Raw genomic sequence first — 288,358 nt, 5'->3', positions numbered from 1 at the left:
ATTCAATGTGAAGGGTATTATCATTGCTTTGGGCCATATTCTATACATTCTTAATGGTTGCAGGGCTCAGTCATATGCCCGGGCAGACTGCCAAGTCAACAGGCGAACATGTGGGAGGATGAGATAAGGCCTGCCACCTAAAGTGGCGTTTTATGTAGGTGGTACATTCTGGCCCACCAGCATGGAGTGGGTAGGAAATGCATTGAAATGACAGCCAAACTGTTTTTATTCCAGTATAGATGATAACATATTTATTTATTTAGCACATGGCAAGATTACAGCATGAGTCCGATAGTTGAGACATATATTGGTGTATTTTTTTTTAATCCCATTTATATCCCGCCCTTCTCCAAAGACTCAGGGCGGCTTACAATCTTAGAAGCACAAATCAATGTGCTTAGCAGTAGCCTTCATTCTATGTATATGCCTGCTTATTAGGGCTTTCACACACACCCCAGCGGCATTATTGCAAAGTCAGCTTATTGCCCCCAACAATCTGGGTCCTCATTTGTTGGGGGCAATAAGCTGACTTTGTAATAATGCCGCAGTATTTTATGGGGAAAATACTGTAGAAGAAAAAAAGGATGGTTATGAATGTTATTTATTTATTTATTTATTTTTTAATTCCATTTATATCCCGCCCTTCTCCGAAGACTCAGGGCGGCTTACAAGCTTAGCAGTAGCCTTCATTCTATGTATATGCCTGCTTGTTAGGGCTTTCACCACCCCCCCCAAGCGGCATTATTACAAAGTCAGCTTAATTGCCCCCAACAATCTGGGTCCTCATTTTACCTACCTGGGAAGGATGGAAGGCTGAGTCAACCTTGAGCCTGGTGGGACTCGAACCTGCACTAATTGCAGGCAGCTGGTGTTACTTAAGGAGACATTAGCCCACTGCTCCACCAAGGTACTTTGTGTATTTGTGTATGTATAAATATGTATTGGTATTTATAGGAATGATGGTTGTTTTGAGAACAGAAGATAAGGTGAGCAATTAACCCTGGTTAAGTTGCATATCCAGAAGGCCGCAGAAGAGAAAAGAATCAACCTTCTCTGTTAGAGGAACAGGAAACAAACGCATGGACTAATTGAAGTTTATTGTAAGGCTTCATTAACAGAAACGTCCCAGTTTGAAATTATAGATCTCCTGCCATCTCTTTACAGCCTGATAAGTTTAAGAGGTTCTTTTCCTTTCTGGGTTCCTATCTCTGCCCATTGTGCAGCTTCCCTACTCTTCTCTAAGCAGCACTTTTCCCCAACCCCCTGCCTCCCAAGGTCACGACCACATGCCATGATAAAAGAGAAAGAGTTTGCAATGGAAAGAGAAGAGCCCCTTTATTCCGACACGCTTGTATCTCAGACTAGGGAGAGATTTCTCCAGGATGGAGTTCAGATGAAGCCAATTCTGCACAGGTTAGTGAATAAGATATTTGCCTTTCCCCTGTTTCTTGTGAAATTGATTAGTCATCAGTGTCTTAGCATGCCCGCAGTTATGTCATCAGGAAAGGTACACAGAATGCTGGAGCCGTACTCTAGACAGAATCACTCTAGTCTACAGTAGGTGTGTGGGAGGATCTTCAAATGCGAGAGAGGAGAATTAAGTGTACAAGGAGGCCACAGGTACCCATCCTATGTCTAATGTACTAGGAATTGGTTCAGACTTGATTGCCTCTTTCACAATTGAAGTTCCCAAGAAACAGTGACTCAGGAGCACAGCATGTCCTTTACGTGTGGAAGTTCTCACATTTCAAACTAGACATCTGAAGATAATAATAATAATAATAATAATAATAATAATAATAATAATAATAATAATAATAATAATAATAAGAAGAAGAAGAAGAAGAAGAAGGAGGAGGAGGAGGAGGAGGAGGAGGAGGAGGAGGAGGAGGAGGAGGAAGGGACCTTGGAGGTCCACTTTCCTGCTCAGCAGGAAACCCTATATACAACCCTATATACAAGTGGCTGTCCAGTCTCTTCTCAAAGGCCTCCAGTGATGCAGCATCCACAACTTCTGGAGGCAAGTGATTCCACTGATTGATTGCTCTGTCAGGAAATATCTTCTTAGTTCTAGGTTGCTTCTCTCGATTAGTTTCCATCCGTTGCTTCTTGTCCTGCTTTCAGGTGCTTTGGAGAATAGCTTGACTCCCTCTTCTCTGTGGCAGCCCCTGAGATATTGGAACACTTCAATCATGTCACCCCTCACCCTTCTCTTCATTAAACTACACATACCCAATTCCAGCAACCGTTCCCTATATGTTTTAGCCTCCAGTCCCCCAATCATCTTTGTTGCTCTTCTCTGTACCCTTTCTAGAGTCTCAACATCTTTTTTACATCGTGGCGACCAAAATTGAATGCAGTATTCCAGGTGTGGCCTTACCAAGGCATTGTAAATCTAGGGGGGGGGGAAATCACAGAAAAGGTACAATAGTGCAGATGATGTGGGGTATGTGGTCAAAACTGGATCCCAGACAAATTATTCCCCTAACCTATCTGTTGGATAAACCTACCTTAGATCCACACCATTACAAAGAAAAATCCTTGGTGATGTTTTGACTGTGTCTTTTATTAATTGACTTTGATTTGTGGGGTCCTTGGAGCTCTCTGACCTTAGCTGTTTTCTTGCAAAATTTTAATTACCCAACTAGGTAACATCATCAGTGCTAGAAGAGAGTGGGGTTTGCTCTCTTTTCATATCCTTGGTGACTTGCCCTGTCCATGTTGGTGGGAATGTTCTTGGTGGTTCCTTGATTAGGCTATTGCTTACTTCTTTGACTGTTTGTCTAAGTTGGTAGTTCTTTTATTGGGATATTGTTTACTGCTAGATTGTTGGTTTAGTATTATTCTTGGTGTGAATCTCTGCTTATCTGGGTATTCATTGCTCTTGTGAAGTTTTTTGGGACTTTTAATTTTATTTTTACATTTTTGGCTGTTCTCTTTTGCATGGTAAGTACATGTTGTTTACCTCTATGTGTCTTTTGATAGCTGATTTATCTGAGTGCCAGGCTTCCAGGAATCCTCCAGTGTTTTTGAATGTGGCTTGGTAGGATGCTCACAATTTCCCAATTGAACCGATAGTTAATTCTGTCCATATGTTGTGCAATTAAGAAGTTTTTGTCATGTCTTCGGACTGCTAGTTGGTGCTCATGGATGCACTCTGCTAGTCTTTTGCCTGTTTCTCCTACATAATGGCTGTTAGTCCTTACACTGTATATTGTAGATGATTCCTGGATTTTCTTCTGGGGCTGCTGGTGTCACATCTGTCCTGCTTTGTTCCAACACATGACAAGGTTTCTGGCTGACTTTTGAGTTTCTCCAGTGGCCAAAGTTTGTAGGAGATGTCTAAACTAAACTCTGGTCTGCTATCCTTCAGAAGTGATATTTAAAGTGATATTTTAGAAGAATCCCCAGCTTTACTTTGGTCTGACTTTAGGAACTGAAACCAGGAGACATAATAGGTTCACTATACTGAAATTACAAAATTTTCTGGCCTGAACACTTGCCTTGATACAATCCAAATCTCTGTGTCAGACATTAGTTAGAGTCACAGCCATTTTCATGGTCATTATCGATAGAAACCTTTCTCTACACAAAGGCAACAGGTAACAAATGTCTTTGAGTAAAACTGCCAGTTCCTAAAACTCTGGTTGATATTTTCTGTCTCCTAAGATTTCCAAGAAGAAAAATAAAATAATTGTTGTGAGAAAGCAGGATCTTTTTCTAAATTCTATCAAATGATCAGCTTAGAAACTCCAACCATAACAAATTCAGTCCCTCTTTCCCCACCAGGTCCTATCTACCTAGCTTTTTCCAAACTGTCAGTCAAACTCTGTCTGCAGAGAAGGCCCTTCTCCTGAACCCTGCCAGCCGGAATTATCAGGCCAACGGGGCCACAGCATGCCTCATCTGCTAGCAGGGTTGGGATGGGCCAATCCCAGTCGGACGACATGGTCCCTCAAGTAGCCTGGAACCATGCCAGTAAAGGTACTTTTATTGAAATTGGATAGAATGACAAAATCTTTCAAAATCTTCCCTGTCAGGCCTAAGCTCTAAGAGATCCAGATCTTTATTTGCTTATGCCTAATAGACAGAATCTTACCTGACTAAAGCTATAAACTTTTAACCTAACAGATATACTCCAGGATATTGTAGAGCATAGCTACCCTGGACCTTTTCCTCTCTCCCACTTCCAATTTAAGAATGTGCAGTCTCTTGTGATAGGCCTCTCTGGAATAGAATAGAATAGAATAGAATAGAATAGAATAGAATAGAATAGAATAGAATAGAATAGAATAGAATAGAATAGAATAGAATAGAATAGAATAGAATAGAATAGAATAGAATAGAATAGAATAGAATAGAATAGAATAGAATAGATTAACAGAGTTGGAAGGGACCCTGTACTCATCTAGTCCAGAGGCATCAAACTGCCAGCCCGTGGGCCAGATGTGTCATGCAGAAGCCACGCCCATCCCAGCTCTGGCAAGGGGGAAAAAGTTGCGATACATCACGACACATCACATGATGTGGCGAGTTTGACACCCCTGATTTAGTCCAGCCCCCTCACCCAAGCAGGAGACCCTACACCATTTCTGACAGATGGCAGTCCAGTCTCTTCTTGAAAGCTTCCAGTGATGAAGCTCCCACAATATCTGAAGGCAACCTGTTCCATTAGTTGATTATTCTCACTGTGAGAAAATTTCTTCTTATTTCTAGGTTGAATCACTCCTTGATCGGTTTCCATCCATTATTCCTTGTCTGGCCTTTAGGTACTTTGGAAAATAGGTTGATCCCCTCTTCTGTGTGGCAGCCCCTCAAATATTGGAATGCTCCTATCATGTCTCCCCTACAAAATATAAGGTATGCTCTCTGCCTCTCTCTCCCCTCTTCTCTCTCTCTCTCTCTCTCTCTCTCTCTCTCTCTCTCTCTCTCTCTCTCTCTCTCTCTCTCTCTCTGTCTCTCTCTCTCTCTCCTAATGTAAATGCAATCCCAGGATGCTAATTCTGGTCTGACTCTATTTACTGTGCTAGGTCTAAGAAAAGGTCCTATTTCAGTTGCCATTATTTCATCCACTCTCAAGCAAAGAGATAAGAGGTGATTGGTGTTCTAACTCTTTGTCAGGTAAGCCTTTGGGCCTATTTCTTCTTATTTCTGTCATCCAAGCCTAGCCCAGCCTTAAGGTCTCCTGGCCATAGGTCCATAATGCAGGTTTCTTTCAATACCCTTCTTCCCCTAGACTGTGTCCTCAGATATTTCACTGACTCTTCTCTCACCGCCAACCCATAAACTCTAGCTAATGGAAATGACTCAGACTGTCTCAAGTCCTCCCATCAACCTTACTATGGATAGAATCCCATATGCCAACAGTACATTTTCAATGGCGGACTGAGATTTCCAGCCCATTTGTTACACTGTAGAACATCTAGTGGCCAGTCAGAACCTTGATTCCACAGTTGCTTCTTTTGTGGCTGCCCCCTGCTCCCTCCATCTCTTTTGCAATCATTTTATATACCTATTTGGGGAGTGGAAATTGTGCCTATAAATCCATCAGCAGAACACGATGAACCGAGTGACTGGAGAGTCCAGAATTGGCCACTTCACGGCATTTGCTCCGCAGAAGCCCAAGGCACCAGTACAGAAAGACACAGGCTCCGTTTATTCTTTAAAAATAGAGTTGTAGGAATTTCTGGAGAGATGTAACTACTGTACTTGCACTGTAGAAAAAGTAGAACAATTGCATTGTTTTCTCCTCTTCCTCTCCCCTTTCTCTCTTTCCCTGTAGGTTGGCAAGTTTGCTTCCTCTCTTTAGCTTTTGATATACAGCTTTGGTTGCATTGCTTTCACAAGTTCTGTTCCGTTTTTATCCTCATTTGTACTTTTAAGAAAATTGGTTGGATTACAGATCGTCCTCCATTTACAACTATAACTGAGACAATTGTTAAGTCAGGTTTGCCCCATTTTATGACGTTTCTTGCCCCAGTTGTTGAAAATATCACTGCCATTGTTAAGTTAGTCACCCAGTTGCTTAGTAGTGAATCTGGCTTCCCCATTGACTTTGCTTGTCAGAAGGTCGCAGAAGGGGATCACATGACCCCAGGACACTGTGACCATTGTAAATATGAGCCAGTTACCAACTCTCAGAATTTTGATCACATGACCATGGGGATGCTGCAATGGTCCTAAGTGTGAAAAACGGTCATAAATCACGTTTTTCGTGCCTTCAAACAATCATTAAATGAACTGCTGTAAGTCAAGGACTACCTGTATTTATTTATGTATGTCTCGCCTTTATTATTTTTATAAAGAACTCAAGATGGTAAACCTACCTAATACTCCTTTCTCTATTTTCCCCACAACAACAACCATGTGAGGTGGGCTGGGCTGAGAAAGAGTGACTGGCCCAAAGTCACCCAGCCAGCTTTAGTGCCTAAGACAGGACTAGAACTCACCATCTCCCGGTGACTGGCCCAGAGTTACTCAGTCACTTTCATGCATAAGGTGGGACTAGAACTTACTTGTCTCCTGGTGATTGGCCCAAAGTCACTCAGTCACTTTTATGCATAATGTGGGACTAGAACTCACTGTCTCCTGGTGATTGGCCCAAAGTCAGCCAGCCAGCTTTCATACCTAAGGGTGGGACTAGAACTCACCATCTCCCGGTGACTGGCCCAGAGTTACTCAGTCACTTTCATGCATAAGGTGGGACTAGAACTTACTTGTCTCCTGGTGATTGGCCCAAAGTCACTCAGTCACTTTCATGCATAAGGTGGGACTAGAACTTACTTGTCTCCTGGTGATTGGCCCAAAGTCACTCAGTCACTTTCATGCATAAGGTGGGACTAGAACTCACTGTCTCCTGGTGATTGGCCCAAAGTCAGCCAGCCAGCTTTCATACCTAAGGGTGGGACTAGAACTCACCATCTCCCGGTGATTGTCCCAAAGTCACTCAGTCACTTTTATGCCTAAGGGCAGGACTAGAACTCACCATCTCCTAATAATTGGCCCAAAGTCACCCAGCTGACTGTCATGCCTAAAGTGGGATTAGAACTCTTGGTTTCTTACACAATTTCTAGCCTTGTGTCTTAATTTTCCCTTCCTGCTTTCCCCTTTCTCTCTTTAGTACATTTGCTTCTTTTCTCTCGCTTTTTATATACTGTTTTGATTATATTGTTTTCACAAGTTCTGTTTTGTTTTTATTCTCACTTGTAATTTCAAGAAGACTAATTAGATTATTGTTTACAAAAGAGAGAGATGTGAGAATTACAGGCAGAGAGTTTCCAGTGCATAATATACAGAGCTTTGAAAAGAATTTAATAATGGTTAGAGGAGAATACGATACAGACAGCAGAAGACCGCTAATGTGACAGGAGAATTTTGTAGGATTTCTTTGCTCATTTTTAAAAAAGAACTTGCTCAGATTCAACAATTCTTTGACAATGCCATCCACAGGAGAGTCAAAACAGGAAACATGGATTTGATTTCATGATACAGCTGCCATATGATTGTGATCAAAACTCTGGAATGGTTAAAGTAAAAGAAACTGATATGGTTCTCCATCCAGATAGTAGGTCTGGAGATCTTTAAAAAGGTGACGTGTCATTTGAAGATTTGATTCGAAAGCAGCTTTGCAACTTTCCAAATCAGATCACCGGTTCTAGGTGAATCATCAGATCAAATCCATGGAATCTATTCAATAATGTATGCACCAATTTAGGTTTTGGATGTGCACATTTGTGTTTTAGTATCCAAATCAAATGGAATCAAATTGCTCCAATTGAGACAATTCAATCTAATTTGAACTGGAGCACTAAATTGAGTTGATCTGGCTCAGCAAATCAACAATTGCACCAAAATCTGAGAATGGATCCTCTGATTTTAACTTTGTTTTGCCGCCAAATTAGATTTGCCATAGCAATTTTTTTACCTTGATCAGTTCCTTCGCTTTGCCACCATCAAACAAATATTTGTTACTTTCTATGTCCTAGGATACAAGAGCAGGATCTATTGTTCAGACATGAACTACCCAGGACTCCAATCAGACTTCTGTGGCCTTTTAGTTGAGATATATCTCCTGGCTAACGCAAAACACTGAGAATCCACCTTATGGTGCCATTGACCTCCTCACACCTTGCTTTGGTCTTCGCTGGATTTTGTTTGGAAACTTTGCACAGTGTATAAAAAGTAAGTTCAACTTTATCCCATTGTTGTGGGCCTTTTAATTAAAAATCAATTCCATTTTCTCTGAGGGGAAGGAGGATTGATGCTATTCGACATTCCCTACTTTTATGCATTTAAGATGAAAAATGAAGGCTAGCCAAAAGGTCAGTGCTTGACTCATGCATTAAACATCATTTCATCGAATGAAGTTGGTAGTGATATAGATGGAGCTCTGGGGCTATCCTATTTAGTCGCAAGAATTCAAGTAGCCACTAGAAGGCAGGAAAGAGAACTTGTTTTGCTGCCATCTGGTGGTTGTCTGGATATCTATAGCCCCAGATACTGTAATCCTAGTCTGATTTCCAGAACACAGCTTCCTACTTCTTTTTAAAAACACAGCATGTTAACCAAATAACCTTTTATTAGACAGAAAGTCTCTATGAAGCGCCATGTTCAGTGCAGGCTCTGCTGAAAATCTGCACACTGACTGCCACGCAAGATAAGAAATGGCTTTATGTTTTCACCCCTCCCACGCCGCTTCTTCCTTGCCAGCTGCTCCTCCCCACCCATCGTTGCTTGTGGGTTCTCCCCACCAGTAACTAATTATTCGTAACTGAAGCAGCTCTTTTGGGATTGTTCCAAGGGGCACCAGATGGAACTGTTAACCCTCAAAACAGCCCTAGAGGCCCCCCACCTCCAACAAATTGACTTTTTAGTAGAGTGGGAAGAGGGGAGGCAGAAAGGGAACAGCAGAGATAAATGAGGCTCCATAAATTGCTTTTAAGTGACACTCGGATTCCAAGATCAGGAGACTAGAAAAATTCAATGACTGCATCTTTTAAAGCTGCAGGAAGAGTCGCCCTTCCTGCTTCCTTCTTAAGGGTCCCTTCACTGAGAAATCTTACTCTGCAAATCTGTATTGGAACTGAAGTGAAACTGTCCCATCCCTTTCCTCAGCTTTTGGTTATTTTTATCTTGATTGTTCCAGAAGTCTGGCGTTTCTTTAATCTTGGCTGGCCTAAAAGATTACATGAAGATGAATGTTTTCACTCTGGCCGATGGAAGTGCTTTCAGCGTTTTGTCAAAACGGATTTGTAACTGAATTAGGCCAGCAGCCAATGGATTAGTTCCCATTTCTTATCTGCAAAACCTAGAACATGTCATATACCTAACACACAAAAGCAATGGAGCCTGTATTTTGGGGAATCTTCTAATTGCACCAGCCTGATGCAGGATCTGGAAAATGCACTGAATGCTCATGCAAATTTCCGTGTTGATTTATGTGGGGTTTTGCCTACATTCACACTTAGATGGGAGGAGGCAATCAGTAGTGTCCATCTATAGGTAGTCTTTGACTTATGACCACAATTGGGGCTGGAAAACTCATTGTGAACCATTATGGTCATTATGTGAGACATCATGCCATTGTACCCAATTTTACAACCTTTTTTTTTTTTGCTGTGGTTGTTATGTGAAACATCACATGACCGTGACTTGTGACCTTCCTTGTCAGCTTCCTGGTGGATGTTGCTTGTCAGAAGCTAGCTGCCAAGCTCCCAAATTACAATCACAAGACTGCTGGGATGCTGGGATGGTCATGAGTGTGAGGACCGGTTATAAGCCACTTGTTTTGGGGCTGCCGTAATTTCAAACAATCACTAAACAAATGGTTGCAAGTCTGAATATTGTTATTTTATATGATCTGAATATTGTTATTTACTCAATTATTTGTTAGGTTTTTATCTCATCCCCTGCTCTTTTTCTTTTTCTTTTTGCAACAAGCTTAGAAAGGATATATTTGTTTGTTTATTAAGTTTATATGCCACCCATGACACTCTCAAGCAACTCTGGGTGGCTGATAGGTTGTTCTGACACAGGATGCCAAAATGTGTCATCCTTCATCTTGAATATCCAAATAAAGTCCAGGATTTCTTTCATTTCTGAAAATCTTACTGGTTTATTGAATACATGACAGGTCAGGGGTAGGCAACCTTGGCTCTTTCATGACTCGTGGACTTCAACTCCCAGAATTCCTGAGCCAGCCATGCTGAGGGGAAAAGGAGAGGTTTCCAAGCTGAGCCATGCTGGCTCAGGAATTCTGGGAGTTGAAGTCCACGAGTCATAAAAGAGCCAAGGTTGCCTACCCCTGGTATAGGTGAAGGAAAACTAACTCTAAAATCCCAAGACTTCTAACCAAAGTATTTAACAATTCCCAGCCAAACCTCTCAGATGTCCATGTAAACACTTTCTCATTGTTTTGAGAACCTCCTGCTATCTTTTTCACAGCTTCTTCACAGCAGTTAGAATGTCCTTGAAAAGCCTCCATACATCTTTGTTTCAACAAACGTCTGCAGAACTGGAGAGGTTTCTGTTAAATAGTGGGCTCTTTGGTGCAGGAATGAAGACACAAGGCTGAGTACAGGATAACTCATACTTTTATTTCTTGCTAGAACTGTCCTGAGGCATGGGCTGCAACCAGCCGCAATATATAGTCTAGCCCCTAGGCGGCAGCCAATAGGTTTGAACCAACCCTTGCTGCCTGGGGCTAGCCAATTGCAGGACAGGAGACAGTTAGTCTGGGTTGCTGGAGAGCCGTTAGCTGCTCCAGCAACCCACATGGTGTATCACAAGAGCCCAGTACATAACAGTTTCATTTCTCTAACTAACCCATTGGAAGCCCATCTCTCTCCCCCTCCCCCCCGCCCCTTACTCTAATAACAAGATGAAAACAACAAAGCACGTAGCTGCCAGGTTTTCACTCTTGACAAAATGACCCAATGAGCTTCCATGGCTGAGGATGGACGTGAAAGTTCAGTCATAGGATAGTCCTAAACACAACCTTACACTTTATATCTCCAGTGTGATTGCTATCTTAATACGTCACCTCAGATGAACATGATCCTGATCTCATTTGCCTAACAATTAAGATGCAGGCCTGCAGAAAATGATGGGAGGAACGAGAGGGGAATTAAATTGTATAGTTTTTTTTCTTTCTTTCACAATTAAATACCCTAGAGAGGCTTAGTTACAGCTGTTGAGAATCAGGAATATGTGCCATGAGAAAATGCCGAAAATGTACGTTTTTAGGAGAAGGGTGGGAAGGAGAGAAAAAGCAGATGCCAACATGATCAGTGGTCAAGGACAACATTTGGAATCTTTTATATAAATCTTGCAATAAGTAACCATTGTAACAATTCTGAGTAGGACGTGTCTGTTTTCCATTGCAGCAAAGTCTCTATTGTTCTGCTTTACACATTTGTCCATCTGTGTGTGGGGGGGGGTGAGGGGGGAAGACATGGAAAAAAGTTAAAGCTAAATGGCTAGATTACATCATGCAGAAAGTAGGTTTGTTTAAGAATAATAAGTTGGTAAATAGTACAAATTTGAAGAAAAAAAATAGGAAGAGCTTTTTCTAGATATACTCCAAGTTATAATTCAAGTATAGAATGGATCCCACTTGATAAAAAGCATCCAGGAAAGAGACCTAAAAGAAGATGGATCGACAACATCAGCGAGAATGGCGGGCCCAATTGGCAAAAGAAAGCTTCAGGACCGTATTGGTTGGAAACGTGCAGAAGAGGCCTTCATCCTGCAGTGGATAGACAATGGCTAAGATGATGATGACATTCTAAGTAGCCTCAAACCTAAAGGCAGAGAAAGGGGGCGGGGGAAAGGCAGCCATTTTGGAAGGGGACGACAGAGAGGAAAAGCTACCTCAGAAAGGTCTGTATGACCATAACTGGGGGTGGGTGTGGGGTTAGCAGAGAAAGAAAGACAGGATGAGAAATGAGAAGAAAAGCAGTTACAATTAGCAGCGGACCTGTACTTGTGAGCAAACAAGCATTAAACAGGACAGGTACAGGATTTTGACAGGGACACCACAGCAAAAACAGGCAGCTCAGTCATGGTGTGGGAGGAATTGGAAGATCTGTAGAAGAAGCTGAGCAGCTGTTTGGAGATCTGTTTCTCAAGGTGGGAAATGAGGTAGGAGAAGAGGGAGAGGAGAAGAGTGGATGAAAGGTGTGTGAAGCTAGCAGCACCCAACCATCTACAGGAGATATGAGCAGAGATCAGTAGAGTAAGTGTCAACGCTGCTAACATTGAATGTTATTGCTTGACAAGAGATGAAGAAGTAGCTATTTCATATGTTAAACTTGTGTATTGTTTTAAGACTTGTGTATTGTTTTAGTTTAAAATTGGTGGGAGGGAAGAGTAGGAATGCACTATGAAGGCCATTTGTCTCTCTAAAGATGATAAGACTTTGGCGGAAGGGAAGCTGATTCTTTAAATTAATTGGAGAATGTGATTAATGACAAAATTAGAAAGGTGGAGAATTGTGTTTTAATATATTGTGCAAGGGGCGGAGATATTAGGCTAATAAAGGACTTTTAAGGTAAACAATAGGGACGCGGTGGCTCAGTGGGTTAGGACGCTGAGCTTGTCGATCAGAAGGTCGGCAGTTTGGCGGGTCAAATCCTGAGTGCCGCGTAGCAGAGTGAGCGCCTGTTACTCGTCCCAGCTTCTGCCCACCTAGCAGTTCGAAAGCACGTAAAAATGCGAGTAGAAAAATAGGGACCACTACGGTGGGAAGGTAACAGCGTTCCGTGCGCCTTTGGCGTCTAGTCATGCCGGCCACATGACCACGGAGATGTCCTCGGACAAGCGCTGGCTCTTCGGCTTTGAAACGGAGATGAGCACCGGCCCCTAGAGTTGGAAACGACTAGCAGGCATGTGCGGGGGAACCTTTACCTTTACCTTTTTAAGGTAAACAATGCCTCAGAGTCACTTGAAAAGCCCATACATCGGAAACTTGACAGTAAGTACATTTGGGAAGCTGTATGATTCATTCAAGGCTTTTGTACGCAGCTCCTACTCTATCTGGCCTTCTCCCTGTGAATTGTTTCCTAATGGCACAACTAAAAATTGTAAAAGGGAACAAATACTGGTGGGATGGAATCTCCTCCTCCTCCTCCTCCTAAAATAAGGTGCACAACTCACTTAACAACCATCTCACTTACCAACCAACAGAAAGCCTGCTCCCAATTGTAATAAGTCAAGGACTTTTTGATAAGCGGTTTTGAGGATAATGAAGGAAGAAGTTTGCCAAGCATTGGGCTAGAGTATAGGAGTAGCTCTAAGGCTTAAAACTAGCAAAATGACTAAACTGTTAAATAAATACAGTCCTACAACTGCTTTATAACAGGCTGCTGGTATATTAGGATGCTAATTTAATAATATTAAGACTGTTAAGAAGTAATCCTAAATAAGCATGGTCAAAGATGATGGCAGACAAAAATGGTTAGAATTCTGCCAACATTGCCTTAAGCGTGGGAAGCCGAACTTTACAGGGATTACACAGTTCCTGAGCATATGCATTTGTGACTGTGTAAAATTGCACGATGCTCATAAAGGTCAGAGTCGAGATCTCTGCTGAAAGGATGAGCTATAAGGGCTTCCTCCAAACAGCATGGTTGGGAATTGCCTCAGTTCATCAGCAGGGAGCCAGATTAGAGAAAATAGCAAAATGGAGCCAAAGATAGCCTTTATGAGCATTATGCATACATGTTGCCTTAGATGTTAAGCAAACTGCAAGAGCTTGCAAATTTGTTCATGTAGTCCTCAATTTATGACTGTAATGGAGGTCGCCTACTACAGTCGTAAATCATGACAGACTTTAAATGGATCACTTGTGCGGCCAACCCAATCTTATGCCTTTTTTTTGTAGTGGTCATTAAGCAAATCACCATAGTCATTAAGCAAATTCACAGGCGTTAAGGGAACACAATGGCTGTTAAGCAAATGCACGGAGCGTTTTTGTAACTCTGGTTTGCAGCAAAAATATCACAATTCACAGTCAAATGACTGTGGGATGCTGCAAACCCCTGTAAATTTAGGCCAGTTGCGGAGCACCCAGAATGTCATGTGACTGTGGGGGAGGGGTAGTCATCAAAACTTTGGAACCAGGACATAAGTATCTTTGGGGGATCTGTCATAACTTTGAACAGTTGCGAAGTGAATGGTCATAATTTGGGAACTACTGGTATAACCCGACAATCTCAGACTGGGACAAGAATAAGATGCAAAAAGAAGTATCTTCAAAGGGAGAAGATCACATTTAAACCTGATCTCACTAAAGTCCTTATTCTGTGTAAGGCCAACTAAACAGCCAGGGTTAGTGGGGGGCCAGAATGAAACCCCAGCCTTTAATTTTCCTGCGTGTGGCCATTCCTGCCAAAGCCGCCTGCTATCAAAGGAATCCTGGCTTCTGATTTGAAGAAATTGTACTGCAGCTGGATCCACATCAAAAGCAGTGGCCCCGTTATCTTAATCAGATGCTGAAATCTGCCTTACAGATTGGCAAAAGCTCCCTTCCCTTGCAAAAAAAAGACCTTTTGTGTGTCTACCATGTTTCTCTGGGATAATTTCCTTGCAATTTTGTTTGATGCTGTTCTTCAGATGGTGCAGGGGAGAACAGTCCTGTTTCCTGGAACACATCTTCCCATCTTCCTGGAGTCCCCCCTGACTGTCCTTACTTCTCAGACTGAAGAAGCTCATGGAGCAATTCCAGCTGATAGTAGCATTTTGGATTTATTGGAAGTACCGAAGTCATGGAAGCTTCAGGGGAGAAAGACAGGACCATTTCACATAGCTTTTCACGCAAAAAAAGACGTTTCCCTAGAATCAAATAAATATGTGCCACAAATTTATTTTGAAGGCTGTGGCAGCCTGTGGATGATTATTCGTCATCTGTCAGTCTTTTGCTGCCCTATTTCAAATGGAGCCATGAAAGAACCAAGATAGCTTTGGCAGATTTTGAGGAAAACAAACCAAAACCAAGCTGGGTTTTGGGAAAATCACCAGCAGTTCCTGGGGGTGAGTTAGGGTTAGATCAGTGTTTCTTAACCTCAGCAATTTTAAGGCCTGTGGACTTTAACTCCCAGAATTTCCTCAACTATGGGGAATTCTGGGAGTTGAAGTCCATGTGTCTTAAAGTTGCTGAGGCTGAGAAACACTGGGCTAGCCTGAGAAACTGAAAAACCATCCTGGATGAAAGCAAAGCACTCCTGTTTTGTTGTCAACAAGCCTATGAACATGTGCTTCAAGTCACCAATTCAGGTGAGTTTGACTCAACAGAGCCTTTACTTCCGCCGCTTATTTATTTTTTTTTGCAAAATTTGCAAAAATGAGCCTTGGTGGAGCAGTGGGCTAATGCCTCCTTAAGTAACACCAGCTGCCTGCAATTAGTGCAGGTTCGAATCCCACCAGGCTCAAGGTTGACTCAGCCTTCCATCCTTCCGAGGTAGGTAAAATGAGGACCCAGATTGTTGGGGGCAATAAGCTGACTTTGTAATAATGCCGCTTGGTGTGTGTGTGTGAAAGCCCTAATAAGCAGGCATATACATAGAATGAAGGCTACTGCTAAGCACATTGATTTGTGCTTTAGATTGTAAGTTGCCCTGAGTCTTCGGAGAAGGGCGGGATATAAATGGGATTAAAATAAAATAAATAAATAAATAAAAATAGGCCACCTTCTACTCCCAAATAATATCCAGAAACTTCACCTTAAAAACCATTTCCTGGCATCATAAATACTATAAAACACATAAAAAATAGTAACCACTAGCAAAAAAAAAGCCACCAACATAAATATATTTTTTCCAAGACTCTCTCAAATAGGTAGATGGGGGTGGGGAATTGAAGTCAGGGAATAAATGCCTGTGGACTGGGTGAAGAAAAACATTCTTTGGCAGAGAGATCTATGCAAAAATCTCAAAACCCCTATTTGTCTGCTTCAACAACAACAGTGTTTTACAGCTGGTAATTTGTCTCTAAAATAAGTTATGATGCAGCAGTGATGGGGAGTGGAATTTGCCCAATAAAGAAAGAATTACTGAAGCAAAGTGATAGCTCATAGCCAGCAGTTTTTATTACCCCCTAATTATAACCATGTAGCCAGCTATGGAATAAATTCCTGGTAGCCAAGTCTTTGGGGTTTGTCAGGAAACAAATATTCATGATTTGAATGGAGCGCTCGTGACTATTTTGCTGCAAAATCATTTTGGCCACTGGAGAGCCGTTCTTCTTCGTGTGTGGAGGGGTAACCAACAGGTGTTAATTAGGTGCCTGCTTATTGAGACATATCTGTGCATATTTGTTAATGAAACAGTAACTAAAAGCAGCAGAATCCCGGAAAATAGATTTGTCACCATTAAGGGAAGATGTTGTGCAGAAAAGAAGGACCATTTAAACATGCAAAGAGGCACCATTTAAACATGAAGTAATTTAAGGGCTCCTAGTAGACTGTCTTCAGCTTCAGGAAAGGGTTTTTTCCCTTGATACCACACTAGGGAGGCCACACTTGGAATATTATGTACAGTTCTAGTCACTGCAATACAAAAAAAAAAGATATACATGATACATAAAGAATGCAGAGAAGAGCAACAAAGATGATATGGGTCTGGAGACTAAAACATACGATGAATTGTTAAGGGAACTAGGTATGTTTAGGGGGTGACATGTTAACTGTCTCCCAGTACTTGAGGGACCCTCACAGAGAAGAGGGGATTGACTCCAAAGGTCCTGAGGATAGGACAAGAAGTAATGGGTGGAAGTTTGTTAAAGACACATCCAACCTAGAAGTAAGGATAATATTCCTGATTATGAGAGCAATTAATGGAATAATTTTTTTTATTTTTTATTTTAATTCCATTTATATCCCGCCCTTCTCCGAAGACTCAGGGCGGCTTACAAGCTTAGCAGTAGCCTTCATTCTATGTAGATGCCTGCTTATTAGGGCTTTCATACACCCCCCAAGCGGCATTATTACAAAGTCAGCTTAATTGCCCCCAACAATCTGGGTCCTCATTTTACCTACCTCGGAAGGATGGAAGGCTGAGTCAACCTTGAGCCTGGTGGGATGCGAACCTGCACTAATTGCAGGCAGCTGGTGTTACTTAAGGAGGCATTAGCCCACTGCTCCACCAAGGCTCTTAGAGTAAGCTGTGTGCGCTCAATCACTGGAAGTTTTCAAAAATAGACTGGACAACCATTCAACCACGTTGGCATAAGTTCTCCTGCCTTGAGCAGGAGTTTAGACTAGAGCAGGGGTCTTCAAACTTGGTCCTTTTATGACTTGTGGACTTCAACTCCCAGAATTCCTCAGCCAGCATGCCTGGCTGAGGAATTCTGGGAGGTGAAGTCCACAAGTCATAAAAGGGCCAGGTTTGAAGACCCCTGGACTAGAGGACCTTCCAGCCCTAGGATTCCATGTTCTATGTTGGGATAAGGTATTGTTACCCCTTTAAGATTGTCCAAATCAGGAGCACAACCTGGAACATCAATACTATTTTTTGTAAGATTACATTAAACCAAAACTTGCACAACAGAAAGTATTACTTCCCTTTCTCTCCTTTTAGTCTTCAGACAAATTAGGAAGCATCCTTTCTGAAATGCTTCCTATGTTTTTCCCCCACATGTAGACTGAGCTGTCATTGATCAGACCGTTGCCTAAGCTGTAGGTCTCCCCCCCCCAATCTCTCAGTCATCCCCACATATCATCACAGGGCCCTTCAGCAGTCCTCCACGAAACTTTCATGAATTCCTTCAAGGACTTTATTACAAAGCCAAGGTAGAGAACGTGCCAAGCTGAAGACCATCACAAGAAATTCTCTGGGAAATGCTTGCATAAGGATCTGAAACGGCAGTAGGAGCAAAGCTCAGAGCTTAAAAGAGAAGACGCTGCCAAATGCAATTAATGCCTGCAAGGAAGCCTTCTTTGAGAGTTATGTATCTACTCATGAATAAAATAAAACCTTACACATAAATCTGACTAGATGAGTCCCAAAGACAATAGTAGTTGAGTTTGGTAATAAATATGTTCACTGGCCCCAGTTAGAGCAAGCTCTGGATTTTTCCTGTGTTCATTTCTGAGGTCAGATTTCTGCTGGATCGACTCTTGAATTCATATTCTGCTTGATGGCTCCATTGAAAACCTTGTTTTAATTCTTTGCCTGACCTAGATCTCGATGTCTAGCTGTGACAGTGAACTTTGTGGTGGTTTGTTAGCCCCTTGACGTCTGGTTTGTTGACTGGGGGTTGTTGCTAATGTTCTATATTATGTAAACAAACAGTTGGAATCTGCAATAGTTGAATTACTAACATTTAGATGTTTAATAGGCAGCATTTTGCAAAATAACAGTAGGAAGCAAAGCAAAAAATTCACGTTGTTGCAGAAAGAATAGGCACACTACCAGTAACAGTGCTAATAATAATAAAGGTGCATTTCTGCTGTTAAAGAATGTTTGGGAACTCTGGAGAAATTTGATTATGGAGAAGGTCTGAGTTTAGAGCAGTGTTTTTCAACCTCAGCAATGATACCCTTCTTAAAGTTATTGAGTTTGAGAAATACTGGTTTAAAGGGCTGAAAGGAGATGTTTACAATAGTATGCTCTTCTTCTGCAATGGATTGGTGTTCTCTTATTAAGTGTTTCTCCAGACAGTATGAATAGGGACTGAAGTTTTGTTTCTTCAGTCCCCCACCATGGGATACATGTGAATTTATAAACACCAAGTAACTTTGTGTATTTCCATTTTATTTATTTATTTATTTATTTAATAATATTTATATACCGCCCTTCTCCCGAAGGACTCAGGGCGGTGAACAGGGCAAGAATAAAAAATACAAAGTTACAAAAGTTAAAAAAAGAATTAAATATATGCCCACTAAAAACAGTAAATACAAATATTAAAACAACAATAAAAAACCCCACCAATCCCTCATCAGGCCAGGCCAGCTTGTTCGAATAAGAATGTCTTTAGATCGCAACAGAAGGAGCGAAGATCGGGCGCCATCCGGAGCTCTACCAGCAGCTGATTCCATAGCTCCGGGGCGCCCACAGAGAAGGATCTCCCCCTGGGGGCCACCAATCGACATTCTCTGACCGGTGGCACCCTGAGGAGGCCCTCTCTGTGGGAGCGCACAGGGCGAAGGGAAGTTGATGCCGGCAGCAGGTGATTCCTAAGGTACTCCGGACCCCTGCCATGTAGGGCCTTAAACACCATTACTAGTACCTTGAATCTCACCCGGAAGACAACTGGCAACCAATGCAGCTCACGGAGCAGAGGTGTAACATGGGAGTATCGGGAGACTCCCAACACAACTCTCGCGGCTGCATTCTGTACCAGTTGGAGCCTCCGGGTGGTCCTCAAGGGCAGCCCCATGTAGAGAGCGTTGCAGTAGTCCAGACGAGAGGTCACGAGCGCGTGAGTGACCGTGCATAAGTCATCCCGGCTTAGATAGGGCCGCAACTGGCGCACCAGGCGAACCTGGGCGAAAGCCCCCCTAGTCACAGCCACTATGTGATCTTCCAGAGTGAGCCGTGAATCTAGGAGGACTCCCAAGTCAGCTCAGCATTGGAGCAAGGGTGGTATATATGAGAAACGGGTGATGTGTATTTCTACCCATCTTGAAATATAGCCTGCCTTGAGTTTTAATTTGCATATCATATAACAAAGAGCCTTGGTGGAGCAGTGGGCTAATGCCTCCTTAAGTAACACCAGCTGCCTGCAATTAGTGCAGGTTCGCATCCCACCAGGCTCAAGGTTGACTCAGCCTTCCATCCTTCCGAGGTAGGTAAAATGAGGACCCAGATTGTTGGGGGCAATTAAGCTGACTTTGTAATAATGCCGCTTGGGAGGGGTGTGAAAGCCCTAATAAGCAGGCATATACATAGAATGAAGGCTACTGCTAAGCTTGTAAGCCGCCCTGAGTCTTCGGAGAAGGGCGGGATATAAATGGAATTAAAATAAATAAAAATAAATAAATCTGTCAAGGAAGATCAGTACATAGATGGCTGATCCAGAAGATCCTGTCCACTTCCTCAAGAGTCACCAACTCAAACATATCCCAGATCACATCACCAGATCGTGACTCAGGTAATTTGGCCTGCCCTGCCCAATCAGAGTCCAAATCAGAGCAGATCTTAGTGACTTTATTGTTCCAGATAGTCTGAATAATCTTCACATCGGCCCAGGATGTCCCTCTCTATTCATTAAGGACCAGGACAGCCTAAACAAGGTCACTGGACAGCTATTTGTGGATGCAATAAAGGTGGAGAAATATTGATGTTTTTCTACCCTTCTTGCCACAAAGTCATCCCTAACATTGGCTCTTACCTGTGTCTGAGCAAACTCATTTTGAGTCTTCCTCCAACAGTGTTCCAGTTGTCTCTTCTGGCACTTCATCTCTATATTGAAGAAGGAATATGGATAGTCAATTGAGGCTTCATCATCTCCAACAACGGTAGGTCTGTAAAATATACTGTCTTTGATCTTGCAGACCTGCTGGCAGGCATAGTGGTGAGGAACATCAGGCTGAATGCTAGCAGGGGTGAAGTCTGGTTGCTATTCATCTTCTCTTGAAGAAAGACCATCACATGGTCTCATGGTCATTCCAGGAAGTTATTTAAAGAAACTCTCTCTGGAGAACACTCTTGTGCTGTTCCAAGCATGTGGGATATATTTACTATTCAAAGAAAGAAAGAACAAAGTCCAGAATGCCTTTTTTTAAAAAAAATAATCCATCCATTTCCCCTAAATAATCCAGTTAATCATTCTACGGAATTTTTTAAAGTGTTTGTTAAGATTAAGAGATATGGGGATGGAGTGGAGACTTGGACTAAAACTCCTCTCTAGTATTTGGCCACCTAAAGTTCCTCTTGGAGGGTTATAACCTGCTCAGCCATTAAACCAGTATTTCTCAATTTCAGCAAATTTAAGATGTGTGGACTTCAACTCCCAGAATTCCCCAGCCACCCATCCTGGCTGGGGAATTGTGGGAGCTGCAGTCCATCTTAAGTAACTGAGGTTGAAAAAACACTTCATTAATTGTACTTTGGGCGCTTGGCAACCAGTTTGTATTTATGACAGTTGCAGCATCCTGAGGTCATGTGATCGCCATTTGCGACCTTCTTAGCCAGCTCCTGACAAACAAAATCAGTGGGGAAGCTGGATTTGCTTAATGACCACATGATTCACTTAATCGCAGTGATCCATTTAACAACTGCTTAGCAACAGAAACGTTGGTCCCAGTTGTGTCAAGGACTACCTGTAGATCCCTAGATAAAGTTAATATCCCAAATATGCAAGCTGCATAAGATGAACAAGCCTCTGGTAGACAAGGCACATCACCTATTAGTCTACTAATCGACTTTCTTGAAATTTTCAGGGGAAAAAATAATTCTCGCCCTCACTTGCATTGTTTGCTGCTTTTAAAAGCATTTTATTCTTGAGAAATGGATCTTTTTTAGCCCTCTCTTTGGCATCCTGAGCTATCAGAAGTGTATCTTGGTCTAAGAACTAACAATGGGGATAGTGTCTCCCTTTGGCTGCAGCTTCAGGCTTCTATAGCTCTTAGCTCATCCAACGATGTGTGAGCCAGAACTGCATCCCGCTCTTTTCCCCATAACCGTGTTGGCTGGGGAAACCAACAGGAAAAACAAAAACAAAAAAAAACCACACACACATTAATAACAGCTATTTTAGTCTCAAAATGTAGGCTGAAATTGGCTGCTCCAGAACCCTCTGGCAAATTTTGTGGAGGCTTTTATTTTCCTCCCCCTCCCCCTCCCCCTCCCCCCTCCTCCCTCCTCCTCTTCCTCCTCCTCCTCCTTCTTCTCTCTCTCTCTCTCTCTCTCTCTCTCTCATCATTTTCCTACATTTTAAGCTAGTAGCAGTCTCCTTTGCTTGAGGCCAGCCTCTGCCCTTTCAAAATCCAGTACAAATTTCTCTTTCTTTCTTCCTTCCTTCCTTCCTTCCTTCCTTCCTTCCTTCCTTTTTCTTCTTTCTTTCTTTCTTTCTTTCTTTCTTTCTTTCTTTCTTTCTTTCTTTCTTTCTTTCTTTCTTTCTTTCTCTTTCTTTCTTTCTCTCTCTCTCTCTCTCTCTCTCTCTCTCTCTCTCTCTCTCTCTCTCTCTCTCTCTCATCATTTTCCTACATTTTAAGCTAGTAGCAGTCTCCTTTGCTTGAGGCCAGCCTCTGCCCTTTCAAAATCCAGTACAAATTTCTCTTCCTTCCTTCCTTCCTTCCTTCCTTCCTTCCTTCCTTCCTTCCTTCCTTCCTTCCTTTTTCTTCTTTCTTTCTTTCTTTCTTTCTTTCTTTCTTTCTTTCTTTCTTTCTTTCTTTCTTTCTCTTTCTTTCTTTCTCTCTTTCTTTCTCTTTCTCTCTCTCTCTCTCTCTCTCTCTCTCTCTCTCTCTCTCTCTCTCTCTCTCTCTCTCTCTCTCTCTCTCTCTCTCTCTCTCTCTCCCTCCCTCCCTCCCTCCCTCCCTCCCTCTCTCTCTCTCTCTCTCTCATCATTTTCCTACATTTTAAGCTAGTAGCAGTCTCCTTTGCTTGAGGCCAACCTCTGCCCTTTCAAAATCCAGTACTGTGCATTTTAGTGCTCCTGTATTGTCGATGAAGGCAAGCAAAGACATAAGACGCATTTAGAAGCATACTAAGAATGTAAGATGAGCTGTGCAGGATTGGACCAAAGGCATAATCCTTCTGGGGAGTAGGATATAAGTCCCTCTCCCCCTTCATGTTTCTAAGCAAGAGGCACTAGGGTCTGTCTCTGATTCCGGATGCTGAATCAGTCCTCTGAGAATTTTCCTGCCTCCAAATGTATCCAATTTCCCTTTAAAAGTATTTGATTTGGCAGCCATTGCTGCATCTTTGGGTAGCACATGCCAGCGGCTGGCCTGTGGACGAAGCCTCTCTTCCTAAATTTTCTGAAGATTTTGGTAGGAGAAATCCTTGGTCTAATCTGAGCCAGGTTTTCCAAAGGATACAGGGCAAATTGTTTGAAGCAGAGATGACATTTATTCGAGAGCAGGACAGTCGGAGAGAGACAGATGGCCACAGCAATGAAAGGTAGTTATGAAGGTACAGTTTTGAAGGGGTTACTTTTATGTCTGTGGAGATTCTCGGTCATCCAGGTCACGGTTGTCCCAAAGATGCTTTTTCACGAGGCAACTGGACTTTCTCCTGATGACACAGATAAACCTCCAGGGGGCCTCAGCGACTCTCTAAAAGAATACAAATGACCAGCTTTCTGCAAGGAGTATAAATCCTTCCATTCTCCACCATTCAGTCAGAGCTGAAGAAGCTTCTTGGATGAGAAGCAAAACATCTTCAAAGCAAAACAAGAAAGTCTATAGAGAACCGTTTCTATTGTTCTTAGAAAATACGCTAACTCAGCCTGCCTTCCAGGTTTTACTGGGAGGCAGACCAGATCCAATACAAGTAATCCTCAACTTGAGGCCAAAATTTCTGTTGCTAAGTGAGACATTTGTTAAGGGACTTTTGTCCCATTTTACAACCTTCCTTGCCCCAGTTATTCAGTGAATCCCTGCAGTTGTTCAGTTAGTAGCATGGCTGTTAAGTGAATCTGGCTTCCCCATCATCTCTGCTCGTCAGAAGGTCGCAAAAGGGGATCACGTGACCCTGGGACACTGCAACTGTCATAAATAGGAGCCAGTTGCCAAGTGTTTGAATTTTGATCACGTGACCATGTGGATATTATTGGAATGAGAAATGTGTAATATCCTGAGGAGATTTTCTTTTTTTTTATTGAAAAGTTTTACAATACATTTTTGAATACAAAAAAACCCCTCCTCCCCCTCCCCTCTCCCCAACCCCCCCACCCTCCCTTCCCCCCTCCCCGACTTCCCAGAGCTGAATACAGGGTATAATAATACAAACAAGCATAATCTAAAATATGCTAACAACAATAATAAAACATTAAATTCTATCACACTTTAACTCTCCATAGTCAAAATATTAGTAAAATAACTACTAACTAATTATAGGTCATAAAAATCCGCTACTTATTCAAAAGCTAAATGATACTTTTTAGTCCCATATTTATTCTGAATATATTCAATCCATCTTCTCCATTCCACAATGTATCTCTGTTGCGATTGGTCTTTCAAATATGCTGAAATCTTTGCCATTTCCGCCAAGTTAGAAACTTTCAAAGTCCATTCTTCTATAGTCGGCAGTTCTTCCTTCTTCCAATATTGTGCTACTAAAAGTCTCGCTTCCGTAATTAAATTCAAGATCAACTTTGTATCTATAACAGTAGTATATGTAATAATACCCAATAAAAACAATTGCGGAGAAAACTTTATCCTTTTCTTAAATATCTTTTGCATATTCCACCAAATTTTAATCCAAAAAGCTTTAACCTTTTTACAAGTCCACCATATATGAAAATACATTGCATCCTCACAGCCACACCTCCAACATTTGGGCTGGCAGTTCGGATACATACTTGCTAATTTTTTAGGGTCTAAGTGCCACCTATAAAACATTTTATAAAAATTCTCTCTTATTTAGATTTTCTTATTTAGCTTACTAATATTTGTCAATTTCACTTGTATATATAGTGCTTCATCAGTTTCAGCCCAGGTGAGGGAACTTTTGTTTTACTGCCCTGGATTCATTGGAAAGTCAGTTATAGAAACAGAAAAAAGGTGATGTGTGGAATGGTTTTTCTTCCCACACTTTCCACAGGATGATCCCAGATACTGGAATAGAGGATGAAAAGCATTGTTCTGTACCAGCCTACTACCGGCCCTGCAGAAAAGGCAGGGACAACCCCTTTACAAACGGCAAGAGGCTGGAACTAAGCCTGCCAAATTTATTAACATAAAACAGAGCAAAACAAGACACGAACCATGAAACAGGAGCTATTCAAGTGGTTGCCTTCAGCAAACCAGCCCTCCCACACATTCCCCTTTTAAACAGTTCAGGGCGTGGCTTCTCTCTGCCTCCTTCCGAGGTGCCCCATTGCCTTCCTCTGTTTACTCCTGATTGACTGCCTCCTGCGTCGGGCGTCCTTGAACAGGGCCAGCTGTGGGTCATCTTCATCCACGCTGTCAGGCTCACACAGCTGGGTCTGTGTCGTAACCAGATGGGAGGGGCCTGGCTGAGGGCTCTGCGGAGCCTCAAGGCCATCATCAGCAAGCTCTCCAACACCCTCAGCAAGCTCTCCAACACCCCCCTCCTCCTCCTCTGAATCGTCCAACCCAACTGCCGAACCCACAGGCTGACCCTGAATCACAACAAGCATTCCACCCCCGATTCTGCTATGAGTAATTTGCAGTTTTCCTCAGACTTCATACTGGAGTGCTTATTAGCATCAAAGTTTGCTTATACAGATAGTCTTTGAGTTACAATCCATCATGGAGCCTGCTCATTTTGGTCCTAAGTTGTGATGGTCATAAATTGGGTCACCCACATGAACAACCTGATTTTATGACTCTTTTTGTGGCTGTCATTAAATAAATGCCACAATCGTTTAGTGAATGCCATGGTCATTATGCAAATCCCACAGTTGTTAAGTGAATGCCACAGTCATTAAGTGAGCCAGTGGTTCACTCCTGGTCAGCTTTGCCAAACAACAGAAGTACCACTTTTGGGCAAAAACTGTTATAAAACGTGGTCACATGACCGAGGGATGCTGCAAACGGCCATAAATGCAGGCAGGTTGCTAAGTGCCCAAAATGCAGTCATGTGACTGTGAGGAAAGGTGACCGTTGGAATTTTGAATCCAGATTGAAACTTTTGGGGGCGGGGGGGGGGTCATTTATAACTTCAAAGGGTCCCTAAACAAGGCCTACCTGTATTTCTCTTTCTTCAGTGAAAATTCCAGGCACACCACGAAGAATGGAAAAGGTACTCACTAAACGTTGTTTTCAAATAATGGAAGCTGAATTTAAAGGAAGAACTTACTCTGGCGATTTGTAATTTGTGGCCTTCTTTTGCATGAAATTTGTATTTTAAAATATGAGTGAAAAATATGTCTTCAAGAGAAAAGATGGATAATTTGCCCAATGGGATTTATTAAAATTAAAATATACGCGAGTTATTACATAAATTAAGGAGAAATGCTTTAAAAGCTTTCTATTGTACAAGACGCTGTGATGGCAAATCGTTACCAAACTATTTGTTCTTTTTTATTCCTAGAAAAGAATTATTGGAACATTGGAATATTGCCTACTAATATGGACAGTTAAGCAGACTAGGGTTTTTTTAGGGCTTTGTGTGTTCTTATTCAAGAAAAGGGAATGTTTCTCTGTCCATGTCTTCCTGCCATATGTAATTTTATACATACAGTATTTCTACTTCCACTTAGCTATTCCTTACAGAGAATCAGTCCAACACACTGGATAATTTTGCTCGTGGATAAGTGAAAAGAAATTAATAATGCTGAATTTAACAGAGGGAACAGTAGGTTTACACGGTGTCCAAAGCCATCCTGTAGATTTTTGTCTGGGATCAGATAGCATTTAATCCAAGCCACATTGTTCATAATCTATTGTTTGGCATTACAAAATTAGATTAAAAATAAAATTTTAGCCTTGGTGGAGCAGTGGGCTAATGCCTCCTTAAGTAACACCAGCTGCCTGCAATTAGTGTAGGTTCGAGTCCCACCAGGCTCAAGGTTGACTCAGCCTTCCATCCTTCCGAGGTAGGTAAAATGAGGACCCAGATTGTTGGGGGCAATTAAGCTGACTTTGTAATAATGCCTCTTGGGGGGGGGGCTGAAAGCCGTAATAAGCAGGCATATACATAGAATGAAGGCTATTGCTAAGCACATTGGTTTGTGCTTAAAATTGTAAGCCGCCCTGAGTCTTTGGAGAAGGGCAGGATATAAATGGGATTTTAAAAAAAGGGTGTTGGCCTAGAAATCAGGAGAATCTGTGAGTACTAGTCCTGCGTTAGGTGTGAGAAACTGCCTGGTGACTGTCTGGTGGCCAGTCACTTTCTCATAGCCAAACCCATCTCACAGAGTGATTGTTGTGAAGAAAATGGGAGGAGGAAGAAGTATTATGTATGTTTACCACCTTGAATTGTATATGAAATTGAAGGATTGGATAAAACTCTAAACAAACAGCTAGGCCATTATGGGTTAACTGATGTACAGCACAATAAAAATAATAGCTGGTAATAAAACAATTCTGGGTCAAACTGGACATTCACTGAGTGGCACTTTCAATTAAACAACTTGCCAGGTTTGTAGATGGAGAAGAGTCCATTTCGACAACTATCAAGATAAAATGCAAGTGATGCAGATGGCTACTGGCAGGGCTGGCTGGAGAATTCTGACAGTTGAGGTCCACCCATCTTAACATGGCCAAGGCTGAGGAGGAGGAGGAGAACTTCCACTGCCCAACTCTGGCCCTCAATAGCGACACAGCCTTCTACTTCACAGTGTCAAGGCCACCAAATGAACCACCCAACAGGAGAATGAAAAAAAAACCAGCACCAGATTACTGAAAATGAAAATCTTTCAAACAGCATCACACCTAGTGCAGGAAAGGTGTTAATTGTACAGAATGCATCCTAAATGGTTTTCTGATTCTCTATTATGCATTTCACAAGCAAAAAAAAGAGCATTTAGGAGTGCTGAAAAAAAAATGATTCCAACCCAGGGTGAGGTATTTCAATGGTCACAATTAAATAAGAGAAGAACAAGGTTTTTATTGGTGAAATCTAACTCTTAGCCTTAGTCTTTCCTTGCAGATAGAGCTGCTCAGGTCTGACTTATCAAATCTGGAGGCTATGGGTAACATCCCCTGTCCCATAAAGTTGGAGTAGGACTTTATAAGTTGATCAGTACTTTTTGCTTACAATCATTATTTAAAAGACATGATTAATCATTTATGCATGCAAGTTTTGCAATGGCCATTGATAGGATGTGTCAGAGATGCTGAAAGATTGCTCCTAATCATCCATTTTCCCTCCACTGATCAAATTTAGATTGGTTTCCAGGTAAATGTTGAATCCTAAATCACATAAGAAGGATCATTGACTGATTTTTGTGTGACAGATTTTTTCTAGAAAAAGATTATAGTTGTAAGTTAACTGTGGCTCCCAAGTAGCCCAGCAATTGCAGTTCAATCTAAGAATATTAGTTGTGCTTGTATGGAGACCTGGACAGCCTGTAATAAAAGCTCATTCAAATGCCAAATCAAATGCACAGATATAGAATAGTATATCTATAGCTCAATAGAATAACTGTAAGAAGGAGGGATCTTGAAGTCCTAGTGGACAGTCACTTAAGTATGGGCCAGCAGTGTGTGGCAGCTGCCCAAAAAGCCAACACAGTCCTAGGGTGCATTAACAGAGGAATAGAATCAAGATCATGTGAAGTATTAATACCACTTTATAATGCCCTGGTAAGATCACACTTAGAATACTGCATCTAATTTTGGTCACGATATTATAAAAAAAAATATGTTGCAACTCTGGAAAGAGTGCAGAGAAAGGCAATGAAGATGATTAGGGGATGCAGGCTAAAACATATGAAGAATGGTTGCAGGAACTGGTTATATCTAGTTTAGTGAAAAGAAGAACTGGAGGTTCCATGATAGTGGTGTTCCAATATCTCAGGGGCTGCCATAAAGAAGATGGGGTCAAGCTATTCTCTAAAACACCTGAAGGCAGGACAAGAAGCAATGGATGGAAACTAATCAAGGAGAGAACCAATCTAGAATTAAGGAGAAATATCCTGACAGAACAATTAACCAGTGGAACAACTTGCCTCCATACGTTATGGGTGCTCCAACACTGGAAGTTTTAAAGAAGAGATTAGACAACCATTTGTCTGAGATGGTATAGGGTTTCCTGCCTGAGCAGGGGGTTGGACTAGATGACCTCCAAGGTCCCTTCCAACTCTGTTAGTCTGTTCTGTGTGATCATGTTTTTTGGCTTCAGGTTTTGTAATTTCTTTTAAATGGAAATCCTGAATCTTGATCTGTCTCTAAGTCATGCTTTCTGGAAAAGTTGACCATTGGGTGGATCTAGCAGACTTTGCTACTCATTCACGATGGTGTTGACTTGAAATGTGAGCTGGACCTTAGCTACACGTAGTGTTCTTTGCTGGCTTTCAGTGTATATTATTTGTTTGCCTACAACCTTTGCCTATTGTGTAGCTCCTCAGGAAAAAATGAACAAATCCTGACTGACGACAACTCTTCAAGAACTTCTTGGAGATTCTGGTGATTGATTCCTTATGCACACAAAACAAACTCTCTTCCATTAAGGGCACTTTTAACACAGATCGGCTGAAAACTGGAAATTTCTGCTGCAGTTTGCAGGTTTAGGTCAGGCCATTTATAATCAGACTTGAATCAAATCCAGGAAGCCTCCACAAAAGAGCAGCTGAAATTAGGAGTTTAAAGACTTAAATTAAGGAGATCAACTGAAGTCAAGAAGGCATCAGTCCAGTCCAGGATGAAGTGAAAAAGAGAGGTTGAAAAATAAAAAAAAGTAGAAAAATTGTGCAGGAGTGAAGTTGAAGTGTAGAATTGGAAAAAAGAGTTTCCAATTCCAAATACAGGCACATGAGAAAGCCAAGATAGAGTGATAGAAAACAGATTGATGATGACTTCTTCAATGCTGAGGGCATCTTGGCCAGGAATGTTTGTTATCAGGACTTCTGCAGACACTTCCCCATTCCAGCTCATTCTCTTTTCAAGAATCGTGGTCGAAGTTTGCACTCTGCAAGCTATAGCAAATCTTTTTTTTCACCAAGCCTTCAGAGCCAGAGAAAACCCAGAATTGTTTTCCAGGTCAGGTTTCAGGCTGGACAGAAGTGGAAGGTTACTGAAGGTAGCTTTCTAGGTTTCAGACAAGGGTTTACAGTATCTAGACTGCCAGCTGCACCCACCCTAGCTCCGGCAATGCAAAAAAAGTTGTGATATGTCGGAACACGTCACATGATGCAGTGAATTTGACACCCGTGATCTAGACCTAACTGGTGACCAAGAAAATCTCCTTGACCAGAAAAAGTGGCCTACAGCATGATGCAATAAATCAGAAATAAACGAACATGCAAAATTCTGAATACAAAACCTAATTCCATCATGCAAGGACACTTTACCTGAGAAAAAGCCAACTGCTGAGCTTCTGGGCTCATGTTTAAAATGCCCATTACTGCTGCTAGCCCTCAAATATGGCATACCAGTTTAAAATTAAAAATATGTTTATTCCATATGTCTGCAGAGCCAGGCTTGAGGACTAGAAGGAACAAAGCAGGTATAAGAAAAATTGCTTATGACTGGCTACTAGAATCTCACTTGGAAGCCCAGCTGTTACAGTTGGGGATAAATTAAGTTTACAACAACATGCAAACTACATGCACATTTAATCAGTGAGCAATCCAATATCCAATTACCTTTCCACATGCTTTCCCAAATTTTCCAAAGCGGTTCACCAAAACTGAGCATTTGAGGAAAAGCTACACACGGAGAAAAGTAGCGATTCATGATCTCATAAATATGCTTTGCATTAGAGAAAATTGTTTAAGAAATTATGCAACATAGTCAAAAATTAGATCTTTGGGAGTGAAAGTGGGAAAGGATTTTTTTTAAAAAAATATATATTTATGAGAAACTGAGATGGACTGAGGCCCCCATTCTGAACAGCAGCTAAGCATCTTGAATTAAGTCTTCCTTATGACCTACCTCTCTCCTCCCCGCTTCGTAAAGTTTTCCATGAAGAACAAATGTAAGCTTTAGGAATTTTAGAACCCACAAGTGAGCAGGGCTCATTGATGTGTCTCAGAAAGCAAACCACAGCCTCAAGTCTGGATGACAAACTGTACAGCGAGGCGCTTTGGGTTAGAAACCCAGCGCCTTTCAGAATAGCTCCCGCAGAGCGAGGCCATTTCTGCTTCTCTGCCTATTCTTCACGAGGGGAAACTGGGACAGGCTTTCGGTGCCCTAATTCCCATCTAAAGAATTGTGCCTCTTGTCATCTACTGACAGGCAACCCTTGGCTGCATTTAGACTCCGGCGCCATTAGCTGCATTGATCTTCTCCCTGGGATTTAACAGCCCAAATGGATGATTAACCAAATGAACACACTTGAAAACATCATTTTTCTACTGTAGTTGATAGACTGTTTAAAATACTGTAAAGCTCAGCATCTGCAACTGTGAAAAGAAGGGCCTTAGGATGCCCAGCCACGTAGTCACCTGCCTGCTTGCTGAGACTCAGTGTTTCCCCACTCATAGAGGATTTACATAGCTTGCAAAATGAACCACTTCTGAGATAGTTTCAAGGTGACTAACGACAGGCAGTTGGGTGTACTAGTTAAAACCACTAGAGCAGGGGTCTTCAAACTCGGCCCTTTTAGGACTTGTGGACTTCAACTCCCAGAATTCCTCAGCCAGGGAGTTGAAGTCCACAAGTCATAAAAGGGCCAAGTTTGAAGACCCCCTGCACTAGAGTAGAAACCAGGAGATGGGGATTCCTTAGGCCTGGAAATTAGCTGTTTTCTAGCGCTGTCAGGTGCAAGGAATAATAATAATAAAAAAGACACAATGATCTGATCAGGGAAGCATTTTTATTGCTACTGGCAGATTTATAAGAACCTCACCAGACTTACTACACTCTCTTGAGAAAAACCAGATAAATACTCCAGGGATGTGGGGTGGGAGCGCTATATCATGTCTCCTTCACTTTCTCCCCTTCAAGGATTCCAGGCTAGCCAGTCTCTTAACTCCTCCCCCTAGATCAGCTACAGATTCCACCACAGGTGGCCCTATTTAGATGACCAAACCCTCCTGGGCAGAGGGCTTGCTTCAGAGCTTTACCTATGCAGCTGCTGTGAGGAATAAGCTGGATAAAGCTTCTCAGGTTTGTGCTGGCTAGGAGCTGATCCCATGAAGGTAACTGGGGCTGACTTGATTCTTTGGGAGAAGTTTGATCTTGTTAGTTCTGAGGAAATAGGGTTCTTGTGACCACTAGCTTGGTCACTTCTATAATATGGTATATGCCAGGGGTAGGCAACCTCGGCTCTTTTATGACTCATGGACTTCAACTCCCAGAATTCCTGAGTCAGCATAAAAGAGCCGAGGTTGCCTACCCCTGGTATATGTTGTACACTAGGTTATGTTATGTACTGCCTTGCCAAATTTCCCTGGGCCTATCCAGTTTGTACACTGGACACAGGTTTTTTTGAGTTCCTTGGTCCTCATTTATCAATGTGTATGTCAAAGCCCTTGATCTGTTTTCTAACCAAGTCTTGGTTTAGTAGGATGCTACCTGTTTATTTGATAAGTTAAAACATCCATCTGTTCTTGCTCTGCCATACAGGAAATCCTCAACTTATGACCATAATTGAGCTTCACAACTATGGCTGTAAGTCATGACAGTTGTAAAGTGTTCATGACCAGCCCCGATTTTACAGTGTTTTTTTTTGCAGCAATTGTTATGCAAACATGACGATTGTAAAGCAAACTTTGTTGCTGTTAAGCAAACCAATTGGTCACTAAGGGGCAAGTAAATTCCAGTTTCCAAAAAACAACACTGTAAACCATGGTCAAATGATCAAAGGGTGTTCCAAATGGTGGGAAATATAAGTTATGAACCTGGTCATAAGTAACTTTTCAGGGGTCTGTTGTAACTTTGAGCAATTGCTAAGCAACCAGTTGTAAGTCAAGGACTACCTATATTTCAGAAACATTCATTTCCATTCCCATAATCAGAGAAATCCATCACCGGTTGCCATGATCTTGTGCAGGATCACACCTTTCCATCCAGGTGGGCAGTTCTGAGATTTCTTTTCATGTTTTAGGTCTAGTAGTAATGGCACCATAGTAAAAGGTGGTCCACAAGTAAGGTTATCTAGGAGTAATCTCAGCCTCATTTCACCATGCCTTGCTCCTTTGTTAACGTCAGCAAAACCCCATCCTTGCAGAAGAAAAGTCCATCGTTTGTGGGCAGGAGTCCAGAGTGTCTGTTCTTTTCCCTTCTGCTCAATTTTACTGTTTGGGCATTGTTTTAATTCCCAGCTTTGTTATATTTCACCAAGAATATCACAACTGAGATGATTCTACAAATATTGCTGTACATTTAACTGAAAGCTGATGATGTGAACGATCCAGACTAGCATAATTTTCACATAAAAGTGAGAAAAGAACAACAGCTCACCTGGAAAAGCAAACGTCAATTCCCTGTGGAGATACCAGCTTACTCCATTTCATGGTCCAGTTTTCAGATTATGAAAGCAGAATGAGCTGCCAACACTTTGGTTGGGGGTGGGTGGGTGTCAGGTTGGTGCGAAGGACCTGTCCCACCAGCAGACTTCTAATCTTCATCCTTTCATTTTTAGCCCAAAAACAATACTTTCCCCCAATTTGATGCCTACAGCTCCATCATTTCTATCATGCACGTTCTATGACAGCCCCATTATCTCTGGCTAGCATCCCCCAAAGCCAAGGTGGCTGTGAATGATGAGTGTTGCAGTCTGTCACATTGGAAAAGTGCCAGGTTGACAAAGACTGTGTTACATCATGATGTATTAGCACTTTATGGAGTTGGGGGAGGGGAATAATACAATGATAACAAGCAAAATACACCACGGAGTCTTCCTAGCTGTTATGTCCTTACCGCTTTGTCATGCTCAATCTGAGTCTTCCCCCCCCAATTGTTCTTATCTGCCATGTTTGATTTTAAACTGGATTGTTTAAAACAACATGGAGGATTGGGTTTTTTTTTGGCAGGGTGAGACTAAAGCTTGAAAGTCAGATGTCACATTTGATTCAGTCTCATGACATATGATGCTTCTGACAAGGGACACCACTATTGGGTGGAGTTAAAGCATCAGTTGGCCTTTAATCCAGCCTTGTTGCTTCTCACCTGTCTCCCCAATTATTAGCAAAATGAGTCTCTCTTGAAGAAACAAAAGGATTTTTCCTTCTCTCTCATTCTGCCTTGTTCATTTCTTTCTTCCTGATGACATTTGAATAGAAGTAAGGCTTTTTCAATCTTGTATATTTCTTAATAAATCCCATTTTTCCTTCAAATACCGTTGGGCTAAGGCCATGTCCTGGACAATTATATCATGAAGATATTTTTTTTAACCTGAGATTCTTCTTTAAGCACCCTACTGAATTCAAATATCCAGGAGAAACCCACCCTCTGTTCCTGAAAAGTCAGAACTAGATTTTTCTTGCCGTCTGTTTTTCTCCTGACTCTCAAACCGATCAATTACTCTTACATGAGTATTGGTGAACCTTAAATGAAATACAGTAGGGAAAGAATGCCGGCGGATAACACCCAGGGGGAGGGCCTTCTCAGTGGGTGCGCCTGCCCTTTGGAACCAGCTGCCCGTGGAGCTCAGGACTGCCCCCGACCTTCAGTCATTCCGCCGGGACCTGAAGACCTGGCTCTTTGAGCTTTCCAGCCCAGACTGAGAGTTTTTAATTGGGGTTTTATATTTTTCAGGGATCAAATTTAATTATTTTAACTGTTTTTAACTTTTGTATTGTATTGACATTTTTAAATACTTTGTAAACCGCCCTGAGTCCTATGGGAAAAGGGCGGTATATAAATTCAATAACCTTAAACTTAAACTTAAAATGACATATCAAAGATGTTAAAACAGCCAAGAAGTAGACAAAGGGCAAAATTGTCTTTCTGATGCCCTACAAATAAAACTTTCCAGTCTGAACAGTCCTTATTAAACCAATTGTCTAAATTTGGAGTCAAGGAGTTCCTTTTATTCACATGAATGTAGAAAAAAATAGGCTTCAGGGAAAACCAAGTTCTAGTTTTGGCCTTTTCTTTCATGTTGATGATTCCTTAGCCAAGGAAAAAAAATATTCCATTATGGCAAAAATCATTACTTTTTAAAATGTTCATCCAGTCCAAGTTGCATTTAGCTGAATGTTAGGTCTGGACTCTGGAGAGTAATATCAACACACGTGCAAAGCATGTGAGTTCCATTGGGCACTGCTGAGCTTCAAACTTTAGTAACGATGATTTAGACAACTGATTTTCTGATGTTTGACCAGCAATGGTGGCTGGCATCTTCAGAAGCAAGGTGGTCTTCTCAGTCCACAGGCAAAGAGCAGGGACTGACTGGGCTCCTAGTACTAAAGACTGCCGCATAGAACAGAGACTGCCTAGTCCATGAGTAGGCAACCTTGGCTCTTTTATGACTCGTGGACTTCAACTCCCAGAATTCCTGAGCCAGCTATGACTCATGGACTTCAACTCCCAGAATTCCTGAGCCAGTTGGCTCATGAATTCTGGGAGTTGAAGTCCACAAGTCATAAAAGAGCCAAGGTTCCCTACCTCTGGCCTAGTCCATCTTAGCCTATCCCTAGCTTTCTAACCCATCTAGACTATCGTCACTGACCTTGAAGCCCAACAGATACTGGCCATGAAAGCTGACATGAATATGTATGTAGTCTCTTCTTTGATGTGTTATTCTAGTCTGCCTCCCTACAACAGGAATGATTGAATTGGTGGTGTAATTGGAGATAAAATGTTGACTAGGATTAGTGGTGCCCAGTTCAAATCCATGCTTGTGTGACCTTGTTCAATCATTCTCTCTGCAGAATCCTTGCTGCTCTCTGAGCTTGGTTGTTTGCTTGCAGATGTTTCAATACCTAACTAAGTAACATCAGAGCTCAGTGCTTGCAAATGGGCAAACAACCAAGCTCAAAGAGCATGAAAGATTCCACAGTTCAACCTTGAGCTGCATGTATTCTCTTCCATTGGCATTCTGGGTTAAGATTTGGGAAACTTTTCATTAGTGTCAGATGTGAAAGACCAGGTGAAGGTTCAATTTAGCTAATTTATTTCTAAAAGCCTATGCACAGGAATCTTAACTAACAGCAGCTGGTTAGAGTTGGATAAGGGTCAATGGTAGTCAGTGCTTTTTTTGTAAAAGAAAAAGGTGCCGGAACTCACACGTCATACAACCCGCCTTGCCTACCCTACAAGGTTCCATTCAAAAAAGGTGCCGGAACTCCGTTCTGAGTGTTCTATGACGAAAAAAGCCCTGATGGTAGTTAAGGGGGGTTGCTTGTGGCTATGTAGTGATTCTAGGCCACGGGTGTCAAACTGGCCATGTCACATGACATGTCACGACGTATCGCAACTTTTTTCACATTGCCAGAGCTAGGGTAGGCACAGCCTCCACATGATGCAACCGGCCCACGGGTCGGCGGTTTGACACCCCTAATGTAGGCTAATCCCTCTTTTCACTCCTCCTGGTTCTGCTAGTCTTTCTTCTACAACTAGTCCTCCATTCTTACTTTCCCATCTCCCCACATACCTGTCAAGTGTTTCGGTTAGAATGCAGAAAGCAAGGATTCTTTGGGGTGCATTTGCCTGAATTGCTTGTGCAAATTAGCATCAAAACAATAGCGAAACTCTTTGGTTGTTATTTGGCTCTGGCACATGGCCAGTCCTGTCATCCTTTGCAGCCATGCCAATTTCCTGGAAGGAAGAATGGAATTTCAACAGGAATCACAATAAAAGAAAGCTGCATCTCCTTTCTTAGACAAGGTTGTTTAGGAGTTTTGCATCTGAGCTTCCAGGTTTGGGCTGCGGTCTTTATTTTTAGGTGTCCTCTTTGCTCTTTTCCTACACGTTTCTGGCATGTATCTGTGCTTGAGATTGACAGGACTGTTGCGCAATGAGCTTTACAGGATAGTCTCTGCTTCTGTTTTTTTTTCCTCTTCCCAAGAGCTACATGTGGTGTTACAGGCAGCTGAAATGCATTTGCAGGGGTTCTCAGCAAGGCGGGATGTGGGGAAGGGGGAAGAGACACTTTGGCATTATGTAATTCTCCAGTGAGATCCCTTCTCAGCTGTGAACTCATTGGGTGGCCGCTGGTAGTTGGCTGGCTGCAAATCATCAAGAGTCAATTTGTCTGTGCACTTGTGGCCCATTGCTCCATTCATTAATAAGAACAGGGCTAAATTAAGCTCTGATCCATTTCCCACACTGAGTCAGTACTCAGTTCAGATATGTATCCTCAAAATCAACCACGGTTAACCAAAATACATGACTTCAGATGTATTTTGCATGAAGCATCTGCACTAGAAGGTGGAGATGCAGAGTTAGGCACTATACCCCCTTTACACACACAATCTTCCATCTTGTCTAAGGAGATTCTCAATCATGGTTGTCCCATGATTCTCAATCATGTTTTTTTTTTTGCAAAAGGCAACTGGACTTTTCTAGTTTTTTCCTTTGAAAACGTTTTGCTTCTGAACTTCTTCAGAACTGAAGATGCTTCTTGGATGAGAAGCAAAACATTTTTAAAGAAAAAAAAACCCAAGAAAGTCCAGTTGGTTTTTGGGGCAATCCTCCATTTTGCTAAAATGTGTAAGAAGCTGTGGTTCTTTAGAACCTGGCAGCATTCCTGTCCAGTGTTGTGGGAGCTCAACAACATTTGGAGGTGCCCTCCTATAAGCAAGGATAACTTGCATTAATAGCCTGTGTTGACCTAACATTCTGTCTTCAGCAGAGCTGTATTATTTTAGTCCCCAGGAGGTCAAAGGCACCTATGAAAGGAAAAGTGAAAGTTTGCAATGAATTTCTATGAGTTATAACAATAATAATAATAAAAAAACAGGTGTAGCCTCCCATTTCCAGACATCTTGGATTTCTAATCCCAGAAGCCCCAGCTGCCATGACTAAGATACACCTCATCCTTTAGAAAGTTACCAGGCTGGAGGAGAAGGTTCTCCTGAGTGGTACAAATTGGGGCCAATACATACCAAGGTCCACAAAGATCACATTCCTACAGCCCCTAAGAATGGATGAGATTTAGGCTCCATTCGTATTAAAAAAAACACAACTCTTCTGGGTTTGAGAACTTGGTTAAGAAGCTCAGCTTTGGGCACATTTAAATGTTTATTTCCTGTGGGAACTGTATTCTTCCCTCTCTGATCCAGAATAACTAACTATTCTGAGCCTATTTTTTCCCCTTGATAAGCCAAGGCAGGACTAACTTAAAGTAAGTGGTAGAAACCTGTGCTTTCTAGCTCTGAGGTCCTGGAGAGAAAATACAATCATTGTTTCTTATGTTGGTGCATTTTTTCCTCCATTGTCTTTTATTTATTGAAGTCAATGGACTAATCAACAGGATCTTAAGGAGAAATAATTGGTGTTAAATTTCACTTGAACAGAATAGAGCTGGAAGGGAGCTTGGAGGTCTTCTAGTCCAGCTGCCTGTTCAAGCAGGAGAACCTATATCATCTCAGACAAACAGCTGTCTAGCTCTTTTAAAAAAATTTCCAGTGATGGAGTGCCCACGATTTTTGAAGGCAAGCTGTTCCACTGGTTCATTGTCCTCACTGTCAGGAAGTTTCTCCTTAATTCCAGGTTGCTTCTTTCTTTGATCAGTTTCCAACCATTGTTTCTTGTCCTGCTCTCTGGTTTGGCTAGCTTTATTTTTTACCACTAATGAATTGTTTGGGTCAGAGAGATTGGGACAAATGTTTTCATCCCTGTCATCCCATCACCCACCACCCCTCTCTAAAAGAACTTGTTTGCTTTGCCTGCCAAACGTCTTGCCTCCATATCTGGTCTTCCCACAAAAGGACAGGGAAGTGTAAATGGGAAGAGCACTTATTCTCAAGAGCCCAGAGAACTACAACCAAACGAAGCAGAGCCCACCAGGCGAGGTGGACCAATGGCTCCACTCAACAGGAGGAGACTTTCTGTGTCGCTGCGATAGCAAGAGTTGGACACATCACATAGGTTTGGCTCCCATTTGTGGCAACTTCTGCACCCAGCCAAATCTCATTAAGATTCATCGAACCTTCTGAAGGTTGAGAAACAGACTGAGCTAGACACAGCAAAAAGTCGGGGAAGATCTGGCAGAGGTTCCCTTGCCTCCGGGCCTTTGTTCCCATCCCAGCTGGGCTTGATTAAGTTCTCTTGGCATTCCGGCACGTTTGTGAGCTGCTCGTTTCCAGCTCGGGGGCCTGGCTCAACAGCAGCCCTTCTTCACTGAGTCAGCCTGGAGTTGCAAGGGTGGGTGGGTGGGGGAAATCTTCACTTTTCCACCTCTGGAGAGAAGAGCCCAAAGAGGGAGGGGGCGAAGGAGCCGAAAGTCACTGTGAGCTGAGTTCTCCTGGAGGTATCTCTAATTCTAAGGATTCCTCCAGTTTGCTTTGCAAGAGAGATCGGAAGCAGCTTTTTTCACTCTCTCACAATTCCCTGCTTGCGGCTTCTTGGAAGATCAGAAAGAAAGGGGGAGTTCTAAAGAACGTGAAAGTTGGAGCTGACAGTTGCCAGATCCAACCGTGACGTAGGCTGCAAGCTCGCTCGCTTGCTTGCTGGGGACACAGTTTCTCACACTCATCTTAGAAACATGGCCAGCTGTGTGTAGCACCTCCAGCAGGTAAGAGAAATGGCTCTCTCCCAGCATGGTTTGCAGTTAGCTTTCTAACAACTGTATTCTGGGCAGCAGGAAGTTTCGCTTTGCTTTGATCCTTGCGAAGCAGCAAGTGGGGGTTGCTGGAAGGCCCCTTTGGAGGGGCAGATTAGCAGCCCAGCAAAACAGATGAGCTCAGAAGTTGTAACTTTTTTTTTTCTGGTGTGCATCTTGGACACTGGGTTATTAAGCTGCTCAAAAATTCCCCCTGTCTGGAAAATGGTTGACACACAGTTCTGCTTAATGTTGGGAGTATATGATGTGTGTATGTGTTGGGGTGTGTGTGTGTGTGTGTGTGTGTGTGTGTGTGATTGTATTTACTAAAGACCCACAAGAGGGCCCAGGAAGATGTGGAAAAGTCAGGCGCTCCTTCCTGCATCTTGGACTATTTCACAAATACTTCCAGATGTGTTCTGCGCGCAGTCAGTCTTATCTAAAGAGGTTAACAGGGCAACTCTGCAGGAAAAGTGAAGTTTTTCAACCAGATGGTCTAGTTGCATCATTCTAGAAACACCCGTCTCAAGAGGAAAAATTGTATATTTTGTAGGATGTAGACTTACTACATGCTTTCATTGCACAGATTTCCAAGAACATTGTGGCAAAATGTGGGACCCATTTTAGGACTTTTGTTTTTGTTGGTGAAGCTCGTGTCTTTTCTTTTTCTTGGGCATTCTAATCCACTGAAGCTTCTAGCCATAAGTCATCAGTTGGTGAACTCCGAGTTCTTCTTAAATTCAGGTTTCAGGGGATCAAGCAAAGCTTTTAAAAAATTGGCTAAAACCATCTAGAAGATAGCCTCCTACTGTAGTTTATAACTTGGCTAAGTTCCTCAAGTTATTAGAGATGATCTTTTCTGTAGAAGTTAAGTTCTATAAGCTATGGAATCATTTTGACCTGACATTTTAGCCTTTGAGAGGTTGTTACTCAAATTATTTCAAGTGCTGAATTATCCAGATGGTTCATAAATTGCTTGATAAATGCCTGAGGGGAGGAGAACCTCACAACTTCTCATCTTACATTTATGCCACACAATGATAAGTTTCTGCTTCTCCTCTAATAAGAGTCAGCAAACCCCTTGTGGTCTCGTGATTGGATCTGCATTGTAAAGCTCTTCTCTTTCAGTCTGGGATCTAAGGGTTGCCACCACTAATTTAGTCTACTCTTTCCATCAGTATAGATAGCTCAAACCTAAATGTTTCTCCTCCCCCCTTGGTAGCAAACACTAGCTATTCCATCACTCTCAAGATATGTTGGGATACAGCTCCCCACATTTTTCCCAACTTGGAGAAGCCTGCTCACTCTACACTGGTTTCAAGAGAAGATGGGACCACCTAATGAGGGAGCAAGGAGGGAAACAGTAACTGCAAGCGCACAGGACTCCTTACTTATCTGGAAACGTGAACAAAAGTGTGTGGCAGTGGAGAAAATTAGTGCACATCTTATTTCACTCCAAGACTGTTGGGGCAATCATCCAGCCCAGTTTGTCCCCCCCCACACACACACACTGTTAATATATTGATTATGTCAAGTGTCAGGGCATCTATTCCCTTACTTCCCATTTGAAAGTCACTTAGCATTTCTATTACTGTAATTCAAGTTTAAAACTGAATTTCACTGGTACAATCCTGGTGTGGGGAACACGTTGGGCTCTAACCCTGATATTTTTGTGCACCAATTCAGTGTTAGAGCCATTTTAAAACATTTTTAAATTGTTTACCTCTCAGAGTTTAGTAGTAAGCTACATTGGGCCAAATACATCAGCTTCTGGTCTCTTAGTGGTTTGAAGGGTTGGTATTACTTTCAAAGTCATAGATATGCTGGACCAAGGAATATGGAAGCTTTTCATTCTGTATAGGCTATTCCTGCCTGATCCTATGTCTGTACAATTAGTGCTCAACTTGTAACCATTTGTTTAGCAACCATTTTAAGTTACAACAGCACTAAAAAAAAGACTTATAACCAGTCCTTGCATTGCAGTATCCTAAGGTAACATGATCAAAATTCAGGCAACTGGCAAGTAGCTATGATGGTTGCAGCATCCTGGGAGGGAGTGTGGTGGCTGACAAGGTTAGGACGCTGGGTCAACAATTTGCAAGCCTGCATTTGAAGCCTGAGTGCTACTGTGTGTCAGAGTGAGCTCCCATCTCTAGCTCCAGCTCCTGCCCACCTAGCAGTTTGAAAGCATGCAAACACAAGTAGGCAAATAGGTACCACTTTGGTGGGCTCATTAACAAGGACATGAAATGAGCATCCCTTGGGCAACGATGATGTCACCGGCTAATCCTTTCACCACAGAAGCACCTTGCTGCTTCAGACATGGAAGCAATAGTGGTCATAGTAGTAGCATCCTGGGCTCATGTGACTGCCATTTGTGACTTTCCCAGCCAGCTTCTGCTAAGCAGAGTCAATGGGGGAAGGTAGATTTGCTTAACGACCCTGTGATTAACTTAGCAACTGCAGTGAATCCTTTAACAATGGTGGCAAAAAGGATGCAAAATTGAGAGTGTCTCACATAACAACTGCCTTGTTTTGCAATGGAAATTCTGGTTCTAATTGTAGTTTTAAGTTGAGGACTACTTGTGCCTTGTCAGACGTAAAATCAAGGCGGAAGGCTGAACCCGTTTATTTCGACTTCACACCATTTTCTCTGACTGCCAGGTTTCCTTACTGATTTGCAAATCTCCCCTCACATATGCATGGACAGTGAAGTGCATTTTGGTATCCCTCCCGTGAAACGCCTTTTTGTTCACTTTTCTCAGAGAGACACTTTTTGCAAGTAATCTCTCTATAACAGAAAGTGCTTTCATAATACTTTTTAATAAAATGCATTTTGGGGTTCCTAGATAGTTTTTGCAGATGTGAACTCAGCAAGTTCATACAGAAAGCGAAGTCAATTCATTTCTCCAGGAACTGAATCCCAATTCATAGCACAGTGGAATAAGAAGGGATCACTAAGATCTTCCAATCTAACGCTCAGCAATGTATGGTTAAACTAATTAAGCCAGCATTTCTTAATCTTGACAACTTTAAAATGTGTGGACTTCAGCTTCCAGAATTCCCCAGCCAGCATGGCTGGCTGAGGAATTCTGGGAACTGAAATCCACATCTTAAAGTTGCTGAAGTTGAGAAACACCAATTTAAGCCATCCATCAAAGGTGGCGGGCCAGTCTTGCTTTAAAAAGGGTAGAAATTAAAAGCCACAGGCCCCTTAAATTGACGGTTTTACTGTACAGATCTTGCTATGAGAAAGGTTTGTTTTTTTCTGTTCAACCAAGATCCAACCAGCTGTAACTTCGATCCATTATTTCTGGAAAACCAGTAACAGTAAAAGCTAGCATTTTTTCTTGACTGTGGCATTCTCCCACAAAAGTATTTCTTTTCCCATTATATTCATTTTATACTACTTTTATTTATTTATTTTTAAAATTAATGTGCTTTTATTTAAGATGCATAAGATTCCCTGTACAGTACTGCCCTCATTTTAGAACAGCAATATAGAACGTAGTTTTAAGTAAATAATTTGTCTTTGCTGGATAGTTTACATGAGCCAGTTCTTCAAGTCTGTTGAAACGTTTGCTTCTAGTTGATTTTGACGCTGAGAAGAATTTTTTCTGTCTTACCCAGAACAGACTGTTTTTTTTTAGAGATCAGATTGTTCTTGTTAGTATGAAAACACAAGGGAGGTTTTTTGGGGGGCGGTTTTAACACTCTTGAAAATGTTAATAGCAGGTGCAAAGCAAGTCTGGCTTTAAAGAAGTGTATCAAGATCCAGAAAATCAAGGCATTTTTGCCAGAAATCAGCGCAAGTCTAAATGAGAGTTGCTGCTGAATTTGCCTCGAGGAAATTTAAGATAAATATTTTCATTTCCAACAAACTGTGTGCTGTCCAGCAGGAATTTTCGTAATGGTTGAAAGAAAAGCCAATCATTTTCAAAAGGCGTTCCATTCATTTCCAAAACCAAATTTGACCCAAGGAAGGCTAAACCAAACTGAAAACGTAAAGAATTTTTCTAAAATATTTTTTCCCCAAATTACAAAGGAATGTTACATTTAAAAGCATTCGCAAATGTCTTTTTTTTTCTATGGAGGGCTCATTGTAGAAGCACAGGCAAAGCCTAATGGTGGAATCAAGAGAGGAATCAGCCTGGAATCATTCTTTTGCCACAGGAGGTCTAAGTCTAACCCTGCTTGAATTCCGTTGATTCTTATCGAGCATCAGTTTAGTGCTGACTGTTAAATTGACTAGATGCTTGTGTATAGGCATGACCAATAAATCAGCTTAACTGGAACTTATGGTGTCATCAAATATTGGAACACTGCTATCATGTCACCCCAGTCCTACTTTTCATGAGACTGGACATACCCAATTCCTGCTACTGTTCTTCATACTTTTTAGCCTCCAGTCCCTTAATCATCTTTGTTGCTTGTCTCTTCAATTTCCCTGTAATGGTTGCCATCTTGACTTTTTAAACTGTGCTCCATGGACCCCAGTTGCTATGTATGTAGCAATAGATTGAGGAATATGGAGTAAGGAGGGAGTAGGGTTTGAGTAGGTGAAATAAGCCAAAGGAACATTAAACAGCATTTGTGAGGCAGGTAAAAGAGAAAGAGATAACTTGGTCAGCAATGAGCAATTCCTATTATCCATGCAACTGACCCACCCACTCCAGCTTTGTAATGCAGGTAGTCCTCAACTTAAGACAGGTCACTTTGGATTGGTCAAAGTTGTGATACAGGTGAAAAACACTACTTACAACCCAGATTTGAAGTTCTGATATCCGGGCCCCCCCACAGTTGTCTGATCGTGCTTTACAATGTTTTTGCCAAAATCCAGCATTTAATTCCAAATTCTGGCAAAAAGGACCTATAGCAAACAATGACTTTGCTTAACAACCACACCATTCACTTAGCAGCCATGGTGCTTGTTTTATGACCATTGCATTCACTTAAGAACCACCAAAGAAATGTTTACCATCAGTTACGTTCATGTGGCAACTTGCTTAATGATCATCACGACTTACGAAATTCTGGGCTCAGTTACAGTCGTAAATTGAGGACAACCCATATGTCAGGGGTGTCAAACTCAATTTCACTGAGGGCCACATCAGCATTGCGGTTGGCCTCAGGGGGCCGGGTGGGTATGGCCAGGGTGGGCGTGGCCTACTGGGTGGGCGTGGCTAGAGTGCGTATGGCCTACTGGGTGGGCGTGGCCAGCTCTACATTGTTCGCATCAAGGGTGCCTATGGGGGCCTGGGCAGGAGTGGGACAGATCTGAGGGTCTCTGGCAGAAGGAGGGTCTCTGGGCCAGGGCCAAGGCAGTGGGGGCCATTCCCTCACTGTTTCCAGGGTGGCTTTGTGGGCCACATGAAACCACTTTGCGGGCCTGATCCGGCCCCCGGGCCTTGTGTTTGACATGTCTGCCATATGTGGAAAATTCAGCTGCCAAGGGGCTAATTACGTACATCTCTGGATCCTGCCATTATTTAGGGGACAATTTAAGTTGCAGGAGTCACAGCTCTGGGAAAATTGATGCTCCTATTTTTTGTGAAAACAGCAACATACCTTAAAACTAAACAAAGCCCCTAATTCTGGACCCTGTGATATTACAATATTGGCCTCCAGAAGGCTAAAAATAGTGTAGGGTGGAAGAGGACAGCTTTTGTGCAGCTAAAAATCACTGCTGGCTTCAGAGAACGCTGATTTGAGAAGGGTTGCCTCCCCTTCTTGGTGGAGCATTGGGCTAATGCCTCCTTAAGTAACACCAGCTGCCTGCAATTAGTGCAGGTTCGAGTCCCACCAGGCTCAAGGTTGACTCAGCCTTCCATCCTTCCGAGGTAGGTAAAATGAGGACCCAGATTGTTGGGGGCAATAAGCTGACTTTGTAAAAAATGCCGCTTGGGGCCCCCCGAAAGCCCTAATAAGCAGGCATATACATAGAATGAAGGCTATTGCTAAGCACATTGATTTGTGCTTCTTAGATTGTAAGCCGCCCTGAGTCTTCGGAGAAAGGCGGGATATAAATGGGATTATATTATAAACAAACAAAAAAAAAACCTTCTCATGGACCCCCAGAGAAGCTGGAAGGAATGGTGGGAGAAGTTGGCTGTGGCTGCTCTTCTCCTGCGAAGATAAGGAATCAAATAAGGGCAAAAGCAGAAACTGTTCCCACCACAGGAAATGTTGTGAAAGGAAAGAATGAAAGTGGGAATGATGAAATTCATCCAGAGGATGGATGAAACATCCTTTAGGAATGTTTTTGCTAACTTCTCCTGTTGCCATTCTGATAACTTCACAACATTCAAAGACTCTTCCTGCCTGACCAGGGGGTTGGACTAGATACCTCCAAGGTCCCTACCTCCGCCTCCTCTTCCTCCTCCTCCTCCTCCTCCTCCTCCTCCTCCTCCTCCTCCTCCTCCTCCTCCTTCATTGTTATTACTTCAAAATTCGGTAATACAACCATCCTTCTGGGATGGTTGAAGACTCTACTAGGTCTAGTAGAGTGCACAATACAGGTAATCCGTGACTTAGAACCACAGTTGAGCCCAAAAAAATTGTTGCTAAGTGGGACAGTTAAGTGAATTTTGCTACATTTTACGACCTTTCTTACCACAGTTAAGTGAATCACTGCAGTTAAGTTACTAAACCTGGTTGTTAAGTGAATCTGACTTCCCCACTGACTTTGCTTCTCAGAAGATCGCAAAAGGGGATCACATGATCCTGGGATACTGCAACTGTCATAAATATGAACTAGTTGCCGAGCGTCTGAATTTTGACCATGGGGATGCTGCACTGGTCATAAGTGTGGAAAATAATCAGAAGTCACTTTTTTCCAGTGATATTGTATGGTCTGAATGATCACTAAATGAATTGTTCTAAACTGAGGACTACCTGTATGCTTTCTTTAATGCTCTTGATGTTAAAGCAAATGCTGAATTCAATCAAAATTACATTTTGTGTAAGTGGCAGGGAAGTGAAAAGGCCAATGGGGTGTAATGGTTAAGGGTTCAAGTCTGAGGTGACTTGGGATAGTCCAGGGGTAGGCAACCTCGGCTCTTTTATGACTCATGGACTTCAACTCCCAGAATTCCTGAGCCAGCAAAGCTGGCTCAGGAATTCTAGGAGTTGAAGTCCATGAGTCATAAAAGAGCCGAGGTTGCCTACCCCTGGACTAGTCAGTATCTATCAGAGCAAACAGTTGTTGTTGTAGGAAGACCTGAGGAAAACATGCCATATAGCAAATTCTTGTTTATTGACCATAATGGGGATCAGCCACCTGGTCATTAAGTGAAGCAGCCAGTAAGTGAAACTGACTGAACTTATGATCTGATCTCAGCTTTCCTTTGCTTTACAGACCCGCAAAGGTCATAATTGCAAACATTGGTCACAAATTACTTTTTTCATTTTCACTGCAATTGTGCACTGTTGCTGAATGAGGAAGTCACTAAATGAGGACCTCCTCTACGTGCTATCTGGAGGTCTGAAAGGAAAGTGGGATATAAATCTAACTCTACATGGTAGCCATATGGAAATGTTTTAGCTGTTACTGCTTCTAGAGAGCTAGGAATTAACTTTGGTACATCTACTGCAATATATTTAAAGATATTGCAGTAAATCCTCAAATCTGTCTTGGGTTCCTCCCTTGTCTTTATTTTACTAGGATTCCACAAATTGGATCCAAGTTGATTCCACTGCTTGGAACCATTCAGAAAAAAATCTTCAGCCAAGTTCAGTCTCCAGCTGCAAGTCTTTGGACTTAGATTTATTTGGCCCAATAAAATGCATATGCATGAAAGTACCCAAACTGACATAAATCAATTCAGAGACTTAAGCAGGCCTACGCTGCTCTTCCTGTAGTGTAGATTGTACCATCTTATTCTCTTGCAATCAGAGATTCCAGTATCTCTGTGTCTGCCGCTAGAGTTTGAAAGTTTTTTTTTTCATTTCTTTTCTCATAATTTGGTTGAAAAATTCAATCACAGTTAAGCATATTAAAATTCCATTGATTTCACTGGGGCAATTAAGTTGGGTTTTAATAAGAATGGGTTTTCCAAGTACTCCTTAATAAAATACGCTCAAATACAATCTTGCATCCAGTTAGTTGAAAATAATCTCCATTAAACTGAGCAAATCTATTTTGAAAAAAGCATCTGCAGGATGATGTCATAAAAATGATGTTTTTGTCTCTCAGCAATCCAGGGCGAGGAATAAAAACAATGCCAGTTACATAAACTAGCAAACCTGATATTCCATAGATCCTAACCCCATCATCACATTCCACTTCTAACACGTTTCTGTTGCATTTCCTACTCACTGACACATACTTTTGGGGGAACAACTGCACCTCACATCTTTATGGGCTGTGTTCATACAACCTGGTCAAGTTGATCGTGGAATTCCCCTGTTTCCTATGTGTCCATGATCCCACCATAGACTAGCCAGCATGACAGGTTAAAATTAGCCAAGCTTAGCAGGCTTAGCCAGGTTTTAAGTGGCCTGGTTAAATTTAAATTTAAAGTGAGAACAATGAATCGGTGGAATGGTTTCCCTCTGGAAGCTATGAGTGCTCCATCACTGAAGAGATTGGACAGCCATTTGTTCAGAATGGCATAGGGCAGGGGTAGGCAACCTCGGCTCTTTTATGACTCATGGACTTCAACTCCCAGAATTCCTGAGTCAGCATAGCTGGGAGTTGAAGTCCATGAGTCATAAAAGAGCCGAGGTTGCCTATCCCTGGCATAGGGTCTCCTCCTTGGGCAATGTCCCATCCAACTCCATGAGTCTATGACCTATGTACTAAATCTATTGGGTGAACCTATTCATTCCTTGTGAAACTTCAACAGAGATATAGCTAGTTAGCTCTCTCATACAAACATACCCATACATAATAGACTATCATATATCTATCTATCTATCTATCTATCTATCTATCTATCTATCTATCTATCATCTATGTCTATCTCTTTGCCTATCTCTCTTTCTCTCTCACATACAAACATACACACACTTAATAGACAGGGTTTGATTTCTGTGTTTTACAGTAGACAAATTTTCTACATACATCTTTCTTTCTTGCCTGCAAGGAGCAACTTATCTGGTTGTATCAATTTTGTCAATCGTCTGCTGATATTGAATGCACGGCTGAGTTTCTCTTGCAAGAGAGATTTATTTCTCGTCTGCAAGGTCTGATAGTGTGATATCAATTGTTCCCGGAATGAGATGGCATTTTAGACTGCCTATTTCTTTGCTTTACTGTAATGAACTTTGTTTTAATTTGTTGCATCCATATACTGAAGCACTGTTGGTTTCATTGCGGCTTTATTTATGACTGAATGTAAAACAATAGTAAAAATGATATCAGTGATGACAGTGTGATTTTTAATAGAAAATTTGAAATGTGAAACTCATCCATAATGTGATATCTTTAAGAAAAAACATAATCTAAATGAGCACAGATAGCACTAGGCAATGTGTTGGGTGCCAAATGTTTGCCAAAGGAAGTGGTTCTCTATATAACTCAGAATAATATTCCGGCAATGTGCTAAATTCATCATACAAAAAATTTCTAAGCATTGAAAATGTCAAAGTGCTTCTGGATGCAGCCAAAGAAAGTTAGAGTGGATCAGACTACAGCTCATTTGGGACATTTCCCTGATTCAAAGCAAATTTGAATCAACTGTGCTTCAAAAAAGATTGGAAATCAATTGGAGATCACTTTCAAATCTCTCCAGTTAGCACTTCCTCCAGGTGCTAATTTGGCATTTGAAACTCCATATCTTAACAAAAATAGAGAAAATCCTGCTAATTTCACTCAAGTTTGCGAGAGAGAGAGAGAGAGAGAGAGAGAGAGAGAGAGAGAGAGAGAGAGAGAGAGAGAGAGAGAGAGAGAAAGAAAGAAAGAAAGAAAGAAAGAAAGAAAGAAAGAAAGAAAGAAAGAAAGAAAGAGAAAGGAAGGAAGGAAGGAAGGAAGGAAGGAAGGAAGGAAGGAAGAAAGAAAGAAAGAAAGAAAGAAAGAAAGAAAGAAAGAAAGAAAGAAAGAAAGAAAGAAATTTGCATTTTTTATTTTTGTAAGTTTAACATTGACCACTGTGCAAAACCCTTAGCTCCCGTTCTCCTTGAAGTTGGCAGTTCACTCTGAAAAGATCCAAACAGTTAATTGATTTTCCTTGAATCACACACATACATATACACACATACATACACATATATGAAAAAAGTGAGTTGTTTTCCCTTGCCTAGTTAAGGCGGAAACCTAGAGAGAAGGGGATTTCCTGAAGTGAGATTACATCAAAGTCAGTGGCCCCTGAATGGGGGCTCAATTTTGCAAAATGGGGTCCAAACTAAACCATCACACATCCTATCACAGCAGGAGGAGCTTTTTAAGTCTCCAAAATGCTGCTGCTAGATTGCTTCTTTAAACAACCCCATATGTACATGCACACATCTAAACATTTCCATCTCATTATATCCAGTCATGGGATTCAAATATGTGAACAACTGGTTCTCTGTGTGCATGCTGCTTCCAGAAGTCCATTCTGGGCCTGAGCAATAAAAAATTAGCTACTGGTTCTGCTGAAGTGGTGCGAACTGGCTGAATCCCATCACTGAGTATATCCTAGATCATGTCAATCTTTCCATTATATTTTTTTCCTGTTCCAATAAACAACTTTACCACACCTGGGGGCTTATGAGAATTGCTCCCAGGCATGTTTACGGGAGCAGGAGGGTGGGGCTGGAGTGGAGAGGTGTAAAAAAAATCAAAATGACAGCCATAATCATGTGATCAAAGCCCCACAGCCTTTTAACATGTGTTACATGCAAAAAAGGGGGACAGAGCTTGATGTGCGTGGCTATTGTGACATTTTTACTCTGCCTGCCCAATGTAGACAGTAAAAGGAATGTCTTTGAGGCACACAAGAAAGAGCTATTACCAAGACCATGGTCAGATAAAGGAAATTTGAGTCTGGGCCAAAACTGTAACCTGAGAAAGCATCTCAGGCCTGACCCTCCCAAATTCTCATAAAGTTTGAAAACACATCCAGACTTGCAAGATTCTGTTACTATCACCTTATAAGAAAGGATATATCACGCTGGATTCCTACATGGTATTAGATTCTTAATCTGATCTACTTTGAAGGGCACACATGCAGAAAGAGAAGGCAAGTGCTCTTGAATGCCATAGCCTGCTAATCGTTGTCTTTAGTTATTGTTTGGCTTGTGTGAGTTTTAGCTTTTGATAGCCCCATAAACTGATAAAACAATTGTGTCTGCTGTCTGGAAGTTGAGTCATGGATTTATTTTCTTGTTGATTTGAGATGTTTCGCTGCTTATCCAAGCAGCTTCTTCAGTCTGAAGCTTCTTCAGTCTGAGGCCAAGTAGCTCAGGAGAATCTGAGCAGGCAAAGAGTTGTTGGAATGTGCCAACTCCTAAAATTCTTAAGGGTATTCCTGCACCAACCTCAGGGTTTCTTCCCAAAAGTGTGTGCCAATATGTCAATGAAGATTCTGACTCATCTAGAATTGTCTGGAAGTTGAGTCAGGGCGATTAGACTTATTTGTCCAGTTAATTGACTGTGCTGTTCTGCCCTAAGAAAATTCCCTGGATTGATGCCTTGAACATTTGCTAAAGGTTGCTAATCAATGCTGCTTACCTGGGTGGGGAAAGATCTGGGATAATTACATGCAAAAAATGGGATTATTGTTCTATTCATGACTTATCCTGATTCACCTGTTCTGGCACATCGAACTTCTCAATGCATTGAGATAATCGAATCTCTGCTTCCTTAGATGCAAGATCACAGATCGTGACGCACAATGTGGACTGCCCTGTTTTCCGCTTTGTACCTGCTGGGTGTTTTCTTTGAGAGCTGCAGAGGACAGAAGCTGCCAGCGTTTCAAGACGGTAAGGGAGCCACAGTGGCAATGGGGAGATATCACGGATCTAGAGAGCCAATGTCTTAACAGGCCAAAGATTGATTGCTCTGAGGGTGCTGTCTAGAGCAAATCAATGCAACTGTTAATGAGTGGAATCAATGCTGGGGCAGTTCAGATCCCTAATATAGGCTGCTATCTTGGCACTTGGTGGTTATTCTTAAATGCAGCTTAAATTCAGATGGGTGTCTCTCTTCTATGGCTGCAGGCCATTGTACCAGTTTATACATGAACATGAACGTGTACACTTACAGGCAGACACAAAATTGAAGCCAGGAGCTTCCTTGGAAAAATGTTTGGCATCAAATGAATGAAAGCCGAGCACTGCTATTTATTAAGATGCCAGCTGCACAAATGGAATGGTGGGCAGTAGAAAAATTCACCCAAGCTCTCTCTATTTTCAAATTCCAAAATTGACTGGATGTGAATTCAGGAGGGAGAGAACTACAGCTAGTCCTTGAATTATGACCAGTTGTTTAATGACCATTCAGAGTCAGAACAGCCTTGACGAAGGTTCTTTAAAGCTCATAAAGTACTTCCGGCTGTCGTAAAATGTGTTGCCTCCTCCCTGTGGTCACATGACTGCATTTTGGGTGCTTGACAGCCAGCTCACATTTATTATTGGTTGCACCACCCTACTGTCACATGACCACAATTTGCAACATATTTTTTTTGCTGGTTTCCTATGTTTTTTGCCAGTTTCTGGGGAAAAAACCCCAACCTATTCAGGTGAATGGATTCAGACTTACAACTGCATGATTCGCTTCATGACTGCTGTAAAAATGGTCATAAAATCTGGTCCAGTCATGTAAGTGCCTTACTTATGACCAGTGTTTTTTTTTTAAAGAAAAAGGTGCCAGAACTCACACATGTCATGCCTTGCCTACCCTACAAGGTTCCATCCAAAAAAGGTGCCGGAACTCCATTCTGGGCGTTCTATGACAAAAAAAGCCCTGCTTATGACCATCATGGGTTAGATCCACAATTGGGGTCCCAATTGTGGTTGTAAGTCAAGGACTACCTGTATGGGCCATATTTCCTCTTGACAACTCTGGGTCCAAATTCTGGGACCTTCTACCCTCTCTCATTAGCACTGGCCCTCTTTCTCCTCTCCCTTTGTTACAACAGCAGCATCTTTGCTGCTTCTATTTTTTGGGTTTGTGGCCTTGGGCCCCAGTCCTTCCAAAGCTTCTGGCATTAGAGAAAGATATCTATGAAGGATTTTAGAGTTGACCTTGGGAAAGGATGAGATAGACAGGTTTTCAAGATCCTGTTTGGATATCCTAAAACAATACAGTAGCATTCATGGAATCGTTGCAGTGTCTATTTCTTAACTTCGCCTACTTTGAGAGGCTAACATATTGCTTGTTGGCACGATCAAGAATTATTGCGATGATGTGCTTTTAATTAGGACCAGCAATAGACTCCTTTTAGTAAATACTATGAAGCGGACAGATCACTTAGCAGTGACTTATTTAATTATCCTGGTGTAGTAGAACATAGTCCAGAGTTGCAGGAGGGAGGGTGTGAGAGAAGAGTAGGCAGAGCTGGGCAGTGGGGTTAAGTGCATCATCAGTTTAGAGTCCTTGCATTGCTACAGGAGACTCAACCCCTCCTGAACTCCATTGATCCTTATCAGGCACCAATTTAGTGTTGAACTTTAATTGTCCAGATTCTTGTGCATAGGCTTAAATAAATCGTCTATGCTACAACTGTATGAATAATCCTGATTCTTTGTGCCTGACAGAGGGGCTCCTTCCCAGGGAGCAAAGAGACAAAGAAGCTTGGAAACTTTAATATGCAGGAAAAGGGCAAAGGCGAACCCCTCCCCCCAGCAGTTTGCATGGTCTGTGTAGATAAGTATAGTCTGGCAAGATTCTGTCTATAGGCAAGCAGCAATAAAAAAAAACTACTTAGAAGTAACTCATGACATTCTTGGTTCCTTGAGCCTCACACCTGCCTTTTAACAGTCTTAGGGGGACACAAAGGGGGTCCACAAGTTACTATAGCAGAAACCTGATTAAAGAAAAGGAGCATATGGGATCATGTACTTCAAGGACAGTTGCAGCAGGATTGACCAATTTTCTGGGTTACAAACCTGAATGGTAGGAATCCAGGAATCCAGACTATAGAGAAGACTGAAAGTAGAAAAATATTCTGGATTATGGTAGGGACAAACTTTTCAAATTGTTGCCCAAATTCCCTGCTGTAATTGTCTAGCAATCAAGCTCAGCTTGATGGAGATTCACATTTCTTCTTAAAATCAAGGATTAAAAAAGGTTTTCTTTCCTGCTATCTCTAAAGAATGGGAAATGAGTTTCAGCAGCTCCCAATCCTGCTTTGATTTTTATTTTTTTTCCTGAAGCATGTAGAATTGATGGACTAGGCCTAATTTAGGATAGCGCTCATCGTGACTTAATGACTGGATGCAATTATATAAAGCTCTTAGCACTCATAGTGTTTTATAGAGTGCAAGCTGGTCATTGGCTATAAAATAAAAATACTGTTAAAAACTACAAATGAGAACAAGAAGTTCTTGCCCCAAGGAAGCACAGAATCTAAACGTGGACCCAATTGAAAGAAGAAAGAAAGGGACGGTGCTGGAGGTCATTAAAGAAATACTTGAACCACGGAGCCCCATGCTTGAATCTACAAAGAACAATCGAAGAGAAAATGCCAGTGAGCATTTGAAAAGCATCTTTTCTTTACCGCTGATAATCAGTCTTCTCAAGTTGACCTCAGAGCCCAGATCTCACTCTCTCTGCTCCTGTGCTCAGCTGACTAAAATGGAAAACCTGCAATGAATCATTCCAGCAAAAGAGAAATCCAGAGTTCCCATGAAGTTTGGTAGCCAAACATTGGAATTCTGGCTTATGCGCCATATATCTTCCAAAGAAGGTCAGCTCCCCAAGAGCATTCAGGCAACTTTCAAAGAGAGGTAAGGTAAGGTAAATTGAAACCCAGCCTGGAATTAAAGAGACATTTTTCTGATAGTGAGAACAATTAATCAGTGCAACAGCTTGCCTTCAAAAGTTGTGGGTGCTCCATCACTGGAGGTTTTAAGAAGAGATTGGACAACCGTTTTACCAAATGGTATATATCAGAGAAGAGCAACAAAGATGATTGGGGGACTGGAGGCTAAGACATATAGGGAACGGTTGCTGGAATTGGGTATGTGTAGTTTAATGAAGAGAAGGGTGAGGGGTGACATGATAGCAGTGTTCCAATATCTCAGGGGCTGCCGCAAAGAAGAGGGAGTCAAGCTATTCTCCAAAGCACCTGAAAGCAGGACAAGAAGCAACGGATGGAAACTAGTCAAGGAGAGAAGCAACGTAGAACTAAGGAGAAATTTCCTCACAGTTAGCACAATCAACCAGTGGAACAACCTGCCTCCAGAAGTGGTGAATGCTCCAACACTGGAAGTTTTTAAGAAGAGACTGGCCAGCCATTTGTCTGAAATGGTATAGGGTTTCCTGCCTGAGCAGGGGGTTGGACTAGATGACCTCCAAGGTCCCTTCCAACTTCTTCTTCCTCTTCTTCTTCTTCTTCTTCTTCTTCTTCTTCTTCTTCTTATTATTATTATTATTATTATTATTATTATTATTATTATTATTATTATTATTATTATTATTATTATTATTACCTCCTGCCATGAGCAGGGAGTTGGACTAGAAGATTTCAAAGGTCCCTTTCAACTTTCTTATTTTATCGTCTGTATTCTATTCTGTGTTATGTAGAATCCAGAGTTAAAAGGTGATAATTGCTGGGCTTTCTCCATTGTCTCTAGCACTGGAAGGGCAGTTCCCATTTGCAAAATATAAACCAGATGTCAACATGTGCATCACCCCAAAGCACTCCAGATTGGGTTATGAAGGAGCTGTGGCATGACACCAATTTTTCAGTGGTGTGATCCCTCCCTCCCCTCCCATGTTAAAAGAAGGGCTACTTTAATGTCTTATCAAAACCCAGATTTGCCCTGGAAATGAGCTGAACGTTTCAGCTCTTGCCATTCGGGTGACATCATTTTGCTGCAACCCTCAGAAGGAAAAAAATTAAGAACAAAACCCTCCAAACCACAAAATGATTGCCTGCCTCTGATGCAGACCTTGGCCAGCTGCTGAACTAATCCACTGCCAGTTCTGATTGACAGGAAGAAGGCTCCTTGGAGCTGCTTAGCTCAGCAGTGTTTCTCATTGACAGATAGCAGCCTCAACAGCTCCTGGCAGTTTGCTGCAGGCCACTGTGACAGACGCTGGCAAACTGGCGAGGGGCTGCAAGCCCCCCCCCCCCGCCCCTGCCTGGGCTCTGAAGTATGGTGACCTCAATTCCATCTGATCCTCAACTCCTTCTCCCATCAAGGGGATGGTTCTATCAAGTCTGGAGATGGCCTGTTTTTGTTGGGAGGCCACTGAGTGTGCAATTCTGCTCCTTCAGAATGGCAGGTGCTCATCACACAAGTGGTGAATTTGTGCTAGGGGCAATATGAAAAGTCCAAAGGCTGTGGCAACACTAAAGAAGGACAATGTATCTTAATGGGGAAAATTGCCTGCCTTGTTTTTTTTTTGCAAGGAGAAAGGCTGAATTTGAGATTCAGACCTTGTAAATGCATACTGCAGTGTTTCTCAACCTTGGGAACTTTAAAGATGTGTAGACTTCAGTCCCCAGAATTCCCCAGCCAGCATGGCTAGCTGGGGAATTCTGGGAATTTTTTTTTTAAAAAATCCTGTTTATATCCCGCCCTTCTCCGAAGACTCAGGGCAACTTACAATCTAAAGCACAAATCAATGTGCTTAGCAATAGCCTTCATTCTATGTATATGCCTGCTTATTAGGGCTTTCGCCCCCCCCCCAAGCGGCATTATTACAAAGTCAGCTTAATTGCCCCCAACAATCTGGGTCCTCATTTTACCTACCTCGGAAGGATGGAAGGCTGAGTCAACCTTGAGCCTGGTGGGACGCGAACCTGCACTATGGAATTGAAGTCCATATATCTTAAATTTGCTAAGGTTGAGAAACTACCAGTATAATGTATATACTAACATATTCATCTCAGTTTCTTGTCCACAATGCTGAACTGACTGGCAGTGATTATTTACCAGAATGCTTTTTGAATCTCAGTTGAGTCTTCAGCCTTGCAATTCATTGGAAGCTACCCATCCAAGCACTGACCTGGCCTGACCCTGCTTAGCTTCCAAGCCCAAATTAGGTCAGGCAGATGTTTTCACCTGCTGCCATCAAAAAATAAACTCAGCACATGAGTTCATATACCAAGCTGATCTTCAGAAGCCAACCAACATTAACACTAGCCTAGTTTAGACATTACGCAAAAGTGCCTGTCATGGTTTTACTTGTCATACTGTGTAAATCTAGCTAGAGAGGGACGTGTCAAATTCAATACAATTCAAAAAAGACCCTAAAAAGTGTATAAAGAACAGCAACACAGATGATAAAAGGTCTGGAGGTTAAATTGTATGATGATTGATTGAAGAGAAGGATTAGAGATGACATGATAGTTGTCTTTCAGTACTTAAGGGGCTGTTACGAAGAAGAGGGGGATGACTCATTCTTCGAAGCAACAGAGGGCAGGACAAAAAATAATGGGTGGGAGCTTGTTAAAGACAGATCCAACCTAGAAGTAAGAATTTTTCTGACTGTGAGAACAATTAATCAATGAAAATGCTTGCCTCCTGGAGTTGTGGGTACTCCATCACTGGAGGTTTTCAAAAATAGGCAGGACAACCATTTGACCGAGATGTATAAGATCTCCTACCTTGAAGTAGAAGACCTCTGAGGTCTCTTCCAGCCCTATGATTCTATGTTCTGTATGCTTAGAAGACCCAGTGTCTTCTACTCCTACACATACTGCTTCCTTCACCTTTCCTCTTTCCTTCCTTCTCTTTCTTCCTACGTTTGAAATATTGAGCAAACTTTCATCATAACTTGAAGCTCCTCCAGAGTCACATGAAGTCATTTCAGGGAAAGTGCCGGTCTCCCAATTAATCAGCCCCTACAATGTGCCCAGAGTTCTAGGAAGGCTCTTAATGTGCCTAATGACCTTTGAAAACAATTGGCTCAGAGGTTCAGTGGGGACAGCTGGCCAGTCTCTCTTCTATCATTGTGGCTCCCTTTTGGTCTTCTGCCTACTATCCGACACAATGCCCAATGATGCCTTTGCCAGTATATGCCTCATAGTCCATCTTCCTTTTCTTCTTCTTCTTCTTCTTCTTCTTCTTCTTCTTCTTCTTCTTCTTCTTCTTCTTCTTCTTCTTCTTCTTCTTCTTCTTCTTCTTCTTCTTCTTCTTCTTCTTCTTATTATTATTATTATTATTATTATTATTATTATTATTATTATTATTATTATTATTATTATTATTATTAATTTTATTTGTATACCGCCCTTCTCCCGAAGGACTCAGGGCGGTGAACAGGGCAATACATATTAAAAAACGAGATACAAAAATTAAAAACGATTAAACAAATGCCCATGAATATGTTAAAACACATTAAAAATAGATTAAAACAGATTAATAAAACCCAACCCCATCCCATCAGGCCAGGCCAGCTTGTTCAAAAAGGTAGGTTTTGAGATCGCGCCGGAAGGAGCGGAGGTCAGGCGCCATCCGGAGCTCGACCGGAAGATGGTTCCATAAATCCGGCGTGCCCACAGAGAACGCCCTCCCCCTGGGGGCCACCAGTCGGCATTCTTTGACCGGTGGCACCCTGAGGAGGCCCTCTCTGTGGGAGCGTACTGGGCGGAGGGAAGTCTGTATCTTAAGTCTCAGAGCAGACAGATACAGATGTTATCCCTGCCATGCCCACATTTATGAGGTGTCACATGCCTCCTGCTGGCCAAAAGAAGTAACAATGTCTTTGTAGGAGCAGCTTCTCTTTTATATGTGCCAGACTCCTACTTGGGGGGGGGGGGACACCCAAATGTGATCAAATATGCTGCCTCTTCCCAAGGTTGAGAAGTTAAGAAAAAGTCCTAGAACAGGGGTCCCCAACCCCCAGTCTGTGGACTGGTACTGGTCCGTGGCATGCCAGCAAGTGGTCCACACAAACAAGCAAAGCCCCAACTGTGGGATGCAGGCAGCACACAAAACCACGCACTCTCCAATCCATGGAAAAACCTTTTTCCACGGAACCGGTCCCTGGTGCCCAAAAGGTTGGGGACCTCTGTCCTAGAAGAAGACAATAGCAAGCCATTTCTATATTATTGACATACCAACAAAGTACCAGGAACTGGGCTTAACTCAATGAAGTCTTTATTTTAGATCAATTTGGTGGCAGCAACTTCCCTTCCCTCTCCCAGGTACTACTATTGAGCAAGGTACCACCTATTCTGTACCCGAACATTTGGTTTTTCTTTCCGAAATATAGAACCTTACTTTTCTCACCACTGAATTTCACTTTGTTAGATAGGACACAGTCTTCCAATTGGCCAAAATCCTTCTGTATCTTGAACCCAATACCATCTTCTGGAGTGTTGGCTATCAGATATAACTGTTGTTGTTGTTGTTGTTAGCTGCGAAGTCGTGTCCGACCCATCGCCCATCTAATTGTTGGTGGTCCTCAAATACTCCTATTCTCTCCTTGGTTTGGGAGCTTGATATTTAGGGACATTGTGACACAAAACAAATTCAAGTGTGTCAGGCCACAGTTCTAACCTCCTCAGCTTGCAAGCGCTTCAGTGTATATCATGAAGGGTTTTGTGCATTGCAGCTCCACAGGTTTGGAAGGTGTCGATCTTCCCAACGTGTCTGGGCAAATTCTCCATTGGGAAGGCACCTTGTGGGGTTAGCAGAAAGTTAAGAGGAAGCATTCTCCTGGGGTTATCCTCCATGCTACCATCACCCCACCCCCACCCCAAATCCTAAGCGTCCTCTTCTGATCTCCTGCAGTTTGCCCCCTGCCCTGAATCAGGGCCAGCAGAGCTAAGCTAGTATTAACAGGCCAGGCCCTCCGAAGGGGAGAGCAGGAGAAGATGAACTTGGAGGCAATCCGTTCTGCTTCCTTGCACACCGTTGCTCATTTGTGCATCTGTCTTTGCTCAGCAGCAGATGTACTTATTCCAAGCACATCCGTGGTTCCTGCTAGCTGTGTTTCAAGTCTTGAGATCGTCTCAATTGCTTCCCTGAGCTGGGGAGAATGGAAAAGGGGACCTAATAGCTCCGCTTATAGCTTCAGATACTGACTTTTGTTTTCATTTTGTTTTGCTTTGCCAGACTCTTTTAATTGGGTTGGCCATTTGCCACCTGGCCTTCCTCGCTCCTCATTGAGTGTATCATGTTCTTTTCTCGCATTTGTTCTTCCTGTCAGATCTGCAATACAATATCTGTACATTGTGTGGCAGCTCCATATTTTGCTGCTGAAAATCTGGCTGTGTTTCTGTCTAGATCTTAAATCATAAAGGGATGCTTAATCTTCCCAATATTTATTCTGCCTTCCTCCATCTCACACAGTTGCCCATTCTCTCCCCTCCAAAAGGTTATATCCCTGTCTCCTGCTGCTCTATAAACTGCAGCTCTGGGGCAATTTTTTTTTTTAATGCAGACCAGTGTTTTTCCAACTTGGCAATTTTAAGATGGGTGGACTTCACATCCCAGAATGCTGGCCAGAGAATTCTGAGAGCAGAAGTCCACCCATCCGAAAGTTGCTAAGTCTGAAAAACGCTGATCCAGACTCTTTTCCTTCTCGCTAGACTTTTTATGAGACTTTATTTCATTCCGATGAAAGAAAATCTGCTTCGGACATTTGATTTTGAGAAGGGGATTCTAGATAAATTCACATAGATCAAATAGATCCAATACAGGTGGTCCTTGACTTATGACCACAACTGAGGCCAAAATTTCTGTTGCTGAGTGAGACATTTGTTAAGTGAGTTTTGCCTCTTTTTACAACCTTTCTTGTCACAGTTGTTAAGTGAATCACTGCAGTTGTTAAATCAGTAACACGGTTGTTAAGTGAATCCGGCTCCCCCATTGACTTTGCTTGTCAGGAGGTGACAAAAGGGGATCACACGATCCCTGGGACACCACAACCGTCATAAATATGAGTCAGGTGCCATATCTGAAAAAGTATCTGAATTTTGATCACGTGACCCCGGGGATGCTGCAACGGTCATAAGTGTGAAAAACGGCCATAAGTCAGTTTTTTAGTGCCGTCACTAAATGAAATGATGTAAGTTGAGGACTATCTGTAATTACCTGGCAGGGAAGACACCATGATCATAAAGGTGGTTTTCCCAGGATGAGGCCCATCCATTGCATTCCGGGTGAGCAGCTCACCGCTGCCATTTTCCTAAATGCTGCAAGCAATTTAGCGCAGTTTTTAATAATATCTTAATGTCAGTTCATTTTAATCTTTTAACTATTTTTCACTGTCCTCTATAATTTGTAAGCTCCCCAGAATCACCTTGTAGGGCAGACGGTGGCATCGAAATTTAATACATACATACAGTGGAGTCTTCTTACACTTTGGCCAAAACACCACGGTCCAGGGGTTCACAACCCTCAGTCCATGGACCGGCCCCACTCTGCAGCATGCCAGAAACTGGGCTGCACAAACAAGCAAAGCCACATCCGCAGGATACCGGCAGCATGCAAAACCATGCCCCCTCTGGTTCACGGGAAAACCTCTGGTGCCTGATGCCCAAAAGGCTGGAGGTCACTGCCACGGTCCCTTAATTGGCCCTTCCATTCACTCCCAAAATAGGACAATGGGAGGGGGACGTCTTCTAAGATTCCCCAACCCATCACCCTCCCTCAGTGGCACTGCGGCTGTCCTTGCTCAGTGGGAATGCTATGTTGGAGAAATGGTTGGAGGATTCTCCATCCTCTGGGGAAAAACAAATGTAGAAAAATCAGCCGCCCTTTTTTTTTCTGCCCACAAAATTTGAAAGGCCAGTCGTGACTTGCTTCAGTCTGAATGAATTATCCCCATTTAGATAATAGGCAGGAGGAGGCGAGCTAAAACAGGGGCTGTGGGGTAGAGAAAACAGGTGTTATCTGGAGAGTTTGTAAAATTGCTGCAAAGGACCATCTGCCGTTGCATATTAAAAAGTCCATCTGGACACTCCGCTGCACACAGAGATGGCCTTTTGAAGTTCTCCACCAAATTTCTGGGCAGAGAAATTGAGTAGATAGTTGCTCTGAAGTTCTCCAGGGGAAAAAGATGTTCTTAACCTACTTTTCAAGGACACGATTCCCTGTGGAGCGTGGCACAAATACCACGAGAGGGATTTCCTCACAATATTATCCCTGGAGGGGGGGGTTAATGGAAAAATGGACAGCCAAGGCAGCTGTGGAACATTTGAGGATTGCCTAGTGACAAAGAGAACATTCAGAGCTTCGCCTGGAATGCTTTAAATTAAATAACTAGGTTTCAACAATGTATTTAGCTTGGTCCTCAAATTAGCTCATTTCCTGTGCTCATACAGCACATAGACTAGACCAGCGTTTCCCAACCTTAGGAACTTGAAGATGCGTGGACTTCAACTCCCAGAATTCCCCAGCCAGCATAGCTGGCTGGGGAATTCTGGGAGTTGAAGTCCACGCATCTTCAAGTTCCTAAGGTTGGGAAACACTGGACTAGACTGAATGGGCTTTGATTCAAGCAGAATGCTTGAAAGTAGTCAAAGTTTAAGCTAACTAAGATTAAAGTCACTACTTCAGCCTTGACGATTGAAAGAATAATGCAGAATTTAAATAGGGGTTCAAGCAGCTCCCCCCACTTTCAGTGAAAGGGAGAGACAGATCAAAAGCATCCTGTTTGTTTCTCCTGCAAAGGATACAGTAGCTGGCACTTTGGAGTACAGAAGCACAAGAACGTTGTGATACGTAATACAGGAAGTCTCCAATTTATGACCACATTTGAGCACAAACTTTCTGTTGCTAAGCGAGACATTTGTTAAGTGAGTTTTGCCCCATTTGACAACCTTTCTTGTCACAGTTGTTAAGTGAATCGTTGCAGTTGTTCAGTTAGTAGTAATAAGTCTTTATTGATTAGCCCTTGGGCCATATCAAAGTGCAAAGTTCCAGCAACAAATTGTTACTAAAATTTGACAAAAACAATTTCAAATGGAATGTGATAAAATACAATTTAAAGTGGAATTAGAGTAAGATACGATTTAAAATGAAATGGGAATAAAATACAATCTCAGATGAAACTGTAACAGTGTACAATAATTTAAGATGTAGACAAAATATGATACAATTATATTTTGGAGTCGCCCTTGCAATCTACTGTTAGTGAGACAGTTGTTAAGTGAATCTTGCTTCCCCATTGACTTTGCTTGTCCCAAAGTCGTAAAAGGTGATCACACGATCCTGCGATACTGCAACCGTCACAAATATGAGTCAGGTGCCAAGTACCTGAATTTCGATCACATGACCATAGGGATGCCACAACAGTCGTAAGTGTGAAAAACAGTCATAAGTCACTTTCTTTCAGTGCTGTTGTAACTTTGAATAGTCACTACATGAATTGTTGTAAGTCAAAAGACTACCTGTAATAGAATCTTACAAGACGGATTCTGATGTTCTTGCTCTTGCTCTTATATCCCAGCGAACTAGGGTGGTGTTTGCACAAGTCCGTTCTGAACATTATCTTGCTTCCCAGGACTTAAAGCATGCTTCAGCCCTCTTGGCTTATATAAGGATTTTTTTCTGTTTCCTTCAAGGTCACCTCTCTGATGCTCTGCAGCAGTGTTTCTTAAACTTTTCCCTTTAACTTTAAAAACCTATACAGGACCCCAAAAGAACTTTTGTTTGTATGGTTTACACTGAATATGATGATTATTGTGGTTCGTCACACACTCAGCCAGATGGTCAGATTGGATTTGGCATTTGTGTCCGCCCCTCGAGTCCTCCCCGAGGACCTGGGATAGACTGATGTTGATGTTTTATGGTGTTAGAGTTATCGTTGTATAATGTAAGCTGTACCAAGTAAAGCTGCCTTTTGCAATTGACTGATGGTCATTTGGTCAATGCCAATGATGTTCAAATGTTGCTCCAGTTGTTTTTGGGATTGTACCCAAGGCCCCTATTACTATTGATACAACCTTTGCTTTCTTTTGTCGTTCTATTTGGAAGGGCCCTTCCAACTCTATTATTCTGTATTCTTATTCTTCAAGGCTATTCTCACAGTCTGTTATTCTTAACTTCTAAACTTACCTGCTCACTGCAACATATCCTGGTGAGAAATTCCACCAGTTAATTAGGCACAACTTTCTATGTGTCTGAAACCTGGTCCTTGGGACTTTGGCCCCAAACCTGGCTATAAGATGGTGTAGTAGCTATCCTTGTCCTTCCTGTTTACTACGACTGATGTCCAAGGAGTCTAGTAGTGACTTTTCTGACTAATTCAGTTTATTAAAGGTTCTGTGAGCTACTACCTTTAATAGAATTGATTAGTTGGAAATGGTGCTAGCAAACTCCTGGTTTTTGGCTGTCATGGGCTAATAGGTCCCCCGTACAAGGACATCCAAGGCTGAAGTTCTTGTGCTGCATTCAGCCCTCTGAAACTCTTTTTTTGTTGGCTGGCAGAATATAAAACAGACATTCCATCCTTCATGACTTACAGACCTGTTATTTTTTAATTGGCTAAGGGTTCCTGTAAACAGAAGACGCCTCTTTCTTGCTGCCCTATTTGTGTTTTCCTCCTCTCTTACTGCTTTGTGTTGCATCAGTGACTATTTTTAGAATAACAGTAATAATAGCATCCTCCTCCTCAACAAGAGCCCAGGTATTGCAGTGGCTCGTGCTTGCTCTAAGGAGAAAATTCTGGTGGGCTGGGATCAGAGCAGCAAAGCAAACCTGCCCCCAATTTAATCACGCACGAAAGGGGTCACTTTCCAAGACCAGGGTTTGAGAGTTGTGTTTGTTTTGCTTTGCTTTCGGCTACATCTTTATTGATTTTTATAATAAAGGTTTATTGTCCTTTCCCTTGCAGATTTTTTTTTTTTTAAAAAAACACATACCTTGAATGCAGCAGATGAGAAAGTGAGTTATCCTTTGCTTGTTTAAAATGAATGAATGGAAATAAATGAACCAAGTGGAACAATTGTGTTGGTTATCTGTTCAGATGTTCATGAAGGAAGTATAGTAAAGGTGTTTTAGCAAAGAAGATAGGACAGTGAGGAAGAAGCAAACATGGCATTCAGGAGAATCAGCTGAAATTCTGAAGCTCCGCTACAAATTTTCTGTTGTGACCCGATCGTGTTACTTAGGACACTATAGAACAGGGGTGTGAAACTAGCCGCCCATGGGCTGAATGCGTAATGCACAGGCCACGCGCACCCCAGCTCTGCAAAGGCAACAAACATCGCAATATGTCACGATATGTCACATGACACGATCAAATTTGACACCTGTGCTATAGAATAATGTTTCTCAACCTTGGCAACTTTAAGACACGTGGACTTCAACTCCCGGAATTCCCCAGCTCATGCTGGCTGGGGAATTCTGGGAGTTGAGGTCCACATGTATACATACTGTATTCCTTGTTCAAATTATTTGTTGCTACTTTTCTGTGGTTGGGAGATGCTTCGAGGCTCTTTCTTATAATCATACCCCTCAGGCAAAATTTTCTCCATGGATCTGCTTTCCTTCCCTTCTTTTTCTAGGCTTGTTCTCCTCTGTGTCACAACCGGGATTTGTGTCAGAGAAGAGGAACAAGCGAAGTGACACCAACTTTTTTCTTCTACTCTTCTCATACTTGTGGACTTCTATTTTGGGTCCGGCCAAGGGACGTTATTGATCAGTGATGCTCACTGAAAATCATGCACTTTGCAGATGTTCAACAGTACCCATCTCTGGTGCTAGCCCTACACAAAAGCTTCCCATCTAGGCTTATTATATATCTAACAATGTATTTGCTTAATCACGAGTTGCTGAAAAATTCAAGGAAGCCTTTCTAAAGACAGAGACAAAAGAAAATAATTGCGGTGGACTGGATGCCCCCAACCTCAAATTCTGCCTGTTGTTGTTTTAAACCAGTCACGTTTGTTGGCCTTCAGTTGTATGTAAGGCAGCAGTTGCTAGGGAGCAAGAAAAGAGAGTTGTATTCCTCCTGTCTGGGTATGCAAACCTCCCAGATACATCTGGCAAGCCAGAATGCAGAAAACATTTTATTTGTTGAGAAATGATGCTTCTTTCCCATTCATCCTCGCTTTTAGAGCTACACTCCCACATTCTTACATTTCAAGGCGGCTTTGTATTTTTTATAATGGAGAAAGCAGCTATGTCTTTGGTGATGAGATATTCTATCACTCTGGTTTTGTTTTTTTTTACTCTCTGTCCACTTTAATCTCCATCCCCTCCTTATTCAGTACCGGTAGCATTTTGAGCAGGCGTGCAGTAGTACACACAAGTTTGTCAACTTTGGTATTTCCATAAGATTCTGGAAGGCCGTGGTTTTTGCTGGACATAGAACTAGTTGCCGAAGCAGCACGTGGATTCAGCTTGATAGGAGACAAGACAGAAAAATTAAAAAGGGGAAGAAGGGATGCCAGCAGTCGCCACTGAGATAAAAGCTGTCCCATTAAAACCAACTGCCATGTATCATTGCAACTCTATGAAAGGGGTTTCCCCTTTAGTCCATTTTAGTATAGCACATAATCCCTGCTTTGATAAAATAGGGACACAAAATAAGTTTGCTGTAGTGGTAAGGTGCTGGACTATAAATCAGGAAGCTGTGAGTTCTAGACCAGGGCTTTTCAACCAGTGGTGCAGGTACCACCTGTGGTACATTGGCACCTGGCAGGTGGTACGCGGCCATCCTAGAAAAGTGGTAGCGGGGGAGGGGGAATGAGCTGAACTGGTGGCAGCACCGCACAAGCCTGAGCGAGAGATGGCTGGAGCCGCAGGGCTGTCAGGGCTCAGCGGAAGCGCCAAGATCAGCGCTTTTTCGGGGCTGTCAGGGCTGTCAGGGCTCAATGGAAGCGCCAGAATCAGCACCAGGCTCCAGCTTCTGCTGAGCCCAGAAGAAGCGCCGATCAGCTGGAATGTTGCAGCATCTCCAGGGTCTTGTGATTTACATTCAGATGCTTGGCAACTGATTCATATTTATGAGGGTCACAGTGTCCCAGGGTCATGGGAAGTGACCAAAACCTGCTGCAACCACCCAGCAGATGGGAGGGGGGAAATAAAAACCAAACACCCCCACCCCACCCCCGCTGCCAATCATCAACAGAAATGCTCACAATATTGAAAACCTCGGACAGGAGGAAAAGCGCCGCCGGGGGGGGCAGGCAGGTGTCTTGCTCGGCTGTGGCTTGGGGGATACTTTTTCAGTGCCATTGTAACTTCAAACAGTCACTAAGCGAACTGTTGTAAGTCAAGGACTATCTGAACTTCATCACTTTTTTCCTTTCCTTTTTTTTTTTGGTCATCAAGTTTTTGGCACCTTGCTAGGCGACTGGTGGTACTGGGATGTTGCCATATCCTAAAAGTGGTACAGTGGGTGAAAAGGTTGAAAAGCCCTGTTTTAGACCCACCTTAGACATGAAAGCTAGCTGGGTGACTTTGGGCTAATAACCAGGAGAGGGTGAGTTCTAGTCCCGCCTTAGGCACGAAAGCCACCTGAGTGACCTTAAGCCAGTCACCTACTTATGAAATAATAAATTCAGGATACAAATCTACTAAATAAAATAAAGGGGTTGCTATAGAACAGCCTTTTTAGGTGACATCATAAAGTGGCCAGCGTTAGCTGCCAAACAGGATAGAGTGCCAAAGAACGCTGACCTAAATTGTCATTCCCAGCCTCAACACACTGCTTCTCTTCTCACCTTGTTGGAGAAGTTCCAAACAGTCAATATGGGTCAAATGGTGGCAATAAACCTTGCAAAGGATGGGGCTTTGATTGCATACTATGTGGACTTTTTTGGATCCCTCCTGACTTCCTGATCTTCCTCTACGTATTTCTCCTCCAAAAGGTTCCTGCTCTGAAATATATTAAGGTTTTCCAGGAATTTTCAAATACTTCATCTTAACATACCCCAAGGCCTTTCATTGTTCCTTGTAATGGCAATAACTTCAGATTCTCCATGAGCAATGTGTTTATTCTGACAGTTTCTGCCTTGTTTTTCTGTTAACTTATTGAAAATGTGGTTATTTCCATGGGAACATTGATGATCTCTAACAGCTTGTTTATTCATTTATTACATTTGTGTCTTTTTCTAGAGATGCGTACATTTTGTCAAATATTTTGCATAAGGAGGAATCTTCAAATCCATAGATGTTTCTCAACCTTGGCAAGTTTAAGATATATGGACTTCAACTCCCAGAATTCCCTTTAGTCAAACACTGCCTTATACAGTACATTTACAAGGTCTGAATCTTCCTTCCCACCCCCTTTAAAGATAGGAAAGTCATTTGCCCATCTCCATTCATCTGGCATCTTTTCTCTAAAAAAGGTAAAGGTTCCCCCGCACATGCGTGCTAGTTGTTTCCGACTCTAGGGGCCGGTGCTCATCTCCGTTTCAAAGCCGAAGAGACGGCGCTTGTCCGAGGACGTCTCCGTGGTCCTGTGGCCGGCATGACTAGACGCCAAAGGCGCATGGAACGCTGTTATCTTCCCACCGTAGTGGTCCCTATTTTTCTACTTGCATTTTTATGTGCTTTCGAACTGCTAGGTTGCCAGAAGCTGGGACGAGTAACAGGCGCTCACTCTGTTACGCGGCACTCGGGATTCGACCCGCCAAACTGCTGACTTTCTGATCGACAAATCTTTTCTCTAGGACATCTCAAATATAATACCTGGAACAGTGTTTCTCAGCCTTGGCAATGTTAAGAAAGGTGGACTTCAACTCCCCAGCTGCCTGGGAAATTCTGGGAATTGAGTCCATGCATCTTAACATTGACAAGGTTGAGAAACACTGGACTAGGCTAAGCTGTCAACATCTCTGCCATGGCCCTCCTCAGCTTCATAATTGAAGCCTATTTACTTTTTTAATGGACTTGGAAGGAAGAGAAAGAGCTGAGACTGCAGTCGGATGCCTCTAAAGGGCCCCCAGGGACCATTTTTCAGCAGCTGCAAAGTCCTTTGCAAAAATGTTCTGTGGCTGAACCATGCTAGCAACTGGTCATAACTGGTAATTAGGAGACACACTCTGGGGATCTTGTAATCTACACATTCTTCCATGGGGAAAACATCTAATTTTTGTTTTGTTTTGTTTTAGAGCTTACAATGACACACAGGAACATGAGGAAAGGCTTAATAATTCAAGCTATAGGTCATTTCCCCTCTCTCCCTCCCACTGCAAGACTTTATTCGAGAGAGATTTACAGTTAAAGCAGGAAATTGGGTTGTGTTCAGCATCTGGAAGCATCAACTTTGCTACCAAGTCATCATTAAGAATGTTAGCAATAGAGCACAGGAACTCCATCAATAGTGGAGCTACCAGATCTGGTGTGCAGCAAATGGTCCTTTTGCAGCTGTCTATTTTTCTAATTCCAGTCAAGAGCCAAGCAAAAGAGAGTGAATCTAAGAAGCGCAACTGCTTGTGAGTAAAAATATGCAAAGGGCTTTTGCTAAGTCGCAACTCTGCAAGACCTCTTATGCCATTCTGCCCTAACCCTTGGATGGCATGCTGTTTTGCTATCAAGTTTAAGGAGAGTGATCAGGTGCTGAAGCAATTGATCCAGAGACAATGAACTATCTACTGAATAATGAGGTTTTAAGTTTTATTATTAGCTCAAGCAAATAGATTTAAAAACATAAAAGATTTGATGATAGTGAAATATCTTACAAGCTGTCAGGAACTCCTTAATAACAACAGCAGAGATGCCCCAAGAATGGCCAATTTCCACAGTAACCAGCACTAGGGTCTATGGAGAAGCTCACCACAAACAACAATTTCCATAAATTTTTTTATCAAAACCTGGTACTATGACTTCATGGTCATGCTATGGTCAGTAGACTGCAAGGCTGGAATGGGAATCAAAAGACTGAGACTTCCACAGCAGGAAAATCTTTGAAGCTACATGAAGATTTCCCCCCCCCCCAGCTTAAGGACCATGGTGATTAACAACTGAAGCAAAAATATTGTAAAATCAGTCATGACTTACTTAATAAGCTCATCGTTCCAATTGTGATCATAAGCTGAGGACTACCTGTGGGACAGAATTGTCTTTCCTCTTACAATCATTGCAAAGTTTTGGGTGAAAGCTGTCCGTCCTTTATGAACCTCATAAGCATATTCACAAAGGAGAGAAATGATTGTTGTCTCGTTTGGAAACCGGTGAGGGACCAACCTAGATTTTAGCAAATTTGTCCCTCTAAAGAACCACTGCAGAGCTGTGTTTCTGCCAAATAAAAAAATCCTCCAATCTGTAGTTTTGTTCTTTGCCATTTGCAGCATTTCAATACTTTGATAAAATCTGAGTCTGGAATAACTTGCTGCAAAATGCAGAGACAAATAACCGGAGAGTCAGAACTTTGAAAGGGTAGCAGAAATTGCTGAAAGAAGAAAAGGGCTGATGTACCATTGTATCCATCTTATAGCCATTATGGTAGTTCTTATATTTATTCCTCCAGAGACAGATGAAAAATAGGGATTCCAACCCAGGATGATGATGATGTTCTGGTTGTTAATTATATGTGTTTTAGCTGATCAACTGAAAGCACATAGGCTCTCTCCACTAACCAAGTGACACATTCAAACATTTGTGCTCACTCAGCAGGGTAAACCCACAGTTAATGTGAGCAAGCTAATTGATTCTATCTCCTTTGAATGAAACTTTTCTGCTGGGATGCTATTCCCCATTCCACAGGATCCACACATCCTAATTCTTGTACGTGAAAGAACCAGCGAGTTGGGTCAAATTAATCTACAACCACATAATTCTCTGGGTGTCACTATCTCACGAGAGAGAGGGAGGGAGAGGGAGAGGGAGAGAGGGAGAGAGGGAGAGAGAGAGAGAGAGAGAGAGAGAGAGAGAGAGAGAGAGAGAGAGAGAGAGAGAGAGAGAGAGAGAGAGAGAGAGAGAGAGAGAGAGAGAGAGAGAGAGAGAGAGAGAGAGAGAGAGAGAGACTCCAACAGCAAACAAATGCTGGGCCTGGTGAATGTCTGTCCAGAGATGAGTCATTTTTCTATTTTAGAACAGATATCTTATTATTTATTTCTATCATTTCCAAAACAAAATTCTGAGAATGGTCTTGGCGAGGCAGGTCTGGCCTCTGAGTCGAAGTTAACCTCTCTGCCAGGAAAAAAATCCAAACGTTGCTTGAGCAACATCCCTCAAGTTGTGTAGCTAAGTCCAGTCTTCATTCCTTACTGAATAGGAACTTATTGTTGCTCTTTGTACAGCTGAAACCAAGATGTATGAGGATACCTGGGGGGTTAATTCACACATTAATGAATGTCAGTGCTCCATGGTGATAGAACATGTCTTATCATCCAATCATAGAATCATAGGATCATAGGCCTGGAAGGGACCGTGGAGGTCTTCTAGTCCAACTCCCTGCCCAAGGCAGGAGTCCTTATACCTCCTGAACAAATGGTTGTCTAGTCTATTTTTGAAAACCTTCAGCAATGGAGCCCCCACAATTCCAGGAGGCAAAGTTCCATTGATTAATCATTCTTATTAATCATTCTCTTACAGGGGAGAAGTGTCCACTACTGGAGAAAGAAGGTCTCCGGCTGGACCAGAGCAGCAATGAATTCGTAAATATAACTGGTAAGTGGGAAGCCCAGGTTCTCCTCCTTCTCTTTCCTCCAGATTGGTGGGATTGAGCCCCACCCATTGAGGTCCAGCTAATGTGCAGCCCTCTTGCACTGAAATCTACTCCCAACTTACCAAGCATCCAAACAGTGTTTTCTTGGCATTGTCCACCCCAGATGCAAATGGGGTAGGGTGGGTTGTGGCAACTGTAGAGTCACTGGCCAGATATCACCAAAGCCTGCCTACAACCTGACCTGGAGCACAGAGGGAAGGAGACACCTGCTTTGCCTGAAATCAGAGGTCCCCATAACTTCTGTGTCTGCCTTTGGCTTGCTAACATGCCCCTGTGTCTATCAGGGATGTTTCTTATAGCAACATCTCCATATGGGGTGTTACATTAAGGCAGCATTTCTCAACCTTAACAACTTTAACTCGGGTGAGCTTCAACACCCAGAATTCCCCAGCTCTTTAAGATATGCAGAATTCAACCTCCAGAATTCCCCAGCCAGCAGGCTGAGCTGAGGTCTAACTATTTTAAAGTTGGCTGGGAAATTCTGGGAGTTGAAGCCCACATGTGTGAAAGTTACTAAGGCTGAGAAACACTGCCTCAATGTAACATCCTTTATGGAGATGTTGCTGCAAAAGACATCCTTGTTAGACACAGGTAGTGCCACAGAAGTTATGGGGACCTCTGATTTCAGGCAAAGCAGGTGTCTCCTTGCCTCTGTGGCTAAGGTTGAGAAACACTCTTTTAAGGGATGCTCGTGATATGGTCCAGAAGATACCCCCAGCATCCTTTGCAATGGCATAGACAAAAAAGATGATGTGCTGAAATGGAGACAATGATTGAACATTTTGGGTTTATCCCCCAAAGTTTTTTTCTGGAATGAGAGCAGGCAGAATTTTTTTTCTTTATCTTAATGTACCAGAGGACAGAGCTAAATACCTTCCACCCCTGCTATAACGATATTATATACCTGTGTTTTTACAATACCCAATTCTTTTTATCCAGTCCTTGTCCCTTTGCCTAGAAGGGGATTTATGTCTTAGGATCCCTATCCTAAGGATCCCTATCCTTTGGGTACCACTGATGGGAAAGATGTAATCATATCCCCTATCAGAAGCATTCATTCAGATGTTTGGACACTGAAGGAGAGACAGCTGATTACGGACTCTTGAAGTGCCCTGTCTATCATTCCCTGAGGACTGAGCTAATCTCATCACATATTATTTGGACAGCTTCCAACAGGCAATTGTACACTTCCTATGAGATGATCAGTACTGTAAAATCTCCTGAAAAGTCACCAAACATTGTGTAATAGCAGCAGTTGCTAGATGAGATGGATCAAAATGTAATTTAAGGTTTGGTCATGAATGGGGGAGTGTATGTGTGCCTGTGAGATGCTTTATATTTTAACTGCGACTTTGGGACTATGACCATAAACAGACACTTAAACAATGGGTGGAAATGGACTCTGAAGCCTCAACATTTCAAAGTCCTTATTTTCCTGAAGGAAAAATGCTACACCTTTTCTCAGTTTATACCAATTAAAGGAGTAGCCAATCTCAATAAGGACTAGAGATGCACACACTAAAAGGTGGACCTTCAGGCATTCTGACTCAAATATATTTTTACCTATAAAAGACCCACATCAATCCTTTCTAATGCCCCACATCTTTTTATTCCCCTGTATCTTACGTTGTCAGCGATTAGCCTTTATTATTCTGCACTGTGAATAAGGAAGATATTATGAACCAATACAGAAAGTTCAAAAGACAGAGGATGAAATCAAACTTCCCAACCTAGTGTCCCCCCCTCCCCCCAAGATGCATTGCATCACAGCACCCCAAATTCCCAATAGATTCTCAGTTTACCACCTTCTCTCTTTTCCAGGATTTAATCTAATCAAAAGGTTTGGTCTTCTGAAGACCTCGTCGGTTAAGAAAATACGCAATCCCAAAGGTCCGATGATCCTCCGATTAGGCAACACTTCCTTGGTCCATCCGACAAAGTGAGTGTTCTCTTCACTTGACTCTAAAAGCTTCTACACAGCCATTTTCTTGTGGATAATCTGTTTTCTGTGTAAATTAAGGCCATGCATCAATTTCAGCTCTAATTCGTTGTCCCAACTGTGTGCTGGAGAAATTTGTTTTGAGGCAATAAATAATATAGCTGTAAAAACCTATCTTCTGAGCCAGCAATTGAGAAACTGACCAGATCTTTGCTGGTCTAGAAGCCTTCTTTCTCCCCATTTATAGTGGGGAGGTAACGGTCTACAAGGAAGGTGGGCAAAAACAGCCTTTGTCAACTATGATGCCTAGGTTCTTCAGACGTGATTGTTAAGATAGATATAGGTAATCTTCGACTTACAACCATTCATTTAGCGAACATTCAAATTTACAGTGATGCTGAACTGGTCCATGGGCTTACAATTTGCATAGCATCCCCATGCTCAGGTGTTCAGAATTTGGGTGCTTGGCAACCAACATGTATTTATGATGGTTGCAGCATCCCCCTGTCATGTGATCACTATTTGCAACCTTTCCAGCCAGCTTCCGACAAGTAAAGTCAATGGAGAAGATAGATTTACTTAATGACTGCATGATTCACTTAACAACCATGGCCAAAAAGATCATAAAATCAGGCATGACGCATTTAATAATCTCCTTGCTTAGTTCCAATTGTGGTCCTAAATTGAGGACTACTCGTATTTAGGAAACAGCAGTGTGGGAAAGGGAGTACCTGGGAGTACCGGTGGGTACCTATGGCCAATCTTGCTTCTGAAATGCTGCCCACAACTTAACAAAAACCTCCTTGGAGCTGCTGGATATGGCTGTTCTTGCTGAATGCTAGATCAGCCTGAAATATATCCTTATTGGTCTAGATAGCACCACTGTTTCAAGTGTTGCACTGGTGGCCATTTGGCTTCCAGATGCAGTTCAAAGTGCTGGTTGATGGCTCAGCATCTGGATATCTACAGGGCCATCTACCTTAAATAGACATCAATGGAGGAGAGCCATACCCATCAAGCAGGAGTTTGATAGCAGCTATCAGAGTAATAAATTTTACCAAAGCTTTACTAACTGAAGCTTTCTTTCTCTTAATAAAACTTATTAGCCTGAAAGCTTCTACTAGATTCCTGATTTTTGTTATTCCCAATAATATCTGTTCATCTGTAGGATCTGAGTGCAGGTGATCCTTTACTCAAGGAATGCCATCTTCAGGGGTCATGGAAAGGAAATAACTGCAGAACAGCATTTCCTCTGAGATGTAATGGCTCTTCTCTGTTGGTTTGCAAGAACACCTTTGAAACTTGGTTATTCTAGCAGGCCAGGTGGTGATCTTATTCCCCCTGGTCATAGAATGATGCTTTATAGCAGGGGTGTCAAACTCAATTTCACTGAGGGCCACATCAGCATTGCGGTTGCCCTCAGGGGGCCGGGTGGGCGTGGCCTACTGGGTGGGCGTGGCTAGAGTGCATATGGCCTACTGGGTGGGCGTGGCCAGCTCTACATCATTGGCATCAAGGGTGCCTATGGGGGCCTGGGCAGGAGTGGGACAGATCTGAGGGTCTCTGACAGAAGGAGGGTCTCTGGGCCAGGGCCAAGGCAGTGGGGGCCGTTCCCTCACTGTTTCCAGGATGGCTTCGCGGGCCGCATGAAACCATTTTGCGGGCCGAATCCGGCCCCCGGGCCTTGTGTTTGACATGTCTGCTTTATAGGGTTAGTTTTGTGGGTTAACTGATTAATGTTCCTAATTCTATTGATTATAATTATTCCTTCTATTATTAATAGGCTTTGTTTTTATTCTGTTGAGTATTTTTTAACTTGACTTTCATATGTTTGGGATATATGCTACTTAAAGTCATTCACAATTAGACTATTGGGCTTAGAAGCCTAGTAAAATAGCAATAAATGACAGAATAACAGAATTGGAAGGGACTTTGAAGGTCTTCTAGTCCAACCTCCTACTCAAGCAGGATACCTTATATAATTTCATTCAAGTGGCTGTCCAATTGCTTTTAAAAACCTCCGGTGAAGGAGCACCCACAACTTCTGGAGGCAAATCTTTCCACTGATATATTGTTCTAACAAAAGTTCTCCTTAGTTCTAGGTTGCTTCTCTCCTTGATTACTTTCCATTGTTTCTTGTCCTTCATTCACGTGCTTTGGAAACTAGCTTGACTCCTTCTTCTTTATGAAAATCCCTTAATAAATAATATGCTCACATGCAGTTCTGTCTCCCATGTGAGCAGTGGTTGGCAGCCATAATGCACCACTCTTATCAGCTTGTGGACTGTGGTGAGCTTTCTATGCTATGATGTATGTATTGTGTGACTGTAGCAATTGTGGTTGGCTTCAAATGATAAATTTGGATAGAATTTGTTAGTTCTCAAGCAAATGACCAACATAAATCCCAGGGAAGTTGAAAAATGTTCATAAGAGCTATAGTATTTATGTATTGTTGCCTGGAAAACAGTATGGGTGTATCTATTGGTCACTCGTTGATGTTGAACCAAGCTAGGAGTCATGACTTTCTTTTATGTTAATCACTGACACCGAGCTGCCGCTCCCAAGTAATTTATATTCTAAGCCAGTCATCACCAACTTGAGGTCTTCCAAATGAGTTGGGTCTCAAATCAATGTATGTTGCCAAGGAAGGCTATGTAGACCTATCCAATTCACCAGGAGTCAAACTCAACTGATAAGAAACTTTACCTTTATCTTGTCAATTCATAGTTTCTGGCTTAGAGTATTCAGTTTATTCAACTAATTGTGGTTCATTCAATAAGCCATAGTTAAAGAGTGGTTTAGTACACTATAAAATTATGCCAATCATTGAGTCCAAACAGAGTTTGGAAAGCAATATTTGTAATTAGGTCTCAATGTCATCCCTGGTTGATAGTTGAGTAGTTTGACTCATCATTTTAACTTTAAAATAAGTCATGCTAAGACTCCATGCAATTGGCAGGTTCACACAGCATGGTGGACCACAATCTACCCAACCCCACTTTAACCTTGATCATCATATTGTGTATATACATGCTGATAGCTCAGAGGAGAGCAGGATTTCCATGTGAGCCTCTGGAAAATCATTGAATGGTGGGGAGGAGAGATAGCTGTCCTCAATCAATTAATCCTTTGATCCCTGACATCCCAATGCAGAAGAGTTTCTACAAGGAGTACCCAAAACTGAGCAAACCAGCCAAGAAACTCCTCCATAACTGCAATCGAATAATACAACTATGCTGTCAGCTTGTCTGAGTTATTTTCTGAGCTCATGAAATAATATTGTAGCCTAAAGTAATGAAATAGTTTGAATTCACACAATTTGTTAAGCCAGGAAAAAATAAATATCCAAGTTAAAATTAATCATCTTTAACCTATCTGAGTGCAATGGCTTGTATCTGGCCTGGTTTGTATTGCTGTGTCCCCCAGTGAAGAGTGTTTGGGCTCTCCAAACGAGGGGCTTTCTGGGTGATTTAACTTCAGCTGAATGACTGAAAGAATCTCTCAATCCTGGGAAGTCAATTACTGCCCAAAAGCAACAGAGGCTTTGAGCCTTTTCCAGGCCCTTCAGCAATTCCTTCTGCTTGGCGGGCGTTTTTCTTACTCCAGCAAAACTTGGCATCCAGTCAGACAGGACTAGACTAATGGGCTGAAAATGCTGAAGCTGTTTACTAGCTGGATTGGGCTGCCCTTTCCTGGGGGGCTCGGACAAAGCAGAAAAGCCAGACTCAAAGGGGGGTGGAGTTCAGATGTCCCCTCTTTTCTTGCTTATGTACAGAAGGCAGCCTAGTTTCTTTTTTTTTTCTTTTTTCAATTTTGTTTTTTTGTGTATCAAGCAAACATTAAGTCAATAGCGGTTTACATCACATTGCGAGGAGGAGATAAGGTTGTCCCGTTACATATAAGAAAGCAACCACAAAGAAAGGAAAAATTATTGCATATAACAAGTAATAAAGTTCAATTAATAGCTCTTTTTGACATCCAATTGTACCATTGACTCCAAGACAAATAATAATCTGTGTCCCCTTGTCCCCTTAACATCATAGTGAGCCGATCTGATTCCGCACAGTTCATTATTTTCTGAATTACTATTTGGTCAGGTGGGCTAACATCCATGTTCCAATATTGGGTCCACGCCAATCTTGTAGCAGTGGTTATATGTAACAACAGGTACCACACAGTTCTGTTTATGTTTCGTGGTCTTATCCCCAATAAAAATACCTCAGGACACAATTGTATATGGTATCCCAACATCTCACTTAGCCATTTCTGAATATTTTTCCAGAAATTCATAGCCTCTCGACAGGTCCACCATTGGTGGAAATATGTGCCTTCTTTGACACCACATTTCCAACAGGTTGGGGATGTTCCCGGAAACATTTTGGCGAGCCTGGCCGGTGGTAAATGCCAACGATATGCCATTTTATATATATTTTCTTTGTATGCTATTGACCGTGTTAACTTAATGTTCTTAACCCAAATTTCGCTCCACCTCTCAATATCTATTGAGCATCCTAAATCTCTCACCCAGGCATGGATCAAGGTCTTCCGTGCCCTCCTCAGCTACTTCCATAGCCATAAAAAATTTATAACACTTAGATAAGATCTTATCATCCACTCCCAACAAAATCCTATCCAGGGTATGGAGCTCTCGACAAATTCCAGGCCTCTTGCCTGTCCTTCGTGTATTTACTACTAATTTGCAGATAGGTCCACCAATCTAAATTTAACCCCTGTTCCCGAAGTGATAACTTTGTTTTTAAGTTCCCATTTAAATCTAATAACTCTATATAAGTCAACTTTTTCTCAAAATTGTATAAAGTCAGATAGATCACAGCTTCCAGGGGTGAGGTCCAAGGTGGCACTATATTATAATATATTTTCCTAATTCTGGCCCAGATCTCAATCAAAACTCCATGTAAATAATGTTTAGTAAAGTATTCTGGGGGTCTACCTCTTTCCCACCATAGGTGGGCATGCCACCCCTGCTGGAGATCGTGGCCTTCAATTACCAACAAACGTTTACGTGCCAGTGTGACCCATTCACAAATCCATACCAGGATCGCCAAATTATAATAGTTTTGCCAATTTGGAACCCTGAATCCACCTTGTTCTTTCGGTTTCTGCATCATTTTTAATCTAATTCGGGGTTTCTTGCCCTGCCAAATAAATCTACTGGTACTCCTATCCAAATTCCTAAAAAGGTTTTATCTAATCTAACCGGGGCAGTCTGAAAAAGGAATACCAATCTAGGCTAGACCTAGTTTCAAGCACAGCAGCCCAAATCTCACAAGATTACCCAATCCTGTGCGTCTTTCTTCTGGGTCTCTTATGAACTTGCTTGGGAGTTTAAGTGAGAATTGTAAAAACTCCAGAGGCTTCCATAGATTTCTTATGCTTACATCTCCCAAAGGCACTTTTTTCCAAAAGGCAACTGGACTGTCTTTGTTTTTTCCTTAAAAAATGTTTCATTTCTCATCCAAGAAGCTTCTTCAGTTCATGAAGATGCTTATGTCTCCTTTCATATTGTTCAAATGATTTAAATTGGGGGTGTCCCTGGATGCTACCTAGTGATGTTGGGGAGGCTGTTTTGCAAGAGGAGGCATCTCAGAGGATACAGCCCCCTTTATAAGAGCCTTGGTGGAGCAGTGGGCTAATGCCTCCTTAAGTAACACCAGCTGCCTGCAATTAGTGCAGGTTCGCATCCCACCAGGCTCAAGGTTGACTCAGCCTTCCATCCTTCCGAGGTAGGTAAAATGAGGACCCAGATTGTTGGGGGCAATTAAGCTGACTTTGTAATAATGCCGCTTGGTGTGTGTGTGTGAAAGCTCTAATAAGCAGGCATATACATAGAATGAAGGCTACTGCTAAGCTTGTAAGCTGCCCTGAGTCTTCGGAGAAGGGCGGGATATAAATGGAATTAAAATTAAAAAATATATATATAAAAATAAATAAGCAGGGACGGGAGATCTGCGACCCTCTGGACAGTAATAGATGACATCTTCCTTCCATTAGCCATGCTTGTTTGGATCACTGGGATACAGAATCCAGCAATGCAGCATCTGGAGGGTCCCAGGATCCCCATTACTGTAACCTCTCTCTCCAGCCCCCTTCAGGACATTCCTGCCTTGTCCCCCACCTTTTCACCCAAGGACTGTTTCCCTCTCAGTTCAGAACACATGCAGGACAGAAATGAAACTGCTTGCAACGAGATGCTGGTGGTGACACCAGCATCCAAGAAAACTATTTCGAGATCTTGAATCAATGTTTGCTTGGTGCTCAGCTTGCAGACTGGGAACTCTCTGATCAGGGCAAGAATCCAGGATAAAAACATCCCAGACAGAATACTGTCCAGCCTTTGTTTAAATAAGTCCATGGAGATTTGCTTATTGTCTCCCTTGGCGACAGGGTTAACTGTTCCACCATTACTACTATTAGGAAGTTTTTCCTAATATTCTATAGGAAGTGACCATCCTGTAATTTAGAATCATAGAATCATAAGACTGGAAGAGACTTTGGAAGTATTCTAGTCCACCCTCCAGCCCAAGGCAGGAGTCCTTATGCCATCCTGGACAAATGGATGTCCAATCTTTTCTTGAAAACCATGAGTGATGGAGCACCCACAATTTTAGAAGGCAAGCTGTTCCATTGCTTAATTGTTCTCACTGTCAGGAAATTTCTCATTTCCAGGTTGGATCTCCCTCTGATGAGCTTCCACCCATTGCTTCTTGTCTTGCCCTCAGGTGCTTTAGAGAATAGCTTGACTCAATCTTCCCTGTGATAGTATTGGAAGAATAACTCCATTATTCTCCACATTTGCTGTTTGGAATAACAGAACTTGACTTTGCTCAAGCCAAGAACTTGACCTTCTTCTGGGTGAGCCCCCCTCCTCATGAGTCGTTTGAAATATGCCCTCTATCATCTTTTTCCCTCATTGCTAAATATACACTTTTCCCTCAAGCTCTTCTCACAAGACATTCCTTCTCAGTCTTTTAATCACTTCATTGACTTTCGCTGTATCTTGTCCGGCTTTGATGAATCTTTCTTCAAATGTGTCCAGAACAGGACACAGTACCTGAGGTGGAATTTGACCAACACAAAATAAAATGGAATTATTACTTCCACAAACTTGAAACTGAACTTCTGTTGATGTAGCCTGAAACTGATTGGCCCCATCAAACTGCTAGTTCATATTATCTTATAAGATGAGATGAGATGAGATGAGATGAGATGAGATGAGATGAGATGAGATGACATGACCTTTATTGTCATTTTTTTTTACTGTGGGCACAATGGCACACATCGAAAATAAAATTTAGTTGCCCACTCTCAAAGTGAAACACATACATGACACACATCTAACCCTACTATATACAACATATATATAGACCCACACTCCTACATATACATAATAAATAAATATTAAATACTGTCTGTCTTGAATATATAATGGAATGAGGAAGCTTGAGAATTCACATGGTTAATGCTGTAGGGAATGAAATTATGGCTGAATCTGGATGTTCTGCCACGGATACCACGAAGCCTCCTCCCAGAAGGTAACAAGGAAAACAGGTCATGAAGAGGATGTGTAGTGTCCCAGATAATCTTACGGACCCTGCTCAAGCAACGCTTCTGTGCTATGTTCTGGATGGAGGGGAGGGAACTGCCAATTATCTTTTCGGCCATCCTCACCACTCTCTGCACTGCCTTCCTGTCTGAAGCAGTGATGCTTCCAAACCAGACTGTGATGCTGTATGACAGGATGCTCTCGATCGTCCCTCTGCAGAAAGTGGTAAGGACAGGGGAAGGAAGATGTGCTTTTGTCATGTGATGCAGAAAATGCAGGCGCTGCTGTGCCTGCTTCACCAGTTTCCCACTGTTGAGCGATCAAGCCAGCCTACTCGTTAGCTGCAACACCCAGGAATTTCATGCTGGCAACCATCTCCACAGGTGAATCATTAATGCACAGAGAAGTGTGGCTCTGCCTGCCTTTTCTGAAATTGACAATGATCTCTTTGGTTTTTCCGGTATTTAAAACTGTTTTCCTTACACCAGTTCACCAAACCACCAACCCTCCTTGCGGTAAGCTTCCACCTTGTCATCATGAATAAGACCCACTACTGTTGTATCATCTGCGAACTTTACAATATGGTTGGTGGCAAACCTAGCACAACAGTCATGGGTGAACAGGGTGAACAGCAGTCGACTTAGGATGCAGCCCTGAGGAGAACCTGTGCTGAAGAAAATAGTATTAGAGGTATTTGTTCCAACTCACACATATTGGGGCCTGTTGGTAAGAAAATCAATCCAGTTGCACAAAGGAGTGTTTAAGCCTAAAAGGCCCAGTTTGTCTACTAGATGCTGGGGAATGATTGTGTTAAATGCCAAACTGAAGTCAACAAACAACAAAGGCACGTGAGTATTTTTTTCCTCTTAAGTGCTTCAAGCTCAGATGGAGAACGGAAGAAATAGCATCCTCCGTAGGGCAATTTGGTCGATAGGCAAACTGGAGCGGGTCAAATGCTGGTGGGAGGCTGGATACTATCATGTCCTTTATCAGCTTCTCAAAGCATTTCATCATGGTGGATGTCAGTGCAACTGGGCAGTAATCATTGAGGCCTGTAATTGTAGACTTTTTTGGCACTGGCAAGATGATGGCCGTCTTCAAGCACGATGGGTCCACTGCCTGCTGCAATGAGAGATTGAAAATATCTGTGAGAACACAAGCCAGCTCATCTGTGCATTCCCTAAGGACACATCCAGGGATGTTATCTGGGCCTGCTGTTTTCCTAAAGTTAACTTTCCTCAGTGTTTTCTGGACAGAGGTGACATTTCATTTCATTTCATTTCTTATATTTGTATACCGCCCTTCTCCCGAAGGACTCAGGGCGGTGAATAGGGCACATATAAAAATACAGAATACAAAAATTAAAAAAGAATTAAATAAGAGCCCGAGCTAAAAACAGTAGAATAATATAAAAATCCCCAATAAAAAGCCCAGCACATCCCCCATCAGGCCAGGCTGGCTTGTTCAAATAGGTAGGTCTTCAGACCGCGTCGGAAGGAGCGAAGGTCAGGTGCCATCCGGAGCTCAACCGGCAGCTGATTCCATCAAATCTTAGCACTTGCTCGTCAGGATGGGGCACAGCTTTCCTAGCAGGAGTGCTATGATCAGTTTATCATCATTAATACATTTCCAAAAATGTTACTACTAAGCCAAATATTCCATTACTGTGCTTCCACCCTCCCCACCCCCTCCTGTGTGAAATAACATTTGTCTTGGACAAATTCTAACAAATTCTCTTCTCTAACTTCTCGAGATCATCTTGAATTTCATCTGACTCCTGCTCTACTCAACCTTTGGTCATTGAGGGTTGAATAAGCATTCCCTTCCTCTCTTAAAAGTTGAAGTGCGTGAAATTCAGGGCTGAACTTTGTGGCACTTTAATCCATGCTTCATTTCAGTTTGATGAGGAAGCATTAATGAGGGACCATTTGGAACATAGTGTTTAAGTTGCCTATGTATCCACTGTCAAGCCATCCAGCCCATGCTTAACAAGCTTGCTCATCAGAATTTCACAGAGAACAATGTCAAATGCTTTGCTGAAATAAAGACATATTATTTCACAATGTGCTATGGAAATTATCTATTTCAAAAGAGGGAGAAGGTTAGTCTGGTGAGGCTTGTTCTGGAGCAGCTATGCGGATTGCTAATCATGGTGGCATTGCTGGGAAAGTGAGCACTGATTAATTGCTTTGTCACTTTTTCTAGAAACTTCACAAGTATTGAAGTCAGCTTAGCTGGTCTGTGGTTCCTGGGTCTTCCACTTTTTCACATGTTCATCTCCACTCATCCGGCATCTGCTCTCCAGAACCGCTCAAACATAGTTATCTAGAGCAGTGTATTTTTCAAACTTGGCACTTTAAGAGGCCTAGACTTCAACTCCCCAAATTCCCCAGCCAGCCTTGCTGTTGTGCTCTCAGTACCGTTTTTTAAAAAAGAATTTCCATCCACCAGAATTTTCTTATTTCATTAGCTTCTCTTACAATGGAATTCTCCTTATCGCTGTTGCTGAATTGCTTAAAATCTGCCTCTTTTGGACTACAGGGTTCTTCTACTATCAATCAAAGTACTGGAAACGGCACAATCGTCATTGCAGTTTGACTTTAATTTATTCTGTGGCTATCTGCAAAAGCTGCGTATTCCTCGCTTGGTGAAGCTGCAGTTAATCCTTAGACCTTGGCAGTGGCGTAGCGTGGGTTGTCAGCACCCGGGGCAATTTGCGCCCCCTAACCCGGTGACGTCATGGCACCGCCGAAAAGACGCGCCCCGCAGCGGCGTAGACTTTCCAAGAAGAGTCGCGCGCATGCGGGATGCTTCCGGGTCCCTCTCGAGGGCGGCTGGGCGGGGCTCCGACCTGCAAGAGCCGCTGCATTCAAGCTCGCACGTGAGCCCCGCTAAATAAAGCCACGCATGTGCACGAAGCTAGGCCAGCCGGCCGGCGGGTCCGTCTTCGCTCGGCCAAGCCTGCCGGGGTGCCTGCGGGGCGCTTGCGGTTGGCCTGAGCCTGGGCGGAGAGTTGGGCGCTTCTATTTATTTTATTCAGTTTATGTGGCCGCCCATCTCACCTGCCGGACTCGTTTCGCTTTGCAAGAAAGAGCAGCTCGAGAGCGGAGCCAAGCCGACTCTGTGCAGCCCTTGGGGCTCCCTGAGCAGCTCAGTGCGAGCGCGCCCCCCCAGATGTTGCGCCCGGTGCGGCCCGCCCCCCCTGCACCCCCCACGCTACGCCACTGGACCTTGGCATCTTTGCCAGACTGATTGCTTAGGATTGCAGTACATCATGTTTTGCATCCACCACCACACCATCCCCGATCCTGTCCTAGTTATCTCACGACAAAACTGGAAAAGTCTGAAGTGGATGAACCAGTGACAATATCATGACTTCTAATATTTGGGGTTATCTCAAGGTAGTGCCAATAGGGACCTCACTCGGCTACTGCCAAGCTCTGTGCCTCACCTTATTTTTTTTAAAAAAAAATGGGTCGGAAAGTCTTCTTCTGCAAAGCATCAGCCTGTACCCTTCTCTCTCTGTTCACGAATGCCAAAGAGCTCCATGTAGGCATTTTTAGAATGTGTAAAAGTCAGGTGGCTTTATATGGAAAAGATTTGGGCAATCAGCTGAGTTTGGCTTCAGGACTTGACAGGATGCTAGGTTCCAGCAATGGAATGCAGTCCAGTTGCATGAGAAAGAGGCTCTTTTTTAGAAGACACAATTAAGGTGTCTGTGTAACAGTCACTGCCTGCCCAGACATGCAGTCTCCAGGACAATCATTGGTTGGCTCTGGGGCGGGAATAGGTTCCTTCAAACCTATTGGCCGCCACCTAGTGGCCAACCCTATAAGTAGCTGCATAGAAGCCTCTGTTCTCAGTTCTGTTCCTGTTACTACAATAAAGCAATCTTTCTATTTAAACCCTCTTGTCTCACCTCCTGCTTCCCAAGAATCCACTACACAACACCCTTAGCAACTCACAGAGTGTATCTATAGTTACTGTATGGCAGATAATTACTTCGGTCTGGCAAAATTCTCTTTGTAGGCACACAACAACAAAGGTACTAGTCAGAAGTAACTCCATGTGTTGTTCTTGGTTCTTTGGCCTTAACAAGTCAATCCTACCACCTATCTGGCTGCTCTTGCCTGCTTTGATGGGCAGTGATTCAGTTTCAGTTGAAGCAAGCCCTTCTGCTTTTTTTATTATTATTCTTATTGCATTTCCCAGCAATAAAATGTAGGATTTTCTTTCTTGCAAACTCATGCCCTCTATCACTGAGTAAGACACTATCTGCATCTACCATATATCACCATTCAAAGTGCATTTCCAATGAAATTGTGGACACCACCATTATAGCCTCAATCTCTCTCTCATGCCTTAGGGACAGATGTTGTGCTAGGGGGTCCTGTTAGTTGCTGACCTGTAATTAAAAGGGATTATTGGATATCTGGAACAATAGCTTGGAAAGCTCAGGTGCTTTTCTTGTTTTAGAAATGAAAAGCTGGCTCAAAAACCTTTGATTGCATGGGGGAGGGGATTTATATGCCGACTTAAGGTGTACATTAATAGGATCAGAATTATAAACATTGGTTTTGGACAGAAAAAGAGGAAATTATAATATTAATAATAATTATTATTATTGGGACTTATATGCTGCCCTATCTCCCGAAGGACTCAGGGCGGCTAACAACAATAAAATACAACGATACAAAAGTTTTTAAAAAATTAAAATTAAATTAACAGCCCCAATAAAATACATTAAAGTTGAAGTTAAAAATTAAAAAACATTTTAAAATCCCTGTCATCAGTCCAGGTCAGCCTGATGGAAAAGGAATGTTTTAAGGCCGTGGCGAAAGGACCGGAGATCCGGAGCCATCCGGAGCCATCCGGAGCTCAAGGGGGAATTGGTTCCATAGGGCTGGCGCTCCCACAGAGAAGGCCCTTCCCCTGGGGGTCGCCAGTCGACATTGCCTAGCCGATGGCACCCTGAGGAGGCCCTCTCTGTGTGAGCATACTGGGCGATGGGAGTTCGTTCCCGGCAGCAGACGGTCCTGCAAATATCCCGGGCCTAAGCCATGTAGGGCTTTAAAGGTAAGTGCCAGCATCTTAAATCTCACCCAGAGGACAACCGGTAACCAATGCAGCTCACGCAGGAGGGGTGTAATATGGGAGTATCGGGATGCTCCTATCACTACCCGCGCGGCCATCTTGATTCTAAGACATTCAGAAACAGAGCAAAGAGGCCTTCCCTTTACTTTATAAGTGGATCCTTGCCTGCTAAAAAACAGCAAGTTGTCTTTTTAAAAAGCTTGGATCCCACTGCAAATTAATGCCATCTTCTTAGAAGCTTTGTATAAAATCAGTCTAGGTTTGTAAGAATGAACAGCATTTTGCACCTGTCCAATGCCACGTCACTTTTTATTATTCTACTACTTATTCCACCTGGAAAATAGCCAGTATTGAACTTGCATATATTTGAAGCCTTCAGAATATACTACATAGGTTAGCTTTGTAAATCTTAACTTCTGTTCGTTAAGCAATAGAATTGTTAGTGTTTTGGGAGAGGCCAAACCTGAGAAAATAGGGATTTGCCTAATGCAGTGTTTCTTTTAAAATATGTGGACCTCAACTCCCAGAATTCCCCAGCCAACCTTAAGATGTATGGATTTCAACTCTCAAAATTCCCAGTTTTAAATTATGGATACTTCAACTCCCAGAATTCCCCAGCCACATGCTGAGCTGAAATCCACACATTTCAAAGTTGGCTGGGGAATTCTGGGAGTTGAAATCGATACATATTAAAATTGGCATAGGAACTCTGGGAGTTGAAGTCCACCTACAGTATCTTAAAGTTACCAAGATTGAGAAAGGGATGCTCATAATATGGCCCAAAAGATATTCCAAGCATCTTTTGCCATGACACAGACAAAAGGGCAAAGAGATGATGTATTAAATGGGAACAATGATGGAGCATTTAGGACATATCCCCCAATATCTTTGTGAGACATGGAAAGAGATCAGGCAGAACATTTGAGATTTTAATGTACCACAGAATCAAACTAAACATCTCCCAGCTCTGCTTTAATGAGAGCATGCCCCTGTGTTTTTACTATAGACATACTGGCTAGGAAATTCTGGGCGTCAAATTCTACACATCTTCCAACTGCCAAGTTGCATGTCCATCATTTTCCTTCCAGTTCCTAGTGGGGGCCTGGGGGATGAGATGGGGAAAAAGATTAGGGCAGAATCCTTGCTCAAATTAAGCTATGTGGTAATAGGAGGAGATCCGAAATATGAACATGAAGGACCCTATTTTTGCTTCCACTTTGTGTTCCCCAAAATCTAAGCATCCCTATCAAGTCCCTTAGAGTTTCCCTGCCTTTCCTTTGATTTCCTGGGCATTCTAAAACTGCTTATTTAATCGAGGCCAGTGATCCTTGGGAATAGGTATATGCACTTTCAGGCTGGATTAGTCCGGATAATGCTTTTGCTCTGGCTGGAGAATGCTTTTGTTCTGGCTATTCGGTTCCTGTTTTGCTGGGGTGATTAATGAGCCCAGGAAAGCAAAAGTGGAAGTTGGGCGGATGAGCCAGAGCAGATTTCTGAAAAGATAGCAATGAGATCAGTTTGCATCCAGATCCACAACGGTGCTCTAGATGGAAGGGCCAAGAACTCTTCGTTCAGGTCTCCTTCATTAACTGGCTAAGAAGTGGGTAGGTGGACAAGAGAAAAATATCCACCCACCTACAGAGAGTAGCTGATGTGGAAACCATTTGAGCACAGATACCTTTTGCAAAGATTTATTGTTGTGGCTGTAGTCTGGGAAACACTTCGCCAAAGTTATTGCTGCAATCCAGCTGCAGAAAGAATCCTGTGCTTCCTCTCCCGTGATGTGGGGAAACACACGTGGGTGGCAAACGCACAACTGGCCAAGCAAAACGTGAGTCTGGCTCCAGCCAATTCCAAAGAAGGAAGGGACTCGTTCTTGCAAGCGAGACCTGCAAAGCAGAAACCAGGTGGAAAGGCCAACCGGATGTTTGGTGACTCTCTGCTAAGTTTCAGCTGCATCAGCTAGCCTGGGTCATTCAATAGCCTTTCTTAACCAGACAGTAAACTAACAGTCAACAATAATCTAATCAAGGATCCATCAAGAATACTCCCATCAACACTGACAGGGCAAGCCACCAGTACAAAAAAAAGAGCAAACCCCACTTCCTTCTAGCACTGATGATGTTACCTAGTTGGGTAATGAAACGTCTGCAAGAAAACAATCAAGCTCAGAAAGCACCCAGGACCCAACCCTTCTTAACTTTGATGCATTACAACTCCCATCATTCTCAGCCGGCCCAGCCAGAGGCTTGCTGACTAGGGGTTGTGAGGAATTTGACTACAAACACACATCAGGGACACCAAGAGGGAATGCCTGAGACTTGCCTGTGTGACTCGTACATACAGATAGTCTTTGAGTTACAACCATTCATTTAACAACCATTCATAGTCACAACAGCACTAAAATAGTGATTTTTTTAATTTATTTTTTACAACCAGCCATCACACTTATGACCACTCTGGCATTCCCAGAGTCACACAATCAAATTTGGGCACTTGGCAACCATCATCTATTTACTGTGGTTGCGCTGTCCTCGGGATTGCCTTTTGCCGCCTTCCCAGCTGACTTCTGACGAGCAAAGTCAACGGGCAAAGCTGCATTTGCTTAATGAGCACGTCGCTCACTTAGCAACTGTTGTGATTCGCCTAACTGTAGCAAAAAGGTCATAAAATCAGGCACAGCTCACTCAACAACCACCTTGCTTAGCAAGGGAATTCCTGGTTCCATTTGTGGTTGTAAGCTGAGGACTACCGCTACCCTCTATTTTCTTTTGCCCCCCCTCCTCCTCCTCGGTAGCCATTTATATTCACAAGGTCTCTCCAAGCGCACAGGGTTTATAAGTGCATCTTTCCCTAACAGGCAGAACTTCGGCAAGCTTTTTAAATGCAAATTCCCCCAGCAGCTGCTCTCTTTCTCAATGTCACCACTCGTGCTGGCTGCGTGTAATTTTTACGTTCTGCACCTTTCTTCCCCAGATGGGGAGGGTTTTTTCCCCATATGGATATTTGATAGGAGAACAGAGGCTTTGGCGCTGCTGCTCATCTATTTGCAAAGTCCACGGAGAGTTGAACAGGCAAACTTTCATCCAGTGGAATTTGCGGTATAATTCTTGCATGTGGCATCCTCTGCCATTCCAGTGTGGCCACAACTGAATGGTTCTTGGTCTGGCAAGTACCTGCTCTACTCCCCCACCATTATTATTTTTTCACCCTCTTAAGCTAAAAGCAAAACAACTCTTTGGCGCCTGGTTCAAATTCTCCATTCTTTTATTATCCCTCTGATTCGCTGGACCTTGTTTTTCATTCCTGCATTCCAATTTAACCAGGAGAACTTATAAAATTAGTTCCAGAAACTGGAGCATGTGCCATCTGACCTGGATTGCCACTGCTTCAGTTCATCACTGCCCTTTCTCCCTCCGCCACCCCTCTTTTGCTTCTCTGTGTTGCTGGTCCTTGGAGAAAGATGGATCGTGGAGAAAAACAGCAAGCAGTTTTGTGATGGCTTTACCTTGGCTTTTTGTAGCCTTGTTGTTCTTTGCAATCCGTATTGCCTGAACGTCACGTAAAAAGACTTTGACAGAACAGATACAATGAACTGCTTATTTGAAAGTGAGTTTTTTCCACTTTCTCATCCCCTGAAGTGGCTTCTAGGGCAGCTTGCGAAGATCAGTCATGAGGCCATTTGCGCACTCACGATCTGAAGCAGCGGGTGTGAAAGGAGAGGGCTTTGGAAAGATTGGGTGGGTGGAAAGGAAGCAGGTTCAGGGCGAAATGTGTATCTGTGGAAGGCTTCTGTCTGCAGCTCTTTCTTGGCTTAAGTTGGGTAAGCTACCCAGGTGCCTGCTAGAACCTTCCAGAAGAGCAGAGGGGCTGGTCCTCTGATCAGAACGGGCCCAGCAAATCTTGTCCTTCAGCTTTGCAATCTTAGACTGGAGTTTTATCAAGAAATAAAGAAAAGAGAAGAAAGAAACGCAGCCCTGTTTTTGGTGGGATGTAGTCTGGATTCTCAGAAATGAGGGGCTGCATTCCAGAGGGCAAAGAGGCCACAAAGCTTTGATAGTTTGGCTAGGAAAAAAAGACTTAAAAAAGCTTCTTCCTAGCATTCTCAGTGTATAGGAACAGTTGCTTTCATTTGGCAAGATTTTTGTCACTATGCGAGGAACAATAAAGGAAATTGCGTTTGTCTTCCTTCTAGGGGCTTGACACTAATTAAAGTTCCCTCAATCATATCAAGATTGATAGCTTGCTACACTTTATTATCTGTATGATTCTGAAGTGCTAAGAAATTGCATGTGCATTGTGCTCATAGGGATTAAACATGGAAACCTTGGTGCATGGATTGTCCTTTGGAAGCTACAGGTGTTCTTGAGTTCTCAACTAACCAATTGACCTATCCATGCAGTTTTCTCAACCACAGCATAGAACTGGCTTGCCCCTGCCTTCATCTCGGGAGGATTTTCATTCTAAGCCACAGCTCAGATATTTCCTAATTATCTCCCATGTCATTATTAATGTGGCATAACCCCTCAACTTTAGGTTAAACTATGATTGACTAGGTGCTGCGATCTTCTACAGTTGTAAAAGAGTTGAACCTTGGTCATAGTAGCCAAGGAGTTTGCCACTGCCACATTTCTGCATGTTATCTCAGCTTCCCAGCTGAGTACATTGCAGTGTTTCTCAACCTTGGCAGTTTGAAAATGTGTGGACCTCAACTCCCAGAATTACCAGTATCTTGGCAACTTGAAGATGTGTGGACTTCAGCTCCCAGAATTCCCCAGCCAGTCATGCTGGCTGGGGAATTCTGGGAGTTGAAGTCCACACATCTTCAAGTTGCCAAGATTGAGAAACACTGGTGATATTGGAATTCCATGGTGGCCAAAACCAGATAAGATTGGCCTGATGATTCCTGTTATTCCCAAGTGCTAAACCTAATCTGTAATTAAAACTCTATTGTAGTTTATATTTTGAGGTTGTTTTAATCCTGTTTGGATGGTAAGATGAAGAGAGCTGGTCAAGGACCAGAGCAACCTAATAAAATGTATTTTGGCAACATCTCTCCCATGGAGACCATAATCCATAGCTGTCACTTTGTGTACTGTTTAGTGGGTGATAAGCTTTATGAGCCACTGGCAAAATTTTATATCTTAAGAGTTCTGGCTTCTGAGGAGCAGCTTATCTGTGATGTCTTCTATGTCAAGGTCAGGGGATGTTTGTGGTGTAGAAGCTTGGAATAAATATTGGGTGGTGATTGTGTCCCAGGATGGATCCTCGCTAATCTGCAATGTTGCAAGAGAGGGAAATGTTCCATGGATGAAATTGATCCTTCTTCACTTTGGCTTTCAAATCTTCCACTTCTGTCTGGTTTTCAACGTATTTTGAATGTCTGGAGAAACAAACACAGATGTTATTAGCTGCAGTAGCTGCTGGAGCAAAAAACAAAACACAATTGGATAGCATTTTAGTGCCTGAGCTGCCATGACCTCATTATAATCATCTTTCAAAAATATTGTTTTTTAGATGGGAATGGAGAAACAAGGCTTCTAAATTGTTTTTGGTTACCAACCACAAAAGGGACTTTCATAATATCCTGGCATAACAATGCAGTGATGAGAAAGGAGTCTATTTCTCATATTTATTTCTGAATGTGTCTCTCTACATATATCACCTTCCAGAGCTAACTCACATGAGGAATGAAAGCAAATACAAAATGCAGAATTATAATTCAATAGACATCAAAATCCAGACAAAAAGATAGATCTGAAGAGTAGAGGAAAACAAGGAAATCCGATAGCCTGCCATTGCATGAGACTGACCTGGGAAATGAGAAGACAACCTCGCCACCTTCTCAGATGTTGCTCCAGACCTCCTGAGAACTTGGCTCTGACACCTTTCCAAGCTTAGAGAGAAAGAGAGGATTTGGTGGGGCAGAGTTGTCCACAGGCTGTCGTCAGAAAAGTCAGGAGAATAGCCAAGATGGAGCAATTAAAGATTCACCACTTTTATGTGTGTGATGCACATAAAAATATGGGTGGAACCTTGATCACACTTAATTTTACTGACCTCATCCAGTGATGATACTTGTCTCAGGGCAGTTTATTGCACTCCCTTCATCCCTCCCATTTAGAGTGGATTCTTGTATTATCCTGGTAGTTGTTAACTAGAGCCCCACTTCCTTTTCCTGATGTACTTGTTAAATTTTGTTATTGACTCTCTCAACTTTTTGCCTTTGGCCTTTCTATTCTGTTGGCTTCCAGAACATATTGATCATGTTCAGTTGCAAAACTAACAGCTGACATTTCCACATTGACTCAACTCACTTAGTCTAAACCTTGGGTGATAGGAAGGGCCTTCACACGTGATTCGTACATCACTTTTGGTTCTTGCATAACTGTGGGGATTTTAACATGTGCGTGGCCTAGAAAAATAAAAAAATAAAAAGAAGCAGGAATATTCTTCTGGTTTCCCACTCTGGACAATTCCATATTTAGGTGTGAAGATTAGCTGTGGTCCAGACCATCTGCTAGTAGGGATCAAAAGAAGCAAGATGGCAGATGTGCCTCATAATTCAAGCCCTGACCTCTTAACATATGTACAAAGGGGGGGAGGACTTGCATCATGGCACCACATTTGCCATATTGCTTTTTTTTTTAACCTTCTCTGTGGTCAAAAAAGAGTGTTGATAAAGCACCTTCTGAATGAATGAAATATCCCTGGAATTCAGGCTTGGTTGAGAGGAAGACATGATTGGATGGGCAGATCAGAAGTATTATTACAGGCCTATGATGGAATGTAGTCTGGGTTTCCAGGAGGGAGGGGCCGCATTCCAGAGGAGCAAGAAGTTTAGATAGTTTGATTTGGCAAAAGAAGGTTAGGACAGCTCCTCCTTAGAAGTTCGCAGAGTGTATCATTAGCTATGCAGGTAGTTGCTTTATGTATTGGCAAGATTTCTGTCTATAGGTGAGGAACAATAAAACGGATTGCTTAGAAGAAACTCAGCACGTTTTTCTTGGGTTTTGGAGCTTGACATGGCCAGCCAATGAGATGGTTGAATCAGCATCTATCTTTAAATAGATTTAATCCTTTTTATTTAACGAAATTGGCATGTTATCCCTGGGTGCCCTGTTTTTAGATCCTGAAGAAGAAGAAGAAGAAGAAAGATGATTTGCCATTAAGCAAAGAAAACCCACTCTTGATTAAAAGAATACACCCTCATTCATATTAAAGGTTGGATTTCTTCAGTGGCCAGAAGCAGAACGGTTATCAAAGAAATAAACAAGTGCGACCTTCATTCACAACCTTGACAACTGAAAGGGCCTCCCGGAATAAACTCAAGATTGTTCTTGATTAATTTGAGAACAACATTTTTTTTAAAAAAAGTAAACAAATTCTCCTCTAACAAGTGGACGTCACAATAAACCAGTCCATCTCTTTCCTTGCATCCTACATGGCTGAGCTCCTTATAACGGAAGACGTTTGCTTGAGGCTTGCTAGACAGAAGGTGGCATCCAGTTGAGTCATGGATAGAAGCAGAGGGACAAACTGTGTGCACTTTGTCATGTGATCTTATGTTTTATTTCTTCTCATGCTTCCTCTCTGCTGTTTTGAAGGCAGGAAAATTCCCTAGTGGGAGAGACAATGTCCCTGTGACTCTTGACAACAGAAACAATATAATGCTTCTCTAGTCCCTATACCAGGGGTAGGCAACCTCGGCTCTTTTATGACTCATGGACTTCAACTCCCAGAATTCCTGAGCCAGCTGGCTCAGGAATTCTGGGAGTTGAAGTCCATGAGTCATAAAAGAGCCAAGGTTGCCTACCCCTGGCCTATACTATAGAGATATTCATAGTAGTCTCATTTCACCAGTACTATATAAATACCCTGGGTGCACAGGACAATTTTATACCTCCCTGCTGCTTGCAGACACTAATCCTGCTACAACATACAATCAGGCCAGGTATTATGCAGCAGTGATTACAATCCACCAGAGGATGACCTGTGCCTCAAACCAGCCTTAATGAGTATTTGACTTGCTTAGCTGAGAGTGTTTTGAATTATGATAGATTTAGTTAGCCATATATTAGCTCTTACGGAGTCTTTTTCTATTTAACAGAGTAACAGATTTGGAAGGGACCTTGGAGGTCTTCTAGTCCAAGCCCCCCCCCCCGCAATAGCAGGAGCCCCTATATTATTTCTGACAAATAGCTGTCCAATCTCTTCTTAAATGCCACCAGTAATGGAGCCCCCATAACTTAGAAGGCAAACCATGTGACTGGCCCAAAGTCACCTTTCATGCCTAAAGTGGGACTACAACTCACCATCTCCTGGTGATTGGCTGAAAGTCTGAGTTTTAGATTCACCTTAGGTGTAAAAGAGGGACGCGGTGGCTCAGTGGGTTAGGATGCTGAGCTTGTTGATCAGAAGGTCGGCAGTTTGGCGGGTCGAATCCCAAGTGCCGCATAACAAAGTGAGCGCCTGTTACTCGTCCCAGCTTCTGCCAACCTAGCAGTTCGAAAGCACGTAAAAATGCAAAGTAGAAAAATAGGGACCACTATGGTGGGAAGGTAACAGCGTTCCGTGCGCCTTTGGCATCCAGTCATGCCGGCTACATGACCACGGAGACATCCTCGGACAAGCGTTGGCTCTTCGGCTTTGAAACGGAGATGAACACCAGCCCCTAGAGTCGGAAACAACTAGCATGCATGTGCAGGGGAACCTTTACCTTTACCTTTAGGCATGAAAGCCAGGTTGGTTACTTTGGGTCAGTTACTTTCTCTCAGCCCAATCCACTTCACAGGGTGGTCGTTGTGGGGGGGAAAATGGAGGAGGAAGGAATATTAAGTATGTTTGCCACATTGACTTATTTCTAAAAATAAGAAGGATGGAATATAAATAAATAAAATTTAAAAATTTGCACAAATCCATCTAGAGTACTCTTCTCTCTTGATTCTCTTGCTGAAGCATGTTAGGCTATGAGGAAAGAGATCTTTTGTGAGACTGTAGAAAAACTTCTGGAGATATGAAAGGCTGATCTAATAGTTAGTGATTGGACTTGACCAGCAAGTTGGATGTATCCTCTGAGTGACTCTACAGATGATGTGTTCCAAAAGAGGAAAGACCTATCTACTCACATCTCTGTCCTCTTCTTCATTCCCAGACAGCTGTTCCCCCGGGGCTTGCCTGATGAATTCACTTTGATCATCACTCTACTCTTGAAGAAGCAGACTACCAGAGAGAACTGGTATCTCTTCCAGATCACTGACCCTCTGGGATACCCCCAGGTATAGCCAACTAATTTGGTCCAGTCTTTCCATCACCTCTCTGATCTATTGTTTTCCTTCCTTCCTTCCTTCCTTCCTTCCTTCCTTCCTTCCTTCCTTCCTTCCTTCCTTCCTTCCTTCCTTCCTTCCTTCCTTCCTTCCTTCCCAGAATTAAGTCACCCAAGGATTGATCTTCTTCGTACCTTGCCCTTTCAGCTAAGGGTGTCCATGGGATTGTGTTTGCATGTATGCAGTGCTTTTTTTGTAAAAGAAAAAGGTGCCGGAACTCACACATGTCATACAACCTGCCTTGCCTACCCTACAAGGTTCCATCCAAAAAAGGTGCTGGAACTTCGTTCTGAGCGTTCTATGACAAAAAAAGCCCTGCATGTATGAAAATATAGTCACCTCTAAACCCGAGTTAATAAGATAGGGTTGCTGGGTTCGTTCCACATGCGATGGATCCAGAAAGAAAGGTGGTCGCTGAGTGTGGTGACCCCATTCACATTACACACTAAAGCATTAGCTAAGTTCCCACAAGATGCTGAACCACAAATTATCACCCCAGCCTGCTTCATCAAATTGAGACATGGAGCGATGTACTGTCCTGACCTTCACAGGATGGAGAATTCTCCAATTATATGATGCAGAAGGAATATTCTCTGTGTGGGGTGGAGAACCTAGCCCAGCTTGCTGTCTTCCAAATCAGTTAAGTATCAAGTAACCTTCAAATGTGTCAGGCATCAAGTAACCTTTTCAGAATGTTGCAGGTCGAACACTAAGATATGCATTAACATGCATTATATTAAGGGAAACGGGTAAATGAAAGCATTATATAAAGGAAAAAAGCCTCTAAGCATGCATATATTAAAGGAAATTCATGTAAATCATATTCATTTTTACATAGTTTAAAAATGATGCAGAAATGTAGAACAGTCATCTATCTTTACCTGTTATTACCACATATTTATGACTAGATTTATAACATTTAGACAGATTAAACCAACTTAATTTGCAAGAAAAGTGTTCAAAATTTCATCCAGATAATATTGTCATTGGAACAAAACTCTCCCTGTGTTTCTAAGGATATTTATTATTACTGAAGATCTCATTTTTATTATAATTTAAGATTCATTTCTTTAACAGCAAAATATCACTACAGGTAGTCCTAGAGTTACGAGCATAATGGAGCCTGCCAATTACAGTTATAAGTTGTAGCTGTTGTAAAACAAGAAGGTCATGTGACTGACACAATTGTATTACTTTTTTTGCAGTGGTCATTAAGCAAATGCAGTGGTCGTAAAATGATTGCCATAGTCATGGCCATGGGTTTGCGGAAGGTGCCAGTTTTTGGCAAAATATGGTCACATGACCATGGGATGGTGCAGAGGGCTGTAAATGCGGCCACGTTGCCAAGGGGCCAAAGTGTGGTCATGTGACTACAGAGGGGGTGGCAAACATCAGAACTTTGGATCAGGTTATACAGTGCGTCTCCTTTCTTTAATTAGAGCATAACTCTGAATAGCTGCTAACTGACCAGTCATAAGTTGAAAATTATCTGTACCAGTCATCCAAATTACAGGTAGTCCTTGAGAATAGAATAGAATAGAATAGAATAGAATAGAATAGAATAGAATAGAATAGAATAGAATAGAATAGAATAGAATAGAATAGAATCAGAATCAGAATCAGAATCAGAAATAAAATTAGAATAGAATCTTTATTGTCATTTTAAATATACACTAATTAGCACAGTCTAATTTGAATGTATACATATGCATGGCAAAAAATAAAGAATCCTGCAAATTTACAAGATTGGATGGCATAAGGAACTAGGCTGTTACAGAGTCTAGTAGTTCTGCTATAAATACTTCAAAACCTCCTCCCAGAGGGGAGCAATAGGAACAGACCATGAAATGGGTGTGTGGGGCCTCTAACAATGCTCCAAGCTCTAAGCACCTATAAGCGCTTATAAGCAGTATCCTGAATAACAGGAAGCAGGCTTCCTATAATCTTCTCAGCTGTCCTTATCTCTCTCTGTATGGACCTTCTATCTGGAAGCTCTGCTACCACCAAACCAAAGAGTGATACAGTTTGTAAAAATGCCCTCAGTCGTGCCTCTGTAAAAAGTGGCCAGGACAGATGGAGAAAGATGTGTTCTCCTCATCCGACGCAAGGAATCCAAATACTGTTTTGCACATGAACATTTGTTTAGTGACCATTAACATTACAAAGGCTTTGGAAAAAGTAACTTATGCCCAGCCTTCCCATGACTTTTTACAGCATCCTCATTGTCACATGGTCAGAATTCAGGTCCTTGGCAACCAGTATGTCTTTACAATGGTCACAGCAAGGATGGTTCCTGGCACTTACAACCATCATAGCATCCCCACAACAATGCGATCATGTGATCAAAATGCTCGACATATAATTGCGATGGGCTTCAGCCTTCTGGGGTCATGTGATGACCATCCACAACCTTCCCAGCTGGCTTCCAGTAAGCAAAATCAAAGGGGGAAGATGGGTTAGCTTAACAATGATATGATTCACTTAACAGCTGCAGCGATCCATTTTTATTATTTTATTTTATTTATTTTAATTCCATTTATATCCCGCCCTTCTCCGAAGACTCAGGGCGGCTTACAAGCTTAGCAGTAGCCTTCATTCTATGTATATGCCTGCTTATTAGGGCTTTCACACACCCCCAGCAGCATTATTACAAAGTCAGCTTAATTGCCCCCAACAATCTGGGTCCTCATTTTACCTACCTCGGAAGGATGGAAGGCTGAGTCAACCCTGAGCCTGGTGGGATGCGAACCTGCACTAATTGCAGGCAGCTGGTGTTACTTAAGGAGGCATTAGCCCACTGCTCCACCAAGGCTCACATTTAACAATCATGGGGAAAAAAATCATAAAATTAGGCAGGGTTCATTTAACAACCACCTTGCTTAGCGATGGAAATTCTGGTTTCAATTGTGGTCATAAGTTGGGGACTACCTGCAAAGCCTTCTGACTGATCAGCTCTCATAAATTTCTGTCCCCCCTCTCTCCTCTAAGAGGTCAGCCTTCACTTTCCAGCTTCCCTGCACCCCTCCTGCCTCTCTCTCTCTCTCTTTTTTAGAACATCCTTCTATTCAGCACTTTCTCTTCTTCCTTCTACTTTTTCAGCTCTCCCTGGGAATCAACAGCAAAGAGCGAAGTTTGGAGTTCCAGGCCAAGGACCGTCACGGGGAATCGATTGGCGTAGTCTTTGCTGGCAAAGGCATCACCTCCCTTTTTGACTTGAAGTGGCACAAAATGGCGGTCAGCATTCAAACCCAGGTGATCTCAGTCCACGTTGACTGCAGTTACATCTCATCTAAGCCTCTGCAGCTGCGCCAGTGGTTGGTCAGCGAAGGCAACGCATTCGTGGGGCTGGAGGCAGTGCAAGGGACTCCGGTGATGGTAAGTCACGTTGGCAGCAGTGGCCATGGGCACATGCAAACATCCCGTGGCTAGGAGATACATCTCCAAATTGAGCTGACCACCAGGCAAGCAATTTTGCTTCCCCTCCAAGAAAAAGGACATCTTGCAGCCACAGGCCTCAATATAGCTTCTCTGATGCTAATGTTTAATTTAAAGAAATGGAGCCAAAACAATTGGAGAGATTCAAATTGGTTTTCTTTATTTGCTAACAGAAATACAGTAATCATTAGGCTCCTAGCCAGCAAGAACTAAGAGCCTGGATATTAGAGTACTCAAGCCGTATAAAGTGACAGATTAATTGAATAATTAGTTTACAACTACAGATAACAGACACAAAGGATTGAAAGAAGCTGGGGGCATTTTGTCTTATCTCTTGGCAGACCAATGTTAGCTTTACAAAGACATAAACTCTACAATTCTGGATACATTGCTTATATAGGTAGTTCTCAACTCACAACCCTATGTTTAGCAGCCGTTCAGAGTTACAACAACACTGAAAAAAGTGACTTTTGATAAGGCCTCTCTCTTACAACTGTTGTAGCATCTCCACAGTCACATGATCAAAAATTCGGGTACTTGGCAAGCAGTTACCATAGTTTAAGCATCCTGGACTGTTTGCAACCTTGTTAACCTTTGCTTAATGAGTGCACGATTCCCATAATAGCTGCAGTGAGCAATCATGGCAAAAAAGATCATAAAATTGGGCACGACTCATTTAACAACCTCCTTGCCTGAAATTCTGGTCCCAATTGTGGTTGTAAGTTGAGCACTACCTGTATCCCCTCTGAAACAGTCTTCAAGAATACCTGGAAGACCCAACCCATTTGCAAAGCATTCCCATTTCCTTGAATGATTCCCAGTTCCTTTTGGAAGTGAGGAAAACTCTTCAAAAACGTTTGGTGTCATATCTCCTTAGAACGTTTCAGGAGAGGGTAGCATCTGGATTGCTCTGGATTGCTCTGGACATTTCTCAATCCTGAGGAGGCAGCTCCAAATTAGCTCCAGTTTTTCGTTTCTTTTTCTTTTGATGATGCATGAAATGTGGTGGCAATTTTTCTTGGGGCAAGATCAATTTCCAAAGGAATGTAGCTCTAGAGAATGTGAGTCAGTGTGAAGCCCTCAGCTACTGCAGTGGTAGGAGAGCCAGCTAGCTCTCTTCCAGCGAGAGACAGAGCCATGAGGCATCAATCCTGCTGATTTCAGTGTGCTGGGATACACTAACACGCTTTAACTTCTTGTTGTTCTGTCATCCTTCCTCAGCTGTACCGGGCAAATATTGCAAAGTATAATCAGGACCTCTTAACTTTAAGGAGGTGGGCTCCTACCATAATTCCTGATTTCTGGACTTTGTCCTCACTTACAAAGAGAATGGAAGAATATCACACTGGTAGCCAAAACTGAAATGTTTTTTTCCCCTCTTAGTTCAAAAAGTTTCCTTTTTTTTTGGAAGAATCTGGACATGATGTGTCCAGTGTGGCTCTTAAACAAACCGCACGGCAGTAATAGCCAATGAAGACAGAATGACCCATAGAAGGACTGTGCACTTTTACAATGTTCTATAGTATCAAACATACACTGAGACTCAACACATGAGGTGAATAAGGCATGTGTAAGATATTTATTCACATAATACCTTTGTGAGTGTTCTGAATCTTGCATTTCTCTAGATCAGTGTTTCTTGGCTGGGGAATTCTGGGACTTGAAGTCCAAACATCTTCAAGTCACCAGGGTTAAGAAATACTGCTCTACGATTGCAACTTTCAGAATTCCCAGTTAGTATGGACAAGGGTCATGTTGATTAGGAATGCTGGACTTTAGTAGCCTCAGAGCATCTGAAAGTTGGTCAACTGAAGGAAGATTCCCATCATTTCAATATTTTGTCTGGAACATTAATCCATCTAGTCCAACAGTTGGCCAGACTTCAAAAGAAGGTATTCTTTTGTCATAACAAAATAACTTTTACTTTACCATCATGTTAGCTATGTGCCATTGAGCTGGGCTTGATTGCTGGTGATTGTGAATGCCCAACATCTCAACCTGTCTCCAGTGACAACCAATAGATTTGGACATTCCTGTAATCTTCTTGATTCTATCCATCCACCTAATCCTACATCTTCATTATTTCCTTCACTCTTGTCATATTTACTTTTCCTAGTTGGTTGTCTTCTTGTGTCACATGCTGAAATATTTATGTTTCTGCTTGTTGATCATCACTTTCCAGGCACCATCCGCTTTATTGAATCCAGAACTGATTGATTGGTTCTCCCAGCTTAGAATCACAGTCCCAAGAACTCTTACTACCACTGAACTCTCTTTGACCTCCACTTTCCACATCTTCTACAATTCATCATTCAGGGCCCGGTATTTCTCCAATTTCTCATATACCTTCTTCCTAATATTGCTGTCACTTGCACTGATACATCTATCTCCACCTCTGTCTTCTGATTCTTTTCTGGTTGATTGCCCAGTACCTGCCTGTTCATTTGTTCTAGAAGTCCCATGGGACCCTAATCTTGTAAATATCCATAAACGACTGTGCAATGTCCCATGTGGACTTGGGTGGCTCTAAACCATATTACTGCATATGTACAGTATAAGCAGAAACCATGGACAAGTCCAAAACACAGCTGAGTGGAAGCAGGATCTTAAATGCTTTGAATGGTAATAGTTAGACATCTATGAGAGCTAAATTTCATCAGGAATTGCCATCACATTTTGCTGAACATTTTAGAGAAATTTGGAGATTTCTGTGCAGTGTTAGCTTCCCAAAGTACACACTAGCAATGTTGTTCTGTAAATCTTTTAAGGTTGTCATAAAATCTTGCGTCAGCAGAAATTTAGGTGAATCTATTTTGTTTCCTGAAAGAAAACAAAATACCAGAGTAATTTCAAGAAAAATTAAAACTGCTAAAATAATACTGACGAAATTCCTTCTAGGGGAATTCAAGCATTGCTAAAATGCACAAGAGGGTAAAAATGGATAAAATAATTGCAGGGAGTTGATCCAAAGCTGCAGAAAAAAATTAAAAGAGTAAGGCAAGGGAATCTGCATAATTATAAAGAAAAAAACAAATCCAATCGCACTAACAGTGTGGTTCCAGGAAGCAATTGTGAAAGCATTTGAGCTGATCATCCAATGCATAATTAACGAGAAACTAAGCTATTTTGGTGAGAGTGCATTCTGAGATAAATCAAGCAGATAAATTCAAAAAGCTTGTTCTGGGCCAGGCCTCTGACTTGGCACTATTGTACCACATTCTCTTTCTGTAAGACCTTCCCAGCCCTGGACTAATGCAGCATACTAAACTCAATCCAAGTTAACAAAACACGGTTGGTCTTGGATATGCACAATGCATTAAAAGAGGCCCCGAGGCCTCCTTTGCTTCCACCTGCACTTTGCTGAGCACGTGCTCATTTGTCTGTGGGTATTTATAGAACTACATATATTATTTTATGTATCTGTAGTTTTTATTCACACAACCTGGAAGTTACAAAACTAGAAGTTTAATTTCCACATCATTCTAAGCTCTGCAGTCTTAAGTGTGGGTTTCTCTCTCTCTCTCTCTCTCTCTCTCTCTCTCTCTCTCTCTCTCTCTCTCTCTCTCTCTCTCTCTCTCTTTTGTGGATGACTGTGAAAAGAAAGCATCTTTTCCTAGTTGTCAACCTGGAAAAGGGGTGTGTAGTGCTTAAGTGTGGAAATAGCCTGAAAGTATTTACATGTGAGAATGTATGGGTAAAGGTGAATATGTGATTGGGTGTCTGCGTATGTGCCTAGCTCTTTGTATTGTTCATTTACTTTCAATGGGCTTGTCCACTTTGGCCACACCCATTTTAGGAGAGCCTCTCAGAACCAAGGGCAGCTCCTCAGGGCACCAACCTTCAAGCTAAACCCAAGAACCTGTGGGAGAAGAGCAGTCAGAGCTGTGGAGTGGAGTTAAGTACGTCATCAGTTTAGAATCCGTGCCACAAGAGACCGAACTCCAGCCCCCCCTTGACTTCCACTGACCCTTATCTAGTACCAATTTAGTGCTGACTGTTACTTGATCAGATCCTTACGTACAGGTTTGAATAAATCTTCCATGCTGCAATTTTACAAATAACCCTGATTCTTTGCACCTAACAGAATGACAGGGAACAATTCAGCCAGAGTGCAGTTGTTTATTGGCTTACGTATGGCAGACCGAATCTTGCTAGACTAAACTTTTATTACTATTACTGATGGCTATTCCCTGGGAGATTCTAGAGAGTGGGTGTCTTTAATCTCTTCCTCTGTTTCTTGCCCAATTCTGGGCTGTGCTACCTCTTGTCTCCTTCCCCTGTCTGGAATGTAGTGCATCCTTCCTGGGAAACTACCCGCTCCTGTTCTCCCTCTATGGGCACCATCTCTGACATCAACATTAGGTGCCTGTAATTTATCATAGGTAAACATGAACTTGCCAGCACTATTTTAGCTTAACTTAGAATGTTGTTACCAAAACCAAGATAGTTTGGTCTAATAGTTAAAGCATTAGGCTAGAAAGTAGGCGAGTGTGAGTTCTATATAAAAATTTGTATCAGACTAATTATCAGAAGATAAAAGTGTACTTACAACAGTATTAACAGCATAGCAACATTAATTATAAGAATAATTAATTAATCTAATAATTAATTAAAACTTCTGCCTTGGGCTGGAAGTTGGACTAAAAGTCTTTCAAGGCCCCTTTGAGCCCTACAATTCTACGATTGTATGTAATTATTTTTTAAAATGGGTAATTATGGTGATAAATTGGTAACGCCAAAACATTTGAGGATAGTATTCAGAAGTCAGTTTCCTTGTCTCTTCATACAAAAAAAACCCCTAACCTCATTTAAACATTGGTGAACAATATATTTCAAAAATCCACTCTTACAAAGATGATTTCTCCTTCCAGAATTATATGATCATACCTTCAGCCATGCCTCCAAAACCCAACAATTCTTGATATCTTAATAGATTCCAATTATTAGGTGCACGGCCAAAAAAAACCCCCACCAAACCCATACACAACATTTTTTTCCATCCTGTGGCTTCTGTTAGGAGAGCTGATCCAAATCTGGGGCTGGCTCACCCATAGGTTCTATAATTAATTTTTATGGTGGTCAACTTGGCAGGAGGTCACAAATCCTAATTAGTATACTCTTACATATGATGGACAATTTCATGGCAATCGCCTACCTGATGTCACTGCTACCTGTTGAGGGTGCAAATGCAGAATTTACCAGGCATCCTGTAGAAGAAGCCTACAACAAGAGGTGGCTGAATAAGTGTAGTACAAACGCTGCATAGGGAAGCAGTAGAAATACAGGCCTGTGGAAAAGCTTGTGTCAAAGATGAGGGAGGCAGGGACAAGAGATCCAGTGTAATGGTTAGTCCTGAGATCTATAAAGGAAGTGATTTAAACAACCAGATGCACACTCCCATGTTAACAATGAAAAAGTCTACCCAGTGCTTTTTTGTAAAAGAAAAAGGTGCCGGAACTCACATATGTCATACAACCCGCCTTGCCTACCCTACAAGGTTCCATCCAAAAAAGGTGCCAGAACTCCGTTCTGAGCGTTCTATGACAAAAAAAAGCCCTGGGTCTACCACTTAATTCCCTGGTTCCGAGAAAAACAGAAAGAAAACAAAGAACTCTTTACCCTTGAGATGCGTTGGTTGTAGATGGGAAATAAGTTCAGTTGCTGGAATTCCTTCAGTCCTATCCCTTTCGTCCCAGTAAATCTGGCTAAACAGATTCAATGTTGGGAAAAGGTTTTACTTTCGGTTTTAGGCAGATCCCAAAGAGCCCAAGAACCTGTCTGAAAAGTAGCATGCAGTCCTGGCTTGCGGTGAGGGATGGAAGAGAAGAAAGTGATGGTGCATCTGATGCTGTCATTTGGCAATCTGGTCCAGAAAGCCCCTTTGCCAGAACTTGCGCAGCTTATAGCATGAGTGAAGTCATGGTGGGGAGGCTCGTGACTCATGGGCTGCTGATCCGTATGAGACCACGCCTGGTATCTAGGCAGCTTCCAAAGAGATGTGACTCAAGCACTGAAAGAATGGAAGTAGAGATAAGAAACAACCGGGAGAAATTGGCCTGTGTTTTTTTTTCCTTTCACTTTGGATCAAGGCCACACTCCCTCCCCAGAAAATCAAAAGGAAGAAACTGGGGGGGAGGATGACCATACTTTCATCACTATTGGTGCTTCTCTGATTCAAAGTAGATGTCCTGCAAGCCTCCTAGAGCCAATATTTCAAGACATCTGAGATTAGCTGCTAGTCCTGAGATGGAAGTCCTTGGCTTGATGCCGTGTCTGCAGCCCGCAAAACCTAGGATTCAGGGTTTTGCTCTCAGCAATTCTATCCAAAAACAGTGTGAGGTGCTGAGAAAGGTTTCTCACGTACTCAGGGTTGAAAGTTGGTTTAGGATTCTTCTCCAGGACCTGAAGGATGCAAGCTTTCTTTCCGGGAGTTTAATTTTGACCTAAAAGCATGCTTGTTTATATTTCCTAGTTCGACATTCAGCAGCTGCACATCTACTGTGACCCAGCCATGGCAATGCACGAGGGATGTTGCGAGATCTCCGACAATGGGGTGAGTCATTCTTAAGGCTTTGCAAAAAATAAAAAATATGACACTTTTCATTATGGATGACTGGGAGGGTTGTGGAATGTTCCTGCGTCTTTTCATGTTACCCTAGAATCACCAGATGCTTATCTGCAAATGTAAATGGACAATCTTCCTAGACTATTATGTCTGGGTGTGCAAACATATCCACACCCACACCCAAAAGTGTCTGAATGATTTGTCTAGGTTACACATCTATTACTTGCAGCTTAGCAGCATGCTTTTATTCAGCTATATAAGCCTGGGATTGTATTCCTGTAACCACTAGGTGCTCGGGAATAAGAGAGCTGTCTTGATCTCTGGCGATGCTGGCTCAGAAATTCTGGGACTTGAAGTCCACAAGTCATAAAAGAGCCAAGGTTGCCTACCCCTGTCCCAGTAGATTAACATGGGAAATGGAAAGCTGACCAGATCACCTTCATCCAGCAGGGCTGTTCTCCAGCTCTCATGTTCTCAACTTAATGTACAGGTAGTCCTCGAGTTAGGACCACAATGGAGCCCAAAATTTCTGTTGCTAAGTGAGACAGTTGTTAAGTGAGTATTGCCCCATTTTATGACTCTTCTTGCCACAGTTGTTAAGTGAATCATGGCAGTTGTTAAGTTAGTAACAGGATTGTTTAGTGAATCTGGCTTCCACATTGACTTTGCTGGTCAGAAGCTCACAAAAGGTGATCACATGACCTGGGAACACTGCAACTGTCAAAAATACATGCTAGTTGCCGAGGGTCTGGACTCTGATCACGTGACCACAGGGATGCTGCAATGGTTGTAAGTGCAATCTAAGTCACTTTTTTCAATGCCATTGTAATTTCCAGTGGTCACTAAATGAACTGTTGTAAGTCAAAGACCACCGGTACAAGCAAAAATTTCAATTCAATGGAAATCTGAATTCATGGGCACACCATTGCATTCACTGTGGTCTTTAATGAGAATAGAATAGAATAGAATAGAATAGAATAGAATAGAATAGAATAGAATAGAATAGAATAGAATAGAATAGAATAGAATAGAATAGAATAGAATAGAATAGAATAGAAAATATGGAATTAGAATAGAATAGAATAGAATAGAATAGAATAGAATAGAATAGAATAGAATAGAATAGAATAGAATAGAATAGAATACTGTAGAATAGAAAATATGGAAATAGAATAGAATAGAATAGAATAGAATAGAATAGAATAGAATAGAATAGAATAGAATAGGGAATAGAATAGAATAGAATAGAATAGAATAGAATAGAATAGAATAGAATAGAATAGAATAGAGTAGAGTAGAGTAGAGTAGAGTAGAGTAGAGTAGAGTAGAGTAGAGTAGAGTAGAAGAGGAGAGGAGAGGAGAGGAGAGGAGAGGAGAGGAGAGGAGAGGAGAGGAGAGGAGAATCGAATCTGGAAGGGATCTTGGAGGTCTTCTAGTCCAGCCCCCCCACTCAAGCAGGAGAACCATACCATATCAGACAAGTGACTGTCCAGTCTCTTCTTAAAAATCCTCCAGTGATGAAGTGCCCATGATTTCTGAAGGCAAGCTGTTCCACTGGCTAATTGTCCTCACTTCTTAGGAAGACCGATTTGTATTTTGAACTGCTGCCATTTTCAAAGTGGATCTCTGGATCTTTGCAAAACTGTTATTGGTCTCAGAGATGAACCAGAAGTAAGCACTAGTGAGTTTTGTCAATAAGCAGGAAATCAAGACATTCATGGCACTTCTACTCATCTCTATCCTTAAATTTTGTCAACGGTTTCTAACCCATGACATTAGCTGGGTTCACATATCATATGGATGCACCATAACAGGGTTTGCTTTGTCTTTGGTGGCTGAGAGTTATTAATAAACCAGACAACTCTGCCTTCTTAAAAGTGTTGTGAATTAAAAATCCTGAATCCCAAAAATGCAGCCTTTCATTTCCAAACCCACTAGGAACATACCAACTTATAAATGCTTTTCCATCTCTGTATTATTTTGATTCTTGATTCCATTTCAACAGTGTTTTCCGGAAGCCTCCAAAACACGTCGGGATGTAGAAGTTATGGAGAACAATGAATTGATTGAGATCAACCCCCAAACGGAAGGCAAGGTTTACACGCGTTGTTTCTGCTTGGAAGAACCTCAAAGCAAACAGGTTTGTTTTTTCAGGATAGTCCCCCTATAAAGTGTTTTGATTTTGTCTCAGGCCCACTTATTTGGTCGAACTTTTATTAATCAAAAGGGACCTTGGAGGTCTTCTAGTCAACCCCCCTGCTCAAGCAGGAGACCCTATATCAGTGATGGCAAACCTTGTAGAGACCGAGTGCCCAAACTGCAACCCAAAACCCACTTAAGTATCATTGGGTACCAAGTGGGTGTGGCTCTTTGGGTGGGTGTGGCCAATTGGGTGTGTGTGGCTGCAGTGGTAACGGCAGACTGGGTGGGACTAAAAAGTTCAATCAATCAATTCCAACTTTGCGAGAACTTCTTTTTTCCCATGAGAAGTTGAAATTGATTGAACCTCTTTTTTTTTGCACATGGCGGTGGAGGCCTAAAGCGAAAAAGCTTTTATAAAGCCCAGCTGAAGGCCTAGGACTGGGGTGACAGCGTGTGTGCCCACAGAGAGGGCTCGGCGTGCCATAGGTTCGTCACCACGGCCCTATATTATTTCAGACAAGTGACTGTCCAGTCCCTTCTTAAAAACCTCCAGTGATGGAGCACCTACAACTTCTGAAGGCAAGCCTTTCCACTGGTTAATTGTCGTCACTGTCAGGAAATTCCTCCTTAGTTCCAAGTGGCTTCTCTCCTTAATTAGTTTCCATCCATTGTTTCTTGTCTTGCCTTCTGATGCTTTGGAGAATAAGTTGACCACTTCCTCTTTGTGCCAACCTCTCAAATTCTGCTATCATGTCCCTCCTAGTCCCTCTTTTCTCTAGCCAAACCCAACTCCTGCAATCGTTCTTCATGTGTTTTTGTCTCCAGGCATTTAATTATCTTAGTTGCTCTTCTTTGTCCTTTTCCCAAAGTCTCAACCTCTTTTTTGTAATGTGGTGGCCAAATCTGGATGTAGACTGTTCACTAACCAGAAAGCTTCTCAGCCTGGCGCAAAGTCCACAAACTGGCTTCTGTAATGGTCCATGGGAATGACCTTGGAAGACAGGAAGGGAGAGACACAGACTGGAGAATGGTCTACAAAATACATCTCAGCCCACAGAAGAGAGGAGGTATTTCAGAAGGGGCCCTCCCTGCCTTTATGGAGAGTAAAAGGAAAGGAAGGGAGAAAGACTTTCAGACTTGCAAGATCTGTTAATGTAACTCTATAGTACATTTATAGTACATAGTAAAGTACATTTGGTAGGGACGCAGTGGCTCACTGGGTTAGGATGCTGAGCTTGTTGATCAGAAGGTTGGCAGTTTGGCGGGTCGAATCCCGAGTGCTGCGTAACAGAGTGAGCGCCTGTTACTCGTCCCAGCTTCTGCCAACCTAGCAGTTCAAAAGCACATAAAAATGCAAGTAGAAAAATAGGAACCACTACGGTGGGAAGGTAACAGCGTTCTGTGCGCCTTTGGCATCTAGTCATGCCGGCCACATGAGACGTCCTCGGACAAGCGCCAGCTCTTCGGCTTTGAAACGGAGATGAGCACCGGCCCCTAGAGTCGGAAACGACTAGCACGCATGTGCGGGGGAACCTTTACCTTTTACCTAAAGTACATTTATAGTACATTGTAAAGATAGAGCTGGCACTCCTAGTTGGGTTTCTTATCTGGACTACCTCACAGGATGAACAGCTCTGCTTGCTAGCTGGGGGAATTCTGGGAGTTGAAATCTACATGTCTTCAAGTTGCCAAGGTTGAGGAACACTGTCCTAACAGCTGCTATATAAAAACCATGTTGACAACCATGATTTGTTGTCATGGAAATCCAGAGCCTTTGCTTTGTGCATGGCAGAGTGATTTTTGGGATGCCTGTGCACAGAGAGCCAAGATGTCGCTTTGATTTATTTTGACAGTCATGAGGTTAAATCAGACCGAATTATATTGTATGGGAAACATTTGGTTATTTTGGCCTGACCAGCCCTGCTTTTCCATTCTTTAAATACTCAGCTTCTGCCGTATGATGGAAGCAGAGCTGGCACCCTTCTATGAAACTAAAACATCCCCTTTTTTTCTCAGCCTCACCTTCTCTGTGATTTTTATAATTAAACATGAAATATGTTCCATTTCTCTTTGAAATTGCTTTCCATGCATTTTTGGAAAAACCTGGGGGCATCATTACAGTTCCACTATTTAAAAAAGGAAAGGCGACAGGGCAATTTTGTGGCTGTTGGAGAGCTCCAAAGGGTGGAGTGCTGATGCAAGATAAACAAAGGCAGGATTGTGGCCTCCTTGGTGGTCTCTGAGCTTGGTTGTTGTCTTGCAGACATTTCATTATCAAACCAGGTAGCAACATCATTAGCCTTGGTGGCACAGTTGTTAGAATGCACTATTGCAGTCTAACTCTGCTCACAGTCTGGAGTTCAATCCAGCCTTCCAGCCTTCCAAGGTCAATTCAGTAAGGACCCAGATTGTTGGGGGCATTAGTGCTGTTTATTTAATTTCTTTTAACTTTTGTATTGTTGTTTTTATTGTTGTTAGCCACCCTGAGTCCTTTGGGAGATAGGGCGGCATATAAGTCAGATAGATAGATAGATAGATAGATAGATAGATAGATAGATAGATAGATAGATAGATAGATGATAGATAGATAGATAGATAGATAGATAGATGATAGATAGATAGATAGATAGATAGATAGATAGATAGATAGATAGATAGATAGATAGATAGATAGATAGATAGATAACTCAGTGCTGGAAAGAGCTATAGAGTGGTATATAAGTGCTATTTCTATTGCTATCCTTGGTGCTTGGTAGTTCCTTGATTACTGTTATTTAGGGTTAGCTTGTTTATCTGAGTTGGTAGTTCCTTGATTAGAGTAATGAAATATCTTTTAAAAAATCAACCAAGCTCAGGGAGAATCAAGGACCTCACAGTTCAACCCTGAGCTACAAATATTCTCTTCTAAAGCCAGGCTGTGAGGCCATTGCACGTTAAAAAAAAACAACAGGCAAAGTTTTAGCTTTATTCTTGTAGTTACGTTTTCATCCACCCAAGGACCTAGAGGAGGCAGATGGCGTTGTTTGATGGTGCTAAAGGTATTGTCACTGAATATAAGCTGTACCAAGTAAAACTGCCTTTTGCACTTGCTTGTTATTGTTATTGTTGTTTATTCAATTTATATATTGTCAAGTTCACTGATATCACGAATCTGAGAAGCTTACAAATGTTAAAAAGATAAATATAAGACAATTTAAAATTATATTGAAATAGAATTAAAAGGTTCAGTATAAATTTCAGGGTACTATGATTTCTCAGAGAGGTGAAATTTGGGCTTCAGCTGAAAGAAATTCAAGAGCCAAGAGATTTATGTAAACCAGATGCCCTGTGCCCAGTTACTAAAGACTGGGGTTAAACTTCATTCAAATTGTACAATGTCCCTTTAATTACATCATCCTTGATTGGACAGAATCACCCCTATCATTAATTCATATCACTTTGGGGACAGAAAAAAACACCACTCTTCTGTCCCCAAGAAAACTTATGGAACCTTAATTACAAAATTATTTTATTACAGCATCAATTTGTCTAATTGACATTTCTCAGGTGAAGAGGATCCACAAAAGCTCATGTGATAATAAAAATAGTTTTTAAAGCAGTGTTTCTCAAGCTCTGCAACGTTAAGATGTCTGGACTTCATGCTGGCTGCGGAATTCTGGGAGTTGAAGTCCAAATATCTCTACCTCAAGCTGAGGTTGAGAAACATTGCTGCTAAGCTTGTAAGCCGCCCTGAGTCTTCGGAGAAGGGCGGGATATAAATGGAATTAAAATAAAATAAATAAATAAAATAAATTGCTTGAAAGTGACACAAAACCCTTGGTTGGTTTTGCATTAAGAGACTCACATGGACACCTTCTTAAACACCCTAATGGAAAAACAATAAACATTTGCAGCGAGAGGCCATTGCTTCATCAAAATAACTTGTTTTGATTCAAAAATCTGAAACTGGTATATATTTGGCATAGGTTTAATCCACCGCTGGGTACATTTTGACTTAATGGCTCTTTTGATAGAAATCTCATTTTCAGCTCCCCCAACAGTTGGGTAAGTAGGCTAATAGGGAGAAAGAGCAAGTTGGAATTAAATCATACTCAGCTCTATTATTTTGTGGGGAGCACATTTGTGACCAATTTGGAAATATTTTATATTTTGCTGTCAAATCTAAGTGAGAAAAAAAATGTGCATTTTTTTTAAAAAAAGGATGGAATGCAAGGAATTGGAAGCAGGGTAGAGTAAGGAACGTCAGTCCAAACCCAGCAGTCTGAGAACCTAATTCCACTAATATGACAGATGAAGGAAAGCTGCCCAGTTGAAAGAACAGATTAAAAACAGCAACGTAATATATGAATCTATTGCATTCACTGCAATTAATATCTTAGCATGCCACGCAGTTGCTGGAGGCAATGGGGTCATTTTGTGGCAAGTTCACTTTCTGGCCAGCCTTATTGGGAAGTCTATTTCCCATTAATGGGATTAAAAATTACGCCAGGCCCCTTTGGAGAGAAGACCTTGGGATGTGGGGGGGGGGGAGAAAAATGGAGGTTGCCACGTAATATTCTACTCTGTGCAGATAGCCCTTGACTTATGACCACAGCTGAGCCCAAAATTTCTGTTACTACCGGTAAGTGAGACATTGGTTACATGAATTTTCTCCCATTTTACGACCTTCTTGCTACAGTTGTTAAGTGAATTGCTGCAGTTGCTCAGTTAGTAGCAGTAGCAGTAGCACTTAGACTTACATACTGGTCCAAAATACTTTACCAGCTGTATCTAAGCGGTTTAAGGAGATATCATCTTGCCCCCAACAATCTGGATCCTCATTTTACTGACCTTGGAAGGATGGAAGGCTGAGTCAATCTTGAGCCCCACCTGGCTGTGAACTCCAGGCTGTGGACAGAGTTTGCCTGCAATATTGCATTCTAACCACCGTGCCACCAGGGCTCTGTTTTTTAGTGAATCAGGCTTACCAAAGTGACTTTGCTTGTCAGAAGGTCGCAAAAGGGGATCACATGATCCCTGGGACACTGCAACCATCAGAAATACAAACCAGTTGTCAAGCATCTGAATTCTGATCACAGGACCATGTGGATGGTGCAATAGTTGTAGCTGTGAAAAATGAACAATAAGTCACTGTTGTAAGCCAAGGACTATCTGTATGCAGAGCCCATGCTAAAGAACATTTCACCCTTGTAAATGATATGGTGAATCCATGCTTTCTACTCAAGGCTGACCCGTTGAAATAGAATGCCAAGGTTTGCTTCAGAAGGTGGGGTTTGCCACCCACTTCTTTTGACTAGCCCATTGACTTCAATGGGACAGTGAAAGGAATAAAATGCCTATTGACTGGGGAGGCAGAAAGCCAGGACCTGAACTGGATAGTCATCCTCAAATCTCAAGATTTGAAAATAACCTATTACAATGCTGACCTCACTTCTGCTTCTGCTGCTGAGTATCTTTCTTTGATGTTGAGGTCTCAGATCTTTGATGTTGAGTATTTTGACCCTGTAAGGAACATTCAGACTTTTAATTTGACCCAAACTCCCAAGCAAAAAATTCCATTGGCAAAAATCTACCATTTTGCTTCTGGAGACAGAAATCTGTGTGGGCAGGATCCAGGGGAAGCAAATGACAAAAGCCAAGGCAGTGCAAGTTCTGCCACAGTTGTGCTTGAATTGTACACATGCGTACAAAAAGGCAGAGCTTTGGGGTTCTTGGTGCTCTCTGAGCTTGGTTGTTTTCTTGCAGACATTTTATTACCAAACTCAATAATATCATCAGTGATAGGAGGGAGTGGGAATTATTCTCTGTTTATATACAAGTGGCTTGGTTGTTGGTGGGAATGTTTGTAGTGGTACCTAGAGTAGGCTATTGTTTATTGTTAGCTGTTTGTCTGAGTTGGTAGCTCCTTGAGTGGAGTATTATTCATTTGATTGTTGGTCTAATATTAATCTTGGTGTTGATCTCTGCTTATCTGGGTTTTGTTTGCTGGTGAGGAGATGTTTTGGTCTTTTTATTTACTTTTTGGCATTTTATTGTCTCTTGAATAGTGTATAGATGTTGTTTATCTCTATGTGTCTGCTGATGGATGATTTGTTTGAGTGCTCAGCAAAGCTTGCATCGTGGAGGTGTAATACTACTTCAACATTTTGAGAAATGCACTGAGCTCTGTGGATGTCTATGGCTGGGGGCAGTAGGTGGCTTCTGTGTTGCTTGCACTTGCTTTAGGGAGGTGTGCACTCAACTGGAATTAAAGGAACCCCAGTCATTCCATTAAAGGGATGTGAGATGAAGGCCAAACCTCCTGATTTCATACTGGCCAATTTTGGCTTGTTTTGAGGATTGAGCCAAAACACTTGAGCACAAATGTCCTTTTAATTAATGGGCAAGGGAAGTGAAGGGAGATTTCTTCAAATTTCTCCAGTGGGGGAAAATGTCCTGAGACCATTTCTCAATTATAGGACTTTCCAGTTAGCAGAGAGGATGGGAATTAGTCTTGGTCTCCATTTCACTTTTGTTTTTTCATCCTTGCTGTGCATTTTTCCTGTCTCTCCAAGTTTTGAAACGTCTTATAAAAGCCCATTCAAAAATCTGTACGTGTTTTGTGTGTTCAGCTATCTTTGTGTACATAGTTTTATGTGCTCTTTTTCTAATATTATGCATCATTGAATAGCTGTATTGTGGTTCAAGAAGTCATATTACCAAATTAAGGGGGGAAACTATGTTGACTTGCAAGAAGCAATTGAAGCAACTTCCTAATAAACTGCAAAGTGAATGAATTTCTGTTTTACCCTTAAATGTTGTCTCTCATCTTTACAACTGCTATCCTTTATTCCAGAGTTTTATTAATGATTAAGAGGTCAACAGTGCAGTGTTGATTATTCATTTGCTCATAACCACAATCCAATGCTATTAAAACCTGTCCAATTTAATTCCTAAAAGATTTCAGGATTTTGAGATGGTTCTTCTTTAATAGCCCATATGTTGCCTGATTTGAAATTGTTTGGATTATTTGAAAACTTTTATATATATATTTGCTCTTCTGCGGCCAAAAAGCAGGACCTTTTCTTGGCTGTTCTCCATGACTCCTGCATTAGAACTGATATGAAAACATACTAAGTCTGCAGCTTGACACAAAGGGCCTTTTAAAATTCTCCACCAAATCTGGGGACAGAGAAATGAGGTGGACTTCTGAATTTCTTTAAGAAAAAGAGCATAGTTCCATCAATCATACTCGGGGAAGATGTCCACATGCACATGTGCAAACACACACACACACACACACACACACACACACACCTAGTGGGGTCAAGAATATCAGAATTGAAAAGTCCAGAGTTTGATATTTTTCCTTGGAATTTATTTGAAACAAGGGAAGCCAGATAATCTGTAGCTTGTTGAAGAGAGGATGCTACAAAGAAAGTGTGAGTGATTGGAAATAACATCAGAGTATCCATTAATCCATCCATTCATTAAAAGATCTCCAAAATTCTTTTTTCCCTTGTAATAATTTTGAAAGCAAATTCTTTTTTTCAAAAATTAAATGTAAAACAGTAGATGTGAATCATGCCAACTTGGTCAGTTAGGAAAGAAAGACTCGTGGCTTATGGTTAGCCAAAAATATACCCCACTAAAGCCAAAGTGGTTACAGAAGAGGCAAAGCTTGATCTGAGATTTTCACGCACAAAAGATACAATTAACATTCCCTTGCTCCTGGCCAGCCCCTCTGCTTATCAGTCAATGTCCAATCAGGTGTTAACAAATTGTCCCTGTCAGGAAACGGTCCCTGACTTCGTGCACTTTCTGGCTCTGCATTCTTTTGTTTTGACTTGAGACTGGCTGATGCTTCTCATGGAATGGTACTGCTTGGTTTCAATTCCTCCTGGTTCCTTCCCTGTGTCCCTACTCCCACTGCTCCTTCCCCCCATTACTGATGTCAGGCTGTCAGTTTGTGATGCATAGCTTAGCAGAATGGCAGTCACGACAGTAGACCTTACTAGGAGTATCCATGGTAAGCAGGCAAGGGGGTATAAAATGAGGTCAAGGCCATCCAAATATCAGATGGATAAAAGGTAAAGGTTCCCCCGCACATGCGTGCTAGTCGTTTCCGACTCTAGGGGCCGGTGCTCATCTCCGTTTCAAAGCCGAAGAGCCAGCGCTTGTCCGAGGACGTCTCCGTGGTCATGTGGCCGGCATGACTAGACGCCAAAGGCGCACGGAACGCTGTTACCTTCCCAGATACTGCTCCATAAAGCAGTTACTGTCTCAGAGAAGGCCCCTACCCTGGATCCAACCCAGTGATCCTGTTTAACAGAGAGGTCCTGGAGCAAATCTACTTTGCCAGATCTGGTGGGATGGGCAGGGATTGTGACAGGGGGTCCTGCAAGTGACGACCTACACTTTGAATTCCCTACTAGAAAGCACTGCAGCTTGCAAAGCAATGGTGTTACACAGATGTGCTGTGTGCACCCAAAACTGCATGTGCCCTTGTATTGTTGAATAATTACAGCTTCTGAACCCTCTTCAAAGGCTGCCCCGTGTACAGTGTGTTGCAGTAGTCCAACTGGGAGGTGATTTATTCATCCCTAAAGAAAAACAGACTGATTTGGCAGAATTTTAGAGCCGCTTAACCCTTGCCCTCCTCCTCCTTAGATGTTCTCACCAAGGAGGACAACAGCTTCATTCATTTGCTGTCTGGGGCCAGAATCAAATCTGCCTCATATTTCCCCCCACACACACACACAAATCCACAAACTTGAAGAAAGCTGAAGAGCTAAAGGAGAGAAAATCTATTTGTTAGGAAGGAATGGGAGACAAGCTGGAGAAAGAAAATGCATGTGATTGATGTGGTATGTGGGAGATCCTGGGTAGCAAGAGCATCAGAGTGTGACCTGATGGATGGAGAGTGGGTGGACCGCCTGTTGTCTGAAGAGAAGCATAAGTCAAGTCTGTTAACAAGCACCCCCCAGGGATGGCAGGATTGAGACACTCGGTGAATGAAGGAAGTGGACCTGTGAAAGAGAGAGAATAAAAACAGGGGAGGGGGATGCTTTGCTAGAAACAAGGATGAGCAAGCAATTGAGAAGTGGGCAGAGTTAACAATCTTTCTTGTAGAGCCAACCTGATAAAGAGAGTAAGATTTGGGCAGGCCCTGGGAGATCCTCAACCACGGAAGCTATCTGAGTGGTTTTGAGCTACTCATTGTCTCCCTACTTAGCCCACAATGTATCTTGTTTGGGAGAGGCAAAGAAGAAAAGGGTGGGCTATGAGGAACCCGGGTGGCACAGTGGTTAGTGTGCAGTATTGCAGGCAAACTCAGCCCACAGCCTGGCATTCGATCCTGACAGGGCTCAAGGTTGACTCAGCCTTCCATCCTTCCGAGGTCGGTAAAATGAAGACCCAGATCGTTGGGGACAAAAGGCTGACATTGCAAACTGCCCAGAGAGGGCTGTAAAGCACAATGGGGTGGCATATAAGCCTAAATGTTGTTCCTATTGCTATGCTGAACCCATTGGACCCTGGAAAAACAGTAAGATAAAAATCTAATAATGAAATATTGTTAGAATGCTGCCATTCACACCTTTTCTATTTGGCCCTTGTTCTGAGTAGTTCTGGACTGGGGAAAATTCATAAAGCTATGTCCATAAGTCATCTGAAGGCACCAAAGGTTTAGAAGGCACTTACAACACTCACTTGGCTGATGTGGGTATGATCTGCAGTATTTGCTTACAACAAGCATCCAGTTTAGTCCTTGGATGCAAACTACCTTGCATCTATCTGCAATTTAGAGATTGCAAGTGGGGTTTTAGGTTCATCAGCAGATTGGTAGTGAACTTGGAAGTCAATGGAGGCCTTTGTAGATGTTTCCTTCTAAGATTAGTTATCCTTCCTTGAGGGATCCAAGCAGATATTTCCAATTAATCTCTACCTCCCAGGTAGTCTCCCATCTTTGTTGGGGGTTTTTCCCAACCTTGTAAAAAATCTAGCTGCAACTCTCGAGTGTTTCTCAACTTTGGCAACTTTGAAATGGGTTGACTTCAGTGATGAGATTCAAATATCTCTGTGTGGATTCTGCTTCTGGAAGTCTGTTCTGGGCCTGGGCAACAATAAATTAGCTACTGGTTCTGCCGAACTAATGCGAACCAGCTGAATCCCACCACTGGTTGACTTCAACTCCCAGAATCCCCAAGGAATTCTGGGAGTTGAAGTCTACCCATCTTAAAGTTGCTAAGATTGAGAAACACTGAAATATTTAGACTTCTCAGTGATCCCATTAAGCTCAGCATGAGGCGTACAGCTCAGTCTCCTAGTGTGTTGTTTAAACTATTTTTTAAAAAAAATCAGGAAAAAAATAGTCCAAATATTCATATGCGTTACGTCCTCAAACATATGGAGACTTGTAAATATCTTTTTCCTGTTTTATGTAGTTGAGAACATAAATAGCTGAGAAACAGTTTTATTAACACAAATTATCCTGCTTTCATTTCCAGACTGGTAAATTTCCCTGATGTAAGTTTCTTTAGCAGAAACTTTTTCATTCCAAGCTCTCTTTTAATTGTAAATATTGCTGTGTGCACGCAGCAGCTTTCCAAAGGTGCTAAGGTGCTTTGTGGGGAGATATGACATTTTGAAGGGCCACCTAAGCAAATTTCCCTCCATTGAAAGCAAGTACAGATAGGCTGCAACTTACAACCACACAATGTGGACCAGAAGTTCCATTGGGAAGCAAGGTGGTCAAGTGAGCTGCATCCAATTTTATGATTGCTTTTCCTGCAGCTGTTAAGCGAATCATGGGGTTGTAAAGTGAATCTATCCTCTCCCATTGACTCACATCCCACTCATGTCAGAAACACCGAGGCACTTCCAGGTTGTAGCTGGTGGCATCACCTGAGGATGCCCAGTTGGTGGGTTCCTTTCCTGTTCTCCGCAGGAGTTGGAGCGAAGAACAGGAGCTTACTCCATGCCACGGCGGCACTTGGGTCTCAAACCTGGGCTTGCTGCTTGTCAATCCAGCATCCTAACCAGGTGAGCCACGGTGCTCCTTTCTCCCATTGACTTTGATGAAAGCCAGATGGGAAAGTCACAAATGGCAGCCACATGATCCAGGGGCACTGCAAACATCGTAAATACCTGCTGACTGCAAATGCCTGAATTTTGATCACATGACAGTGGGGATGCTGCGAGGGGAGTGATATGAGCTATTATGGGTCATTTTTTTTAACATCACGGTAACTTTGGATGTGTCAACTGTCCAGTTGGTGGATTCAAAAAAAGAAACTCCTGGGACATTAATTTACCAAGCGTATAAACTTTACTGAATAAACCATATTGGCACAGACGAAGCGAAACCAGCTCTGGGTTTCCCGCACAAAAGCTAGCATAGTTAATTCCCCCCTTTCCCTCTGGGCCACCCACAGTCCATTACACCCACCAGTTACTTTATGTTCATTTTGTTATGGGAAACCAGTGAGCCACACTAGCCCACCTGCTCGATGTGTCCTTGGGTTGGAGCACTCTCTCACGGGAACCAACGATGCTCAGATTGCAATTCCCTCCACCCATCCCACCCTGGCATTCCATCCCACCTTAAAGGTAAAGGTAAAGGTTCCCCCGCACATGTGTGCTAGTCGTTTCCGACTCTAGGGGCCGGTGCTCATCTCCGTTTCAAAGCCGAAGAGCCAGCGCTTGTCCGAGGACGTCTCCGTGGTCATGTGGCCGGCATGACTAGACGCCAAAGGCACACGGAACGCTGTTACCTTCCCACCGTAGTGGTCCCTATTTTTCTACTTGCATTTTTTACATGCTTTAGAACTGCTAGGTTGGCAGAAGCTGGGACGAGTAACAGGCGCTCACTCTGCTACGCGGCACTCAGGATTCGACCCGCCAAACTGTCGACCTTCTGATCGACAAGCTCAGCGTCCTAACCCACTAAGCCACCGCGTCCCTTGTCCCATCCCACCTTAATCCCCCCTTTTTTGTCAAGCTGCAAGCGAAGCGGATCATAGAGGAAAGTGCAAATCAGTCTTGACAAGATGAATGCTAAACAAATGGTTATAAGTTGAGGACTACCTTTATATCAGATGCAAATTTCAATAGATTTCAATCACATAACCCCAGGATACTGCCGACTATTTTAAATACCTGCCAGTTGCCTCGTGCCTGATTTGTGATCAAGTGACCCTGGGATGCTGCAACTGTTGTACCTATGAGGATTGGTCAGGCGTCACCTTTTTCAGTGCTATGGTAACATTGGCCATTAAACCAATAGTTGTAAGTTGAGGACTGTCTGTATTGCAAACACAGGACCACCTTAATAGCAAAGTTGTGGGGTATTGGTCCTCTGTGGGGTGTGCAATTGATGGTTCCAGATGAGGTATTTTCCCTTTTTGGTTTATATGGGCTGGGATTGATACGAGATGACAGCCTGGCTGAGGAATTCTGGGAGTTGAACTCCACAAGTCATAAAAGGGCCACATTTGAAGACCCCTGACATGCAGGATGTTGGAGACGTCTGACCAGCTGTATTAGAGAAAAAGGGGAAATCTCTCTTGAATCAAGTCTGTGACCTGGCTGCACATATTCTGTGCAGGTGTTTTTCTGGCAAGAGTAGAAAAGTGTTGTCTCTCTTTGAAGGCTGGTGTCAGACTGGCTACAGCCTGCTCCCTAGGAAAGAACTAGCTTTGACTCCATAGGTGTTGGGGGAAAAAGTACTTTTCCTAAAGTTGCTGAGTGCAGCGTGAGCTAGGCAAGTTCTGGAGGAAAATCGCACCAGAAGCATTTATTGCAAGCAATCCCCAATGTCCCAAATCCCTCCCCCTTGTGAGATTAGTCCAATCAGGTTCCCAATATTTGGGGAACCTGGTGCTTCAGGCACCACTGTCGATTCCTTTGCCAGGGTCGCCCTTCTTGAAGGCAGGAAGATGGCTCGCTCTGACATCTCTGTTTCCTGCTAGTGTCCGTACTCCCTCAAATTCCCACCGCATTCGTTCAGACCTCCAACACTCGTCCCCTTCCCAAATGCCCCCTCCCCCTCAGTTGTGGCAATTGCTAGTGCATGTCAAAGAAAGCGACGATAGGCATCTGACGACTAAGCTTCTCCTTCTATCCTGCAACCCAGAGATTCCCTCTTGGTGTCCCATCCAATTGTTAACTAGATTTGATTTGCTGAGCTTTCTCAAGCTCAACAAAAGAGAGAGTGAAGAATCTGAAAGGCCACTAAAAGAGTTTTTACTTAGGCCCAATCTGTTTCGTCAACTGTGTTGCTTTTGGGAGGGTGCTGTGACAACAGAAACAATACAACTTCAGATGCTAAAATGATTTGCAACCTCCAGATCACAACATTCCTAAAAATGAGCAGTTTTACTTATTAAAAGAAAAGGGGGAAAAAGTTTAGGTTTCAGAGAGAGAGAGAGAGAGAGAGAGAGAGAGAGAGAGAGAGAGAGAGAGAGAGAGAGAGAGAGAGAGAGAGAGAGAGAGAGAGAGAGAGAGAGAGAGAGAGAGAGAGAGAGAGAGAGAGAGAGAGAGAGAGAGAGAGAGAGAGAGAGAGAGAGAGAAACATCCCTATATTTGTTTCCTGAACTGACAAGAACAATGTTACTATAATGAACACAAAAATAATTACGCATCAGCACAGAACATTAACGTTGTTAAAACACCTTGCCTAAGTTTGTTTCTAATGTGAACAAAAAGACAAACAAACAAAAAAGATTACTGCAAAGATGAAATAAGACAGGAAATTGTTCTACCTAATGGAAAGTATGTGAATGACTCAACAGGCATGTACTGCAAAACCAAAGGAGATGTTTACTTTTTCAAGTTCAACAAAGATCAGACAGCAATCAACCTGCCATCTGCTGTGACATATTCCAGAGAACCCAGGAGGGTTAAAAAAAAAAGTCAATATTTCAGTCACAGCCATGTAATTGAAGCTCCGCCCACTTTTTATGTTTATTGTAGGTGGGGTCTCAGTTTTTGGCTGTGGCTACCATGTTGATGTTTTGACCCGCTCCTGTAGACGCTACCAACTTGCACTTTGGGGGCGGTGGGAGGGCAGGAGGAATCCAACTACTGCATTCAGAGAAATTCTTTGGTTTCATATTGTGCTAGCCTGTTGTCTGAATTGGATCCACCTATCCATCTATCTAATGTGAAGGAAAAGAGAAGTCTGTCTGTCTGTCCGTCCATCCATCCATCCATCCATCCATCCATCCATCCATCCATCCATCCATCCATCCATCCATCCATCCATCCATCTATCTATCTATCTATCTATCTATCTATCTATCTATCTATCTATCTATCTATCTATCTATCTATCTATCTATCTATCTATCTATCTATCTATCTATCTATCTATCTATCCATCCATCCATCCATCCATCCATCCATCCATCCATCCATCCATCCATCTATCTATCTATCTATCTATCTATCTATCTATCTATCTATCTATCTATCTATCTATCACTTATCTATGTCAAATCACATTATTCACTCTGTTTAGTTGCTAAACAGAGTTTAGCTGCTGTTCTGCTGTTCTGCTTTTTTGGCTTGAAGACATGACACCCACATCTTTCTTCAAAAAAAGCTTCCAATTTCTCCTTTGCTCCTTGTGGGGCTGAAACAGTTAAACTCATTAGGCTAAACTAATTTCTCTGAATACTTGTTATTTTCTCTGGAAGAGGAACTGCCAGAAGCTATGGCAAAGAAAGATTTTATGACTTTTAGCCTGTAATGTTGTTATTTCTCTCTTCTTTTCCTAGGAGGTGAGAGCCTCTGGGAAGGTTTCTATGAAAGGAGATCAAGGAGAAAAGGTGAGCTATATAAGGAAGATTTAATGGAACCTCCAATTGTCATATTAATTTTATTTATTTATGTACTGCAGCTTCTGTGCTGTTCCATTCAAACCGGACTCTGAGCAACCTACATTATTTGATACAGGAACATTAAAATAATAATCAATACAACAAAAAAAGAAACAACAGCCCCAATGCCTGAGGAGCAACCCTCAGCTTACATAAATCAATATCAGGAGAGTTCTCATAACAAGTCTGCTTCCAAGTTGTCTGAAACAGCCAGGTTTCAATAGTTCCTCAAAAACCCAATAGAGTTGGGGGAGGTTTTTCAATCTAATTTTGGGGGAGGATCTGCCCTAGAAAAGGGGGTGGATGACTGAGGAGGCTTTTCCCTACGGTCCCTGAAAGAAAATGCAAACAGATCATCCTTCCCAATTTTATTGGGTGGACAAAAGTCACTGACAGAAGGTTGTTCTACCGTTATCCAGGTCCTCAAAACAGTAGTTGTGCCTTTGGAAAGAGAATTGATATTATCTGGTGGCTTAAAAAAAGATCTCCAAGCGAGGATATGTCCTTCTTATTTAACATAATAATGGAATAACAGCTATAGCAGGCAACTATACCATTTCAGACTAATCTCCAGAAGTTGTGAATGCTCCAACAACATTGGAAGGTTTTAAGAAGAGATTGTCTGAAATGGGATAGGGTTTCCTGCCTGACTATAAGACCTCCAAGGCCAGTTCCAACTCTGTTATTCTGTTCTTCTCTTATTAAATGGTTGTCCAATCTCTTCTTAAAAATTTCCATTGATGGAGAACTCACAACTTCTGAAGGCAAGTGATTCCACTGGTTAATTGTCTCATTATCAGAGAATTTTCCTTAGTTCTAGGCTGGTTCTCTCCTTGATTAGTTTCCACCCATTATTTCTTGTCCTGCCTTCCAGTGCTTTGGAGAATAGGTTGACCCCCCCTTTTTTGGGGGGGGAACACTTTTATCATGTCACCCCTGGTCCTTCCCAGTCCAGCTATTTGCTTGGCTATGTGGCAATAGCAACATGGGCCCATCTCAGAGGATAGTTGTGCCTTGTATGTACATGACTTTCTGCTTCCATCTTCATGACACAATGGAATAAGGCAGCATTTTTTTGTGAATATCTATATTTCAGAAAAGTATAAAATACCAAACACACACAAAAAAACATTTAAAAAAAAGAAGGGAGGGTAGAGAAAAAGCAAAATTGCAGAGCTGAAACTAAAAGGGGGAAAAGCCCTAGAAAAAAGTAACTTCCAACTTTCTTCGGTACAGATAAAACCCCTAAAATCAATGACACTTTGAAGTAGAATAAACTATAACAAGCAGGACTTCTATTTGTCCGAAATGGTATCATTTGTCAGAAATGGTATCATTTGTCTGAAATGGTATAGGGTTTCCTGCCTGATCAGGGGGTTGGACTAGATGACCTCCAAGGTCCCTTCCAACTTTACTACTATTATGAATTATGAATTATTATCATAAGCAAGTCTAATAATCAAGATCCAGGGTTAAAATTTCATTGCTTTCAGTTTCTAGAGAAAAAAAAATCCAAGAAGCTAGACAAAGTCTTTTTTTTAATCAAAGCAGTCAGTTCTGACATCTCTGCCAACTCTGTTAATTTCACCACCCGTTCTTCCAATTGGGTGAGTTTGTGTGGGCCCTTCCATCTCTGCACATACAGAAGCCTTGCTGCTCTGGTTTGTGAACATCTAAGGAAGGTAATCCCCTTCATGGATTACTGCCTTGTCGTGGCGAAGGGGCTTGCGTAATTCAATGAAGCTATGAGCTATGCCGTGCAGGGCCACCCAAGACGGACAGGTCATAGCCAAGAGTTCTGACAAAACGTGATCCACTGGAGAAGGAAATGGCAACCCACTCCAGTATCTTTGCCATGAAAACCCTATGGACAGTACCAAAAGGCAAAACGATATGACGCTGGAAGATGAGCCCCTCAGGTCGGAAGGCGTCCAATATGCTACTGGGGAAGAGCAGAGGGCTATGTTCTGAACCAGCCCTCTTCTAGCAAACCCCTATTCAAAAAGAAGAGACTGGAGAGCGTCCAAGGCTAAAAGGCTTCTGCCAAGATTTAATTACGCAGTTAACAAAAACACTAGAGCTTGTCTTCTCAAGCGGAAAAGTTGCTTTCAGCAACCAGCCCCTCCCCAAACACTCCTTTTATAGAGAGCTCAGGGCGTGGTCTCCCTGTGCCTCCTCCCGAGGAGTCCCACATTCTTTCTTTGTTTGTTCCTGCTCGACTGCCTCCTGCGTCGGGCGTCCTTGAACAGGGCCAGCTGTGGGTCATCATCTTCCGCACTATCGGGCTCACGCAGCTGAGAAGAGGGCCCCGGCTGGGAACTCTGCCAAGCCTCCACGCCATCATCAACCGGTTCGTCTCCCACACGGTCCTCCTCCCCCTCATCTGAGTCATCCGACACGTCTGAGCCGGCTGCCGAAACCACAGGCTGGCCCTGAGTCACAACACTATCCCGCACCGCAGGGCCCTTCCCCCGGGTCTGCCGATCCGGATGCGGTCGGGATGGGAACTGTTCGTGAAACGCAGTCACCAACGCAGGGGCATGAACGGCGGTCGCGTCCTCCCATGTGAAGTCCTCCGGCCCGTACCCTTTCCACTCGATCAGGTACTGGAAGCGACCTTTCAGCCAGCGGGAATCCCTGATGCTGGCGACCTCGTACTCGGGGGTGCTGCCTCCATCACGAGTTCCTGATGGGGGAGGTTCCGCTTGGCGAAGTGGACAGGCCGGTTGTTCGGGGACCAACAAGGACCGATGGAAGACGGGGTGCACGCGCAGGGAACGTGGCAGAGTTAAACGATAGGCGACCGGATTGATGACGGCCTCGACTGGGAACGGTCCAAGGTAACGGTGGTCCAGCTTCCTCGCCGGCCGAGTGGATGGTAGGTTCCTGGTGGACAGCCAGACCCGATCCCCCACCGATAGTGGAGGCGTATCCCTTCTCGACCGATCGGCGAACCTCTTGTAGTCGGCCTTGGCCTTCTCCAGCTGCCGTCGCACCAACCGATGGATCGCCTGTAACTCCGCCATAAATTCGTTCGCTGCCGGCTCCGATGAGTCCACGGGAGAAAGGGGGAAAAACCGGGGGTGATAACCCACGTTGGCCAAGAACGGTGTCATCTGCGTGGAGGTGTGCTGCGAGTTGTTAAAGGCAAACTCGGCTATGGCCAAATAGTCCACCCAATTGTCCTGCTGCAGGTTAACGTAGCAGCGCAGATACTGCTCTAAGATGCCGATGACCTTCTCGGTACCCCCGTCGGTCTGAGGATGATGCGCGGACGAGAGGCAAACCTTAATGTCCAACGCCCGCATCAACTCCTGCCAAAAGCGGGCTGTAAACTGGGCCCCCCTATCGGAGACGACTCTATCGGGAAGGCCGTGCAGCCGGAACACCTGTTGGATGAACATGCGACTAGTGGCGCGAGCTGACGGTAAGCCGCGACAGGGGATGAAGTGCGCCATCTTGGTCAACATGTCCACCACCACAAACACTGTCGTGAAGCCGGAGGATGGGGGTAGATCCGTCAGAAAGTCCATGGACACAGCCCCCCAGGGTCTCTTGGGTGTTGGCAAGGGCTGCAGTAAACCAGGCGGGGCCCCTGTCGCTGACTTGGCCTGCCTGCAAGGAATGCAGGAGGTGACATAAGACTGGACATCGTGTCGGACTCGGGGCCACCAGAAGGTACGGGAGACCAGGTTCAGAGTCTTGAACAGGCCAAAATGCCCCGCAGCCGGGTTATCATGACACTGGCTGAGGACGAGTCCCCTGAGTGGCCCTCCTGGAACATAGAGCCGGTCACGATAATACAGGAGTCCATCCGCGACCGACCAAGGCGAATCTGGCCCCACCTCTTCCTTCCGCTGAGCCACCCACGCCTCCTGCTGCTGCGCCTCCCGGATCCGAGCCCGTATATCCACCGGCTCCCGCACCGCAGCAAAAGACTCGACGGGGATCACTGTCCTGGGCGGAAGCTTGTCTTCCGCTCGGGTGTATTCGGGCTTTCTGGACAGAGCATCCGCTCTCTGGTTGTGCCCGCTTGGTATGTACCGCACCCGGAAGTCAAACCTCGCAAAGAAGAGGGACCACCGGATCTGGCGTTGATTCAAATTCCGAGCAGTCTGCAGGCTTTCCAGATTCTTGTGGTCCGTCCGGACCTCAATCTGATGCCGCGCCCCCTCCAGATGATGCCTCCAAGCCTCGAACGCTGCCTTGATGGCCAGCAGCTCCTTCTCCCAGATGGTATAGTTGCGCTCCGAGGGGTTCAATTTCCGAGAGTGATACGCGCAAGGGAAAAGGGTACCGCTGGGCGTCGTTGCCTGGAGTAACACGGCCCCAATGGCAATGTCGGAGGCGTCCGCCTCCACGACAAACGGCCGTTGCGGGTCGGGATGTTTCAAGATGGGCTCCTTCATGAAGGCGTCCTTCAAAGCCTGGAATGCCTGTTGTTCGGGGGCGTTCCACTGGAACCGAGTCTTCTTCTACAGGAGCCGGGTGAGGGGGGCTGTCAAGGCAGCAAAGCCAGGGATGAATGTCCGATAGTAGTTGGCAAATCCAAGGAGTCGCTGAACGTCCTTCACGCGACGCGGGGGTTGCCAACTCTGCAACGACTCGACTTTACTCGGCTCCATGGCGATGCCCTCAGGAGAAATGCGGTGACCCAGGAAATCGATGGTCACCTGGTAGAACTGGCACTTCTCCAACTTGGCAAACAGCCGATGTTCCCGGAGGCGCTGCAGGACCTGACGGAGATGCTGATGATGCGCTTCACGCGACGGGGAGTAAATCAGGATGTCGTCCAGGTAAATCACGACAAACTGGTCCAACAGATCCCGAAAGATATCGTTCATAAAATGCTGAAACACAGCGGGGGCGTTGGTCAGGCCAAATGGCATCACCGTGTACTCGAAATGTCCATAGCGAGTACCAAACGCCGTCTTCCACTCATCACCCGGCCGAACCCTGACGAGGTTGTAAGCTCCACGCAGGTCCAGTTTCGTGAAGATCTTAGCCTCCCGGAGTCGGTCCAAGAGCTCGGGGATGAGGGGCAGCGGGTAGCGGTTACGCACCGTGATGGCGTTGAGTTTCCGGTAGTCACAGCAAAGCCGTAACTCGCCCGACTTCTTTTTGACGAAGAGCACGGGCGCAGACACTGGCGAGGACGAGGGCCGGATGAAACCACGAGCCAAATTCTTTGTCAGGAAGTCCCGCAATGCAGCCAACTCGGGCTCCGACATGGAGTACAAACGCCCCACTGGGAGAGGCGCATCAGGGACTAGATCAATGGAACAGTCATAGGGCCTGTGCGGGGGTAATTGGTCCGCCTCTGACTCGCTGAACACATCAGCAAAGTCGGACAGTTCGAGAGGCAAGGAAACCCCTGAGGAACCCTCCACCTGGCCGGCACAGATATGGCGGGTGTGGTCCACGCACTGCAAACTTGGGAAGGTGACCAAGTTCTGAGACCAATAGATCTGTGGATCATGTGCCCGGAGCCACGCCAGTCCCAAGACCACGGGGAAGTGCAGATCCGAAGTGACGTAAAACTGAATGGCCTCCACATGGGTACTGATGGCCATACACACGGGTTGCGTGGCAGCCGTAATAGGCCCGGACAGGAGCACTCGACCATCGATGGTCTCCACAAGCATGGGCGGATCCACTGGACACTGGGGAACAGCCCATTTGGCCACAAAGGCCGAATCCATAAAGTTAGTGGTAGCCCCAGAGTCAATTAAGGCATGGACCGGAATCCCCTCTGGCTTGCCAGGAAGGATCAGTCGTGCCTCCAGAATCAAATGCCGTGGAGGTTCACAGGCACCGTCGGAACGGCGTCGCTCGGCGTGGTCGTTGTGGGTCGCCCGATCTTTCACACCGTCTAGATCGGGCTCGGGCCGTTTCCCGATAGCAAAGCAGGGGACTTTCTCGGGGCAGGCTTGGTCACTGACGCCCGCTGACGCTTCTTCGGGCAAGAAGCAGCCAAATGTCCAGGGTCCCCACAGTAAAAACACAACCCCTCCGATCGTCGTCTGTCCATTTCCGTCACCGATAGACGGGACCTGGCGGCACCCAGCTCCATTGGCTCCTCCCTCTGGACTGGGGGCTCACGCACAACAGGGGCGGCAGGGGTCTGTGGGGTGGCACGGCGACTCTTACGCTGCTGCAGCCGGGCATCGATCCGCAGACAAAGATGGATCAGCCCATTCAGGTCTGAGGGAATGTCCACGCGGGCCAGCTCATCCAACATCTCCTCTGACAAGCCATCCTGAAAGGCATCCACGAGCGCAGCCTCATTCCAGGCGGAATCCTGGCTAAGCAGCCGGAAATCGCTGATATAGGCCTGTAGAGGGCGCTGACCCTGCCTCAAAGCTTTCAGGCGTCGGGTGGCAGTCTGCGCCTTAATCGGGTCCTCGTACATGAGGCGCATATGGTCACAAAACCCCCCAAAGTTATCCAACAAAGGGCTAGGCTGTGCCAACAGAGGCGTGCCCCAACGAGCTGCATCTCCCGACAGAAGGCTCAACACGAATCCCACCTTATCTCGGTCAGTGGGGAAATCAGCTGCTCTCACGCTGATATAAAGCTGGCATTGTCCCAGGAAGGCAGGAAACAGTTCTGGTTTACCAGCAAATTTATCCGGCATAGCTATCTGACATTTCCTCCTGGGTGGGGGTGCAGCATGTACCTGAGCTTGCAGTTGTGCCACCTGAGCTGCCAGCAAAGTGAGTTGCTGGGTGAGCTGGGCATTCTCGGCAAGAAGCTGCTCCATCGTAGTAATAAGGGGTGGGTGGCTGAAAGCAAACTGTTCTGAACCAGCCCTCTTCTAGCAAACCCCTATTCAAAAAGAAGAGACTGGAGAGCGTCCAAGGCTAAAAGGCTTCTGCCAAGATTTAATTACGCAGTTAACAAAAACACTAGAGCTTGTCTTCTCAAGCGGAAAAGTTGCTTTCAGCAACCAGCCCCTCCCCAAACACTCCTTTTATAGAGAGCTCAGGGCGTGGTCTCCCTGTGCCTCCTCCCGAGGAGTCCCACATTCTTTCTTTGTTTGTTCCTGCTCGACTGCCTCCTGCGTCGGGCGTCCTTGAACAGGGCCAGCTGTGGGTCATCATCTTCCGCACTATCGGGCTCACGCAGCTGAGAAGAGGGCCCCGGCTGGGAACTCTGCCAAGCCTCCACGCCATCATCAACCGGTTCGTCTCCCACACGGTCCTCCTCCCCCTCATCTGAGTCATCCGACACGTCTGAGCCGGCTGCCGAAACCACAGGCTGGCCCTGAGTCACAACAGGCTAGTACTAGTAGCGCCAGAAAGAATGAAGCGACTGGGCCAAAGCCGAAAGGACGCTCAGCTGTGGATGTGTCTGGTGGTGAAAGGAAAGTCCGATGCTGTAAAGATTTTTTCTCCATAGGAACCTAGAATGTAAGATCCATGAATCAAGGAAAGCTGGACGTGGTCAAACAAGAGATGACAAGACTGAACATCGACATCTTAGGTATCAGCGAACTAAAATGGACAGGAATGGGTGAATTTAATTCAGATGACCATCAGGTATACTACTGCGGGCAAGAATCCCTCAGAAGAAATGGAGTAGCCTTCATAGTCAATAAAAGAGTAGGAAAAGCAATACTGGGATACAATCCTCAAAATGACAGAATGATCTCAGTTCGAATCCAAGGCAAACCATTCAATATCACAGTAGTCCAAGTCTATGCCCCAACCACCAGTGCTGAAGAGGATGAAATTGACCAGTTCTATGAAGCTCTACAGCACCTTATAGAACTAACACCAAAAAATGATATTCTTATCATCATGGGGGATTGGAATGCTAAAGTAGGAAGCCAAAAGATAACCGGAATAACAGGCAAGTTTGGCCTTGGAATGCAAAATGAAGCAGGGCACAGGCTGATAGAATTCTGTCAAGAGAATACAATAGTCATAGCAAACACTCTTTTCCAACAACCCAAGAGACGGCTCTACACATGGACATCACCAGACGGTCAACACAGAAATCAGATTGACTATATGCTCTGCAGCCAAAGATGGAGAAGCTCTATACAGTCAATAAAAACAAGACCAGGAGCTGACTGTGGCTCAGACCATGAGCTTCTCCTTGCAAAGTTTAGGCTTAAACTGAAGAAAGTAGGGAAAAGCACTAGGCCACTGAGGTATGAATTAAATCATATCCCTGTTGAATATACAGTAGAGGTGACAAATAGATTTAAGGAATTAGATCTGATAGACAGAGTGCCTGAAGAACTATGGACAGAGGTTCGCGACATTGTACAACAGGTAGCAACCAAAACCATCCCAAAGAAAAAGAAATGCAAGAAAGCAAAATGGCTGTCTGAGGAAGCTTTGCAAATAGCTGAGGAAAGGAGGGAAGCGAAAGGCAAGGGAGAAAAAGAAAGATACGCCCAATTGAATGCAGAATTCCAGAGAATAGCTAGAAGAGATAAGAATGCCTTCTTAAATGAACAGTGCAAAGAAATAGAAGAAAACAATAGAATAGGGAGGACCAGAGATCTTTTCAAAAAAATTGGAGAGATGAAGGGAACGTTTAATGCAAAAATGGGCATGATAAAGGACCAAAATGGCAGGGACCTAACAGAGGCAGAAGAGATTAAGAAGAGGTGGCAAAATTACACAGAAGAACTATACAAGAATGAGCTTAATGTCCCTGATAATCACAATGAGGTGGTCACTGACCTCGAGCCAGACATCCTAGAATGTGAAGTGAAGTGGGCCTTAGAAAAGCTGAGCAACAACAAAGCTAGTGGAGGTGACAGTATTCCAGCTGAGCTATTCAAAATCTTAAAAGACAATGCAGTAAAAGTGCTACACTCAATTTGCCAGCAAATTTGGAAAACTCACCAGTGGCCACAGGATTGGAAAAGATCAGTTTACATTCCAATTCCAAAGAAAGGCAGTGCCAAAGAATGTTCAAACTATCGCACCATTGCACTCATTTCTCATGCTAGTAAAGTCATGCTTAAAATCCTACAAGCTAGACTTCAGCAGTATGTGGATCGAGAACTACCAGAAGTACAGGCCGGATTTCGAAGAGGCAGAGAAACTAGAGATCAAATTGCCAACATACGCTGGATCATGGAGAAAGCTAGGGAGTTCCAGAAAAACATCTACTTCTGCTTCATTGACTATGCTAAAGCCTTTGATTGTGTGGATCATAACAAACTGTGGCAAGTTCTTAAAGAGATGGGAGTACCAGACCATCTTATTTGTCTCTTGAGAAACCTATATGCGGGCCAAGAAGCAACAGTGAGAACTGGACACGGAACCACTGATTGGTTCAAAATTGGGAAAGGAGTCCGGCAAGGCTATATACTGTCGCCCTGCCTATTTAACTTATATGCAGAGCACATCATGAGAAAGGCAGGGTTAGATGAATCAAAAGTTGGAATTAAGGTTGCCGGAAGAAATATCAACAACCTAAGATACGCAGATGATACCACTCTAATGGCAGAAAGTGAAGAAGAACTAAAGAGCCTCTTGTTGCGGGTGAAGAAGGAGAGTGCAAAACTTGGGTTGAAACTTAACATTAAGAAAACCAAGATCATGGCATCCGGCCCTCTCAATTCCTGGCAAATAGATGGGGAAGAAATGGAGGTAGTGACAGATTTTATTTTCCTGGGCTCCAAGATCACTGCAGATGGGGACTGTAGCCAAGAAATTAAAAGATGCTTGCTCCTGGGGAGGAAAGCCATGGCAAATCTAGACAGCACACTAAAAAGCAGAGACATCACCCTGTCAACAAAAGTGCGTATAGTCAAGGCTATGGTCTTCCCAGTTGCAATGTATGGCAGTGAAAGTTGGACCATAAGAAAGGCTGAGCGCCAAAGAATTGAGGCCTTTGAACTATGGTGCTGGAGAAGACTCCTGCGAGTCCCTTGGACTGCAAGGCGATCAAACCGGTCAGTCCTAGAGGAGATCAATCCTGACTGCTCTTTAGAAGGCCAGATCCTGAAATTGAAACTCAAATACTTTGGCCACCTGATGAGAAGGAAGGACTCACTGGAGAAGAGCCTAATGCTGGGAAAGATTGAGGGCAATAGAAGAAGGGGACGACAGAGAATGAGGTGGCTGGATGGAGTCACTGAAGCAGTAGGCGTGAGCTTAAATGGACTCCAGAAGATGGTAGAGGACAGGAAGGCCTGGAGGAACGTTGTCCATAGGGTCGCGATGGGTCGGACACGACTTCGCAGCTAACAACAACAAGGAAGGTGAGCCTTCTAACTGTGTCTGGTCAACTGAGCACAGAGGATGTTAACCCTTCCAAGTCCATCGTGGCTCCTGAAATGGAGACAGAATCTTAGCATGGCTCTGGAAGAAAGAGGTGGCCTCATACAACTTTCTACATTCTTTCTATTTGCTCCCCATGGCTTCTAAGGTGTTTTCACCCCGTGTTTCTCTTGTGGGAAGAGAGAAACAGAAAGCTGCAGGCTGATGTCAGAGGTGAAGATGAGAAGTCCCATGTTCTAGTCCCTCTTCAGTCAGAAGCTCCCTTAAAGAGTTTGGGAGACTTGCTCTCTCTCAACCCAAGGTCCAGAGTGGTCTAGTGATGAAGGCACTAGACTGTGAATGGGGAGACTATGAAGGCACTAGACTGTGATCCTACTCTAAAGGTAAAGGTAAAGGTTCCCCCGCACATGCGTGCTAGTCGTTTCCAACTCTAGGGGCCGGTGCTCATTTCTGTTTCAAAGCTGAAGAGCCAGCGCTTGTCCAAGGACGTCTCCGTGGTCATGTGGCCGGCATGACTAGATGCCAAAGGCGCACGGAATGCTGTTACCTTCCCACCATAGTGGTCCCTATTTTTCTACTTGCATTTTTACGTGCAAGGTTGTTGATTATTGTTGAAAAGTCAGTAGTAATCAGCCAGTAAGGTAGAGATCAGACTAATTTGGGGGCAGGGGATGGTGCTTCAGAGAAACGGGCGCATGGCTGTGAAGGCTTGTCCCCACAGACCCTGAAGATGACATTCCTTAAGAGCATCACAAGAGATTACTCTTCTCAACCATATTGTGTTGCCAGTATGATTAGTATAATTACTGTTTTTCCTATTACTAGAAGACCGGGGGGATTACAGTTAAATTAGGGACACTGAACCATAGATTAATAACCTGACTTCCAAATTACACTTACAATTATTTATGGTCCCAGGCCAATAAAAATAATTGCTTTTTATTTCTGAAGTTTGATTCCAGTTCTTCCCATATCCCAACACTGAGGTGGAGAAAGCCACTTTGTATCAAGCAAATTGAAATTTTATCTTCATCTCTGTCTCTCCATCTCTCTATGTCCATTCATCCATCCATCCATCCATCTGTCCAATGTGAAGGAAAAGAGAAATCTATCTATTTTGAAGGAAAAGCAAATATCTATCTTTGTCTGTCTGTCTATATATAAAGTAAAATATTCTTTTCCCCGTTTCCGGCTGGTTTCAACCATGCACCAGGCCTGCAGGGGCCCTGCATCAAAAAGCTCCTTGTTCGTCAATGGTAGCTTTTCTTGAAAGCTGTGCAAATACTAATCCTTTCCTGGCCAGCCTTCAACAAACAATTTCTTCATGGTCTTTTTTTCCACTGTTTCCATGCATCAGCACTCCCCATGCCTGAAAGAAAGCAAGCAGCACCTTCCCTGCCCTGCTGGGCTTCTTATGCACAGTTAGGAATTATCAAACTCATAAGTTTTAATGCACTATTCATGTGCAATGGCCTACTCCAAACATTATGGGGGCTGCAGCAGCTGTCAGCGTGGATATTGTCGGTGGTTTGAACTCAGTTTTCCTGCTAAATGCACTTCATCTTGAGCCCTGCCTAGAGATAGCCATGCAATTCTCCGAAGTCACGTTTTGTTAAGTGCATCACACTTCATCTCAAAGGGAGCTTTCTGTGCCCTAGAATTCTTCTCCTTGCTCAGGCTGAAATGGGATTGCAAGAAGAATTTCCAGCTCCATTTCCACTCTTAATTGTAATAAAGTCATATTGTTTGGTAATACTCAGCCCGGCAATATTAGATACGTTGTGAATGAAGTTTTAGTAGAAAACAAAAGCTAACAGAAGAAATTACTACCTATCCATTCTACAGTGGAGTCTAATTTGGAAGATTGCGAATTCTAGTTTCATTAAAATCCCTGGCCATTTTCTTTTACCACTTGACTATTTTACAAAATGAATTCTCATTTACGTGGGAAGAAGCGGAATAAGATTCTAACATGGGGTGATTTTTTTTTCAGGACCTCAGATTACAAGAGCTCTGCTTTTGATTTTATATTGCTTTATAAAATGATCTCAGATGATTTCCAAGTTAATCCAAGTAACATTTTGGAAATTTGAGCCCTACCAGATTTATTTTCTGTTAGGAAAACAACAATCTTGTCTGGATGTCTTAAGTCTTAGACCTGTTTGCCAGGCTGGTGTAAGTTACAAATGGAAAATGCATCTGGAAGTACTACAGATTCTACTGAAAATACAACTAGTCCTCATTTAGTGACTGTTCACAGTTATGACGGTGATGAAAAAGTAACTTTGTGACCAATTGTCACATTTGGAACCTTGATAGGTCTACGAAGCAGAGGAAAGCTGAAATCAGATCATAAGCAATCATGGTTTCATTTAGCAACCACTTTGTTTAACAAGTTGCAGTTGCTAAATGAGGACTACTGCACAGATTAGAACTTGAGTTTGATTGTGCTTCCCATTGGGTACATCTGAATGCACAATCCAGTATGTCTAAATCCATATTGAAATTTGCATCTAATATAGAGGTAATCCTCTACTTACAACCGTTTGTTTAGCGGCCGTTCAACGTTACAACAGCACTAAAAAAGGGGACTTGCAACTGATCCTCGCACTTACACCCACTGCAGCATTCCCACAGTCATGTGATCAAAATTCGGGTGCTTGTCAATCAGCATCTTTTTTTTTTGACGGTTGAAATGTCCCAGGGTCGTGTCTTCACCATTTGCGACCTTCCCAGGCAGCTTCCGGTACGCAGATTCAGCGAGCAAAGCCTGATTTACTTAATGGCCAGATAATTCGCTTAACCGCTGCAAGGATTCACTTAACAGCCATGATAATAACATCATAAAATTGATTGTGACCTACTTAACAACCCCCTTATTTAGCAAGAAAAATTCTGGTCCCAATTGGGTTCGTCACTAAAAGTGTAAGGATTGAAGGCAGTCTGCGGCCTTTCTGCCAGAGGGCATTAAAATAAAAGAAGAAACACAGAAGCAGGCAGCCTAGGGAAGGGAAACCACAGAGAGAGAGATCGCTTCTCTGGGGTCTGCCACACACAAGCTTTCTAGCAGCAGGTGTGCCAATGGGCACTCTAAGCCAGGGGGACTCCAAACGTGGCAACTTTTAAGACTTGTGGACTTCAACTCTCAGAATTACTCAGGCAGCCATGCTGAAGTCCACAAGTCTCAAAGTGTTGTTTTTTTTTAGTGCACTAAAACTTTCCCTCAGAAGTTCTGGTTTTGGCTTCTAGACAGCTGCTCCTCCCTTGGGGAAAATCTTCCACTTTACTGGTTTGGTAGGAGGAAACTGTGGTTAAACCACAGTGCCTAGCTTTTCACACGGGCCTTTAGCTGCAGCCAGAAGTTGGCCAGGAAACAGAGCTGGGTTATTTTTATGGCATCTCTGACAGAGCCATCCTACTGAATCCCACTAAATTGGGTAGCTCTCCCCAAACAAGACCTTTCAGGAACTCAGTAAAGGCTAAGTTGCTCGTGTTTCATTTTATATCCAGGGAGGAAGAAAAAAAATGGGATTCAAGAGAAAAACATTCATAATGTGTTTTATTTTTATTATTTTGACCCAGGGGCTTCACTGGACCATCTTAAAAAGTGCTCAGACAGCCCAAGGCTGATAGCTTGGATTTTATTTTATTCTTATTTTAGCACCCATTATGAGAATGCCCTTGTGGTCCATAGGTGGATGGCCAAGTTAATAGTTCCCATACATTTGTACGTCTCTAGGAATGGATTACGGAATAGACATCTTTTTTTAAAAAAAATGGGGAGGGCCACAGTATTTTCCCAGGGCAAACAGCTCCTTAGGCAAGATGACCGAAGATCTTCCAAAAGGCAAAATAACTCTGTGCATTGTGGAGGAGGAGGGGGTGGGTGGGTTGTCATCACAATGGCTTTTGGGGACTTGTATAAAAGACACTAGGGACGCGGTGGCTCAGTGGATTAGGACGCTGAGCTTGTCGATCAGAAGGTCGGCAGTTTGGCAGGTCAAATCCCGAGTGCCACGTAACAGAGTGAGCGCCTGTTACTCGTCCCAGCTTCTGCCAACCTAGCAGTTCGAAAGCATGTAAAAAGGCAAGTAGAAAAATAGGGACCACTACGGTGGGAAGGTAACAGCGTTCCGTGCGCCTTTGGCATCTAGTCATGCCGGCCACATGACCACAGAGACGTCCTTGGACAAGCGCTGGCTCTTTGGCTTTGAAACGGAGATGAGCACCGGCCCCTAGAGTCGGAAACGACTAGCGCGCATGTGCAGGGGAACCTTTACCTTTACCTTATAAAAGACAATTTGCTCTAAAATGAAGGATTGGAGTAAAAGGCTCAATAAATTGGGACATTGCCTCAAATAATCTAAGGTTTTAAATGCAGAGATTTATAAAACATTGATGATGGCTGCTGGCCTTCACATTGTCAAGTATGTCTCAAAGGCGCTTTTTCAAAAGGCAACTGGAGTTTTTTTTTCCCCTTGAAGATGTTTTGCCTTTCATCCAAGTAGGTTCTTCAGTTCTGACTGAATGGTGGGAGAAAGAAGGATTGGCTTGAAAGAGGGGCCAAAGAGGCCATCTACATTAAGACTGAACAGCCCTCTCTCAACAGAGGGGGAGGGATATGACACCACTTATCTCCTGTTTACAACACAGTCCTTTCAGCTGTTCCAGGAAGGTTCCACACCCGTTTGCACTGTTCAGATGACCCTGAAGGCACAGATAAACCTCCCAGTGGCCTCAACGACTCTGAGTAAGAGTGCTAATGGCCAGATGTCTGCAAGGAACATAAATCTTTTTATCCTCCACCGTTCCACCATTCAGTCACAAATGAAGAAGCTTCTTAGATGAAGATGAAGATGTTTCATATGAAATACCTTCAAAGAAAAACAAAGTCCAGTTGCTTTTTGAAAAAGTACCTTTGGGACAACCATGACCTGGATGGCTGAGAACCTCCATAGACGTATCCTCAAGTAGGCAAAAGTTTTGAGTAACCACCAAAGATCAATCAAAACCTTGAGGATATGCAGGCCAGTAGCCTGGTCATTTTTCCTTTGGAGTTAATACAGGTAGGCCTGGACTTACAATCACAACTGAGATCAAAATTTCCGTTGCTGAGTAAGACAGTTGTTAAATGAGCTTTACTCCATTTTACGACCTTTCCTGTCACAGTGGTTAACTGAATCACTGCACTTGTTAAATCAGTAACACGGTTGTAAAGTGAATCTGGCTTCCCCCTTGACTTTGCTTGTCAGAAGGTCACAAGAGGTGATCACGTGACCCCGGGACACTGCAACCGTCATAAATACATGTAAGCATGCGAATGTTGATTAGGTGACTTGGGGATCCTTCAAGTGTGAAACATGGTCATAAGTCCCTTTTTTTATTTATTTATTTTATTTTATCACATTTGTATACCGCCCTTTCCCTGAGGACTCAGGGCGGTTTACAGGGAATTAAAAATCAAAACATACAAAAGTTAAAAACCAGTTAAAAATATTAAATTCACCCTGTACACTTAAAAACCCCAGTTAAAATTTTCTCCTCAGCCTGGGCCCGGGAGCTCAAAGAGCCAGGTCTTCAGGCCCCGGCGGAATGATCGGAGGTCGGGGGCAGTCCTCAGCTCCACCGGCAGCTGGTTCCAGAGGGCAGGCGCTCCCACTGAGAAGGCCCTATCCCTGGGTGTCACCCGCCGGCAATCTCTCACCGGCGGAACCCTGAGCAGACCCTCCCTGTGGGAGCGCACTGGGCGAAGGGCGTTTGATGCCGGCAGCAGGTGTTCCCTCAAATAACCCGGACCCAGGCCATCGTTTTTAATGCCATCGTAACGGGATGATCATTGAACGAATGGTTGTAAGTTAAGGACTACCTGCACAAGCTTTGAATGTTGCAGTAATTCCATCTGGTTCATTTCCTGTTTCATGATTGCTGCTTTTTTTCCCCCTTTTGCAGTGTCTTCCATGTGATAAGAGGTCACCATATGCAAATGTAAGTAAGAGGCCGATGTTCCTCCCATTTTGAGATTCCAGCGTACTTTTGATGAAGGGAAGTGACCAATCCCTTGGATGTTAGCTTGAACTGCCCCTGAATTGAACTTGTAATTTCAATAAGCAATGTTTGGCTTTTTAACTCTCAGTGGTCCTTCCATTAGAGATAGTCATCAACTACTACCAAGCTCCAGCTTTCTCAGTTGGCCTGGTCATTGTCCAGGCTAGCTGAGAATTCTGAAAGTTGGGACCTTACAGCAGTGTTTCTCAACCGTGGTAACTTGAAGATGAGTTGCCTCTCAGAATTCCCCAGTCAGCATGCTGGCTGAGGAATTCCGGGAGTTGAAGTCCGCCCATTTCAAAGTTGCCAAAGTTTAGAAACACTGCTGTAGAGAGTACAGAAGCTGTGATCCCGAAGAATCACTTAGCGGAAATTCCTGATGAGACAGGGCAGACGATAGATGAGTTCTCAAGAAGGCAGAGGAAGCGGGTAGATAACAGAATAACAAAATTGGAAGGGATGTTGAAGGTCTTCTAGTCCAACCCCCTATTCAAGCCAGGAGACCCTATACTATGTGAGGCTAATCCAGACAAATGGTAAGTGGAAGGCACTCTTGGTTTTGCGACTGAGGCCACAGAATATATGGAACAGCTGTTAACTGTCCCAACTAGGGCTAAATTCAGATCATGGCCTACAGAACATGGGGAGAGATGCCGATTGCAGTGCCAGGAATGTGACTGGAAGAGTAAGAAATAATGAAGGTTGGGGGAGAGTCGAGCATCTTGGAACATAGGCAGAGTGCTTTTCCTTCATGATTGAATAACCATAGCTAAACTTTGTGTCCTTGCAATGAGAATCTCCATAGATAACGAAGACAGTAAGGCTTTCTAAGTCAGAAGCCCTTAATGTTGACCAGGTTTTCTTCCTGGCAAGTCTATTGTAGGAGTGGACAATTTTGGGTTGCTCCAAGGAGTTCTTATTATTTTTGGACCACTGGGCCTCCAGAAGATGGATGGGTAATGAAATGGGTATTTTGGGATTTTCCTTTAACCTACGTTAGGGCTCGCAGCACAAAATGTTAATGCTCCTCGTCTCCCAAAAAAGCAGGATAATTGGCCACTGTCTTTCAGCCACTCTGCTCAGCAGCTGTCATTGCTTGCAGCTGTCATTGCTTGCAGTCCACCCCTTCAAGGAAGTCTTCTCCTGCTTCACATGTTTGCTGCAGGGTGCAGCTTAAAGCAAGACGTGGGACCAAAGGGAGAATGGCAACTCTAGGGAGAAATCAGGGAAAGCAAACCCAAGTTTTAAAATAACTTGGGGGGTTTTCTTGGCAGGGGGAGGGGGAAATGACCAATTACTACTGCAATGCAATTCCAGACCAGATGTTCTGTGACCATTAAGGGACATTAGCCAGCCATTCGCATATTCACAGAGTCAAAGGGGGTCGTTTATGCCACCCGGTGAAACCCGACTGCTCCGCACAGAAATCCAAATGAAAGGTTTTCAACAGATGGCTGCCCAGCCTGAGCTTAAATACATTCCGCGAAAGAGAGTCCAACGCCTCCCTCAGTGCTTCGTTTCAAACTGTTTTTACTATTAGAAAGTTTTTGTCTACTGCTGAATCAGAAGCTCTCTACATAATTACTCCGTGTCCTGCATTCCGACGTAGAACAACCTCAGCGATGATTTTTGTGACATTTTTTTAAAAAAGAATTTCCTAGTATCATGGGGCTTTGAAGGTCTTCCAGTCCAATCCCCTGCCTAAGGCAGGAGACCTTATACCAGGGGTAGGCAACCTTGGCTCTTTTATGACTCGTGGACTTCAACTCCCAGAATTCAGAATTCAGGAATTCTGGGAGTTGAAGTCCACGAGTCATAAAAGAGCCAAGGTTGCCCACCCCTGCCTTATACCATCCTTGATTGTCCAATCTTTTCTTGAAAATCTCCAGCAATGGAGCAGCCGCAATTCCAGGAAGCAAGCTGTTCCATTGATCAATTGTTTTCAATCTCAGGTAACTCCTCCTTCTTTCCAGGTCGGATCTCTCTCTAATGAGCTTCCACCCATTGCTTCTTGTTCTGCCCTCAGGTGCATTGGCGAATATCAACCTCCTCTTCCCTATGATATTTCAAGACTGCTATCAGGCCTCCTCTAAAACTTCTCTTAGGCTAGACAAGACTAGTTCTCTTAGCTGTTCATCGTGTGATTTAGCTTCCAGACCCCTTATCATCTTCGTTGCTCTTCTCTGCACTCTTTCTGGACGTCAGCATCTTTTCTCTATTATCAAAACTGGATGGAATATTCCAAGTGTGACCTCACTAGAACAGTATACAGTAGGTAAAGGTAAAGGTTCCCCCACACATGTGTGCTAGTCGTTTCCGACTCTAGGGGCCGGTGCTCATCTCCGTTTCAAAGCTGAAGAGCCAGCACTTGTCCGAGGATGTCTCCGTGGTCATGTGGCCAGCATGACTAGACGCCAAAGGCGCACAGAATGCTGTTACCTTCCCACCGTAGTGGTCCCTATTTTTCTACTTGCATTTTTACGTGCTTTCAAACTGCTAGGTTGGCAGAACTATTGCTCCTCATGATTTTTAAGGGTTCTGTAATATCCTTCCGTGATCTTCTCTTCTCGTGGCTAAAAAAAGCAAAGCTACATCAGTCTCTCTTCCCAGAGTTTATTTTCTAGTTCCCTAATCGTTCTTGTCCTCTGCATGATGTGTGACATCAAGGTGCCCAAGTTGCCATTTGCCCTCCTTATCCCTCAATATGGACATTGCTGCTTAGACATTCCTCCTTGACAATATAAATCCAGCAGTCTGATACTTGGGAAGATTGTATAGTGAATCATAAAGATTTGTAAACACCTTGAAAACAATGTGCTAATCGTCAGAAGTCAGCATAGATAAACATGTACTTATCTTATGTTTTGATCTGGTAACTTCTTTAGTAGAAAGTGGGAATGCTGTAGACATAATATTTCTTGATTTCAGCATAGCATTTAACAATGTACCCTTTGATTATAGACAAGTGGCATGACAAGTGGATACATAGTGGGCGCAAAAGGTCGTTTCATTCCTGCTTCCTCATCAGACTCAAGTGAGGTGCCACAATCCCTGTTTCTTCCATTTCCCCTTTTGATAGATAGGGACGTCATACTCCATCCTCCACTCATCTCACACCTTCTCCAGAATTCCTTAAAGATAATATATAATATATTGACCAAACCATCAGCAAGTTCTTCCAATATTCCTGGGTATACTTCATGTAGTCCTGAAGATTTGAATTGTCATTTGAATTGTAATCTATACAACGATGCTACTCAAACATCAAACATTTCTCATGAGCATTTATCAATCTCAGTCTTCAAACTTTTCCTTCATCCCCCCTTTTTTATTTTACAATGGTTTCATGAAATGCATCGTCCCTTTTCAGAAATGTGGCTATACGGGTTGCCAGTATGTTACCTGCCCCAGTGTAAGCTCTTGGTACTGATTTTAGAGCCCTGGGACTCTTTTCTCATGTATCTACCCAAAGTTTTTGTTCAACTTTAGTGGTACCCCCTCCAGATTTTCCACCAGAGTGATTTGGCTGCAGGGAGGAAGGACCCTTTCCAAGGTGGGCATAGGGATCCATTCTACTGAAAAGGCTCTCTCCCAATTCACTTTATCTGTGTAATTACAAATAACATGCATAATTGTTGTCATTTGCACAGTAATTTTATTTATTGCCCATCTTCCTCACAATAATGCCATACATGACTCAACTGTCAGGCACAATAAACCAGAAGCAAAGCGGATCAAATGACTACAGATTTCGTGTATGTTCTCTACAAAAATCTGACTTACTAACAGTAAAGGCAAATTGGTGGTAGATAAGAGCCAACAGAATTCAATGTAGGTTGGGCTTAGATCTCTTGTGGGTACGAAGAAACTTGAGACTGATGACTTGACCCCTTCCTCAGGCTCTGCCTGATCATCACCAAATTCCTTTCTTTATCCGCTCAAGGGATTTAGATGATGGTGGAACCTGATTAGTACAATTTCAATTTTTTATTTTTTTATTAAATTTTTATGCCACCCATCTCCCCTGTAAAGTAACTCTGGGCAGCCCTCACCAAAGAGACTTGACGTCCTTTCAGCATTAGCTTAAGCTTTCGGCAGCTTTGCATCCAGTTTAATTTTAAGGGTCTAATTTTTTGCTAGGCTAGAGAGTTTTTTCTTCCCTGGTGTATCAATTGTTGCATATTTTGGGGGTGGGGATGGGTGGGTGCTGTAATGTTTCAGTAACATTATAATTTGCTTTATAATTTGTTCAAGAACTATAGTGCTGGGCAGTGTAGAGAAATAAAAAACACTGCAGCCCTTCTCCAAACAGCCTCCCTCCACTAGTCAGGACCCCTACTCAGAAGCGAGAAGGGGCTACAACTGAACGAGAAATGAGGTTGAGCAATCAAGTGAATCAAGTGAATAATGGTGAAATCACCAGATCTCTCCATGCACAGACAGGGTGTCACAAGACCCAGCAATGTCCTTAGAACCTTTTTCTCTTTTGGCAGTTTTATTTGCTGACTCAAGAGAACTAGCAACAGCTGCAGAACTGTAACCCTCAATGGATCATTGATTCATCCATTGATCAAATTGTGTCTGCATTCCAGCCATGTGTCTCTTTCCCGGAGCCTAGAATTCTGTCTTCTTCCCTCCCTGGAAGTTGACTTGATTTCTAGCAATTTCTCACATTCATATGTTTGAGGACATATGCTTTCCACAAATCACTGTCCACATCCTTCCACCCTCACCCATCTCTTCTGTTCTTCTCTGGCTTGCATCCATCAGAACATCTGGATGACTGAAGAAAATGCGGGTGGCTTCCAGTTGCTAGCAAGTGTTCCTATGGCAACCACTGTGGCATGACAGGAGAAAGTGGGAAGGGAGGTTGCAGGAGGACTCATCTTTGCATTGCCCACTTTCCTTCCATGGTCTGGTGGCTGCCTAGTGGTTGCACAAGCATTTGTGAAGGGGGAGTGCCACTGACAAGGTGGTGTCTTCATGTCTTTCCTAATGAAAATTACCTTTTTCTGAATCAGAACGTGTGTCCCTTTAGTTCAGAGACTTTCATCAACATTACCATAGACTTTCAACACTATTGGCTCTCCCTGCACTCAAATACGAAGGAGGCCTTCAGACATGGCAGGAGACGTCAGAGGTTAAATCTGGAGTTCTCTGCCTGCCAGTGAGGGTTCTGCCGCAGAGCTGTGGATTTTCTCAAGTTAGAAATCTTTATTTTTTCCCCCATGAATTGAGAAGGAAATGTTTGGACTCCTGCCATTTACCTGGTTCAAAATCTTACCTTCCATTAAGACTGGCATTCAAAAGTATGGGAATCTGTGCATCTTATTCTCCTCGTATTATTTTTCTAAGATAGAAGTAGGGATTGCCGTCCGAAATGAGGTGCAAAATATACACAGGACATTTTGTGTGCTAGTCTCACATTTTCAGATAAGTCTGGAAGATTTCTAACCAATGTTTTAGATAGCTGCTGCTGGCCAGCAAAGGAAGATAGAAGAGGCCAAAAATTTGGATAGCAACAATAACAACAGCAATAAATCTTGGAACAGCTTACATTACCTTTAACACTATCAACTTACAACACCTGGTCCTTGTGAGGGATTTGATAGGTGGATAAAAAAAACACAATCTAAATATCTGGCTGACTGTGCAACCAACCATAATAAAAACATATCTTAGTTGGTTTTCCTGGTCTTCTCCAATATTTTATAATTTTGGAAGCCACCTGGAGGCATTGGCATCAGGCAATTTGTGTATTTGTTAAACAAACAGCCGCAAAGTCCAGATGTTCTGCAAATGACTCCTTCCTTCCTCAGGTGCTTTCACTGCAACATTTCTACCTATTGAGCAGTTTTGTAGCCTCAGGCAAATGGAGGCTTTAAGGAGCCATCAGCAGGCTACCCCTGGCCAACTGCACGGGCTTTCTGAATTGCAGGGTGAACTGAATCTCTTTGCCACACTGGAGCCAAATCTTAAGCCCAAGTCATCTCTCCTTTTACACATCATGCCCATTTCTTATTAACGGAACAAAAATGAGAAAGCTGATTTGGGCATTTTTGTCAATTGTTTTGAGTTTGGTTGCTGCTGGGCAGGCAGCCAAACAGCTAGGAAGCAGCAAAAGGAAGAACAGTTCCATAAATCAACTCCCCTATGATGAAAGAGAGGCTTTTTGCATGTGGGAATGTATGGAACGGATGGAGGATATCGGCCACTGCTATGCCGGAGACACCAGCCCTAAAATTGCTCCTCTGCTTATGAAAGGAGAGGACAGGTGGAGAGGAGCTATTCCCACCACAGCACCAGGTGTCTTGGAATATGCTCTGTGGCTTTCTCCCACATTGATCTATTTCATTTATAGCAAAAGAGTAACCCATGCTTATGATCAGCCTGGCAACTAAATGCAGATTGGTCTGCATTTCCCATAGCTACTTGTGGTTGTCAAAGTTGGACCAGGAAAAAGCTATACAGGAGGAAAATCGATTCATTCAAGCTGTGATGATGGAGAAGGTGCTTGTGCGTTCCTTGGACAGCAGCGGTGACACACAAACAAACGTTGAAGGTTTATAAAACCAGGCCTATCGCTGGAAGGCAAAATCGCAAAATTCTGCCTTACTTATTTTGGTTATGTTATGCAATCATACATATACTAGAAAAAGCAGTTATGCTCGGAATGGTCAACTGTGCAAGGAAACGAGGCTGCCTGAACACATGGTATCAAAGCCGATACTAGCCAGATCATAAAACAACTGAAATAAGCCATACAAGATTAGAAAATGTGGAGAGAGTTGGTCCATAGAATTGCTGAGAATTGGACACGATTGAAAGGATAGGATCATTTATTGATTTGTTTGATTTTTATTCTAATTATCCCCTCCTCCTCCCCAAGAGAGGACTAGAATTCACTGTCTCCTGGTGATTGGCCCAAATCCACTCATCCAGTTTTTATTCTTCAGACAAGGCTAGAATTCATAGTCACCTCATTTCTAGGCCAGCACCTTAACCACTACATAGCTCTTATCATCATGATCCATGCATCCCTCCAGCTGACTTGAGAACAACTGAAACCAGTGCCAAGTTAAAAATGATTTTTAAAAGTGAGAAGAGTCAAAATTGAGAGTTCCCATCTTTGGCTGCACTTGGAAACTAAGCAGCATTAGGTCTTATTTACCAGAAAACCCATTATGAGCAGTCAGAGAAATATTGACAGTGATAGTGGTAAGTTCCTTCTCTCTTTTTGCCAAGAAAAACTCCTCAGTTGCATCCATGAAGTCAGCAGAAGATTATTGATGTCAGAAGAGAAGCCAAGAAGAGATGTGGTGAACTCAAAAGAGACTTGGGTTATTAAAGATAGTAATGATAATGAAGGTAATTAGATAGTAATCTAATAGTATGTGGGCATGATTTTGGGAGACAAGAGAGGGGAGAGAAGCTGCCTAGGGAATAGTCAGATTAGAGAAGACATAGTCTGCAGCTGCATAATGGATGGAGAAAGAGGTTCTGGAGGGATACCCCACTAAGTTCTTAGGCTATAAAAGAGACAGTGGGAGATCTGTACTTTTAGACTTGCAAGATTCTGTTAATATAGCCTTACAATAGCGATATGCAGGTTCGGAGGTTTTGCTGGTAAAAAATACAGGAAACCAGAAGTTGCCTTCAAGCTTTACATTTTTATTCAGCTGAACAAAAAGTCGGGCTCCTCTGAATGAGAGCAGCCCCAAAAGACAAGAAATCCTTGTATTTATTCCTTCTGGTTACATAAGCAAGCCATCCAGCAAAGCTGACATGCATATGATAAAGATTTCACCCAGTAAGTCTGGCATACTGTTGATAAGAGAGCAGAAGTAACAAACATGTTCCCTTTGGGGTGTTTCCCTAAAGATATTGTATGTTCTTGGGTGGTTAGGAGTATTTTCCTTGCTGGCCTTTCATGGCCCTGCATCCAGGACTTTGCAAGAGCCCAGAGACAGTAAGGCCATCTGCACATTCACAATTGATATTTCCTATACTGTCCCCTAATTCCGGTTCAACAATAGCAATAGCACTTGGACTTATATACTGCTTCATAGTGCTTTACTAGGGACGTGGTGGCTCAGTGGGTTAGGACGCTGAGCTTGTCAATCAGAAGGTCGGCAGTTTGGCGGGTCGAATCCCGAGTGCCGCATAACAGAGTGAGTGCCTGTTACTCGTCCCAGCTTCTGCCCACCTAGCAGTTCGAAAGCACGTAAAAATGCAAATAGTGAAATAGGGACCACTACGGTGGGAAGGTAACAGCGTTCCGTGCGCCTTTGGCGTCTAGTCATGCCGGCCACATGACCACGGAGACATCCTTGGGCAAGCGCTGGTTCTTCGGCTTTGAAATGGAGATGAGCACCGGCCCCTAGAGTCGGAAACGACTAGCAAGCATGTGCAGGGGAACCTTTACCTTTACCTTTACCTTTACCTAGTGCTTTACTGCACTTTCTAAACAGTTTACAGAGTCAGCATATCACCCCCAACAATCTGGGTCCTCATTTTACCGACCTCAGAAAGATGGAAGTCTGAGCCAACCTTGAGCCAGTCAGGATCGAAGTCCTGGCAGTGGGAATGCAGAGTAAGCCTGCAATACTGCATTCTAACCACTGTGCTATCATGGCCAATAAAGTAGCCTTAGCTCATCTGGTCAGGTTTTCTGTCTGGTCTACCTTGGAAGGCTGATATCATTTTCCACCCATTAAGCAGCTGTGAGCTTTGCTCTCTCTTATCTGACCATTTCCTAGGCAGCATCGCCACCCTGATCTCCCGAGGTCATCCCCACATATCACTTCACATTACTAAAAATGCACTTAATTAAAATGAGCAGAAGCAGCAGATGATGCATTCAATAACACGCTTTATTATTTATGAAGTCAGTGCCTGACATATTGTGATCCATCGGTGAAAGGCCAGAGAGAAAAGGCTGCTAAACTGACTGCCAGGGACAGGGAGTTCCAATGATTTAGAAGCAGCCTCTGATGAAAGCCCTTGCTCTTATTCCAAGGAAGCCAACTCTGCCATAATAGGATGTAGAATAGTGCTTGTCCATCAGAAATTAAGGTTTGAGGTGAAAGGGGTAGGGGCCATCCTAGACCCTAGTCCATTTTCAGCTAAGCCCCTTAGGTGGGGCTCATCACCATCTCTAAGAAAACCCAGTGAAATTAACCAGATGGGGACCTGATGAGACAAGCACCATTTGCAAAATCTCTGGAAGTACGTCGGCATGTACTGTGCATGGCATATCCTGTGAAAATCTCCAGCAATGCCCTATTTTGGGTCTAGGACAATTCGCTGCGGCCAACCCGCCATGACCATCTTGCCACGGCCATCTTGCCATGGCCAACTCACCACCACAAGATGGCCACAGCGAATGGGCCATGGCAAATTGTCCCATTCTGCCCCTTCCTTGCCAAGAGCTGCTGATATTAATTAGATCTGCCAAGGTACAAGCCATCCTCAACTTGTGACCACAGCTGAGACCAGAATTTCTGTTGTTAAGTAAGGCAGTTGTTAAGTGGGTCGCACCCAATTTTGTAACCTTTGTGCCAGAGTTGTTAAGCAAATCACTTCAGTTGTGAAGTGAATCTGGCTTCCCCCATTGATTTTGCTGGTCAAAAGACAGCCTGGAAAGTCGCAAAGGGTGAATGCACATCCCCAGGTTGTTGCAACTGTTGTAAATACATGCCGGTTTCCAATTCACACCAATCTTCTTATTATGTTCAGGACCAATTGTAGTTTTCAAAGGATTTTCAGAGTTAATTCCATGTAGATAAAGATACAGTTTACTGGTTCCTTTATAAACAAATTTCTATGGTTTTCTCAGCAAAAAGACAGCTTTTTGTTTTTATTTTCTTTCAGCTTTTAAAAAAAACTTTTTAACTAATTTACATTCCTGGAACTTGCACACAGACTCACATGCACACACACACACACACACAAAGAGAGAGAGAGAGAGCAAAATATACAAAACAAACAAGAATAAAGATAGAAAATAAGAAATAGCAATACAAGAAAGAAACTGGAAAACAAATACCTTCCATCCTTCTTCTATCAAGGTCTTATCATCTTAAAATATTTCTGCCGCCTTTTCATCGCATTTTTAATCCCCTAATCTGTTTGTTCTTCTCTTCTTTCAGCAAAAAGTTCAGATAAAGCTTCCAGTCTTTGAGGGAACAAAAGTCTTTATTGTTTTTGCTCTGATCAAACTGGCCACCTTCACCATTTCTGCAAATTCAGTTAATTTTATCATCCAGTCTTCCACTGTAGGCATTTCACTGCTTTTCTGACTTTTTGCATACAGTAAGCTTGGGAATAGGGACGCGGTGGCTCAGTGGGTTAGGACGCTGAGCTTGTCGATCAGAAGGTCAGCAGTTTGGCAGGTCGAATCCCGAGTGCCGCGTAACAGAGTGAGCGCCTGTTACTCGTCCCAGCTTCTGCCAACCTAGCAGTTCGAAAGCACGTAAAAATGCAAGTAGAAAAATAGGGACCACTACGGTGGGAAGGTAACAGCGTTCTGTGTGCCTTTGGCGTCTAGTCATGCCGGCCACATGACCATGGAGACATCCTCGGACAAGTGCTGGCTCTTCGGCTTTGAAACGGAGATGAGCACCGGCCCCTAGAGTTGGAAACGAGTAGCACGCATGTGCGGGGGAACCTTTACCTTTACCTTTAAGTTTGGGAACTCCTAGAAGTTCACTGTCTCTCCATCCAGAAGTGGTTCAGGACCAGCACTGCTTGTCTCTTTTGAGATCAGCCAAGAGCAGAGAAGGGCAAAGCTCCAATCCAGATGTTACTAAGGCATTCAACACAGACATGAATGGCTTCTTTTTCCGCCACGCCACAGAGGGGAAAAAAGTGTACCTTTCTCCCAGAGGTTCTCCTGCAAACATCTGGCTGGCAGTTGCGGCCGGAAAAGAGAACCATTTTGGTTCAATCTCACAAAATTACACTTCCATTCCTAGTCTGATGGGCATTCTTTAAAGCAAGGAAAAGAACCATTTCAAAAGTTAAATTCAACCTTTTTCTGAGCTTTCGGGCTGAGTCAGTGCAGCCAGCTTTAGCATTTGCAAAAACAGCTGCCTCAGGACCTGCTTTTCTTTGAGCAGTCAAAGGTTAGTCAGTGAATTTATTCTTTCTTTTTTGGAGGGGGGAGGCAAAAGAGGCAGACTTATGCTACTGTAGCTCTGCAAAATATTTGAGCCCAGTTTTTTGTCGGTATGGATGGGCTGTGATTTCTTAGCGGAAGCAAAAGAAACAGGAAACCCCGATGAAGTACTGGAACTCGGCTTTATTGATACTGACACTAATAGCAGAGTCTTGAAAACAATAATATTCTCTGTCTCTCTCTCTTCTTTTCTTTCTCTCCTCTTGAGTTTCTTTCTTGTACTTTCCTGGTTTTCTGGGTGCAGATTGTGTTTTATTAATATTTTCCCCATAACTTATTGTAAGGCAGCCATCTCTGTACGGTAGTCCTGAACTTACAACATATGGCCACTTAGCGACTATATGAAATTCCAATGGACTTACCTGGCGTGTACTTATGATCCGGATTTAAATTTCCAACTGTCATCTCACTTCAGCCACGTGACCACACTTCAGATGCTTAGCAACCAGACCACATTTATGGCCATTTGCAACATCCCACGGTCACATAGCTGCATTTTATGATGGTCTTGCCAAAAGCCTGCATCTACTTCCAGTTTTGGGCAAAATCAAACCCACAGAGAACTGCTGGTTTGCTTAATGACCGTGGCATTGGCTTAATGCTTTTGACTGATGCAAAAAAAAAGCTCATAAAATCAAGTTAGTCATGTGATCAAATGTCATGAATTACAACCGTGATATGGTCCTAACTCAAGAACTATCTCTACTTCATTATAGTTTATGGAGGTTCTCAATCATCCAGGTCATGGTTGTTCCAAAGCAGCTTTGACAAAAAGCAACTGAAGAAGCTTCTTGGATGAGAAGCGAAATGTTTTCAAAGAAGAAACCAAGAAAGTCCAGTTGCCCTGTGAAAAATCACCTTTTACTCTGCTATAGGAAAGCACGCCAGACATGTGCAGAGCAGTAATTTAATGATCATATCCAGAACATTCATGCTCATCCAAATTAAGCTCCGTCTGGCCCTAACTGCCAGATGTGTTGGTGAGACTCCCATCCAGTTCCATGCTGAGTGATGCTGAATGCAGTTACTGTTCTCTGTGACCTACTGCCTATGCCGTCCCCACAAATAGAGACTCCCAAAGAGGTAACACTTGGCAGGGCCTTCTGCGTCCACCTTCTCAGCAGCCAATTTTCCAGGGGTGCCTTTTCAGCCTCCCAAGCCAAAGCAGGGAACCGCTTTCAGCTCTGAGTCTTCTCCTCTGCCTTGGCTGGTGGTTTGCTTGCCTAGTGGACTGTCTGGTTGCCAAGAGCGCCTGCCATGGGTTGTGAATCCTCCACCTCCCTTTAGGGCATCCACCCAACCACCCTTCTCCCAGGGATCATTTTTGGTCCAAAGGGGAAACCGCAAGAGGACCAGACAGATATTCTGAAATGTCAGACTGAGTAACACAAGAGGTCAAGATGAACAACGAGGGATTTAATCTTAAACCATCCCAACTGATACCTCTCTAAACTCTCCATCTAAGACACCGGGACCAACAGCTGACTTTGAGGTGTGGAGTATCCTTGGGGGGATGGATGCTAGAGCAGAGAAACAGACGCCCCTTTTTCCCAGATTGTCTTGCTGGATCTGGCAGCAGAATTGGAAGTCTGCAGCCAAACAGCTACTGTCCCCTTCACGCGGGCTCAGTGAACGCATGAAGCTGCCAGAAGCTTCTTTTCTGCTAAATCAATCAACCAACCCCAAACTTCCCCGAAATGAAATAAAAGATTTTGTTTTTCTTCCACTCTGTCTTCTGTTATCAGTCCTATCAACTCCCTACAGTTCTTGGAACTGGCCTATCCTAGCCTGCAAGACAGCCAGTTTACTGTAGTGGCTAAAGCATCAGGCTAGAAACTGGGAGATCATGAGTTCTAGTTTGTCTTAGGCACAAAGGCAGCTGGGTGTCCTTTGCCCAGTCACTCTTTCTTAGCCCTCAGAAGTAGGCATTGGCAAGCCATTTCTGAGAAAACAACAACAATAACCCTGCAGGAATCTAGCCAGGCAGTTTCTGAGAAGCAGACACAATTGAACAGGAAAAAAGTATTATTATTATTATTATTATTATTATTATTATTATTATTATTATTATTATTATTATTATTATTATTATTATTATTATTATTATTATTATTATTATTATTAAAAGACGCTTGCTCCTGGGGAGGAAAGCCATGGCAAATCTAGACAGCACACTAAAAAGCAGAGACATCACCCTCTCAACAAAAGTGTGTATAGTCAAGGCTATGGTCTTCCCAGTTGCAATGTATGGCTGTGAAAGTTGGACCATAAGAAAGGCTGAGCGCCAAAGAATAGAGGCCTTTGAACAATGGTGCTGGAGAAGACTCCTGTGAGTCCCTTGGACTGCAAGGCGATCAAACCGGTCAGTCCTAGAGGAGATCAACCCTGACTGCTCTTTAGAAGGCCAGATCCTGAAGCTAAAACTCAAATACTTTGGCCACCTAATGAGAAGAAGGAAGGACTCACTGGAGAAGAGCCTAATGCTGGGAAAGATCGAGGGCAATAGAAGAAGGGGACGACAGAGAATGAGGTGGCTGGATGGAGTCACTGAAGCAGTAGGTGTGAGCTTAAATGAACTCCAGAAGATGGTAGAGGACAGGAAGGCCTGGAGGAACGTTGTCCATGGGGTCACGATGGGTTAGACACGACTTTGCAACTAACAACAACAATTATTATTTATTTCCTATTTCCCATGGATCTCCTGTTCCCTGCAAGTTCATATGATCCACTAGTGTCATGTAACTGCTAAAATGGCAAATACAATTTGGGGGAGCATTCAGAGAAACATAGGGTCAACATTTTGGGAAGTAACCATTCTCATCTACTCTATCCTGCTCAGACCTTGTTTAGACTAGAGTATTGTATTCAGATCTAGACACCATTATTCCAAAAAGATAGTGACCAAGATAGTGGATCAGATTCAGAGAAAGGCAGAAAAAGATGTGAAGGAACTGGAATCCAAGAATTGTGAAAGGAATTTTGTCTGTTTAGCTCACATAAGAGATTGACTGGAGATAAAGTAGCAGCTTCTTCTAGAGGGAAGGACGAGAATTAAAACTACAAGGAAGGAATGTCAAAGCAAGAAATCTGTAGGAATCGCTGACCGTTTGAGCTATCAGTCTCTGAAATGGGCAGATTAGATCTCCTTCATGAGAGATCTGGTCATCTCTTACATATGTTCTCATAGGCCCTGCACTACACCAGGGAATAGACTAAACCACCTCTGGTGATGGATCACACCCAACTTCTGGAGGCAAATCATTCCACTAATTAATCGTTGTAACTTTCAGGAAATTTCTCCTTAGTTCTAGGTTGGATCTCGCCTTGATAAATTTTCATCCGTTACTTCCTACCCTGCCTTCAAGTGTTTTCAGAATATGTTGACCAGTTCTTCTTTGTGGCAGGCCATGAGATATTGGACAACTGCTATCATGTCACTCCTAGTCCTTCTGTTCATTAAACTAGACATACCTAGTTCCTATAACCATTTTATGTTGCTTGCATGTAATGTATATTTGGAACTGATTGAAGGGCACTCTTTATATGTGCAGAAATCCTGCCATTTATTGCAGCAGTACAGCTTCCAAAGCTGAGGGCTTGCTTTGGATGAGCCCTGGAGTGGAGCATCAACATGGCTCCCCAGTTTGGTAACTTGTGCAACACAAGGAGACATTCCCCCCAAATGAGAGCAACATTAAAACTAGCCCTTCTTAAGCGATCATGGAAATGCAGCTACCTCGATCTTGGGGCCAAGCAGATTATCCAGTGCTGGATGAAGGGGTTTACTGACCTGGCACAACACCTAAAAAGGCCTCTTGGTCTGAGGACCTTGCATATCTGCTGACGTCCCTGCTTTTGTCACCCTTCACTCTCAAAGATTTAATCGTGTCACCCCTGAAACCCAGCATGTAGAATGTAACCCCAGACGCCTCTCTCAGTTGCCAGGACCACCGGAAAACACGACATTCCCTTTTCTCTCTTACAATTCTGAGAATCCCTTCTGCCCAACCATTTTTGATGGGGATAAATAAGGTATCTCCAACTCTTCAGCTCATTGACCACTTTCATGAAGTTTCAGAGTGTTCACTGGATTCCCAAACATTTATTACACGGAAATAATGTAATAAATACTATTTTAATCACACCATGAATAACAGCAGATAATAGATACCAACTATGATGTCATAAGAATTTGTAATATTTAAAATATGAAAAATATAAGATTTCACATATCTGTTAATGTCATTAATAGGAAGGATGAAGCTGGTGAGTGTCAAAAGGGTGGGTGATACTTCACTGGAGACTGGTGATTTTTAACCCTACATCACCGCACTCTTCCAGATTCAATCTATTCCTATTGACTTCCAGCCCCCTTTTGACCCCCAGCCATTTATTGAACACTTAAGATAGTCCCGTGGACTTTTGGGCATCAAAATCGACCATTTTGGGGGACCCTGGGATAAATGTGTGACTTAGAACCAACCACATTCCTATCTCCTTCTCCTTAATGGACTTGCTTTTTCATTTTATAACTTACCTCTGATTTTCTTCCATCCTGGAGGAAACAAGAAGGAGGTCCTCTCCCTCTCCTTAAAGGCAGATCTTAGGTTTGAGGTCTCTTGCTAAGTTATGTAGCTCTTTACAAATCTCATAGTTTATCCGTTGTAAACATTTGCTTCTCTCACCCTGCCAGTTGGTTTGCTTTTGGGTGTCTCAACCAGATGCATTCATTTTGCTTTTCTCTCTCTCTCTCTCTCCACAGGCTACCCTGGGTCCTCCTGGCTTGAAGGTATGTTTCTCCTTTTTCTCGATCATCTCAGCTGCTTGAGGCACCTGGATCCCATCGTTCTCCTGAGTTGCTTTTTCTAGCCCATGCAAAAATCTGACCACCTTCCCCAAAGCTGCTATTAGCCATGGTTGCACAGTGGTTAGAATGCAGTATTGCAGGCTAATTCTGCTGACTGCAGCAATTTGATTATCACCAGGTCAAGGTTGACTCAGCCTTCCATCCTTCCAAAGTTCTCATAAAATGAGGACCCAGTTTGTTTGGGGCAATATGCTGAGTCTGTAAACTGCTTAGAGAGGGCTGTGAAGCCCTGCAAAGTGGTATATAAGTCTCAGTGGTATTGCTATTTTCCATTTTCTTTTCTGACTGTCTCTGATTAGATTTTGTTTCTTTACAAAATATATAACTTCCATTTACATCAAACAGTTCCAAAACTGTTGCGGATTGGTTCCAAAATCAATAATGTTTCCCAAGAGTTTAAAATAGATTAAAATGCTTTCTCCAGCTTTAATAAACCTATTGTATCACCATTATTGCTAATCTTGCAGATCTTACAGGCACACATACATAATTTAACAATACTTTTGTGTATTTACAGTAATTTCAAGAGGGGGTGGATTGTGTGTCCTAGTCACTAATGCTGTTTGATATACCCATAAACATTGTTGCTGCCATTGTTAGAACATCTGCTAAGTGTCCAGTCAATCTTCAGGGCAGCAGCTCACATCAGCATGGGTAGAAACCCTTATTCTCTGCTCATTGGATGGGGGTTTCCTCCCACCATTGCATCTCCTTCCTTCTCCAGCATATCTGCCCAATTCTCCTCTTCTTCCTTGCTGCCGATCCCACTTTCCCTATTCAGGTATCAGGGAAAGGTGAAGGAAGTGTGGTCACGTGATCACAAGGACATCCTAAGACCATTGACCAAAGGATGGAATTGCCACAGCTCAGTGCTGAGACCCAGTTTGAGGGAGGACCAGTTCTGGACAGCTTCAAAAGGGAATTCTACAGAGAGCTGTCCTGAGGCTGACATTTTCTTAAGCTTTGCCTCTTTTCCCTGCAGGGTGGCAAAGGCGAACGGGGATCTCCAGGAATCTATGGATCCAAAGGAGAAAAAGGCGATCGTGTAAGTAGTCCCTTTCTTAAGCTTCCTGGGATGCCTGTCCGCTTTCAGGTTTCAATGTCCTGAGGTAGGATCTGGGGAATGAAGCCTATTTTATTTATCTATTTATTTATTTTTCACGTATCTGAATTGCCCATGTACCTCAAAGAGGGATGCTGGCTTACGAGATTTGGAACATTCAACTACTGCAGGAGAGGTCTCGGGGCTGGGAAATAAATGAAAGCATCTCACAAATTTAACTCATGATGAGCAGTGGAATATTTCGGGATCAGTCTTGTCTCGAAGAAAGATGGCTAGCCTTTCAATATTGCATTTTCGGAAAAAGAGGCTCAAACGGCCTCTCAGTGTCTCCACTTTAATGGGTTCATTAATATTTATTGGAAAGGAAAGGAAAGGAAAGGAAAGGAAAGGAAAGGAAAGGAAAGGAAAGGAAAGGAAAGGAAAGGAAAGGAAAGGAAAGGAAAGGAAAGGAAAGGAAAGAAGGAAGGAAGGAAGGAAGGAAGGAAGGAAGGAAGGAAGGAAGGAAGGAAGGAAGGAAGGAAGGAAGGAAGGAAGGGAAAAGGAAGGAAGGAAAGAGAGAAAGAAATATACTGTCCACTTCACCAGTACAGCAATTCTGGATGGCTTACTAATGATACAAAGATAAACATAATTAAAAGAGTTATATAAAAACTAAAACAAAGGGGATGGGTGGCATGGGGGGAGGTCTTCTTACCCTGCCAACCACATCCAGCAAAGAGAGGGCTCTTAGGGGCCCCATGCCCAAACCAGGTTTTGAGGCCCTTCCCGAAGGCCAAGAGGGTGGAAGCAGATCTCGCCTCCACGAATAGAATGTTCCACAGGACAGGGGCCAGAATGGAAAAGGCCTTCTCCTTGACCCCACCAACTGAGATTCCTTAGCAGGCAGGATCTCTTCCGTTGGCGCTAGTCAGGCAGGCTAATCCCATTGGGTTGAGGTGGCCTCTGCAAATATCCCAGACCCCAGCCATAAAGGGCCCTAATGGTAATGACTAACGCCTTGAAGCGAACTGGTAACCAGTGCAGTTTGTACAATTAATAAATGAGCTGTAGGTTCCTTGGTGCTCTCTGAGCTTGGCTGTTTTCTTGCAGATGTTTTTTTTACCCAACTAGCTAACTTCGTAAGTGCAATATGTATTAGCTTGTTTGTCTGAGTTGGTAGTTCTTTGATTGGGGTATTATTTACTTCTTGATTGTAGGAAATTGTGGCCAAGATGGGTGGCAAACAAATGTAATCAACAAGTAAATAAATAAAATAAAATCTTGGTGTTAATCTCTGCTCATATGGGTGTTGATTGCTGGCGAAGAGATGCTTTGGTCTTTTTTGTTTCCTGAAGTAACAACAAAAAAGCAGCCTAATCAAGGAACCACTAAGGCCAGGCTCACCCAATCTGACAGGGCAAGCCGCTTGTATATTAAATGAGAGCAAACCCCACTCCTTTTAGCACTGATGATGTTACCTAAGTCTGAAAGAAAACAAACGAGCTCATAGAGCATCAGGTAAAGGTAAAAGGTAAAGGTTCCCCTGCACTTGTGTGCTAGTCGTTTCCGACTCTAGGGGCCGGTGCTCATCTCCGTTTCAAAGCCAAAGAGCCAGCGCTTGTCCGAGGACGTCTCCATGATCATGTGGCCGGCATGACTAGACGCCAAAGGCGCACGGAACACTGTTACCTTCCCACCGTAGTGGTCCCTATTTTTCTACTTGCATTTTTATGTGCTTTCAAACTGCTAGGTTGGCAGAAGCTGGGACAAGTAACAGGCGCTCGCTCTGTTACGTGGCACTGGGGATTCGACCCGCCAAACTGCCGACCTTCTGATCGACAAGCTCAGCGTCCTAACCCACTGAGCCACCGCGTCCCTTATCATAGAGCACAATTCATTCCTGAGCTACAAATATGCTCTTCCATTAATAAATGAGCACTAGGCTTTTAGCTTATTTCCTTCCCAAAATTTTGTACATTAATTTCTTACCGCCTTGACCATACGTTTATTAAAGAATTTATCAATGAATCTTTCTTTCTGAATTGACCTGTGCTTTAAATGGCTTGACAACTGTCCTCTGATGTGTCCTACGATCACTTTATCTTCTGATCTCCCTTTAGGGTGCTGACTGTGTCCGGATCTCACCTGAAGCTCCATTACAGGTGAGGCCCTTTGTCTCCAAGGAGACTCATGAGAACTTGCCATCTTCTCCTCCTCTTTTCCTTCTGTATCTACGTTGCCATCCTAACCCTTCCTTGTTTGTTTTTCAAGTGTGCTGAAGGCCCCAAAGGGGAGAAGGGAGACCGAGGAGAAAAGGTAGGTCTGCCTTTACCAAAATATGAGAAAACCAAACAAAACCAAAAAAAAAAATGTTTTATTTAAGCCTCTCCCTGTTCTTTCTCTTCGCCTTTAACAGGCCTCTGATTTTCACACAAATCCCTCTCTGCATTCCAACAGATTTAACTCAGGAAGGATTTGGTCAATATTGGCTTAAGATATTACAATTTACTTTTGAAACATACTCTGCTTGTAAAGCAAGCCTTAACTTGGGGGAAAGTATGAGGAAGAAAATCCCAAACATTCTCTGGGTGATGTTGGCCCAGACATACCTATAAAGATCAGCAGCTCTGAAAAATGGGCTGCAGAATATCGATTCTGTGGAACATGTGATGTTCCAGGAAGGGGAAAATGGAGTTGTTTCGAATGAAGCACTGGCACAGGAGACGAAGCCTTCAGATTGGCCACGTTGCCTTCTGGGACTGCTTCCTCCTAGGGTTTTTTGTTGTTTTGTCTTTTTTCTTGTCTCCTTTTTTCCCCCACTTAACCTAGCAACATCCATGGCTATGTTCACACAAAATGCCTATCATGTAATCACTGACTACCTTGAACTGTAAGCTATACTACCCAAAAAGGCTGCTGTCATATAACACAGTAAGAGTGTTTCACCCCCTCCCCCTCCCCCACACACAAACACAAAAGCAACCAAAGTTAATCAAGGTAACTTGCAGAATGAAGGAATATCCAGCTTTGAAACTGACTTCATAACAACCGTTGTGCGAACAGGACTTGTTTGCATGTTCTTTGACTCTCTCATACATATCCCTGCTTATCCAGGACCCCTGAAGCCTGTTTGTCTCTTTCACAACAGTCTAGATGTCCTTTATTCACCCCAAAAGCCTTTAGGAAGAATGACAGAGGGAATGATTAAAGACTTCCGGTGGCTGCGCGGCGCCGGAGACAGCCTTCCCGGGCTGCCCGCGGCTCAGCTGAGTAATTTTCACCCGAAACAGCGCCGATCAGCTGTTCGGGTGAATTTGAAGCCCCCTCCTCGGGAGAAGAGGAGGTGGTGAGGCCCCAGGTAGGGGTTGAGTTCTCCGGGGCCGCCTGAGCTTGTTGCTTGGGCGGCTGAAGGATCGAACTCCCCCGTAGCCTGGGTCGCTCCCAGCTGGCCAGCGTCTCTGCTCCGGATTTTTTGGAGCAGAGCCAGGCGTTTGCGACCACCCCTGCCTGAAGGAAGGACTATGGAATAAAAGGAGCAGGCAGAGCGGTACAAGAGGAAAGGATGAAGAGGATTATTATATTTTACTCTCGAGCTTGATGGACTTTTTTAAACTTAAAGTGAAAGTGCGTCACAAGTGGAAGTAAAAGATGGCGGCTAAACCTCCCTCAAAAACTCTTCGGAGTGCTGGAACTTCTCCGACGTAACAATCATCATTGCAGGCGTTGCATCCTCCTGATGTATTGACACCGAAGGATCTACAAGATGCTCTTGAAAAACATGCTCAGGTAATTCTGGAATCAATGGGTGATAAATTTGCACGGATGGAGGAGAAATTGGAGAAATTGGAGGAGAGAATGGAAGAGAGGATGGAACAGAAGTTCAGTGTGATGAAGGCAGACATTTTGTCTTCAGTGTATAAAGTGGCTGAATGTGTGGAAGACCTGGATGAAAAAGTGGAAGATTTGACTCAAAAGAATGCCATATTAGAAGCAAAAGTATTGGAGAATGAAGATTTAAGAGACAAAATGGACAGAGAATTGAGTCTTGCTCAATATTACCAGATGCAGTTTGCTGTTAGAATCAGAGGCTTAAAAGAGAATATTAAGGAAGATCTAAAGCAGCTGATTTCTGAGGCTCTGGAAGTGGTATTGAATCAGCCAGCATCTGAAATAAAGGGAGGCATGGATAAAGTGTTTCGTGTGAATTCATGGATTGCTAGACAGAGAAATCTGCCTAGAGATGTGGTGGTTTATTTTGTAAAGAGGGAAATTAGAGATGAAGTTATACAAGCTGCCTATGATTCTAAAGTTGTGATTGCTGATCAAGAAGTTTTGGTTCTAAAAGAAATTCCTCCAAAGATTTTAAGGAGAAGGAAGGATTTTACATTTCTTGTGCAAGAGCTCAAACAACGAGATATAAGGTTCAGATGGGAGATCCCAGTTGGGTTGATGGTGATGCATGAAGGTAAAAGGTACCGTTTGGTTACTGTGATGCAGGCGCGTGATTTTTATAATAACGTTTTAAAAGCAACCCCATTATTACTTTTGGAAGCTGCAAAGAGATCTGGAGAAGGAGAACATCAAGAGGTTGAAGATGGACAGACGGAGGAGAACGGTGCTGGAGGAGATCAAGCTACAACTTCTTTGGATGATCTTAGAGAGCAGAGGGTGACGCGTGCTGCTTTAAAATGATTAAAAAATAAAAAAATAAAAGAATAAGATCAGCAGATGCCTATGGAACTTTCACAACGTACTTATAGCCAAGCAGTGGGAGGAGCACGGCCTAAAAAAGATAGTCCTATCAGAGCAGCGCTTTAAGAGCTTTGGGATGATATGCATGACAACTAAATTTTTAACTTGGAACGTTAATGGACTAAATTCACCACAGAAGAGGAAGAAAGTTTTTCAATATTTAAAACAATTCAAGATAGATGTTATATGTTTGCAAGAAACGTATATTAGGGTTGTGGATCAAAAGTATTTACTGAACTCAAGGTTGGGTACGCGATTTGTTGCTTCTGCAATGAATAAGAAAAATGGAGTGGTTGTTTATGTTAAAAGTGCTTTAACAGCAGACTTAATTGAAGCAGATAAGCATGGAAGATACGTTATGATAGAGCTGCTGCTAGAAGGCAAAAAGACGCTTTTAGTTGGATTATATGCTCCTAATCAACAACAAGCTGACTTTTTTAGTTTACTTTATACAAAGCTTACCCAGTTGGATTATAAATCTGTTATTTTTATGGGGGATTGGAATGGTGTTTTGGATGTACAGATGGATAAGGCTGGAGCTTTTAAGCGCGTCCCAAGTCATGCTAGATTGCCTAAATCTTTTTTTTTTTTAATGAAGATTTTATATTAATAGTGTTTGTAGTTATTCTATATGAGCTAGAGAGTGATAGATTTTAGAGTTTACGGTTGTTAGCATGTGGTTGTTTATGATTCTTTTTTTTCTGTTTTTTATACCTTGTACTTAGCTCTGGGAAGTCGGGGGGGGGGAGGGGGGGAGGGGTAAGGAGGGAGGGATAGGGGAGGGGTAGGGGGGTTTGTTAAAGATAAAATGTATGATAAAACTTTTTAATAAAAAAAAAAAAGAAAGGAGACATAACTTGTCCTTGGTGAAGCAGTGGGCTAATGCCTCCTTAAGTAACACCAGCTGCCTGCAATTAGTGCAGGTTCGAGTCCCACCAGGCTCAAGGTTGACTCAGCCTTCCATCCTTCCAAGGTAGGTAAAATGAGGACCCAGATTGTTGGGGGCAATTAAGCTGACTTTGTAATAATGCCGCTTGGGGTGTGTGTGAAAGCCCTAATAAGCAGGCATATACATAGAATGAAGGCTACTGCTAAGCTTGTAAGCCGCCCTGAGTCTTCGGAGAAGGGCGGGATATAAATGGAATTAAAATAAATAAATAAATAATAACTTTGTCCAGTGCTGTTGAACAAAGGGCCCTCCTAAAGGGAGACCTTTTGATCTGTCCCCATTAGTCTAATCTGATGAAGCCCCAAAAACAATAATATTTATAATTTGCTCTATACCAGAGAGCCAACTAGGAGCCCATTGAGGTAGTCTAGACAGGAAGCACCAACCATGAATGCTAACACTACCCTTATTGTAAAGTTACTGTCAAATGACCAGCTAGTGAATCCAAGAAAGGAACTGTTTTCAATACTTTTATTGAAAACACTACACTGGAACAGAACAAGCAAAACCAGCTCTGAATTTCCTGCTCAAAGGTCCACATAATTAAACTTTAATTCCCCCTTTGGCCATCCCTTTCAGTTCATTGCAATGTCCAATCACATACACTCCTTTTGTTATGCCTGGATCAGTCAAACACCTGCACAGTGTGACCTTGAAGGGAGGAGCAGGGTCTCATGATCTTCAGACCAATTCTTGGCATTCTATTCCCAACCCAATTGAACCACCCCCCTCCCGATTGTTGTCAAGGTTGAGATCAGAGAAGAAACTGGGTGGAAAGCTAATCACTCTTCACAGTTACATTACAGACTCTTGCAAATCTGAATGTATGTCTCCCCACCTTACTTTTACTCTCCCCATAACTAGGGAGAGTCCCATCTGAGACCTTATCACTTTGTTTATTACAATATTGTCTAAGCTGTGGCTCTTTCTCCTGTCTCCCAAGGTCATTTCCAAACACCATTACACCAACTTTGGATTAGATGAAAAAAAATAAAACAGGACTGAGCTGGATTAAATTAGGATGAGAGACCACAATAAAAGCCACCATTATAAGCTGGACTTGAAGTTGCAAAGACATTGGGAAAGAAGATAATGACAACACGCTTATGCATTATTTCTAAAAATACCAATACCAACCGGAAAAGTCAATAAAATTAGCAGGGGTCAATTCAGTTCAAAGGAAATTAAACTTGACCTATTCTGGGACTTGCTATCATTTTGAGGGACAGAATCTTTTATAGCATCTTTACTTGGTATGTGCTTCTATCCAAGTGTAGGCAAGTATATACATTATAGCCGTATAATAAGGTTATGTCAAAAAACCAGCCATGGCCGGGATAAATACAATTTCAAATGACACAACCGCAAGGGTCTGCTGTGATTTCAATTGTTTAGGAATAGAGTGACAAGGCCAGGATTGAAAGAGCAACATCAAAGTTGTGTAAAGGAAGAATTAATCACACCAAGGGTGTGAGTGCATGTGAAAAGTCAAGGTGTCAGGCGCACCCACACAATCAAAGCCCCAACAGCTTTCTTTGTGGACACATTAAAAAGGGATGGGACTTCCATTGCAAAATTGCAGCTTGTCATCTTGATTTTGGTGACCTTTTCTTTCAGCTGCCCCAGATACCTCAGTCTAAATTACTGCTATCTCTGTTGCCATATAAAGTGATGCAACCTTGATCTAGAAAAGTGATGGAGGGCTCAATGTTGTCAAATTACCATCATCTCAAAGAGAGAGGTTTTTTATTGACCCAGAGGGCAGGATCTCTAGACCAAGACCAAAGCTATCAAAATGAAACCCCCCCCCAAAAAAAGAAAGGTGGTTCAGAAGAATATTTCTTACAGTTCCATCTATCAGGCTACTGCGTGTTGTAGAAAGTTTCTCATTCTTTGCTGGAGGTTTTCAAACTGTGAACTCTTCAAAGAAAACCAGGCTAGGAAACCAAAGTCAGGCAGGCCAATACTGCTTTTATTATAAAGTTATAGAATCTTGGAGGTGTGGATGCACTTCCCCACTCCTTCCCTTTAGCTTTGTGAGAAACAGGGAAGGTCTCGTCTGGGGCACTGTCTCAGGTTATAGTTCTACTTTGAGCTCTTTTATCAGATCACCGTCCTGGCTACCGTTCTTTCTCTTGACTCTCAGAGTCATTCCTTTTGCCCATTACATCAACAGATGCTGGATGGTTAACCGTGTCGGAGACTCTGCAGATTCTGCAACAAGCAGGGGGTTGGATTTGATAACCTCTCAATTCCCTTCCAACCCTATGATTCTTTGCATCCTTAGAAAAACGTCACTTGGCAGGTTCCTTTGCATCTGAATCCATATTTAGCACTCTTGCTTCAACCTGGCTTCAGCGGGACAACATCTGTCAAGTGCAATCTCAACAGTTGCCTCAGCTAGTAAACTTCCTGTGACCTTGCTAACCCTGGGCAGAGCCTTGTGGCCATCTGCTTAACCCATCTCATCTTCCATTTTGCAGAGATGCTGAGGCTTTCCCCTTCTCCAAGTTAATTGGAACTAAGACCAGGGAGACAGCTCACTGCACACAGCCAAAGTTTATATTGTGAATGATAAATATTTAGTTTCACTAATCCAGAGCCAGGCCTATGAAGACATTGTAGCTCCTCTCTTGAACTGGCCAAATGTCTCCTGCTTCATGTGCACAAAAGCCAACCTACAAATGTAACAAAATAAAAAAATTGGATGGTTGTTACAAAACAATATTGTTTAGCTGACTTTCCCTTACCTTCTGCTCTGGTCATCATCTCCTCGTTCCTTAGGATCTCTTCCTCTTTCACATCTCCTTTTCTTCTCCCCACTGCACCAAACCATTGGAAGCAACAGTTCCACTTAGATGATTGAGTAGCCAGAGTCTACTCTGGGGTACTAGACTTCCCATTTTAACAAAATTCCGAAGAAGCTAGAAGGATAATAAGGATGATCAGGAAACTGGATGTCAAGCCAAGCTTGTGGCAATTAAATGTTTATCTTTGAAAGAAGAAACTCGGTGTGTCTCTCTTGGTTTTTGGAACTTGACACATTGTCACCATTACCTTCAGAAGCCTCCTTAAATTTCATGCATTTGAAGAAATGGTTAAGACTGAAACTGAGCTGAAGAGATCATATGCAATCCAATATACCACTCACTGATGGTCAACCCCCAGACCACTAAGAAGAGAAAACGTATGCAGGTCTATCAAGTAGAAAAATATTTATCAGGAATGTAATGTTGGCTGTTGGCCAGCTCTGAAAGTTCAACTTTTTCTATCATGTCCTTTCAATGAGTGAAATTTTGTTTCTGAAAACTCTACATATTTCATACCATAGCTTCTCTGGACACATTAATACATTGGATATATCTGAGGGAACACCTGCTGCCAGCATCAAGCTCCCTTCGTCCAGCGCGCTCCCACAGGGAGGGTCTTCTTAGGGTGCCGCCGGTAAAAGATTGCCGGCGGACGACACCCAGGGATAGGGCCTTCTCAGTGGGCGTGCCTGCCCTTTGGAACCAGCTGCCCACGGAGCTTAGGACCGCCCCTGACCTCCGTTCATTCCGCCGGGACCTGAAGACCTGGCTCTTCGAGCTCTCTGGCCCAGGCTGAGAATTTTTAATTTTTAATTTTAACTGGGGTTTTTATTTTCTCTCAGGGTTTCATTTAATCTTTTTTTAATTGTTTTAACTTTTGTTTGAATTTTCTTTTAAATACCCTGTAAACCGCCCTGAGTCCTTCGGGAAAGGGCGGTATATAAATCTAAATAAATAAATAAATAAATAAATAAATATGTTCCAAATAACACATTTGTAAATCCCCGAACCAGCATTCTTTTCCAATTTGGTGTCCTTTAGTTATGGTGGATTTTGAATCCCAGATCATAAACCAACACTTCTGGATAGTGGCTGTTTTAGGGATATAAAATTAATTGTTCATGATAACTGGTTCTTAAGTTTTAGTATAGTTTAGACGAGCACGTTGGCTGGGAAATTCTGGGAATTGAGGTCCACACAGCTTAATGCTGCCAAGGATGAGAAACACTGGTTTAGACTATAAATTTCTACATTGCTAATTAATGAATACTTTTTTTGTTTCCAGGGGCTTCAAGGATTGATTGGAGGTCTCGGGCAGAAAGTAAGTTTTTATGCAAAGATTCAGTTCAGGGATTGAATTAAAAGGGGATGCAACTGAGCCAGTATTCAGAAACCGATGTGACATGATTCAAAACCAAAAGAGCCTTGGTGGAGCAGTGGGCTAATGCCTCCTTAAGTAACACCAGCTGCCTGCAATTAGTGCAGATTCGAGTCCCACCAGGCTCAAGGTTGACTCAGCCTTCCATCCTTCCGAGGTAGGTAAAATGAGGACCCAGATTGTTGGGGGCAATTAAGCTGACTTTGTAATAATGCCGCTTGGGGTGTGTGTGAAAGCCCTAATAAGCAGGCATATACATAGAATGAAGGCTACTGCTAAGCTTGTAAGCAGCCCTGAGTCTTCGGAGAAGGGCGGGATATAAATGGAATTAAAATAATAATAAAAAAAAATAAAACCGAATCAAGATAGACTTCCTAAATTGATTCAAAGCATCTGATTGGATAGAATTGACAAATCCTAGCTTTGGAGAATAAAGTGGTTGGTTCATGGAAAGGTGGTCCACCTAATTGTTTCCCTCACATTTCAAGCTAGGAAATTATTATTTTCTTAATACATGATTACGGAAGTATGTTGTGATTAAGAATAGTAGTTCCCTGTTCAGTTAAGAAGCCCTAACACCAATTGGGAAAATAGCAGATCAATGAACTAGAGTCAGTGATGAAATTGTAGGTTTAGAAAAACTTAAATTGTGGCTGAAATACACTGAATTGCCTACTAAATCCTGTCATTCTTGGTCATTTTCTGCAGGGACAAAAGGGCGAGAAAGGTGACTTAGGACTTCAAGGAAAATCAGGCGCCCCTGGGCGAGATGTAAGTTCCACAACAGGCATCTTTCTCTTTGGTCACATCTCTGTTGCTGCTTTCCCCTTGATTCCTGTATTAGATGATGTTCAAGTGATTCCCTCAGAATTACATCAATATTCAAACACCATTTTTCCTAGGATCAGGATTTCACCTCTTTGTAACTTTGAGGAATGGGGTAGAGACAGGTTTTTGTTTAGTTTCAATATTTATGTTTAACAGCTGTTCAACTATTTTGCTATCCTGTACAGATAGAAATAGATATAGGTACAGTAGTTGCATTTGAGGTCAAACCATTGCATGACTTGAGAACAGTGTCCAAACTAAACCATATTCCACTAATAAGTAAGAAATGTGTGCCAGGTTCAGCCAATCCAAAGGCTTAATATTCCTGGCCAAGAACAATTTCTGTCTTGCTTCCTACTCTTGTCCTAACTTGAGGGAGAGTTGAGCATATTCAGGCTTAAGTAAACCTCTTCTTATCCTCAGCCTATAGAGTAACAGTAACAATATAACAAAGTTGGAAGGTTCCTTGGAGGTCTTCTAGTCCAACCACCTGCTCAAGCAGGAGACCCTATACCATTTCAGATAAATGGTTGTGCAATCTCTTCTTAAAAACCTCCAGTGTTAGGGCGCCCACAACGTCTGGAGGCAAGTCGTTCCACTGATCAATTGTTCTCACTGTCATGAAATTTCTCCTTAATTCTAGGTTGCTTCTCTCATTGATTAGTCACCATCTAATTACTTTAGTTTCAGAGTCCATCTTTGAGGAAGCTGATCGTGAATTGCATGAAGTGTAAGGAAAGCTCCTCTTCTAACAAAGCCTGTTTTTTGCTATTTTCTAGGGCCGACCTGGAGAGCTATGCATAGTAGGGCCCAAAGGCCAAAAGGTATTTATTAATTTATTTCATTTAATTTATATGCCACCCATCTCATTGTTATGTATTGTGCTAGTTGAAGACAGGGATGGGGTGGGGGTGGGGAATTCTTCTGATAGATAAACTTGACTAATGGCTGTATTTTTACATTAGGGTGATCCAGGTTTCGTTGGTCCCGAAGGGCTTGCTGGAGAACCAGGACCTCCAGGGTTGCCAGGCCCACCTGGAATTGGCCTTCCAGGAAAACCAGTAAGGATTATTTTCTGACTTAACCACTACTACTCTTCTTGGAAAATAATCATCTGTAAAAATGGAGCCTCCTTCAAATTAAGTTTAATCTCTGATGGTCTCATAGACATATCTATGTACTTTTCTTGGGAACAGTAACTTGTCTTTGCCTTCTTCTCTTTTCTCATCACAGTCTAGTGTACAGCCCTGATATTCCCATAAACCAATCTGGTGTAGTGGTTAAAGTGCTGGCCCAGAAACTAGGAGATGGGGAGTTCTAGTCCCAACTTAGGCATGAAAGCCAGCTGGGTGACATTGGGTCAATCACCAGGAGATTCTGATCTCTAGTCCCAACTTAGGTATGAAAGTCTACTGGGTGAATTTGAGCCGGTCCCTTTCTCTCAGCCCAACCCACTTCATAAGATGGTTGTTAGGGAGAACATAGGAGTAGGAAGGAGTATTAGGAATGTTCACTGCCTTGAATTATTTATAAAGTAATAGATGTGGGATAAAAACCTAATAAATAAATAAGAATCTCCCATCTACAGTAAATATTAACCAAGTTCAACCTTGTTTGCCTTCTATGCACAAACTAGGTCAGCCAGATACTGCCACCTGCTGATACTTTCTCTACTAGTGCATTAAACCTGTAATTCAGAGAAGACCTAAATTACTTAAGAGTTGATGGGAACACCATGAAGAGGTGTTCTACTTTTACTGCTGGGCTTATTTTTCCAATTCAAGAAAATGGATGGAGGTTGAGGTAAAAGCAGATAAATTGCAGTAAGAGAGGTGAGGGCATTTAACCCTTCTCCACTTCATCATTCTTCTGGCCTAAATATCTCATTTCCCCAAACTGCTATTTCATCCTTTCAAAGGAGATATATGTTCCTGGAGACTGGTTTTAGGTTGAGAAAATGTGGGCCTAGACTAAATTCAAAGAACTTTGAATCCAACAAGAAGATTCCATAAATAAGTCTCCCTGATCACATCAAAATATTGCTTTAGCTCTGGGGAAACGTTTCAATTTTTGTAAAGGATTTATCAAGATTCATTTTGGTGCTCCTAAAGAGAGAATGATAAACATGGCTTGATGATGATGATGGTGGTGGTGGTAGTATGATGGTGATTATGAAGACACCTATGTTTGTGATGATAATGATGAGGATGAGGATTTTCTTGGGAAAATCTAGCCATAAGGGATAGGTGACTGTTTTTGACTGAGCAGGAGTCGTTGTCCACCAGTTACATCCAATCAGATCTTAGACTTTTCTCCTCCTCTTGCAGTGGTTCCCTCTTAGGAGACCTCTTTCTCTCTCAGCACCAATTTCCAACTGTCTGTGGGTGACAGATGATTGTTCACCTTCTTTGCATTTGTGCTCTTCCTTTAGCTAATTCCTCCAGATGGAGCGGGAATCTTCCAGCCCTTTAATCCTGAAAGTGATAGGGATGCTTCAGATAAAAATCCATCCTAAAATGAAGTCAGAGGTGGACTGGGCTGGAGATTTAAAATACGGAGTCAGTTCATTGCCTTTTCCTGTATTAACTTTATTGGCTGGTAGATAGGTACGAGCTCATGTTTATTGTTTTTGACCAAGGTACATTTATTTTGAGTTTTGTTACAATTTCAGTTACCTGTGATAGAGTTTTGATTTTCCTGTGATGGACAGACAGGCTAATATCTGGGGACAGATGTTTTATTGCAGTTGCTTCTTCCAATCCATGCACTGTTTGTAGCATCCCTTTGAATGGTTCACCACTATTCCAGAAGTCATCATACTGATAAAATACCTATGGAGCATAAGTCTAGACTTTCTTGTCAGGTTGTGTTTCCTTTCATTAATAGTGCTTTTGATGGCTCATCTTTGAACAACTTTAACCATTTGGTTTTCATTTCAGGGTGATCCTGGTGGGCCCCCAGGTTTGACAGGAGAGAAGGTATGTTATGAACCTTTAAAAGCTTTGTGATCTCCAATGGTTCTAATCTTGAAATGAACATCATGTCTTTTGTTCTTAACAGTGTTACTACTGGGCTAAACTTCATTGCCATCAATTTTGTTCTCTATTTCTAGGGGAGTTCAGGACCTCCAGGGGACAGTGGATCTCCTGGAAAGCCAGTAAGTTCTTTCTCCAGCATACAAATCAATGAACTAAAAACCACAATATATAAGGAGCTTCTAGTTGTCATTGACTTCCAAGCTCTTGTTTGGGCTGTCTTATCCAAGTCATGGGACCACAGAAAGATACTTGGGAAGCTGGATTATCCACTGATGAGTTTATCTTAAAATAGACATCTTCAGCCTGCTTCCCTTCTGTTGTGGTTATGGTCTTCCATGGCTTGAGATACCTATCATCAAGCAGAATCAAGAGTTTTCTAGCTGTAGGGAATTAGCTAAAAAGAAGGCCTCCTGTCTTAAAGAATTTCATGATGGCAAATGAATTCCTCTATGAGTTTTCAGCAATGTAGTCCCCATTCTGTTGGCAGAATAAATACTCCCAGATATTTGAAGCAGGAGATCTGCTCAGTCTTGTGGCCATCTATCCCCCAGGAGTGGCTCTTGGGCTTTTTGGGCAAATGCCATGATTTTGGTTTTCTGATAATTAACTACTAGTGGACTTCCATGCAGTGCTGTGTTAATGTTCTCAATGTTCTTTAAGAGTGTTCTGAAAAGTATTGCTGCTTTGTCTACATAGATGTAGAACAAAGATGTGTCCTCCAGAAAGTTTGGTGGGGTGAAAGTTCAGATTGAGGACATGGCCCACCGTGGAGTTGATATAAAAATTGAGGACATTATGCAGTCTTGCTTTAGGCCTGTCTCAGTTTGAATGGCTATTTAAACAGAAGAAAGGCAAAGAAATGAAACAATAAGGGAAAAAGGGGGGAAAAAACTAGAGAGAGAGCTGCTTTCATTTTGCTGTGATTTGGAAAAAAGGAGACAGATCTTTCTTTTTCTCTGTCTCTCCCTTTGTTGGTTTCTTTCTCACTTTCTTTTTCATTTTTTCCTTCCTTCCTTCCTTCCTTCTTTCCTTCCTTCCTTCCTTCCTTCCTTCCTTCCTTCCTTCCTTCCTTCCTTCCTTCCTTCCTTCCTTCCTTCCCTTTTCTTTTCTTTTCTTTTCTTTTCTTTTCTTTTCCTTTCTTATACACATATATAAATATATACACATTTTACACAACCATTTCAGTAATGGCTAACCATTTTTTTCCTAAATCTGGAACTATTTCATCTGTATTTGCTTTCCCTTTTGGAGAAACGTACGTCCCAAAGTCCCCAGTGCGCACCGAATGTGCAAATTTACATAGCATATGCAATTTCCCTCCCTATGTTTACTTCTGACATATTTTTCCTATGAAAGAAAGGCATATAAATGCTAGTTGCGTCCTGTTAGTTGGTGTTCTGAGTATGGGTCCTCTAGTCCGCTTATCCTTGGGAAGCAGTCCAACTTCACTGCTGGCTATTTTCACGTTCCATTGTGAACACTGCAATCTTAGAAAAACTTGATTTGAATCCTTGTCAGCTCTCATTCCTTTTGTTTAGTGTCTAGAACAACAGATTTTGTGGAAAATGGGAAGCATTTGCTACCCCCTCCCCATCGTTCCTTTTGTTAAATTTTGTTTTTATGCCTTTGGTCTCTCTCTCTCTCTCTCTCTCTCTCTCTCTCTCTCTCTCTCTCTCTCTCTCTCTCTCTGTGTGTGTGTGTGTGTGTGTGTGTGTGCGCGTGTGTGTGTCCTAATGTCATAAAAATGGACTTTTTGCAAAGGCTACTTTACATCCCCAATGCATATGAATCTAAAATATATTGGCCCTGCTAATATTTTGTGACTCTGGATGATAAAGAGGCCATCAGGTTATTTGGGTGAAAGAGTGGCAGAAAGTGAGAAAATGTTCTTCTGATATTGCTTTCCAACAATGAAGCTCACTGGGCCTTTGGCTTCAATATATCTGGCAAAGAAATTACAAACACTTTCCCTCGCACACCATTCTGCTGTTGGTTCTTACATGCCTAATTCTGACATCTTAATACGTCATGGAGGACAGTAATGTAATGAAAGTTTTCTGTGTGTTTTCAAATAAACCTTTAATGTAGAATTAGGTGAATCCCTGAGGGGGGGGGGTCCTTTGATGAGGTTGGAGGAGAAAAAGAAGGCAGGGAGGGAAGGAAAATAAGGGAGAAAGTTTCACTTCTTTCTCTTTCCTACACACTTTACTTGATTTCACCCCAAACATCTACTCAGAGTAAGCTGGCTTCCAAACAACTAGGGCTGCGATCTTCTCTCTTATTCTGGGCTGTGGACTCACCTTCAGAAGTGAGTTTCTCACAAAAATGAAGCACTATTAACAAACATCAACTTGAAAGACAGTGGCACCTGGAGACAACTCAAGGAAGTAGTAATTATCCATCCTTACTCGTGAGCTTCCTGATCAGAAAAAGCTAAAGCATTCTTCTATCTGGGTTGAGCAGCCCAGGTTTTTGCCTCTTGGTGGTAGTGAGACCAGAGTTGATCAGGAGAGAAAAAGAGTTAGCAAGCAAACAGCATTAGATATTACTGGCCTCCTTTACAGAAACCTTTCTCAAACCTGATGCATATGTCTCAATTCCATTTGGCTGGAATTTAAGAGGATCAATCCACCACATCTAACAGTTCGTTAAGTTGTTGAGGATGCCCTTGCAGCAAACATCCATGGAACAGGTAAAACCTTCCCCACCTGGTCTTTGGAGGCAGCCCCAAAATTGGGCAGGGTGTATGTGTTTGAGCTGTTTTGGGCCATGTTGGTGGATCAGTGGGCTCATGCCTCCTTAAGTAACACCAGCTGCCTGCAATTAGTGCAGGTTCGAGTCCCACCAGGCTCAAGGTTGACTCAGCCTTTCATCCTTCCAAGGTAGGTAAAATGAGGACCCAGATTGTTGGGGGCAATAAGCTGACTTTGTAAAAATGCTGCTTGGGGGGGGGGCAAAGCCCTAATAAGCAGGCATATACATAGAATGAAGGCTATTGCTAAGCACATTTATTTGTGCTTCTTAGATTGTAAGCCACCCTGAGTCTTCGGAGAAGGGCGGGATAGAAATGGGATAAAAAAACAAAACAAAAAAACGTAGAGGTCAGCCACCCTCCACCTACTGTATGCTCTGGGGAACAGGACAGACGCCAAAAGAGTCAGCACCATCTTATTCTATCCCCAACCCTACTTTTCTCTGGGTTGAGAAAACTTTGTCTTCTCTTGAGGTAAAGTTCCTCTGAACTCAACGGGACGGTCTTTGGGGGCGAGTGAGGAAGTGGTGAGACTTCAAGTAGGTTCAAGAAAGCACATTGTCACAGTTCTGATACCTCTGTACACATGCCGGATAGCTAGGAGATGGTCTTATTAGCATTTTATCGGCAAAATTAAACCATTCCCCTTTTCTCTGCAGGGCAAACCAGGGACCTCAGGCCTGAAAGGTGAAAAGGTAAGTATAAAGAAATCAGGATCAAGGCAGAGTTTCAGAGGGGTTAGAGGTTGGAGGATGCTAGGATGGATTATAGTTTTTCCTAGTACTTTGGGGGATTCGGCTGGGGTTTCCTTTACCTAGTGTTGTTAATTTCTGGTTCCTTTGTGTTCTTCGTGTTCAATGCATCTTTATGCTTTCCCAACAGGGCGATCCATGTGAAGTTTGCCCTACTATCACTGATGGAAATCAAATTGGCCTTCCTGGGAATCCAGGAGCCAAGGGGGAACCTGGACCGCCTGGGAAACCCGGCAAATCAGTGAGTCCACTTCACGGATTGCTTTGTTCTTATGAGTTCATGGTGGAGAAGCCATCCAGATGCTCTTGGAAAAGGGGAATTTGCTGGACTGATTAGCTCGTGGGAATGACTTCTGAAGCCTTCCATGGATTCTCCTTTCTTTTCCTTTTTGCAGGACAAACCTGGGCCTCCAGGAACGAAAGGCAACAGGGTAAGTGTGGGATTCAGCTCCTGCGGGGGAAAGAGAAAGGGAAGATTATAGGCATAGTTCTATGGTTCACACAAGATCCATGATGGCACAGTGATTTGAATGCAGTATGGCAGGCAAATCCTTCCCACAGCCTGCAGTTCGATCCTGATGGGCTCAAGGTTGATTCAGCCTTCCATCCTTTTGAGGTCAGTAAAATGAGGAGCCAGATTGTTGGGGGCAATAGGCTGACTCTGTAAACTTCTCAGAGAGGGCTGAAAAGCACTGTCAAGCAGTATACAAGTCTAAGTACTATTGCTATCTGCAAAATGAAACCCCCAGATTTAGCCTCTTCTCTTTGGTAGTTCCAGTTTTTAAAAATAGGGTGTAGCTAATCCTAGGCTAGACCAGATCAGACCTTTGACTCCAATTTAGGTTGAGAGATGGATTGAGTTATTGGATATTCCAATGAGTTATTGAATATTCCAATGGGTACTTATCAAAATCCACCTTCTCAGCCCAAGGCACAAAATGGAAGTCTTGTTCATATATTTTGTAAATTATAATACACATTTTCAATTTAAAAACAGTACATTAGGGGAAAATCTGCCTAAAATGCATATATTTAGTAACAAATGCATCAGTAGGCCTTATACTAGAGAAAAGAATTCCATTTATGTATCTAAGTAAAAAAGTCATGATAGGTGGCAGAGGTCACTATCTCTGGGTGCAACGTGGCATATAAAAAATGTGTATGGAATTTAAAAGGAGCAAAGAGTAGCAAGCAGGAATTGACAAATATAGCTAAATATATTTATGTATTTGTGTGTGTGTGTTTGAAACAAAGAGAAAGGTACAAATTAATAGTTCAGAAGAAAAGGGGTGGGCTGATCTTGTGATATGTAAATAATGAATGGATATGGGGAATTTACTGATGTACATTTTAGCCTTTATGCTTAATTATGAATGGGAGAGCTAAAAAGGATGTCAGTTGGTATGAATTAGTGGCATTTTGGTGATTATGGATGCATATGAAAGTAAAAATCGATAGACTGCTGATCAGTGCATTTTATGCTCCAGTGAATAGTAATAGTGGAAGAATTGGAGATGTCTTTTGAGGGAAAATTGTCCAACGTTCTGAATGTATATAACCCAGGACAGATAAATATTCATTTTAGTGATTTGTTTGGATGACCGGGAATGAGATATGAGAGAACAGGAAAAAGTGATTGTGCCATTAGGAGACCCAATAATGAAGGAGTAAGGTGAATGTTTGGTGAGCAGAGACATGGCTCTTAGTTTCAAAGAAATGGTTTAAGTTTAAATCTCCATGCATACACTTGGCATAGGAAGAACTGTAAATCTAAAGCAATGGCTGATTTCATTTTTTTAAAATGGTTATTTGTTGATTAGACAGAAAGAAAGAAAAATAAGTGCTACAGAACCCAGAAGAAAGTAATATGCTGTTGTATATTAATATTTACCTAGATCCAAAGATTAAATCTTGATCACAGAGAAGAATATTTATACTGTTCTCATTACTTAGTTAGTGAATAAATGGCATTTGACAGTGTGGCTCTACAACAGAACAAAGACATCACATATGCCCTATTCCTACTTTGAAGAATTTCACATTAATTCAAAATCGCATTCATATCTTCAAACCATATTTATTTCCCCAAAGCCTTGCTAAAAGTACTTAGGGCTATGAGACCAGACTAGAAGAATCATATGGGAAAAACTTCTCTCATGTATAAGTGTCCCCTCTGTTGTTTTATATGTTCTGTACTATTAACAGCCAATCCTTTCTAAATATTTTCTGAGATGCTGAAGAAATATGGAAAAAATATTTTGCTGAACTAGGTCATTTCTGCAGCAATGACTCACAGCGTCTTCCATTACGGCCATGTGATGTCTCACTTAACAATTTTAGGTGTTCCCTTTAATGTGGCAAAATAATAATAATAATAACTTATTACTTCTTTATTTAAAACATTTATACAGCTGCCCATCTTACTCTGGATGCCTCCCAATCAAAAGTTTAAACTTAGAAACCATAAGAAAAGTATAAAATTTAAACACATTAAAAACAACATGTCTCACTTCATGACTGCACTGCGTAACGATGAATTTTCTGATCCCTGTTGTGAGGACTACCTGTAAGAATTAAGGAGAGGTAAAGGGCATATTCTTGACCAATTCCATAAAATATGTTGGCAGGCCTGATGCTATGTGCAGAGTCTGTGAGAAATTCTCTTCCTGACTACTTGGGCATTACTTATTAATTAAGATAACAGCTGCCTCCAGTTCACAAGGGAGCCCCCCCACACCGAAAAGGCTCCTGACTTGGCAACTTGCATGATGGAATGGATTCTAAAATGAAAGCAAGCCAATTGCTAGATTCGCTGGAAATTTCTCCTGTCCCCTTTCAATAAATCCTGTTAAACTCGGGGAGAATCTACTTTCTGTTCAGGAGGGTTGCCAAGAGCTTCACGACAGATGAGGCAATAATTCCATGTGCAATATTTATGTATTTATTTGTCAAATTTATGTAGCCGCCCATCTCACAAACAAGTGGCACTGGACAGCCTACAACAGCTGAAAAATTAATAACTAGTAAAACTATTATCATTGTAATTGTTTTATAAAAGCATTTAAAAACTATCAATGACAAAGCGGAAAAGGAAAAAAAATATTAGGTGAAGATACATATGTTAGTAATAACTAATAATACCACTGGCACTGACACATTCACCATCCCTCAGTTGCAAAAGATAGGTTTACTGGGAACAATTTACATCCTTCAATGATATCTATAATCCATCAAACATCCAGATCTGCCTGTGCCAGGAACTTGCGAAGGACTCAATAGGTTGATAAAAATGCCAGATCCAGTCTGAATATCTGGCTGACTGTACAATGAACAATGATTAATAATAATTAAGAAGTCACTAGTCCCTGGGGTACCCAGGCCTGATGGCACATCCAGACTTTGAGGGACCTTTTGAAGGTCAAAAGTGATGATGCAAGCCTCATTTTGAAGTAAGGATATTCCCATAAAGCAGGTACCACAGCAGATAAAGACTTGGCAACTGTAACTCCATGGCCAACTCTCTGGTCAATAAAACCCTCTGTGCTGGATTTGGTGGGATGGGCAGATGTCGTTGTGGAGAGGTGATCGTTCAGATAATCTGATCCTATACCACGCAGGGCTTTTAAAGTCCAGTTTGGTCTAGTCGTTAAGGTATCAGGTTAGAAAGCAGGAGGCAGTGAGTGCTAGTTTTGCTTTAGCCATGAAAGCCAGATGGATGACTTGGGCCAGTCATTTTCTCAGCCCAACTCATCTACAGGGGTTGTTGTTGTGGGGTGGGGGGGAATAGGAGTGGGAAGGTGTGTTGAATATGTTCACCATCTTGAGTTATTTGTAAAAATAATAAAAGGCAGGATACCAATAGATAAATAGATAAAAATAAAAACCAGCACCTTGAATTGGACCTGGAAGCAAACTGGTAACCAATGCAGCTGGAGGAACAGAGGTGTAACTTATTCTGCTCAAAACACATAACTGCCCTTGTCACTAAATTTAGCATCAGATGAAGTTCCAGATACTCTTCAAGGGCAGACCGATGTGCACATTACAGTAGTCCAACTGAGAGGTGAACAGGCCATAGGTGATCATGAGTAGAACATCTCGATTTAGGAAAGAACTCAACTGGTACACAATATGAAGCTCCTATTCATGACTGTCATGACTGGTGACCTTCTGACAAGCAAAACAAATGAGGAAGCCAGATTCACTTAACAATGTGTTACTAACCACTGCAGTTATTCTCTTAAAACAAGTGGCAAGAAAGGTTGTAAAATGGGGTAGTATATAGGTGTATAAAACTCACTTAACAAATGCCTCAGTTAGCAGCAGAAATTTTGGGCTCAGGTATGGTCGCATGTCGACAGCTATCTTGAAACGTACAATGTGCAGTACAATGTTGCTGCCATTTCAGCCAAGAAGCCAATTATTTAGCAGGTTGTTTAGTTCGTTGCCAGTCTCGTTGCTCTATGTAATTCAGTCAGTATTCTATATTAAGCCCATAAAGAAAAATTAAGTTCCAATATAGCCAACATAAAAGGTTTATAAAATTTGATATAGATTGTTTTGATATGTGGTCAAGAGTTCCTTAACTTTAATCTCCAAATTTTCTTTTTTCTTTCTTTTTCCATGAAGCACTTGCGTTCATAAGTCCATAAATATATGCCTTAAAATATTCCAAACAACCATTACATTCCCAATTAAAAAAAACTTCAAAATACTGTTTAATCTATTTTAGTAAAAAATATCTTTAATAATGAGGTTCTATCTAAAATACATAATGTTGCTGGAGGATGATCAGATATTTCAGTAGAATCAATATTGCATTTATCCATCCAATTAGCTGAGGATCAAAATAGTAAAAATTAATCAAGTTGGGAACAAGTCTAAAGTGGAATTTAAAAAAAAGAATATTCTTACTGTGAAGGATTTAATACCTGGCATACACTTACAAAGAAAAGAAAGAAAAAAAGAAAATTAAACTCCAGCATATAAGATTGTAACATTAAATGAATAAGAGGTCAATTTAGCTGAGCTATATAATGATGTGAGAAAGGTTCTTATTAAAATCTTTATCTATAATTATCTGATCTCACCAGTAAACTAAAAATATATTACAATACCTATATACTACAATGGGTGGTCCTTAGTAGTGCCGTAATAATTAATAGATGCAGTGTGATTAATACAACCTTTGTCCATCGATATTTTTAAAAAATCCTTCTTGTTTACTACAAAGTTTGAAAATTTCATAATCGACACTATAGCATTTCTGTCAAATTTTGAATTCCACTAGTATATGATTGACTCTTTCTCTAGCTAAACAATCTCTATTGTCTAAACAATATGCTTATTGACTTACATATTAAACTTACATGTTTAATAGAAACAACCTAATCAGCCCACAAGCAGTGTGGCAGAAAATAGGGAAGCTGGGAAAAGAATGGAAGAGAGGTTAGGCAAACATAAACCATTGAGACATAGAAGGTAAAGTTAGTCCTTGACTTATGACCATAATGGAGCCTGCCCATCATGGTTGTAAGTCATGACAGTTGTATGCTTTTACGAGTTTTGCGCTGTTAAGTAAATGGAATGGTTCTAAAGCAGCTACTGCAGTCACTAAGGTCAGGGGTGGGCAACCTTGGCTCTTTTATGACTTGTGGACTTCAATACCCAGAATTCCTGAACCAGCCATGCTGACTCAGGAATTCTGGGAGTTGAAGTCCACAAGTCATAAAAGAGCCAAGGTTGCCTACCCCTGCACTAAGTGAACACTACAATTGCCAAGTGAACCAATGGTTCGCTCTGGACAGTTTTGCCAAAGATTGGAAGTAAATATTGGGGTGGTGGGGTTTTTTTCTTCAAAACCATTGTACAATGCAATTATAATACTGCAGGACACTACAAATGGCCATAAATGCAGTCCAATTGCTAAGCATCTGAAGTTCAGTCATGTGATTGCAGGAGGTGGTCACCATTGGAACGCTGAATCCAGGATTTAAGTTAGTCCCCTGATAGGTCCATCATAATTTTGACCAATCACTAAGCAACCAGTCAAGGACTACTTGTAATACATTGACAGCCTGCCTTATAAACGACAATGCCAGTCCAGATGGGAAGATACCTTGGAGAAATCATCGGAAGAGACTCCACCTTAACGTCCTCACTATAAATGAGGAAGGGATTAGGAATAGAATTAAGACTCAATATGGCAGGTGTGCTAGTCTCCTCCGTACATGGGGAAAGCTCTAAAGCAGCCAATGTGGCATATTATGAAACAGTGTCCTCTGTGTACATATCAGGGAAAGCCCAGAGACTTTCTGTATGCAACTCCATCTTCTGTTGACTCTATAAATAGTCTGCCTTTGAATTTGTAAATAGACTAAAGAGTTTCTTGTTTGCCCATTGAGAATGTAATTGTGAATGTACCTTTTGCCACACACTAAATAAATAAATAAATAAAATGAGCGCTCAGAATTCCTCTTGCAGTTTCCAGGATGCTGTGTTTACCCCAAGAGGAGTACGGATGAAACCTAAACCTTCCTGAAGTCTGCATAGTTCTTGTTTTCTCAAATTTGCCCAGCTGGATATTGCCCTTACTTGATATTAATCTTGGAAACTGCAAAAGAAATTTCCAACCTTCACTTTCTATGAGTTCATCAAGGTATGGTGTCTTCAAATTTGAAATGCTTCTTGGAACAGGGACCTGGAAGGGGTCTTCTCTTCCATCTCAGGAATGAAGTGGTCCTGAAGATAATGAAGGCCTGCACTGTGCAAGTCTTTAAAGCTGATAATTAGAAACTTAAATTGCTTTCAGAAGCAACATGATATAGATAGCCCTAGGTTTATGGCCACTCATTTAGCAACTGAAGTTACAACAGCATAAAAAAAGTGACTTATAACCAGCCCTCCCACCTATGATGGTTAAAGCATTCCCACGGTCATATGATTGTGATTTGAGTTCTTGGCAACCATCATGCATTTACAATTGTTGCAGTGTCCTCAGTCACATGCTCACCATTTGTGATGTTGCCAGAAAGCTTCCCACAAGCAAAGTTGGGTCCCTGCCCCCAGGAGGGAAGGTTGCAAGTCACAATCATGTGATGCCTTACATAACAACTGTGGCATAAAGTGTTGTGAAATCAGGTGCAATCATGTGCCTTGCTTAATGACTGCACAATTTAACAATAAATTTGGGGGTCCCAATTATCATAATTCTAGGACTACCTGTAATCTATAAGGTCCTCAAAAAAAATGGGCCATAATTGCTTGAACGTCTGCATTCTGGGCCAGATGAAGATTTCAGGTGAAAGGACATGCTTACATAGAGTAGTACTGTAGTCAGTACTAGAAAAAACTAATAGCTGTGATTTACATTTTTCTGTATATAATAATATAACAATGGCTTATACTTGGAAATTTAAAAAAGGACTGAAGACTTGATTTTGATTGCTCAAGACCAAACTATTCAAGTTAATGCAATCAAGGCCAGAATGGAAAAAATCATCAAATGATTCAAAGTGCAGATTGTGCAAAGAGGAAAAAGAGACAGTGGATCATGTATTTACCTCTTCCGAGACTGTTGCACAAACTGATTAGAAACAACGACATAAACACAGTTGCCAAAATGATTTATTGTGGCATATATAAAAATTATCATGTTCCAGTAATGAAAAATTGGTAGGAATCTCGAGTTCAAAAAAGTAGTTGAAAATGAGCACATTAAAATATTGTGAGATTTCCAAATATAAACTGATTAAAACTTGGCTCAAAACACCCCAGATTTAACCATGGTTGAAAAGAGGAAAATGCAGACAATTGATGTGGCAACACCAGGATAGGATAGGATAGGATAGGATAGGATAGGATAGGATAGGATAGGATAGGATAGGATAGGATAGGATAGGATAGGTTAGGATAGGATAGGATAGGATAGGATAGGATAGGATAGGATAGGATAGGATAGGATAGGATAGGATAGGATAGAGCGGAGCGGAACGGAATGAAATGAAATGAAATGAAATGAATTGGAGAAGATCACAACAAAGTTTACACAATTTTCAGATTTCAAAATCAAAGTTGAAAGTTTACAGATTAAACCAGTTGTGGTGGTCCCAGTTGTTATCAGCACACTGGGTGCTATACCAAAAAATCTTGGACAGCACTTAGAAAATCTGTGCATTGAGAAAATTTCTATTTGTCAGTTGTAAAACGCCTCAGTGCTTGGACCCATACATATGATACAATGACATATTATGACATCTTAGGTTCCAAAGATCCTGCTAGCCAAGATAAATGCAGGCTCTGACCCCACTGTCATCTTAAACATGTTATCACAATTGTCCAAAGTTTCTCTACTGAATGGAAATAGAAACTCCATGCTAACTTGTTCCAATTTCTATTTAATATTATGGCTGCGTTGAAAAGACTTTGGATATAAATGAAGAATATGTTAGCCTGCAATACAATTTGCATTGTCAGGAATGTTTAAGAATTGCATGATGTAGTGCTTGTAAATGGTTAACTTCATCTTGAACCTGCTTGTTTACTTTCAACACAATTTTGATCTTGATGGCACATTGCTGATCAGAATTCTTAAGCTAATTTCATCTTACGTGAATTAATTGCTAAGGCTTTGAACTCTGCCGTTTCCCCATCTAAAAAAAAAAAGAACAAAGCTTTGTTTTATTTGCAGAAGGCCTGTTTCACCTTACTCTGCTTGTTATCTTTATAAATTTTCTTTTTTCCTAAAAAAAAGAAAAACTATAAATCATAAGAAAGGGCTTTTCAAGAGATAAGTATTATAAGCTGCTCCTGTATTACCATCTTTGCTATGCTTTCCCATAGCTGCAGTTGATTAGAATGCAGTAGTACCAGCAATTATGGTTTTATTTCATCAGGGCCATGTAGCCCTTTTGCCCTATGACAGGGTTTCTCAACCTTGGCAACTTTAAGATGTCTGGACTTCAGCTCCCAGAATCCCCCAGCCAGCAAAGTTGCCTCGTGAAAAAGCATCTTTGTGACAACGAAGACCTGGATGACTGAGAATCTCCATAGACAATCAGATGAAGACTTCAGAAGTCTTCATCTGTTGCTTTTTTTCACCATCTGACTCTAAGCTAGCCAATCTCTTTACTCACCCTCCTCTACACTAGCTGGAGATTTCACCACAGTTATCCAAAGAAGCACCTGTTTTTCATGGCTTCTGCCCATCCTGTACAATCAGGGAGAGTTGGCATGCCCTTTGCTCTGTCCATTAAATTGTACATCCAGTGATACCCCAGGAAGTATGCTTTTTCTGTTGCCCTCTGGAACACCAGTTTCCCTGAGATCTTACCACTATCCATGTTCAAAACAGTTCTGAAAATCTGGCTGATTCTCCAGCCCTTGGGGTTAGGATGAGTGGCAGGTCTTGCATTCCTTATTGCATTTCTCCTGGCAATTGGGTTTTATTTCTTAGTTTTAATTGCACTGTACAATTATTTCAACTGGATACTGCCCAGATTTGTCATAGAGTGGCCTTACACATTTCTACAATAAATAAATAAAGGTCAGGAATAAATATAGTTGTTGACTACTCTTCAGTTTGAAGAAACTGTGCTTGCTTGGATGGAGAGCAGTATGGTGAAGTTTCTGCTTTCTCAGTATTTTTAACCCCTGCCTCTTCATTTATCAACCTAGAGCTTAGTTTAAGCAAAGGGAAAGAAGGGGAGTTTTTGACTTAACAATTAATAGAACAATCCAAAGATGAGGAGAGAGTGCTTCCCCCAGTGAAGAACCAAGACTGTCAAGTCAGCACATTGCCTTTCTCAGTTGGAAGGCAAAGAAATGAATATAAATCTAAAAAGCATGATTGATTTGATGGTCTGTGGTGAAAGACTGAGACAATTAGCTAAGCGATGCTGAGAAAAAATTATTCTCGGGGGGGAAAAATTAAACATGGAAGGAAATTGAAGAAGGAGAAGTAACAAGGGTGAAAGTAGAAGTGATTACAAGAAGAGAAGAATAGAAACCAGGTATTTTTTAAAAAAAGTTTTAGATGCAAAGAAAGAAATTGTGGAAGTTGCACAAAACAAAATCAATTGCCTTACAGGATGCCACAGCAGGGTGTGGAATTACAGTAATGGGAAGTGTGAAAAAGAATAATGGCATGAATGAAGCAAAATAGGTTGTGGATAAAGAAAAAATGCATATAAGAGAATAGAGAAACCAAATGATGTTTAATAATGTGTGTCGAAAGAGAAGAGTTTGCAAAAATACAGTTCAGAAAAGCAAGGAATGGTTAGGATTAAAAGAATCCAAGAAAACACATGGTGAGTTTGATGGAAATAAAATGCCTACTGTTTTGCAAGTAGGGAGAGAGGACTAAAGAAAGAATCTCCTGCAGGGCGCATGGAATTAAAAATAAAAGTGATCAAATGAAATTCCCCTTCAAAAGTGAAATGAGAAAATGTTGGAAGGAATATTTTAGAGAGCAACACATTGGAAGAGAGGAATTGAAATAAGTAGTGTTCAACTTTAGTATCTAAGGAACAAGTGCTGAAAAAGGAGGACCTGTTATGAGGATGATGGAAAAAAGGCTAAGGCTCAAGAGTATATGGAATTACTGGAGAACCAGTAAAATTTGGATGCTGTAGTAGGTTAGGATGCTGAGCTTGTCAATCAGAAGGTCGGCAGTTTGGCGGGTCGAATCCCGAGTGCCGCATAACAGAGTGAGCGCCTGTTACTCGTCCCAGCTTCTGCCCACCTAGCAGTTCGAAAGCACGTAAAAATGCAAGTAGAAAAATAGGGACCACTACGGTGGGAAGGTAACAGCGTTCTGTGCGCCTTTGGCGTCTAGTCATGCTGGCCACATGACCACGGAGATGTCCTCGGACAAGCGCTGGCTCTTCGGCTTTGAAACAGAGATGAACACCGGCCCCTAGAGTCGGAAATGACTAGCACGCATGTGCGGGGGAACCTTTATACTCTGTTTACTGGGTGTGCACAGAATACATTTACGTCTGATGATTGAAGCCATGCTGTCATTACTGCCTACACAAAGGAAAAGATTGCAAGGGTGAATATAATATTACAGGGGGACTAAATTTATTAAGTGTATCTGGGAAGCTGTTTGGTAGAATTTTGACTGAAAAAGTACCAAAAATGACCATTTGGAAAGAGCACCATGGCTTTATGGTAGGCAGGGAGTGCACTGGCCAGATTTTTACTGTTCAGCAAGTCCTTAAGTAGCATATGATAAAGAAAATATCTTGATTTAGAGAAAGCATGTGAGAGTCGCTTGATAGCGAGATGAGTGGCAAATAAATTTAGTAAGTAAGTAAATAACACTGGAGCATGAAAAGTTTTGTGTGGATATGAAGTTGAAACCTGAAGGCTTAATGAAATAGGAGCAGTATGTGACAGAAATAAAGGCTATGTACCAATGAACAAGATATTTAACAAATAGTTAAATATTCAGCAGGAAATAAGACAAAGATGCCCGATTTACTCTTGTTTAAAATATTTACAGATGAAGTTATAAGAAATGCTTGTCACGATGCTAGAGTCCTGACTTACAACCATTCATTTAGTGGCCGTTCAAAGTTACAACAGCTCTGAGAAAAGTGAGTTACAAGTCAGGCCTCACACGTACAACCGTAGCAGCAGCCACATGGAAACATGATCAGAATTCAGGCACTTGGCAGCTGCCATTGTATTTGGCGCCACGTGATCGCCGTGGCCAGGGGTAGGCAACCTTGGCTCTTTTATGACTCGTGGACTTCAACTCCCAGAATTCCTGAGCCAGCCATGCTGAGGGGAAAGGGAGAGGTTTCCAAGCCGAGCCAGGCCGGCTCAGGAATTCTGGGAGTTGAAGTCCACGAGTCATAAAAGAGCCAAGGTTGCCTACCCCTGGCCATGGGCAACCTTCCCATCCGCTTTCAACAAGCAAAATCAGTGGGGGAAGCCAGATTCGCTAAATGGCCACGTGATTCATTTAACAACTGCATTGAGTTGCCTAACCAATTAAAAAAAGTTGTAAAATCCAGTCCGACTCGCTTAGCAACCACCTGGCTTAGGAAAATATATTCTGCTCCCAGTTGTAAGTCGAGGACTACCTGGATACTGGTTGGAGATATAAATGTAGCTGATAAAATGTTCTCGGCTGAAAGCCCAAAAGATGTGCAGCAAATGCTGAGACAGCAACAACGAACACTCTTCTAAAAATGAATGTTTCAAAGACCAACTTATTTGTGTTTCAAAGGGAAAATGGAGTAAGGATTACAAATCACCTTGTGTATCAAAGGAAAAAAAAATACTGCAAATAGATTAATTGGTGCTCTTCAGTGGAATGCTCATTAAATATAGGGAAGCTAAGAAATCCAAATACTGGTAGAAATGAAGATGCTTCACGATACTCCCATGTAACACCTCTACTCCGCGAGCTGCATTGGCTTCTGGTTGCCCTCCGGGTGAGATTCAAGGTGCTGGTAATGACCTATAAAGCCCTGAATGGCTTGGGTCCGGGATATCTGAGGGAACACCTGCTGCCGGCATCAAGCTCCCTTCGTCCAGTGCGCTCCCACAGGGAGGGTCTTCTCAGGGTGCCGCCGGTAAAAGATTGCCGGCGGGTAATGCCCAGGGGGAGGGCCTTCTCAGTGGGTGCGCCTGCCCTCTGGAACCAGCTGCCTGCGGAGCTTAGGACTGCCCCCGACCTCCGTTCATTTTGCCAGGACCTGAAGACCTGGCTCTTCGAGCTCTCTGGCCCAGGCTGAGAATTTTAATTTTAATTTTAATTGGGGTTTTTACTCTTTCAGGGACTGTTATAATCTTTTTAATTGTTTTGGACTTCCGGTGGCTCCGCGGCGACGAAGGGAGCCTTCCCGGGCTGCCCGCGGCTCAGCTGTTGTTTTTTTCGCCCGAAACAGCGCCGATCAGCTGTTCGGGCGAATCCGAAGCCCCCTCCTCGGGAGAAGAGGAGGGGGCGAGCTCCCAGGTAGGGGTAGAGTTCTCCAGGGCCGCCTGAGCTTATGGCTTGGGCGGCTGAAGGATTGAACTCCCCCGTAGCCTGGGCTGCTCCCAGCTGGCCGTCGCCTCTGCTCCTGATTCTTGGAGCAGAGCCAGCCGTCTGCGACCACCCCTGCCTGAAGGAATGACTATGATTTAAAGGAGCAGGCAGAGCGATACAAGAGGAAATGGTAAAGAGGATTACTATGTTTTACTCTCCAGCTTGATGGACTTTTTTGGATTACAAATCTGAAGTGAAAGTGCGTCATATTTGGTAAAAGATGGCGGCTAAACCACCCCCTAAAACTCTTCGGAGTGCTGGAACTTCTCCCGTGCAACAATCATTATTGCAGGCGCTGCATCCTCCTGATGTATTGACATCAAAGGACTTACAAGATGCTCTTGAAAAACATACCCAGGTAATTTTGGAATCAATTAATATTAGATTTGCACAGATGGAGGAGAAATTGGAGAAATTGGAGGAGAGAATGGAGGAGAGGATGGAACAGAAGCTCAAAGCGATGAGGGTAGACATCTTGACTTCAGTGTGTAAAGTGGCTCGGTGTGTGGAAGAATTGGAGGAAAAGCTAGAAGACTTGACTCAAAAGAATGCTATATTAGAAGCAAAAGTATTGGAGAATGAAAATAAAATGGAAAAGGAACTGTGTCTTGCTGAATATTTCCAGATGCAGTTTGCCATTAGAATTAGAGGCTTAAAGGAGAATACTAAGGAAGATCTAAAGCAGCTGGTTTCTGAGGCTTTTGAAATAGTGTTGAAACAGCCAGCATCTGAAATAAAAGGAGGCATGGACAAAGTGTTTCGTGTGAATTCATGGATTGCCAGACAGAGGAAGTTGCCTAGAGATGTGGTGGTATATTTTGCAAAAAGGGAAACTAGAGATGAAGTTATACAAGCTGCTTATGATACTAAAGTTATGATTGCTAATCAAGAAGTTTTGGTCTTAAAAGAAATTCCTCCAAAGATTCTAAGGAGAAGGAAGGATTTTACATTTCTTGTGCAAGAGCTCAAGCAACGAGATATAAGGTTCAGATGGGAGATCCCAGTGGGGTTGATGGTGACGCACGAAGGTAAAAAGTACCGTTTGGTTACTGTGATGCAAGCGCGTGATTTCTATAATAATGTTTTAAATGCAACGCCATTAACACTTTTGGAAGCTGGAAAGGGATCTGGAGAAGGAGTGCATCAAGAGGCCGAAGATGGTCAGATAGAAGACAACGGTGTTGGAGGAGATCAAGATACAACCTCGTTGGATGAATCTATAAAACAGAGGGTGACGCGTGCTGCTGCAAAACGATCTAAGAAGAGAAAGTAGCAGGAATCGCAGAAGTCTTTGGAACTTTTACGATATAGTCATGTAGTCAAGTAGGGGAGGGGGGAAAAGATTTGGGTGTAGACGCAATATATTTCTATATTTGGTGGTTTTGTGGAAAGGGTGAGCTTTTTTGGATTAAAGTTCAAGTTTTGTTTGCAATTTTTTTTTTTCTTTTTTGTTGTGTTTGGAATAATTATAGATGTGGTACGGGAAGAGGAACGGTCGATTACAGAAGAGTTGACTTTAAAGTTTTTTGATTTGGGATCCTTGGTTAATTTGGAAAATTATTTGTAAGAATGTTATATCATGGAATGGATAAAATGGATGGAGTTTATTTAGGATAAGTATAGGGTTGAGAAGGGTTTTTTTTTTCTTTTTCCTTTTTTTTGTTTTTAATATATGTTTAATACTATTAAGGTTTGTTCCATTCTATATAAGCTAGAGAGTGTCCTTTTCTTATTCTAGTTTTTTTTTATATATATATTTAATATTGTTATGGTTTGTTTTATCCTATATAAGCTAGAGAGTGATGGATTTTAGAATTTATAGTTGTTAGTATATGGTTGCTTAGGTTTGCTTTTTTTTTTATATATATATACCTTGTATTCAGCTCTGGGAAGTAGGGGGGGGGAGGGGGGGAGGTAGGGGGGGGAGGAGGGAGGGGGGAGGAGGGGAGGTAGGGGGGGAGGAGGGAGGGGGAAGGGGGGTTTTTCAAGGGAAAATTGTATTTTAAAACTTTTCAATAAAAAAAAAAAAAAAATCTTTTTAATTGTTTTTAATTTTTGTATTTCTTGTTTTAATTCCCTGTAAACCGCCCTGAGTCCTTCGGGAAAGGGCGATATACAAATCCAATTAAATAAAAATAAATAAATAAATAAATAAATAAATAAATAAATAAATAAATAAATAAGTTGTCAGGGATGCGGGTGGCTCAGTGGGTTAGGACGCTGAGCTTGTCGATCAGAAGGTCGGCAGTTTGGCGGGTCGAATCCCGAGTGCCGCGTAGCAGAATGAGCGCCTGTTACTTGTCCCAGCTTCTGCCCACCTAGCAGTTTGAAAGCACGTAAAAATGCAAGTAGAAAAATAGGGACCACTACGGTGGGAAGGTAACAGCGTTCCGTGCGTCTTTGGTGTCTAGTCATGCCGGCCACATGACCACGGAGACGTCCTCGGACAAGCGCTGGCTCTTTGGCTTTGAAACGGAGATGAGCACCGGCCCCTAGAGTCGGAAACGACTAGCACGCATGTGCGGGGGAACCTTTACCTTTACCTAATATGTTGTCATCAAAAGAAGCAAAGGGGCTGATGTATTAGACTATGTTTCTGCCGGCTTAGGTGCATGGAAGCTAACACTGGGCAGGTCAGAAGAAACATAAGAGTCTGCTGAATGCAGCAGGACAGGATTTTTAAGAAGTGTGTGTGATGATAAAAACAAAAATGAATAAGTAATGAATGCATATGGTGTGAATGCAGAAATGTATCACCTATACGGAAGAAGTACATTTCAACAGCTTGGCCAGAGACAGAAAATAAAGTAGGATCAAATTGCACAACAAGTATAAAAAGGAAAGAAAATGGGTTGAGAGGGAAGAACAGGGAAATCGAGAAAGTCATGGTTGGATGGAGTTGATGAGATCTCCAGAAAGAGAAGTGAGTTTTAAAGGACAAAGGAAATGTACACAGCAATGGATGGACATGAGAGAAACAAGATGAGTGTGCAGAATAGAACTGCATGGGGAGGTATGGCAAATGCTGTCTTTGTTAAATATTTATTTACTCAGTTTTTATAGCTGTGATTCCAGGTGGTTTACAATAAAATAGATAAAATGCACACGATAGTAAAACACACAGCAGTTGGGCATCATCCAAACTATGAACACAGGCAGGAGATGGGCTCTGCCACACACACAAACACACATACACAAACACAGAGAGGGCCCCAAGCTCAACACAAAAGCATGTTTTCAAAGTCCTATGGAAGACCAGCAGGGATGGGGCCAATATAATCTCTTAGTTATGTCTTTTTCTTTTGTCCTACCGTGGTTTGCTCTTCCTTAGTCATTACTTATCTTGAAAAGAAGTTGTTTCTTTGCATGTAAAATCGTTGTAAAAACTTTTCTGTCTTGGGCAGAATTGCAGGACCAAAGATACAGCTTTGAGAACTCTTCACTAAAATTCTTGTGATTTTTTTTTAAAATGTGCATCTCAGATTTGCAAACTGAGTTTAAGAAATTTGCAAAGCCCAGGTGGAAAAAAAAGAGCATGTTTTCCCAGTCCTAATTTAAGACTTCCTCTGGGCTCCTTCTGAGATCCCTTAGCTGGGGGAAAGAGATTTCTGACTTGCTCAAACCAGCTGGACCCAGAGATCTAAGGGGCACAAAGGAAAGTAACCACAAGGACCATTAAAGCAAGCAAATTGTTGCAGCCTGATTCCAGCACACTTCCAAAATTGGTGAGTGTCTTTGCCTGGGTACATTCAATTCCACTCATTGCTGACTGTGGTACAACAGACGTGAGTCACCTCTGAAGTTAAGCATTGAACCAGTTCTGGAACTTTACTGACAAATGCCCAATTGGGCACCAATCCATTCAGCCCCCTGTCTTCTAAGTTACCAGGTGGAAGCGCTTGGAAGAGCTGTCACTGTGTACACAGCAGCTGTTTGGAACCACTTTCAGCCTTGTGTCAACTGTATTTACTGTCTGGATTCCCAGATGCAGCAGCCTTGCCATGGTGAACAAGTCTCAGCTGGAGGCGAGGTTGTTCATTTGCTTTTCTGTTCCCAATTTCCGTTTCTTGTTATTTTGTTTTCTTTTAGGGGGACCCTGGGATTAATGGCATTAAAGGAGAAAAGGTAATTGGCAATTTCTCTGGATAATCCCTTTCTTATCTCTCTTTGGGCCTATTTTCTCTTTAATTTTAGGTCTTTTTTTTCCCCTGTTGCTGACTTCCTGGCTTCAGATCCTATTCAACAAATCAATGCTATGATGCTCTCTCTGCCTCCTTCTCCTCTTGGTAATTTCCTTTCTTTTGCTGATGTTACTCACAAATCTACTCACAAATCACTTGTAAAACAATAATCACAATAGCTCTGAAACTAAGACTGATCTCTTTTCCTATATACTGTCTAGTATATACTATGTATTGCCTTGGTAAGATGACACTTGGAACATTGCATCCAGTTTTGGTCACCACAAAAAAGATGTTGAGATTCTGGAAAGAGTGCAAAGAATAGTAACAAAGATGATTAGGGGGCTGGGGGCTGAAAGATATGATGAATAGTTGCAGTAACTGGGTATGCCTAGTTTAACAAAGAGAAGAACTAGGGGTGACATGATAACAGTCTTCCAATATTTAAGACTCTGTCACAAAGAAGAGGGAGACACCCTGTTCTCCAAAGTACTTGAGACAGGACAAGAAGTAATGGATGGAGACTTATCAAAGAGAGATCCAGCCTAGAACTAAAGAGAAATTTCCTGACAATGAGAACAATTAATCAGTGGAACGTCTTGCCTTCCGAAGCTCTTGGTGCTCCATCACTGGAGGTTTTTAAGAAGAGATTGACAACATCTGTTTGGAATGGTGTAGGATCTCCTGATTAGGCAGGGAGTTGGATTAGAACAGACATGTCAAACACAAGGCCCGGGGGCCAGATCCGGCCCGCAAAGTGGTTTCATGCGGCCCGCGAAGCCATCCTGGAAACAGGGAGGGAACGGCCCCCACTGCCTTGGGCCTGGCCCAGAGACCCTCCTTCTGCCAGAGACCCTCAGATCTGTCCCACTCCTGCCCAGGCCCCCATAGGCACCCTTGATGCGAAGGATGTAGAGCTGGCCACGCCCACCCAGTAGGCCATACGCACTCTAGCCATGCCCACCCAGTAGGCCACGCCCACCCTGGCCACGCCCACCCGGCCCCCTGAGGGCAACCGCAATGCTGATGCGGCCCTCAATGAAATTGAGTTTGACACCCCTGGATTAGAAGATCTCCAAGGTTCTTTTCAAGTCAGTTATTCTGTATGCCTTAAATTAAGTCTATTTACTAGAGATTAACTCAGTCTGCTTCTGCTCTCCTTTGACACCACCTCTGGTGGAAGCTTTACTGACTTAGAGCCAGCAGAATTGAACTGGCCCTATCTAAATCTTGGTTTTTGCTCTCTATGTCTTCAGGGTGAACCATGTTTGTCATGCATCCCACCCGGTTTTCAGTTGCAAGACCCTCAGAAAAATAGTTCTGAACAAAGCAATTCAAACTTTGAGCTCCGCGTATGTATAAATCCCTGAACTTCTTTTATGCCTTTAAGTCTGTGGAGGGATGAAGAGCAATAAAGAGAATGTGAAAGAGGGTTTCTGGCCCTCATGGATATAATGTAATGCTCTGAACATTTTCTGTAAAGAGGGAAGTCCATGATGTTCATATCACCTTCTGGCCTATTTTTTTGCTCATTGCCTCAGCCTTCTTCTGCAAAGTCGGCTGTTGATATTTAAGGGCACAAAATACTGTACATTAATATCCAGGTTGGGCTGATGGGGCATGGGGGTGGCTGTTCAAGAATGTTTAACTGTTTTAAACTATTTAAATGGGCCACCCAATTAAGTGACAGCATCCAGGATCCAATCTGGCTTGGTCACTAGGACCAGAGGTTTAGTCTTCTGAGATTTCAGACTCATGCTGGAGTCTCTCCTCAGGGAACATCTTTCTCATCAGAATGTGTCATTCTGACTAAATGTCTAGTCCCAGTGATTGATCCAGGTTGGATCCTGCAACATATATTTGCCTTCATTTGTGACAGTATCATATGAGCCGTGGTGGTGCAGTGGTTAGAATGCAGTACTGCAGGCTAATTCTGCTGACTGCCAATTACCAGCTGTTTGGCAGTTCGATTCTCACCGGCTCAAGGTTGACTCAGCCTTCCATCCTTCTGAAGCCAGTAAAATGAGGAGCCAGATTGTTGGGGGCAATAGGCTGATTCTGTAAACTGCTTAGAGAAGGCTGTAAAGCACTGTGAAGTGGTATATAAGTCTAAGTGCTATTGCTATTGCTATCTAGTTGACATTAATTGATCTTGAAAAGCTAAGTCAAATCAGCCCTACTTAATCAGGCTTGGACTTGCCAGGATTGTAGGCTAGAATGAGAAATGGGAAGAGTCAGTAATACAGTGGTAAACCATTTCTATATTGTTACCAGAAAACCTGCTTGAAATGGGCCTGCAAGTCTGGATATATTACAGATAGTCTTCAACTTAGAACCATTAGTTTAGTGACCATTTTAAGTTAAATGACAGTGAAACAAGCAATTTGTGACCAGTGCTCTTATTTAATGACCATGGTCACATGATCATAATTCGGGTGCTCGGCAGCCGCCATGTATGTATGACAGTTGCACTGTCCCAGGCTCATGGGATCACCATTTGTAACTTTCCCAGATGGCTTCATCAAAGTCAGTGGGGGAAGCCAGATTTCCTTAATGACTTCATGATTCACTTAACAACTGCAACAATTCACTCAACAGCCATTGCAAAAAAGATCATTAAATCAGGTGTGACTCACGTAACAACCACCTTAGCAACAGAAATTCTCATCCTATGGTCGTAAGTTGAGGACTACTTTAACTTTTGATAAATTGTCTTGATAAGTATCATATTAATAGTTTCCTCACTAACATTGGCCACTGTTCTTTCCCCCTGACCCCACAGGGCAAGCCTGACTCTCCTGGAACAGCTGGACTTAAAGGAGAAAAGGTAAAATGTTCAGCATGCACAATTCATTTTCAAGTGTTTGCTCATTCGGAGTTGAATAAAATTGTGTATGTAACTGTTTACATGTCTATCTGCGTGCTTCCATAATATGTGTACACTGTTCTGTTTTTTTCCTTCATTATCCTCCCTATTTTTACTTGCTGGATGTCTGGATTATTTACTGAGTTATTCAACGAACACATAAATCTACAGTCTCCAGTGGCATGTTCACAACGCAGGAACATGTAAACCTCCTGTCCTAGGGAAGGCTACATATTTGCAGGCTTAACCTAATGATCTTCCATAGCAATCTGCAAAGTTTTCTGGGAACTTATGATCATCACTGAGGCTGCACCTCACTTAATGACAGTTTTTTCAGATTCTTTATACGAGCAGCAAAATCAATTCAATGTACCAACTTTGAGCTGCCAATAGTCCTTAATATATTATTGTTTCCTTGGAATGAAGAAACATTGCCTCCCTGTGCTGCTTTCACTTATTCCTCCCCGCTTTTCCAGGTTTATTCTTTGATCAATAGGCTGTTTTTATCTCAGAAGTCCCATTATGGCCCATTTGCTTCTTTCAGTAACCTGCCTGTTTTTGTCTATTCCCTAGGGAGACCGTGGACTTTTCGGACCTATAGGCAAACCTGTGAGTAGGACCAGGCAAGAAAGTTTTGTAATGGTGCTGGTTTCTCTCTAGAATCATTCTGTGGTCTGAATAGTGTGAACATATTGTGAAAGCAAATGCAAGCCATAGAAATGTGAGAAACTATTCTAATGTTAAGGGACGCGGTGGCTCAGTGGGTTAGGACGCTGAGCTTGTCGATCAGAAGGTCGGCAGTTTGGCGGGTCGAATCCCGAGTGCCGCATAGCAGAGTAAGCACCTGTTACTCATCCCAGCTTCTGCCAACCTAGCAGTTCGAAAGCACGTAAAAATGCAAGTAGAAAAATAGGGACCACTACGGTGGGAAGGTAACAGCGTTCCGTGCACCTTTGGCGTCTAGTCATGCTGGCCACATGACCACGGAGACGTCCTCGGACAAGCGCTGGCTCTTCAGCTTTGAAACGGAGATGAGCACCAGCCCCTAGAGTTGGAAACGACTAGCACGCATATACGGGGGAACCTTTACCTTTACCTATTCTAATGTCACCACCTCTGAGTTGTCAAAAAACATAGTCTTTCAGATCACCTTCCCGGTCCTGGTCAGTCTGGTCTAGTGGTGAAGGCACCAGGCTAGAAGCCAGGAAATAGTGAGCTAGTCCCACTTTAGGCATGAAAGCCCCTGGGAGAATTTGGGTTGAATGGCTGACTTTGGACCAGTTACCAGGAGACAATGAATTCTAGTTCCACCTTAGGCATGAAAGGCAGCTGGGTAGCCTTGGGCCAGTCCCCTTCTCTCAGTCCAACCCACCATAGATTTCTTGTTTTGGAAAAAATAAGAGGAGGAATAGGTATGTTTGGTTTATTTATAAAATAATAAAGGTGGGATTTTTTTAAAAAAATCTAATAATATTTTTTTAAAAAAAAATACTAACCAAAGAAGAGGGAGTGCATTTTTGTGTGGAATTAGAAGGAGAGATGACTGCAGCAAAGAATAGTAATCCTGAATTCCAAGAATGAATTGCATATAGGATGGAAACTAGTCAAGGAGAGAAGCAACCTAGAACTAAGGAGAAACTCCCTGACAGTTAGAACAACTAACCAGTAGAACAACCTGCCTCCAGAAGCTGTGAATGCTCCAACACTGGAAGTTTTTAAGAAGAGACTGGACAGCCATTTGTCTGAAATGGTATAGGGTTTCCTGCCTGAGCAGGGGGTTGGACTAGATGACCTCCAAGGTCCCTTCCAACTTTATTATTATTATTATTATTATTATTATTATTATTATTATTATTATTATTATTATTATTATTATTATTATTATTATTTTATTATATTATTATATTATTATATTATATTATTATTATTATTATTATTATTATTATTATTATTATTATTATTATTATTATTATTATTATTATTATTTTATTATTATTATTTTGCCTTGGTGGAGCAGTGGGCTAATGCCTCCTTAAGTAACACCAGCTGCCTGCAATTAGTGCAGGTTCGCATCCCACCAGGCTCAAGGTTGACTCAGCCTTCCATCCTTCCGAGGTAGGTAAAATGAGGACCCAGATTGTTGGGGGCAATAAGTTGACTTTGTAATAATGCCGCTTGGGGGGTGTGTGAAAGCCCTAACAAGCAGGCATATACATAGAATGAAGGCTACTGCTAAGTTTGTAAGCCGCCCTGAGTCTTCGGAGAAGGGCGGGATATAAATGGAATTAAAATAAATAAAAATAAATAAATAAAATTATTATTATTATTATTATTATTATTATTATTATTATTATTATTATTATTATTATTATTATATTTTATTTATTTATTTATTTATTTAGTTACATTTATATACCGCCCTATTCCCTGAGGACTCAGGGCGGTTTACAGGAAATTAAAAAATCCACCATACAAAAGTTAAAAAACCAAATTAAAAAATATTAAATTGACCCTGTATACTTAAAACCCCAATTAAAATTTCTCCTCAGCCTGGGCCCGAGAGCTCAAAGAGCCAGGTCTTCAGGCCCCGGCGGAATGATCGGAGGTCGGGGGCAGTCCTCAGCTCCACCGGCAGCTGGTTCCAGAGGGCAGGCGCTCCCACTGAGAAGGCCCTATCCCTGGGTGTCACCCGCCGGCAATCTCTCACCGGCGGCACCCTGAGCAGACCCTCCCTGTGGGAGCGCACTGGGCGAAGGGCGTTTGATGCCGGCAGCAGGTGTTCCCTCAAATAGCCCGGACCCAGGCCATGTAGGGCTTTATAGGTAATAACCAGCACCTTGAATTTCACCCGGAGGGCAACCGGAAGCCAATGCAGCTCGTGGAGTAGAGGTGTTACATGGGAGTATCGGGAGACCCCCATTACAACTCGCGCGGCCGCATTCTGCACCAGTTGAAGCCTCCGAGTGGTCTTCAAGGGCAGCCCCATGTAGAGAGCGTTACAGTAGTCCAGACGGGAGGTAACAAGCGCATGAGTAACTGTGCGTAGGGCGTCTCGGTCCAGATAGGGACGCAACTGGCGCACCAGGCGAACCTGTGCAAAAGCCCCCCCTATAGTTAGGCTCTCCTTGGGATCTTTTTTCCCTTCTCAGAAATTCTGTTCCAGATGTTACAACACAGACCCTCACACACAAGAGCTCAGAGAGCTGTTCAATACATTCTAATGCTGGACGATTAACTTTAACGATTGGTTTCATTATCTGTCTAAACTACAAGGCCAACAAGATTAAAAGAACTCTTTGGCCTTTCCCCCTTTCCACTCCCTTCTTAATTGCATCTTAACTTCTTCTCTGTTTTCAGGGAATCCAGGGCAATAAAGGGGACCCTGGCGGTCCAGGAGTCAAAGGCGAGAAGGTGAGCAACTTGATAACAAGAGATGACATGAGCGTGACTTACCTGTTCCTGTAAGACAGCTATGAATGTTGACAAGGCTTTTCTCTTATCCCACCGTCTTTTCTCAGGGTGAATCATGCACCTCCTGCTCTTCTCTAGAAGGCAGAAAGGCTACAATCAGTGTCCCTGGGCCTCAAGGTGAAAAGGGCGAACCAGGTGCCCCTGGGGTTGGACTTCCTGGAAAACAAGTGAGTGGACCTCCCAGTTATATCTCATTTAGGGGGAGGAGATTGTCCTAAAAGGACTTGCCAGAAGACGCTCCCTAGATGTGGAAGGGAAGCACCATTTCCTGATACAGTGGAAGGCTTTCGTTTATTTTGCAGTTGAGGCCCACAAATGGTGCAGCAGAGATGAAGTGATATTTATTTATTCATGATCTAGTTGTTTATTTTCTTAAATTTATATGTTGCCCATCTCACCGATGACTCTATCAATGAAAGGGGATCCTATTTCAGTTGAAAGGCGTTTACTTTTGATTTTAGTTCAATATAATGAACACATAAGCTTGCTCAAAATAGACTCGGCTTACAAAGGTGCTTTTCAAAGGGCAACTGGACTTTCTTGTTTATTTTTTTCCCTTGAAAACATTTCGCTTCTCATCCAAGAAGCTTCTTCAGTTCAACTGAAGAAGAGAAACTGAAGAAGCTTCTTGGATGAGAAGTGAAATGTTTTCAAGGAAGAAAAGCAAGAATTTCCAGTTGCCTTTCGAAAAGCCCCTTTGGGACAATCACGACCCGGATGACTGATAATCTCCATAGACGGTTGGCTTACAAAAACCTTTTTCTAGTTTCAGTCTTTGTCTCCTTTGGCTGCAGTGGCAGCCTGGTGTTCTTTCTGCACTCACCTGAGCTCAGTTTGGGTATCCCTTTGCTTTTACCCCATCGTCATAAGAAAGCAAGTGCCAATCATTTTCCCTTACATTGGGGGGGTCTTGAAGAACTTGTGGTTCCCCTGTGGGGTCATCAGTCTAGTGTATCTATTGGTAGATTAGTAAAAAAAAAAGTAGGAACACTATTGTACCATTCAGGTGGACTAGAAGGGGACACTGGCAGAACTGTTGCCAATTTCACTGGGAAAGAAGGAGGGAAGGAAGGAAGGAAGGAAGGAAGGAAGGAAGGAAGGAAGGAAGGAAGGAAGGAAGGAAGGAAGGAAGGAAGGAAGGAAGGAAGGAAGGAAGGGAAGGAAAGGAAGGAAAGAAGGAAGGAAGGAAAGAAGGAAGGAAGGAAGGAAGGAAGGAAGGAAGGAAGGAAGGAAGGAAGGAAGGAAAGGAAGGAAGGAAGGAGGGAGGGAGGGAGGGAAGGAAGGAAGGAAGGAAGGAAGGAAGGAAGGAAGGAAGGAAGGAAGGAAGGAAGGAAGGAAGGAAGGAAGGTTCACCATTCCCCCATTTATAACAGAAAAAAGATACGTTTAATTCTTCTACCAAAGAATTTCTTTAAAAAAAAAAGATTCACCAGTAAAGGTCTCCTTTGAAGAAGGTGAGCAACAGAGAAAGTCAAGACAAAATAGCTTGAAAGCGGTGACCAGTGATGGGGACAGGAGAGTTCTGCCACAGTAACCTACATGAAAGAATTTGCTTACAAAGAATTCCAGCATAGCAGGCAACACCACTTGAGCTGCCAATCCTACCAAGAAAACAACTCTACAAAAAGGCAAAAACTACTTTAATTGAGATTGGCAAAAAATAACCACATATTTGCAAGTCTCCTTGGGTTGTACTTCATGGTCTTTCCTGTAGTTCAGTGAATTGGAAAGATTTCTGTCTGGGCCAGATTTAAAAGTTATCTCAACCTTCTGAACTCAGAAATGGTTTACCGCTTGACATTAAATCTTGCATATCACCATCAAGTTCATTTCCCTTACTTTCTATGAGCTGGCCCAACTTGGAGAATGCTATGTTTGCAGTGTTACTGGAAAAGGTGGGTGGGCACTGACATTTTGTTAGACTGAGCCTTTGGGAAATGGTCAGTGGGCTGTACTGAATCAACCTGCTTGTGCAAATTAGCCCAGAGAGTACCAAAACACGCTGGAGAATCCCACTGGTGTAATTGAACAGTGTTTCACCCAAATTTGGCCACCATTAGTTGACTATTAATGAAAAGAGTTTTCCCAAATCAGTTGGAAATGTGGAACACATGAAACAGTATGTTTTACAGAATATTTGTAGCTCAGGGTTGAAGTGTGGGGTCCTTGATGCTCTTTGAACTTTGTGATTTTCTTGCAGACATTTCATTACCCAATTAGGTAACATCATCAGTGCTACAAGGGAGCGCCAATGATGTTATATTTGGGTAATGAAACCTCTGCAAGAAAACCACCAAGCTTAGAGCGCATCAAAGACTCCACAGTACATCTTGCTATGATTTGACAGCTGATGCCATTGTTCCATGCAGAACATGACTGGAGAAGATATTGCAAACAGCTTCCTTATTAGATTGCCTGACAAACCTCTATAAAAGGAATTTCCAGCTGCCATAACTTAGTTCCAATCTATCAGTCTGGGTGGAAAACTGTTCAGTTCATATTTGCTTTCTCTGCTTTAGGGAATACCTGGAGAAGCTGGAACAAAAGGACAGAAGGTAAGTTCAAGCTTTGGTTTCTCAGCCCAAAAGTAAACAGGATGAGCTTCTGACCGTGGCCAGGAACATCGTTTGTTTCCCCAAACTCTGATGTGTTGCAAAGCAAGTGCATTCATTTGCATTATTAAGGCTGGATCATGGCAAAAACGCATAAATTATATATTGACATGATCTAATTGTGGAAGAAAACTGCAATAATTTGTAATGCAATCGAGTTATAAAAGCTACACAGAAAAACACTGGAAATATTCGCAGATATATTCCCTTTGTTTGCCTGCTTTATTAGTCTGTTATTCAATCCATTTCTTAACCATCACCCAGATCTACAATATGACGTGAGTAGCAAATTGCTCCTTCAGTGGAGTCCATCTCATTATTCTGATTAAACCCTTTCTAAATAAACTCTGGCAGAAAATGAGTCCACTCATCCATTCCTTATTCACGGAAAACAGATTATTTCCACAATCTTTATAGGAATAATATTGTTGCACATGTATTGCATTTTTTTTTAACTGAGCACTTGGAATGCTGCAGGGTAAGTAAAGATGGAGATGGGTCTGCCTTTATTCTATCACCAGCAGAGAACCAGTTCCCACCAGAAGTATCATGGCTACAATAGGAAGTTTGACTACGTAGTTTTACCAAGAGCGAGATACAATTGGACAGATTCACCTAGTTACGCCAATCCAAGGTTTTATTCATTATAGTCTATTGAATATGGTACAATGAGCTGATTCACACATCACACAAAGCCTGGAAACAGCAGTTGAGTTCACACAACATTATCTTATTCAAAAATCAGTGATCCTTGTGATGCATTCAATTTATAGTGTCCCTAATTTTTTTTGTGGGGGGGGGGACATAAAGGACAAAGCAGAAATGGGGAGAAATCTGAAAGAGGTTTATAAGGACATTTATACACACATACATACCTATGTACGTGCATACATATATACATATTTATTTGCCTTACAAAGAAAAATTCCAGGGCCAAACCGAGAAAATAAATAATTAAATTAAATAAATCTAAAGGGCATCCCTCTGAAATAAAGAACAGCCCTTTGTAATAAAGATTGACTGGTCACTGCAATTTACCTAAAGAGGTAGGTTTTGACTTATCACCATTCATTTATTGACTGTTCAAACTTACAATGGTGCTAAAAAAGGGACTTACAACCAATCCTCACAGTTACAACCATTACAAATTACTTGTGGTATGACAGTTGCAGTGTGTCCTGGTGTCACAAGAGCATCATTTGTGACTTTCCCAGCTAATGTCCAACATGCAAAGTCAATGGGGGGAAACTGGATTCACTTAAGGACCACATAATTCACTTAATGACCACAGTGATTCACGTAACAAGCGTGTGGCATAAAAAATGGCAAAATCAGATGTGACTCACTTATTTGACCAACAGACGTTCTGCCCCCAATTGTGGTTGTAAATTGAGGACTACACCTGTATGGGTGCAAATGCATATATGAACACAAGTTAGGCCAGAGCAAAATGAGGGGGGAAAAAAGATTCTCGCATTGTTCAAGAATATAGATAAAATAGTTTCAGCAGAAGCAGATTGTTTTTCAGAACTGAGGAATAATTTAATTCTGGACATTCCTTTTTATGCCGTTCTGAAAGGCACACAGGCCGTGAGGCTCAAGAACTAGAACCGCAGTTGCCTAGCAACCCTTACCAAGCGGACCATCTTGGCCTGTGCACTTGCACACCTTTCCTCTCAGAGCCACCTTCACCTGAAAGCCTCTGGGTTGCCTGGCAACCTTGCACTGGGTTTCCAGAATATCCATAGCCATTTCCTGGAATTAGCATTAGGAATTAGAAAGATTTTGTAGAATTTAGAGGAAATGATATATAAAATTGTGGTGAGAGGACTTGGCACCATGTTAACTGACACCCAGCAGACAGCTGTAACCTTGCTGCTATGGAGATAAAATAAGCACACCAGGAACCGACAATTATTATTATATACACACACAAAAATGTGAAAGCACAGCTGTCAGTTCGTTAGCTAGTGTTGGGACGCCTCACGTTCTTCCCAAGAACCTGGGATGTCATATCAGCATTGTATATGTATAGATCCAAGCAGTGTGGCCTTTTGTAATTGACAGATGGAAATTTTGTTAATTCACAGATTTTCTAAGTGCTCCAGGATTTGTTTGTATGACACCCAGTGTGTCAATAATCACTGGGACTATCATGGCTGCTTTATGCCATTGTCTTTCAGCATTGATTTCAGATCTTGATTCTTCGTGATCTTCTCCATTTCTTTGTCTTCTGTTCTGCTATATATCCGGAGGTGGCCATATCAAATATTCACATTTTCTTCTAATCAGTAAGGCTTATCACATAATCAGTCAGATATTTAGTCTGGATTTGGCATTTTTGTCCACCTATTTTTTTATTGAAAAGTTTTACAAATTTTTTAATAATAACCCCCCCCTCCCCATCAACCCTCCCCCCTTCCCTCCCCTCCCCCGGACTTCCCAAAGCAGAATACAGGGTATTACATATAGCAATCTTATGCAAACATATGCTAAATATCTATTACAATGTTAACAAACCTTCCACCCTTTAACTCCCTTATAACAAAACTAAAGTAATTATAATAACACTTCTATAATTGTAAAAAATATTCATATGCTATTTGAAACTTTTTAGTCCCATATTTGTTCTGAATATAATCAATCCATCTTTTCCATTCCAAAATATATTTTTCTTGTGACTGTTCTTTCAAATATGCTGAAACTTTTGCCATTTCAGCTACGTCCATTACTTTAAGTATCCATTGTTCTATTGTAGGTAAATCTTCTTTCTTCCAATGTTGCGCCACCAACAGTCTGGCTGCCGTTATTAAGTGTAACATTAATTTATTTTCTATAACAGTACAATCCAAAATAATCCCCAATAAGAATAGCTGCGGAGTAAATCTTATTTTTTCTTAAAGACTTTCTGAAAAATCCACCATATTTTTATCCAAAAGGCTTTAACATTTTTACATGTCCACCATATATGATAATAAGTTGCCTCTTCACTACCACATCTCCAACACTTAGGTGGTTGATTTGGATACATACATGCTAACTTTTTAGGATCTAAATGCCATGTATAAAACATCTTGTAAAAATTCTCTCTTAGGTTTTGTGCTTGCGTAAATTTTACATTTCTAACCCAATTTTTTCCCCCAAGTATCCATCATTACGGGCTCTTGAATATTCTGAGCCCATTTTATCATACAATCTTTAACTAACTTCGATTCTGAATCAATCTCTATAAGAGCATTATATAACCTTTTTATATGCGATTGACTTTGATCTCTAATTTGCTTTATCAAATTTTCATCAGCTTTTACTATACCAATTTTCTGATCTTCTATCCATCTAGCTTGTAATTGTATAAACTGAAACCAAGTCTGTACTATCTTTTCTTCCTTTAAAACATTTAAAGGTTTCAGTTTCAAAATATTCCCTTCCATCCTAAGACGTTATTGATAAGTAATCACATCTTGTTTCTGCTCCACATTTATATTTCCTATTGCATGCCTAGGTATTGCCCATATAGGTATTTTATTATTTAATATATATTGGTACTTTTTCCAAACTCGGAGCAAAGCGTTCCTTAAGATATGAGTCTTAAAAATATTATCCACCTTTTTGTCATAAAATAAATACGCGTGCCATCCATACAATAAATCATACCCCTCAATATTCAATATTCTTTCACCCGTTAAATTGAACCAATCACTAATTGTTGATAACACAACTGCATCATAATATAATCTCAAATTGGCCATCTTCAAACCCCCTCTCTCACGTGCATCTTGCATTATTTTGTCCACCTATTGAGTACTTTACAAGGACTTGGAATAGGCAGCTGTTGTTGGCCTTCTAGATATTGCTATCCTATAACTCATCTCTCACCATTGTAGTAAGTTCTAGTCAGTGCTCATGGTTCCTTCCCCTCTTTCCCTTACAATAGCCTTCAAAAGTAATTGAATTGATAACCCACAGGTAAAGCTTATTTTGTAGCTAGGTGGAGACTCATATCTAATTTTCCCAAACCTAATTGGAAAATTTATGACTGCTTACTTTTGCTACACTATTAGTACCAGTTGTATGACCAACAGAAGACCTGTTCTGACCCTTGCACAAGATTGCTCTGGGTATAGTGTGCTGTCATATTGTATGGCACCACAGACACAACATATGCAGAAGCACACACTTAGGAAGTTGTGCAATTGCAACTATTATGTCTGTAACTCACCTGAATGAGTGTGATATGTGAACACAACCATACTGTGCACCAGACCAGAGAGTTTTCATCTCTCTTCTCCTATCTTGTATGCTTTCCAGGGTGATGCAGGAAACCCAGGTGATCCGGGCACACCTGGTGAAGCAGGTTTGCATGGCCTTCCTGGTGAGCCTGGCATCAGAGGACTAGCAGGGGTGAAAGGTGAAAAGGTGAGAGTTTGCTTTTTTTAAAATACTGGGAAGTCAGGCAGGACGAGAAGCAACAGATGGAAACTAGTCAAGGAGAGAAGCAACCTAGAACTAAGGAGAAACTTCCTGACAGTTAGAACAATTCACCAGTGGAACAACCTGCCTCCAGAAGTGGTGGATGCTCCAACACTGGAAGTTTTTAAGAAGAGGCTGGACAGACATTTGTCTGAAATGGTATAGGTTTTCCTTCCTGGGCAGGGGGTTGGACTAGATGACCTCCAAGGTCCCTTCCAACTTTATTATTATTATTATTATTATTATTATTATTATTATTATTATTATTATTATTATTATTATTATTATTATTATTATTATTGTTGTTGTTGTTGTTGTTGTTGTTGTTGTTGTTGTTGTTGTTATTATTATTATTATTATTATTATTATTATTATTATTATTATTATTATTATTTGTGCTTCTGGTTGGTGTGGGAATGATCAGATCAGACTCTTTTGAACCAGCATCAGTTTCATCCACTCACAAGCCCGTTCCATCCTGCTTAGAAAGGGAGAGAAAATCAGAAGAGAAAAACACACAAAAGATCAGCAGTATCTTCAGGCAGCAAGGCAGCTTCACACCACAAGCTCCAGCCCTTTCGGGTGTGCATGCGGCATTATGATTTGTGTAGAAAAGAAGTGAGAGTCGATTTGCCCCACTGTTGCAAATGGATCTGTCACTCATGCACATTTGTGTACAGATTTGTGTATAGATTATCCCCTCAATTTTTAATTATTTAGCATACTGTATATTTACCTTACGAATGCCATTCCAATCTTCTGTTTCAACCCATCTACTGAGAAAGTTTTGCTAAAATGGTGCCCCTCCCTAAAGAAAATTCCCCAGAAGCATTTTTACTCTTACATGACTTTTTTTAAGGCACAAACTGCAATTTCATATATTTCCACAGAATAGTGGATTCCCCTGCTATCATTTATTGACACCTTATTCAGATGGCATGGTGGGGAGGAGGGTTAGAAAAGGAGTTTCAAGGATGTCTATGAGCCTCTGGTTGTTCATTCCTCTTTCTGTGAACCTTCCTCCTAAGTGGTTTAAACAACCTGTTTGCACAAAGCTTGAGTGGTGCACTTTGGCCACACTGTTGTGGATGTTGGGAGCATGAACAGTGAAGAGTTTCACATGTTCCATTCCAGTTGTATAACTTTCTGTAACCAGTGGCTGTGTGATATGTTGTATGAAGAAATAGCATAGTACTTGTATCAAACTTGGAACTGACCTATAACAGTTGTTTCTCACCTGCCTTCTCTCATCCTGCAGGGAGATGCTTGTGAGTCATGTTCCACAATCAGCACAGACCAATCTGGAGTAGTTGGTATCCCAGGCATACCTGGTCAAAAAGGGGATCCTGGTCTTCCAGGTGTGGGTCAGACGGGCAAACCTGTAAGTAGCTTTCAAACAGTCCAACCAGTGATCAGTTATGAGTTTGTTTTCTTATTATATATGTTTATCCTGTCTTTATTATTTTTTATACATACCTCAAAGTGACAAACACACACAGTACTTCCTCCTCCTCCTAGTTTCCCCACAACAACAATCCTTTTAGGAAAGTAAAGTCAACCAATTGGTTTTCATGCCTAAGGCAGGACTAGCACTCACTCTCTCCTGGTTTCTAGCCTGGTGCCTTCTCCACCAAACCAAATCAGGGCATTTTTTTTATTGAGAACTTAGACTGATATAACCAAGACTCACTCCTGTTCTTTCCAGTTATTTGTATAAAAAAGGCAGAACATTTCAGCTTGCATCTTTAGCAACCCATGTCACTCTGTATTCCTGGAACGGAACCGTTAGCTAGACAATGGATCTTTAGAAATGCCTTGGTGCTTTGGACCAACTTGCCAATTCATCCAGCACTGGGTTCAGTTTTTAAGTAGTATGGTTTGAGCAGGTTGTCTAGGGATTATGGGCCTTGTAATCAGGAAGGCACCAAATTGGAGAAGAATAGCCAACTGCTCTCATGGCTAATAACTGTTGGCAGAATTTTTCTTCCCTGAATCTTTCTAATCCCTTAAGACAAGAGCCATCACCAGAGCGTGCAGAAATGACTTTCATCAGTTAATTACGCATTGCATGAAGATACATTTCCTCTCATCTGCTGCGAGCTTGGTTCCAATCAAGTTTATTTCAAGGCACCGTGTTAACTGCTGGTTTTTATTCCTTTAATTAACTGATTTGATTTACATATCAGAACACCTCCGTCAAGCAGCTTTTCTGAATAAAAGGTGACCATTGCGGAACAATGAATGTCAAATCATTAATGTCCCCAGACTTTGATTAACAAAAGAAAATCTATCTGCATGAGATTTTTTTTATTAAGGCTACAAAATAAACCAAGCTATAATCTTATTGAGAATATATCTGATAATGTTGAGGATAACTTACAGTAATAGCACTATAGTTATATTCTCACAAATATTGCTCTTTAACCTTAATTTGAGAAAGAAGCCCTTATTCATGCTGGCAGAGTTGACCTCTTCTAATTCTCTGTGTATTTAGTAATTTCACTCATGCACAGAAGCAGCCTAGAATTTCCCACTGGGATTCAGAGTTTGGCTTGTTCAAAATCTCCATGTTGATTTTACTTTAAAAGAAGAAATGCATTTCCACCCTTTAGATTCTGAAGTAAAGCTTAAAAGGATGAAGAGAAATGAAAGCATTGGGGTCTGTTTTAGCCTTGAGAAGATTGAAGATTTTATTAGAGCAGACTAAATACCTGAGGATATCTTACAAAGGAAGCCAAGACTGTTCTTTCTCATCCCAGAGTGCAAGACAAAGAATAATGGATTTAAGTTGTGGAAAGGCAGGTAGTCAAATGTGGCGAAAAGTGGAACCAATTACTAAATGAGGTGAATTTCTCTGCACTAGATTTTCTCACACCGAGACTAAGGGGCCATCTGTTGATAATGCTTTAAACTGGCATCTTACTTGAAGTGTAAGATTCATCTTGATTACCTGAATAACCCCTTCCAAAATTTAGAGGTGTAAAGGTTTATATAACTGTTCACTGCAGTTCACCCTTTCCATTGTAAACACACATTTTTTTTCCAGTTTTGCCAAATCAACCGTAGGGTCCTCAGTTTTGTCCCTTGGGATTATCTGTCAATTGGAAACTAGTCGAGCAAGGATGGGGAACCTGCAATTACAGCTACAACTCCTAACAATCCTCATTATTAGCTAGGAATATGGGGATGATGCAGTCCAACATCTGGAGGGCTTCAGATTTCCATCCCTTTGATAAAGCAAAATTCTCAGACATACAGATGTGTGGGATCTTTGGTGCTCTCTGAGTCTGGTTGTTTTCTTACAGATGTTTCATTACCAAACTAGGTAACATCATCAGTGCAGTGATGAAGTTGCTTAGTTTGGGAATGAAATGGAAAAGCGCCAAGTTTGGAGAGCAGCAAGGAGAGTTCAATCCTGAGCTACAAATACAGACGTAACTTTGGCCATACAGGCGGGGGAATAGGGGAGGTGGTCCAGTACAACTAGAATGTGCTGTTGTCAAAGATGGAAGACATTTCTCCTGAGTTTTGTCCATGATGCCTTTGAACTAGATACCTTCAGATGGGAAGAGTTGAAAAATTCTAAATGCATTGAACTAATTCTTTGTTCCTCCTCCAATGCTCAGGGAAAACCAGGACTTCCAGGTGTTCAGGGGCCTCCTGGCTTGAAGGGGTTGCAGGTAAGTAACAATCAGTCTTGTATTCATTCAAAGAGCTTTTCTCGGGCATCCATTTTCAGCTTTCCTGGAGTAGTAGAATAGACTCACAGAAAAATGATTGGCTATTGTTAAGTAGCTACTATGAGGTCCAGACCAATGTTAGGGCAAATAAATAAAGCTTATGGAGCTCATCCCCTGCTCCCTAAGCTTTATTTATTTGCCCTAAAATAGGATAGGTTAAAACATTGGTTCTGATTCCTTGGAGGAGGAAAGAGTAGGAGAAACATTAAGCTAATTCTTCTGAAGAGTTGTGGATGGAAAGTTTTTCACTAAGAGTCATGTTTCCACTAACATAACTTTTGCAACTTTTTAGGGGGAACCAGGTACCCCTGGCATAGGAATCCAAGGGCCAGAAGTGAGTAACTCCCTTTTTGATACATGGTGGGGGTTGCTTCAACCATGCATTACCATTAGTATCAACCCCAAATGTTTATCTATGCTTTTTGCAGGGAGAACCTGGGCAGAAAGGTTTACCGGGAAATCCAGTAAGTATCAACCCTCTGGGCACCTTGCTACCCTGTTTGACCACACAGGGATCATCTTTTTCCAAGAGTCTCAACCCATCCCACCAGATCTAGCAGAATGCGCATGCGGCAGATCTCATCAGCCAAAGATTGTCAGCTGGCAGGGGCTAGAAGAGAAGCTTTTTCTGAAGTAGTCCCTGTTCTGTGGAACAATCTCTCTTCAGAGATTAGAATGGCCCCAAGCATGCTAGCCTTTCATCAGACCTTAAAAACATGGCCGTGCTCCCAAGACTAGGATGCTGAATAGATCCTAGTTCTCTTTTCCTGGCTATATTGTTCATTGGTCAAGGCTGCATTAACAGAGGGATAGAATCAAGATCATGTGAAGTACTAATACCACTTTACAATGCCTTGGTAAGGCCACACCTGGAATACTGCATCCAGTTTTGGTCACCACGATGTAAAAAAGATGTCAAGACTCTAGAAAGAGTACAGAGAAGAGCAACAAAGATGATTGGGGGAATGGAGGCTAAAACATATAGGGAACGGTTGCTGGAATTGGGTATGTGTAGTTTAACGAAGAGAAGGAAGAGGGGGGACATGATAGCAGTGTTCCAATATCTCAGGGGCCGCCACAAAGAAGGGGGAGTTAAGCTATTCTCCAAAGCACCTGAAAGCAGGACAAGAAGCAATGGATGGAAACTAGTCAAGGAGAGAAGCAACCTAGAACTAAGGAGAAACTTCCTGACAGTGAGAACAACTAACCAGTAGAACAACCTGCCTCCAGAAGTGGTGAATGCTCCAACACTGGAAGTTTTTAAGAAGAGACTGGACAGCCATTTGTTTGAAATGGTATAGGGTTTCCTGCCTGAGCAGGGGGTTGGACTAGATGACCTCCAAGGTCCCTTCCAACTTATTATTATTATTATTATTATTATTATTATTATTATTATTATTATTATTATTATTATTATTATTATTATTATTATTATTATTATTATTATTATCTCAGCTGCTATGTGTATTTATTTTGGACGTCTCTATTGTTTTCATTGTTTTGAAATATTTTTTTATATTTTGATTTTTATATAGTTTTTAAAATTAGGAGCCACCCAGAGTGATTGACCAAGATGGGCAAATGTAGAAATTGAATAAATGAATGAATGAATGAATGATGGCCATCTCTCACTGCATACCAGACACTTGATGCACAGGAGAGCTGACCCCAATCATTTGGGCAATTTTAGGGCAAAAAAATAAAGCTCATGGAATAGGTTGGTGTAGGATGGTGATCAGAGACTCTTGATAGGATAGTTTCATCGAGGAGTCCATGATTTTATTGCATGAGGGTTTTTCAGACTCTTGGGAATCCATACGGATTTGGAGGCATGCAAGTAATAAAATCAAATCTGGCACTAACCTGGAAATTACAGCACCTTTGCTCTTGCTCTACAGTAATTGCTGGTTTTTCTCCCCCTGTTTTCTTTTTTCTGACCTTCAGGGGCCTCCAGGACCTCGTGGTCCAGTAGGAAATGCTGGAATAAAAGGTGCAAAGGTGAGCATCTGCATGTGGAAATGTGTAATTTCCTATGGTTGAAGAATTAGTTAGAAAGAGCCGTGGTGGTCCAGTGCTTAGAATACAGTACTGCAGGGATCACTGCTCACTGCCAAGAGTTTGGGCCTGGCTGGCTCAAGGTTGACTCAGCCTCCCATCCTTCTGAGGTCAGTGAAATGAGGACCCATATTGTTGGGGGCGATGTGCTGACTCTGTAAACTGCTTAGAGAGGGCTATATAGCACTGTGAAGCAGTATATAAGTGCTATTGCTATTGCCATCTACAGTAGGAACTTCCTTTTGCGTGCTTAATCCAGCTTTATGTTCTCATTCCCATCTATATATTCTTCTGTAATGTATCTGAGAAGCAGTTAGTGTCCAGTGCGAGGAATCAGAAGAACACCATGTGCCGATAAGAGAAGTTTCCACCACACCAATTTCCCTTTAGCTCTCAGAGCAGAGAGAGAGAAATGTTATATTCTGATGTGCCCCCATGTATGAGGTTTAATATGACTTCCATCTACTCTCTATTGGGGGGGGGGGGTTTCTTTTTTTATCCAGTATATTTTCTTTGTGGCATTTTTAATTACACTGGCCATATGAACCACTGCATTACTGACTTTATCCTTATTGGCAATAGTCAGGCGTGTGTAATCAGATGTTATTTTATAGGGTTCAAACCCTCTTCTGGGCATTGAACTCTCATGCACTATCGAACTTTAGATTAGTACAACAAAACACACTAGCTTTAGGAGTTATACAAGTTCTGGTGCAGGAAGAAATGTATATGAGATGAGATGAATAGTCACTTCAGCTCTCAGAGAGAGAACCCCATGTTAGGTCAATGCTGAATCTGGAGCTGAATGCAGGATGGAGGTGCTGTTTCCCAGGGAGCTAAAAGACAAATTAGCCTTGAATCCTTGGTTTGCAGACAGAGGTCCAGAAGGGACCCTTCCTATAATCTTCACACGACTGAAAGTTATGCAGAGTATGCTTCATTCTGGCAAGATTCTTTCTATGGGCAAACAGCAATGAAGAAGCTATTCTGAGCAATTAAGCGTGTTGTTTTTGGTTCCATGCACCTCACAGTCAAGCCCCCACATACATAAAATAACAGTTCTGGCTACCCATGTCTGATGAGGCCAGTGGTGGGATTCAAATAGGTGAACAACCAGTTCTCTGTGTGGATGCCGCTTCCAGAAGTCCATTCTGGGCCTGGGCAATAAAAAAATTAGCTACCGGTTCTGCCAAAGTGGTGTGAACTGGCTGAATCCCACCACTGGATGATGCCCAATAAGGATAATACTAGTAGCCTGCGAGTCCCTTGGACTGCAAGGCGATCAAACCGGTCAGTCCTAGAGGAGATCAACCCTGACTGCTCTTTAGAAGGCCAGATCCTGAAGCTAAAACTCAAATACTTTGGCCACCTAATGAGAAGGAAGGACTCACTGAAGAAGAGCCTAATGCTGGGAAAGATTGAGGACAAAAGAAGAAGGGGACGACAGAGAATGAGGTGGCTGGATGGAGTCACTGAAGCAGTAGGCGTGAGCTTAAATGGACTCCAGAAGATGGTAGAGGACAGGAAGGCCTGGAGGAACATTGTCCATAGGGTCGCGATGGGTCGGACACGACTTCGCAACTAACAACAACAAAGTAGCATGGTGCTTTCTGATGTGTTACGTACAGTAACCATACAACTGAAAGTTTGCCATTCAGGTGTTGTTGGACTCCACCACATAGCCTAGCATGGCCAGTGGCCAGCTCACGGCTAATAAGAGTTGTAATAGATGGCTACAGGTTGCCCATACTTCTTTCACTGAGACATTTGACAATGAGCATTTCAGTGCAAAACTCTTTTCTTCCCCTAGTTTTTTCATGCCTCAGGTTGTTGGGGTATTTTTTGGTTTCTCTGATGACAGAATGTAATAATACTGCAGTACATGAGTACATCTTTTGTTTTCTGGTCACTGAATTTAAAATTGTTTTACTTCATGTCGAGATCCCTCCTGAGAGATTGGCTGCCGTGCTGCTAATAAAATCTAAATAAGAATCAATATGGAAGCTATGAGCTTCCCTGATTAATTATTTCTTCTCCATTCCCCATATTTGTTACCATAAATAAGTGTCTCAAATTAGCTGCAGGTTTCTGAATATTCTGGGATACTTTGGGTAGAAAAGAGAGCCCTAATTGCACAGAATACTCCTATCAACTAGAATGAGGATACACATTGATTCAAACTGCGTTTAATATTTTAAAATGGGAGGGGGGGACATTGCATCATTTCAGATGATACCAGAGATGCCCCATTTTTTGGCAGCAGAGATAAACAGTTGTGAAAGAAAAAGGATGAACGTCATATGGATCTATTCATTTGTAGTAGAAAACTAATTAATAAAGCCAGGTTGGAGGCTTTAGTGTTCAGATTCAATTGAGCAAGTCTGGATTCTTGGGCATAACATAGGTAGAGCCACCTTACAACTGCAATTACGACCAGAATTTCTGTTGCTAAGCAAGGCAGCTGTTAAATGAATCACACCCAATTATACACATTTTTGCCAGAGTTGTTAAGTGAAACACTGCAGTTGTTAAATGACTCATATAGTCATTAAGTGAATATGGCTTCCCCCGTTTTCAGAAGCTAGCCGGGAAGATCACAAATAAAGATCACATGACTGCAGGGCACTGTGACCATCATAAATACATACCAAATTTGCCAACTGCCCAAATTTTGATTACTTGAATGTAGGGGTTGAGGCAACAGCTGCATGTGTGAGGACTGGTTATAAGTCCCCGTTTTAAGTGCCGTTATAACTTCAAATAGTTGCTAAACAAACAGTTGTAAGTCAAGGACTACCTGTAATGTTTTTTTCTTCAATATAGGGCTCGCCAGGTGTTAAAGGTGCCATTGGTCCCCCTGGGCTTCCAGGTCCATCCATTCCTGGCCCACAGGTAAGCATCCAGAATCTTTCCCTCTCCCTCGCTTTTGTCTTAAACCCTGGAAATTTTAAGCTGGCCACCTTCCAGCCTTGTCTACTTTCTTGAGTTGTAGGAACTCCGACTGGAATCTTCCAGTTCTTTTCCTGAGCTCTGTGTTTAACAGAGCCTAAGTATGTACAGTAAGTAGGAACAAGCTAGCAAGCTGATGCTGGGTATCTAAAGAGGGGTGACGAGGCCCAGTACGACAGCCGAGGTTTCTGTGCTGGAAATTTGACATCTGTGAACTGCAGAGGAGGAAAGAAAGGGCTGCCTCTTTCCATCAGAAGCTGGGTGAATGGTTGTAATGGTATGTGAGAACGGCCCTGGCAGACGAATGGAAGAAATGCTGCCTAGGTAACGATTAGACAAGAGAAGGAGGAGCCCACAGTCACTCAACGGTCAAAGAAAGACATTTAGGAAGACCCACCCAATCAATTAACCAGTTCAAAATGAGGGCAGACTTGCAAGATTCTGTTCATGCATGCTTATAATAAAGTAGAATTAAGTTACCTGGTCATGTTTTCTGTCTGGTTTACCCAGGAGGGCTGACTAGGGTAGAGTTTAAAAGGATCAGTTGTTCAAGGAGGGGAGACAAATGAAAAAAGTAAGAGGGAGTCTCGGGCTCTTGGCTCCCTTTGCTCCTGGTATCCCACATGGAGAATTGGCGGAGAGTGGCCAAAATGATGCTTCTGGAGCTACTTCTCCAACAGTGTCTTATCCCCTTGCTATATTTCTTTTCAGGGTCCAGAAGGCCAGCAAGGCCTGCCCGGAGTTCCTGGTTCCAATGGTTTAATGGTAGGTAAGCTGCAACTTGAGTTCCTTTGAGGGAAGATTTGTACAAAACTTCCAAGATCTCTTCTAGTCATCCTCCTGCACAGCCTTTGGAATTACCTACAAACATCTCAGATCTCAAAGTTCTAGCAAGAGATAACCCTACTCCAAAACCCTATTGGATTTCAGAATGGTGTCAGAAAACACTTTTTTTTCCCTTTGGAAGAGGTTGGCCTACTTGGAAAGCTTGAAGCTACTAAAGCACCATCCATCTATCCCTTGCCAAACTCTGCAGCTCTTTGGAACAAGCTCTGAAACAAAAGTACAGTGTTTCTTAAAACAAACAAAGAAAGAAAGAATCAGTTTCCTGGAACCACACCGATTTCAGCCTTGACACAACCCAGGTGTGAATAGTGGTGCAAACTAGAGTGATCAGCTTTTTCCAGGCCATGAGGTACATGATCTGAGTTTTGAATAGAGAGCCTAGGTCTTGTTGTTAGCTGCGAAGTCATGTCCGACCCATCGTGACCCCATGGACAATGTTCCTTCAGGCCTTCCTCTCCTCTACCATCTTCTGGAGTCCATTTAAGCTCACGCCTACTGCTTCAGTGACTCCATCCAGCCACCTCATTCTCTGTCGTCCCCTTCTTCTATTGCCCTCCATCTTTCCCAGCATTAGGCTCTTCTCCAGCGAGTCCTTCCTTCTCATTAGGTGGCCAAAGTATTTGAGTTTTAGCTTCAGGATCTGGCCTTCTAAAGAGCAGTCAGGGTTGATCTCCTCTAGGACTGACCAGTTTGATCGCCTTGCAGTCCAAGGAACTCGCAGGAGTCTTCTCCAGCACCATAGTTCAAAGGCTTCAATTCTTTGGCGCTCAGCCTTTCTTATGGTCCAACTTTCACAGCCATACATTGCAACTGGGAAGACCATAGCCTTGACTATACGCACTTTTGTTCGCAGGGTGATGTCTGCTTTTTAGTGTGCTGTCTAGATTTGCCATTGCTTTCCTCCCCAGGAGCAAGCGTCTTGGGGAGGAAAGCCCAGGTCTATGCTTCCAAAATTAGCAAGGCCAAAAAGAGGGGAGCTGGACCAATTCAATTTTACACAAATGTAAATCAAATCCCATTGGATTAATTTAGTATAGGGAGTTTTCCTCCACGTATTGTGCCTCATAGAAAGATTGCAGCTTTCTAGCAACCTTTGGAGGGGCTGTAGAGACCCGACCCCGTGCTTTGGGGATCTGGATAGGGCACTTGGATTGCACATCCCTGGTGTAAACCTTTGGTTTGCAGTCTGACATAACCGTGGTTAAACTAGCCAGGTGTCAGAGAGAAAATCAACTGGAATGCAACATGCCTCCTCATTTGCAAAGCATAGGCAATTGTTCATGGTTATTGGAAAAGTGCAGCTCAAATGTTCACTGCTGTTCTAATAGCAAGCTGTGTTTCAAAGGCCAGCATACAACATTGGAAAACAAATTGGATTTGGGTCTTTTTTTATTATTTAATAACTTCAGAATGTGATCAGCCACTGAGATAAAGAGTTATTAATTATACATTCTCTCTCACAAGGGGAGACTTTTGACTCTTCCAATCCAAAAACCATTATGCAGAGTCTTCAGAGACCTGTTCTTTGGTTATTAAGTAATTCCAATTGATTTTTGCATGTATCTCGCCTGTTTTTTAACGCAGCGATGCTGTTCAGGGACTGGGTGGAATGTGGATCTGGAGGCACGTCTCTGCTGAAGCCAAGCTGGAGATGGGATTTTCTTTGCTTCTGTGAACTGCAAATGAAAAACTGTAACCTGGCAAGTGTGTCTGCTTGGTGCATCACACTTTTTATTTTTAAAGGCAGAATGGGATTGTACTGTCATGACTTGCCATACTCATTTTTTGACCACACCTTCAGATGCCCTTGTAACCCCCTGAGATGGTGATAATCCAGCCCAAGATGGCTTGCCCACAGCATGACCTTCTCTATGGATAAAGAGAAGGAAAAAAGACAGGGAAAAGATAAAATACATTACACTGTGTAAACATGATATCTAGAGACCAGTGGTTTTCAAACTTGGCAACTGTAAGATATGTGGACTTCAAATCCCAGAATTCCCCAGGCTGGCTGAAGAATTCTGGGAGCTGAAGTCCACATATCTTTAAGTTGCCACAATTGAGAAACATTGGTTGAGAAAGGGGTGAGAGCTCTCTTTGGTGATTTCAGAAAGCAATTTTCTTCGGATGGATGTGTTAGCTCCTTGATTTGGCCCAGGAATCAAATCCATGTTTAGATCTGAGAATACAAGTAAGGAAATCAACCAGTCACTATAAACATTTTCTAATGTAAATGGATGATTTTGTTTAGAAATAATGATACTGTATGATGGTTGAATCGAAACAAATTTTAGACAATGAGATAGGCTTGGAACTGGATATAGGAAGTCCTTGACTTATGACTGGTCGCTTAGCAACCATTCCAAGTTACGACAGACCCAAAATAGATTCAAAATTCTGATGTCTGCCCTTTCAGTTACGTGATCACGTTTTGGCGCTTGACAACCAGACTACATATGTGGCCATTTGTAGCACCCCGTAGTTACGTGGCCAAAATTTACAACATTTTTTGTTTGAAAATTGGGGTTTACTTGCAGTGTCCAGCAAAAAATACTCATTGCAGACAATGAGTCCACTTAACAGTCATGGTGTCTGCTTTATGACTGCAATGTCTCTTTTATGACTGAAACAAACAAAAATGTAAAATTCCGTTAGTCACATGATGAACTGCTTAACAAGTGTTACAATTTATGGCTATATTTCCAGTTTCAATTGTGTACTTTTAATCTAGACGTTCTTAAAAAATATTAGCACTACTGCTACTTAGTATTATTATTAAAGTGGCTTCTTGTGAAACGGGTGGCCAAATAAATGTGATTAATAAATACATAAAAATAAAATGCCTTCTGTGCAGAATCCCAGGGGATATTCAGGAAACACTGACTTGTCTGAGGAAACGAAGCCAACTAAATTTCATAGGCATTGATTAAAAAAAAAATCAAGTGTGAAAGCAGCTTTTCGATTTAAAGCATTTGTTACAAAAAAGGCTTGTTATCAACGATCGGATATGAAATTTTAAAGGCCTGAAAAATGTATAAAGGATGCATGATGCAGTCAACTTATTTTTTAAAGGAAAGAGCTCTACTAAACTAGCAGATATTGTTAGGTTAGGAGGGTTGGAGAGCGTAACATTTTGTATGAAAGTTTCTCCTTGCAAAAATCCCTTTCAGACATACTGTATGGGAGCTCAGCTGAATGAAAAACAGAACAAGATTTTTCTGGGTTTTGCTCACAACCTCCCCCCCCACCCACCCCCAAAGGACACCTGTTAAAAATGTTCAGAGTGGAACAAACTGTTGTTCCAAAAAATAACACCTCAATCTGGTCCCCTCTTCCCCTCTGGGGAATTTTATTTTAGTGAACAGATTGGGAAGGAATGTATTAATGTCTGCAAATCTATAGTCTCTCTTTCACAGTCCATCTGAATCTTTAATCACGTGGTTTCAGATTTGGATTTGATGTCCTTTGTTTGGTTTGGCCTGAAATAGCTGGATTTAAGAAAACATTTTTTAAACCTCAGCAACTTTAAGCCATGTAAACTTCAACTCCCAAAATTCTCCGGTCAGCACAGTTGGCTGGGAAATTCTGGGAGTTGAAACCCACACATCTTAAAGTTGCCAAGACACACCATCTTAAGGTATGGTAAAATTGGGAGGGATACCAAAATTGTTACCAAAACAGATTTCATAGTAGTCCCAAAGGGGCATTTTCAAAAGGCAACTGGACTTTGTTTTCTCTTGAAGACATTTTGCTTCTGATCCAAGAAGCTTCTTCAGTTGTTGGATGAGAGGCGAAACACCTTCAAGGAAAAACAAAGTCCAGTTAATTTTGAAAAAGCATCTTTGGGACAATCACGACCTGGAGACTGAGAATCTCCATAGAGATTTCATACTAGAGTTATGATCTGGGATATTTCTTTGCTTGTTTGTTTGTTTTAAGGGTGGCATGATTTGGAACAAAATTTCTTTGGGGTGGACAAGGCTGAAGTAGAGTCAGAACTAAAATGGGATGAAGATAATCTTTGTGCTGTCTTCCTTTCTTTTCCCTCTTTCTCTTTTCTTCACCTAAGAGTGTCAGGTCCCACCCCAATCCACATCTTAGGAAAGAAGAACTCTTGGAGACAGATTTTGTCCAAAAGGAACTTTGACTAAAACATAATTGTCAGTGGGAAATGTAAACTGGATCTGAAAACTGTGTTACAGATTGGTACTTTTAAATTGTCCCCGAGTGAAAACCCCTCCCTTCAGTCCATTTGGTCAGTCCCGGATCAATTAAAGTTCAGGTGTCAAAACCTTCCATGGGAAAAGAAATCTCCCATGCCTTTACGACATTTACTTCCTCCCTTTCAGATTCTAATTGGAGATACAAACCAGATCTCTCCCCCCCCTTTTCTTTGTTCTTCTCAGTTCAAAGGTTCTTCCCCTTCTCTGATGATGCCTGCAGGCAGACTGAATAAACAACCTTGCATTAAATGGATAGAGATGGTCAATTAACATCTTCTCCTGTCTTCCTTGGAGAAATGGCAGAATCCAGTGTAAGGGGGTGTAAGATTTTAGAACATGCATATAGGGATTTATGAATGGGATATAAATAGATTCTGACAAAGAGAGACAGTTGAAAGAGAGGCATCTGCTTGTCAGGAACTTCTAGCTGCCTTCTTGCAGAGGCTTTTTCAAGCGAGACGCAGAGCAAGGAGCCTTCCCCATTTCCCTATTCCTGATGTAGAAGTTCCTCAGCCTCATTGCCAGTAACTCCAAAGAGTTTGAGAATCAGAGTAGACCTAATGACCTGACTGAACTTGAAATCTTTCCCAGTGAATGTTAAATTAATACATTTTGGCCAGAACGGAGAGTGTGCCTTAGAGAAGGACTCAAAAAGGGGGTCTTAGTAAGGATATGTCTGAAATATGCTGGTAGAGAGACTGAGTCAAGGCGACGTTGCAAGATTTCAGGGTTGGTTCCGAGTCTCATCTGGTAATGATCTAACTGACCTTTTAAATATCAACACCACGATGAACCCATGATTGATTTTGCTTTCTTTCCTTTTCCATTTTTTTTGTCTAGGGTGAAAGAGGTGCCAAAGGCGAGAAGGTGGGTCAGCCTACTCATCATACTACACCTTCAGTTTGGGGCATCTGTTTGCTTTTAATCTTAATTTTGAGGGCCTTCAATGCCATCGGTGTTGTTTTATACAAACCCGTCACTTTGGCTCATGTACCAAACCAAACCTTCATCAGCAAAGGATGCCCTGTTCCCCACTCCTGTACACAGTAGGTACTTGAAGACCACATACCTGTTTTTATCTTCCCAGGGAGATTCTGGTGAATGCACCTGCCAGCCTGGCTCTCGCCCAGAAACAGGCCATGGTCTTCCGGTAAGCGTCGCCCCACACTCCCGCTTCCCCGCAGCCCTGGGGATTTGCTGCCAGGCTGGATGAGAGTTCAAGCCACCCGTACCCCATTCTTCGCTCAACTGCTCAACGCCTTTGCTGCTCCGGAAGCTGGAACCCATGTCCTGCTTGGCCTTTGCTAAATGCTCTCCCCTTTTGGACCCACAGGGTGCTCCGGGACTGTGGATCGGGAATCCCTGGCAGCCTCAGCCGGGCCCTCAGGTGTGTGTGTGGGTGTATGTGCATGCTTGCTCCTCCGTATGTGGCGACTTTGGCTCCTCAGTCCTGGGATTGGTTCCATGCTCTCTGGAGAGCCTTTTCTATTACTTTTTTTCTTTTAATTTGCGGCTCACAGGGACCTCCAGGTGCTCCAGGACCTCCAGGCCCACCAGGAGACCCTGGAATTCAGGTAAGTGATTGGAGGAGAAGATTTGCTACTCTCAGACAGACAGGAACAAGGGTACAAATTATCATTACTATCACCTTTGGCACTGAGGAGGCCTCATGGACATAGCACAACTTCAGTGATCCACGTTAGAAATCCAACCCTGATGCTCTTGGCTGCACAAAATCCCAGTCGGTAGCATTTAAGCCAGCATTAGCCGAGTTCTAGCCCTCCAGATATGCTTGTTCAACCACTTGCTTTATTCCTGACCATCAGCTGTTTTATCTGCAACTGATGGGAGCCAGAGGACAATCACATCTGGAGGAGCACCATTTTCACCCAATAGTGTTTTGAAGAGATAGGTTACATAGAAGATTTCTCATCAAGACCCTAGCTGCGAGATTTCAGAATCAACTTTAACCAGATTGAAGAGCAAAGGAATTTGGTTTCAGAAATGTTAGCAATTGGATACTTTTGTGTTTAACACCCAATTTCTTTTGCTAAACGTTCATTGACACAACGAGGTGGCTACCTGTTTTGCTGATAAAAGAAGACTGTGCAGACATCTCTTCTAATAATATTTTGCAAATGGCCAACCTTTCTCAGGCTCTGAAAAACCCATTACAATCCTGCTGCCATGATTTTTTTTTTCCTACAGGACACCCTTTCATTCGAATGATTCATAATGGACAAATGGTGTTCTCCAGCAATCAATAATTTTTTAATCCCATTTATATCCCGCCCTTCTCCGAAGACTCAGAGCGGCTTACAATTTAAGCACAAACCAATGTGCTTAGCAGTAGCCTTCATTCTATGTATATGCCTGCTTATTAGGCCTTTCGGCCCCATCTCAAGCGGCATTATTACAAAGTCAGCTTAATTGCCCCCAACAATCTGGGTCCTCATTTTACCTACCTCGGAAGGCTGGAAGGCTGAGTCAACCTTGAGCCTGGTGGGACTCGAACCTGCACTAATTGCAGGCAGCTGGTGTTACTTAAGGAGGCATTAGCCCATGCCTTGTCACCACGCCTTTGGTGGGACAACATATTGAGAGCGCTGTTCCTTCTCAGTCATTCCTGTTCAGTTCAGGAATACTGGTCTGAAAATAACTGGAGAGACCAGCATTTGCCTTCACCAAGAAACAGCAGATCAATTGACTAATGGTGTGGAGGGAAAGCAATAAGTGAACAAACAACAGATATGTTTTCGTCAGTAGTCCTTTGGGTTCTCCTCATCCACATGGCCGCTACAAATCTGAACTTTAGAGGGATAGTATTAAGATCACATGAAATGTAATACCACTTTATACTGCAGTATATGGTATAGTATACAGTATCTACTGCCTTGGTAAGACCACATTTTGAATGCTGCATCCAATTCTGGTCACCACGATACAAAAAAAGATGTTGAGACTCTAGAAAGAGTAGAGAGAAGAGCAACAAAGTTGACTAGAGGCCTGGTGGATAAAGCATATGATGGACAGTTGGGGGAATTGGGTATGTCTAGTCTAACAAAGAGATGATTGATGTGGCACGACAGCAGTCTTCTGATATTTGAGTAGTTGCCACAAAGAGGGAGTCCACCTATTCTTAACCTGAAGGCAGGACAAGAAGTAATGAAGGGAAGCTTATCAAAGAGCCTTGGTGGAGCAGTGGGCTAATGCCTCCTTAAGTAACACCAGCTGCCTGCAATTAGTGCAGGTTCGCATCCCACCAGGCTCAAGGTTGACTCAGCCTTCCATCCTTCCAAGGTAGGTAAAATGAGGACCCAGATTGTTGGGGGCAGTAAGCTGACTTTGTAATAATGCCGCTTGGGGGGGGGGACGAAAGCACTAATAAAGCAGGCATATACATAGAATGAAGGCTATTGCTAAGCACATTGGTTTGTGCTTAAATTGTAAGCCGCCCTGAGTCTTCGGAGAAGGGCGGGATATAAATGGGATTAAAATAAATAAATAAATAAAGAGAGATCCAACCTAGAATTAAGGACAAATTTCCTAACCGTAAGAATAATCTAGACGTTATGGGGCTTTGAACAAGAGATTAGACAGCCATGCGTCCCTGTCAAGGACTGGATATATGGTCTCCAGCTGAAGGAGAAAGTTCGACTATCAGACCTCCAAGGTCCCTTCCAACTCTGTTATTCTGTGTTCTTCTTCCCACTGTTCTTCCAGTACTCTGCCATTGCAGCTTACTTCACAGTCAAAACCAATATTTTGTTCTTTCTTTGCAGCCACAGTGAACAAAGTCATGATGAAACACAGATTGAGGAAAATCCCCCCCCCCAAAAAATCCAGAAAGTAGCTTTCTGACTCTCAAATAATGGTTTGTGCAAACCACACTAATTTTCCATGCAAAGTCAGGCTGTCAGGTTTTGCCAATGAAATTTGCTAAGAGGCTGGAAAGTGCAAAATGGGAAGCTGAGTGTTGGCCAAATGCGAAGGGGCAAAGGAAAGAAACATTTCCCTTCTCTCATGTAACCCTGTGCAGCATCATGTTAAATGTCACTTTGGAAACGGTGAAATATAATACATCTTGTAAATGTAATATTATGTTCCCCCAGGAGATCACATGTGGCTTTATTAGACCCAGCACAGGAAATCAGGAGAGGTTTTCCTTCTGCTTGGTGCCACTTTAGGTACTATCAGCTGCCAAGTAAATATGTTAGAAAGAAAACAGAGATATATATATTTTTAAGATTGATGGCTAGAGTCATAGAAGCCAAGTGGATAATATGTATGTACAATAGGATGGAATATTGAAGGAATTTAGAAGATTGGAAGACTTGATGTTGCCCTCTGCAAAACTTCAGACAACCACTAGAGGAAGGCTAAGAAATAAAGCAAATGCCACCCTTTGCTGCCACCTTGTGGTCTTCTAAATTTTTGCAGACTAGCTATGAGACCCCCCCCCCCATCTTCTTTCTAAACGCACATTGGCTCAAACAAATTTCCCAAGACATAAGAAAATTGTGTCAATTCATTTTCCATTAGGGGTTATAATTATCCCTTATGGATGTTTCCCAATTTCTGTCCATGGCTAAGAGCAGTCAAAACACCTTTTGCTTTAAGATGGTTCAGGTAACTCTAAACAAGCATCTTTAGAGATTATATATTAAAAGGGGAAATCTTTTCTGGATCTTGTCATGAGCTGGACAAGAAAGTCAGTTTAAGAAAGAGGAGCCGATAATAAAAAAAAATAGTCTTTGCCATTTGGCACAACTGAATCACTGATGTACTTTTAAACCTGATGGATGGTGTCCGTAGATATTGATCAGACTTCCAACTCAATTAAAACAGTTCCCAAATCTGATTAATAGAAGTGAAGGTCCTATCAAACCCTAAGAAGGATTTTTTTTTATTTGAACAGGCAGATTTGATTTCAGTTTTAGGGCCAAGACATTTTTCATACATTTCCAAATATTTATTCTGTATCTGAGAAAGCTGGGCATCATAAATCATGAGGAATCAAACCAGGAAAAGAATAGAGGGGAATGGAAAAAAGAGATAAAGAGAATCAGATTCCCTATAATTTGACAGGAGTGAAGGGAGAAATTTCAGAACTGGGTGAAGGGGGACTTTTGTCCATCCCATTTGGGTTCTCCTCCAGAGGTAGAAGTTACAGAGACATGGAAGTTCACAGTTACTGCTACGTCTCCAGCGATTCCTCTTCTTCTACACCACCAGAGCCCGGTCTTTTCAGGACAATGGCTGGAAAAATAGGTGAAGGATCTGGAAACACACGGAGGGGAAAGGTGTTGGCAGGTGTTAGGTGAAGGGGCACAGGACCTTGAAATCCCATTGGGTGGCAACAGGATTCCTTTGAAAGACAGCAGTCAGGGAGGACTCACATATTCAAAGTTTCTCCTTGCCTTTAGGGCATCCCAGGAATAAATGGCTTGCCGGCACTACCTGGGCCATCGAGTGAATGGGTAGGTAGAGGACTGCAGCGTCCGCTATTCCTTGCACTTGCTGTCCCCTTTGTGCAGCTGCCGCCATCTTCCATAGTGCAGAAGAGCATCCAAAGCAAAGCAAAGCAAAAAAAAAAAAAAAACCAAAGCAACATCTATCATGAACTGGTTAGGAACTGACACTGCTTTTGGCAAGCAACCCTAGAAGCTCATAACACCATTGTGCTTTTTTTGTGTGTGTGTCCTATGAAAGAAACCAAAACTAGAACTATTTTTTTCCCCATGCACCTTTATTTCTCTTGCTCCATCTCTCCATTGCAGGGTCCGCTACAAGTAGTGAGACCTACCGCAACACAGGTAGGACAATCATCACCATCATCATAATGCTTCTTTTTTTGTAGTACAGGTGGTCCTTGACCTATGACTGTAATTAGCAATAGCACTCAAACCCCTTCATTGTGCTCTACAGCCCTCTCTAAGCGGTTTACAGAGTCAGCACATTGCCCCCAACAATCTGGGTCCTCATTTTGCTGACCTTGGAAGGATGGAAAGCTGAGTCAACCTTAAGCTGATCAGGACTGAACTGCTGGCAGTTGGCAGAATTAGCCTGCAATACTGCATTCTAACTACTGCATCACCACTGCTCTAGTTGAGCCAAAAAGTATGGTTGTAAGTCATTGAGGTCATTCAATTGGTCACCATGTAACAAAACCCAATATTATGATTTTTTTTTCTGTGATGGTCCTTAAACGAACACTACGCTTGTTAAGCATATCCACGATACCAATTGGCACTTTTTGCTAGAAATTAAAAGTAAACGTCAGAAACCAGGAAAAAAACATCAAAAATCTCATCCACGTCACTGTGGGATCCTGGAAATAGCTGTAAAGGTGAGCTGGTTGCCAAGCACCAAAATGTGGCCATGGGGAGGTGTGAGTGGCCACTGAAACTTCAAAATCAGGTGATTATGAGGGCTCTGTCATAACTTTGAATAGTCGTTAAGTGACCAGTCATAAGTCAAGGACTGCCTGCAATGAAAAAATTCAATCCTGAAGTTCCTTATATGGAAATGATTATTCTCCCAAAAAGTTGTATTATTTATTTATTTATTTATTTATTGGAGAGGGATTTCCAGAAAAGCCATCCTGTCTCGGGATACAGCTCATTAAATCTGTGTTATATTCAGTGATGGGATTCAGCCAGTTCACACCAGTTTGTTTGTTCGCATATTTGAATCCCACCACTGGTTATATTCTTTAACTGATTCTAAACACTGATCCTAGTAACTGGGATCATGGAGGAACATGGGAAATTGTTGATTTATCAAAGGTTCAGAGAAACTGGAATTGCATAGAAAAGGGTAAGAATGATAATCAGAGGATTGGAAACTAAGTCTAACAGAGATACTGGGAATTTTCCTTGAGAATAAAATGAGTAAGCAAGAGATATAATAATGATGCTTTGCATTTCTTTTTTTTTTATTGAAAAGTTTTAACATACAATTTTTCCCTTAAAAAATCCCCCCTCCCCCACCCTTCTCCCTCCCCCCCTTCCTCTCCCCCCTCCCCCCCTCCCCCCCCGACTTCCCAGAGCTAAATACAAGGTATATATATAAAAAAAACAATCATAAACAACCATATACTAACAACCATAAACTCTAAAATCTATCACTCTCTAGCTTATATAGGATAAAACAAACCTTAGTAATATTAAATATATATAAAAAAACTAATATAGAAAAAGAAACAAAGAAAGAAGACTTATTCAAATATAAAACTTCTTAACCCTATACTTATTCTAGATAAACTCAAGCCATTTTCTCCCTTCCATAATATAGCGTTCCTGCAAGTAATCTTTCAAATAGGCCGAAATCGCCATTTCAACCAGGTCGGAAACCTTTAAAGTCCACTCTTCTATGGTCGGCAGTTCCTCTTTCCAGTACTAACCTATCAAAAGTCTTGCTGCCGTAATTAAATTCAACATCAACTTAGTATGTTCCACCAGACTTTTATCCAAAAAGCCTTAACCTTTTTACAAGTCCAGCATATATGAAAATATATTACGTCTTCATCACCGCACCTCCAACATTTAGGCTAATAATTCAGATACATACTTAGCTTTTTAAAATCTAAATACCATCTATAAAACATTTTGTAAAAATTCTCTCTTAGATTTCAAACTTGTATAAATTTTACATTCCTCACCCAAATCTTTTCCCACCTCCCACTACTTGGCTGTAAGTACGTTGTGAAAGTTCCATAGACTTCTGCTGATCTTGTTCTTTTATCTTTTTTGATCGTTTTAAAGCAGCACGCGTCACCCTCTGTTCTCTGGGATCATCCAAAGGTGTTATAACTTGATCTCCTCCAGCACCATTCTCCTCTGTCTGTCCATCTTCAGCCTCTTGATGTTCTCCTTCTCCAGATCCCTTTGCAGCTTCCAGAAGTGTTAATGGGGTTGCTTTTAAAACATTATTGTAAAAATCATGCGCTTGCATCACAGTAACCAGACGGTACCTTTTACCTTCATGCATCACCATCAACCCAGCTGGGATCTCCCATCTGAACCTTATATCTCGTTGCTTGAGCTCTTGCACAAGAAATGTAAAATCCTTCCTTCTTAAAATCTTTGGAGGAATTTCTTTTAGAACCAGAACTTCTTGATCAGCAATCACGACTTTAGTATCATAGGCAGCTTGTATAACTTCATCTCTAATTTCCCTTTTTACAAAATAAACCACCACATCTCTAGGCAACTTTCTCTGTCTAGCAATCCATGAGTTCACACGAAACACTTTATCCATGCCTCCTTTTATTTCAGATGCTGGCTGATTCAATACCACTTCGAGAGCCTCAGAAACCAGCTGCTTTAGATCTTCCTTAATATTCTCCTTTAAACCTCTGATTCTAATGGCAAACTGCATCTGGAAATATTGAGCAAGACTCAATTCTCTATCCATTTTGTCTCTTAAATCTTCATTCTCCAATACTTTTGCTTCTAATATGGCATTCTTTTGAGTCAAATCTTCCACTTTTTCATCCAAATCTTCCACACATTCAGCCACTTTATACACTGAAGACAAAATGTCTACCTTCATCACACTGAACTTCTGTTCCATCCTCTCCTCCATTCTCTCCTCCAACTTCTTCAATTTCTCCTCCATCTGTGCAAATTTATCACCCATTGATTCCAAAATTACCTGGGTATGTTTTTCAAGAGCATCTTGTAAGTCCTTCGATGTCAATACATCAGGAGGATGCAATGCCTGCAATGATGATTGTTGCACCGGAGAAGTTCCAGCACTCCGAAGAGTTTTAGGGGGAGGTTTAGCCGCCATCTTTTACTTTCAATTGTGACGCACTTTCACTTTAAGTTTAAAAAGTCCATCAAGCTCGAGAGTAAAATAAAATAATCCTCTTCACCTTTTCCTCTTGTACCGCTCTGCCTGCTCTTTTTATTCCATAGTCCTTCCTTCAGGCAGGGGTGGTCGCAGACGCCTGGCTCTGCTCCATGAAATCAGGAGCAGAGGCGCTGGCCAGCTGGGAGCGACCCAGGCTACGGGGGAGTTCGATCCTTCGGCCGCCCAAGCTGCAAGCTCAGGCGGCCCCGGAGAACTTGACCCCTACCTGGGGCCTCACCCCCTCCTCTTCTCCCGAGGAGGGGGCTTCAAATTCGCTCGAACAGCTGATCGGCGCTGTTTCGGGCGAAAATCACTCAGCTGAGCCGCGGGCAGCCCGGGAAGGCTGTCTCCGGCGCCGCGCAGCCACCGGAAGTCAGATGCTTTGCATTTCTTAATCTTGGCAACATTAAAATATGTGGACTTCAACTCCCAGAATTCCCCAGCCAAGGCTGTATAGCTATATGTATAAAAGCTGTATAACTTCATCCCAAGCATTATAATTATAGATTATTATAAAGAATATTATAAAGTTGAATTGCATTAGAAAGATGGCTGAAAGACAATAGAAATTGCTTGTGTGAAAGTGAGACCCATTCTCTATGATTTCAGAAAACAGAATGTAGACTGATACTAAGAGTCGCCTTGTTGGGGAGATGGGTGGTATACAAATTAAATTGAATTAATAAATAAGATCAAGCAAAATTCAGCTTTAGATAAAGAAATATTTCCAGCCAGAAGAACAATTCAGTAGTGGAGTCAAGTTATTAAAGGAGTTTGTAGGACTGTCCTTCATCCAGCAGGTTCAAGCATACTTTGGATGGTTCTCCATCAGGGAGGCTTTAATTCAGATTTTTCTAAACCTGAGGCAGAAGATTGGACTCGACGGTCCTTCCAGAACTAGGCATATATCAATGCTATCACTCTGCCTGATCCAGCTTACTGTATGTCTTTAGATGAGAAACATTCTTATTGCAAGTGGTAAACCTTATCAGACTTACGAGCTTTCTCTTCTCTCATAGAAAAACCCCTGTGATACCTGCAACTCCCAAGGCTCTAATGGGATAAAAGGAGAAAAGGGAGATCGGGGCCAACCTGGAGCTCCGGGCGTAGATAACTGTGCACAGGTGAGTTACCTGTGAATCTCTTCAGCCACAAAGCAGACTGCAAAATCAGTAGCCTTGCAATTGTGTCCTTCTGTAATGCCCAGACTTTCAATCATTTTGTAGTCACATTGCATGTGTAATTTTAACTGGGGTTTTTAAGTGTACAGGGTGAATTTAATATTTTTTAACTGGTTTTTAACTTTTGTATGTTTTGATTTTTAATTCCCTGTAAACCGCCCTGAGTCCTCAGGGAAAGGGCAGTATACAAATGTGATAAAATAAAATAAATAAATAATGGAATCTCCAGCCAGCTTGGAGAGGGAGGTGTAAAGAGGGGACCAAGCTTGGAATCCTTTCACTACAGAAAGCAGCACAGGCCTGACCTTCCCCAAAATACCTGAAGTCAAGGATTACCTGTAATGATTTTTCTTTATTTCTGGGATCCTAATGCAGGTAGTGCCTGACCACAGCTGAGTCCAAAATTTCTGTTGCTAAGCAAGACAGTTATTAAGTGAGTTTTGCCCCATTTTAAGTGAATCACTGCAGCTGTTAAGCTAGTAACATCGTTGCAAAGTGAATCTAGCTTCCCCATTGATTGCACTTGTCTGACGGTCTCAAAAGGGGATCACATGACCCCTACCACCATCATAAATACATTCCAGTTGCCAAGCATCCGAATGTTTATTATGTGGACATGGGGATGTAAAGATCTCAAATGTGAAAAAACAGTCATGAGTCACTTTTTTCAGTGTCATTGTAACTTTGAATGGTCTCTAAGCAAACAGTTGTGAGTTGAGAACAACCTGTGCAAGATTCTGCCCTTTTCTGCCCATTCAGTGCCAATACATCCCTCATATCACTATACCTAGAGGTGTATGTTGGTACCTGTTTTTCATACAAGTGAAAAAAGTTTAGCATTGTTTGGGCAAGATTATAGCAATTTTTTGAACTTTTCCCCAAATCCATATTTTGGCCACATGTGGGTTACTTAAAAGAAATGCAATCCATTACAACCCATCTTGGTTTTTTAGATCTTGTATAGCAGGGGGCATTGCCCAATTGCAGTTGACTGATCTCAAAAGCTAAGCAAGGTTTGGTTTGGTTGATATTTGGCTTGGAGGGATGACAAAACCCTAGACTGAATGATAGATAGTGATTTTTTTAAAAAAATTATCCAGTAAAAGAGTAGCAAAGCACTTCTGTATCCTTGCCAAGTAAGCTATTAGATGTATCCAGCAGTCATGAGAAGCTGAGTTCCACTTAAGGACTGCTTGACTTAACACATTGAGCTTCCCCAATCAATTGAAGCATATTGGGGATACTGTATCTCCATCAGTTTCACTGACCTGAGCAATTCCTTTCTGTGATTCCATTAATATCTCCATGTGTCAAGTGTCCAGTTGGTGAATCCAGAAAAAGAAACTCCTGGGACATAATTTTACCAAGAGTATAAACTTTACTAAATAAATCCATATTGGCACAGAAGAATCAAAACCAGCTCTGGACTTCCCGTGCAAAAGCACACATAGTTCATCCCCCCCCCCACTTTCCCCACGGGCCACCCACAGTCCATGACATCCACTAATCATTTTTGTTCATTTTGTTATGGGAACCAGTCAGCCATGCTGTGACATCTGCTGGGATGTCCTTGATGGGGGGGACCAATGTCTCATGGGAACCAGTGATGAATGGATGCCATTCCCCACCCTTGCATTCCAATCCACCACCATCCTTTTCTTTGTGAAGGTGCGAGCAAAGCGGAATATAGGTGAAAGGTTGGAGTCAGTCTTGATACCAGGTCTCATGTGCTGCCCATATATCACAATGGGGAACAAGTCTAAGCTCAATGCCTGGTCCACGATTTATACCTTACCATCATAGGGATGGTTACAAGAGGTCCTGGAGCATGCTCCTCAGTTGCCAATTGCTTTATTGGCATCCTGGAAAATATATCTGCTCAAAGGAAAACTTGAGCTGGATTGTTCAGTTGAACTAGTCCTGCATTGATCAAGCAAATTTAGTATCTGCAGAACTTTAGTGGTAAAACATGCCGTAAATTCTGGTGTAGGAATTAAACTCACGATATGTTTCTTCTTCTTTCAGTGCCAACCTCAGGGTGACCTTCCAGAACAACCCCAGGTGAGTAAATCTCTAGGCTGGATATTTATCCAGAAGATGGCAGAGGAAAGAAAAAGACATAACGCATTGGTATCACTTCATTTCTACCAAATAATATGCAAACGTATGCCCACTTCTTTGGCCAATTGACTCGGAGCTCATGTACTGCTGTACTTGACCCAACTGGCACCATTTATTTACAACTGAGAGCTTCCATTCTCAGGAATCAATTTTCACTGGAACTATACTGGGAATTTGATCGGTCTAAAAGCATGCCTTTTGCATGGGCCTTTGCAAAGCTGGTTTAAGTATTAGTCCTTCAGGCAAAACTGGACTGCTGCTTAGATAGACAATTCAATGGTTGTTTTTTTAAAGGATATTGGCCAATCACATTTCTGAGGCTCTGTGTTTTAATTGTGATCTTAAGTTGGATAGTAGTGAGTTATTGTTTCAGTTCTTCATTCTGTTGATACCATATAATGTTGTTGTTGTTGCCATTGCCATTGTGATTGTCATCATTGTCATTATGATTATGATTACAATTATGATTTATTATGTCTATCAGTGGATAAGCACTATGATAACTATTACTTACTAGTAACATATAAAATAAGGGATGCAGTGGCTCAGTGGGTTAGGACGCTGAGCTTGTCGATCAGAAGGTCGGCAGTTTGGCAGGTCGAATCCCGAGTGCCACGTAACAGAGTGAGCGCCTGTTACTCGTCCCAGCTTCTGCCAACCTAGCAGTTTGAAAGCATGTAAAAATGCAAGTAGAAAAATAGGGACCACTACGGTGGGCAGGTAACAGCACTCCGTGCACCTTTGGCATCTAGTCATGCCGGCCACATGACCACGGAGACGTCCTCGGACAAGCGCTGGCTCTTTGGCTTTGAAACGGAGATTAGGACCGGCCCCTAGAGTTGGAAACGACATACCGTATTGTAAGAGAGCTTGAATGGAAAATGGGAAGAAGGAAATTTCATCCAACTGCCATGAAACATCCAAATTGGTGCTATCCTACCTGCGTTGCATGAGGATTAAAAGAATTAAAGAGATAAAACTTATAACAGCGGTTCCAAAAGGGCTGGCTTATTTTGCTTAGTCTCACTACTCAGGAACATTTATCAGACCAGATATCTCCAAAAGGGGATTTGGTGGGTCTCTAGGTTCAGGACATGCCAGAGTTTGTTAACATCATTAATAAAAAAATGCCAAGCTATCCGAGGTTGTTACTGGGTTGATATTCTATGATTGGCTTCCCTATACGTTTTTTAAAAAAAATTTCCAATTCTGCTGGTGCTGGTGGCAGAAGTGTCTGCAGTAAAAAAAAAAAAAAGTCAAGATCGTAGCTACAATGGCATGATTAAAGTTGGGGGTCCTGCTTGAGTCACGGCTCCTTCTCAAACAGCAGGCGGCAGTCATGGCTGGGAGGGACTTTGCTCAATTTTGCGTTGTGCACCAGTTACAGTCTTTCCTAGGTAGAGAGGCTCTCTGCTAGGTCACTCGTGCTCTGGTCACCTCCCATTTGGACTATCACAATGTGTTTTGCATCAGACTACCCTTGAAATGTATCCAGAAACTTCACCTGATACAGAAGGTGGTGGGACGGGGAATCTTTTGCACCCAAAGAACAGCACACATAACATTTCTACTGCACAAGCTGCATTGGGTGCTTCCAGGTCCAATTCAAGATGTTGCCAATGTAAAGTCCTACATGGAACCAGGCTAGACTACCTACTTAATCATCTTCACCCCATCACATCAGTCCACCCCATCCAGTCAGGCAGACATATGCTGTAGGCCCCATCAGTCAAAAAATTCTGACAGGCGGGGGCCATAAAAAGAGCCTTCTCTGCCATTGTCACCCCTCCTCCACTGAACACTCTCCCCCATTTTCCTGATCTCTTGAAAAAGGATCAAAATATGGGTCTACAGCCTTGCTTGGAGCTCACAGAGCAGCATGCAGCCTTGGGGCTGGTTAGTGCCCTGAAGCCATCCCCTCTTGTAATTACTGTTTTTGTGTTTCTGATATGTTATTGTACACCACCCAGAGAGTCTCTATGAGGGAGATGAGCAGTTCTTTAATATAGTAGATGATATGAGAGACAGACGGATGGATGGACAGAGCCCTGCTCTCATTTAAAAGTTCCTATAGGACTTCAGTGGTGCAATTGTAGCCTCCATCTTGATTTTTTTTGACCATCACCATCATTGCTCTTGGCTGATGATATTTGAGAAATATGGAATTGGAGTGATGTGGATGGAGTATGAAATCTTTCTTCCTCTACAGCAGCGGTCTGCAACCTGGAGAACTTCTGGGAGCTGAAGTCCACAAGTCTTAAAGTTCTCAAGGTTGCAGACCCCTGCTCTACAGTATACGGTTCAGTTAGGCAAGAGTTTTGAGTGTTATTACTATCTAGGAGCCTGGCAAGTGCATTTTCCATTTAAAAAAGGGGGGGAGGGTTGGCTACCTAACAATTTCCTGGTGTGGCATCTAGCCTGGCCTTCAGAATAGCTCTAAGCCTAGAAATATTGTGTCTGTACTCAACAAGGCATGTAAATATACAATGTAAATCAGTCCTGACAAAGTTCACTCACGCCATTTACTCTGGGCCAAGAGAAATGGAGGGTTCTCTACTGAATCCTGCTCACTCAGGCAATCAGCCAGGGGTTCTGGCATTCGGTTCCACCAAAGATTGGTCCAAAAAAAAATCTCATTTGACTCCTTCTTAAGTCATGGAATCTTATCCCTGGTAATCCCCAGTCTTAATCCATGGCTATCCAGCAGTCAGTTAAATGAGATTTCAAGCAAACAATGGATGTTCATAGGTAGGGTGGAAATCCAGATTTGGAGGGAGACAGTTTTAATGGGGAGAGTGCTTCGTTCTCAAGATTTAATCTTAAATAATATTTATGTTTGGCCTTTGGGAAAGCTTTAGAGTGATTAGAAGCCTGGAAGGAGGGAGAAATCTATCAGGAAACGGTGACCAGTAGAATTATTACGGCAAAAATGGAGCTTTCATCCAGCAGAGTTCATCTTGGGTTTAGAAACTGTTGCAGATCATTAACTACTTGGAAAAAAACCAGAATGAGACATCTTGTCTTCTCTTCCAGCCCCCAAACTATGATGCTGATTGTGCTGGAGGACATCCTGGAAGCCCTGGCCATCCTGGACAGAGGGGCGAGCAGGTAAAGCCACCTGGAGAGATCAAGCAGCCAGGATGGTATTGCAGATCCTTGAATTCAGAAATGAATGTTGTCTTGGCTTCTCCTTAGGGTCCACCAGGCTTACGAGGTTCTCCAGGCCCTCCTGGACCAATTGTGAGTATATCCTTTGTGCCAACTTCTGCTTAGATCTTCTCCCTTAAGCCTTTAACCCCCACCACCACCCCACCACCCACCACCACCACACCATGTTTTAGTATAATCTGATGCCTGTCTAAGAAGATAAAGCCAATTACGGCCAGCTTTCCCCTCAGTGTGTGATCCATGGGGAACATTATGCTTCTACAACTGGACAGTGTTCAGTTGGGTGGCTACCATCCTGCTCTTCACCAACCGCCCAGCCAATTCTGGTCCCACCAATGTCCTGTTTACCCCACCCCCCACCCACCCCCAGGAAGGGAGGGATGGGCCACTGTTTCTTCTCTTGGCAGCTATTTGGAGGAGTAGAACTTGAAAGTTTACTCTTGAATTAAGAAGAAATGCATAATATATTGTGAGAGATTGGCCTTCTCTTCAACCATAGCTCCCTTGTTTGCCTGCTTTCCCTAGTCCAGCCAATATGATGACTGAGTGATGACCTCCCTGTTTCTTCCTGTAGGGCCCCTCAGGTTTTCCGGGAGTGCCTGGCCCACCTGGATTACCTGTAAGAACCGATAAAGCACGCGCTCTGTGCAGTCCTTTGTTGCTGCTGTTTGTCTGGCTTCTCATCCTCCTTCTTCCCTTCTTCTCCAGGTTCTGGGGTCTAATATCTCAGCCAGCCTATTCTCCCACATGCTGCCACCTGGTCTATAGCTCTTCCTCAGCCCTCCTCCTCCTGGCTCAGGGATGCTATCTATAACTTTTCCTTCAATTTGATCTTTCCCTTCCGAAGTTACCTGAGATCAGTTGTGATCGAAAGCTGTCTAGTTCCCACAGGCAACACGGGGTTCACTTGATCTAGACAATTCCCATTTAAGGGCAAACTCTCAGTCAGGATCCTTCTTCAGCCTTCCCTCAGAAAAATAAACTAGAAGATTCCACAGTCCCAACTTGCGATATGGATATTCTGGGTTTGGGATTATTTATCAGGCAGTGAGATGACTGATTACTTCTACACAGCTGATATTTCTCCCCAAAGATATTTCAAATAAAGCTGATTCCAACACACAATTTTTCCCTCAGGGCTTAGCTTACCAATCAAACCCTGGTCATGAATACTGTATCTACTGAGCTGAATCGCTTCAGAAGAAGCAGTTGGACCCAGGTTCAAATACATACCTGAGAAAGAATCTGTGGACTTGAGAGGAATCTGTCACTTTTCTAAACTAAAGAGCCTCCCTTGTCATGTCTGTGAGTTGTGCTTTGGGGTCTTGAAGCAGTCATTGTACCCTCACTTGACCATCACCACCATTCATTAATTTCCTAATTCTCATCTCACTAATGACATCGTAACTCCCAGTCTGTGTGATTAATCGCTCCGTGATGTGGCCCTGTCACTGTCTGGTGTCACGAGTACGTCCAATAAAAGCCCTCACCATGTAACCTCAACTAACTCCACCCTGCAATGGCTCGTGAAAGCTTCCCACGTTTGTGGGTGATGTACTTAATGGAGAATCACTCTTGTATTATAGGTTGTGTAGATCTTTCTCCACTTAGCAAGCAATTATAGTTGTGGGATGCTTGTGATGTGAGACGTCTGGATACTAAAGGGTCTCTGGAGACATCTCCATTGACTGGATGAATGCACAAACTGGGTCCTACAAGCAACCATGTCAACCTCAAACATTGTTTTCTCTGACAGTCACCAGAAGTTCTTAGGGGAGATGGCACATTGGGGTAGTCCTTGCATTTAGTAGGAAACTTCAGAATCTCTTTGGGTCTATAGATGAGGAAGTAGAACTGAAGCCTTTCACGGTGAACTTCTTCAGGGCACAAAGGGGAATGAATACAATGTTGGTCAAAATGCTTCTTTTTCCAATGGTTTAGCAAGAAAAGTATAAGTCATTTTCCGTCTTGGTGGCATTTTTCCTAGTTTGATTAAGAAAAACAGTCTCAGTCCTCAAATCCTTCCTTTGTAATTGGCACATCAGAATATGAAAATAAAAAAGACATCTGTAGGCAGCCTTTGTAAAAAAAACAACAGTATTTCATTATTGTGGTGCAGGAAAAAAAACACCTTAAGTTAGTAAAAAGTGATTGCCTCCTCCCCTTCAATTGCATTCTTCAGTTACACAATGAAAAAACATATTCTAGAAGCATTTTAGGGATATCTTATTTGAAGCCGTGATAAAACAAAACTCCATTCCTCCCCAACACAACCATTTTATCCTACAATAAACTTATGGCATGAATTACTTGCTGACTCTACTAGTGGGGTCCATTTCCAGGCTTTGGACCAAACTGACCAGGATGAACCATAAGAAACAGGAGGGGGGAATTATCAAAATATAATTCTCTTCCAGATAAGTCAATGGGGTGGGGTCAAAAAAGTAAACTTTTTACTTTTTTAAAAAGTAAACTTTTTAAAAGTAAACATAATAATGCAATCAAAGCCCCATAATACTTTTTTTTAACATGTGTCACAAAGTTGTGTCTTTTTGACCCACCCTGAAGAAATCCTGCCTTCTTCAGTCTTTTGCTCAACATAAAAATGGGTATTTCCTAAGGAAATAACATCTTGCATCATTTTTGATCAGTCTATTTTTGCTAACTTTTTCTTGGTTCATATCTTCAATGGGAACTTGGTCCTATGTTACAGCCCATTTTATAATTCTGTCCTTTTAGTGGTGCTTCACATATAGTCCTAATGGTCCTGACATGATCACAAAGGAAGGAGCTGGGTGAAGGGCAGGGCCTCTGAATGAAAGAATTTATCCAGCATAAGAGGAAAAATTATTATATTAGTGGAAGGACCAAATGGAAGTTAGTGAAGAAAATTAGTGATTGAGCACTTACAATGTTAGAATGACAGCAAAATAGAAAGAAGAAAGAGAAAAAGAAAGAAAGAAAGAAGAGGGAGACAGAGAGAGAGAGAGAGAGAGAGAGAGAGAGAGAGAGAGAGAGAGAGAGAGAGAGAGAGAGAGAGAGAGAGAGAGAGAGAAAGGAAAGAAAGAAAGAAAGAAAGAAAGAAAGAAAGAAAGAAAGAAAGAAAGAAAGAAAGAAAGAAAGAAAGAAAGAAAGAAAGAGGTGGATGGATGATAGGTATGTAGATGGCTTATCTAAATCTATCAGTCAATCTTTATTATAGTCACAGACCAACAAAATCTATCTACCTTTGATGTGTGTGTGTGTGTGAGAGAGAGAGAGAGAGAGAGAGAGAGATTGATAAATGATAGATCAATGTAGATGATGGATAGATAGATAGATAGATAGATAGATAGATAGATAGATAGATAGATAGATAGATAGATAGATAGATAGATTTCTCTGAGAGAAATTTTGTACTGGCTGGATTGCAACCTAAGATTGAGTCCATTATTTTCTGTGGGAACTAGTCATCAGTTCCCATTGAATTATGAATTATGGCTGAATTATGACTTTAAACTGAAATTGTTGGCCACAATCAGTAATGGAGACTGAAGTGGAATATAATCAGATTCAATGGTTCTTGTGTAAGTAGTAAAGAGAAGAAAACAGTGAAATAATTTGATAACGAATTCATCTTCTCTAGAGCTTCCAAGATGCCAATGCAGGAAATGTGACAGCCACATAATACCACTCACTTTGTCTTGGAATTTAGATGTACACACTAAACATTTGATGATTTTTTTTTCTGCACCACATGCTGCCATGCATATTCACAGAAAGCTTTTCCTAGATCACAAGAAGAAATCCAGAGTTAGTCCTTTTCATCTAGCAAGGTTTCAGAAAGTGCTTTGTGGGGATTGGGATCTGTTTTCAGGGGACAATTCAGACATACAGGTGGTCCTTGCTTACCTTGCTTATCTCATTTAATGTCCATTCAATATTACAGCGCTGTAAAAAATAACTTTATGGCCAATTCTCGCATTGAATCACCACTGCAGCCTCCTGCAGTCACGTGATTGCCATTCAGATGTTTTGCAACCAGCTTGCGATTAGAATTAAAAGAGATGGCAGAAGTAAAATTGTAAGTGCAATCATGTGACGATTTGCTTAGCATCTGCAGCGCTAACAACGGAGTCCCAATTTTGGCCACTAAGCGAGGACTACCTGTATTTGGAACAAAATGTGTGGGTGGGTGGGTGGGTGTTTTGTGTGGGTGTGTTTGTGTGTATGAGAGACAGAGAGACAGAGCGTTTGCGAATATTCTGTCCTCTAGATATTGCCCACATCATGATCCAAAGCTGTTTTGATTGTGCCTTGTCTCAATTAGCAATGTCGTGTGTGCTCAGAATTGTTGCTGCAAACACTGCCCTTCTAAAACCTGGCTAATCGGGTGTCTAACCAATAAAATCTGTATGAATTTTATTGATCTATAAGCCTAGAAAAAGCTATGGAAAACTGTGTTCCAGATGCTGATGGTAGCTTTCCAGGCACCAGTGATTAATTAAAGAAGTGGTGACTACCTCAAGACTACTCGATACTTATGCTGTATTCCTATTTCTATAACTTATTCTCCATCTGTTCCCAGCCTGTTCCCAGGTACATAGCTAGAGAGGCCACCCTCGCAACTGTGGTTCAGTTAAATGGGAGGGCAGAAAACATGAAACATATCCTGTCTCTTTTTCTTTCCGAAGGGACTCCAGGGTGAACGTGGACCAGCTGGATTCCCTGGATCCAAGGGAGAATTAGTGAGTGTTGGATCCAACTGATAATTTCAGAGAAGCTTTGAGCTATGCATGGAGCTTGCTGATGGAGACTGGTTTTCTCTAGCGTGGCTCTCTACGAATCGGTGGAGACTGCAATCTGTCTGCAAGATGCTAGGTTGGGAAAGACAGGTCTGAACACCCTTCAATTGCACGGCTTAGAAGACTGATGAAAAGTCTCATGGACGGATGCAGTTGAGACTGATTGAGAACATTTTGGTGTGATCATGAGTCTGAATGCCTCAAATAACAAGCTACAGATGATTTGAGGCAGGAGCTGGAAGGCCCAGATATTTTTTTTTTAAGCGGGCGATGGAAAATCTGAAAAGTGTTCCCCTTGCAATCAACCACAAACAGATGATATCAGATCTGAAAAACCTATAATTGGAGGTTGGGTCCATGCGCATCCAGCTGTTGTTGGGCCCCTTCTATCTCTGAGTTAAATGGGTTAAATAGATTTCTTCTAATTAGCAGTAACAAGTAAATGGAGAACTCTAGAGGGACTTATTTCCTTTGAAGATGCCATGAAAGTGACAATATTCCATCGAGTTCTTTAAAAGGGTCCCTATCTGCCTAGACGGGGGGGGGGGCAAAAAAAATCAACAGTGCTAGTGAAAGTTGGAAGGGGAGACATTTAAATGGGTTGGTGAAGAACATCTCCTTCTCTTCTGCGAAGTGAGGGCATTGTAACTAGCCACATTCGAAACAGAAATTATTTTGTGAAAACACTTGCTACATGCTCTCAAAATACCCAATCATCCCCAAAGACATAACCCTCCTGATTTAAAGTGATGGCTTTAGTCTGCTTAATGATAGGGAGGCAAGGCCAGGTAAGCCAGAAAAGGTCTATAGAATGTCTTAGCATGCTTAAGCTTGTTACTGAATTAATCTGTTTAGAGTTTGCACAGTAGGAACTATGAGCTTAGCGGCACCACCTACTGCCCCCAACTCCCCTGAAATAAAAGCTTAATGTGTTGCATCAGGGTAGCCAGCAACGTTGCGGCTGATTGAGTTAAGCCTATCATCTGAACGTAGTAGCTACACAGTGTACAAATCTAGAGAGATTTCATGCATTCAGAGCTCCCTTTTCCATTCTACAGTAATCACTCTCGCTCTCTCTATCCCTCAGTTTGGTGTTTCTCAATCTTAGCCACTAGCTGGGGCCAGTAGTTTCCCTTCCGAGCTGGGGAATTCTGGGAATTGAAGTTCACACATCTTAAAGTGGCCAAGGTTGAAAAACGTTGCCTTAGTTCCATGATTGCAATTTTAATCTAAGAAATTGTTGGTTTAATTTAATCTAGATCTAATAAAGCCTAATCTGGTTGGAATCCTCATTTGATCTATAGGGTTTAAGTAGAAGACAATAAAAGGGACGTGGTGGCTCAGTGGGTTAGGACGCTGAGCTTGTCGATCAGAAGGTCGGCAGTTTGGCAGGTCGAATCCCGAGTGCCGCGTAACAGAGTGAGCGCCTGTTACTCATCCCAGCTTCTGCCAACCTAGCAGTTCGAAAGCACGTAAAAATGCAAGTAGAAAAATAGGGACCACTACGGTGGGAAGGTAACAGCGTTCTGTGCGTCTTTGGTGTCTAGTCATGCCGGCCACATGACCACGGAGACGTCCTCAGACAAGTGCTGGCTCTTCGGCTTTGAAACGGAGATGAGCACCGGCCCCTAGAGTTGGAAACAACTAGCACGCATGTGCGGGGGAACCTTTACCTTTACCTTTTAGAAGAGAATGGCTACCCACCCCTTTATTATTCTGAATGAGGACCTGACAAGATGACCAAGAAATACTTTAGGGCCACCACTCCGTGTTCTAGGAAAATGAGCACAAGGACACTGATTCTGCTACAAATTGCAGAAGGGGTTAAATGAGAAAAGGATGGCTTGCCTGCCATGTTCTAGCATCTACCTGAACATCAAAATGAAATTGTGCAGATGCCATAACCTGGTTCTATCAGGTTAACTTGAATCCTCAATCCGAGCCTGAACTGAGATGTTTCAATGTTCTTCTCTTCAGGGTCCTCCAGGTCAGCCCGGATATCCTGGATCAGTAGGATCCCCTGGGCTCCCCGTAAGTATGGCCTTTCTTTGTATCCCTTCTTTCTTCAGGATCTGAAGGAGGTGTGCCTCGTACTCCTCCTTCTAATTTGTCCCCAGTGCCACAGACCTGTGAGGGCAGTTCAACTAAGCAGAAATGATCCTTTTAGCCCCAAGAAGGGTTTCAAAATCTGGCTCTGCTAGCTGGCTTAAGTGCTGATGGGAGCACTCCATGTTGAAGGTGACTGGTGGTCGGACAGGGAAGAGGCCAACACTGTACCGATATCGCCTTGTGTTTCTCACCTTTGTATCTAAGGTTTTAAATATTTTCATATTTATGATTTTAATTGTAAGCCACCCAGAGTCAGTTTGCAGAGTGAGATGGGCAGCATATAAATGAGAAAAATAGATAGACAGACAGACCACAGATCATCCTTGGCGTTCCATGGCTCCAGATAGGCCTGGACCTGGGTCTCCTAGCTCCTGTCAAAGAGGTGGGCTGAGTGGCTACACAATGCCTTGCCTTTGGACTTAAGAAGGAACCCAGTGCCACCCAAAACTATTTTCGGAATCCCATGAAAGACATTGGGTGATCATCAGCCATCCACAGTGGAGCAGAATTGCCTTGTAGAAAAAACAAATTCAAAGACCCAAAGTTTGCTCACCTTTCTCTTCTTCACGTGTGATTCTCTGTAGTATATCCTCTTAAGGCCCTATTGGATTTTCATGGGATGTAGGGGAAAGCGTAAAGCAGGGGTGTCAAACTGTCAGCCTGTCGGCCGGAGGCGCCATGCCAAAACCACGCCCACCTCATTGCCAGCAATGGGGGGAAAGTCACGATACATTGTGACACGTCACGTGACATCACAAGTTTGACACCCGCAGTGTAAACTGTTCATGAATGTTAATTTTTTTTTACCATTTTAGAATCAATATTTGGAAATCTGAAATGTTGGTTTCAAAAGCAGAGTTTGCTAAAAGTTGTTTGACCTTTTATAAAAAAAAAGATTTGCAAAACTTTTATTATTTCATTATTATTTGCGAAACAGGAGAATGGAGGAAAGAGGGAATTCTTGGTGTTACTGCAGGGCACACCTGACAGTTTTAGCTGTCATCAATTGCTAGTTTAGTGTAATGGTGACACCATGAGGTTAGGCATCAGGAGACTGGGAGATCTACTACCAACCTGGACACAAATTTAGCTGGGTGACCTTGGGCCAATCACTCCTTCTCAGCCCTAAGAATCAGGAAGTGGCAAATCATTTCTGCAAAACCCTATCAAGAAAACTGGATGATTGAATGGAAAAGGGGGAAAAAATTGCTCTCGTTGTGCTGCTGGCAATATTTCTCTTTTCATGTTTATGTATTTGCCTGCCATTAGGGTGCCAAAGGGGAACGGGGCTATGTTGGACCCCCAGGAGAGAAAGGAGAATCGGTAAGTAACTGGAAAAGTGTCTTTTCCTGGTCTTTTTTTCAGAGTTCATCCTCAGAGATTGGGATATGTGTGGTTGGAGAAAAAAAATCTTTTTTCCCCCTTATAACTCACCTCTCTTTTTTTGCAAAGCTCTCTCCTATCTTTGCAGCTGCAAGATTCATATATCCTCAGAGGATTTTTAAAATATCATTGGTATCCATTTTGTTCCATAGTAGCTACATCTGCTTTTTTTTAAAGTGTTTTAATTTATTGCTTTAACTGTTTAACATTGCTATAAATCAGCCTGAAAGTGGGAATACGAAAGGGCAAGAAATGCATTAAGATTCATATTAAGTTAGGTAAATATAAAATACCTTGGTGAGGTAAGCTGCTGTACTTCAAGAGCATTGCTAAACAAAGAGGCAGCCCTGGTTTTAGTGTAATGTTTTTCAACAAGGACCTCTTGAAGATGTGTGGATTTCAACTAGCTGGGGAATTCTGGGAGTTGAAGTCCACATATCTTCAAGCTGCCAGATTGAGAAACACTGTTTTAGCTGAAGCAGATTTCCTGGATATCAAACAACATTCTGATCAAAAGCCTGCCATTCCATAAATTCTTGATGTATTCTTCTCTATCATTTCTGTGGATAAGGAATTTGTTGACATGATAGCTGTCTTCCAGTACTTGAGGGAGTGTCAGAGAGAAGAGGGAATTGACTCTCCAAAGCACCTGGAGGCAGGACGAGAAGCAAAAAAATGGGTGGAGACTTCCGGTTTTGATGTTGCGGCCATGCAGATGTAAAAAGACGGGTCTCCTTCTTTAGCATTTGATTTCACCCTGCTGGGGGACCCTGGAAAGGGTTGAAAGGGTTGAAAGTCACCATGTAAAGGCAGCAAGCAAGGAGGGGACACTCATTGATCGTGGAGGGGTGGGGGTGGCAGCCCTTCCGTTTGATTTGAGGAAGCCCTCCAAACCGGCGGGGGAAAGACTGGGCACATTTGTGTAGCCAGTCCAAAGTTGCTGACAACGGAAGACAACAAGCACTATCAAGCAATCTTACAGCAACATAAATGTAACTGGGTGAGACCTGATCCTCTCTTTATGATTTTAAGACCTCTTCCTGAAAATCTGCCCAAAGCACTCTCCCTGATGAGAAAGGGAAAGGAAATTTCTGCACCATTCCCTCAGAAAAGAAAAGCAGCTAATTAATTACTTGGGGAAAATGGAGAAACCTATAAGACTAAATTGGAATTTTTATATATATATAAATATATATATCTTGGTAATTTGGGGACTAAAAGTGTTTTTAAGACTTTTTTTTATAAAAAAAAAAGACTTGAAAAGTTTACAATATGCTTTGGATTTAAAAACTGAAAAACGTCATTGATGACATCTAGTGGTGAATTATGGCACTACAATGTATTTATGCCTAAAAGAAACCTGGCTTGAATCCCAGAATTAGTTAAGACTTTGGCTGGCCTTGGAAGCTTTTACTATTGAGAATTGCAGCTGAGAAAAAAAGGAACAGACTTGGGGGCTGCTTATCTGTGTGGCAGAGATGATCATATTACTCTAAAATTGGCCTGTCTGAATTATGAACACAAATACTGACTTCCAGAACTGTGTTGTGGAACTATTTTCCTGTAGAAGAAACATATGGAACACTTTGGATTATAAATCTTGATTGTTAAACAAACTTTAACAGTTCTTTTTTCTCCCTGGACAGAAAGGATATATTTCTCATTGGACAGAAAAAAAATTGAATTTTACTTATATCTGCTTAGGGGAGGTTTAGGAACAGCTAGTTGTTGGATAAATTTATAAAGGCTACTTACAACAAAAAATAAAATGGATGTTCCATGTTTAGCTTAACATCTGTCCCCAGTAGCCTCAGTTTGCCATATCACCAAGAAAATAATGATGAACCACAGAAAGAAATTCTCTCCATGTTGAAATTATTACGAGAAACAATGGCTTTAGCTTGTGATCAGGTTAAAAATAACACAAAGGAGATAAAAGAAAAATTTTCTAATTTAAATCTACAACCTCAGAAAATAACTACAGAGAAGGAACCAGCAACCCAGAAAATAGAAGGAAAACTAGAGAATGCTGACACAAACATTGATGATCTAAAGGAAGAAACTAATGACCAGACTCAGATAAATGAAAACTTAGAAGACACAATGATAAATTGGAAATGGAAAAGACATTTCACAAACCAAGTTCACAGAACATACTGGAGGATAAGGAAGGAGAGCTGATGGAATGGAAGATAAAGCTGTTAACAGAACTGTGGGGAGGCTATTTAATGAACATCAACGGGCTAGTTTTTCCAAAAATACTTTAACTTAATTGTTTCTCTTGTTTCAAATAATATATACAAAAATAGAGGAAGAATTGTTTGATGATCCAAATGCACTGACTTGGAAAGTTAGTTGTCAAAGCTAGAGTAAGATGGAAGGAAACGGAAGCTTTGACCTATTAGAGGGGATGCTATATTACTAATTAGATGTTTGAATATGGTTAAGAATAGATTTGTTAGAAATAGAAGTATTATTATACCTAGATGGATAGGATTTGTAATCAGAATATCGTATCTTGGCATGAAAAGGGGAAAAAGAATATCTTAAGAACTTTGAATAAGGCAAGCTTTTGGTTACCCAAATATAACTTGTTCTGAAATTATAAATGATTGGGATACTTTGAACATGGATGGGAAATTAAAATTGAAAAAAGCGAAAATAGGATATGGACTAAATAAATGGAAATTGGGTGCAAATGCATTTAAGATATGCTTTGGTTAGAAAAGGTATTCTAAACTGATATTATTGACACTATTAGAAAAAATGTAACAAATGTTGATATGCAATTGTATATTTATTAACAACAATAAGAATTGTATTTGCTCAGTGTGGAAAAATGGTTATTACCAGAAGAAGAGAGGATGTAGCGGAGGGTATAATATCGGACTTAGTTTGAAGAAGCTTACATGTACCACGGAATCACTAATGGCCTAAGTCATCATGTTGTCTATTGGGCACTTGATTTTGAAAATAGAAAATTAATAAAACTTAACAAAGGAGAAGCAATGGGTGGAGATCATTAAAGAGAGATCCAATCTAGAACTACGGAGAAATTTCCTGACAGTCTGAACAATTAATCAATGGACTAGTTGCCTTCTAGAATTGTGGGTGCTCCATCACTGGAAGCTTTCAAAAATAGACAATAGACATACGATCCCAAACAGACAACCATCTGTTTGGGATGGTATGAGGTCTCCTGCCATGAACAGGGTGTTGGACTAGAAGACCTCCAAGGTCCCTTCCAGCCCTATTATTCTACGGCAGTCACTCTCTCTGAATCTAAGAAACCATGACACATAGTCAAGTTCAACCCAAAACAAGTAATGGAGAAGAACAAAGTCACAGACTGCCATCTTGCATGCCAGTGTGTCTCTTGCCAAAGAAAAGGACAATTCCAGTTTACCCAGAAAAAAAACAACAACCAGATACTTAAAGGAGCTAATTAACACCATTTCCCACCCATTCACTTCATGTGGGCTACAATATGTGTGGGAAGAACTGAAAGGAAGGGAAGGCAGGGACTAGATCAACAACAATCAAAAGAGATCCATCATGGGTGCATTGTGTGAAGAAGACTGATGAGCTGAGAGAGTGTGTTCTAATTCCAAAGACCATCTCACTCAAATTGCTATACATTAACCTTTCCAAACCTGACCCTTTTTAGAGGTTTTTCCCACAACCTCTACCATCTCCTGCCAGAATGTAAGTCAAAGACCGACCTACAACAAGTGACTGTGGTTCTTTGAGGGGTTTTTTTTTAAGGGACTTTAGAAGCTCCCCTGGCAGATTTCACAGTTCGGTTTTGGTAAACAATTTTTATGAGCATCTCAGTAAGGCATAACTATCTGTGGAATGTTCATTAATGATGTCCCATAAATCCTACCCCACTGTCACCATGGATGTCAAGGCTCTCATAGTTTTTGTTTATATATTGCCTTAGATTTATTAAGTCTGCAATTTAGTAAATAAAAATAATAAACAAGTTTATGGAACTGTGCACTTGATCTTTTTAAAACTGTCTTACTCTCAGAAGGCATTATTGTTAGGTCAACAATTGCCAGTTCAAGAAATTATCTCCTCCATTCCATCCTCCACTAATGTCTAGGAATGTTGCTGATGAAATGTCTCCTTTTGCTCTCCAGGGACCCCCTGGCACAGATGGACCTATAGGACCCATGGGACCCTCGGTAAGCTCACCCGCTCAGTTACGTATGGCATGAAATGACCAATTGGACCTTTGGTTGCAACCAAGGCATCTGGTGGGTGGAAATTCTGGGTGCTGTAGTCCTTGAGGCCTCCACCACCTCTCAGAACCCTGAGCTGCAGCAAGCCTTGCCTTCTGTAGCAAATGGTTTGATGGGAGCCTATTTATGTTTTGCAAACAACAGGATTGATAGGTCTTTCCTTGAGGGGTTTCCAATCTAAAAATAGGCAACAGTCAGAAAGGAAGGGATAGTGTCAAAGGCTGGGCATCAGAGGTTGAGTAAACAGGGCAAGCTTTTGTGATCTCCTTAGATATATATACTTGTTAGCATTTTTGAGAATGCAGGAAGGGAATATATTTTGTGTACTTTATATATGATCTAGGGTCTTAGTTCTCACTAAGGAGGTGAACCTGACTCTGGAGTTTATCACACCAGGCCGGTGGTGAGGGCTCTGATTATTTGAAGGGTTCTCTGGATTCAAAGCTGCTCTACAAATTGAGAAGGAGCATGTCAGGGACAAAGGTTCCAGCTTTCATTCATTCATCATCTAAGCCTGCCAGACACTGGCTAACCAGCCCAGGGAGAATTTCAGGTCTGCCGAAAAGTTGCAACAACTACAGGCAAAGAACACCGATGTTATTCTCTCCTTGCATCAGGGTCCCAGAGGAGAACGAGGATTGCCAGGCAGCTCAGGAGAAAAAGGAGACCAGGTAAGATATTCTGGGCCAGGAGTGTTTCCACTCTGAAAGCGGCCACCGCGTGGGGCAATGTGCCCACAGGCTACATCCAGAGAGAGGGAGGGTGTCCTAGTCTTCTGGCACTGCAATGTTGTCCCTGTGCCCCTCCGCCTTGAGTGTTTATTCCTCTAGTCTCTGCTAGGGGCTTGATCTGGAGTGCTACAGGAGTGTCTGCAGGGCACGGTCAAAAAGGTTGAGGACAGCTGAGCTGGTGCAGTTAAAATTCTGTCTGTTTTATGTCAACCGTCCCCCTGGTTAGACTCTCTTGAGACATTCTTTTTACCAAGAGTAAGCCTTTACTGAAAATTCCATATGGGTACAGAAGTAGAAATGCCAGTTCTAATGATTTCGCCTGTAACAGCATAGAAAATGTTCCCTTCCCCCCCCCCCGGCCCTCCCATTGTCCACCAATCATTTGCACTTTTGTTGTTTTGGGAGTGGTCTGTCTGCCTTGGATGTTCCCAGCTGCTGACTTTGGGGTGCTGGGTCTGTTTCAGGCTTCCAGTCGGCACATTCGCATTCCACATTTCCTCCCACGCCTCCCTTACATTCCAATACCTTCCCTCCCCCCTTCCGTTACTGCTGCGTAGCGAGTCAGCCATGACAGTTTTTTTATGGCCTTGGACATATAACACCCATAACAAATGGATATAGCTTTCATCGCCCCATCGTGGCCACCATCTTGACTGTTTTGGCCGTAGAGGTAGTCCTCAACGTATGACCACAATTGAGCCCAAACGTTCTGTCGCTAAGTGAGACATTTCTTAAGTGAATTTTGCCCCATTTACAACCTTCATTGTCATAGTTGCTTAGATCAGAGGTCCCCAACCTTTGGGACACCAGGGACCGGTTCCGTGGAGAGAGGTTTTTCTGCAGACAGGAGGGGGTGTGGTTTTGTGTACTGCCTGCATCCCACGGATGGGGCTTTGCTTGTTTGCGCAGTCTGGTTGCTGGCATGCCACAGCCCGGTGCCGGTCCATGGACCGGGGGTTGGGGACCCCTGGCTTAGATGCTTGACCTAAGCGCTACCTAGCAACATCCTAAAGTTTTCCTTAGTGGAGGGGAGGGGACAGGAGAGGGGAGGGGAAGGGAGGGGAGGGAAGGGAAGGGAGGGGAGGGAAGGGAAGGGAAGGGAAGGGAAGGGAAGGGAAGGGAAGGGAAGGGAAGGGAAGGGAAGGGAAGGGAAGGGAAGGGAGAAGTAAGGAAGTCTCTTAAGAGCTTGATGCCACCTGAGTAAATGGATATAATACAGAAATCCAATATGGAAATTATTTGTCCTTGCTTTCTACTGAGAGCATTTTTCAGCTTCTCTGAGATTTCATTGTGGCCTCCCATCCAAAATGCTAATCTGGATTTATTCTGCTTAGCTTTTCAGATCAGCACAGCTTGCATTCAGGGGGTTATTTTGCCTTATCTTAGGCATTGCTGAGTATTAATCTGCATTTATTTTATTTCCAGGGTTTCCAAGGCCAGCCTGGTTTTCCAGGGGCACCGGTAAGTTTGGTACATCCCAAAATATTTTGTTCTGGAGTGTCAGTCTCCCTACACAATCACACTTGTAAAATGTCTGTGAGTTGAAACAGTGCACAGCCATAAGTAAAGAGTCACAGAGCCTCTTGCATTAGATCCCAATGACATTCTTTAAGATTCTCCTTAGGGATAAGATCCCCAGGAGAAATATGTTTAAGAAAGGCAATACACGTGTGAGAAAACCAAGTGTACCAATAGAAGACAATATGTGTTGAAATGTGGGCTCCTGCCTGCTGTCTGAGCTTGGTTGTTTTCTAGCACACATTTCATTACCCAACTAGGAAACATCATCAGAGCACTGATGATGTTACCTAGTTGGATAACAAGCCTCTTTAAGAAAACAACCAAGCTCCCAAAAAAAAATGTCCCAGTCCTTTCTTTGGCAGTACAGAAATGGAAAAGATAGACCACAAACTAACTTTTCACAAGCTTCCAATCATCTTTCTCCAATCTGGTGATCTACAGTTATAGTTTGGACCATGCTAGTTGGGAACTAGTAGTCCAGCATAGCTGGAGAACATCAGCACGAAAAATTCTGCTTAAAGCTAACCAAAGGCACAACCTGTGAAGACTGTCATGGTTCCGACAGATGAAACTCTTCAAAAGAACCTAGAGGTGTTTTTTACCTTAAAGAATCTTTTATTCGAGAAACAAAGTATCGGCACTACATAGTTAAAGCCCAAAACTGATTTCCCTTCCCCTTGGCACAAAGTAGCAAAGCACAATTCCCTCCTCCAATTAACAGTCATAAATCACATTCCCCAATTAGCTTGAAGCAAGGGCTTTCTCCCCAGCTCTCCAGCTCGCCAAATCTTTATGAATTCTGGGTGCAATAATCTTGGATTCCCACGGCCGAGTTATTATTGTTATGACTAGCTGGACTCTCATCCAAATTCCCCCTCCCAGCATCAACGAACTCTAAAAGCGACAGAGAAAAGATGGCTACATTTCCATCTGTTGTCAAAGCAAGAACATCCAATGTTAGCAGCATTGACAAAGACTTCATCAGATCTTCACAGAACCACACAACCTTCTGGCCAGTTTTTTTTTCACTTCCTGACTCCTCCTTGGGTTGGAAAATCTCAGCTGGGGCCTCCTCTTGGCCCATTAGGGCAAAACACCAACTCATCTTCCATTCAGAGATCAGCATGAGCGTCCTTTTCACCACAGCACATAGCCTCGCATCAAATTCTCACTTTATTGTGAAGCACCTGATCCAACTCAAATCTCAGAAGCTCCAAAATTGGATAATGAGTAAAATTAGAGGGCAGTTTTAGTTTTTGCAGAGTTCTTGTCCCCTCCCTATGATAGGCAATAAAAATGTATAGTTGCCTAATTCAAGTAATTTAGACAGACTGCAGAATCCTGCTTGTCCTCTTACAAGATTCCACACTTAGACTGAATAGATCTTTGCTTACTAATGTAGCATATTTAGAGTTGTAAAATCATTGCTGATGTCTCTTTTTTTAGGGTCCTCCAGGTTTTCCAGGAAAAGCAGGACCTCCTGGGCCTCAAGGACCCCCAGCCGAAAAGGTGAGTGACCAAAGTCAAATCTTGACGGGAGGGAAGATTAAAAGAAGCAAGACCAATGTGCAAGAAGCAGGAAAGATGTAAACAGTACCTGGCACCCAATTTCAATGGGAGCAAAATTGCACCATCCAGTGAAACACTGTTTTTCTTTTGTGTTCTCATTCACACCAGGAAGCTGTTTGAGAAAGGTGCATTAAGAAAATTACATATATTAGGGTTAGTTGAGCTGAAACGATACGGTAGTATTTCTGTATAAAAGCATGGATGCAGTGTGTTTCTAAAAAATATATTGGGGAAAGTCGCATATAAAACCACACACATAAGGTGCAAACAATTATCTTGCAATTAATTTTCCTGGAAGGTTTTTTCCCCCCCAACTGTACAAATATTGACAGGGGGAAAGAATGCATAGAAATCTGCATGGCTAATGCAATTGCAGTTTTAGTGCTGATATAAACTGTTGGGGGAAAGGAATCCTCTGGGCTTCTGGGCTTAGAGAAGAAGGGTGGGTCATGGCTTCCAAACCGGAAGAACAAGCCCCAAAGATACAAAACATGAAGGTCACCTTCTCTGCTGGCCTTGAAATGGTATACCAGTTGCAGAACAGTTGCTACGGAGGCATCATGGCTTCCTCCTTCATCCCTTCCTTCCTTCTTCTGCACTTCTCTGCAGGCAAAACTGGGATAATGACAGCACTGGTTCTGTGTCTCCCTCCCCTTCCTATATCTTTAGGCAACTTGACCTCTGCAAGAGCAGCACTCCAGATGCAGGTCCATGTGGGAAGTCCTCTTGTGTTTGTGAGATCCTCCCGGAGGTTATGTTATCTGTCCCCAAACTCTGCATCTAAAATGCTGGTCTTGCAGTCCTTTAATATCACCTGGAGCTGAACAGAAGGAGCCACAAAGAGAGACCTAAAGAGACTTTGTCTCCATTAGTACAAGTAACCCTCAACACACAACCATTCATTTAGCAACCCTTCAAAGTTTCAATGGCACTGGGGGGGAAAAACCTGACTTATGACCAGTCCTCTCACTTACAACCGTCACAGCATCCCCATGGTCATATGATCAAAATCCAGGTGCTTGGCAACTGGCATGTATTTATGAAGGTTGTAGTGTCCCAGGGTTGTGTGATCCCCATTTGTAACCTTCCTTCCCCCTCTGGCTTCCAACAAGTGAAGTCAATGAGGGAAACCAGATTCGCTTAATAACTGGGTGATTCAGTTAACTGTAGTGATTCTCTTACTTGCCATGGCAAAAAAAAGAAAAGAAAATGGGCATCATTCACTTAACAACCATCTTGCTTAAGAGTGGAAACTTAGGTCCCAATTCTGGTCGTAAGGTCGAGGACTGCCTGGACTGCCTTCCCACTAGGTATAGGAACCAAGAGACACAGCATGAGAGATTTCAGGGGCAGAAGAATAAGAAGGCATGAATTGTCTCATCCGTTCACATTCTCTTATCTTCTATGCAAGCAGTTGGGGGAAAACGAAGGCTCTTCTTCCCCCAAAGTTACAAATTCATATGCTTCTATTTCAGCTTGCTGTCCAACAAGACCATGGTTGAGGGGGGGGGGGAGTAACCTCCAGGAGAGCAAGGGGGGAGAACTGGGGTATTTTGCTTGAAGGAGGAGTTTCTGCAGGGCTTCATAATAGATACACACTGTTGAAGGCAGAGAGTTTTATCTTCATATTACTGGTCACGGTAACTTTTTCTGCAGGTAATGGATGGAGAAGGCATTGGCAGTATAGATCTGGAAAGAAGCTCCTTTGAGGATGCCAAGGGAAAAATAGCTATTGGATTGCAACAGGGAAGAGATTAGGAGAAGCAAGGTGGGGGGGGGGGGGCTGTGTGTCTTCCAATTGCTGGCTTTTACTGACATCTGCTGCGTTCTGCCAGGACTGCAGCCTGGAGGTTTCACTTGGCTCTTGGGAAATCGGAAGGGAAGGGAGGTAAACCTTCAGCCTAAATTTAAGAAGGATTGTCTACTGTAGATGGAGATTTTCAATCATCCAGGTCAGGGGTCTTCAGACTTGGCCCTTTTATGACTTGTGGACTTCAATTCCCAGAATTCCTCAGCCAGCGTGCCTGGCTGAGGAATTCTGGGAGGGGTCTTCAAACTTGGCCCTTTTATGACTTGTGGACCTCGACTCCCAGAATTCCTCAGCCAGCGTGCCTGGCTAAGGAATTCTGGGAGTTGAAGTCCGCAAGTCATAAAAGGGCCAAGTTTGAAGGCCCCTGATCCAGGTCATAGTTATCCCTAAGGTGCTTTTTTTTTTCTTTCCAAAAAGGCAACTGGATTTTCTTGGAGGTTTTTTCCCCCTTTGAAAACATTTTGATTCTCATCCAAGAAGCTCCCTCAGTTCTGACTGAAGTTCTGTCAGAACTGGAAAAACTTTTTGGATGAGAAGCGACGTGTTTACAAGGGGGGGAAAAAACCACAAGAAAATCCAGTTGCCTTTCGGGGGAAAAGGGGCCTTTGGATTTAAGAAGGATTGCATATTGTGGTGCTCAGATGGGACACACACACACACCCCCGGGAGGGCTCCCAAAGCATAATTTTAACTTCTCCCAGAAGCAGATCAGCTTTCTGTCATCCAGAGAGTGGGACTTTTCTCTCAGGTGACACACACACACACACACACACACACACCAGGGAAACATTTTACAGCAGCTAACTTGTAAGCTGCCTGGAGTCACCTTGTGGGGCAGATGGGCAGCATAAAAATTTAATACAGGTAGTCTTTGACTTACAACCATAACTAAAACCCAAAATTTCTGTTGCCCCATTTTTACAACCTTTCTTGCCACAGTTGTTAAGTGAATCGCAGCAGTTGATAAGTTATGGAGTAACCCGGTTGTTAAGTGAATCTGGCTTCCCCATTGGCTTTGCTTGTCAGAAGGCCACAAGAGGGGATCACATGACCTTGGGACACGGCCACGGTCATAAGTATGAGCCAGTTGCCAAACATCTGTATTTTGAGCACAGGATCCTGGGGATGCTGCAAAGGTCGTAATTGTGCAAAACGGTCATCGGTCACTTTTTGCAGTGCCGTGGTAACTTTGAATGGTCACTGAATGAGCTGTTGTAAGTCGAGGACTGCCTTTAAAAAAATGGAAAGGGAGATGCATGGGAATCTAACCACATTTCTCCCCAGCCCAGGCTGTGTCCTCTCCTGGCTTCTTCTCCTTTGCTCTTCTTTCCCATGGCAGCCCTGAATCACTGAAAGAGGTTTTTTTTCTCTGCAGGGCAGTGAAGGGATGCGTGGGACTCCTGGCATGGCTGGTTCCCCTGGGCCTCCAGGACAACCTGGAGTGCAGGTAAGTAAGGTGGAGACACAGTAGTTTAAATCAGAGTTTCCCAACTTTTCTGGATTTGCGGACCGGCAGGAGGGCAGGAGAGGAGATGGTTCCAAACGAGCGGCTGGCAAGTGCGCGCATGCGCAGGTCCATTTGAATGGTGTGCATGCCCACCCACCACTTGCACAAGTGGAGCACACATGCGCGCTCTCCACCCTTGGTCTAAATCACCCCTCGATGAAGGTGAGAAGGCAGCTGGTTTCACCATAGTGTGAAATCAAGCAGCACAGTTTTCCTGTTTCCACCCTAAGAAGTCACTTTGAGAAGATGAAGCCAACTCAGCCCATCCTGTTATTGAACTACCAAATTTAGCAAATTTAAGATTTGCTGTGTCTCCTCCTCCCCTATCCTAAAACAAGGAAACTGTGTCAACTTGAAGTTGGAATGTAAAAGATTTAAAAGTTCCATCCACTGGGGCAGCTGGTGGGGGCAAAGACTGGGGGATTAAGGAGCAGGAAGATGCTTTATTATTTTTGTAACGGAAAACTATGGCTGCTATCCTTCTGTAAAATATTTATTATGTGTGCCATGTATTCAAGAAGTCCTGCTTCCCCAGATGCTTTTGTACTAAGAGCACAAGAGTCATGGAGGTATGATGTCACCTGAATGTCAGGAAGTTCTTGTTTCAAGATATTAACCACTTGTAAGATTGCCATAGATAAAGATCAGAAGGAGACTTTTAGCCCTTTTTCAAATGAACCAATTTTATGAAAAGGCTTGGAAAAGGGCACTTGGTTAAATCAGATCTCACTAGAAGCCATGGCTTATACAGCCATCCATTTAGATTCTTTAGCCATGATCTGCTCAAACAAGCAAATGACAGTCTAACAAGCAGAACATTACGTAAATTTGCTTGACAATATTCACTTTCCTTTTAGCTTCAGAGGCTGATATTGCAGCAATTTTCAGATGTGGGTTTCCAGTTCTAACTGTAGTGTACTATTTCCCCATCATACACACTCCAATTTAGCATCAAGGATATTCTGCAAGTCTACATCCAACCATAATTTCTGATTCTGTAGGGCCATCAATTACAAACTATGCTTGATCATCATGCCAGATCATTATAGTGAGCCATCATCATGTGGCTCATTTATTTTCATCTTAACAACTATGGTTAAAATGTTCTGGCTTAAAGATATGTATGAATCCATCCATAAACCAAACTTCAGCAAATTAAGCTCTCTTAATACTTGCAGTGCATTAAATAAACATAAAGCATTGACCATTGCACTTTGTGTGTGTGTCTTTTTCTCTAGGCAGTTCAAAGAAAGAATGCACATGTAATCTAAGTTTATTTTTAGGGTCCACCTGGCCTGGAGGGACAAGATGGAAAAGATGGAAAACCAGGATTGCGGGTAAGACTGTGTGTCCCAGTAGCAAATTACACTAGTCTTACTTACAACATTCACATGGAAAATCCTCTTGTAATAGGTTTCATCCTACAGTCACTGCTGGCTCTTTAGGATTGAAAAGTGACCCACTTTTCATGTCTGCTGGCCTTCAGCTTCTTGAGAAAATTGCAAGGTGGTGGTTGTATTGTATGCCTCCTGGGAAAAGAGAGCAGATCCGTTTGTATCTGGATGGGAAGTAGGGGGAGAAGACAGATTTAGTATGCTGAAGACTTGGGATGTTGCTGTTCTCTTTCTTTAAGTAGCACTAACTCTTGACTTCTTCTAGGGTGACTCAGGACCACCAGGACCTCCAGGAATGATGGGACCTCCAGTAAGTTGTTCGCCATCCCAGATTTTACTAGACATTGGGAAAGAGGGGAACAGGAATTTCTTCTTCTATTGATCACTTACTCTTTTGAGAGATCTGATGGTGCCAATTTTTCATCAGCTAGCTAGATGACGCCCTTTCCGCTTTGTCTCGGCATGCAGATGTTTATCAGCTGTTATCAACAGTAATGATTGTTGTCTGATACTAATTCAAGCCAGGGTCTTTTGCAGTGCTTTTTTTTGTAAGTAAAAAAGGTGCTGGAACTCACACACATCATACAACCTACCTTGCCCTACCCTACAAGGTTCCATCCAAAAAAGGTGCCGGAACTCCATTCTGGGCGTTCTATGACCAAAAAAAAGCCCTGGTCTTTTGTAGGGAGATGGATTTCTGCTCTGCTGGCAGCCCTGAAGCTTCAGTGCTCGGGGCCTGCTGACTTTGATCTAGTCACCAATTTTATAGCGCCTCTATTGTTTTCTTTTTCTTCTCTCTAGGGATTCAAAGGGAAAACAGGTCATCCTGGCCTGCCGGGACAAAAGGTTAGCCTTGTCATTGATTGCAAGATCAAAATGTGATACATGTTCCTTCTCATTTATTCAACCTCAGGTCAAATTGCTCAAATCTATTGTCTAGGGGACAGTTTCTCCTTGCCTGAAAATTGGAAAGGCCAAAGTGGAGTGAGTGTGAATGCTGAAAACTGTCATTCTCACTGATATAAACCAGTGGTTGTTAATGAACACCTTAGGAACAAAATATGGACTTTGTTTGTCTAAATGTATTCTTCCTCAGCTGTCACCAAGGCAAGAGCCTTGATGGAGCAGTGGGCTAATGCCTCCTTAAGTAACACCAGCTGCCTGCAATTAGTGCAGGTTCGAGTCCCACCAGGCTCCAGGTTGACTCAGCCTTCCATCCTTCCGAGGTAGGTAAAATGAGGACCCAGATTGTTCGGGGCAATAAGCTGACTTTGTAATAATGCTGCTGGGGTGTGTGTGTGAAAGCCCTAATAAGCAGGCATATACATAGAATGAAGGCTATTGCTAAGCACATTGATTTGTGCTTCTTAGATTGTAAGCCGTCCTGAGTCTTCAGAGAAGGGCGGGATATAAATGGGATTAAAATAAAATAAAAAAATAAAATTCCCCATTCCCAATTTCCCCATCATAAAGGTATACAGCATTATTGCCCATTTACTCCCCCCCCTCCCTTCCCCAATTGTTGACAGAGCACCAGGCGCCAAGCCAAAGCTGGTGGATCTGACGTAACCTCTCAAGACTCTTCGCAGCTTAATGATAAACACAACACTACAGTTAACTAGAAATATTAAAAACAGTGCTCAATCAACAACTAAAATCCTTTTTTTTTTTTAAAAAAAAGTGCTTGGTCTTAAAGGCTTTTAAACCAAGACTTGTCAGAATTCAATAGAAAATGCATCACCCCCAAAACTGGGTGACCATAAAGAAAACACTAGTAGACTCTAAATCACAGAGCAAGAGGATCGTGACACAAACCACAGACATCTTACAGAAACAATAACCAGCCCTTTGTATTTTGCCTGGAAAGAAATAGGCAACACATGATGGTCCTATCAGCAGAAGAGAATATTTATAGCTCAGAGTTTATTTATTTATTTATTTATTTATTTGTTTGTTTGTTTTTATTGAAAAGTTTTACAATACATTTTATTCTTAACAAAACAAAACCCCTCCCAACCCCCTCCCCTCTCCCCAACCCTCCCCAACCCCTCCCTCCCTTCCCCCTCCTCTTTCCCCGACTTCCCAGAGCTAAATACAGGGTATAAAAATACAAACAATCATAATCTACCTTATGCAAACAACAATAAACTATTAAATCTATCGCACTTTAACTCTTATAAGTTTGTTTGTTTGTTTTATTAAACTTATATACCGCCCTTCTCCCGTAGGACTCAGGGCGGTTCACAAGGTTTTTTTAAAACAGTAAACAAATTATATAGATTAAAAACAATTAAAATAATTAAACTAACCTTGAAACTAAAACCCCCAATAACAATTAAGATACAATTAAAACCCCAGTTAATACTCTCAGTCCAGGCCAGAAAGCTGGAAGAGCCAGGTCTTCAGGTCCCGGCGGAATGAGCGGAGGTCAGGGGCAGTCCTCAGCTCTACAGGTAGCTGGTTCCACAGGGCCAGCGCACCCACAGAGAAGGCCCTCCCCCTGGGTATTGTCTGCCAGCAATCTTTTACCGGCGGTACCCTGAGGAGACGCTCCCTGTGGGAGCACACAGGATGAAGGGAGCTTGATGCCAGCAGCAGGTGTTCCCTCAGATATTCCGGACCCAAGAGTTGAACTGTAGGGGTCTTTTGTGCCTGGTTGTTTTCTTGCAGACATTTCATTAACATCATGACTGCTTAACTGATGATGTTACCTAATCAGATAATGAAACATCTGCAAGAAAACAATCAAGGATCCCACATGATGATATGCTTTTACCCAGTGCTTTTTTTGTAAAAGAAAAAGGTGCCGGAACTCACACATGTCATACAACCGGCCTTGCCTACCCTACAAGGTTCCATCCAAAAAAGGTGCCGGAACTCCGTTCTGAGCGTTCTATGACAAAAAAAGCCCTGCTTTTACCCCAGATGAGTTCTGTCAGGTCCACAGAGAACACGTTGCAGATGTCACAGGCACCACAGCATCAAGGTCATTTTTTTTTTCCAATTGGCCAGTCAGATCAATGATACTTCAGAATGTTGTCTGGGAAAAGTGTGAGAGTTTCACATCTAGGAGCAACTCCAAGCTACACACTTGCTTCTTCTTCCAGAACTACGTCGCCTCATTCAGAATAGAGAAATCTATCACTTCTCTAGAAGGGTGACCCTCTCTTCCAGCATCCCTGTCTTGTGTGGTTGCATTTTCCATATATTATTCTATACGCAACCCATTATCCATGGAAGGGAAAATATTTCTGCATATGTTTGGCTACTCCTGAAGGTGAGCATCTAAGCTGACAGGGCAGTTTTAATAATTGCAACAGAAAGATTTATTTCAGGAAGAATAGGATATGAATAGGCAAAGCCTACATTTTCCCAGAAAGACAATGAGAGAAGACAGGTTCTTCAGGTGTCTATCTAAAAGAAAAGGCAGAGAGAGTTGAGATTAGCTGCCTCAGAGATCGGGAGCAAGCAGAGCATTAAAGAGAAAGACAGAATAAATTATTAACATAATTGATGACCCTTGTCCTTGTGTTCAGTAGGTGAGAAAGTCTTGAAGAATCTCTACCACTGAAGTCACAGGTCCAACATTATTAACTGCAGACCGGCATTCATGAACATTGTTTTGCCAAGCGCCAGGACAGTGATCAGATTCCTAGGCAGTTGGTTCTTTTGCATCCAGAAACAATGAAAAAATCAGTAAATAAAGGGATTTTATTATTAGTTCAAGCAAGCTGACTGAAAGGCATAACAAAAAGCATACATACCAAACAAGCTAATACTCAAATCTCTTACAGGCTTTCAGGAGCTCCTTATTAACAACAGCAGAAATACCCTAAGGACTGCCAGTTTCCACAACACTAATGCTAGGTTACGTGCAGAAGCTCCCCACAAATAGCTCTGGAGTTTTGATCAAACCCTGGCACTGTGGCTTCTTGGCCCTACTGTGGTCAGGAGACTGCAACCTTGCTCGGTGGCACATGACTCTGGGATATAAATCAAAAGTGTGAGACTTTCACAGTCACAAAAAGCTCTGAAGCTACATGACGATTCTCCCCTCCTTCTCCTTTATTCAATAAACAAGAGAAGAGGGCAAGCACAGGTTACCTCATAATGAGCTCTAAACTGTTCTTAAGATGAAGGGGAAATGTCATTAAGCTCCCCAATGTAACAATGGCCTTCTACATTACCACTTCAGCCATTTCTTGACAGTGTTATGCAAACAGATTTCAGGGCCATCAACTCAATGATCACGCAACAGCAATTCAGCTAGTTGTGTCAGAAACTGAAAAATATTGGAGACCGAGAGACATTGTAAAGGCCCCTGTTTTGAGAAGCAGTTCTTTCTAAGAACTGCTCTTCTTTCTAAGAGCAAAAGAACTTCAGTAAAAAAATCTCAGGCAGACTCTGGAGAACTGCTTTCAATTAAGGCGGACCCATCTCCCTCAGACATATCCTACCAGGAGCCCCCTGAATTCTCATTCAGAATGGCCTTTGAGAATTGTGGGGATCGAAACCCAACACTGGAAACTTGAAAAATAGTGAAGGAGTTCCCCTTGGGCTGTGTGAACCACAGACTTGATCTGGCTCCAGGCAGCTTCACACATCACTTCAATCCCAAAGGTGTGTTTGGCTGTGACAAAGCATTCATACATTAGGGTCCATTGGGATGGGGAGGAGGACAGGCTGATCCTCATGATCATCTGTCACTGAGGCTGGTTGAACAGGAAGACCAGGAAGAAGATAGGCTTTGATTGCTTTATATCTTCCATAATATAAACCTTCTAAGCCACATCTCCTTGACTTTCTAGGGTGATTGTGGTAAGCCAGGACCTCCTGGAAATACAGGCCGGGCTGGAGCTGAGGTGAGTTATCAGCATCCAGCCAAAAGGGAATTGCAAGGTCAGGGGTACATTCTTGAGTTATAATTCTGCACCTGTGTTTGTCTGGATTCAGCAGTGGGGGGGCGTCTATGAATATATATGGAAGTCAGTTATAGAAGGGTTTTCATTCATTGTCATAGTATGCCATGAGTGGAACTCAAGTGGAGAATGCAGAGTAGATGAAGGATGTACAAAATGGTATGGATGGCTAAATTCATTATACTTTGGTTTGTGTTCCATGGGACAAAGAAAGTGAGTTGGAATTAGCAAGATGTTCGGAGGGGAGCAAAGTTAATCCACAAGATTAATTCTTCTACTAGCTTACCTTAGTTCACCTGTACTTGTTAAGTATAGGTCTGTCTGTGTTTGGAGAGAGAAAATGAATGAGGGACACAGGTGCAGCAATGATCTTCACCACCAAACCTCCCTCCCAGAGAAGGTTGTGCCATGCAGACTATTATGTTATGTGGGCACAGAATACTTCCTATGCCAAAGAGAAAGGTAGTCCTCGACTTACAAATGTAATTGAACCCAGAATTATGGTTGTAAGTCACTGCGGTTGTTAAGCGGCTCACCAGGTGACCAGACTCAATTTTATGACATTTTTTTTGCAGCAGTTATCAAGCAAACACAGCTTAATTGTTAAGTGAATCCATTTTATCCAATGGGCATTTTTTGCTAAAAACTGGAAATGAACCCAGGCAACTGGCAAAAAAAAATATGTCAAAAATTGTGATAGGAGCACAGGAAATTGCAAATAAAAGTGAGCTGGTTGCCAGGTGCCCAAAATGTGATCACATGACCACAGGAGGGTGCTGCTGTGATCAATATCTTCGTCACCTTAAATTGTTTGTAAAACTAATAAAGGCAGGATACAAATAAATACATAATTTGAAAATTGGATCATAAGTAGTTTTGGGGACGCTGAGCTTGTCGATCAGAAGGTCAGCAGTTTGGCGGGTCAAATCCCAAGTGCTGCATAACAGAGTGAGTACCTGTTACTCGTCCCAGCTTCTGCCAACCTAGCAGTTCGAAAGCACGTAAAAATGCAAGTAGAAAAATAGGGACCACCACGGTGGGAAGGTAACAGCGTTCCGTGCGCCTTTGGCGTCTAGTCATGCTGGCCACATGACCACGGAGACGTCCTCGGACAAGCGCTGGCTCTTCGGCTTTGAAACGGAGATGAGCGCCGGCCCCTAGAGTTGGAAGTGACTAGCATGCATGTGTGGGGGAACCTTTACCTTTACCTTGCAACTTCAAACAGCCACTCAGCAACTAGTTGTAAGTTGAGGACTACCTTTAGATGCAACCAGGGAACAGTAGACAAGGCGTAGTCCTATGTATACATCCCAAGATACGTGTGTGTCAATGCTATAGTTGTTGTGATTCAGGGTCAGCCTGTGGGTTCGACAGTTGGGTCGGATGACTCAGAGGAGGAGGAGGGGGACCTTGCTGAGGGGGTTGAAGATCTTGCTGATGAGAGCCCTCAGCCAGGCCCCTCCCACTTGGTCACCACGGAGACCCAGCTGTGTGAGCCTGACAGCGTGGATGAAGATGACCCACAGCTGGCCCTGTTCAAGGACGCCCGACGCAGGAGGCAGTCAATTAGGAGTAAACAGAGGAAGGCAATGGGGCTTCTCGGAAGGAGGCAGAGAGAAGCCACGCCCTGAACTCTATATAAGGGGAATGTGTGGGGAGGGCTGGTTTGCTAAAGGCAACCGCTCGGATAGTTCGTGTTTCTTAAAGCTCCTGTTTCTTGGTTCGTGTCTTGTTTGTTTTTGTAGCTATAAATTTGGCAGGCGTAATTCCAGCCTCTTGCCGTTTGTAAAGGGGTTGTCCCTGCCTTTTCTGCAGGGCCAGTAGCACGCTGGTACAGAACAATAGTATTGATTGCCTTAGTCATAACTTGCCCAGATCGTCCCTGGCGATGCATTTATATAATTTGCTCCAACAATGCCCTAACCCAGACAAGTATTTGCTCTAATGTTCTTTTCCTTCTCCAGGGAGAGCCCGGTCCTGTGGGGCCTCAAGGTAGACCAGGACCTCCTGGACATGTCGTAAGTCAAAATACTCTTCCCCGTATTTTGTATGAGCAGATGTATAGCTGGGTTGCAAAGATGTCTATAAAGCTCCCAGGTCAGGCGCCTGAACCAGTGGTAAAAGCAGCTGCCGCTTGGCATAAAAGCCCAAGTATAAATGCCAACTGTTAAATTCTCCATTTGTGTCATTTTGTCCCTTTCTGAATTCCTCTTTTTTAAAAAAAAAAAACTGCAATTCAAAACAAACAAAAATGCACCGTTCACATTTTGGTTGTAATACGAGCTAAGCTGGAAAAAGCAAGCCCACCAAACATGTTCCACAGAAATGACAGCAGTCCTGCAGATGATCAGAATAAATTATTCCAGTTGAAGACTGGCACTCGAAAGCTGTATGGAAACTATTGAACTTCAGTTGTTGCAAGTAACCTGCAGATTTTCATGCCTTTTATTCTCAGTCTGGACTGATATTTAGAAATTTACGTTCCACTTTATTGAGTGAAGAGACCCAATTTGGTCTGGTGGTTAAGGCACCAGGCTAGAAACCAGGAAGCCCTGAGTTCTAGTCCTGCCTGCCTTAGGCATAAAAGCCAACTGGATGACATTGGGGCAATCATCGGGAAAATCTGATCCTGCCTTGGGCATGAAAGCCAAGTGTGTGGCCTTGGGGCAATCATCCTCTCTCAGCCCAAAGAAAACAGGAGGACATTAGACATGTTCACTGCCTTGAGTTGTTTATGAAATTAATAAAGCAGGGACATAAATAAATTAAATAGTCTTAGCCAAATCTTAATTCTATAACTCCCATCCGTCCATAACTAGGCACCAACTGGGCTGAAGCATTTTGGAAATTCTTTTGTTTAATAAGGAAGAGAAACCTTAACATTGTGGGATCCTTGGTGCTCTCTGAGTTTGATTGTATTCTTGTAGATGTTTTACTACCAAACTAGGTGACATCCTCATTGTTAGTCTAGTACTAACTTAACATTGTGGGATCCTTGGTGCTCTCTGAGTTTGATTGTATTCTTGTAGATGTTTTACTACCAAACTAGGTGACATCATCATTGTTAGTCTAGTACTAACTTAACATTGTGGGATCCGTGGTGCTCTCTGAGTTTGATTGTATTCTTGTAGATGTTTTACTACCAAACTAGGTGACATCATCATTGTTAGTCTAGTACTAACTCAACACTGCACATTAGAATTTTAACCAGAGCCAAACTAGATGGCACAGAATTGCCATATTTATTCTGATTCCTACACTGGTTACCCAGAGCTGCCATATTTATTCAGATTCCTACACTGGAAATGTAGCCGGAAGGTAGACAGCACCCGGCCTTAATTTGTTATGTGTGTTATGCGTCTCTGCCGCCCAACTCATGAAGCAGGCTGGGAAAAGAAAGACTATCTGGGCAGATAACAAGAAAGATTTAAGGAGGGAGAGACTTGGTTCCCTCTTGCTCAAACAACCATTATGATGTCAAGATCAGATACCTTTTGAGATCAGACTGAACGTATGAACGAGAATCATGAATACTCACGATTTATCTCCCTTGGTCTCTATTCAGCAAGGATTCTGACATGAATGAATGAATGAATATTTCTGAGCTTTCTAAAATGCACCCAAGAGAACTTTGTAATGATTGCTGTTTTAGATGTCTGTGGCTAACTCCAGAATATACTTTTTCTGCTAATAATTCATTTTGGATTTATTTATTTTTATACATGAAAGGCAGAGTCAGTCTCATTGGGGAAATACTCAGTGGTGATCAGTATATTCAGGGTTTCCAAATCTTGGCAACTTTAAGAGTTGGCTGGGGAATTCTGGGGGTTAAAGTCCAGACCTCTTAAAGTTACCAAGGTTGAGAAGCAGGTGTTTGTCTAATATTCTTATATCCTTCTACAATTCACAGTTCTCCTTAGAAGATCATATAGGAGCTGTGACTAGGGGGGCCTTCGCCCAGGTTCGCCTGGTGCACCAGTTGCGGCCCTATCTAGATCGGGATGCCTTGCGTACAGTCACTCATGCGCTCGTGACCTCTCGTTTGGACTACTGCAACGCTCTCTACATGGGGCTGCCCTTGAGGACCACTCGGAGGCTTCAACTGGTGCAGAATGCAGCCGCGAGTGGTGTTGGGGGTCTCCCAATACTCCCATCTTACACCTCTGCTCCGCGAGCTGCATTGGCTGCCAGTTGCCCTCCGGGTGAGATTCAAGGTGCTGGTAATGACCTACAAAGCCCTACATGGCATGGGTCCGGATTACCTACGGCAGCACCTACTGCCAGTGTCAACATCCCTCCGTCCTGTGCGCTCCCACAGAGAGGGCCTCCTCACGGTGCCTCCGATCAGAGAATGTCGATTGGTGGCCCCCAGGGGGAGGGCCTTCTCTGTGGGCGCACCAGACCTATGGAACCGCTTGCCGGTTGAGCTCCGGATGGCCCCCGACCTTCGCTCCTTCCGGCACGATTTAAAAACTTATTTATTTGAACAATCTGGCCTGGTTTGATGGGTTTAGGGTTGGATCTAATTTTAACATAGTTTTAATCATTGTATTATATTGGGCATGATTATTTAATTCTTTTAACTTCTTTTAACTTTTGTATTTATATTCTGATATTTATTGCCCTGTACATCGCCCTGAGTCCTTCGGGAGAAGGGCGGTATAAAAATTTAACAAATAAAATAAATAATAAATAAATTTTTCTCTGTCTCGTCAGGGTCCACCTGGAAGCCCTGGGCAACCTGGTCCATCAGGGCTTGCTGGAGTAGTGAGTATCCTCTTTTCCCTTTTGGCATTCTTAGGCTCTGGTCCTCTTGAGTCTGATCCAGCTTGGATCCTCTTCACTTCTAAATGAAGCCACAGTGTAGGAACCATTCATTCTTGAAGCCTGGAAATCTCTCTCTACTGGATTTTCCCATTTCTTTGTGAAGACGGTGAATCCCTACCTCCAAAATCATGTCCAACCAACGAAGAAAACGATCTGACTGTCTCCAGGAAACATTCATTGAATTGTGAATTGTTAAAGTGCCATTTTGGAAGGTGACATTTCATAGATGGGTACTAGACTGCAGAGTGTGCAAGTGCTCCCAAGAACTTCTCATCCTTTCCCAAACAGGCTGTGTCCAGCCACCTTGGACTGTAATACCCATCTTCTTGGCCACCCCAATCCTAGGAGCCAAGGAGGACTGCCATGTTGAAAAAAACTACCACCTAGCAAATCCTCTCTGCTACTCAGTCAACATTTTTGGGGGAACTTGACTAAATATTTGGCCATGACTTTTCCTGAATGTGGGGTGGGATTGGCTCAAGACATGCAGAAGAAAGATCTTTGTCTCTGTCTCCATTATCGTTCACCTCTGCTTTCTTTCCAGTGAAGAAGCAGATGTGTGGAGAGAAACATGCCAGAAAGTTGCCCACTGCTAGTCCGTGCATACAAAAATAGCCACAACTGGAAAGGAGACCTTGGGGTTCTCCCACCACAATGAATCCCAGAGCACATGCATTGGGAAGAACATTGTGGAGCTGGTCATCTGGAGGAGTCGCCAGAAAGCTTTGCATTTCCTTGATTGACTCCAACAGTTTCTGATGTCATCTCTCCTCTTCCCAGGGTCTGAAGGGTGAACGTGGGTCCCCTGGAGAAAGAGGTCTCAGTGGGCTTCCAGGCCAGCCAGGAACACCGGGTCACCCAGGTCCACCAGTGAGTATCACATGATGGAATCATCATGCTTCAGAATCAATCATGAAGAGCTTGGGGGAAGACCTTCTTGTTGACGATGGATGGATGGGTGTATGGATGGTCTGCAATGGTCCCTAGTCTTAATTCTTTGTTCATTATTAGGCTGAAAAAACCACATAAAGAGGTTAATAACAACACCAGTATTTGAATTTGGACCCTTTAGTAGAGAAATGAAACTAAATCCTCTTTTTCCCTGATTTTGTTTTTGGTTCCTAGGGTGAGCCAGGCTTGGATGGACTGACAGGCAAAGAGGTATGGTGGCTCTTACCTGTATCACCTTCTTTACCCCCATCTCAGAACCAAAAATAGGAGTGACCCACTGTAACAATGGAGGAAGCCACCTACATCACCTTTCTTATGCCCAAAACAATGTTCACATTGTTCATTCACACACCAGGGCAATATGGACCAGGGACAGAAAGAGAAATGGAATTGATGGTTTGGCTTGCACAGGTGGAAAAAGCTGCAGTTCTTTTTTTTTCAAATTCCAAAACTTTAATAACCAGGATTCATCTTGTGGCGGCAACGTTTGTGAAACAAATTGTGTATTCTGCCACAGGCAAGCTGTTTCTTGGAAGGCAGCCCTTGGCCCACCTTGCATACTTCTCCAACTATTGCATTCCCTCCCTTTGCACACTACTGTCTCTGCTTCCTGGAAGCTGACTTCCAAATGCTTCCTTTTTAATGCAGGAAGCCCTCAAATGATAACCATAACGGTGCCTGGAATTATAGTTGTTAAGTTATTGTGATGGTAAGTTGAGGCACCCAAGCAACAGAGGTGATTTTTTTTAGCCTTTTTCGCTGTGGTCATTAAATAAAAACATTCATTTGAATGCGTGATTTTAGCCAGAAACCGGCAAAAGCATAATGAATTGTGCTCACGTGACTGTGAACACCACAACAGGTCTAAAGTTGACCTACCTGACATGTGGTCATATGGCCACAGAGAATGGATGGGTGCAACCATTTATGATGGCCAGGGGTGCTTCAGAGACTGTAAAGCAGCTTTTCCCTGGCCGTCATTACTTCAAACAGTCTTAAACAGCCGGTCAATAAGTGAGGACTACTTCTATTATACAACAATGGAGGGGAGTAATGGATAAGGAGCACCTCCCATCCAGGGTAGGTGAATGGCCAAGTTAAATGGTAGGACAAGGGCCATTTGATGGGACAAAGTAACCTTAAGCTAATACTCTCTTACACTCAAATGCATTATGGGTATTTACCGCTATGCTGAAGTATTCTTACTTTTCCACAGGGATCTCCTGGAAAACCAGGTTCTCCTGGTCCTTCTGGTATTCTTACTTTTCCACAGGGATCTCCTGGAAAACCAGGTTCTCCTGGTCCTTCTGGACAGAAAGTAAGTGGGCCACTGCTAGGAGTGAACGTCAGCTTCTTCTCCTAAGACAACCTTTCATGGAATTGTCCTTTTTTCTTCTTTCAGGGGGACCAGGGCACTCCAGGGGAGATGGGTCACCCTGGAGAGAAAGGCAGAGCGGGGATGCCAGGAGGCCCAGGAAAAAGTGGTGAAATGGGACCCATGGGACCGCGTGGGTCCCCTGGGGAGAGAGGACATCCTGGCTCACCTGGTCCTACAGGAAACCCTGGGAATCCAGGCCTGCCGGGGACGTCGGTAAGAACTAGAGCAAAGACAGTGAAAGGCATGCAATGTAATGGGTATCTGAACATTCCGACATTCTGGGTCAGTCTAAAAGTAGATGCAGTTAGAAGGGTCATTTGTCTTCTGAGATGGACTCTAGGATGTGCCACCAGTGATCGACATTCACTTGAACGAGATTTTCATACAACTTCACTGATGCACAAGGTGCCAAAACTTGCTTGGCTCTGCCATCATGGGCCCCAACCTTGCCTCTCAGCTTCTCCTACAGTACAGAACTGCTGGGGAGACCCAGTGCAGTTCAGAGCTTCTTACATCCTGAACTGCAAATACAACCTCTCCAAAACACAAAGTTGCCGAATCCTGCCTGAAGTTAAGCAAGGGAGGGGCTGCTTGTCCAGGATCCGTGACTGAGGAGCTCCAGAGGGTCCCACAAAGCATTGCTTCTCAGGGATGGGAGGAAGTTAAAATAGCAGCATGCTGGGAGATTGGTTATTGTGACCCTCAGCAGCCAGCAACTTCAGCTAGGGAAGGAAGAAGTGTGGAAGGAAGAAGATGCCGATGGCGGGGCTGAAAGATTTGGTCCTGGGAGATTTCCTGGAGTTTGGGGGAACGGCTGCATGTGGGGCACAGGGTGAAGCTGAGCATGTGAAAGTGGTCAAATGGGACAGCTTAACATGGAAGAATAAGGCAGCGATTGACTTCTGTTTTCCCTCTTCCTTGTTTTTCTCACCAGGGAGATGCCATCAGCTATGACCAGATCCGGATGTTCATCAGAGAAGAGTTCCAAAAAATGTTTGATGGTGGGTGATGAGAGCAGACTGAGGGCCGGGGGAAGCACAAAGTGGGTTTCATGGGCAGTTTGGATGCCCAAGAAAACCCAGCAGAGGTAGTCAGAAACAATGCTAGCACTGGATATTTCCTACCCAAAACTCTACCGAAGAGCAGGTCATTTCAATTCTGATCTATTTCATTCATTCATTCATTCCATTTCTACAGCTGCCCATCTCATTCAATGACACTGGGTGGCTTCCAGTTCCAAAACGATTGAAACAATAAAGGCATTTTTAATATGATTGTAAGCAGCCAAGAGTTACCTTGAGTTAAATTTTATAAACAAACAGACAAATAAAGAAAACATCCAAAAGAAATATATACTGTGGCCAAGATACTTAGTTAACAATAAAGCCAGACAATACTCTTAACATACTCAACATCAGGAACATAGCCAGGTTTTAAATGGTTGGCACCATTCTAATCTCTGAAGATATTCCACAGGGCAGGGGCCACTGCAAAAAAGGCCAGTCTTTGTCCCCGCCAGCTGACACTCTTTGGCTGATGGGATCTGCAGCATGCCCAATCTGCTAGATCGAATTGGTCAGTAGAGACTCTTAGAAAAAGGCAGGCTCTCAGGTAACCCAGTCCCAAGACATGTAGGGCTTTAAAGGTGTCAACTAGCACCTCAAATTCACCTAGAATATGCTAATAACACAGCGGTGTTGTTACATGTGCCATATATCTGGCACCATTTACTATCCGCGCAGCCACGTTCTCACCAGTTGAATGCTCTTCAGGGCAGCCTCACGTAGAACACATAATAGTAATTCTGTAGTAGTAAATCTTCCTCGGACATCCAGAGTAGATTGGGTCTTGCAAGCTTCTTTATCATAGCATCCAAGCAAGGAACACCTAAGCAATATGTTTGCCTAAGGCCTACAAAACCATATAGGGAAATTATGAATTTTCATCTCTTTTAGAGCCTTCTTCTAAGGGTGTTTTCAGAATTCCTGCTACATAGGGCCCTCTGCGGTGGAGCGGGGTCAAAAGAGTCGTGGAAGAAGACCACACCTATATAATCAAAATCTTGTTCCATTTTATGTTTCCCAACTGTTAAAAGGAAATGAAACTTCAATCACATGTTCACAACTATCATATTGACTTTCCTGATCATGTCCCTGCAGAACCCCCCTTACCACTCTACCTGATAAATTACAATAATAATAATAATAATAATAATAATAATAATAATAATAATAATAATAATAATAATAAGAAGAAGAAGAAGAAGAAGAAGAAGAAGAAGAAGAAGAAAGAAGAAGAAGAAGAAGAAGAAGAAGAAGAAGTAGTAGTAGTAGTAGTCCATTTTTCTTTGCAGACCCTGAGGATCTTTTTTTCTTTTTCTTTTAACTGTTCAAAAGAAGAAAATAAATGAAAGCTAAGACAAGCACGATCGGGGTCAAAATTCAGACCTATTATTCTACCAGCCTCTTTATCTTTTTCACCACCCACCCCAGGCACTCTTGAAAATAAAAATAAGCAAAGAGACAAAATGCTGAGAAAAGCCCTATTTGGCAAGGCTGTTACAGGCTCTCATTTTGGTGTGGAACTGAGAATTTCTCTCAATAAGCCCGTTATTTGTTATCACATGGCACAGCTGCTCAAGAGGATGTATTTTAACTACAAGTGCCCCCAGGCCTGCTGTGAATTAAAACTAACCCACTCCTGATCTAAGATGGTAGCTGGCTCCTTCATTTCTGCAAATCAGACTGGAAATTGACTGAAAGATGTTCCAACAAACTCAAACATTACAATTTCAGATAATGATATAGACAACACAAGATTGCAGAAGCAGCCCTAATCAATAATTTGAATAATTGGGGGACTGGAGGGTAAAACATATAGGGAACGGTTGCTGGAATTGGGTATGTGTAGTTTAATGAAGAGAAGGGTGAGGGGTGACATGATAGCAGTGTTCCAATATCTCAGGGGCCGCCCCAAAGAAGAGGGAGTCAAGCTATTCTCCAGAGCACCTGAAAGCAGGACAAGAAGCAACAGATGGAAACTAGTCAAGGAGAGAAGCAACCTAGAACTAAGGAGAAACTTCCTGACAGTTAGAACAATTAACCAGTGGAACAACCTGCCTCCAGAAGTGGTGAATGCTCCAACACTGGAAGTTTTTAAGAAGAGACTGGACAGCCATTTGTTTGAAATGGTATAGGGTTTCCTGCCTGAGCAGGGGGTTGGACTAGATGACCTCCAAGGTCCCTTCCAACTACTACTTCTTCTTCTTCTTCTTCTTCTTCTTCTTCTTCTTCTTCTTCTTCTTCTTCTTCTTATTATTATTATTATTATTATTATTATTATTATTATTATTATTATTATTATTATTATTATTATTATTATTATTATTATTATTATTTCCTGAAGGAGGTCAATTATAAAAGTGTGAGTGTGTCCTGGGAAGATTATAGTACTATTATGATGGTTGGTTATATACTCGGCCATATGTTTAAACCACATTTTTCATTTTTTCCAAACTTTCAAGTCCTTCCCAGGGTCCTGGAATAGGCAGATTAAGCATCCCAGACTAAGGAACCTAGCCAGGTTTTTAACGCTTTACAAAAGGCCAACAAGGTTGGCATCATTCTAATCTCCAAAGGGAGGATATTCCACAGAGCAGGGGCCACTGCAGAAAAGGCCCCTTCGTCCCTGCCTGACATTCTTTGGCTGATGGGATCTGCAGCATGCCCAATCTGCTAGATCGAATTGGACAGGTAGAGACTCTTGGAAAAAGGCAGACCCTCAAGTAACCCAGTCCCAAGATATGTAGGGCTTTAAAGGTGACAACCAGCATCTTGAGTTGCCCTAGGAACATGCCGGTAACCAATGCCACTCACACAGCGATGATGTCACACATGCTGTATATCTGGCACCATTTACTATCTGCACAACAGTTGTTCAGAATGGATTTTGCATTTTTCCCAACCTATCAAGTCTTTCCCAGGGTCCTAGAACAGGCAAATGTTGTGTTTAATGCATTAAAGATATTGTTGCAGAATGTAAGATGATTGATTGATTGATTGATTGATTGATTGATTGATTGATTGATATTTATTTGTTTATTGGAACCAGAAAAAGCCAAAGGTTCCAATGGTATCTGTTAATAATAGTTTGGCTTCAACGTCTCTCAAAAAAACCCACCCAGAGCGTCTTCTCAGAGTGAGATGGGCAGCATGTAAATTTAAATGTACAAAAGTAAAATAAAATAAAATGCCCCTTTTTAAATTAACAGAATAACCAGAACAACTTTTCAATGAGTTTCTCAAGGGTCAGCATCTGCTTCCCAAGACTCCTTTTGGGCTTATCTTCACCCTGTTTCTGTTCAACTGCTACAGAGAAATTCCCCATCTCAAAAAAGCAGGCTTCCCTATTTCCTCACCCTACCAATTCCTGTCCACCCTCCCTTGAGCAGGACAGCAAACAGCTGGTTCCTTTCTCTTCCCTGCAGAGCGGATTCAGTACTATACTTCCCGACTGCCCATATCACCGGTAGAAGTCCTCTCCCAGCCAGGGAGACCAGGACCACCTGGCAAAGACGGAATGCAGGGACGGCCAGGTCCTCCTGGTTCTCCAGGACTGCCTGGACAAATTGGAAGGGAAGGCCGGCAAGGTGTGCCCGGCATGAGAGGTAAGTCTTGGTACTCCTCCTTCTGACAGAAGTAGACTTGGAGACGTATATCATCGACCAGCGTTTCTCCACCTTGGTGACTTTAAGATGGGTGGGCTTCAACTCCAGAAATCCTCAACCAGCTTTAAAGTTGCCAAGCTTGGAGAAATTGAACCTTGATTTGATGGCTCTGCAAATCCAGCCAGTACGGCTAGCTAGTGATGTAAAGTTTGATGTAAATTTAGGCAATGGGCAAAATCAGAAGCCAGGATCCGCAGGTGACAACTCAGCCAGTAGATTTAGGTCATCTAGATCAGGGGTCCCCCAACCCCCGGTCTGTGGACCAGTACTGGGCCGCGGCATGCCAGCAACCGGTCCGCACAAACAAGGAAAGCCCCATCCACAGGATGCAGGCAGCACACAAAACCACGCCCCCTCCGGTCCACGGAAAAACCTCTCTCCATGTAACCAGTCCCTGGTGCCCCAAAAGCTGGGGACCTCTGATCTAGATGACACATCAGCAGGGCTCCCCAAATTTGGGGTATGCCCAGGTTTTGTGACTTTGTCCCATCAGGCTCCTGAGGCGAGTACTTAATCCCAGTTGGAAAAGAATGTGGTCACAGCTCTAAAGAAGTACAAACGAGACTCTTCACAAACCGTTTCAGAAGCAGCCTGATGTCATTAAGCGGTCGGAGGCTTTGGTCAATTCACTGTCATGTTTTCTCCCTTGGTGCAGGGGAGCCTGGAATCAAAGGAGACAAAGGAGACAAAGGGATTGGAATCATGGGGGAGAGTGGACCACCAGGCTCTCCAGGTAATTTGCTTTCCCTCTGAAGTTAAATCTGCTTGCTTTCATCGGTCATTTGCTTTGATCAATCCCCAAGAGCCCCAGCATGCATAGAATTTCTCTGCAAACCAGTGGTGCCATCCTGGCCATTCAGAGTCTTACTACTGTATATCCCTTAGGTTGCATCTTTGTACAGACAGCAGTTTCTTCTTGTTGGTGGTGTTGCTTCCTTTAGCAATTTTAAACTGTGCTATATTAGTCAGGGACGCGGTAGCTCAGTGGGTTAGGATGCTGAGCTTGTCGATCAGAAGATCGGCAGTTTGGCGGGTCGAATCCTGAGTGCCGCGTAGCAGAGTGAGCGCCTGTTACTCGTCCCAGCTTCTGCCAACCTAGCAGTTCGAAAGCACGTAAAAATGCAAGTAGAAAAATAGGGACCACTCCGGTGGGAAGGTAACAGCGTTCCGTGCGCCTTTGGCATCTAGTCATGCCGGCCACATGACCACGGAGACGTCCTCGGACAAGCGCTGGCTCTTCGGCTTTGAAACGGAGATGAGCACCGGCCCCTAGAGTCGGAAACGACTAGCACGCATGTGCGGGGGAACCTTTACCTCTTACCTATATTAGTTACTTTCATGGAAACATCCCTTTAGATCTACACCGCTAGTGAGAAAGATGAACTCTGCTCTTACTAGCAATTGGAAAAGGAGGAGAGTCTCGTAGCTTAAACCAATTCAAGGAACCTAGAATAGAAGGCCAAACTTTTCTCCAGATTCACTGAACCGTCCCTTGATCCGTTCCATCTTTGTAAAACCGAAGGCGGAAATATTGTTCTGCTTAGCCAAACTAGTGGTTGTTCTCAAGTTTTTCTTGTAAGAGCAAAGAGCTCGTTCTTAAGTACTTTGTTCTTTGAGTTCCCAAGAGTTGACTTGCAGAGTGAGATGGGCAGCATTTAATAAATAAATATGTAATGGAACTGGTGATTTCCTTGGAGTTGCTGGTAGGACTACAAATGTTCAGGCAGTGCTGGAGGGTCAGCATCAGTTCTGCTGAGGACTGAGACCTTCAAAGCAAGACTCAGCAGTGAGGTTTCTACTAGGTCAGGGTTACAGTGAGCTGGCTCAGGAATTCTGGGAGTTGAAGTCCACAAGTCATAAAAGAGCCAAGGTTGCCTACCCCTATACTAGGTTGAAATCTACATCCCCCTGGAAATTTTCCTCCCAAAGAAACGAGGCCTTCCCAGCACACCTTTCCTCAAACCTGGATAATTTTCAGGCATGTGGACTTCACTTCCAGAATCCTTCAGAGTGGAGAATTTTGGCAGCTGAAGCCTATCGGTCTGAAGAGCATCCTCACGGGGAAGGCTTCTCCAACGCTTCCAACCATTTCAGGAAAGGAAAAACAGACCACAGAATATAGGACTCTCCACAGGACATGACTCTCACACTCCTTCCCCTTCTTGTTTTCCTTGCTTCTCTACAGGCATGCAGGGGCCTCCAGGCTATGGGAAAATGGGCCTTCCCGGGCCCATGGGGCAGCAGGGTATTCCGGGCATCCCGGGACCACCAGGAATCACAGGCCCTCCTGGGAAAGCCGGTCACTGCAATCCTTCAGACTGTTTTGGCATGATGCCCAGGGAGCAGCCCATGTACCAGCCCAAAAACATGAAGGGGCCCATGGGCTAAAGAATTTTCTCCTTTCCCTCCCCACAAAGGACTCCATTTGGAATAGCCAAAGATCAAGTCTTCCATCATGACCGGCTGTGATGATGATGATGATGATGATGATGATGCTTTTATTGTTGTTAATATTTTGACTATATTTTTCTCCAGTGGAGTTCAACTTCTCATCATGATGGCATTGTTTTGTTTTTGTTTTGTTTTTCAAAAAAATAGAACTACCAGGATACCTGTGTGTCTGTGTGTGGGAGAGAGAGATTTCTGTGTGTGAATGTTTCCATATTCTGACTGATTTTTACCCACAGTCAGCAAAATGTATTCCAGACAAAACTTCAGTTTTCCCTGGTGGAGAGGAAGATTCTTCTCATTATTTTCCTGCCTCATTAGGAGTTATTATTTCCACAATGCAGACAGAATCTGTTGAAAATTTTAAGAAAATATGCAAAGGGGAGATGAGAAAGGGGGAATGCTGTGGTTTAATTTCAGTTTTTTTTTAATTGGATTTTCCCTCTTAGCATGACTTATAATGGATCTGGGAGACAAGAGATAAACAGTTCTAAATTGGTAGAACAAAATTGCCTCAGTTTGGAATCTCACCAGCAAGGCCATTGCAAATCAGGCAATTGTCACCTATCACATCTCAAGAGCACACGATGAGAAAGGTGCCCTACCTAGTATTTACACACCTCTCTTGGAGCAAATTGCACAAGTAAATCCAGCAGAAATTACTTCTAGTAGATGTACGTGAAATTGTACTGAAATTGTACTGAAAAAAAAGTCACTTCATAGTTCGGAGACTTTTCCCCCTTTATTGAAATGAAAAAATGGGAACAAAAATTAAAGCATTAAAAGTTGTGTTGGGTCTTTGGAGGTGAAAAAAAAAAAATCTAAAACAAGTTGTGTGATATTTAGGATGTATGAATGGGAGTATTATCTTACGGTGTAATTACTTTTCCAGACGTCCAACATTCTGTTTTCTTCCTGTTGTATGAAATGTGTGGGACCATGTACCTTCTGGAATTAATTAATTTTTTTCTTGAATGTTCCTGGTTTTGTTTTCTTCATTTTTTTAATCAAATATATTGAACGTCATCCAAAGCAGACCTAATTCTAGTTGCTCATACATCTGGGCATCAGAACTGGGAGACTTTGAAGGATCAGGAGAAGATATGACCTGGGTGGGAGGGGTCACTGTCTATGGCTAAGATGCCCCTTCACCTAGGGCAATTGTGGAGGGAACAGCTGGTGTCACATGCCTGCTGTCACTTTCACACAAATAACTTGAATTATCTTATTTGGGCCGGTACAAATTATGTAATTCACACTATTTGCATGATGATCTCATGATCCAAGTGATGTTATTGTGGCCTGTAACAGACACCTACAATTTCTTTTGACCACAGAAGAGGAAAAGAAACTAATTTCTTTGCTTAACGCCCCCCCCCCAATCTTCCGACAAAGGATCCGAAAGGTCTTCTTTCAAACTTCAAATCACATTTGTTCAGCAACTAGGACTGGCAGCAATCTAATCTTTAAACCCCTTTATTAACTCTTCCCAAATCTCCCCCACCAGGGATAATATAGGGATTATGTGAACACAATGTGTGTCCCTCAAATCCTTGACCCAAATGGGTCTCCTTAGTGGAGTCTCTCTCACACATCTGGGCCATCAATCCCAAGAGTTAGTTACCACCCTCATTTTAATGTTTAAATAAACAGTGCCTTCTTTCCTAATTGATATTTGGATCATGTTCATTTCAAGCCACTGATTTACAAGCCACGTTTAGGATATTCTGTGAGAAAAGCCCATTCAATGAATAGGTACGGCAGAAGCAGAGAAATGTAATGTGGAATCCTTGGGGCTAAATCTCAGCTTGGTTGTTTGCCTACAGCTATTTCATTACCCAACTAGGTATCATCATTGGTGCACTAGCACACATTGACTAGTTATTGTCAGTGACTATTCTCTTCTATTAAAAATATGTAGGCTAGCAATCCCTGTTGGCTCATCATGCAGCTTTGGTCCCTTAGTTAAAAGTAAGGAATTCTCATCAGAAATAATTGATGCAATGATAGCATCTTGCCTCAAGGCAAGGCAACATGGCAACTGTACTTCTCATGCCATAGACAGAAACCTTTTTGACTGAATCTTTGAATGAGCTCTGATAGAACCCCAAACCCTGCTAGTCAAACACGCTGGGAGATTCCTCCCCTTAGCTCTGCATGGTGTCCATAGCAAGTTCATCCCACACTCCAACAAATACCACGATCCCAAGTGCTACTAAGTGGTGTGTTTGGTCCTACACAGCGTCACCAGTCTCTCCTCTTTGTGAATGTCCGTCTCTCTTCTCTGCCTCATCCTTGGAAAGAAGCAAGCTGTTGCTCACCATTTTTCAAGGGCAGAAGATAAATTCCCGAGGAACCCGGTGACAGCTGCTTCTCCCGTGACAAGGCTCCTGGACAAAAGACTAAATGGCTCCTTTCCGATCTCAGTTTAGGGAAAAGAAAGAGCAAGAGTAAGATAGCCCTGCTTCTATGTCAGATAAACACCACAGAACAACATCCAGCAGAGATTTTCAAGCATCAGAGAATATACTTCTAATTACTCTAGTTATGGAGCCTTGGTGGAGCAGTGGGCTAATGTCTCCTTAAGTAACACCAGCTGCCTGCAATTAGTGCAGGTTCGAGTCCCACCAGGCTCAAGGTTGACTCAGCCTTCCATCCTTCCGAGGTAGGTAAAATGAGGACCCAGATTGTTGGGGGCAATAAGCTGACTTTGTAATAATGCCGCTGGGGTGTGTGTGAAAGCCCTAATAAGCAGGCATATACATAGAATGAAGGCTACTGCTAAGCTTGTAAGCCGCCCTGAGTCTTCGGAGAAGGGCGGGATATAAATGGAATTAAAATAAAAAATAAAATAAAAAATACTCCTTCAGAGGGGTATCAAGAGGCTGATCCATCAAGCTGGACGTTCTCTTAAAAACGTGGCTTGCTGCAAACTGATCAAAGAAAAACCGCACATAAATTCTTGATGGGTCATATTTTCATAGTTGTCTCTGGACTGCAAGAAACATATGATTTGAAAAGAACCAGAGACAGATTTTTTTAAAAGAATACGAATTGGCAATATTGGGGACAATAGTTTTATAGAAGTCACAGGCATTCTTTAGCTGTCAGCTCAAGTTTTATGACATTTCCCCCCCCCCCCTATTTTTTCCTCTCTCTCTTAATGGGGAGTATCCATTTAGCTGGAAAGGTCCAGAACAAAACTGCCATCATCCAGTGGTGTGGATATTCCGTAGCACTTCATTTCCATAAGCTCAGAGGGAAAATTGCCTCAACAGTGATAATGTCGCTACTTTCTCCATACTCCTGTGACACCATCACAGCTTTGCAAATGGCTTATTAACTCACATCAGAAACCTGCTATTTTTCCCACTTCACCTTTTGCTCTGGGCATTGCCTTTTCCATTGTAAATAAAGGGAGTATTTGTCCATGTGTGTGCAGGGGTGACAAATGTATCTGCCTCTATCTGCACTTAAAATATTGCTCCTATAGATGTGCCTATGTAGACTGTGAGGAGAGGAACGAGCTACGTGAAGCAGTAACCAACGTCTAGCAGATAAGATCCAAATTATTATTCTTGGTAATGTTCTGGGACTATTTCCTCACAAATTCCCTTGTTTTTAAGCTGTATGACTCCAGGCAAAGATTTCGCTGCAAATGACAGTTTATTTCAATGATGCAAAACTCAAGAAGACCAACGCTCCGGTAGGACATCTCAGCCCCAAATACTTAATATACGCAAGTACCTAGGTTTGTATTTAAAGGCTACCTTCGGACGTATGAAATACCTGCAAGTATATAAATGGCAAAGTTTGACGTAGCGATTAAAACCACAAGGCTAAGAATGTGAGATTTTGAGTTCCAATCCTGCCTTGGCGTGAAAGCTGGCTGGGTAACTTGGTTCAGTTCCTCTTTCAGGCCTAGAAAGAAGAAAAAAGAGCAAGCCACTTCTGAAAATGTGTTGGCAGTAAAACTGAGCCATTCCTTTCTTTTCCTCCCTGCCTCCCTCCCCTTTTTGTTTTCCTACCTTCCCTTCCTTCTTTCCTGTTCATTTGCACTTTCATTTTGCCTTCTTTCTGTTATGTATGCAGGCACCTGCATAGCAACAGCCACCAGGGGGCATTGGCCTGAACGGTTTTCGGCGGGAAACCCAGTTTTGGCGGGAAACCTAGGGCCAACCCCATTGGCTGTCCGCTTACCTGGTCGGGTATTTAAGGAGGCCAGGTAACCCTCAGTCCCCAGTTCACTACCCCCTTCCAATAAAGAGCTGAACTCACACGCCGGCTGGCATCTCTTCCTTGCGTCGGACCGACTACACAATAGTGGCGACGAGGATGGGATTGCTGCCGACCAAGAGCTGAAGTCATTGGGAAACGCTCCGCGAGCTGAAGGGAAAGGCATTTTCCTTCTTCCCCCCTCTCGACCGCCAGCCGACCCGGCTACGCCAAGCGCCACATCCGCGACCAAGACCGCAACCGATGCCATGGCTAGAGCTGGACAACCCCGCGAATTCGAGACCCGCCACCCCGAGACCTGGACCCACTACCTGGCTCACGTTGAACTGTACATGCGGTTCAACCAGATATCGGAGGACGGTGCAAAGGTGGCCGCCCTGCTTTGCCTCTTTCATTTTTCCTTCCTTCCCTTATCTTTTGATTCTCTATTTCACATTTTCTCCCTTCCCTTCTGATTCTCTATTTCACATCTTCCTTCCTTCCTTCCTTCCTTCCTTCCTTCCTTCCTTCCTTCCTTCCTTCCTTCCTTCCTTCCTTCCTTCCTTCCTTCCTTTCTTCCGGAAAACAGTAACAGCAAAAGAATTTTCCAGCCTTTCCAATAATAAAATGAACTCTGAAACAAAACCAAGAAATATTTGAAATACCGATGCCTCTCTTGCAAGAGAAGCAAACATTTGAGAAACTGCAAGTACCTTTTGGCACAGCTATATGGAGAAAGAGAAAGTGGGGCTTTCAACAGTAACATAAGGAAAAAGCAAATGAAATATTGGCAAATTGTAGTTCTGGCATCAAGGAAGAACAGGGAAGAGGGAAAATATTGCAGGATGGTAATGGTTTGTTTTGGCATACAACCCGTAACTATGGGAGCATCACAGAACCTCAACTGATGGCGTTGTTTTGTGTCTCGGAAAAAGATGTCAGTAAAATTGTTTCTTCAAGTCAAATTGTTATCTACGGGTTTCATCTCCCCTTTTTCTGCTCAGGCTTTTCAGCCTTCTGGATTGGCTTGCTTATAGCTCCTGCTTGTTGAACGAAATAACACCCTGTGCTACCCCTGTTATTTACTCCCATTCCACTAGATAGTAATTCAGACATAAAAATAATGCCTGTGTAGCAGACACCTTTAAATGCGATCCCACCAAGATTTGTGGCTCCGTTATTGCGACGACAGGCTTATTTTTTTTTCTTTCGTCCTAGCGTTTTGCTACAGGTAAAGGGTCTGCTATTCAGATCGGCCAAATGCAATGACAGATTGTCCTTACTGAAATTAAAAGGCCCCTGGGGACCTTTTTCCAATTGCATTAGGTTGAGCCCATTCTTGCTCTCCTCCAAATTGGCCTTTCAAACTTTTGCAAAGGTTGTTTTTTTTTGTAGCCATAACTGAATTGCTCTAAATTAAACTTAAGATGGAACTCGCCCCTTTGCCTCAAAGATCACAAGAGGAGGCAGCACCTTGGTGACCTTGGCTGATTTTGCAAAGAAGGGTTGAATTTAATTAGGAATGGAAACTGCTCAAAAAAATCCCAAGCTTACAGTCTAGATTGAAAGAAGGCAAAAGTCACCCACTTCCTTCTTGTTCCCAAAAATCTCTCCAAATCCTGCACTGATTCCAAAAGAGGGGGTACAAGTAGTCCTCAACTTAGGACTACAGTTGAGCCCAAAGTTTCCATTGCTATTTTTAAGTAAATTTTGCCCCATTTTATGACCTTTCTTTCCACAGTTAAGTGAATCACTGCCGTTGTTAAGCCAGTAAGTAACATGGTGGTTAAGCGAATCTGGCTTCCCCGTTGACGTTGCTTGTCAGACAGTCGCAAAAGGGGACCACGCATGATCCCCCCGGGACACTGCAACCCTCATAAATACATGCCGGTTGCCACGGGCCTGAATTTTGATCATGTGACCATAGAGATGCTGCAATGATCGTGTGAAAAAATAGTCTTACTCTTTTCTGTGCCGTTGTAACTTAACAGTCACTAGACAAATTGTTGTAAGTCAAGGATTGCCATCACTTAATGATGACAATTGGAATTTCTGTCGCTAAGCAGTGCAGTCATAAAGGGTCCTATCACATGACTGCATCATTTAGCAATGGCAATCCTGGCTGTCCCTGTTAAGCAAAGATCGCATAGCCAGTGCTGGCTGAGGAATTCTGGGAGTTGAAGTCCACAAGTCTTAAAGTTGCCAAGGTTGAGGACCCCTGCTCTAAGCCTTCTCTTTGTTAAGCTAAGCATAACTATTTCCCTTAGCCGTTCATCATATGGTTTAACCACCATCATGACTTTGAACAGTAGCTGAATTAGGAGTCATAACTCAAGGAGCATCCATACTTCTCTCCTGACACCTTCCCTTGAGATTTATTAAGAATATAAGATGCTAGAAAGGCTGCTGAAAGCTAGGGGGTACAATAGACACTTCACCACATTGGTAAAGACATCTTGCAACTAAATCACTGAAATTCATTCTCCTTTGGGGAAAAGAAATCAAATTCATTTTCATCAAATTGAATGGAAACAGGTAGGAATAAAATGCAGGGTATTTACTCATGGTGCTAATTCAGTTCCTAAACAAAACATGACAGGATTTTTGTTTGAAAATTACTGAGTAATTTCAAATTTAGTTCTCACCCAACACTCTCCCAATCAGTCCCTATATCCTGTTCAGAGCAAGCACACATACACAATTCAGATCAGCCAGCAAATACAAATGTTTATTTCTTAAACATCAGCCTTTGTTTATTCCAGCCTTAACACTTTTATTTCTACAACAGCAACAGGACAGGGTGGAAAATAGGATACTGGGTGATCCCTCCTCTGTTGTGTATCATGAAGGAAATAATTTGGTGACAGTGATAATATATCTAAGTTTTTTTTTCTTCTTTAATTTTTGACTACTCACCCCACAAAAGCAAAACAGTGGTTACTTTGGGGGCACAGATTTACCAAGTACAGTTGGTTCTTAACTTACAACTGTTTATTGACCGCATGACTGACCTGAAAAAGTGGACTTACAAACCAGATTATGCCCCTCCATGGTCACATGAGCAAACTCAGAAATGGGGCTGCATTTACAGCTGTTTGCAGTGTCCCACATTCACTTTACAATGGTTTTGCCAAAAAACAGCACTTATTTCGGGGTTTTGGCAAAACTGCACCCCCAGAGCAAACCATTGGTTCGCTTAATGACCATGGCATTTGCTTAATGATGGTGGTGCTTTATGACTGCCATATTCTATTCCATATCTGCCCAATACCCAACAATCTCTGGATGGCTTACAGCTGTATTTCTCAACCCCAGCAACTTGGAAGATGTGTGGACTTAATCTCCCAGAATTCCCCAGCTAGCAAGGATGGAGTTTGATTCTCAGACTTGGTGGCTGAGGTTGAGAAATGCTGGCTTGGTCCTTCAAGCACCCTAAGACTTGGTTGCTTTTTCTCTGAATTTACCCCCAAAATAACCTATGCGTGTTTTACCCAAAGAAGAAAAGGTGAAAAATAAAAAATAAAATAAAACTTTTGACTCAAAAGTGAGAGCAGCTTTTGGAAATCTGCCCAATAAATGCAGATGATTGGAGTCTACCTTACAGGGCTGGTGTGAAGGGGGGGGGAAATAACACACACATTCACCCAGGCTACTGCTTTGAGTTCTTAGATGCAAATCAGGACAGAAATATATTAAATGCACAATCGCCCAGCCACTATCGGGAATCTCTCGGCAACCTCGGCTCTTTTATGACTCGTGGACTTCAACTCCCAGAATTCCTGAGCCAGCATAGCTGGCTCAGGAATTCTGGGAGTTGAAGTCCACGAGTCATAAAAGAGCCGAGGTTGCCTACCCCTGCTCTAGCTCGACAACTTGGGGGGAAAAAATGCGATTTCTCCTTTTATAGGCTTCCCGCTCACGAAGCGCCGCCCACCAGAGTGAGTGACAGCTGATCCGCCCAAGGTCGCGCTCCACGCGAGGGTCCTCTCATCCAATCAATTAGAGCGGGGGTGGAGGGGGGGCGGAGCGAAACAGGAAGGGCGTACCCACGCGACAAGAAAGACGGGGGGTGGGGCGAGCGAGGAAGATTCCATGGCGGCCAGTTACCCGTATGGACAGGTGAGGCGGCGGCGGGCACGCGCGCGAAACAGGCGTCTAGCTAGCTCATCCCCGCCGCGGTGGCTGACGGGAGCCCCCGTAATTGAGGCGACGTTGAGTGGGCTCTCTATTGGAGGGGCTGGAAGTTGCCTAGGCAACCGGAAAAGGGTGGGGAGAGCAGAAAGGGTGGAATCGTGCTTTTCAGTGACGCGGGGTGACGTCACGGCCAGGCCAACGGAGTAGTGATGTCATGGGGGGGGAAAAAAATGGAGGTTGTTGAGGGATGGAGGGACAGGAAGGAAGCTCCCCAAAACATAATGAGGAAGTGTTTTCATTGGCGGGGGAATTCTGGGAGTTGAAGTCCATCTCTGCTGGCCTGAAGCATTCTGGGAATTGAAGTCCGCCCTTCTTAACAGTTGCTGAGGGTGGGCGACAGTAGCTAGTGGCTCTTGGTGAGCCTGGTCAGTGAGTTCATGGTCAGGATGTGGTGCAAGCTTTGAACGCGGGTTATTTCTTTTTTTTATTATTAAAGAGTTTTACAAAAACAAAATTTTACAATATATCCCCAAATCCCTCCCACCCCAAACCCACCCACTTCCCCCCCCCCACTTCCCAGAGCTAAATACAGGATTATAGTTACAATAATCATATTCTAAATAAAAATTATGCATAATATACAATTAACCAAATTCATAATGCGCTTTAACTCTCTTTTAACATAACTACGTACCAATAACAATATCCCACTAAAATCTACTCATAGGCTAAATGGTACTTTTTAGTCCCATATTTGTTTTGAATATAATTTATCCAGTGGCTAAACCTCTTGGTGAGCCTGGTCAGTGAGTTCACGGTCAGGATGTGGTGCAAGCTTTGAACGCAGGTTATTTCAGCAAGAATTATGGAAAGAGCCCTCCATGGCTCTTCTGCAATTTTATAGGCTTGCCTCTTCCCACCAGTTTGGATGGCTCAGAACAAACAGAATGAAGCGACTACGAAACGCTTATAAAATCAGACTGTTTAAAATGGATAAAAACCAGGGATTCAGCCACCTGGAGGGTCTTATGTCCTGAAAGGAGGTTTGGCGACAACCTGCTGCCTCAGAAGCACATTGACTCCTTTTTTTAGTTTATAGTTGGGTTTTATTATTTTTCATTTTCACTTTGTGTTACTATATTGACATAAGCAGGCATATACATAGAATAAAGGCTACTGCTAAGCTTGTAAGCCACCCTGAGTCTTCGGAGAAGGGCGGGATATAAATGGAATTAAAATAAAATAAATAAAATAAAATTTTCAAGGGGGTTAACCGCCCAGGGTTGCTTATGCAAGTTGGGCAGCCACATAAATTGAACTGAATTAAATAAATTCATAAAATATTCCGGCCATCTGATAGTCCTGGGTAAGGATCCTGGGGTGGGCAGAAGCCGCAGCTACGATTTCAGAGAAAGGTTGTGACTGGCAGAGCTTTTCTTGCAGAGATGGGAGAAGTGCATTCGCTAAAATCTGCCTCTTGTACAGCTGCGCCTAAGCCCCTGCTCCTTAACCTGCATTTTGCAATGAATCAGATTTTTCAAAAATTGCGTGGCCTGCGTGGCTTATTGTAAGATATGAATCCAGCCTTATTTGACCCCCTCCTGTATCTGTTCTGGAGATTTTGTCTTTCCTAATTAAATTCCATTCCGAGTATAACCACACAGATTCAGACGTCTCCCTTGATCATCTCTAGACCTTGTGGCCAAATTAGTAACTGAGTCATCCACTCTGCCAGGCAATTTACTTGTCCGTACATGATTGCAAATCACTCAGCAGGGTTTTCTGAGATACTGTCACAAAGGAGGTGGGAGGCTTATTGCACCACGTGAAGAAGAAATTATAGGAGTACACTGGGGCCCAAAACCACCACAAATAGATTCTGGATGGAGCTTCTCATCTTTTTTCTCTGCCCCTTTTTCATTTCACCCTAGTATTGGGACATTGGGTTATTCAGTACAGAGAGTCCCCAATTTACAACAGTTCATTTTGTGACCATTCAATGTTACAACAGCACTGAAAAAAGTGACTTGTGACTGGTTTTCACACTAAGAGTGTTGCAGCATCCCCATGGTCATGTGATCACAATTCAGACGCTTGGCAAATGACTTATATTTATGACGGTTGGAGTGTCCCAGAGTCATGTGATCCCCTTTTGTGACCTTCTGACAAGCAAAGTCAATGGAGAAACCAGATTCACTTAACCACTATGTTAAAAAGGTAAAGGTAAAGGTTCCCCTGCACGTGCGTGCTAGTCGTTTCTGACTCTAGGGGCCGGTGCTCATCTCCGTTTCAAAGCCGAAGAGCCAGCGCTTATCCGAGGACGTCTCCGTGGTCATGCGGCTGGCATGACTAGACGCCAAAGGCGCACGGAACGCTGTTACCTTCCCACCGTAGTGGTCCCTATTTTTCTACTTGCATTTTTACGTGCTTTCGAACTGCTAGGTTGGCAGAAGCTGGGACGAGTAACAGGCGCTCACTCTGTTACGCGGCACTCGGGATTCGACCCGCCAAACTGCCGACCTTCTGATCGACAAGCTCAGCGTCCTAACCCACTGAGCCACCACTATGTTACTAATGTACAAACTGCAGTGATTCACTTAACAGATGTGATGAGAAAAGTCATAAAATGGGGCTACACTCACTTAACAAATTTCTCACTTAGCAGCATAAATTCTGGGCTCAATTGTGGTCGTAAGTCGAGGACTACTTGTATTGAGCTTTAAGACTTCATTATTGTAATCAGGAAGGAAGAATCTTCCTTCCTGCTTCCAAATAATAAACACTTAACCTAGGCTTGTCAAATTGCCAGCCCACGGGCCAGATGCATCACGACGAAACCGTGCCCTCCCCATTGCCGGCAATGGGGAAAAAGTCACGTCGCGCAACGTCACGTGACGTCACAAGTTTGACATGCCTGACTTAACCAAACAGTTGATTTAGCATTGGGGTTAATAAATTGCTAAGATAAACCTTCCTTCTCTGGGTTAGTCGTGGGGTTTAATAACTGGTATTTTCACAATACGTTAAACTCATGCTCTCTGACCTAGTTTAGCATGTTTGTCTGAACAAGACCTCTTCTGGGAGAGGAAATGCTCTTTTTTTTAGTGAAGTTAAATTCATGGTTGCTCAGAGTGGAAGCTCAATGCCAAGGAAATTTTATTTTAAATACATATTAGTGTACTTGACTTAAAAATCAAAATTGCCCTTAGACTTTTTCCAAGAATCTATTAAGGGATCTCCTTAATACAAAGTAGTGCATAAAAATTCTTATAGGCCTATTCTTATAGGCCTATTTCATTTCTAAAAAGACTATAAACTATACACCAAATTGTCAGCTAATCGACTAAAATAATTATTGGCCAAATTATCCATATGATTCAACCTGGCTTTATCCCAAATGGAAATATACCCATCAGGAAACAATTAAATATACAACTTGATAAAATTAATAAGTCTTCCCTAGACATTTGATCTTTAAAAAGGTAAAAGGTAAAGGTTCCCCCACACATGTGTGCTAGTCGTTTCCGACTCTAGGGGCCGGTGCTCATCTCCGTTTCAAAGCCGAAGAGCCAGCGCTTGTCTGAGGACGTCTCCGTGGTCATGTGGCCGGCATGACTTTGATCTTTAGATATATTTAAAGTTTTTTGATTGTCTGGAAATAACATTTTTAAAAACAAATATTAATTGAACCCAAACTTGGAGTTGGTATTTGTAAGATAATAACAAATATTTATGGGCCAACTGAAACTCAAGACAATCCACATTGCTACAGAAAGAGTATCATATCCTGATTTCTCAGCCTGGCAGCCAGTTCAGAGATTGACCCTGACACCTTCTACAGGTGAAATGTCTATTTTATAGTTGCTCTTGTATTTTCCTAACCCCCAAATTGTTTCTCTTTTCTTGTGGAGTAAGAAGAGCTGAAGAATTCATAGGCTCTGTTTACCCTGATAACTTGACGAGGAGTTGGCAGGGGGTCAGATGAGATTGTAGCTGGATGCCATTGTGCAAATGATGCGAATCCTTTAATCGGTGTCTTTTCCACCATGACTACTTATTTATTTCTACCACCAGCTTCTATGAACGGAGTCCTAGCCGATCACAGCTTAGGGTCTATACCAGGGGTAGGCAACCTGGGCTCTTTTATGACTGGTGGACTTCAACTCCCAGAATGCCTGAGCCAGCCTGGCTCAGCTTGGAAACCTCTCCCTTTCCCCTCAGTGTGGCTGGCTCAGGAATTCTGGGAGTTGAAGTCCACAAGTCATAAAAGAGCCAAGGTTGCCTACCCCTAGTCTGTCAGAAGGTAAGGAGGAACAAGGAGCGTTTCACAACCATGGAAGCTATGAAGAAGGGAGAAGGAACATTTCACAACAAGGGAGAGAGTAAACCTAAGCCCTGTGCTGATTCATTATCTGCTTTTTTACAGTTCCTTCCTTCCTTCCTTTCGTTCCTTCACAGGGCTTCCCTGGAAATGCAGGACAGGCTCCAGGAGCTCCTCAAGGCAGCTATCCCGGTGGACAGTATGGAGGTGGACTGCCTTCCGGGGGATCCTATGGGAGCCCAGCACCTGGAGGCCCGTATGGACAACCACCACCCAGTGGAGGACCATATGGATACCCTTCCTCTGGCGCTCCGGGTGGAATGTATGGGGGTGGCCCAGTCCCAGGAGGGTCATATGGACAGCCTACTAATCCCTATGGTGCTCCCCAACCTGGGCCCTATGGGGCAGGTGGTCATGGAGGTGAGTGGTAGGATGTTTGTTTCAATTCAGTTCTCATGATGTGACAGAAGCTATACACTGTTGAACCAGAATATCCTCATTTATCTGGAATTGCTCTTCCGGCCATCCTTCCCCCCCCCCCCCTCTTGGTTGCAATATTGACTCTCTTTTTTTTTTTTTTTTTTTTTTTTAGCTAGCGAACATTTCAAACCAAGTCTGTTATCCGGTTTCCTAGCTAAGAACCGGTTGATCTTGACCCTCAAATTTGCATTTTTGCACTGCAGCATTTTTTGCCACCCTTCTACAAAAACTACAATTACCAGATCTGGAATTTCAAGTTATAGTGAGAAATGTGTGGTGTCATTTGTCGGTTTGTTCTTACTTTGGAACATTTCTCATCTCCTTTCTGGTGCTGATCAAGAGCTACAAATGTGTACACAGCTGAGAAGCTTTTAGAAGACTGGAATTTCAATTCTCTCTGCACATATAAACCATAACACCGTCCCCCCCTGCCCCCCCCAGTGTGGCAGGTTGTGAGCCAAGTAGCATTTTTTTCCTGGACTAGTGACATTTTGCAAGCGTTGTTGGAATACGATAACGCCTGTGTTTTGCAGACATTTTGAATGCCTTTGAGGTAAAAGCATCTCCCAAAGGAGGGAAACTTGTCTGTAGCTCCAGGGCTCCCTCAGCTACATGTTAAGGAACAAGATGATATCTGACATCTATCACTTTATGGACTGGTTCTGCAGCTGCAGCACTGGGTGCCTGTTTTGCGTTGCAGAATTGGAGAAACCGTCTTTAATTGAATTATTCATCTCCGTTTAGACCAGCAGTTCATTATTTAAGGTTCCAAGGAGAGAACTGAAAAGTACCAAAGTTGCCTTCCTCAGGAGATGGACATAAAACTTTACTGCTGTGCAGAAACCTCCTAAACACAATAGCATTTGCATCCTGCTGAAGCAACGTGCCTTCTCCATCTTGGCAGTGAGCATTACAAATCTTTGGAAGAAGACCTCATTTATTTCCCTTCTGTTTTTACAAGATTTTGGATCCCACTGCCCAAGTGAACTTTCTTCTCTTGGGCTCACATTTAACATATCCCCCCTACCCTTCCTTTCTTTCTTTCTTTCTTTCTTTCTTTCTTTCTTTCTTTCTTTCTTTCTTTCTTTCTTTCTTTCTTTCTTTCTTTCTTTCTTTTTTTTGGTGGTGGGGAGGGAGAAAGGCTGATTCAACAAATGAGGAGAAGATTCGAGTCTCATCTTACCTTCTCCAGTTGTCAGAAGCTCGCTAGATGTTTCCTGTCAATGTTGGTGGCTACTTGGCTTGCTCTGGTCGAAGGCCCTGCAGTTCTCTGTATATGTTCTTTATATCTCGTTCTTTCTCGCACAGGCCATGTTCCCCCTGGTGTGGATCCAGAAGCTTTCTCTTGGTTCCAGAGTGTAGATGCTGACCACAGTGGATACATCACAACCAAGGAGCTCAAGCAGGCCCTTGTCAACTCCAATTGGTCTGCTTTCAGCGATGATACTTGCTTTATGATGATGAGTAAGTTCTGGGTAAAAGAATTTATACTCAGTGTGGTGAAAAGCATGTGGGGACCCTGTAATACTGTAGGTCTGATTCCCCATCAGAGTTTCTGGAGTCATTCTCTACGAGGATGTGGCTGTCAGAAGATCAAGTACATCCGCTCTTGACAGTTCAGAAAAGTTCTGCGCAATATTTTCTTAAAAGGTGCTTGTATCTGAATGTGAACAAAATAGATTCTGTGGCTTTTCTTATATTTGCTTTTTCCCCCCTTGTCCCCCGGCCGATGACGGTGCTGTGTGCACAGTGTGTGTGCTCTGGCCTTCCCCGGACACACCAGCTCTGCCGCACCATTTACTACTATATTTGCTTTTTCTCAAGACGGTATCCCAGGCTAGATCTTTGCGATAAATCAAATGAGCTTTTATTATGGTCAAAGACCAGCATTAAGGGTGTGAGCTACAAAGTATTTAAAAACATAAAAGAAATAGAAAAAATTACATTAAAAAACCCATATATATAATTCTTTGCTAACAAAGAATTAAAGGGAGACTGATATGCATTTCAAACTTATTTGTTCTCATCAGTCAGCCATACCCTTCTGAGATTTGAACCTGGGCCGATTGCACCTTAGGTAATTGTTCTAACCTTTAGGCCACTGGCTCTTTCTCGCTTTGTTAGCTGAGAAGCAAGGGAGATATGTGTTAAATGTTTGTTAAGTATTTAGATTACCTTGCTAGGCCCCAAACATGGGACAAATCTTATTTCCTGTTTCAGCCTAACCCAAGGCCATCAACAGGCAGTAGTCACAGGAGTGGCAGCTCATATTTGTGTTTGGGGCCTAGCAAGGTAATCTAAATACTTAACAAACATTTCACACACACACACACACACACACACACACACACACACACGTAAACACTCTAAAAGGAGGGGTAAAAACAATAAAATGGACGTAAAAAACATGGCAAACAAAATCCATTTAATACAAATAATATAATAAATCTAATACAAACTTTCTGTAATAACGGCCTGGGGTCTGTTATAGCACGGA

At 42.6% G+C, this 288,358-nt stretch overlaps 2 protein-coding genes across 2 annotated transcripts in view; both read left to right on the top strand.

Moving 5' to 3' along the window:
* Positions 1–153,712: 153,712 nt before the first annotated feature.
* COL16A1 (collagen type XVI alpha 1 chain) lies at positions 153,713–274,012 on the top strand (the record flags this gene model as incomplete). Its single annotated transcript, XM_081334861.1, has 59 exons — positions 153,713–153,721; positions 155,305–155,367; positions 157,485–157,526; positions 157,636–157,680; positions 165,161–165,196; positions 165,962–166,024; positions 166,861–166,905; positions 167,047–167,142; positions 169,021–169,059; positions 169,194–169,238; positions 172,531–172,566; positions 172,754–172,864; positions 173,019–173,054; positions 189,755–189,790; positions 191,103–191,198; positions 192,629–192,673; positions 193,286–193,321; positions 196,070–196,123; positions 196,231–196,350; positions 198,703–198,738; positions 203,104–203,211; positions 204,524–204,646; positions 206,892–206,945; positions 207,298–207,339; positions 207,434–207,469; positions 208,950–209,003; positions 211,930–211,952; positions 218,166–218,228; positions 218,412–218,465; positions 218,599–218,652; positions 222,237–222,381; positions 222,859–222,894; positions 226,957–227,061; positions 229,144–229,179; positions 232,273–232,347; positions 232,435–232,479; positions 232,982–233,026; positions 237,081–237,134; positions 239,169–239,222; positions 240,570–240,623; positions 244,829–244,873; positions 245,548–245,601; positions 247,087–247,122; positions 248,629–248,691; positions 251,937–252,008; positions 253,352–253,405; positions 253,728–253,772; positions 254,264–254,308; positions 258,271–258,324; positions 260,346–260,399; positions 263,098–263,148; positions 263,989–264,078; positions 264,334–264,369; positions 265,433–265,477; positions 265,562–265,750; positions 266,472–266,538; positions 270,024–270,203; positions 270,919–270,996; positions 272,449–274,012. 59 exons carry the CDS (start codon positions 153,713–153,715, stop codon positions 272,649–272,651), a joined length of 3,810 nt encoding a protein of 1,269 aa, XP_081190987.1. The 3' UTR covers positions 272,652–274,012.
* Positions 274,013–280,996: 6,984 nt separating this feature from the next.
* Positions 280,997–288,358, top strand: part of PEF1 (penta-EF-hand domain containing 1) — a 12,592-nt gene continuing 5,230 nt past the window's right edge. The window contains exons 1-3 of the mRNA XM_081334533.1: positions 280,997–281,045; positions 285,519–285,801; positions 287,170–287,325. Of these exons, the coding sequence (XP_081190659.1) occupies positions 281,019–281,045; positions 285,519–285,801; positions 287,170–287,325 (466 nt within the window). The 5' untranslated portion in view covers positions 280,997–281,018. The remainder of the gene's footprint in view (positions 281,046–285,518; positions 285,802–287,169; positions 287,326–288,358) is intronic.

This window comes from Vipera berus, assembly GCF_964194415.1.
Source record: "Vipera berus genome assembly, chromosome: 9".
Lineage (NCBI taxonomy): Eukaryota > Metazoa > Chordata > Lepidosauria > Squamata > Viperidae > Vipera > Vipera berus.
Note: the sequence above shows the minus strand (reverse complement) of the source record. Positions and strands in the feature narration are given on the sequence as shown.